The 288,358-nt window shown below is 43.4% G+C and overlaps 3 long non-coding RNA genes across 4 annotated transcripts; 1 reads left to right on the top strand and 2 right to left on the bottom strand.

Annotated features, from left to right (window-relative positions):
• The first annotated feature begins 39,391 nt into the window (after positions 1-39,391).
• LOC137538174 (uncharacterized) lies at positions 39,392-209,563 on the top strand. Its single transcript, XR_011024699.1, has 3 exons — positions 39,392-39,478; positions 114,230-114,293; positions 209,453-209,563. It is a non-coding gene; the product is annotated as an uncharacterized lncRNA (long non-coding RNA).
• LOC137538175 (uncharacterized) lies at positions 58,970-88,504 on the bottom strand. The gene is made up of 3 exons (XR_011024700.1): positions 88,449-88,504; positions 67,161-67,237; positions 58,970-59,169 (listed from the first exon to the last, which is right to left on the bottom strand). It is a non-coding gene; the product is annotated as an uncharacterized lncRNA (long non-coding RNA).
• Positions 194,814-237,624, bottom strand: LOC137538173 (uncharacterized). 2 transcript variants are annotated; one of them, XR_011024698.1, is made up of 5 exons: positions 237,470-237,624; positions 201,390-201,531; positions 200,549-200,688; positions 196,740-197,011; positions 194,814-194,915 (listed from the first exon to the last, which is right to left on the bottom strand). It is a non-coding gene; the product is annotated as an uncharacterized lncRNA (long non-coding RNA). The 2 variants fall into 2 exon arrangements; XR_011024697.1 differs by lacking the exon at positions 196,740-197,011 and having other exon boundaries at positions 237,470-237,612.
• Positions 237,625-288,358: the final 50,734 nt, after the last annotated feature.

Raw genomic sequence — 288,358 nt, forward strand, 5'->3', positions numbered from 1 at the left:
AATACAGGAAGTCTCCGGCCGGGGCTGCAGCAGACGCTAGAGGCAGCTGCTGCTTAGTTTCCGATATGTCTCCAAAGTTGGAGACCAAGCTGCAGCTGCCGCCCCGGCCGGAGACTTCTTGTATTTTCCGCTCTCCCGCCGCATGAGGGGGGGGGGGGCGAGGTGAGGGGGGGAGGACAGGAGTTGGGCCCCCCAGGTTAAAAAAAAAAATAAATAAAAATAAAAAAAAATAAAAAAAAAAACCTGCAATACTTAATGGGCCCCTGAAGCAGCAGAACTTCAGGGGCCCTCGTGCGGCGGCACGGCCTGCACGGCCGTATGTCCGCCACTGCCCCTGGCTACCTGTTCTGTGGACATCTCTACCCCTGGCTACCTGTTCTGGGGACATCTATACCGCTGGCCACCTATTCTGGGGACATCTATACCGCTGGCCACCTATTCTGGGGACACCTATACTGCTGGCCACCTATTCTGGGGACAACTATAGACCTGGGGCTACCTATTTTTGGGGAACCACGTCAGATTGAGTGTATTTTGGAGAACTGCTGCCAGGTGAGAGGTGTCTACCATATTAAGGGGGCATTCTACCTATTTATGTGAAATGCTGTCTATTTATGTGACTCATGACTGCTGAATTTGTCTTGTTGGGGGCCTCATGGTTACTGAATTTGTCTTGTTGGGGGCCTCATGATTTGTTGGGGGCCTCAAGATCGCTGAATTTGTCTTGTTGGGGGCCTCATGATTGCTGAATTTGTCTTGTTGGGGGCCTCATGATTGCTAAATTTGTCTTGTTGGGGGCCTCATGATTGCTGAGTTGGTTATGTTGGGGGTCTCATGATTGCTGAATTTGTCTTGATGGGGGGGGCTCATGATTGCTGAATTTGTCTTGGAACATGCTGGAAGGTACATACTGAGGGAGGGTGGGTGAGCGTGAGCCTGCTAACCTCCATATACATTTGGCTCCACCCATAACCACGCCCACATTTATTATGTGACCACGCCCCTTTTGGCGCGGCGCGCTATGCGCGCCGCAACCTTGTCTTTGGGGGGCGCATTAATAGTCTTTGTCCCCGGGCGCTGAAAACCCTAGCTACGCCTCTGGGCGAGAGTGCAGGTTTTGGTGGCTTTACAGCCCATATGGTCGCCTGGCTGATGTAGCTGAATGACAGAACAGTGACTGTCCAGCTGATCAAATTTGGTCTGACCACAATGAAGCAACGACCTTATTATCTTTTGTGTGCCCCCCGAGACACTCATCTAGGCGCCGGTCATTGCTTCATTGTGATACGCAAGCCCCTTCACCACGGCAAGGTAATGATCACGAAGGGGAATGGGCGCATGTACATGCCTTTTCTTTTGTTGTTGCAGCTGCCCGCAGTGCAGCCAGAAAAATTAGGCAGTCATGTACACGCACCAGAAAAATTATTACAGCGGCCGCTGCTAGCAGCGGCCTAAAAAATTCAGCAATCCGCCTGGAGTCCCGGACCCTGTTGGTGGTGGCGGAGAAGGTAGTCAAGCGGCCTGCAGGCAGACATGCTGTGTGGAGGGACTGGGAGCGACTTAGTCTTCTTGGGGCAGGCCAGGCAGCCAGTCACACGGCGTGCAGGCAGAGATGCTGTGTGTGCGGGGACTGACTTAGTCTTGGGGCGGGCAGCAGCCCTCCGGGATCCATGCCTCATTCATTTTGATAAAGGTGAGGTACTTAACACTTTTGTGACTTAGGCGACTTCTCTTCTCTGTGACAATGCCTCCAGCTGCGCTGAAGGTCCTTTCTGACAGGACGCTTGCGGCAGGGCAGGAGAGAAGTTGGATGGCAAATTGGGACAGCTCTGGCCACAGGTCAAGCCTGCGCACCCAGTAGTTCAAGGGTTCCTCATCGCTGTTCACAGCAGTGTCTACATCCACACTTAAGGCCAGGTAGTCGGCTACCTGCCGTTCCAGGCGTTGGTGGAGGGTGGATCCGGAAGGGCTACGGCGAGGCGTTGGACTAAAGAACGTCCGCATGTCCGACATCACCATGACATCGCTGGAGCGTCCTGTCTTTGACTGCGTGGACACGGGAGGAGGATTAGTGGCAGTGGTACCTTGCTGGCGTTGTGCTGTCACATCACCCTTAAAGGCATTGTAAAGCATAGTTGACAGCTGGTTCTGCATGTGCTGCATCCTTTCCACCTTCCGGTGAGTTGGTAACAGGTCCGCCACTTTGTGCCTGTACCGAGGGTCTAGTAGTGTGGCCACCCAGTACAGCTCATTCCCCTTGAGGTTTTTTATACGGGGGTCCCTCAACAGGCAGGACAGCATAAAAGACGACATCTGCACAAAGTCGGATCCAGTACCCTCCATCTCCTCTTGCTCTTCCTCAGTGACGTCAGGTAAGTCAACCTCCTCCCCCCAGCCGCGAACAATACCACGGGAAGGTTAAACAGCACAAGCCCCTTGCGACGCCTGCTGCGGTTGTTCTCCTGCCGCTGTCCCCTCCTCCTCCTCCTCCTCCCCCAAAGAAACACCTTGCTCATCATCCTCTGAGTCTGACTCGTCTTCTGCACACGACTTCTCTTCTTCCTCCTCCTCCCCCCTCTGTGCTGCCGCAGGTGTTGAGGAAACAGCTGGGTCTGATGAAAATTGGTCCCATGCCTGTTCCTGCTGTAACGGTTCCTGGTCACGCTCATTCACAGCTTCATCCGCCACTCTACGCACAGCACGCTAGAAGAAGTAAGCGTAGGGAATTAAGTCGCTGATGGTGCCCTCACTGCGGCTCACCAGGTTGGTCACCTCCTCAAACGGCCGCATGAGCCTGCATGCATTTTTCATCAGTGTCCAGTTGTCGGGCCAGAACATCCCCATCTTCCCAGACTGTTTCATTCTACTGTAGTTGTAGAGGTAGTGGGTCACGGCTTTCTTCTGTTCTAGCAGGCGGGAGAACATGAGCAGGGTCGAGTTCCAGCGAGTCGGGCTATCGCAAATGAGGCGTCTCACCGGCATGTTGTTTTTGCGCTGAATTTCCGCAAAGCGTGCCATGGCTGTGTAAGACCGCCTCAAATGCCCACAGAACTTCCTGGCCTGCTTCAGGACATTCGCTAAGCCAGGGTACTTTGCCACAAATCTTTGAACCACTAGATTCATGACATGTGCGATGCAGGGTATGTGTGTCAGCTTCCCCATATGCAAAGCGGCAAGCAGATTGCTGCCGTTGTCGCACACCACGTTGCCTATCTCCAGGTGCTGCGGGGTCAGCCACTCATCCACCTGTTTCTTAAGAGCAGCCAGGAGAGCTGCTCCAGTGTGACTCTCCGCTTTGAGACAAGACATGTCTAAGATGGCGTGACACCGTCTTACCTGGCATGCAGCATAGGCCCTGCGGAGCTGGGGCTGTGTAGCTGGAGAGGAGAACTGCCACTCAGCCAAGGAGGAGGAGGACAGCGAAGAGCATGTAGCAGGAGGAGAGGAGGTGGCAGGAGGCCTGCCTGCAAGCCGTGGAGGTGTCACAATTTGGTCCGCTGCGCCCTGCTTGCCATCGTTCACCACCAGGTTCACCCAATGGGCTGTGTACGTAATGTAGCGGCCCTGCCCGTGCTTGGCAGACCAGGCATCCGTGGTCAGGTGTACCCTTGACCCAACGCTCTTCGCAAGAGATGACACCACTTGCCTCTCAACTTCACGGTGCAGTTGGGGTATGGCCTTTCTCGAAAAATAAGTGCGGCCTGGCATCTTCCACTGCGGTGTTCCGATGGCCACAAATTTACGGAAGGCCTCAGAGTCCACCAGCCGGTATGGTAACAGCTGCCGAGCTAACAGTTCCGCCACGCCAGCTGTCAGACGCCGGGCAAGGGGGTGACTGGCCGAAATTGGCTTCTTCCGCTCAAACATTTCCTTCACGGACACCTGACTGCTGCTGTGGTCAGAGGAGCAGGAACCGCTCAAGGGCAGAGGCGGAGTGGAGGAGGGTGCCTGTGAAGGTGGAAGGGAGAAAGCGGCAGAAGCAGATAATGCACCTGATGGAGGAGGAAGAGGAGAAGGAGGGTGGCTTTGCTTTTGTGTGCTGCTGCTGCTTTTGCTCAGGTGGCCATCCCATTGCTGTTTGTGCCTTTTCTCCAGGTGCCTTCATAAGGCACTTGTCCCTACGTGAGTGTTGGCCTTTCCACGGCTCAATTTTTGTTGGCAGAGCGAACAGATGGCTTTGGTCCGATCTGAGGCACACACATTAAAAAATTTCCACACCGCTGAGCCACCCTGGGATGTGGGCACTATGGGGACCTCAGCAGCTGATGCTGAAGGGCAAGTTGGCTGGCTGTACATAGGTGGCGATACATGGTGCCGGACTCTGCCACCAGCTGTTTCTGACGAAGAGCTGCCCCAGCTTCTTTCAGCAACTTCTCTCCTCCTACTACTCTCTGACTCCCCCTCTGAACTGTCCCCCTCTTCATCTCCTCTATTGGGAACATACAGAGGATCCCTATCATCGTCATCATCGTAGTCATCCTGCCCAGCTTCGCTTGACTCAGAAAAATCCAAACATGCACCAACAGTAGGTCCTTCATCCTCCTTACACGTTACATCCATAGTGTTGCCGCGTAACGCAGACATATGAGCTGGTGAAAATTCATCTGGCTGTAACAACAATGGCTGTGCATCAGTGATTTCACCACTAAATAATAATTGCGAAGTGTCAAATGCAGCGGAAGTGGTGCTAGTAGTAGCGCTGGTGGCTGAGCAAGATGAGGTGTTCTGTGTCGCTAAATACTCAACCACGTCCTGACAATCTTGGGACGTGATGGGACGTGCCTTCTTCCGAGCACTGTACTGTGGGCCAGGTCCACACGAAATTACATTTACACGACCTCGCGCAGACCTGCCGGGTGGCCTTCCTCTGGCTCTGGCACTACCTCTTCCTCTACCTGTTTTGTCCATATCGGGTATGCACGGAGTGGTATATCACACTGCGTGCACTCACGTAGGTAGGTGGGTTCACTTAACTGCACAGGTATGCGCACTGATGCGGTGGGTTCACTGAACAGAACAGGTATACAGTGGCGGGTTCACTGAACACAACAGGTATGCAGTGGCGGGTTCACTGAACAGTACAGGTATACAGTGGCGGGTTCACAGAACAGGTATGCAGTAGCAGGTTCACTGAACACAACAGGTATGCAGTGGCGGGTTCACTAAACAGGTATACAGTGGCGGGTCCACTGAACACAACAGGTATGCAGTGGGCGGGTTCACTGAACACAACAGGTATGCAGTGGCGGGTTCACAGAACAGGTATGCAGTGGCAGGTTCACTGAACACAACAGGTATGCAGTGGCGGGTTCACTAAACAGTACAGGTATACAGTGGCGGGTTCACAGAACAGGTATGCAGTGGCAGGTTCACTGAACACAACAGGTATGCAGTGGCGGGGTCACTAAACAGGTATACAGTGGCGGGTCCACTGAACAGAACAGGTATGCAGTGGCGGGTTCACTGAACACAACAGGTATGCAGTGGCGGGTTAACAGAACAGGTATGCAGTGGTGGGTTCACAGAACAGGTATGCAGTGGTGGGTTCACAGCACAGGTATGCAGTGGTGGGTTCACAGCACAGGTATGCAGTGGTGGGTTCACTGAACAGGTATGCAGTGGTGGGTTCAAAGAACAGGTATGCAGTGGCAGGTTCACTGAACACAACAGGTATGCAGTGGCGGGTTCACTAAACAGTACAGGTATACAGTGGCGGGTTCACTGAACACAACAGGTATGCAGTGGCGGGTTCACTGAACAGGTATACAGTGACGGGTTCACTGAACACAACAGGTATGCAGTGGCGGGTTCACTAAACAGGTATGCAGTGGCGGGTTCACTGAACACAACAGGTATGCAGTGGCGGGTTCACAGAACAGGTATGCAGTGGCAGGTTCACTGAACACAACAGGTATGCAGTGGCGGGTTCACTAAACAGTACAGGTATACAGTGGCGGGTTCACTGAACACAACAGGTATGCAGTGGCGGGTTCACTAAACAGTACAGGTATACAGTGGCGGGTTCACTGAACACAACAGGTATGCAGTGGCGGGTTCACTGAACAGGTATACAGTGGCGGGTTCACTGAACAGAACAGGTATGCAGTGGCGGGTTCACTGAACACAACAGGTATGCAGTGGTGGGTTCACAGCACAGGTATGCAGTGGTGGGTTCACTGAACAGGTATACAGTGGCGGGTCCACTGAACAGAACAGGTATGCAGTGGCGGGTTCACTGAACAGAACAGGTATACAGTGGCGGGTTCACAGAACAGGTATGCAGTGGCAGGTTCACTGAACACAACAGGTATGCAGTGGCGGGGTCACTAAACAGGTATACAGTGGCGGGTCCACTGAACAGAACAGGTATGCAGTGGCGGGTTCACTGAACACAACAGGTATGCAGTGGCGGGTTCACAGAACAGGTATGCAGTGGTGGGTTCACAGAACAGGTATGCAGTGGTGGGTTCACAGCACAGGTATGCAGTGGTGGGTTCACAGCACAGGTATGCAGTGGTGGGTTCACAGCACAGGTATGCAGTGGTGGGTTCACAGCACAGGTATGCAGTGGTGGGTTCACAGAACAGGTATGCAGTGGCGGGTTCACTGAACAGGTATGCAGTGGCAGGTTCACTGAACAGGTATGCAGTGGCGGGTTCACTGAACAGGTATGCAGTGGCGGGTTCACTGAACAGGTATGCAGTGGCAGGTTCACTGAACAGGTATGCAGTGGTGGGTTCACAGCACAGGTATGCAGTGGTGGGTTCACTGAACAGGTATGCAGTGGTGGGTTCACTGAACAGGTATGCAGTGGTGGGTTCACAGCACAGGTATGCAGTGGTGGGTTCACAGAACAGGTATGCAGCCAGACAGGAACAAGTTAAGCCTAACTAATCTTTCCCTGAGAGACAGTCTGCAGCAGCTTGCCCTACTCTCACTAACGCAGGCAGCACACGAGTGACCGTAATGGCCGCCGCTGCCTGCCTTATATAAGGGGGGGTGGGGCTCCAGGGGCTAGTGTAGCCTAATTGGCTACACTGGGCCTGCTGACTGTGATGTAGAGGGTCAAAGTTGACCCTCCATGTGCATTATGGGGCGAACCGAACTTCCGCAAAGGTTCGCCTGCGGGACGCGAACGCGAACCACTGAAGTTCGCATGGAACCGTTCGCAGGCGAACCGTTCGGCCCAACTCTAGTCAGGAATGATCTGAACCACTGGAGGACTGATCCACTGATGCCACAGTACTCCTGCAGTCTGTTAAGCAGGATTTCATGGTCAACTGTATCAAAAGCCGCTGAGAGATCCAACAGGATTAGGATGGAGCATTTCCCTCTGTCCCTTGCCATGAGCAGATCGTTGCAGACTTGGATGAGGGCTGTTTCACAGCTGTGGTGTTTCTTAAAGCCAGATTGTAGAGGGTCCAGGATGTTGTTTACTGACAGCCTGGTTTCAAGATGCAGATAGACAGCCGTTTCCATAACTTTACCTAAGAAGGGGAGGTTAAAGACAGGTCTGTAGATGCTCATTGCATCTGGATCCATGGAAGGTTTTTTAAGAAGATTCCTTCTTTTAGAGAGGTAGGAAACCTCCCCGCTTGCAGAGAGCAATTGGTACTTATCCGTTAGCCGGGCGCATCCGTCAGGTGGCGCTAATTACTATTCCCCCTCCAGGCCGCCATGGATAGTAGGGAAAGATGCAACTCTGGTGGAGTTTTGTCGCCACCTAGAGGATAAGTACCGAGCAATTTACTATTTTGTGAAATGCTGGACCAAGCAGGTCAGGGCATTTCAGCATATGTTTAGTTGGTCCAGGGTCTAGGTCGCAGGTTGTCTGACAGAGGCGACGGAGGATGTCTGAGATCTCTTCCTCACTAATACTTTTAAAGTCAGTCCAGGGTGTTATATTGTTTTTGCAACAATTTCCAGGAGTTGAATAAGTCTTAGGTGCTGTGGACTGAATGAACGTAGAATGTATGTGTTAGAGTTTTTCTGTTTGATATGTGTTTTTTTACAAATTGTTTTTAATATTAGTGCAATAACATTTTATAAAGTCTGCACTTAAGTTGTCTCTTTTATTTATTTTAATGAAATATGGAATTTTTATAAAGAGAAGGGACTGAAGAAAACAGAAGATCATATTGGATTTATGTAATATTACTACAACCTTATGATCTGGAGTGTAGGCGTCTGGTAAGGCCTCTTTTACACTATACGCTGAAAAATTGATGTGTTTTAACTTTCCATAGCACTGCATTGTGAAAAAACTTTCAGTTACAATCAGGGGCGTAACTAGAAATCACTGGGCCCCCTGCAAAACTTTGGATGGGGCCCCATCCCACCACGGAGAATAGAAAGCTTTTTCTCTCTGTACCCAGATTCCTCAAGCATCACTACAGGACACAGCACTTGGGAAGGGGTAGAAAGGCTGGGGGTAGAGTAGCGCTGTACACAAAATCCTGCTGAACATTGAATAGAGACTGTCTACAAATCTTTGTCTGAAAAACGTTGTGTGATTCCTTATCAGTGGCTGAGCAGATGCAGTCATTAGAACAACTGTGCAGAAAGCAAAAAGTTTTCTCTCTCCTTGCCCTTAGTTGTCAATCTCTCAGGAAGCCCCCCCCCCCTCCCCCGTTGCAGGGTCTATTGTTATGCCCCTGGTTACAATGTATAGTGTGGACTGAGCTGTAAGAAAACATGGACATTACTTTGATAATCAGTAGGCCTTTCAGTTATAAGTGGAAGAAAACTCATAGTGTAAACGGACCCATAGCCCTTTTTTACACTTTACGCTGAATGATGCATTTTAACTTTCCACAGCATTGTTAAAAAATCTTTTAGTTAAAATGCATACCATGTAAACATAGGAAAACATGGACATTACTTTGAAAACCAGTTGTCCTTTCAGTTATAACTGAGAGCAACTGATATAGTGTAAAAAGACCCTGCTGGTTCACACTTCAAGAGCTTTTTAAAGGGAACCTAGACTGAGACGGATATGGATTTTTCCTTTTAAAATAATACCAGTTGCCTGACTCTCCTGCTGATCCTGTGTCTCTAATACTTTTAGCCACAGACCCTCAGCAAGCATGGAGATTAGGTGCTTTGATTAAAGTCAGACTGGATTAGCTGCATGCTTGTTTCAGGTGTGTGATTCAGTCACTACTGCAGACAAAGAGACCAGCAGGACTCGGCCCCAGGCAGCCCACGGGGGAAGGGGGGGGGGGCGGGGTGAGGCAGGTTCCTCAGGCGGCACTCGTGGGGGGGGGGGGGCGGCGCCTGCCTGGCCGTGAAGGAGGGGGGACTGCCAAGCTGGAGGGATTAGCAGCCAGGAAGGGGAGGGGGGTTGGACCTTCCCTCATTGCTCCCCCCCCCCATCTCCGCTGCCTGATCCTTTTACACAGAGCAAGCTGGAGGGATTAGCAGCCAGGAAGGGGAGGGGGGTTGGACCTTCCCTCATTGCTTCCCCCCCCCCCCATCTCCGCTGCCTGATCCTTTTACACAGAGCAAACAGGGGAACCCAGGTTAGGGAAGTGAGGTCCAACCTCCCTCCCCGCTGCTGTGCACCCTGCCCCCCTTCCTGGCTGCTACCCCCTCCAGGCTACCTATACTGGGGCAATTGTACTACCTGGGGAGGGGGGGGGGTTTGGCATCCTCACAAGTTTGCATCATGCGGCAAAAAGTCTAGAACAGGCCCTGGCAGGACTGCCAAGCAACCGGTATTGTTTAAAAGGAAACATCCATATCCCTCTCAGTTAAGGTTTCCTTTAAAGAGACACTGAAGCTGGAATAACTCTCGCTTCAGAGCTCATAGTTAGCAGGGTCATGTGTGTCCCTGCTAAAACACCGCTATCCCGCGGCTAAACGGGGGTCCCTTCACCCCCAAACCCCCCCCCCCCCCCGCAAATTGAACGACCAAATTGGTCGTAGATTTTGCTGCTCCTAGAGGCAGGGCTAACGGCTGCAGCCTTGCCTCCAGTCGCATCTATCAGTGGCGCATCGCCGCCTCTCCCCCGCCCCTCTCAGTGAAGGAAGACTGAGAGGGGTGGGGGAGAGGCGGAGATATGCGCTGACAGACGCGCGTGTGGCAGGGCTGCGGCGGTTAGCCCTGCCTCAATCAGGAAGAGATCCCCGGCTGCACGGAGGGGATTTTGGGGGGTAAGGGACCCCGTTTAGCCACAGGATAGCAGCGTTTTAGCAGGGGCACACATAAATAAATCTCGCTTCAGAGTATCTTTAAGCACTAGACGCTGCAATGCTATGGGTGAGTTTTATAAAATCACATCACTCAAGTGAGAACACACACAAAGCATTACATTAGCAAGAGCTGTTCAAAAAACGCTTGTTTAGAAAAAGCTCTTACTTATGAACCAGCCCTAAGGCTTTTTTTCTGACCGAGGTTTTGGTTTGTGCACATTTGTGTTATTATATCCCTATAGTATCATGCTGAAAGCTTTGCATTGACAAGGAAACGTTAAGATTTAAGAAGGGGGAGGTTAAAGTAAAGTAACAATAAGGAGGATAATTATACAGAGAGGCACTGAATCTACTGATTAAAATACAGGCCAACAGAACAGAGTAAAGTATCTGCATTTGACTTATATATGCTTCTCACGTATGCCAAATGTAACATCTGTCATATATAGGTACCAGGGGTTTACACATCAGCAGCTGGGATTATTGCTGCAATATATAATTCAATCTGCTTCCTAAAATACAAGTGGAAGTATTTTCAATGCGATGTGACTACTAGTATAAACGTGTGGAAATAGAAAAGCATAATTTTAACCCATTCAGGTTCCGTCGTTTTCACGTGAGAAATGTTTACCTCCCATTCAGTAGCCTATAACTTTATCACTACTTATCACAATGCACTGATCTATATCTTGTTTTTTCCGCCACCAATTAGGCTTTCTTTGGGGGGTACATTTTGCTAAGAGCCACTTTACTGTAAATGCATTTTAACAGGAAGAATAAGAAAAAAATGGAAAAATTCATTATTTCTCAGTTTTCAGCCATTATAGTTTTAAAATAATACATGCCTCCATAATTAAAACTCACGTATTGTATCTGCCCATATGTCCCGGTTATTACACCGTTTAAATTATGTCCCTATCACAATGTATGGCGACAATATTTTATTTGGAAATAAAGGTGCATTTTTTCCATTTTGCATCTATCACTATTTACAAGTTTAAAATAAAAAAAATATAGAAATATTTCATCTTTACATTGATATTTAAAAAGTTTAGACCCTTAGGTAAATATTTACATTTTTTTTTTTTTTATATTGTAATGTTTTTTTTTTTATACTAAACATTTTATTTGGGTACTTTTGGGAGGGTGGGAGGTAAACAATAGATTTATAATGTAAGTGTGTGTTAATTCTGTTTTTTTTTTTTTTTCAGGTGTAGTATTACTTTTTGGCCACAAGATGGCGGCCATGAGTTTGTTTACATGACGTCACTCTAAGCGTAGCACACGCTTAGAGTGACGCATCAGGAAGAAGACGGCCAGAAAAAGCTCAGCTTCCGAGAGAAGCTGTCGCTTTTTCAGCGGGGGAGAGGAATCAATGATCGGGCTCCGTAGCCCGATACATTGATTCCTTGGCTACCGAATCCGCGGCCGGGAGTGCGCGTGCACGCGCACGATCGGCCGCGGGGGCGCGCGGTAGCGCGCATGGTTTCTGGACGTAGAAACTACGTCCAGGAACCAAAATAGGTTAAGAAGTGAATCTCCTGGACACACATACATAAGCACCAGAGAGGGAGTTCACCATTATCAATTAATGTGTGTAAAATGAGTGGAGGGTGTAAATAGCATTATTATGGGCAGCTTGCTATGCAGGGAAGAAGAGCATACCTTCTCACTGGCTGCTTTCAAGTTCTTGCATTGTCCGGACCGACCTTCAGACCCCAGCGGCAAACTGAAACCAGAAGCCAGGTTTTTTCAGGTGGGCCCAGATGGTTGTTGCCACAGTTTTATACTGCAATCCAGTATGGGGAGGTGCTCTTTCTGTGTCATCCCCACTTCCTGCTGTATCTGCCAGCTGCACCTCCACTGACACACACAGGGCTGTGTCCTTGTGTAAAAGCAAACTGGAGTGCCTGAAGGTATGAGAAGAACATACAAACCCCATGCAGATAGTGTCTTGGTCCACATTTGAACCTAGCAGGGTAAAGCAAGAGTGCTATCCATCCAAGAGTGTTATTATTAGTGGCTGGAAAGTGTACTGGTTAAGGGCTCTGCCTTTGACATTGAAGACCACGGTTCAAATCCTGGCTAGAGTCAGTACTTATTCAGTAAGGAGTTCAAGGCACGACTTCCTAACACTGCAGGGTGGCCCCTTAGTGGCTGCAGCTCTTGAGTGCTTTGAGTCCAACAGGAGAAAAGCACTCACCATCGCACTATACAAATGTTAGGATTATTTACATCACCATTACATCATGCCCAATTACTTTGTCTCTGCAAGTGTTGCTGCTAACTATTCCTGGATCACCCACACTGTAAGGGAGAAAGTGCATACTAACAGGGGCGTAACTAGGTCCCACTACGCTCCCCTGCAGTAATACTGAGTGGGCCCCCCTCTCCCCTGGGGCCTGCTCGGGGCCGTTTTGGGGGGCTGGAGGGGTTGCAGCATGAGGGGAATGCCATGCTGAACTTCGGCGGGGAGGGGGGATGGTCCCCCCCTCCCTCACCTCGGGCTCTCCTCTCCAGCATCAATACGTTTGTGTGTACACTGTGCAGGCGGCGGGGCAGCGGCAGTTACATACCTTCTGTGCGCTCCAGCGTGGACTCTTCTCCCTCTACTGTCTGACGCGGCCTCCTGTTTAAACAGGAAGTCGCGTCAGCGTGGACGCTTCTCCCTCTAGTGTCTGACGCAACTTCCTGTTTAAACAGGAAGTCGCGTAAGAGGCTAGAGAGAGGAACGTCCACGCTGGAGCGCACGGAAAGTATGTATCTTCCGCTGCCCCGCCGCCTGCACAGTGTACACACAAACGTATTGATGCTGAAGGGGAGCACAGAGGGGAGAGCCTGAGGTGAGGGAGGAGGGGGACCATCCCCCCTCCCCGCAGAAGTGCAGAATGGCTTTCCCCTCATGCTGTGACCCCTCCAGCCCCCCAAAACGCCCCTGAGCAGGCCCCAGGGGGTGCCCAGCCCCCCCCCGTGGGGGCGGGGGCTGAAGGCCCTATTGTTATGCCAGTGCATACTAATCAGTCTGAAAGACTGCAACATTTATCACAGACAGTCAGTCATTCAGGAAGTAGGCAGTGTCTAGGCTACTTCCTAAGTGTTTTATACATTACCATATTATCCTCAACCTCGTGTACAGTGATGATCATAGTCAGCTAAATATGTTTATGCAAAAGTTTGCGTACATTTCCACAATTACGCCTAAACGTAATTACGATTTCTACATTCAATTTGATTTTGCATAGTCATTCGTAATTTTGCGTAATTTCATGCTGACTTTAGCAGTGAATAGCAAAGCCCCCATACATGCTATTGACACCAAAATCGCTACATAAGTTAAGGAGAATATTGGGTACAAGTAAGAAAAAATAAATTTCCAAAAGACATTGTAGTTTTTAAGAAAATCGATTTTAAGAATGCAAAGAAAACATGTTTTTTAAATTCTGAAAAATTACAGTTTAAAAACTATTTTCTTTGCTTTTTTGTAATCAACTTTCTCAAAAACTTCAAGGTCTTCTTGAAAAATTATTTTTTTTAACTTGTACCCACTATTCCCCTTAACATATGTAGCCATGGTGTCAATAGCATGTATGGGGGCTTTGCTATTCACTGCTAAATCGGCACAAAATTATGCAAAATGACGTGAAAATGACATGAAAAATTATGAAATATTACTATTCCATACGAAATGAATTATGCTTTTCTCTAAAATGTCACCTTACAATTATGATACGTAATTGCGAATTTCGAAGGACAAGGGGGGCCAACAGGGCACTCCAAGCACACTCACTGCTCAGAGACTCTGCAGCCGCCCCCCTGGGGGGGGGGGAGGTTAAGAAGTGCGGGGCGCCCCCCCCCCCCAAGCGCTGCCACCGCCAGGGAGGGCTGCCCGCACCCACCGCCTAAAGGATAGGACCTACCTTATTTCGTATTGCGTCCAAGTGCATCATTATGCAATACAAAATAAGGTAGGTCCTATGCTTTGGGAGGTGGGTGGGGGTGGCTTTCTCTGGTGGTGGAAGCACTTGGGGGGGCCGCCCGCACTTCTTAGCCTCCCCCCCCAGGGGGGCGGCTACAGGGTCTCTGAGCAGTGCTTGGAGTGCTCTGTTGGCCCCTTTTTCCTGGGATCCTGGGGGGGCCTCCATGTGGTGATCCTGGATAAGTGCTAAATGTTGCGCGAACTAATCCCCCACTGGGCAAACATTTTGCGGTGAGTTAGTTGTCAAAACCCTGCATATCCTGGCATGTGAAAGTGAATGCAGATTTGCTTGAGCAGTGTCTCATGAATAAGCTAATTAGGCCTTACCTGCAAAGCCAGGTATATAAAGCCCCGTCTACACAAAGCGATGTGACGTATCAATCGAGCCGCTAATGTGGCTCGATTGATAAGATCCGACAGGTTGGATCTCGCCACCGCTGATTCCCTGCTCGTTACCCACGAGGGGACAATGGCAGGGAATCAAGTGGAAGATAAGCGGCACCACGCGGGGACGAGGGGGGATCAAATACGATGCATGCGCGGGCGAGCGGGGACGTGGCAGAGGCGATCCGGTGGCTAATCGAGCCGCTGGATCACTTCGTGTAGACGGGGCTTAAGGGTTCACTTGGTGATTGATGCACACACCCTTTTTGCAAAATGTCATTTGTTTCTTTCTTCTGGAAGCAGGTGGTGGATGACCCTCTCTATATGGGCTGTCTGCAGCCTGTTTCCCCATTGGGGTGTGGAGCTGCAGAGTCACCCTTGAGTTTTACCAGGCTTGGGGTGACCTCTGTTCCACTCCCCTCCTTTCGTAGTGCTCCCAAGTCACACACATTTGGCATGGCATAATAATGCACTTGGATGCAATATGAAATAAGGTAGGTCCTACCCTTTGGGAGGTGGGTGTTGTGGCTCTCTCTGGCTGTGGCAGTGCTTTGGGGGGCCGAGCACACTTCTTAACCTCTCCCCGGGGGGGCGGCTGCAGGGTCTCTGAGCAGTGAGGGTGCTTGGAGTGCCCTGTTGGCCCCCCTTTTCCTGGGATCCTGGGGGGCCTCCATGTGGCGATCCTGGATAAGTGCTAAATGTTGCGCAAACTAATCCCCCGCAGGGCAAAAAATTTGTGGTGAGTTAGTTGGCAAAACCCTGCATATCCTGGCATGTGGAAGCGAATGCAGATTTGCTTGAGCAGTGTCTCATGAATAAGCTAATTAGGCCTCATCTGCTAAGCCAGGTATATAAGGGTTCACTTGGTGATTGATGCACACACCCTTTTTGCAAAATGCATATATGCAATACAACCTCAGCAGAGCGCACATTCCAATTCCACCACCAGGCACTGGGTTGTCATCTCCTCCTCACTGCGTCCGATTAAGTGTCCCTTGGTAGGCTCCCAATGCATGACTTGGCACATGGCCAACCTCCAGAGGGATGCTGATGCACACTAACTGACTGCAGGGAAGAGGAGCAGAGAGGACCCTGCATTTTGCATAGGAATAGGTACTGTATGTGTATTTTGCTAAACATGCTCGGTATTCATGCACATAGAGGAGAGAGAGGCACCCCCTGACACTCCATTCCCTGGTCACAAGTTAGAAATTTAGGTCTAATGCTGGGTACACACTATGAGATTTTCTGGTCGATTTACTGTTAGATCGATTATTTCCAGCATGTTCGATTTGCTTTTCGATCGTTTTCCGAGCATTTTCCGATCGATTTCCTATTGCAGTGCACGGAAATCGATCGGAAAACGATCGAAAAGCAAATCGAACATGTTGGAAATAATCGATCTGACAGTAAATCGACCAGAAAATCTCATAGTGTGTACCCAGCATAAGTCTTTAGGTCCAAGTCACGGACAAGTTGACCCCTATACTTTTCTTTTGTGAGTCAGACCTAAATGTAATGACTAGCCACAGGGGACTTATGGTGGCTAATTAAGGAGCACATAGACAAACAAAAACTGGTACTGCAGCCGAGGGCCTGCACAAGTCTATGAAAACAGGGGCGTAGGAATAGGCCCTGCAGCCCCTGCGCCCGCGGGGGGGCCCGGCCCCCCCCTGGGGCCCGCTTGGGGCCGTTTTGTGGGTGCTGGAGGGGTGGCAGCATGAGGGGAAAGCCTTGCCCACAGTCGGCGGGGAGAGGGGTAGTTCCCCCCTCTCCCTCATCTCGGGGCTCTCCCCTCTGTGCACCCCTCCAGCTCGTAAGTGTCTGTGGGGCTGTGGTGGGCAGCGAGCGGCGGGCAGATACATACCTGCTTCCGTGCGTTCCATCGGAGACTTCTCCCTCTAGCGGCTGATGTCACTTCCGGAAGTGACGTCAGCCGCTAGAGGGAGAAGTCTCCAATGGAACGCACGGAAGCAGGTATGTATCTGCCCGCCGCTCGCTGCCCAGTGCCCACCACAGCCCCACATTACTGCTGCCCTCATTACGATTTTCAGGTGTCTGCTGCCCTCATTACGATTTTCAGGTGTCTGCTGCCCACATTACGATTTTCAGGTGTCTGCTGCCCTCATTACGATTTTCAGGTGTCTGCTGCCCACATTACGATTTTCAGGTGTCTGCTGCCCACATTACGATTTTCTGGTGTCTGCTGCCCTCATTACGATTTTCTGGTGTCTGCTGCCCACATTACGATTTTCAGGTGTCTGCTGCCCACATTACGATTTTCAGGTGTCTGCTGCCCACATTACGATTTTCAGGTGTCTGCTGCCCTCATTACGATTTTCTGGTGTCTGCTGCCCACATTACGATTTTCTGGTGTCTGCTGCCCTCATTACGATTTTCTGGTGTCTGCTGCCCACATTACGATTTTCAGGTGTCTGCTGCCCACATTACGATTTTCAGGTGTCTGCTGCCCTCATTACGATTTTCAGGTGTCTGCTGCCCTCATTACGATTTTCAGGTGTCTGCTGCCCACATTACGATTTTCAGGTGTCTGCTGCCCACATTGTGATTTTCAGGTGTCTGCTGCCCACATTACGATTTTCTGGTGTCTGCTGCCCACATTACGATTTTCTGGTGTCTGCTGCCCTCATTACGATTTTCTGGTGTCTGCTGCCCACATTACGATTTTCAGGTGTCTGCTGCCCACATTACGATTTTCAGGTGTCTGCTGCCCTCATTACGATTTTCAGGTGTCTGCTGCCCTCATTACGATTTTCAGGTGTCTGCTGCCCACATTGTGATTTTCAGGTGTCTGCTGCCCACATTACGATTTTCTGGTGTCTGCTGCCCTCATTACGATTTTCTGGTGTCTGCTGCCCTCATTATGATTTTCTGGTGTCTGCTGCCCACATTACGATTTTCAGGTGTCTGCTGCCCACATTACGATTTTCAGGTGTCTGCTGCCCTCATTACGATTTTCAGGTGTCTGCTGCCCTCATTACGATTTTCAGGTGTCTGCTGCCCTCATTGCGATTTTCAGGTGTCTGCTGCCCACATTACGATTTTCAGGTGTCTGCTGCCCACATTGCAATTTTCAGGTGTCTGCTGCCCACATTGCGATTTTCTGGTGTCTGCTGCCCACATTAGGATTTTCTGGTGACTGCTGCCCACATTGCGATTTTCTGGTGACTGCTGCCCACATTGCGATTTTCTGGTGACTGCTGCCCACATTGCGATTTTCTGGTGACTGCTGCCCACATTAGGATTTTCTGGTGTCTGCTGCCCACATTACGACATTCTGGTGACTGACTGCTGCCCACATTAGGATTTTCTGGTGACTGCTGCCCACATTACGATATTCTGGTGACTGCTGCCCACATTAGGATTTTCTGGTGACTGATGCCCACATTGCAATTTTCTGGTGACTGCTGCCCAGATGGCGATTTTCTGGTGACTGCTGCCCACATTGCGATTTTCTGGCCCACATTACGATTTTCTGGTGAACACTGCCCACGTTACGATTGTCTGGTGAATGCTGTCCACGTTACGATTTTCTGGTGAACGCTGCCCACATTACGATTTTCTGGCCCACATTACGATTTTCTGGTGAACACTGCCCAAGTTACGATTGTCTGGTGAATGCTGTCCATGTTACAATTTTCTGGTGAACTCTGCCCACATTACGATTTTCTGTCCCACATTACGATATTCTGGTGAACGCTGCCCACATTACGATTGTCTGGTAAATGCTGCCCACGTTACAATTTTCTGGTGACTGCTGCTCACGTTACTATTTTCTGGTGACTGGTGCCCACATTACGATTTTCTGGTGAACTCTGCCCACATTATGATTTTCTAAAGGCCCACATTACGATTTTCTGGTGAACTCTGCCCACATTACGATTTTCTGGCCCACATTACGATTTTCTGGCCCACATTACGATTGTCTGGTAAAATGCTGCCCACTTTACAATTAATTTACAGTGAAACGCTGCCCCATTACGATTATTTGGCACCTATGGGGGGGGCCCCATCCAAATATTCGCAGGGGGGCCCAGTGATTTCTAGTTACGCCCCTGTATGAAAACCTTTCTGCTGTGGAACAATTTAATTCAGAACAGTAAGACTGCAAGATACTCCCCCTGCCCCCCCCCCCCCTATAATTTTTGTGATTTTATACCTTTTACTAAGGTCAGATCTGCTTTGAGAAAGATTTTGGTTACATTTACAGATTAAATTAAAATCCCTCTAAAACCTCATTTTTTTTTAACTTTCACTTTATATTTACTGGTCCTTGGAAAAATATGCCTTAATATGATACATTATTTTATTACTCTACCGTGGATCTCATTGTAAAAACATGGGCTATTCCTGGCAAGTCCTTGACAAATGTAATACAAGATTTAAAATGGTTGAAAACACTTGTTTGGGCCTAATGCAGGACAAGCTTCAAACAGGAGATCTCAGCTGTCACTGAAGTACAGAAGAACGTCTATTGTTCCAACTTTATTTTGGTGCATCAACATTCTTCTTTTGTATGATAATTGCGATTGCCTCATCCCTTTTTGCTTCTTTTATGCTCTGTAAATTAAACCTTTTTTTGTACATTTATTAAACGTTTCTAAATATTTAATAGTTCACAGTGGAGTCTTCAGCTGCATTTGATTTGGTTAAGTGCACCAAATGCCCCTTAGTGATTGCCGAGATCAATAAAATGAATCGTCAGACTTTTCCCCCAGCTTATGTTTCGCAAATAAAACATTGATGCTCCTTTTAAGCTCACCCATCACTCATGCTGCAGCGTTTTACAGACAATAACAGTTCATTTGAATTTTCGGGTGCAGAAGATATATGACGCTGTAAATATTTAAAATCAAATTTGAAAAGAGGACATAGATAAATGTGTGGCGTAGAACTTAATGCTGCGGGCTATTTTTCCTTAAAGTGATTACGCTGAGCGGCTATATCTTTATTCTCCTGAAAGCGGCACTGTTGATGAAAGAAAGAACTGCGTATAGCGTTTTTTGCTGAGCGAGACAAGACGATTGGGTTTTACAGAAGTGAAGGAGATGGTGTGTCTTGGAAATCTAACTGCAATTGTGCATGCTTGTGGGATATTCCACTGACTGATTCATAACAGCAAAACTGTGTAGATGATTTTATTAGAAAAGGCAACATAAATCTGTTATAGAATTTTGGTAAAGGGATGCTGCAGGAAGGATATCATAGTTCCGTCAAGCTTACATGAAGTCTGGTGATGCGTATTTAAAGCAGATCTGTAGCTACTTGTCCCAAAGAAGTCAAATAACTAAACAGTTACTATACATCCTGAATATACAAGTCACACTACTTTTCATAAGTAATAAATCCCTATTTTGGGATCGGAAGTTGCATGGATGTCACTATATTTTCTGCTGCAGCAGGGTAATGGGAAAAGTCAGCTCTAAAGAATGACAGTATAGCTTGCTGTAATGTGATTAAAGTGGACCTGAACTATTGCATAGGAAATTGCCTTCGGATAACAGAAGGAATTTGCGATAATTCAGGTTGGAGTCAGGATATGATTTATCCCACGCCGCATCACTGCTGAATATGCAAATCATCCTTTGTTGTCCCTGTAAGCTAAGGACCCCTCCAGAACTGCTGGAATGCAATGATGTGTCAGCTTGTAAATAGTACAGAGCCACAATAATCCAACATACATACAGACTGTTTCATATTGGTTGATTCTCATCAGTGCATGGCATGGATTAATGTCACTCTATGGGGTAGAACTTGAAACTTTCAGAGTTACAGACTACCCAGCAAGCTCATGGTGAACACCAGCAAGCACATTGGAGTGTGTAAGGGTGTCAGCTAGGCTGACTTCAGCCTGTAGTGTTGGTGGAATAGTGGTGAGCATAGCTGCCCTCCAAGCAGTTGACCTGGGTTTGATTCCTGGCCAATGTATGTCAGTTGGCTTTTGACATCCTACAAATCCCTAGGCAAGCTAATTTTTCTCTTGGATATATCACAATGGTACATGCTAGGCTGGCTTCAGCATGTAGCATTGTAGTGTGTTGTGTTGGTGGTATAATGGTTAGGATAGCAGCCTACCAAGTGGTAGGCCTGGGTTTGATTCCCGGCCAATGTATGTCAGTTGGCTTTTGACATCCTACAAATCCCTAAGCAAGCTCATTTTTCTCTTGGATATATCACAGTGGTACATGCTAGGCTGTCTTCAGCATGTAGCATTGTAGTGTGTTGTGTTGGTGGTATAATGGTTAGGATAGCAGCCTACCAAGTGTAGGCCTGGGTTCGATACCTGGCCAATGTATGTGAGTTGGCTTTTGACATCCTACAAATCCCTAAGCAAGCTCATTTTTCTCTTGGATATATCACAATGGTTCATGCTAGGCTGGCTTCAGCATGTAGTGTTGGTGGTGGTATAGCGGTGAGGAGAGCTGCCTACCAAGCACTAGACCTGGGTACGATTCCCGGCCAATGTATGTGAGCTGGCTTTTGAAATCCTACAATTCCCTGGAAGATAAGACCCTCCGGAGGAGGAGGAGGAGGAGGGGAGAAGGGAGGATTACACTTCCTAATGTTGTAAAGCAGTGTAGGCCTGCAATTCAATATTCAATGAGATTTCTGACCTTAAAACAGTGGTTTGTATCAATTCTAGTTTTTTTTATTGAGACGTTTGACGTGTATCCCACTCAACCATGTCTCTGGCCAGGTTTTAGACCGTTTGAAACATTTTTTCCATAATTTTTCTGCCCACCATAATTTTTTCTAAATTTTCAAGTTCGCCTCTCCATTGAAGTCTATTGCGGGTCGCAAAAGTTCACGCGAACCGAACTTTCGCGGTAGGTTCGCGAACCTAAAATTGGAGGTTCGGCCCATCTCTAGCTGTGAATTCACTGCCTTTAGCTGCCCACATGAAAGAGCCCAATTGATGCCAACTGTAGGTTTGTTAATCATAAATCCAAAAACACTTGTCTATAACCCACCACCAAATAGTCAACTGATTTTACAGAGTGGATTTAGGAAGAGAGTACCCTTTTAAAGGTAATATCCGAGCAGAAAAAAAATGGCAGCTACTTACCCTGGGCTTGTTACTGCCCCTAGCAGCTGCTATGTAGTAAAGTAGATTGAACTTCCGGAGGTTCCGGAGGAGCGATCAGAGTTGTGCTGTGTGTAATTGGTGCAGCTCTCAATTTCCGTGCAGGACGGCTAGGATATACAAAGACAAAGTGGGAGAAAGCGCACTCAGTGTGTGGATTATGAAAAGTGGCCAGCCGACCGTAGAATGATCTCACCTCAGTGTAGTGCTGGTTAGCCCATATGGGTGTCCCAGCTCGCAGGCTTTGTCCCTTTGAGCCAGGGACCAGGCTCCTGGCAACCGGGATTCCTTTGTTCCTCTCCTCTCGCAGCTGTGGATAGCACCACTCGCCTTGCAGTCACCAGCGTTCTGCACAATGCAGGTGCTCAGTGGCTATGGCGGGCGCCAATTGTATGAGTATATTCCCTTTTGTAGAGGGATCGGTGTGCAAGCTGTCTTCCACCTTCCAGCACAAGCGTTACCTGCACTCTGCGGGCGCTTGTTAGCTGGTAGTGTATAATGGAGTTGGCATGGGTGAGGTGCAAGTCTGTGCAAACAACGATACCGTGTAATGTAAAGATCTGTTTATTGTAACGCGTTTCGAAAGGGATAAAGCCGCCCCTTCTTCTTCAGACTTCTCCTCTGCTGCATGCATTAACACGGATTTGGCCGCACCACTGGATCTAACGGCCGGCTCCAGCAACAAGGCTACATCGTACAAATAGAGGCCTGGTTCCTCTGGTTCCAAAGATGCACGCATCATAGCCATCCTGGGGCCACGTGAGTTTTCTTTTGGGGCTTCAGCAAAAGCTCCATGCACATGAAGGAGTCGAGGTTAGACATTAGTTGATTGTGTCTGTAATGAGGGCGTATATGCTAACCACATAGAGGCGTGCTGCTCCAATGTCACAGCACACGGGTTGAGCATTAATAGAGGCTGGTGCAGAAGAATCTGCTTCGTTATTTACTTGCTTTTGGGATTTGCCTATCTACCTGGCCAGCTGCTTTTGGGGCCCGAAGAATATTTATTTGACATGTCAGTTTTGCTTTTTTGATAGGAGTGCACTCCTGGTGGAACTGCGGGTCACCTTACTAGATCCACGGCCAGGATCTGTTTTTAAAGGGGGAATGTGTGAATGAAGTTTGTTGTTTGCAGCTTTCTCTAATTTAACTAATACATTTTGTAATTTTGTAACTAGCCTTAGTGCTCCCTATATCAATCCTTTTTTCTGTATCCATATCCCTTATAGGTGAGACAGGCTATATAAAAAGGTTTGATATCCCGTACCTTTCCTTTTGCTCCTATCATGTAGCTAGCGCTAGGCTAGCTACATGATTTAAAAAAAATAAATTTAAAAAAAAGTGCTGCGCCGCCCCCCCTAGCGATTTTATTGTAACGCCAGGGGGGTTAATAATTTTACAGATCCATATAAGACAACTTACTGACTAGCAAGGCAGGAAATGATAAAGCTCTATAGGAGGACTTGCAAGGCAGAGGCGTTACAAATACTCAGTGATATGTCAGAACAAAAATGGGTTTTGTAGCAGAGAAAAAAATGGAATTCCCTTACAGAATAGTACAATTGTACTTCCTAAGACAAAAGATATTTGAAAGTATTCAGCTTTACATGAGCACGGAGTAAATTCCATAGCACATCATTTCAGATCAATCCGTGAATATTCAAAAAAATATGCAAAAAAATTCCTTGATATCCCTAAAAATCCATATATTGTATTTGCAGAGCCTTCAATTTACAGGACATTTACAACATTAATTTTACAGAACCAGAGCCGGGACAAGGTCTTCCAGACACCAAAGTGCCTTCCCATCCCTCCCACCCCAGCCATCACACACTGATTGCTATTAGAGTAAGAGGTTCCCCAGGGCCCCCAACACCTTAATCTCTAGTTATCTGGCTTGCAGTCACTGCCATGTATCTCTTTTCCTATTTCTCTCTGCTTCAAACACAATAGGGGAATGATAGCTGAGTGAGTTGTGCGCTCCCTCCTACACTGCGCCCTGAGGCTGGAGCCTCTCTTGCCTCTGCCTCAGCCCGGCCCCGTACAGAACTATTTTATCCAGCATTCTGATGGCTATTTGAAGGTATAGATTGATTGCTTTTTATTAGGACTTGTGAGGTAGAAGTGTCGCAGTGTCCTGGTGTGGTTTTTGTAAAGGGACAAAATGAATCAAAAAATTTCATCTACCCGAAAAGTTATGACAATTTTAGCTTCCTAAAACAAAAGGTATTCTGCTTCAAATGAACCAAAATATACTCTCTTAATGTATCACTTCATATCAGTGAGTGCAGATCGGTGGTTGCATGCATAAGTGGTAATTGGCCATCTTGGCAGATCCGGCCAAAGTGGAAGCTATCATGGCCCAAAATTGAAGTTACTGGTTTTATTTTGGGTATCTTTGCCCATTCAAAGTTTGCTATATAGCAATAGCAAAACAAACTTAAATTACACCTAAGCTGAGAGGGATATGGAGGTTGCCATATTTATTTTCTTTTAAACAATACCAGTTAGTTGACTGGCAGACCTGCTTCTCAGTTTGGCTTCAATAGTGTCTGAATCATACACCCAAAACATGCATGTGGCCAATCCAGTCAGACTTCCGTCAAAAATACCTTATCCACATGCTTGTTCAGGGATCATGGCTAAAAGTATTGGAATCAGAGGATCTGGAGGATAGCCGAGTCATTTGCATGATTTAAAAGACAACGATTGCAAAAAATTATAAAATCTAAAATACATACATAGAAAATGTAACTTTCTCCCAGAGTTGAATGCACTATAAATTACCCTTTTCCCATGTCGCTGTCCCTTACAATAAATAGTGTCAACTTGGCAGATCTAACAGGTTTCGGACTAATCCATCTCCTCATGGGGGGGGGGGGGGGGGTTCTATGGTAATATTTATTTACAAAAACACTTACTGAACAGTTGCTTAGTCTAACTGCTAAAATAGCATGCAAGTGAGTAGGGAGGCTGGTTGGCAAATTTGTACAGATCCTTTCAGGAGATTGCTTTTGTAAAGAATAAAGGTAATACTGAGAATGCCCAATGAGGAGATGGATTAGTCCAAAATCTGTCAGATCCGTCAGATTTGTACTGCCTACTGTAAATGACAGTGGCATAGGAGGAAAGTAATTTATTGTGCATTTTACTCAGGGAGAAATCTACATTGTATGTACATGTATTTTACCTTTAGCAATTATTCACAAAAGTTGTCCTATTGTAATTGTAATAACACAGGTACCCGCCTCCATTTCTTATGGGAATGGCCAATAATCACAATCTTTTGGTCATCAATCTCCTACCTAATAGGTAAGATACTGAAGCAACAGTTTGTGGTCACCCCCCAACTCACTCTACTTCACGTTGGGATCATGGATATCCCCCTAAACACTTGTCTTATTGTCTCACAAATCTTGTGTGGCAAGAAATCTTTTGCTGTCAAATTGGGGTACAATAGACTCTCCAAATATGTCCTACTTGAAGCACACAGTAGATTTTAATCTTCAAATTGAAAAGTCACTTAGGAGTCAAAGCAATCGCTCAACTAATCCTTATGATATGCAAATAGAATGGTCTTCTCTGCTCTGAATTGCAATACACCAACTCTGAACCCTCCACCTTACTCAATTTTTGTGAATCGAATACCTTCGTCCCTAATACATATAATCACTTATATAGTCCCAGAAACCTCTCTTCTATCTTCCACTTTGCATGTGTTCCATAATTTCACCCTCCAATTAATCGATATCCAAGTCCGATTTCTTGCTAAGAGCAATTCCTTTCCTCCCAAGCAACCGCCTAATTACTCTAATTTAACCGTTTTTTTTTCTCAATATAACATAGGAAATGTATTGACACACTGGAGTACCTTTGATAAGATAAACTATCCAGAGATATACTTCAATAATGTGCAGAACTTTTTACAGCAGTTTGTTACGCAAACAACATATCATACAGTGCTCTCCTCTGTTTTGTTTTTATGCTTGTCCTTTTTGTTGAATTGTTGTTATTGTTATCGTTCGTTACAAAACTTCAATAAAAAATGTTAAAGTTAAAAAAAGGAAATAAATATGTCAGCCTCCACATACCTCTCAGTCCGGTTGTGCCTTAACCACTTCCACACCATGTTATTTTATGCTGATCTGTGCAGCGTGGGCTCTCCAGCCCACAGCACAGATCAGCTAGCAGCCAGGGCGATCAGACTTCCCCCCTTTTTTCCCCACTAGGGGGATGTCCTGCTGGGGGGGTCTGATCGCCGCCGGCTGCTTGCGCTTGCGGGGGGGGGGCTCTTCAAAGCCCCCCTCCGCAGCGCTTCCTGGCCTCCTTCCCCTTCCCTCCCTCTCCCTCCCCCTGTGAGCGGCTCCTGCGCCTGATGGGATAGGCTTTAGCCTATCAGATGCCGGTGATCCCCGGCCAATCAGAGGCCGGGGATCGCCGATCTCCTCTACGGCGCTGCTGCGCAGCAGCGCCGTATACATGTAAACACCGGGGAAGATCTTCCCCGTGTGTTTACATTTACCCTGCGAGCCGCCGATCGGCTCGCAGGGTGTTCACGGAGACACCCTCCGGGAACTGACATGGAACGGCCGCTCGTACGAGCGGCCGTTTCCATGGTATACACTTCTGGATTCAGGGGCGTGTATATACGCTCCGAGAATCCGGAAGTGGTTAAAGGGACTCCGAGCAGTGCAGAAACTATGGAAAGATGCATACCATTTTGAAGCTCTCTTTCTCCTCTTTCCAATGACACATAAACGGCCGCCCTACGCCTTTTAGTTTTCGTTATTTTTGCAATCAAAATCACGTTTGCTGCGATTTCGATCGTGAAAACAGCGAAAACTTAAAGGCGTTGGGCGGCAGTTTATATATTGTTGGAAAGAGGAGAAAGAAAGCTTCAAAATGGTATGCATCTTTCCATAGTTTCTGCACTGCTCGGAGTTCCTTTAAGCAGGAATAATGATGTTGTGTATACTGTCTGTACAGTGTGCTTATAATTCATTACAGCTGCACTGTATAAACACCTCATACACATCATACCCTTGTTGCTTCCCACATAGATGTAATAATAATATGTTATACTTATTTCTTCATGGGAAAGTACCTGCTTTAATTTTTTTCAATCTTGTTCAAATTGGATCTTAAAGAGAGTTGAAGTGGGGAAAAAATAGATACTTACCTCAGTAGGAAGACTCTGGATCCTGAAGTCCACCTGTATATCGCTGGCCCTGCTGGGTACCTCTAAGGATATTTGGAAAGGACTTGCTGAATATGCTCTCTTGGCCTTGCACTCCTCCTAGTATAGGCTTGTCTGTACTGGGCATACATGACTACGGTTTGTGCAGTAGAAGAAAACCGCTCATACGTGACTTTTTACTCTGTGCATGAGTTACGTTTTACTGGGCATGTGTGGACTGTACTCACACATTTATATTCTGTATGGAAAAGCTTATACTTAGATAGTAGTGCAATCAAGAAGAGGGTCTTGGCAACAACAGTTGGATTGATAAGAATCAGGAACCCTCTGGTTCATCTTGAGGCTTTTCAAACTTAGGTAAATAAACTTCTTGCCCTTACAGGTTTGACTGTAATAGGAGTTTTTTTTTCATGGACGTAGCTCCTACATCCAAGATGCATAGGTGGACATTGGAGCTACGTCCAAATGGCTAAAGTAGTTAAAGAGAACCTAAACTGAGAAGAATATGGATTTTTCCTTTTAAAACTATACCAGTTGCCCAACTCTCCTGCTGATCCTGGGTCTCTAATACTTTTAGCCACAGCCCCTCAACAAGCATGCAGATCAGGTGCTCTGACTGAAGTCAGACTGGATTAGCTGCATGCTTGTTTCAAGTGTGTGATTTAGCCACTACTGCAGCCAAAGAGAAATGCAGGACTGCCAAGTCAAGCAACTGGTATTATTTAAAAGGAAACATTCATATCCCTCTCAGTTAAGGTTACCTTTAAGATCCAATTTCAGCATGATTGATGTTTCATTTTTTCAGTGTGATTTTCTGCCTCATATAACCTCACTTCCTCTGAAGCATACACCAATGTGCAAAGACCCAGTGGACCACCAAGTTCCCTCTAACTTCTGCACCACATGGTCTACAGCATCCTACGTGACCATATCTATGGCTCACAATGGGAGTCGGAGCTGGGAGGGGAGCAGTTCTGTACGTAGTTAGTACAGACCAGCAGTAGAGCATTATACATTCCCTGTTCCCAGCAGTGATACAGGTCCTCTTTACTTTGTCTTCTGTTTACAAGTGTTGTGTTGTGCAGCCACCCAATAATCATGCAGCTTCTGTCCCTGTCACATGATGCTAAAGCCGCATGGCTAGGAACAGTCTGCATGGCACATGCAAACTGAAGAGTAAGTAAAGAAGGACCTGTATCATCTCTGGGAGAAGATAATGCATAATGCTCTGCTCCACTCTGCATTATGTGCTGGACCAGGATCCCAAGCTCAGCCCCCCCCCTTTTCTCATGGTGGGGGGGGGGGGGCAGTCTGATTTAGTTATGTCACTGGCTAATGGTAAACTCTCAGCAGCAGGGGGAGGTGCTGAGCAATGATTATTTGGAGTATCCAATAAAATTGTTTTGACTGAAAATCCACAGTCGTGTGTTCTGCTTGGAGGGGGTGAGTCCACCACTGCCTCCTCTATTACCAAGATGGGTTTTTAAGTTCTTTTAGTGTTTTTTATCCTATTGGCACCTCTGTTATCCTATTATCTTCTTTTTAGCTGGGAAACACCCACTTCACACTGCTTCTAGTTCCCTGTCTGCAGGACAGACATCTGAATAATTTCACTGACTTCTCTTAAATGGCTTAAATATAAAAATGGTATGGCCATTCATTATTAAGTACATGCAAAAATATATTTAGGCAATATGTATGTAATCCTCTGGGTTGATTTTTAAAGGGTACCTAAACTGACATAAGATAAACAAAGGTGCAGACAGTAATAACCTTACTAAAAAAAATGTTTGAGGTCCCTTTTTTTCCTGTACAGCAATTTTTAAAAAAAAATTAATTCCGTTATCTATGTAAAAGAGGTAGTAAAACAGAAAGTCAAAATTAGCCCATGTTCTGAAAAGTAAATAGAAGGTATACACTCTTATCTGGTTGCGGAAACAATGCTGATAAAGTTTTAGTACTGAAAAGATCAAAGGGACATTACTGCCATGGCTATTGTTTAGGTTTCAGTTTTAAAAATTTAGACCTCAAGCTGAAAAAAAAAATGACATTCTGTTCCATAACACTGTTCTATGTATGTTAGTAAAACACATACAATTAATTATCTCATCCATTCATTTTCAGTTAAGGTTTGCTTTAAAATCCAAAGGAAAAGTATTACTCACCTACTAAAAATGCAATATTGCTTTAAAAATACATTTATAGACTTTGCAGCAGGCAGGAGCGGCTAGTTAAAAGAATGAAAGAACTGCTGCCAAATGAAGCCATTTTATCCAGGCTGTCAGGATTTCTGCTCCCATGCTTTAAATAGCATAACAATGTGCCAATCACATTTAATATAAAACCCAAGTGAGATCTAAAAAGACGAACCTGGATTCAGAAATACAAATATAACATTAAAGTGTTACCTTCTGATGAGTAAAATACCATCTGTACTCATGGTATTATATATAGTTTAGTATGTGAAACACTAGTCAATGTAATCTACCATGCTCTCTGTTACATAAAAGTACAACATTGAAAATGTAACCTGATTGGTGCCAATCTATATAAAGACATAGGAGTGTCAGCTAAAATGGAAAAGAATCATCTCCAGGATAGAAAGGATTGAGAATGCATAGTCGAGTAGTGAGAGCGGGTCCCACACGTATTATACAAATCACTTTAACAAGGAATATTGGTTAAAAACAAACCTGAATTGAACATTAACACTGAACATAAACCTATTGGATAATTATATGTATTGTAGCAATGTATATAGAGCCCCCTATAGTCTCATGTTCCTATTTTCATTTGCTGGAGCAGCACATGCAGCTAGTCTCTCCTAATGCTCCCACCTAGCACTAATATTTGACCTGGAAGCTACATTGCTTGTGGGATGCTAAAACGTAAAAAACAAAGGTGAGCAATACATGATGATATTTCGTTTTGGGCAAGTTAGGATAATATTAAGTCTGCTGTATAATTTCGGAAAACAGCCTTAAAAGTATTTCATAATAAATCCTTTAAACACTTCACCTCCAAGGGTTTTTCCCCTTAAAAAAAACAGAGCAATGTTCACCTGACAGAGCTCCTTCTATTCATTCGTCTATAACTTACTACTTATCACAACAAAACAATGTACATTTTGTTTTTTTCGCCACCATTTAGGCTTTCTTTGGGGGTGGGCGTACTTTTTGCTAAGAATTATTTTATTCTAAATGTGTTTTAACATGGAAAAAAAAGATTTTTTTTTTTTAAATCATTATTTCTCAGTTTTTGGCCATTATAGTTTTAAAAGAATACATGCTGCCGTAATTAAAACCCACACATTTTATTTGCCCATTTGGCCGGTTATTGCAACGTTCAAAATTTTTCCCTAGTACAAAATATGGCACCAAATTTTTATTTGGAAATAGGTGCATTTTTTCAGTTTTGCATCCATCCATAATTACAAGCCCATAATTTATAAGGTAACAGTAATATACCCTCTTGACATACATATTACAAAAGTTCAGTCCCTAAGGTAACTATTTATGTAATTTTTTAATGGTATAATTTTGGTAAACATTTTTGTTAACTATTGCGGAGTGTGTAATTTTACTACTTGGCCACAAGATGTCCTCGCGCATAACTTCCCTATGCGTAGTATTACTACGCAAAGAGGAAGTAATGTGTGGATGTTTAAGTATCTTTTTTGTGAATAGCAGTGCCATGTAATAGACGGTGGCAGTCATTCACACGGGGACTTAGATCAATGAAAGGGAACCGTGTTCCTATTCAATGATATCCCGGCTAAGTCGGTAATGATCGTGGAAACATGCAAGGGGTGAGCTGGAAAGGACATAGTAGCTATGTCCCTACAAGGAGATCTGGGATTTTTTTTTTCTTCAATAAAATTTTTATTGATAATACCAAACCGTGACAGATAACATACATAGGGCTTGATTCACAAAAGAGTGCTAACTGTTAGCGCGGCTGTTTTTTCGCGCGAATTTTCGCATTGCGCGCGATCGCGAATTTTCGCACTAAACGATAATGGTTTCGTGCGCAAACGTGGATTTTCGTGCTAAAACGATATCGATTTCGCACTAAAATTCGCGTTTGTGCGTGAAAACATTATCGCGCGAAAACGGCCGTGCTAACAGTTAGCACCCTTTTGTGAATCAAGCCCATAGTATTCTCATTAACTTGGTTTGCATTTTAAGGGCTGGTTTGGGGTATGAAGTTGGTGCAAGATGGGGTGTTAGTTGCTTGTTCTTAAGCATACCATAATGTATTTACTGCGTAAAAGCTTATTTTCTAATGGGGTAGGAGGGCAGGAGGGTGGTGACCTCCTGTGTTCTTGTAGTTATATGAGCCCTGAGGGGGGGGGGAGGGCTGTTGATATTGATCTGAGAGAAGGGGCAGAGGGGGGTAGAGGGTGTGGGGTAGTGAGTTATGCTTGATACTAATTTAATTTCAGGTTCGTATTATACTCTGTTCACTTTTCATGACCACTCTGGGTGGAACAGAGTATACTTTGTTAATTTATAGAGCTTATCTTTCTGGGAGGGGGGAGTGGGGGGGGGGGAGGTGGAGGAAATGATGGGGTTGCTTAGCTGATTACATGGGTATATTGCCATGGGTACTTGTTCAAGTATATTTTTGCGATTGCTGTTGATAGTTAAAGGTTGAGTTCTGGGGTCATCTCTGCACCAAATGGAGATCTGGGATTTTGCTGGGACGAAGTTACTCATCCTGGGGAAGGGCAAGTGGTGTTAAGCTATGTAAATGAAACACAAAATAAAAAAGGAATAGGGTACTGTATTTAAAGTAAACCTGAGATGGCAGTCAGGGGTGTACTTATACTTACCTGGGGCTTCCTCCAGCCCCATGGGGTTTGTGGGATCCCTCTCTGCCCTCTCTGGTCAAGCCATTATCTTCTAATCCTCTCTGATAATCTGGCCGGCCACACTCTTCCGCACATGCATGGCTCTACCACACTTGCACCCCCGTCATACCCCTGCAGCTAGAAGCAATCTGCGTCTGCAGGCGAGTGCACACGAGTGACCTGGCTGCGCATGTGCAGGAGTGCACAACTCGCCAGTTTACCAGAGAGGATTAGAAGATAATGGAGCGACCGGAGGGGGCGGCAAGGGAGCCCATGAGCCTCATGGGGATGGAGGAAGCCCCAGGTAAGTATAAATACACACCTGATGGCCATCTCAGGTACACTTTAAGAATTAGTTTCTAAAAAGAAGGGTCATTTTACTCAACGTTATGGCTAAAGTCATTCCACTATTCAAATGCAATATAAGAATCTCTTAGAACATTGTTGAGCGATTGATGACTTAAAATATCCTAATGTTAAATTTTGCATGCATATTTGTTCTTTCAAGTCCGATCAATAATCTACTCTGCATGCCCTGAGGAATGTATTACCAAGGTGCCCACACTGTTTAAGCTTGAACACTACTTTAAAAATTACCTACACAGATCCAAACCGCAACCGCAACTGTAGCACATGCACAGAGGCGGTCCGTCAGTGATTACCACAAACAACAACTGCAGCACATGCACAGCAGCAGTACATCAGAGATTACCACAAACAACAACTGCAGCACATGCACAGCGGCAGTCCATCAGTGATTACCACAAGCCACAACTGCAGCACATGCACAGTGGCAGTCCTTCAGTGATTACCACCAGCCACAACTGCAGCACATGCACAGCGTCAGTCCATCAGTGATTACCACAAGCCACAACTGCAGCACATGCACAGCGGCAACCCATCAGTGATTACCACAAGCCACACCTGCAGCACATGCACAGCTGCAGTCCATCAGTGATTACCACAAGCCACACCTGCAGCACATGCACAGCTGCAGTCCATCAGTGATTACCACAAGTTACACCTGCAGCACATGCAAAGCGTCAGTCCATCAGTGATTACCACAAGCCACAACTGCAGCCCATGCACAGTGGCAATCCATCAGTGATTACCACAAGCCACACCTGCAGCACATGCACAGCTGCAGTCCATCAGTGATTACCACAAGCCACAAATGTAGCACATGCACAGCGGCAGTCCATCAGAGATTACCACAAACCACAACTGCAGCCCGTGCACAGTGGCAATCCATTAGTGATTACCACAAGCCACAACTGCAGCACATGCACAGCAGCATCCATCAGTGATTAACACAACCACAAATGCAGCACATGTACAGCGGCAGTCCATCAGTGATTACCACAAGCCACAACTGCAGCACATGCACTGCGGCAGCCTATCAGGGATTACCACAAGCCACAACTGCAGAACATGCACTGCGGCAGTCCATCAGTGATTACCACAAGCCACAACTGCAGCTTATGCACAGCCGCAATCCATCAGTGATTACCACAAGCCACAACTGCAGCACATGCACAGCGGTAGTCTATCAGAGATCACCACATACTACGACTGCAGCCCATGCACAGCGGCAGTCCATCAGTGATTACCACAGCCACAAAGGCAGCACAAGCAGAGCCACAATCCATCAGTGATTAGCCTCCTTGGCGGTAACCCCGTGTGTGACACGGGTAAGCCGCCGGAGGAAAGGAAGACATTGCGAGGACCGAGGAAAACTGCATGAAAGGGCGATGCATTTGACCAAAAGTGCCCAGAGTGAGCATTGACCAACCTAGTGGTGGTCTCAACAGCCCAGCAAGTTCTCTCCCACATGGGTGCCTGGTGGAGGAGCATATATCACCCTACAAGTCATATAGACTAATGCTGAGTGCTTGATCCACACTTGAATACTTTCAGAAGGGGTGACTCCCAGGCTGGACAGAGGTGCTCACGGTTTTCAGCTTCTGACCCCAATTAAGGACGGGTAACAGAGAGAGAAGCCAACTTCTTTCCTTTCCTCGGGGGTGTTTTGAGAGCATCTCCCCTTTTCCAGTACTGTGTCTCTAGATTGTCTTCCACTGCATCCTCCCACTCTCTTCTTTCTGGTTTATCTGCATGTCATGTGATTACACGCAACAAGACAGGACTGAGACAAATGCCCCCCAGTTACTCACACCAAGCATTTCCCGGCACCCACCAGGTGCATTAGTGAATCTGACAGATGGTGGATTCAGTGCCTCCAGCCTCCCTTGTGAAAGAGGTTTCAAGCTACATACATATCTGAGCGGGAATGTTTGGGGCCATCTAAGATGGAAATCTCTTCACTACAGGTCAAAGCTAATTTAAAGGTCTCTGAAGTGTGCCGCGCCATGCAATGCAGCAAGGGGATCTGGGGACTCTGCTAGTGATGCCTCTTGTTAATCTTAAAATAAATAATGGAATCTGTCCACATAATAGGAGTATGCTACATCCCATCCCCCCATCCTTCCCACAGTGATAGTACCTACAAGATCTACAAGAGGGCAGAGTTTCATAATATAATTCAACACAATAGACCTCTTAGTTTTGTCATTACAGCTCAGCTGTTGACATTACAAAAGTCTCCCTCAAGCCATTGCTAGATATGCTAATTACATAGAGATTATACCTGTTCACAAATATTCCTAGTTTAACACTGCATAAATGCAGCATCTGAAATATAAGCAAACTAATCAGTTTTGAAAATGTGCAGTAATCTTATAACAGCCCTGAAGCCCAAAGCAGGTAATTTGGGCAATCATTCAGTAAAATTGGAGCCAGCCACATAAACCACAATGTTAATTCTGGCTATAGCGGCACCCAAGGGGTAACTTTGGCACTGCAAGCACTCAATAAATTGTGGTTATAGGCAGACCAGATATGCGGGAGTGTTTATTGGTGGAAGGTGGGGTAGGTTAGTGTTAGGAGTTGGTAGAGGGAGCGTGAGTATGAAAAGAGTATGAAAAGAGTGTGAAAAGAGGATTAAGTTAAGTGATAGTAAAATATTGGTAAACATTACAGATATTCTACTATTGCCTTGCCAGGTGCCCTAAGTTACCATGGTGCCTTTTTTTGCTCATGTGCCTTAAAACAGAAGCAGGAAAAAAAGGGCGCCGGTGGCTAGTGCACAATTTGGGCACGGTCATAGGCGCTAATACAAATATTGTTAATAAGGTGCCCAAAGCAGAAATTAGGGGGCCCGAGAAATATCATTTTTAACAAAACATTACCGTTTTTTAAAATATGTTATGGTTTTGAAACTTGCAACATTATAGTTTTAGTCATATTATTTTGTTTTTATGTACAAATTTTATGTTATAAATATGTTATCGCTTCTAAATTTGAAAGGTCTTCAGGAAAGGGTGTTTTAGGGTTAGTCAAAACCAGGGGGGGGTCTTAGGTTTAGGCACCACCAGCGATGTGTCTTAGGATTAGGCACCACCTAACCTGTGTGAGAGTAACGTTAGGTTAAACTGTATCATTGAATAATGAAACGGTGTTTAAAGAGACTCTGTAACAACATTTTCATCCTTCTTACTTCTATCCTATAAGTTCCTATGCCTGTTCTAATATGGTCTGGCTTACTGCAGCCTTTCTTACTTGCACAGTGGCTGTATTATCTCTGTTATATGATCTAATCTTATCTCCTCTGTCGGCTCTGTCGGGCTGAGGCACTCAGACTGGAATGTGCAGGGCTGCTTGTGATTGGCTAGAAGCTATACACACCCTCTCCATGCCCCCTGCAGGCTCTGTATGACTCACACACTCTGCTTATGTGAGCCTATCACAAGCTGGTTAGTTTGTTTGTAAACACTGCCTAAAACTGGCAATTACAAGCCAGGTTTACAGCAGATAGTGGCAGAAACAGCATATAGGGGCCCAGGAGAACATAATGAATAGAATGGTATGCTTTTTGTTTCTAGAGACATTGTTTGCAGCATAGTGGCCCCCTCCTGGCATGCGGGGATGCCCGCACTTTGCAAGTCCATGTGAAAAGGGGACGGTGTGGCCACTGTCACAATAATATAATACAATAATATACAATACAATAACATTTCTATAGAGCTTTTCTCCCATAGGACTCAAAGCGCTTAGGCTCTCTCAGATTCAGTAATTGGTAGTAGGATGAAGTATTCACACAACAAAAGTTATATTTCTGCAAATGCCAAACTAAACAGGTGGGTTTTCAGTCTGGATTTAAACACGTCCAGGGATGGAGCTGTCCTGATCTGTTGAGGTAAGGAGTTCCAAAACGTAGGAGTTCCACAAGCGACCACCCCAAGGCTTCTGGAGACTATGCGATTACCCCCCATGTGCACGTGGGTGAGGGTAGGAGTGGTGAGATCCTGGATTTTCTTTTAACAAGCACTATAATTATGGACATGTGAAGGCTTTTTTTGCTGGCCAGCAAAGATTGCATAGTTCTGCTTGTTATAGTCCTAATGAATATGGCTGGACTTTTCAGTTTAGCAGCAGTTAGCAAGGACTGTTATGCAGCACAGCAAGTCTAGAATAGGCTGGCAGCAATAGTAGGGCCTGTCCATTATATATGGGTGTGTGCAATATATGGGGTACGTTTATATGGCAGGTTATAGTATTGTTTTAATACACCAATACCTTTTGCAAGAAGATTGTCTCAATGTCTTTTATTGCACATTGTATTATACCTGGCAGTCAGTGCATACCTTTCACTTGAATGGATGGCAGACTTGCCCTCCATAACAGATTCTCATTAACCAGTTTGGCTTATCTGGACGAGCTTCCTCGTCCAGAATAGGCACTGCTGCTGCCGCCGGCTGGTGCGCGTGATCGGGCGCGCCCCCGTGCGCGCTCCCGCTGCCCGCCGCCCGCCGCTAGCCCCCCGATCAGTGAATGGGAATATAATTCCCATTCACCGATCTAACTTCCCCGCAGAAATACCAACACTTTCTCTCCAGAGAGCGTGGTATTTCTGCCCCCAGGAAACTTCTCCCCAGCATTTTAGTTCCTGGATGCGAGATCGTTCGCATCCAGGACTTTTTTCCCTGTGGCCATCTTGTGGCCAAATAGTAAACTGCACCCACATACATTTTAATTAAAAAATATATATTATTTTACATTTAAAATTAGCAGTTTCCCTCCCACACCAAAAATTACCCACATACACTTTTTTTTTTATTAAAAAATAAAATAAAAAATACAATAAAAAAAAAAAACAACATAAATAGTTACCCAAGGGTCTGAACTTTTTAAATATGCATGTCAAGAGAATATGTTATTATATTATTTAAAATTATAAGCTTATAAATAGTGATGGACGCAAATTGAAAAAATGCAGCTTTATTTCTAAATGAAATATCGGCACCATAAATTGTGATAGGGACATCGTTTAAATGGTGTAATAACCGGGAAAGATGGGCAAATAAAATACATGAGTTTTAATTACTGTAGCGTATATTAATTTCAAACTATAATGGCCAAAAACTGAGAAATAATGAATTTTTTTCATTTCTTTCTTAATCTTCCTGTTAAAATAGATTTAGAAAAAAATAATTCTAAGCAAAATGTACTACCCAAAGAAAGCCTAATTAGTGGCGGAAAAAACAAGATATAGATCAATTCATTGTGATAAGTAGCAATAAAGTTATAGGCGAATGAATGGGAGGTGAACGTTGCTCGGATGCATAAGATTTTCGGACTGCGGTGCTGAACCGGTTAAAGGATTTAAAGTTGATTCATCTCATATACAGCAGGGCCTTGAAAGTCCTCCTGTATTGTTATTTTTGGTCACTACCTCGGGACGTGCATGCAGGCCTGCCATTAGGGGGGGACAGCAAGCACTTCCGTGAGGGGCCCCGTGCTGCCAGAGGGCCCTCCCGCTTCCCAGTGATGCCAACTATCCATATCTGTGGATTCTGTTTATGACACAGAGCTGATTGCCGGGGACGGACGTGGTTGAGATTCAGTCCCGCCCCTCGGCTCACACTGCCTGCAGCTACAGCCACTAGTAGCCTCAGAATAGTCTTTGGGCATCCCACTCCCCTCCCTTTTTTATTTCTATTGGCTGCAAAATCAGCCCTCTTCGCATGGCTGGATTTGTGGGCAGGCCTCCAAGGCTAAGGCCTAGGGCGCCAGGAGCGCTGTAGCAGCTGGCAGATCAGCTGTTTGTATGACCGCTCGTTCCCACCCGCTCACCTGCCCGCCCGGCCGGCATGATGAAGACATGACCTCCTCTGCACTACAAAGTTTCCCTGGCTTGCTGCGCTGCCCGGGGCGCCTCTCTCTGATCACAGTGGTGCTGGCAAATAAGCTGTTTGTGTCCCTCCTTCCGCCCGCTCGTCTGCCGGCATGATGTATGACACGGAACATCTCTGTACTACAAAGTTCCCTTGGCTTTCTGCACTGCCCGGGGCCGTATGCCGAAATGCAGATCCTCAGTGGCGGCTCTCTCATCACAGCGATAAGTAACTGATGCCCAGCACATATACAGGAAGTGACATCGCCGCTGCTCGCTTCCTGTATTTTAAATATATGACGCCATCATTGGGTACTACTCTTTTACTGCTGTGATGAGAGAGCCGCCGCTGAGGATCTGCATTTCGGCATACGGCCCCGGGCAGTGCAGAAAGCCAAGGGAACTTTGTAGTACAGAGATGTTCCGTGTCATACATCATGCAAACGAGTGGGCGGAAGGAGGGACACAAACAGCTTATCTCTTCCAGCTTCAACTCCATGAATTGCTGAGCACGAATCTCGATGGCTGTCAGCTGTGGGGGCAGCGCAAGGACACTTCTAGGGATTCAAATTGCGGTAATCCTTCTCAACTATATGCCTGTTTTTAAACCTAGTGACTTTTACTTTATTCCAGTGTAAAAATATTGTGTTTAGCCTGCATATTACTCCCTAGACTGTACTTGGATGTTTATGTCAGTGTCAGACTGTCATACCTTTGATGCACATTATATACAGAAATCCTGATAGGTTTTCTGTGATTTGATATGTATGGTTTATTACTATGCACTTTTGTACATTGAGTGCACACACCTATATACAGTATATGTGTTTAGCAGCAGTCATTTTAACATGTCATATAGGTACTATTGCTTATTGTTTACAGAAACTGTAATTGTGAGTCAGAAAGCAAATTGCATTGCTGCACTTACTTTCACATCCATAGGGGAAAAAAGCTGATATCCTTTATCTTAAGGCACCTGATTACTTATTTTGTCTGGGGGCATGTGACTATTTCATTTTGATACTTATCACTATTTAATATTTTTATCTAAAGGCATGTGGCTACTTGATAAATCTATCCAGAGGCATGTGACTGCTAAATTATGTTCTCTATAGATGTGTGTGTACATAATTGTTTTATCTGGTGGTATGTGGACAAGTAATTTTTGAATCTTACGGCACATGGTTGCTTATTTCTTGTATTTAGGGAGGCCCTGGCTACTTAATTTTTGTATCTGGGGGGCATAGTGGCTATTCTAATCTAGGGAACTAATCTGCTTTTGCTGGCAAAAAGACATGTATACATTTTGTATGTGTATGTTGCTGTTGTCAGGGGGCGGCTGTTGATTGCTGGCCTAGGGCGGTAAACAGTACAAATCCGGCCCTGCCTCTTCCTGTCACACTTCAGGCAGGCAGCTCATGTGGTGCGCAGCTCCGAGTCTCGTATGACTCAGAGGGGTCCTCTAACAGTGCTGGCCAGAGGATGAGAGTTCAGGGAGGCAGCGCGCCCAGGAGGGGGAGAGATCAGCCACAGACCAGGTCAGATAACAATTTTACACAGGCTCAGTCTCGCTCCCTGCTGTGTGTGTAAACTGCTCCTGAGCCTGTGTATGGGATTTACTGTGCAGCAGGAGGAGTTACACTTTCCGATCTCCTGTCATTGCAGTTTGTCAGGAGTGGGGGACAATCAGTGGAGAGTGTAAGGGGGGAGGGCTGTCTGTCATGAACTGGACTTTTGAGTGTCTCTCTTCATACAGTTGTTTCCCTGCATTCACTGTCCAGTCTGTGAGACATGTCTGGTCTGCTGGGAGAAGCTACTAAACACAGGACAGGAGGGGGAAGGGAGCCTTCTTATTGCTACAGATACACTCTCTGACCAGCCATGATCTGGAGTCAGTTAGGCACCTCCCCTCCTGCCACTTGTCTTTCTCTCCTTCACTTCTATTAACCCTAGGAATGTACCCACTATGTTTTTCCAGCGACCAGGATTTTTTTATTTCTGGGCATCGAGTGAGCATTTCTGTCGAGGGTACATTTGTGTGATGAAACAAATGATGTTTTTGGGTGCAGGTCGATTATGACCATCACAGCGGACTGAATCTTTAAAGGAAACCAGAGCTGAACTACTATATAAAAATGGGGGTAGCAGGCATGTATTATGATGCCCTCCTCCTGTCCACCACCCCCACGCTTCTCCTCCATCCTCCTCCTATGTATGGTAAATCTGCCGCAGCTCAGCCCAGGTCACCAGAGTCAAGCGATAGTGCACAGGTATGCGGCCAGGAGCACCTGCGCAATACCACCCGACTCCGGCGGACTGAGCTGCAGCGGAGGATTTACAGTACGAAGTAGGGGGACATAGGAGAATAGGGGGAGTGGTGGGCATCAGAATGGCATCTAATATATCCCTGCTTCCCCCCCCCCCCTTTTTATATAATAGTTCAGCTCTTGCATACTTTAAGATATCTAACGACTCCTGCACAAGGGCCGCAATTGTTTGTTCTTTCATTCGGGGCCGTTGTGTGCCCTGGCTTTTTCCCTCGGTAAGAAGATGGATCAAGGAATACTCGTTCATCAGGTCTTGTCACTGTGGGTTCCCTGATCCATCTTCTGTAGAATAAATAGCTTTACGTTTCCATTAATTAGTGCCTGCTGAGATGACACCACACAAGCATATACACTTACCTGGGGCTTCCTCCAGCCCCCTGTAAGCCTCCCTCTGTGTTCTTCTGAGCCGCTCCGTTGTACCGCTGTCAGCTCCAGTAGTCTGGTACTACAGCACATGCGTGGCCCTGGCCATGCACCTGCTTGGTCACACTCCTGTGGCCAGCTGCGTAGTGCATCTGCAAAGTTAGTTAAAACTACAAAGATGCAAACCACCTTTTGGCCATGAGAGCACAACCAAGGAGGTGCATGGCCAGGGCTGCACATGTGCAATAGTTCCCGGCTGGCTCAGTTGGGAGCTTTACCAGAGCTGACTGCAGGATATTGGACCAAACCAGATGGACACCAAGGGAGTATACAGTTTACAGGGGTCAGGAAGAAGCCCCAGGTATGTAAAAATCCACTTTTTTGGGGCCAATTCAGTGGCACTTTAAGTACTACAGATTGTGTACAGAAACATAATCTGTATTAAACTACCAATGAATTGGCACCAAAAAAAGTGCATTTTTTACTTACCTGGGGCTCCTTCCAGCTCCCTGTTCTGTCAGGTCCCTCAATGTTCCCAGGCCACTTGCTTGTGTCATAGCCTCCTCTGACAGTGCTGCGACTAGAGCTCTAGTTGCAGCTACTGGACATGCCCAGACTTGGCTTCTGTGGGCCTTCGTGACTGTGCTCCCATCGCCAGGAACGCTCTAGCGTGTGCACATGGCACAATACAATTCTATTTTATCGAGTTTATTCGAGTTTTTCTTGGCATTATTTGTTTGTAGGAGAGGTGCCTACAGCCAACTCTGGGCAGACCCACCACTTCTAAGTTCATCTATATTTGGTTCGGCGCACACAGGCGGTTGGGGGGGGGCCCAGGCCTGATGATGTGTGAGGGGCCCCAAAATTTCTAATTGAGGCCCTGCGTGCATGCCATGCCTGCTGCCTTCCTTGGATGTGTGTGTTAGCCGTTCCTGCTCCTTTGCCCACAGCGTGTCTGCTGCCTCCCTTGGATGTGTGGTGGTGGTAGCCGTTTCTTAGGCTCCCACTCTGGACCGGAATCAAACCAGGATTCCCCGGCTATTTCCCGTGGTCACTCGCAATGGCAGACTTGCCCACCATAACAGATTCTCGTTACAGGCAGTGAACAGCCAGCAGAAAAAGTAATTTAAAAAAATAGATGTAAGCTTTAACTATGTTAGCAATCGTGGTTGGGGTGTCTTGGCACCCTATGGGAAAAAAAAAAAAAGATACAGGAGACAAAAAAGGGAGCCCGCTAGTGCAGTATGTCAATAGTAGGTGTGTGGAGAAATCAATTGATTGAAAGGGCTACTCGCAAAGGAGGGTTGCAAGGGGCAACCGACCACAGGAAGCAGGTGGAGACCATAAACCCGACTCCACTCGGGGTGGTCCTGGACGGACCTGGTTGCGGTCGCTCTCTTAGATGAAAAAGGATGCACAAAACATTAACCGTAGTAAAACAACGGGTGTTCTGTCACCACCCCTCGGACAAACATGTACGGGGGTATAACTATGCACAATAAGGGAAAGAGGCGCCCTGATTTGAATAAAAGCTTTTAAAACCAGTTTAAAAACGAAAAAGAAAAATGAGGTATCTTACCTCAATGACGAAATCTCTGTAAACTTACAAAAGATTTTTATTTGAGCACAGGCAACGCGTTTCGCGGGTCTGAGCCCGCTTCCTCAGGCCAATACAGTGCCAAATGACAGAAATCATGTAGCATAGGGAGCCTCTATTGGCCCCCTATGCTACATGATTTCTGTCATTTGGCACTGTATTGGCCTGAGGAAGCGGGCTCAGACCCGCGAAACGCGTTGCCTGTGCTCAAATAAAAATCTTTTGTAAGTTTACAGAGATTTCGTCATTGAGGTAAGATACCTCATTTTTCTTTTTCGTTTTTAAACTGGTTTTAAAAGCTTTTATTCAAATCAGGGTAGTGTTGGGCGAACAGTGTTCGCCACTGTTCGGGTTCTGCAGAACATCACCCTGTTCGGGTGATGTTCGAGTTCGGCCGAACACCTGACGGTGCTCGGCCAAACCGTTCGGCCATATGGCCGAACTAAGAGCGCATGGCCGAACGTTCCCCGAACGTTCGGCTAGCGCTGTGATTGGCCGAACGGGTCACGTGGTTCGGACCCGAACGCGCTCTGATTGGCCGAACTGTCACGTGGTTCGGGTAAATAAATACCCGAACCACGTCATATCTCCGCCATTTGTCTGTGGGTTTAGCTTTGGGTAGGCAGGCAGGGTAGTTCGCGCTCCAGCCACGCTAGCCAGGGTCCCCCCTGTCATTGTGTCACTGCTGGGAACAGTAGTACACCGCTTGCTCAGCCACACTATATAGCATTCTGTTTACTGCCACTCTGTGTACCTCGCTCAGCCACACTATATAGCATTCTGTTTACTGCCACTCTGTGTCTGCTGGGAATAGTAGTACACCGCTTGCTCAGCCACACTATATAGCATTCTGTTTACTGCCACTCTGTGTACCTCGCTCAGCCACACTATATAGCATTCTGTTTACTGCCACTCTGTGTCTGCTGGGAATAGTGGTACACCGCTCGCTCAGCCACACTATATAGCATTCTGTTCACTGTTCTGTGTCTGCTTGGAATAGTGGTACACCGCTCGCTCAGCCACACTATATAGCATTCTGTTTACTGTTCTGTGTCTGCTGGGAATAGTGGTACACCGCTCGCTCAGCCACACTATATAGCATTCTGTTTACTGTTCTGTGTCTGCTGGGAATAGTGGTACACCGCTCGCTCAGCCACACTATATAGCATTCTGTTCACTGTTCTGTGTCTGCTGGGAATAGTGGTACACCGCTCGCTCAGCCACACTATATAGCATTCTGTTCACTGTTCTGTGTCTGCTGGGAATAGTGGTACACCGCTCGCTCAGCCACACTATATAGCATTCTGTTTACTGTTCTGTGTCTGCTGGGAATAGTGGTACACCGCTCGCTCATCCACACTATATAGCATTCTGTTCACTGTTCTGTGTCTGCTGGGAATAGTGGTACACCGCTCGCTCAGCCACACTATATAGCATTCTGTTCACTGTTCTGTGTCTGCTGGGAATAGTGGTACACCGCTCGCTCAGCCACACTATATAGCATTCTGTTCACTGTTCTGTGTCTGCTGGGAATAGTGGTACACCGCTCGCTCAGCCACACTATATAGCATTCTGTTTACTGTTCTGTGTCTGCTGGGAATAGTGGTACACCGCTCGCTCAGCCACACTATATAGCATTCTGTTTACTGTTCTGTGTCTGCTGGGAATAGTGGTACACCGCTCGCTCAGCCACACTATATAGCATTCTGTTTACTGTTCTGTGTCTGCTGGGAACAGTAGTACACCGCTCGCTCAGCCAGAGTATATAGCATTGTGTTTACTGCCACTCTGTGTACACCGCTCAGCCAGACTATATACCATTGTTTACTGACACTCTGTGTACACCGCTCAGCCAGACTATATACCATTGTTTACTGACACTCTGTGTACACCGCTCAGCCAGACTATATACCATTGTTTACTGCCACTCTGATTCTGCTGGGAACAGTAGTACACCGCTCGCTCAGCCAGACTATATACCATTGTTTACTGACACTCTGTGTACACCGCTCAGCCAGACTATATACCATTGTTTACTGCCACTCTGATTCTGCTGGGAACAGTAGTACACCGCTCGCTCAGCCAGACTATATACCATTGTTTACTGACACTATATAGCAGACTATATAGCATTGTGTGTACACCGCTCAGCCAGACTATATACCATTGTTTACTGACACTCTGTGTACACCGCTCAGCCAGACTATATACCATTGTTTACTGCCACTCTGATTCTGCTGGGAACAGTAGTACACCGCTCGCTCAGCCAGACTATATACCATTGTTTACTGACACTCTGTGTACACCGCTCAGCCAGACTATATACCATTGTTTACTGCCACTCTGATTCTGCTGGGAACAGTAGTACACCGCTCGCTCAGCCAGACTATATACCATTGTTTACTGACACTATATAGCAGACTATATAGCATTGTGTGTACACCGCTCAGCCAGACTATATACCATTGTTTACTGACACTCTGTGTACACCGCTCAGCCAGACTATATACCATTGTTTACTGCCACTCTGATTCTGCTGGGAACAGTAGTACACCGCTCGCTCAGCCAGACTATATACCATTGTTTACTGACACTCTGTGTACACCGCTCAGCCAGACTATATACCATTGTTTACTGCCACTCTGATTCTGCTGGGAACAGTAGTACACCGCTCGCTCAGCCAGACTATATAGCATTGTGTTTACTGCCACTCTGTGTACACCGCTCAGCCACACTATATAGCATTGCGTACTCTGCCAGTCAGTGTGTATATTGCTGGGATCAGTAATACTCCACTCACCGTCAACCACTATATGAGCTCAACATGAGTTCCCCAGAGACCTCCGCTGTGAGCAGCACTCCCAACAACAGCAACAGCCAACGCCCCACGCAAGCTATAACATCCACCCCAGCAGCCAGTGGTCAGCAGCAGCCCTCCCCGGAGGAGAACGTTGTGTCCATCAGTCCGTCGCCAGAGCGATTAATGAGGGCTGCCATTGAGGAGATGATGGGGCCTGATGTGGAGGAGGAGGTCTGGCTCAGGCCAGCATCCCAAGTTAATGTTGAGGACGATGAGGGGTCTGTGTCTGGGGATGTTGGGGTGGCAGAGGTGGTGGGTGGGTCAGACTCAGGAGAAGAGTTGTATGATGAGGATGATGATCGGGACCATCTGTATGTGCCTCAGAGTCCGACCCCGGAAAACATGTTGTATCGTGTGTTTAGGTACTAAAATCTGCGTTCCCTCCCAGTAGTGTTGGGCGAACAGTGTTTGCCACTGTTCGGGTTCTGCAGAACATCACCCTGTTCGGGGTGACTATATAGCAGACTATATAGCATTGTGTTTAATGCCACTCTGTGTACACGGCTCAGCCACACTATATAGCATTGTGTTTACTTCCACTCTGTGTCTGCTGGGAACAGTAGTACACCGCTCACCCGCCACTGTATAGCATTGTGCTCTGTGTCACTGCTGACAATAGTGGTACACCGCTCACCCACCACTGTATAGCATTTCTGTACTGCCACTGTACTGCTGCCAGTCAGCGTGTACTTTAAGGATAAGTGAAATGAGGAAGAAATCCGGTGAAAGAGGGAGGGGCAAGGGAAGAGGTGTTTCCCCTGACGGTTCACGTACAGGCCACAGGGGAGCACCCAAGAAAACCCACTCAATACTGCCCATGTTGTCCAGGACAACAACCCTCACAGATCCAAAAGAACAGGACCAGATAATTACTTGGATGACCTCTCAAGCGTCCAGCAGTGGGTTAAGCAGCACCAGCACATCACGCACGAGGTCCGAGTCCTCAGCCAGTTAAAGTCTGGGCTTTCTTTGAAGACTGCACTGAGGATGTTACCATGGCGATTTGCAAGGTGTGCAAGACCCGCCTGAGCAGGGGGAAAAGTATTAACAACCTCTCCACCACCAGCATGAGCCGCCACATTCTATCCAAACATCCCACTCTGTGGGCAAACGCGGCAGGACAGGGTACCACCAGCAACACTGCCTCCCTTGGGTTCACCAGACTCACCACCAGACCCGCCTCAGCAGCAGCAGTAGCCCAGCCATTGCGTGGTTCACAACATTCACAAACATCAGACGATGCTGACACTGTCACTTTCCGGACTAGTGCTCTTGAGGTCTCCCAGTGTTCATCAAACACAACAACCAACAGCCCTTCGGTGTGCAGCGCTACGGTTGAGTTGTCTGTCTCTGAGATGTTTGAGCACAAGAGGAAATTGCCAGCAAATGACCCCCGGGCCGTGGCAGTAACAGCCAGCCAGCATAGCCAAGCTTCTGGCCTGCGAAATGCTGCCATATCGAGTGGTGGAGACAAACAGCTTCAAGGGCATGATGTCAGTGGCCATCCCACGTTACGTGGTTCCCAGCCGCTACCACTTTGCGCGCTCTGCAGTGCCTGAGTTGCATGAGCACGTGGTCAGCTAAATAACCCGAAGCTTGAAGAATGCCGTTGCCTGCAAGGTTCACCTCACCACTGACACCTGGACGAGTGCGTTCGGCCAGGGTCGATACATCTCCCTTACCGCGCACTGGGTGAACCTTGTGGAGCCTGGCAGCGATTCCTCACCTGCTACGGCGCGGGTGTTGCCCACGCCGCAAACAGCTGGATAACAACAGCAGCACCTACCTCTCTGACTCCTTCTCCTCCAACGCATCTCAAAGCTGTACCTCATCCGGAAATGCTAACCCAGCACCAGCAGCAGTAGGATCGTGGAAGCAGTGCAGCACAGCTGTTGGCATGCGTCAGCAAGCGTTGCTGAAGCTGATCTGCCTTGGGGATAAGCAGCACACAGGGGAGGAAATTTGGAGGGGAATAAAGGAACAGACGGATTTGTGGCTGGCACCGCTGGACCTGAAACCGGGCATGAAGCTAGACACCTGGCACGAACTGGCAATGTACGCAATAGAGGTGCTGGCTTGCCCGGCAGCCAGCGTTATGTCGGAACGCTGTTTCAGTGCTGCCGGAGGCATCATCACAGATCGGCGTATCCGCCTCTCCACAGAAAATGCAGACCGTCTGACTCAAATTAAAATGAATCAATCCTGGATTGGAAACGACTACGCAACACTCCTGGACCCCAACCAAGTAACATGACCGATGAACATCTGGGATGGTTTAGCGTTTCCGGTCCCTGTTTATTGAACCTCTCATCTGTATTACATTTATGACTGCATGGCGGCAAAAAGCATTGCTGCTATATCCGCACGCTTTTTGTCCTCATGCAAGGCCTGGGTTGTTGTGTCTCACAAAGCGTGGCCTTCTCCTCCTGCGCCTCCTCCTGTTCCATCACGTGTGCTGCTGCTGCTGCTGCTGCTGCTGGGTTACCGTTGCCGGTCCCTGTTTATGGAACCTCTTATCTTTATTACATTTATGACTACATGGCGGTACAAAGCATGCTATCCGCACGCTTTTTGTCCTCATGCAAGGCCTGGGTTGTTGTGTCTCACAAAGCGTGGCCTTCTCCTCCTGCGCCTCCTCCTGTTCCATCACGTGTGCTGCTGCTGCTGCTGCTGCTGCTGGGTTACCGTTGCCGGTCCCTGTTTATGGAACCTCTTATCTTTATTACATTTATGACTACATGGCGGTACAAAGCATGCTATCCGCACGCTTCTTGTCCTCATGCAAGGCCTGGGTTGTTGTGTCTCAAAGCGTGGCCTTCTCCTCCTGCGCCACCCTCCTCCTGTTCCATCACGTGTGCTGCTGCTGGGTTAGCATTACCGGTCCCTTTTCCTGGAACCTCTTATATGTATTACATTTATGACTGCATGCCGACAAAAAGCATGTTACCTGTGCAAAGAAAACAGACATTTCCCGCATTTAAAAGACAGTTTTCCCTTTGAAACTTTAAAATCGATTTTCTCAAAAACTATAAGCTCTTTTTGCTAAAAAATTTTTTCCTCTTGTACCCACTCCCAAGGTGCACATACCCTGTAAATTTGGGGTATGTAGCATGTAAGGAGGCTTTACAAACCACAAAAGTTCGGGTCCCCATTGACTTCCATTATGTTCGGAGTTCGGGTCGAACACCCGAACATCGCGGCCATGTTCGGCCTGTTCGGCCCGAACCCGAACATCTAGATGTTCGCCCAACACTAAATCAGGGCGCCTCTTTCCCTTATTGTGCATGTTAGAGAAAGAACCATTGAAAGTTGATAAGGCAATCAGACATAACCTGACATCACTGAGTAAGGAAGAGCAATCTGGCCATGGTGCGCACCAGTCCAGCACGGCCGTCACTGCGCAAACAGCTGTTTGCGGTGCTTTACACAGTGAGTTTGGTTTGTCAGTGTGAAGCAGTACTCTAATTACACTCCCTGATTGATGTATACACATGCATGATGTTTTAAAGCACTTTAGCCCTGCAATTTAGCATTCAATGTGATTTCTGCCCTTTAAACGCTGCTTTGCGTCCAATCCGGATTTTTCCTGGGGACTTTTGGCATCTATCCCACTCCGCCATGCCCCCTCCAGGTGTTAGACTCCTTGAAACATGTTTTCCATCACTTTTGTGGCCAGCATAAATGTTTCTAGTTTTCAAAGTTTGCCTTCCCATTGAAGTCTATTGCGGTTTGCGAAAGTTCGTGCGAACCGAACTTTCGCAGTAGGTTTGGGAACCCGGTTCGCGAACTGAAAATCGGAGGTTCGGGCCATCTCTACCTGTGGGAGGAAAGCAGACAGTGGATACTGGTTGGTAAACATAGAGCACCCTGGGTCTCAGGTACTTGTTAATCTTCGTCAGAGGCGTATCTAGAAGGCTGCAGGCATGGTTCGTACCATGGGCGCCATAGCCATGACTGCCCCTGTGCTGTGCCCCATGCCTGCCCCTGTGCTGCACCCCATGCCTGCCCCTGTGCTGTGCCACCATGCCTGCCCCCATGCCTCCTGTCACTCAGATCAGATTAATTCTGTTATCTGAGTAAAATGGCTACTTAATTTATGTATGTAGGGGGCACTTGGCTTAGTGTTAGAAAAGAGGACATAGAGGAAGTAACTTCAGCAATAGCCCGATTTAAAAAACACAGGGAACCATAACACACGTACATGAGAAAGGATGCTGCTTTTAGAGCGGACGGGGGCTCATACCAGGAGGGGGGTGGGGTGCAATTTCAGTGTTTGTCATAGGCACTATATTACCCAGATACACCCCTGATCTTGGTATCTTGGTTTTACCCATGTTAATATGTGAACAGGGTGCCAAAGCTTCATGGAATGCTTTTGCTTCATCCCCAGTGTCTCTGCTAAACTCTCACCAAAAATGGATTAAGATGAAATCGGGCCCTAGGGTAGCTAGCAGATTTTGCCTACTGCTGATGATCACCTGGCTTTTTAGTAAGATTTGATAGTGGTTAGCATCCACCTGGCCCCCAGTCTCTCTCCAGACTCTAGGCAACTGCCTAGATTTGCCTTGTGGATGATTCAGCTCTGATTCTTTCTCACTACCTCTTGACCTGTTGCAGAAGTAAAACCACAGCACTTTGTAATAAAACAATTGCAGTCTATATCACATGGGAAGCCAGCTTAAGCATAGATTATTTTTATATATAGCACTGGTTGCTTAATAGCTTGCAGTTATTTTTTACATCAGCAAAACAACTCTGTATCTATCTTCTAGCTCTTATTTTTATTAATTGTTGGTGTTTGAAAGAAAAAAAAAAAGACTACACAAGGTGGGCTGCAAACATATTTCACTTGTCATTCAATGTTTAATGCAGGCATGACAATTGACAGATGATCTAATCAGCAGATTCACTTCTGGTACTGGATCACTTACTGTCCATTCAGAAGAAATAAATAAGTAATAATTTTAACTTTTCGTATGCTTAGGCAAAAAGGATGTGGACCACAACTATATCTCTCCACAAAAGTAGTCAATGTCAACGCTATATAAATACATTGCACCAAAATTCTGATTTGGCCTGGGAAATTTTAGTTGACAGGCTTAGAAAATTAAACAATAAGTCAAGTGCCGATCTGTTTGATATCTCCTTACTGCTTAGAGATGATACATTGCTTTTTTAATGGAATATCATTTATCAACCGATAATAACAAATGTAGAATTTCTGAGCTTGTCATCTGTTCTCTAGTGACAAATCATCCAACTTGTAGCTGTGATAATGGGATTTTTCTAACGATCTATCCTAAATTGACTTATTTCGCAGTTACTATCCTTTAAAACTGGATTACATTTAGATTATTAAAGTCACCTTCATTTAACGGTTTATTGTTAAAGAGAGAAATGTTTATTATTATTATTATTATTATTATTATTATTATTATTATTATTATAAAATGAGTAGAATTCTACTTTAAAAATAAAGCAGAATAAGCTTTGTAAGTATCCTATCCATAGACCAGTGGTGTCCAAATTTTTTTTGGCCAAGGGCCATATCGCCATTCTTGAGAGCGGTAGGGGGCCGTACTACCAAAGTTGAACACAATTTCTGCGGATTGCTGTTAGGTACTCTATGCCTGTGACATTTTGCCAAATAAAACATTTCCACGGGAAATAACCCATATACTGTTAGCACAGTGGCAGCTGCTAATCAGTGGCTGCTACTGCTACAGTGGCGGCTGAAAACCTACAGGTGAGAATAGGGGGGAGGCAAAGCGGAAACATAAGGTGGCGCCTGCATGTGGTACTGCAGTTGTGGGCTGCATGGGATTAACAACTGTAAAGAGCTTTGGGGGCCAACAGAAAAGGCTTGGAGGGCTGCAATTGGCCCCTGGGGTGGAGTACATTTTGTTCTGGCACCACTCAGTTTGGCGCAGGGAGAGCCAAATGACGGCTCTCCCTGCTGCCGCTAAACTCCAAAGCGACGTTAAATACTATTCCCCCTGCAAAATGTAATTCGGAGTCTGAATTACCACAATGTGGGGCGCGTTTCAAAGCATTGCTGCTATGACGGCGCCCAGCTTTGGTGCACAGCACTCAGCGCATCGCCGAAATAACCTGCTTCAGCTGGGCTGGACTTTAGACATGCCTGTCATAGTCAAATGTTATGGCGATCCCTCTTCATTACAATATCAGCGTACGTTCCCAGCTCACCCTGGCCACAACCTTATGAAGACACATCAACACACTGTCACTACCGGGGAAACCGTGCTGCCCGAACCTGGCTTTTACCACTCGGAGTTTGTCACCACAAGGGCAGTTCAAAGATGCTTTGGTGTCCCTTCCTCCTGGTCCTGCTGCAGGTGTTTGTGCATTTGACTATTCACCATCCCTGCCAGATCAGTCTCTTTCCCAGCGTTACCTCTGGTCTGTCCTGCACTCTGTTTCCTCTACCAGAGTAAATGGAGTAAAGGACACTGGTGCGTCTTTGGACTGCCTGTCTGGTGAGACCACTTTCAAGTGGTAAGAGCCCAGTTTGGGCAGCATGGAGTTCCTGGTAGTAACAGTGTGTTGATTTGTCTTCAGAAGGTTTTGGCTAGGGTGAGCTGGGAACTTATGCTGATATTGGAGTCCAGGGAAGTGCCAGAACCAAAAAAAAACAAGGTGTAGATCATTTGAGTGTGATAAGTAGCGATAAAGTTGATTGCAAATGAATGGGAGGAGCGTGACATGTGAGAATAGCTTTGGTTTTAAAGGGAAAAAACCCTTAGTAGTGAACTGGTTAAAGTAAGAACCAAACAGAGCTATAATAGAACAGGGCTTATATGAATTTCCCATCACCACCGCTTGCATAATCTGCCTCACGCTGCAAAATACTTCTGTTGAATCCATCAATGTATTTGGGGCTAGAGGGACTATGTTTATTAACCCTTTAGCAGCCAATTTATTTGGAGGCTTGCAAGTGCCCCACTGCAATTTATTCTAGCACATTTTTTATTTCTTGTTACATTTTCCTGCTTCTAATTAGTACTGCTGTAATGTGTATTTATGACACTTGTCACTAGGGGGTAGTATGGGACAATAATAGAGGACGTCTGCTTTCAGTTTCTATATCCTCTGCAGAGAGGGATCAAAACATTCCAAATAATTTTCATCTCATCAAGTTCTGCCGACTGAAGTCAAAAGCAAAGCACTTATCTCAAACTAGATAACTCTATTGAAGTTGCTAATGGGTTAATGGGAATCCAAGATGAGAGACATATGGAGGCCGACATTTTTATTTTATTTTTACTTCAATTATTTTTATTTGCATACAATGATACATAAACATAGAGGTATTGTTGAGGTTGAAAACATGGGAGAGGTATACGGGTAATAACCAACAGAAGTTAACATAATTAAAAAACATAGTAACTGTCTCATTAACATAGATACTGGCAACCAATAAGTCTAGTAACATAGTACTCTAATTTTAGTACTGACCTAGTTGTAGAGACCAAGTTGTACTACCTTGTAGAAATAATTATTGAGAAGTTAGATGATTAGTTGATCTGAGAAAGCGGACTGCATATTTTTAGTGTTTGACCAATAAATGAACTTTTACCCCATAAAAGGCAATGTCCTTACTTGGAGGTAAGCTTTTCTTTTTACTATTAATTGATTAATACCGTACAATATTTTTGGGGTGCCTCCTCCACCCTACTTGACTTGTAAATAAACCTAGCTCCAGTTTATTCGGCAACATTTTTTTCTGAACATGATTATTGTATATGAAGATGGCACTTCTGGCTGTACAACCATGGCCATGTCTCCTTCAACAACCAGGTGAGCCATCAATGCACTTAATTCCGTTCCGCCGGAATTGCGGAATTCCGCCAGCGCTAAATTCCATTGCCATTACGTTTCCGCAGAATTCCGCATTCCGGCGGAAAAATTAAAGTCATCGCAAATGAAACCTCGTTTTTTGCTAAATGGTAGCCCATGGGACCTAGTGGCTGTTCCACCGGTCTTTTTTGATTTTTTTTTTTTGCAGCAGGAGGTGTCGCTTACGCCATGGGACCCTGCGGTGGTCCCATGGCAGTCGTTTTGGCACCGCAGGAGGTGTCGCTTAAGCCATGGTCCCATGGCAGTCATTTTGGCACCATAGGAGGTGTCGCTTAAGCCATGGGACCTAGCGGTGGTCCCATGGTGGTCGTTTTGGCACCGCAGGAGGTGTCGCTTAAGCCATGGGACCTTGCGGTGGTCACATGGCGGTCGTTTTGGCACCGCAGAAGGTGTCGCTTAAGCCATGGGACGTGGCGGTGGTTCCATGGCAGTGGTTTTGGCATCACAGGAGGTGTCGCGTAAGCTTTAGGACCTGGTGTTGGTCCCATGGCGGTGGTTTTGGCGCCCCAGGAGGTGTCACGTAAGCTTTGGGACCTGGCGGTGGTTCCATGGCGGTGGTTTTGGCGCCGCAGAAGGTGTCGCGTAAGCTTTACGACCTGGCGGTGGTCCCATGGTGGTGGTTTTGGCACTGCAGGAGGTGTTGCGTAGGCTATGGGACCTATACAAAATGGTTGGGATAGGTGAGATAGCTAGGGAGCTGGTTGCTAACATAGGATTGATTGTTTTTTGATAACACTGTAATTGGTGCTGAAATAATTCCGATTTTCATGCAGAAATCCATTTGGGTGGTTTTTGTAAGCCTCTGATTGGTGCAGAAATTCCTATTTTCATGAAGAAATCCTGTTGTTCTCACTTTAAGCTTCTTCTAGGGGCTTCCTTGTGATTGGCTTACAAAATTCCGCATTCCCCTGTTCCGCGGTATTTCTGCTATAGCGCTATAGCAATTTCACTCCGATGCGATGGAACGGAACCACCAAATTCCGGCCGGAATCGCGGAAAAATTAATTACACGGAGCGCGGTGAGCATCCCTAATGTTTAACAATTTTGTACAGCATTACATAAAAATGTCTTACTTGCTGCTAGAGAGCGAGCTTTGCTAATTGACTGCCTAGGAGCAGAAAGACAGCTTATATTCTACACTTTCACCCCCCCTAGCGGTATGGGCAAGCCTGGCTCGTCCAGCAAAAAGATGCTGAAAGTGGTATTGACGAGTCTGGCTCGTCAATGCTGCCAGAGAGATTTCTACCTTCTCTGCTCTACCGTCTCTGTTTTTTTTCACTTCTGTAGGCTTCCCTAGGATGGCTGGATGCATGTCTGCACACTGTGGGTAGTGGTGACATCATCAAGCCGCATCCTGGTACTGTACACAGACCGGAGCTGTATTCGGTGGAGGAGGGTGTGCAGCTGCCATTGGATATACAGATGGTGAGTAATCCACATTCCTGTAAGTGCCAGGGATGAGGAGGAGGAGAGGGGAGTCACAGGGAAGGGGGAAGTACCTTGTCCCCCTACATATGGTACCTAAACCTAGCTATACTACAGCACCCAAACCTAGCTATACTACAGCACCCAAACCTAGCTATACTACAGCACCTATACTATACTGTGGCACCTAAACCTAGCTATACCGCGGCACCTATACCTATCTAGCTATACTGCGGCACTTATACCTCTCTACCTATACTGCAGCAATTTAGCCTAGTAGAAACTAACGATTGGAAGCTGTGCTTCCAATGCACACCCTGCATCACGCTTTTACTCACCATTGGTGTGCTGGTCCCTCGGTGAGTGTACCTTTGATTGCTTCCCCAGTGTCTTATTCCATGTCCCTCGGCGGATTTGCTTCTCCCTCGGCAAAGACATGTTCCCCAGCGATCGGTGTTGATGACGCCAGGGTCACGCAGCGTCATCAACATATGGTGGCAAACTATTTTTTTTTGTATTGAATTCAATACAGTAACCTGTATTGAATTTAATATAAAAAAATGATTACAAAAAGAGGTTTAAAATTATTTAAAATTAATTGAACCACTTTTTGCACTGAAATCCTGGGAATTTTAACGTTAGGGAGGTTAAAGGTAGCAGATGAAAATTATGCTCTGTGTGATTCAGACATTACTGCAGCCAAAGAACTCAGCAGGACTACTCGACAACTGGTATTGTTTAAAAGGAAATTAATATGGCAGCCCCCATATGTCTCTTACCTCTGGTTCCTTTTAGAGCTGGAGCTCAGATAGATAGGTGCTACTGACAGCGTCTATTCAGATAAATCCCTTTCCCCATGTTCACAACCCTTCCCATGTCTCCCCTTGATGACCATCATTGCCTGGGGGGGGGCATCTTGCAAGGGCATTAAACAAGTGTGGCCGTCATGATCTTTTGTATAAATCCATACAAACTCTACCCTTGAGTAGGGTACATCTCCAAACTTTACTTTCTTTGAGTGTTGCAGTTATACAGCAATAGTTGCATAGTAAACCAGCACATTGTTTCATGCGGTGCACCCTTTGTCTAATTCCTGGGCTTCTGATATTACATACTGACATATAAAAAACAATACAGACACACCCATCCCAACAAATGGGAGGGTGGGCTCAATCGTGAACAATGTTTAACCCTTTCTAGGGTATGGAGTAGAGATGGCCCAAACAGTTCGCCGGTGGACAGTTCCCGGCGAATTTCTGCTGTTCGTGTTTTCGGCAAACTGCAAACATATGGCGTGTTCAACCCGCCTCCTATACATTATCATGGAGCCAAACTTTGACCCCTTACCTCATAGTCAGCAGACACATGGCAGCCAATCAGTTAGCACCCCCTCCTGCACCCCCCACCCCCCCTATTAAAAAGCAGTTGCGGTGGCCATAATGGATTCATTCTCTGCTGACTGTTAGTGAGAGCAGGGTCAGACTTGCTGCAGATAGATAGGGAAAGCATTAGCTAGGCCTGTGTTCTTGCTCCTTACTTGCTGTGAAAGCGTCCCAAACAGCCCTTTTGAAGGCTAGCACATCGTTCTCCTGTGTTCTTTTTTGTGTGTGACACTCCATAGCCCACTGACACCCAGCTGTGTGCACACTACTACTGTTGTTACATTAAGTTGCGCGCACAGTACCACTTCATTGCATTATTATTTCACTGTATTCTGATAGTACTATTTAATTTCTCTGTATGTGACACTCCACAGCCCATTGACACCCAGAGCTGTGTGCACACTACTGCTGTTGCTACATTAAAGAGACTCCGTAACAAAAATTGCATCCTGTTTTTTATCATCCTACAAGTTCCAAAAGCTATTCTAATGTGTTCTGGCTTACTGCAGCACTTTCTGCTATCACAGTCTCTGTAATAAATCAATGTATCTTTCACCTGTCAGACTTGTCAACCTGGGTCTGGAAGGCTGCCAAGTTCTTCAGTGTTGTGGTTCTGCTATGAACTCCCCCTTCCAGGCCCCTCTATGCACACTGCCTGTGTATTATTTAGATTAGGGCAGCTTCTCTCTTATCTTTTACAAGCTGGATAAATCGTCCTCTGAGCTGGCTGGGCTTTCACATACTGAGGAAATTCAGACAAGCGCAAAGCTGTTTGCAGGAAGAAAAGAGCAGCCTGAAACTTCAGTGCATGAGAGATGCAGGGGGAAAGAAACACACAAATGATCTCTTGAGATTCAAAAGGAAGGGTGTATACAGCCTGCTTGTGTATGGATGTATTTTCTATGTGTGGACATACTGTACATCAACCTACTTCCTGTTTTGGTGGCCATTTTGTTTGTTTGTAACTAATTTTTTAAAACTGTTTTTAACCACTTTTAATGCGGCGAGGAGCGGCGAAATTGTGTCAGAGGGTAATAGGAGATGTCCCCTAACGCACTGGTATGTTTACTTTTGTGCGATTTTAACAATACAGATTCTCTTTAAGTTGCACACAGAGTACCACTCCAGTGCATTATTTGTAGGAATGTAGTGTGATTTCTGCCCTTTAGGGATTAAAAAAAATCAACTTCGTCAACTCCATACATTTTTGGTTGGACTTTTGCCATGGATCCCCCTCTGGCATGCCACGCTCCAGGTGTTAGAACCCTTGAAATAACTGTTCTATCACTTTTGTGGCCAGTAACAGTCTTTGTAGGTTTTAAAATTTGCCTGCCCATTTAAGTCTATGGCGGTTCGCATGTTCGCGAACATTTGCAGAAGTTCACATTCGCTGTTTCTAATTCTATGTTTGTGATATCTCTAGTATGGAGCAGCATATCATGTTTAAAAACATACATATATCCAGGCACATCGCCTCTAGTTAGGACATTAAATAAATTATTAGGGAAAGGGAGGTGCTGAAGGGGGTGTGGCTAGAAAACAGCAAAAATCAATTAACCCTTCGCACACTCACATGCAAATGTTCAAACAAATGCATTCACAGATTCACTCATCCAGGCACAACTGTTATCCCTACAGCTAAATTAAAAGCCAGGGTTTTAGTTCACAGAAGAATGCATTCTTATGCTTAATCACCTATACTGCGCAGAAGTACCCAGGTAAACATAGGTGTCCTAACTCTGGCCCTGTAACATGCATAGTGCAGACATGCAAACACATTCATTGCATCAAACCTATCAATGGATTAGGAGCACACATCCTAACTTCCTCTCCTGGGAAAGACAGTGCATCTTACCAATCGCACAAGGGAGCTAATGTTATGTGTCCATGTGCACAATGCGCATACACCAGCATAAGCTGTCTGCATGCTGACAAACATACAGGGGAAGGGGGGAGTGCACCGAATTGGACCCTAGCCACAGGGGTCAATGATAAGAATAAACATACATATATCCAGGCACATCGCCTCTAGTTAGGACATTAAATAAATTATTAGGGAAAGGGAGGTGCTGAAGGGGGTGTGGCTAGAAAACAGCAAAAATCAATTAACCCTTCGCACACTCACATGCAAATGTTCAAACAAATGCATTCACAGATTCACTCATCCAGGCACAACTGTTATCCCTACAGCTAAATTAAAAGCCAGGGTTTTAGTTCACAGAAGAATGCATTCTTATGCTTAATCACCTATACTGCGCAGAAGTACCCAGGTAAACATAGGTGTCCTAACTCTGGCCCTGTAACATGCATAGTGCAGACATGCAAACACATTCATTGCATCAAACCTATCAATGGATTAGGAGCACACATCCTAACTTCCTCTCCTGGGAAAGACAGTGCATCTTACCAATCGCACAAGGGAGCTAATGTTATGTGTCCATGTGCACAATGCGCATACACCAGCATAAGCTGTCTGCATGCTGACAAACATACAGGGGAAGGGGGGAGTGCATTGATAGGTTTGATGCAATGAATGTGTTTGCATGTCTGCACTATGCATGTTACAGGGCCAGAGTTAGGACACCTATGTTTACCTGGGTACTTCTGCGCAGTATAGGTGATTAAGCATAAGAATGCATTCTTCTGTGAACTAAAACCCTGGCTTTTAATTTAGCTGTAGGGATAACAGTTGTGCCTGGATGAGTGAATCTGTGAATGCATTTGTTTGAACATTTGCATGTGAGTGTGCGAAATGTTTAAAAACAAACACACAAAAAACTTACAAAGGGTTAACTATTTTACACAGTGCACTGTTTTTAGTATCATTTAACTTCAGGATACGACTCCTCAAACTAGAAACGTGATGGTTTAATAAGCAACATTTCCTCCCCTTCAATTTATAAACTTACTCCATTATTTGTCATATACTTTGTCATGCCGTGTTGTTCATTTTAACAGTGTATTACAATTACTATATTATATATGCGAGTACGGTACAGGAGCTGAAAGTTGTGATTAAAATGCGTATCCTTAAAACGTGTTAAGATGCAAAATAGTGCGGCATTGATAAGCCACTAAATGATGATTTTATCTGTACATTTTTTTTATTTTTTTCTTTAGTTATTCTGTCATTTCACTTTAAGCAAGGCTGATAAATAGCTTATAAAATACATTAGAAAAACATTAATGAGTTGAAATTTGAATTTGAAGATGCCATATGGAGTTGGCGTTGGACGTCTGCGGAAAGCATATGTAAGTGAAGCCACTTACTGCTCATGTTCACAATGTCTGTTATCTTGATAAATAATGAGGACGCGTCGGCTGACAGTGAAATATTTTGAAAATGGATGTAATGTATTGCTGGCACAGATCCTTTTGGGCATTGATGAATTGCACCTAGCGAAATGATAGGAAACATATAAAATATTAATGCCCTGAATTAAACTGACAGAGAAATGGTGTCTGTAATTTTTACTATAAGTTGAACAGTTAGTAAAGAGCCAAGGGCTTCTCATGAGTGAACACCAAAGTACAACAAAGGAGTTTAGACTTTAAAGGTTTGTAGTGGAACTCCAGTTTTACGGAGGAAAAACGTCTTTTCCGAGTTAGCTAGTCTAGATTTTGCAATGGTTTTTATAAATTTATGACATTTTCTTCACAACTTCTGTTTATAAAAGAACAGGCTAAAGAAGACAGCTTCATAATAAGTTTGCCAGAGATGGATTAAGATGTATTGGGTCCTAGGCAAGATAGTAGATTTGTGGCCTCCTTTGTGGTCCTTTTGGTAAGCTGAAATGGAGAGAGGTCAAAGAAGGTCGCAGGTGGGACCCTTGACACCCACTAAGGCCCCAAGCACCTGCCTAGGTTGCCAGGTGGATAATCCTGCTCTAAAGTTAGCTAGTTTTATTTAATAAATGTAAACATGTGCCTACAGTATACAGCATGTTTCCAACTTATGGGTCAGAGTGTGAAATCCTCACTATAGTAGATCAATGGACAATACTTAAAATTCTAGAAAATTAACTTCGATGGAAAAAAACAACGGTGGGCTAGTTATACAAGCAGGTGGGTCAGAATTTTTTGAAGGCTTGTAGAGAAATACAAAAATTGGTTTTAGTCTGACATAGTTTAGTCTCTGGGAGAGATAGTGAGAGAGGTTAACACCTACTCCTTTGGAGATATGAATGCAGGCGAAAGATCTATGATATGATCTCATGAAGAAGGTAGAGACACAACCTTTTATTTATTTTATAACAGATAATAGCACAATTCCAGCTGCCCAGGTACATATAAAGGGGCTTAAAGAGAAGTGAGTCTACATTTACTTTTTTAACATGCAGCAGTGTAAAGAACTATAACCCCAGCTAAAACGCCGCTATCCCGTGGCAAAACGAGGGGTTAATACCCCCAAATCCCCTCCATGGTGCCCGGGGAGCGGTTCTTGAAGAGGCAGAGCTAAACCCTGTAGCTCTGCCTCTCAGTGCGTCAATCCCTGCTGATCGCCGCCTCTCCCCGCCCCTCTCAATCTTCCTTCACAGAGATGGGCGGGGAGAGGCGGAGATCCGTGCGGCGATTGACGCGCATGCAGGCAGAGCTGCAGCTCATAGCTCTGCCTCCAGGAAGAGCAAAATCAACGACCAAGAAAGTTGTGGATTTTGCAGGGGGGATTTGGGGGGTTAACCCCTCGTTTTGCCGCGGGATAGCAGCGTTTTAGCTGGGGTTATAGTTCTTTACATGGTTGCATGTTAAAATAGTGAATTTAGACTCGCTTCAGAGTCTCTTTAAACTGGTGGAGCAAATAGGACTCTGAGGAGACATTTCTCGAAGCCTGTTTGCTAGAAGGATAGTCCCATTAAAGACATGTAATACTTATTGATTGGAGATGGATGCCACCAGTAGTTTATGCCCAGACATGTTCTTATTAGGAAAGGGCCATTCAGAACCAAAGTCCAGGAAGGTTTGTGTCCAGAAACAGATGTTGCCACAGAAAGTCAGGACAAGGAAAGTGATTTTAGCATGTTGAGAAAATAAGGTGTGACAATGTATACAGATTCTTAGCACTTTCCTCAAAATAAAGTCATGATTGATCACCTGCTTATGCTTAAAATTTAGAAGTATGTAGCGAGTTGTGGATTGTAAGATTTCATTGATGGGACATTGAATTTATTGGGTCTCATATTTTGGCCCATATGCAATTAACTTTTTCTCTTGAGTTTTTGCCTAGGAGATAATTTTTCAACTTCTTTTTCAAATAGCTTTCTAGCAACTTGCAATTAAAAAAGTACCAAAAAGTAGGTGTAAGTACAAAAATTGTTTAGAATGCGTTATTACTTGCTATTGGTTTAAAAGGAATTTATTGACAAGGTCTCAAATTATGGAATACCCAGGAAAAAAGGTGTGAAAATGTCACCCAGGAGAAAACTCAGGAGAAAAAGTTAATTGCATATGGGTCTTTTTCTTCTGGAAACAGAGGCGGCCTTTGGGGGGGCAAGTGGGGCGATCGCCCCAGGCCCAGCACCTGAAGAAGGCCCCACATGTCATGCCCGCCATACCATGCTCATTTTGGTGGTGGTGAAGGAAAGGTCTACAGAAGTCTAGCTGTTTGTGTTCTGAGCAGTGTGTCATTTACAAATACTCAGATCTTCCTATTTTGTTTTATGCACCTTATATTTTGCACCAACCTCCCTTTTATTGCTTAGGTTTTTTCCTCAGCATACTTTACTGTACTATGCCGCTTTCATTTTTGTAATGAATTTCTGCACTGACATGAAGCTTGCCAAATGTCAAATTAAGGTAATGTGCAAGAGCCTCAGCCTGATGGCCCCAGGCGAGTATGGACTGGAGCCGGAGGGGGCTCAGGCTGGAGCCTCCAGACTGGCTGGGGATTGGTGCTAGGTTTGATGGGGAGCTTAGAGATAGGTAGAGGCTGGTTAGGGAGCTAGGGATAGGTACAGGCTGGCTGGGGAGCTTAGGGTGTGCGCCAGACTGGCTAAGGATGGGTGTTAGACTGGATGGGGAACTGTGGATGGGTGGTAGGCTGGCTGGGGAGCTGGAGGTGGGTGCTAGGCTGCCTTGGAGAGCTGGAGATTGTTGCTAGGATGGCTGGGAAGCAAGCGATGGGTTCTAAGCTGGCTGAAGAGCTGGAGATGTGTACTCCGCTGGCTGGGGAGATCAGGATAGGTACTAGGCTGTCTGGAGATCTGGGGATGGGTGCTAGGCTGGATGGGGAGCTGGAGATGGGTGGTAGGCTGGCTGAGGAGCTGGGGATGGCTGCTGGTCTGGCTGGTTAGCTGGTGATGGGTGCTAGTCTGGCAGGTTAGCTGGGGATGGGTGCTAGGCTGGCTGGGGAGCTGGGGATGGGTACTAGGCTGGCTGAGGAGCTGGGGATGGGTGCTAGGATGGCTGGGGAGCTGGGGATGGGTACTAGTCTGGCTGGTTAGCTGGGGATGGGTGCTAGTCTGGCTGGTTAGCTGGGAATGGGTGCTAGGCTGGCTGGGGAGCTGGGGATGGGTACTAGGCTGGCTGAGGAGCTGTGGATGGGTGCTAGTCTGGCTGGTTAGCTGGGGATGGGTGCTAGGCTGGCTGGGGAGCTGGAAATGGGTGCTAGGCTGGCTGGGGATGGGTGCTAGGCTGGCTGGGGAACTGGAAATGGGTGCTAGTCTGGCTGGAGAGCTGAAGATGGGTGCTAGGCTGGCTGGGGATGGGTACTAGGCTGGCTGAGGAAGTGGGGATGGGTGCTAGGCTGGGCTGGGGAGCTGGGGATGGGTGCTAGCCTGGCTGGGGAGCTGGGGATAGGTGCTAGGCTGGCTGGAGAACTGGGAATTGGTGCTAGGCTGGTTGGACAGCAAGGAATGGGTTCCAAGCTGGCTGAGGAGCTAGGGATGGGTGCTAGGCTGGCTGGGGAGCGTGTGTGGATAGAAATATAAAATTTGGACTCACCATTCAGCCTAGCACCCATCCCAGGCCAGCCTAGAACCCATCAGTTGGTTAAAGGCCACTAAATCAATATAACAATAATTACAATACGTAATGTAATCAAAAGGCAAATGGTAGTACCATTGGCCATTTGTGTACATTACATATTGTAATTGTTCCTATATTGGTTAGCTTCAGGGGTCGAGTGGTGCGTGGATGCGGGTGAACGGCATCCACTTACTATTTCCAGAGAGTGGACGCCGTCCACCCTGCCATGTTTGGAGGGGAGCAGCGCAGTGGAAGGAGAGCTGTGAGCAGCGGTGAAGAAGGGGGGCCATCTCCCCCCCTTCCCTCACCTTAGGGTGCTCTCCCTCCCTCGCTCTCCCCTCCAGAAGTAACGTGTGGGCAGTCGGCAGCGGGCGGGACTTACCTCTCCTCGTTCCGGCGCCGGATCTGCGTGCCGCTGCCCTGGTCTAGACCAGACCAGACTTGCGGCAGTGGAGTGCTCACGCCGGAACGAGGAGAGGTGAGTCCCGCCCGCTGCCGGCTGCCAGCACGTTACATATGGAGGGGAGAGCGAGGGATGGAGAGCACCCTAAGGTGAGGGAAGGGGGGGGGGGATGGCCCCCCTTCTCCACCACTGCTCACAGCTCTGCTTCCACTGCGCTGCTCCCCTCCTGCTGGGGGACACCTGACTACCTATTCTGGGGACATATACCCCCAGACTACATATACTGGGACATATACCCCTGGCTACATATACTGGGCACATATACCCCTGGCTACATATATACTGGGCACATACACCCCCTGACTACATATACTGGCACATATACAGCTGGCTACATATACTGGGCACATATACCCCTGACTACATATACTAGGCACATATACCCCTGACTACATATACTGGGCACATATACCCCTGGATACATATACTGGCACATATACCCCTGGCTACATATACTGGGCACATATACCCCTGGCTACATATACTGGGCACATATACCCCTGGCTACATATACTGGGCACATATACCCCTGGCTACATATACTGGGCACATATACCCCTGGCTACATATACTGGGCACGTATACCCCTGGCTACATATACTGGGCACGTATACCCCTGGCTACATATACTGGGCACGTATACCCCTGGCTACATATACTGGGGATATATACCCCTAGCTACATATACTAGGCACATATACCTCTGGCTACATATACTGGGGAATACTATACTCATGGCTACTTATACTGGGGACACCTATAGACCTGGCTACCTATGCTGGGGGTACCTATTTTGGGGGAACTGCTGTCAGATTATCTGCATTTTTGTGGAACCGCTGTTATGGATTTTGGGGAACAGCTGCCAGATTGTGTATGTTAGGGGAATGGCTGCTGCCAGATTACGCGTATTTTGGGGAACTGCTGCCAGATTGTGTATGTTTGGGGGACCACTGCTGCCAGATTATATGTATTTTGGGTGTTACGTGTATTTTGGGTGATCCGCTGCCAGGTTTCGCGTATTTTGGGGAACTGCTTCCAAATTATGTGTATTTTGGGGGAACTTCTGCTGCCACATTATCTATTTTGGGGGAACCACTGCCATATTATCTGTATTTTGGAGGAACTTCTACCAGATTATGTGTCTTTTTGGTGAAATGCTGTCAGATTACATCTATTTTGGGGATACACGGCAGAGCTCAAACTTCCCCTGCAGACCTTTTACATCACTGCTAAGGTCATGTATATTTGGCCCCACCCATGCCCACGCCCACATTATGCTTGACCACGCCCATTTTTTTGCGCGGCACAGGGGATTTCCAGGTGAGTCCACTCACCACTTTTCCCAGGACTAGACCCCTGGTTAGCTTAGTGGCCTTTAACAAGTTTTTAAACAATAATAAGGCATATTGCATTAGAGGTGGACAAGCCCGTGAGCATGATGGTATGGTATATGGCCTACACTTATGGCTCTAGGCCCCACATATGACACTCGCCTGAGGCCCTGCGTATTCTAAGGCCGCCTCTGCCTGGAAACATACACTAAACAATCTTCCAGAGCAGCTGGTAGACTGTAAGGTCTGGCCAGAAGAAGAGAGCCAGTGTTCCAATTAAATTCATTGGGCAGCATATGACACATAACTGCATACCTGTGCATTTAGAGTGATCCCTGATATAGGCAGGGAAATTTAGATGCAACAGCGGAGGCTAGCTCAGCTCACTAAACACTAAAATCTTTTTGAAAAGATTTTAAGAGAGGATAAAAGCCATTCAAAATTGGTCACATTTTTAAGAGATGTGCGGTCACTTTAAAGGGACTCCGAGCAGTGCAGAAACTATGGAAAGATGCACATCATTTTAAAGCTCTCTTTCTCCTCTTTCCAATGATATATAAACCGCCACCCTACGCCTTTTAGTTTTCGCTATTTTCGCGATTGAAATTGCCGCGGCTGCGATTTCGATCGCGAAAATAGAGAAAACTAAAAGGCGTAGGGCAACGATTTAGGTGTCGTCAGAAAGAGGAGAAAGAGAGCTTTAAAATGATATCCATCTTTCCATAGTTATATTGTATTACACAGGGCGACTTTTTGTCAAAGTCAGCAGCTGCATTCAGCAGAATGGAGCTGCTGACACTGGGGAAAGTGTCGTCCTGTGTAATACAATATAACTATGGCTTGATGGATATCATTTTAAAGCTCTCTTTCTCCTCTTTCTGACGACACCTAAATCGTTGCCCTACACCTTTTAATTTTCTCTATTTTCGCGATCGAAATCGCGGCCGCGGCAATTTCAATCGCGAAAATAGCGAAAACTAAATGATGTAGGGTGGTGGTTTATATATCATTGGAAAGAGGAGAAAGAGAGCTTTAAAATGATATGCATCTTTCCATAGTTTTTTCACTGCTCGGAGTCCCTTTAATGCTTCTCTTCAGTCTAGGGAAATAAAGAATGTGACTTTGGTGTGATCCATGGAAGGTTCCTGGGTTGTAACGAGATCTGACATTTCTTTATAAAAATCCTAACTGAGCTTGAGTCCACCAGACTAGTGAGGAGAAGATGAAATCTGAAGCATGGTGAGTAGTGGAGAACAGGAACAGGCAGAAAATGGAAGCATAAGTCACTCTTCAATTCACTTATCTCCTCTTTTAGTATTTTTGCAATTGAAAAAGTACCAAAAAGTAGATTAAATAGTACTGTCAAAATTATTTTGATTATGTTATTGCTTGCTGTTTGTTTAAAAGGCATTTTATTGACAAGGTTTGAGAATATCACCTTGGAGAAATTGTGGGAGAAAAAGTGAATTGTGAATGGGCCTTAGTGTGAGATAAATACACTGGAGTGATGGCAATGTGGATGGCAGTCTGGAGCTTACTAATATGATCCATACACATGAATATGAAGTCCATAGCTTGGTTATGACTAGATTCATGTTGATGTACCTACCATCAAGGACCATAGCTTCAGCAAATTGTCACAGCTGAGGCAAGAGAGGCGTGGCATCTGTACCACTTTCATAGTTGGTGTGAACTGCATGACAGCTAATGGCATCACGGCTAGATAGCTTTTCCAGAAACAGTATGTAGAAATGTTGTCATGTACAAGAAGTTTAGGTATTAGGTAAGGCAAAATAGTTAATCCATAAATTTTGTCTTCTTGATGGCATTGTTCTTGATGACCCTCTTAAAAGTTTAATTATGGAATGGATGAGCACTAGATAAATAATCCAATAATTTTATAAAGTCATCAATCTAGCCAAAAACTTCATAACAGGAGTATATGCCTGATTAATGACAAAATGTGCTAATGGGGGAAAAAAAACTATACCAAAAGCAAAAACCAAAGAGAAAAGTACTCAAAAACAGCACCAACCTGACTCAATAAAAGCTATGTCAATTACATATTTCATTGAGAATTCATAAATCGCAATTAAAAACATTTAAAAATCATCAAAAAATAAATAATAGCAGGGCCTCTAACTCAAATGCTACAAATCCTACCTAATAATCCTGAAGTGTCCCTGCGTCCTGTCTGTGTGTCAGTGCTTTTGTGCTACTGCGCATGTCAAGCACTGACAGCCGTTAGGACAGGACACGGCGGATGGGCGGCCAGGCGGGCGGGGGAGAGAGCAAGTGTGCGACCAGCGGGTGTGCACGCGTGCGAATGGCGGGTGCGCATGCAAGCGGCAATTACAGACCTTGAACCCATTTCAAACGGGCTTAGGTCCCTAGTGCTACAATAAATAATGTAACAATATGGTATGGACAAGGCTCATGGCTTGAATATGACCAATGATCCTGGTGCAATATATAAACAAATAAATATGCACAATAGCGGACCAAAAACACAGGTGATCCCTTATAAAATATTATGAGTGAAAGACAGGCAATTAGAAGAGCTAAAGGGCCTGACAAGGTGCAATAGTGCAAAGAATGGAAAGTGCCAAGCGAGGAAAGAAAGTGCTTACGTGCTGTGCCAGAGGAGAGGAGGTCCAAGGATCACCCAGCGTTGACTGCCTTAATGCATCTCGCAGGCACTCCGCTTCTGGAAGAGACTACGTTTTAAATAACGTACATACAGCGCTATAAGAACGATCTACGCTATTCAGCTCTAAAAGAGAAGCAACAGCATGATAACCTTTATAGAAAAACATTTCCTTGTTACAACTTATAGAGCTCCTTCGGAGATGCTGCAATGTAGTTACTTACTAGTTTGCTGGGAGCACAGAAAGGGGTAAACTCCTGTGTTTACATATATAGAAACAAAAAGGAAAACAATCGAGAGCCCCAGTAGTGTATTATTGATGATGACGCTGGAAGTTATCAAAGTGACAGTGTTGTGCTCTCAAGTGTAGGTTGCCAGGCCAGGCAATCACTAATGGCGTATGGGGGGGAAATAAACCTGTCCCCACTCAGGCTAAGAAGTCACTCTGTAGACAGGAAAAAAAGAGTGATCACACCCATCCACCAGGTGGATAATTAGATATTAGTGTAGGATACAGAGGCGCCAGTATTAGATCAATTAAAACAGAAGAAGACAGAGAAGACACAACAGTAGTTTATCATAAAAATAACATTTATTCTTACTCCAACAAGTTTGTCGGGTCCAATGTTTACAGATAGCCTGTCCGAAGGACATGCCCGCAGCACAAATCAGACAGAGATGACAGCTCAAATTACAGTCACTCATTACTTCCAGATAAGGGAGAGTTAGTCAGGCGGTTATCTTTAAATACACACATGGTGGGTTTCTCTGTGTGGGGTGATGCAATCTAAGCAGTATATATATATACTGTGTGTGTGTATATATATATATATATATATATATATATATATATATATATAATATGTGTGTGTGCGTATATATATGTATGTATGTATGTATGTATATATATATATATATATATATATATATATATATATTGTAATTCAAGACTGGATATTTAGCTTCAGGTGCCTATTTGAGTACCCAGACTACTAGGCTTTTAAATTATATTGTCAGGTCTGTGTCTGTGGGTGGGCTTAAAAGTACAAATTTAATCCATTCAGTAGTACCACAGCGTGCAAGTGTAAAAACAATGAACATAAGTTGTTTGTAGCAGCATATTACTGTATGGAGCACTTATACATGCTACTAAGCATTACTTCAAATAACGAAATGTAACAAATGCTGACGAGCCAAAGAAAGTAGACTATTACTGGACAAGATCTCATTAAAATTCAGAATCTGTCTAACTTGTGAAACATCTGTTTATTTCCTAATGACCTGAAATTCACCTTCAGTTGTGTGATATGTCATAGTCTGTAAGTCAATCCTCTGAAAACATCTGCTTGCAGTGACAAGATAAAAGGTGTCGATCTTCAATGTTATTATTTGAAACTTATGAAAGTAAACAGTTTTTTTTTTCACAGTCTAACAAGATTTATTTGGCTCCAGGAAACACAAAGCATACTGTATCTTCTAAAACTAAATCTAATTGTTAATGCAACAATATTAGCACATCAAATGATGCCTAGTTGAGTCTTGTTTAAAACAGACTTCTGCTTTGACTAAAAATTCTCTTCTAACTATCTTAAAACAAGTAATTGGAATAATTTTTAAAAAAAGTTGTAAATTTGCCTTAAGTCAAGCAGAAACGAGAAATAAATATATATATATATATATATATATATATATATATATATATATATATATATATATATATATATATATATATACCCCACATATATGTAAATATGAATCTCTAGTTTCGGGCAATTATTACCAGCTAGGATAGCTGTTATGCATTGCTGCTAATCCAACTGGGTGTAAGTCCCCCCTGACTGTAACGATCGGTGTAACACAGAGAGGATCTGATTACCGGTGATCTGCAGTATCACTGGGAATACAGATATATACCAGATTATTGATGATCTGCAGTATCACCGATAATCAGATATATAAGCTAACCTCTGGACACCTGAGTAGAGTAGGAGTGTTTGGTGCAACCGTAATACTTAGAGGACTAGGCCTCAGAGCAGTAAAGAGTACTGCACAAATTCCTTCCAAAGACCTGAACTCTCCCGGGGGGAGGAGTCAGGCTGAGAGTAGGAAGGACAAACCGAGAGTGACACTCAGGAGGGAGTGTCACTACCAGGACTGGGAACCGCCTCTAACAGTAAGGTCGGTTCTCGAGGTCGGACAAAACAGGTCGTAACCACACAGACAGATACAGTACAGATTCAGAAGGCAGATGCGGGGTCTAATAAGCAAGCAGGGTTTGGCAACAGGGTATCAGAAATATCGAGGTACAGAATCAGGAGGCAGATGCGGAGTCCTAGGGCGAGCCGGGGTTCGGCAACAGAGTATCAGAATGGCAAGGTACAGGATCAGAGTTCAGAAGAATAGTCAGGCAAGCAAAAGGTCATAACAGATAATCACAATCAAACTAGTACTTTAGACTATCAACAAAATCTAGCTAAATGTAGGATTACAGCTCCAGCTGGTCCCGGCACACTTTAGGATCTGACTCAGGTCTGAGTGCTACCACATAGTGATCGCAACGCCAGACAACCAGCAACTGAACAGCCAGCAGTATATATACTAAAACACTCTCCAGCCCCTTCCTAAGAGCTGGACCAATGAAACGAAGCAGGATTGTCAGCTGACCGACTTGGTCAGCTGACCCTTTTCTGACTGCCATATAAGTTCTGCCTCTCTGCGCGCACGCGCATCATTCTGAACCTTGGTAGACTATCAGTCCCAGCCACACCAGTACTGTCTTGCAATGTGCTCGCTGACCTGTGCGCGGGGTTGGTCGCACCGCCATCAGCACCGGCGACTGCCTCCCCGCGCTGGGTCAGACTGTTCGCAACAGGCCCATGCATGCTAACCGCCGCGTCAGACGCGGCGTTTTTTCCACGTTCCGCCATGCCATGCGTGGAAAGAGCCGCCTCCCGCTGCCTTATAGCGCTCTTCCACGTTTCTTCACACTGACCCATTGAGTCCATAATTGGATCAGAATCAGTCTACATGCATGTTAAGCCTCTACCCCATCCATAAATGAAGGGTCAGTGTTTCCTTTAAGACAAACTGGGCAATAGTCCAAGGATTATTACTCCATAAGGGGCTCATGAAGTTGGGAGTTTGGGAGGTCACTTACCACAACAACCAAGCTCCTGGTTAAAAGGAGGGCTTGGCATTGGGCCCTCATGCATCTTCACCTCAATGCTGGGATGGTCATGTCTAGGAGAATTCATGGAGAAGCATGTGGTCATCTCCCCTCCTCTGGAACACTCTCCCTCAACACATCCACCACTCACCCCAGCTTACTCTTTTAAGACGCAATCTGAAAACTCACCTCTTCAGGCAAGCATACTCTCCCACCTAGGACATTGCCCACTGATCACTATTTCCAGGGCTGGTTCAAGTAACAGTTGGGCCCTAGGGCAAAATTAGCCTGGGGACCACCCAACAGACACCCTCCGACTAAAAAGCGTCATTAGAGGCCCTTTGTTGCAGCCAAATTTTCCTCCTGGGGCCAAGAGCTGGCTGCTGACCCTCCCCCAATCACCTCCCAACTTAACAGACTCTGCAGAGTCCCTGGGGAGCAACAGTTAAGATGGGGAGGGACACCTTTGGGGCCCCTACAGGCTCTGGGGTCCTGGGGCAATTGCCCATTTTTTCCTATGGTAGCTCCGGCCCTGACTATTTCTACCATCCCATACACAATTTCCCTGGGCCTTTACCTACTGTCCTATACCGTCCTATACCTTAATCCTTTAGACTGTAAGGCCTTTTGGACAGGGATCTCTTCCCCTTTTGCCTCACAATGCTGTGTAATGGGTTTACATACCTCCCACCCCTGTGTAAAAATATGTAGTTAATTTGTTCACTGCATTAGCTGCACTCTTGTCTTGTATTAACTGTTGTATTGTTTATTTTGTATTGTTAAACCCTGTATGCTGTTGTACAGTGCCACAGAAGATGCTGGTGCCATATAAATAATAATAATAATAATAATAATAAATAATAATAATGTGATTTGTTTGAACAGCTGATAGATTTGCAAAGCTCTGATTTGCTGTGATCACATCCTGCTTTAGCACATGATCATGACTAGCAAATCAGAGCCTTACATATCTATCACCTGACAAAACAGATCAAATGCTTCTTCAATCTCCATGAGTTCTCCTAGATATAACCAACATTACTCTGACTACCTATATTGTGCTGGGGGTTGGGGAGTGGAGGATATCTGACTACCTATACTGGACTGGGAAAGAGGGGGGCATGGGGGAGAACATCAAACTACCTACACTGGGTGTGGGCTAATACATGAACCAAAAGAAACACAATGATCAGAGAATTATATATTTCGCTAGTCATTTTATTAAGTATGCCTGCAGGGGAATTTTGGGGGCGGGAGCATTTTGGGGACGGGGGCACACTTTATGTGCCACTTGGGGCCAAAACCACCTTAGCAGCACCCCTGACTGTTAATGACATAAACCGGAGCTTGGACTCAGATTACTTACAAACTACTTGAGTTACAAGATGTTATGCATAAAAACAAAGTTATCTTCATGTTCAAAATATACAGTACTGTTTATATTGTTACATATTCTAATTGTTACATGTTACAGTACTACAGACCTGGGTTCGAATCTTGGCTCTGCCTGTTCAGTAAGCCAGCACCTATTCAGTATGAGACCTTGGGCAAGACTCCCTAACACTGCTACTGCCTATAGAGCGCGTCCTAGTGGCTGCAGCTCTGGCGCTTTGAGTCCGCCAGGAGAAAAGCGCGATATAAATGTTCTGTGTTTGTCTGTGTTTGTACATTAAAAGCACATTGAAAACAACCAAAAAGCTTTGTTTATATTATTTGCACAGATTAGCATTCTGAATTAAAACTCGGTTCTGAATGATTTGGAACAGAACAAAAATTTCAAGCATGGCGCAACGTGGCAGTGGAGGTTAACGCAGCTTTTACATCACCTCCGTGCGCTGCCCTCCATGGTACGGTCAAGGTTTGTAGCTACTTCCTCCTTCCAGTTGTGTCTCGACTTGCGAGCAAATGCAATTTTTTGAAACCTATATGTAAACAGCGGACCACCTGTTCACTTCCAACAATAAAGCATGGTGGTGTAGTGGTTAGCGCTCTTGCCTTGCAGCGCTGGGTCCCTGGTTCGAATCCCAGCCAGGTCCAACATCTGCAAGGAGTTTGTATGTTCTCCCTGTGTCTGCATGGGTTTCCTTCTGGCACTCTGGTTTCCCCCCACATTCCAAAAAACATACAGATAAGTTAATTGGCTTCCCCCTATATTGGCCCTATACTATGATACATGCACTACACAATACATACATAGACATATGACTATGGTAGGGACTAGTTTGTGAACCCCTTTGAGGGACAGTTAGTGACAAGACTATATATACTCTGTATAGAGTAGTGTTGGGCGAACATCTGGATGTTCGGGTTCGGTGTGGTTCGGCCGAACATGCCCCTGATGTTCGGCATGTTCGAGCCGAACCCCGAACCCAACCCGAACATGTCCTTTTGGGGCCCCTATAGGGTCCCAGCATAAAAGGAGAGCATGCCCCGAGCGCGGGGGGGGGGGGGGGGGGGGGGTCAGAAATGCCCCCACCGCTCCCCGCTAAGCTCTCCCTTCTGCCGGTACCCTATAATTAAAATTTAAATGCCCAAAAGTACCTGAGGAGGAGGAGGGCAGGGAGAGGGAAGCCGGAGTTCTTGGGCACTAGTACCATCTGGTGCTTCCGCCCTCTCTTGACGCACTTCCTGTTTACATTTGAAGTCGCGTCAAGAGGGCGCAGAAGTACCGCGATGACGCGTACGAGGGTACGCGTCATCTACATGATGACATGTACCCTCGTACGCGTCATCGCGGTACTTCTGCGCACTCTTGATGCGACTTCAAATGTAAACAGGAAGTGCGTCAAGAGAGGGCGGAAGTACCAGATGGTACTTGCGCCCAAGAACTCTGGCTTCCCTCTTCCTGCCCTCCTCCTCCTCAGGTACTTTTGGGCACTTAAATTTAATTATAGGGTACCGGCAGAAGGGAGAGCTTAGCGGGGAGGGGGGGGGGGGCATTTCCGACCCCCCCCCCCCCGCGCTCGGGGCATGCTCTCCCTTTATGCTGGGACCCTATAGGGGGCTATGTTCGGCCGGACACGGCTGTGTTCGGCCGAACAAAGAAGGCCTGTTCGGGTTCGGGCAGCATGCCTGAGCACCCTCCCGAACACCATGAGGTGTTCGGGGGGTGCCGAACCGAACCCGAACAGGCCAAAATCCGCCCATCACTAGTATAGAGCTGCGTAATATGGTACCGCTATATAAATACTTAAAAAAATAAAGGTAGTAATCTATCAAAATTCCTACTACTATTAAAAACCATTGCCATGTGATTTACAGACTGCATTGTATAGGAAATTAGGATTCTAAATGGACATTATCTTTGCAAACTATGCTACACCTGCTACATACAGTTCTTAATGTCTAGAGTGATAAAAGCAACTGGAAATAATGCCTGGTACAAGAAGCTCAGCTCAGCTTCACAAGATGGGCATATCCAGCTTTAGAATACCCAATTGGGAAAAACTGTGAATATTACTATTCACAACAAACCAGGTATCTATCTGGTAGGTTTGATCAGACTTTACAGCTATCTCATCAGGCTGCCACAATGCTCTGTGGCTAGTGGCTGGATAGTGTACTGGTTAGGTGCTCTGACACAGGGGACCAGGAATCGGATCTTGGCTTTTCCTGTTCACCTGCACCTATTAAGTGAGGAGACATTGAGCAAGACTCCCTAACACTACTACTGCCTTTAGAGTGTGCCATAGTGGTTGCAGCTCTAGCGTTTTGAGTCAGCTGGGAGAACAGCACGATATAGTTTTTTTACCACAAAAATATTTGTGCTTTACCAATAAGGTCCATGCTTTACCTCAGAGCCCATCTCCTTCTCCTTCTGCTGCTGACGCCTTTTATTTTATTTCATAGGCGCAACTTGCATTATCCGCTTCTGGGTTTTGTTGGCATGGCAATGTACTACCCCCAGATCACGCTGCCAGCTATCAATATGGTCTCTCTGGTGATCACTGACCTGAGGTCACACATAGCAGGGTGAGCGAAATGACAGCTCACTCTGCTTGCCGTTGAAATTCCCAATGACGTTAAATACTATTCCCCCTCTAAGTTGTATGACCTCAGAGGGAGAAGTAATTCAGGGTCCGGCAATCGCTGGCACCCAATTACCCATTGCTTGGGCTGTGCACTATAGCACTGGTGTTATATTGGCGCTCAATGCTACGTGGCCACCGCCGTGCACCAAAACCACCTGCTTTGCATGATGCCAGCTAGCAAAGTGATCTGCTTTTTTGATGGCAAAGAATGCTGCTAGTGCGATAAGTTGACATGTAGTGCTACCGTTTCTCAATCACAGGTACTGCCTCCCTGGCATGATGTTTCCATTGCCTTCTGTATGTTGTCCATCGCACAAAATTTCTATTTGCTTGCTGTCACTTTATCTGCAATTTTCTGCAAAACCACAAGGGGGTTGTGTCTCTAAACAGAGGTAATATTACTGTGCTCACATGCTCACAGCCATATTACCCTATCTTCCACCTGTAAGTATGAGTTACATGATTAGCGTGACTGTTACTATGGTAGCACGTGTTACTAATGGTAATGTTCGTTAGTAATGTGTGTTACTGCAGCAACGATCACCCAGCTTGAGTGTGCAGTTCAAGCTAATTGCGTAACTCGTGGTACTTGCAGGTGTAAGTTAGGGTAATATTTTGGTGGTTCTGACAAGTGAGTTAAATGCAAAGCCAGTATATCGCTATAGATGTTCAGGTTCCTTTTTTTCACGTGGAAAGCATGCCCCACAAAACTCAACAAAGCAGTTACAGTGTGCAATAAATTTGACTTCCTTCCTTTAGCAGACTCATAAATCAATAGGGCATAGAGAGAGGGAGAATTTATGGTGTGCACACACCTAAAAATGTTGTTGTCCACCAAGATCTTGACTCGATTAGGGATAAGCAAGTGAGAAAACAAAGTTCGACTTTTTGGTGAATGGGCCTTTCTCACAGGCCTCACGCCTGCAAAGTAGAGCATTCCCTATCGGGCAGGGCTACTTCTGCTGGAGCCCTAGGGGAAAGTCGCTACTGTGTCTGTGTGCAGCAGCTACTGCTGGTGTTACTTTTTTCCCCAGGGGTCCCAATTGTGGAAGGGGTCTGTGAGGGATGATGGGGGATGCCTCTTTAGGATCCAGAGGCTTCCCCCTACCAAGGCGAGTACCCCCAGGGGAGGTTTTTATCCTTACAGATTTACTTTAACATTTTTGCATGAAGAGATTTGTAATGTGGTCATAATTTAAACGGATAATCTGAGAAAAGCGGGGGTGGTACTGGAGCCAAATTTCAGTAGGAAGCATGGAATGGGCATATGCTGGAATGTATCATTTGCTCCCATGATGCACAACAAGGCACAGCAGCTTAATAAACAATTGGGGGGGGGGGGGGGGCAGGCCTGGATTTACCACTCAGGAGCCTATAGGCACAGATCTCTCAGCATCTAAGACTATATAATGCTATTTATTAGACTATAAATGCTCTCCATAAACCTACAAATCCCCACCAAACTGCAAGGGTGCTGGCTGCCCCGGCTGTCACTTCTCTCTTACTTCCCTTGCCCATTATAGTTAGCTACAGGTGGCCCTTAGTATTAGGCAGCCAGAAGTATCCTTAATATTAAGTAGCTAGAGGTGCCCCCAAGTATGAAATAGCTAGAGGAACCTCAGTATTAGGTAGCTAGAGGTGCCGCCGACTGAAGGCAGAACTCGTTAGTGGAATGCCGAGAGAAGGATGAGTAACCTCTCATTTACACTCTCATCAGGACTGCTTTAGGAGGGAGACACTTGGGAAGGGGAGTTAGCTGCCTTTCCATTAGGCGCCTGTAGTAGTGAAATCTATCCTCTCCAGCAGACAGTTATCCACCATGCAGTGTGGGACCATAATCCTTGATAGAGCTGCAGCCATCAGGCTCAGCCTGTAGGCTTTGGGCTTGGTCCTTGCTTTGCTTGGAAAATTTTTATTCTAACTCTATGTCCACCTGGATAGTGGACATTGCACACCAGGACCCACGTCTGCTCGCTACGCTCACTGGGCTGCCGGCTGGAAACTGAAAAATACACAAGTTTCAATTTGCAAAAATGCGTAGCTTGTGAAAATCCATCATATTTTTGTGTAAACACATTATTATAATTATGAATTCCTTTTGCAATATTTTGAGGAATTTCAGGTTATGAATTTTAATTGTAATTGCGAATTTTGCTGAAAAATCACTGCTATGTTAAATTGTAGCTCATCAATAGAAACCTCATGTTTACTCAATGGAATAGTGTTACTCAGTAGTTTTGATTGCGCCTTTGTATCTGGCCAATCCTAATTAAACTTTTAACCTACAATTTAACACCTGCAAGTGCTCTAGGCCAATATTATTTAGTCATTTAGTTTTTTTGTATTGTGATAGTTCAATGCTACCAAGTAGCAGACTTTGGCAGGATGCAGCGCCATTTTTAGGGGCAGGTGGAGCCGAGAAAGGGGGTGGGGGGTGGCTAGGGAGTGCGGGCACAGAGCATTAACAATGTATCTACCGGGATGCACATGCAGGTTTCGTGATTTTTCCCTCTTATCATCCGTCACATTGGTAACTTTGCCCCTTGTGATGATGTAACCACTTGTCATCACAGGGGCACTGTTACCAATGTGACGGACACCTAGGAAGAAGAAAATAGAGCCTGTGTGAGGAGCCCATTGAATGAGTTATTACTGCTCTGTGTTCCCCCACCGCCGCTGCTCCCCTCCCACTGCTGCGCCCCCGCCGCTAACGGAAATACCTGGTTCCCTATGGGAGGGGGTACCCTGGCCACCTATATGGGAAGGGGGCACCCTAGCTACCTATATACTAGGGGAGGGAGCACTCTGCCTACCTGTATAATGTGGGAGGGGAGGGGGCATTCTGGCTACCTATATACTATGTGCTAGAGTGTGGAGGACGGGAGTGCAATTTTTACACCCTCACCCTAGGAGCTAAGTTGCTTAGAAACTTCCCTGGCAGGGCGCACACACACATCAAGTGCGTTTTGCCACACAGTGTGAACCCATGCACCACCACACATAATGAAAATCAACGTTTTGCTTTGTTTTTTTGTGTACATTCACATTTCAATGTTTTTTCGCTTTGTGCATGTTAAGTCAATGGAGTGTTTTTCCTGCACATTCACATTTTCATTTTATTTCTTTCACTTTCTGCATGTTAAAGAAAAAAAAATCAACCCCTCTACTTTTTGACTTATTATTTATTATTATTATTATTTATTATTAAGTATTTATATAGCACCGACATATTACGCAGCGCTGTACAGTGTGTATGTGTATATATATATATATATATATATATATATATATATATATATATATATATATATATATATATATATATAGTCTTGTCACTAACTGTCCCTCAAAGGAGCTCACAATCTAATCCCTACCATTGCCATATATCTATATTATGTAGTGTTAGTGCTGTAGTCTAGGGCCAATTTTTAATGGGAGCCAATTAACTTATCCGTATGTTTTTGGAATGTGGGAGGAAACCGGAGTGCCCGGAGGAAACCCACGCAGACACGGAGAGAACATACAAACTCTTTGCAGATAGTGCCCTGGCTGGGATTTGAACCAGGGACCCGGTGCTGCAAGGCGAGAGAGCTAACCACTACGCCACCGTGCTGCCCAAATCATATCATATCATATGCATATCAAGCATGTTGCTAATTCTATTGTGGTTTGTAGCAATAAAAAAAAAATATTGCACCTATAGTTGAGTGTGGAAAACCCAAATAAAAATGCATTCGCATTGCGCCGCAAAAGGAAAAATCGTCGGCAATTTCACATATGTGTAATATTAGCTCTAGCTGATAATAATAAAAGCTGTATATCAGAGTTGCCCATCAGGTAGATTGAAGGGCTTCGTGGTAGATCCCGACCGCACTCCATTTTCCATTCTGTTTATACAATTGTGCTCTTAAAATTGTAGATCACGTTGACTTGCTAATTTTTAAAGTAGCTCTTAAGCCCAAAAAGTGTTGGCACCTTTGCTGTACATAGTATAGGGAAGTATGAAGTAACATGTATATGTATTAACCACTAGATGGCAGTGTAGGAAGGTAGGAGAGATGGCAGAGGAGTTCTGCTAGCAATGTCTTTAGAAGTCCAAGCAAAGTGATTACTGATCACTTGACTTCCCAGCATATCAGTGTATTGCAGGTGCAATGTACAACAGAAAGAGTAAACCTGTTTCTGGCGCTAGAGAGGTGAGTTATCCTAAACAAGAAAGCTCAGGGATAACAAGGAATGAAAGTGTTAATAAGGATGGATGATGAATATTCAGAATTACTTTGATACTTGCTGTACGCAATGACATATCAATACAGACATCCCAAGTCTGTATACTAAATCACTGATGACAAAATGCAATTTTGCAGTGCTTATATACTTTGCATTGAGCAAAAATGCGCTCAAAATACTGCATGTCCTGCGATTGCGATGACCTTGCAATCTCACTAATGGGTTGATAAAGTGTTTTTGGGAATCGCCGGCGATTGTTGGAGAAGATTCCAAAACGCTGCCAAAAATGCCCTAGTGGGTTCCTACCCTACAGTGTGTCCCAGCTCTTAGATGGCATAATTGTGCAGCTTTTCTCTGAGTCACACGAGATCAAAGTGAGGGTTGCTGTAAGGCAGGGGACGCACTTGTCTTTCAGTTTTCTGCATGTATTTTTCTGCATGTGTTTTCTGCACACCATGTATGTTTGTATGCAAAAAAAGGCACTTTTTTCACAGTACCTAATGTAATTGGTAGAGCAAACTGACAAAATGTGCAGAATTATCCTGCAGGATGTCATTTTTTTTTTCCGCGTGCAAAAACACGCATTAAATGTGAACTAGCCTATTGATTAACATGAGTTCTTAGTTTAAATCAGTTTTTCTGTGCAGAAAACACGCACCAAAATAGATAACAGTTTCCCCTGCCTGAATTAAAATTTGTGTGATTGCAGTACCAAATGCCCACCCTGCAATGAAATCCCTTTGTAATAAATTCAGAATATTTGGATTGATTACAAAATGGTTGATGTATCCAGGATAGGATTTTGTTGCATCAAATGCACTGTGAACATTGCATAGACTTACAATTGCAGTGCGTTACTGCACATTAAATTGCCCCGTTACATCATACTGCAATGCCCCACCGTAAACATAGCCATAGACTCCCCAACATTGTCCACTGCTCTAAAACTTAAGTAAATTGAGTCTGTGTGGTGTATACAGTAAACTGCTTTAACCTCCTTAGCGGTAATCACGAGTTTAGTTCGGGGTAGAAAAAACATGCTAGGAGCGGTATCCCCGGACCCCGAGCTGAACTCGTGGTAGCCTGCCGGGAGGTCTGTGCAGAACAATGCGTGGAGCGGACGTTTTAACACACCTCCCTGGGGAATGGGATCCAGACGTCGGCCACCATTCTACTTCCTCTACTCCGAGGCTCTGCTTCCCCCTGGAGAGATCACCATCTGTCGACATGACAACAGCTGTCAATCTCACTAAAGGGTTACAGCGCCACCCGGAGAACGGAGGGAAAACTGCAGTGCTGGAGCCCAGGGAGGTGAGTGATTGCTGAGGCTGCTGCAGATCTCCTTAGCAGAATGATTTTTTTCCAGGTTTTAGGATCTAAAAGCTTGCAAAAAAATTGCACCACTTTTAGACTCTAAAATCCGGAAAAGAATCATAACGCCAAGGGGGTTAAACAGAATAATGTGCGTGTGTACAATTGATAAAGATGCCTGTTGAAAAGTACACAGGAGTACCCGATAGTAGAATATCTGTAAATATACTGATTTTCTACTACTTCATTCAAATAGTAAAATAACGATAATATTTACCGATATTTTACTACAACCTCCCCTGGTGGTGCCTAACCTTAACACCCCCAGAGGTCACATAACCTTAACCTCCTCCAGGTGGGTGACTAACTTTACCCTCCCCAGTGAGCAACTAACATTACTCCCTCCCCCCATATGCATCTAACCTTAAAGTAAACCTGACATTAACCAATAGAAAATAAATTATACATACCTGGGGCTTCCTCCAGCCCCTTCAGGCTAATTGGTCCCTCACCATCCTCTTCCGCCTCCTGGACACTCTGGTCAATGCCCCGTTATCCTCGGCAATGAACACGATGTGAGAGTGATGCGGAGGCTGCTACATTTGTTTTCTTTTAACAATACTGGTTGCCTGGCAGCACTGATGGTCTGTTTGTCTGAATCACACCAGAAAAAGGAAACAAGCATGTAGCTAATCTTGTCAGTTCTGACAATTATGTCAGAAACACCTGATCTGCTGCATGCTTGTTCAGGGTCTATGGTTGAAAGTATTAGAGGCAGAGGATCAGTAGGACAGCCAGACAACTGGCATTGCTTACAAGGAAATAATTTTGGCAGCCTCCATCTAACTCTCGCCTCGGGTTCACTTTAACCACTTCCCGACCGCCGTATGTACAATTGGCGGCCGGGAAGTGCACCCCGCAAGGACCGCCGTATTGACAATTGGCGGCGGTCCTTGTAGGGGCATGGGCGGAGCGATCGCGTCATCAGTGACGCGATCCTCCGCCTCCGCCTGGCGCCGCTCACCCGCCGCAACATCCCGCCGGCCATACGGAAGCGCCGGCGGGATGTTAACCCGACGATCGCCGCATACAAAGTGTATAATACACTTTGTAATGTTTACAAAGTGTATTATACAGGCTGCCTCCTGCCCTGGTGGTCCCAATGTCCGAGGGACCACCAGGGCAGGCTGCAGCCACCCTAGTCTGCACCAAGCACACTGATTTCCCCCCCCCCCCTGCCCCAGATCGCCCACAGCACCCATCAGACCCCCCCCCCTGCCCACCCCCCAGACCCCTGTTTGCACCCTATCACCCCCCTAATCACCCATCAATCACTCCCTGTCACTATCTGTCAACGCTATTTTTTTTTATCCCCCCCCCTGCCCCCCGCTCCCTCCTGATCACCCCCCCCACCCCTCAGATTCTCCCCAGACCCCCCCCCCAGACCCCCCCCCCCATGTACTGTATGCATCTATCCCCCTGATCACCTGTCAATCACCTGTCAATCACCCGTCAATCACCCCCTGTCACTGCCACCCATCAATCAGCCCCTAACCTGCCCCTTGCGGGCAATCTGATCACCCCCCCACACCAATAGATCGCCCGCAGATCCGACATCAGATCACCTCCAAAATCCATTGTTTACATCTATTCTCTCCTCTAAACACCCACTAATTACCCATCAATCACCCATCAATCACCCCCTATCACCACCTGTCACTTTTACCTATCAGATCAGACCCTAATCTGCCCCTTGCGGGCACCCAATCACCCGCCCACACGCTCAGATTGCCCTCTGACCCCCCCTTATCAATTCACCAGTGCATTAATTACATCTGTTCTTCCCTGTAATAACCCACTGATCACCTGTCAATCACCTGCCAATCACCTATCACCCATCAATCACCCCCTGTCACCCCCTGTCACTGCCACCCATCAATCAGCCCCTAACCTGCCCCTTGCGGGCAATCTGATCACCCACCCACACCATTAGATCGCCCGCAAACCCGCCGTCAGATTACCTCCCAAATGTATTGTTTACATCTGTTATCTTCTCTAAACACCCACTAATTACCCATCAATCACCCCCTATCACCAACCGTCACTGTTACCTATCAGATCAGACCCTAATCTGCCCCTTGCGGGCACCCAATCACCCGCCCACACGCTCAGATTGCCCTCAGACCCCCCCCCCCCCCTTATAAATTCGCCAGTGCATTAATTACATCTGGCCTTCCCTGTAATAACCCACTGATCACCTGTCAATCACCTGCCAATCACCTATCACCCATCATTCACCCCCTGTCACTGCCACCCAACAATCAGCCCCTAACCTGCCCCTTGCGGGCAAACTGATCACCCACCCACACCAATAGATCGCCCGCAGATCCGACATCAGATCACCACCCAAGCGCAGTGTTTCCATCTATTCTCCTCTAAACACCCACTAATTACCCATCAATCACCCATCAATCACCACCTGTCACTGTTACCCATCAGATCAGACCCTAATCTGCCCCTTGCGGGCACCCACTCGCCCGCCTACACGCTCAGATTGCCCTCAGACCCCCCCTTATCAATTCGCCAGTGCAATATTTACATCTGTTCTCCCCTGTAATAACCCACTGATTACCTGTCAATCACCTATCAATCACCCATCAATCACCCCCTGTCACTGCCACCCATCAATCACCCCCTGTCACTGCCGCCCATCAATCACCCGCTGTCACTGCCACCCATCAATAAGCCCCTAACCTGCCCCTTGCGGGCAATCTGATCACCCACCCACACCAATAGATCGCCCGCAGATCCGACGTCCGATCACCTCCCAAGTGCAGTGTTTACCTCTGTTCTCTACCCTAAACACCCACTAATTACCCATCAATCACCCCCTGTCACTGCTACCTATCAGATTAGACCCCTATCTGCCCCTAGGGCACTCAATCACCCGCCCACACCCTCAGAATGCCCTCAGACCCCAGCCCTGATCACCTCGCCAGTGCATTGCTTGCATCTATTCCCCCCTCTAATCACACCTTGAGACACCCATCAATCACCTCCTGTCACCCCCTAGCACACCTACCCATCAGATCAGGCCCCAATTTGCCCCCCGTGTGGGCTCCTGATCACTCGGCCAAACCCTCAGATCCCCCTCAGACCCCCTTCCGATCACCTCCCCAGTGCATTGATTGCATCTATTTTCCCCTCTAACCACCCCCTGAGACACCCATCAATCACCTCCTGTCACCCCCCTAGCACTCCTATCCATCAGATCAGGCCCAATACAACCTGTCATCTAAAAGGCCACCCTGCTTATGACCGGTTCCACAAAATTCGCCCCCTCATAGACCACCTGTCATCAAAATTTGCAGATGCTTATACCCCTGAACAGTCATTTTGAGACATTTGGTTTCCAGACTACTCACGGTTTTGGGCCTGTAAAATGCCAGGGCGGTATAGGAACCCCACAAGTGACCCCATTTTAGAAAAAAAGACACCCCAAGGTATTCTGTTAGGTGTATGACGAGTTCATAGAAGATTTTATTTTTTGTCAAAAGTTAGCGGAAATTGATTTTTATTGTTTTTTTTTTCACAAAGTGTCATTTTTCACTAACTTGTGACAAAAAATTAAATCTTCTATGAACTCGCCATACACCTAACGGAATACCTTGGGGTGTCTTCTTTCTAAAATGGGGTCACTTGTGGGGTTCCTATACTGCCCTTGCATTTTAGGGGCCCTAAACCGCGAGGAGTAGTCTAGAAAACAAATGCCTCAAAATGACCTGTGAATAGGACGTTGGGCCCCTTAGCGCACCTAGGCTGCAAAAAAGTGTCACACATGTGGTACCGCCGTACTCAGGAAAAGTAGTATAATGTGTTTTGGGGTGTATTTTTACACATACCCATGCTGGGTGGGAGAAATTTCTATGTAAATGGACAATTGTGTGTAAAAAAATCAAACAATTGTCATTTACAGAGATATTTCTCCCACTTAGCATGGGTATGTGTAAAAATACACCCCAAAACGCATTATACTACTTCTCCTGAGTACGGCGGTACCACATGTGTGGCACTTTTTTTTACACCCTAAGTACGCTAAGGGGCCCAAAGTCCAATGAGTACCTTTAGGATTTCGCAGGTCATTTTGCGACATTTGGTTTCAAGACTACTCCTCACGGTTTAGGGCCCCTAAAATGCCAGGGCAGTATAGGAACCCCACAAATGACCCCATTCTAGAAAGAAGACACCCAAAGGTATTCCGTACGGAGTATGGTGAGTTCATAGAAGATTTTATTTTTTGTCACAAGTTAGCGGAAAATGACACTTTGTGAAAAAAAACAATTAAAATCAATTTCCGCTAACTTGTGACAAAAAAATAAAATCTTCTATGAACTCACCATACTCCTAACGGAATACCTTGGGGTGTCTTCTTTCTAAAATGGGGTCATTTGTGGGGTTCCTATACTGCCCTGGCATTTTAGGGGCCCTAAACCGTGAGGAGTAGTCTTGAAACGAAATTTCTCAAAATGACCTGTGAAATCCTAAAGGTACTCATTGGACTTTGGGCCCTTTAGCGCAGTTAGGGTGCAAAAAAGTGCCACACATGTGGTATTGCCGTACTCAGGAGAAGTAGTATAATGTGTTTCGTGGTGTATTTTTACACATACCCATGCTGAGTGGGAGAAAGATCTCTGTAAGTGGACAATTGTGTGTAAAAAAAAATTAACAAATTGTCATTTACAGAGATATTTCTCCCACCCAGCATGGGTATGTGTAAAAATACACCCCAAAACACATTATACTACTTCTCCTGAGTACGGCAATACCACATGTGTGGCACTTTTTTGCAGCCTAACTGTGCTAAGGGGTCCAAAGTCCAATGAGCCCCTTTAGGCTTTACAGGGGTGCTTACAATTTAGCACCCCCCAAAATGTCAGGACAGTAAACACACCCCACAAATGACCCCATTTTGGAAAGTCGACCCTTCAAGGTATTCAGAGAGGGGCATGGTGAGTCCGTGGCAGATTTCATTTTTTTTTTTGTTGCAAGTTAGAAGAAATGGAAACTTTTTTTTTTTTTTTCTCACAAAGTGTCATTTTCCGCTTACTTGTGACAAAAAATAATATCTTCTATGAACTCACTATGCCTCTCAGTGAATACTTTGGGATGTCTTCTTTCCAAAATGGGGTAATTTGGGGGGTATTTATACTATCCTGGAATTCTAGCCCCTCATGAAACATGACAGGGGGTCAGAAAAGTCATAGATGCTTGAAAATGAGAAAATTCACTTTTTGCACCATAGTTTGTAAACGCTATAACTTTTACCCAAACCAATAAATATACACTGAATGGGTTTTTTTTAATCAAAAACATGTTTGTCCACATTTTTCGCGCTGCATGTATACAGAAATTTTACTTCATTTGAAAAATGTCAGCACAGAAAGTTAAAAAAATCATTTTTTTTGCCAAAATTCATGTCTTTTTTGATGAATATAATAAAAAGTAAAAATCGCAGGAGCAATCAAATAGCACCAAAAGAAAGCTTTATTAGTGACAAGAAAAGGAGCCAAAATTCATTTAGGTGGTAGGTTGTATGAGCGAGCAATAAACCGTGAAAGCTGCAGTGGTCTGAATGGAAAAAAAGTGGCCGGTCCTTAAGGGGTAGAAAGCCCTAGGTCCTCAAGTGGTTAAGTGACAAAATGGGGCTGGGTGCCAACTTGCTCTTATCACTTCATAAAAATCAATGAACCAGTGCAGCAAATGGTTTCCATTTTCATTTTGCAAAACCAAGCCTTTTATTTTCACAAATTTTTTTTGAGCATAATTAATTTAAATAATGTTCATAAAAAACGGTTTGTGGATTTAGGCTTTAAAAAGAACTCAAGGTCTGAGACTTATGGAAGCTGCCATATTTATTTCCTTTTAAACAATACAAGTTGCCTGGCAGTCCTGCTGATCTTTCTGGTCAGTAGTGTCTATATCACACTCCAGAAAAAAGCATGCAGCTAATCTTGTCAAATTTGTCTTAGAGCTGGTCCACACTAGGTCCGGAAACGTATCCGTGGCTGCGTTTTTCAAACCTGATGAAAAACGGAGTCCCGGATACTAATGTTTAAAATAGCAGCCAGCCTCACCCAAGTAAAAAACGGATCCGTCTGCGTTTGCGGGGATCCGTTTTCAAAACCTGAAAGGAAGGTCCGGACCTGCTGCATTTTCACGCAACGGATCAGGACCACAGATACACGCAGGGGTAGTGAAAGCAATGAGAAAACGCATCTCCAGCTTCACAGGCAAAAAACGGATGTGAAAACGGATAGCCTGAGCTTTATGATTGGCCCAAAAAATCCTCCCACTCCTTCCTAATGATAGATACGTTTTCTGACAGGGAAAAACCTGAACGGAAACTGATACAAAACTGATGCAAAACTGATGCACTTTCATCAGTTTGCAGTACGGTGGGTACTTCCCCTGATCCGGACTGCAGTGTCCGTCCTGCAACCGGGTCTAGTGTGGACCCAGCCAGTGTAGACATCTGATCTGCTCAGGGTCTATGGCTTAAAGAGAACCCGAGGTGGGTTTGAAGAATATTCTCTGCATACAGAGGCTGGATCTGCCTATACAGCCCAGCCTCTGTTGCTATCCCAAACCCCCCTGAGGTCCCCCTGCACTCTGCAATCCCTCATAAATCACAGCCACGCTGCTGACAAACAGCTTGTCAGAGCTGGCTGTGTTTATCTCTATAGTGTCAGTCTGTTGCTCTCCCCGCCTCCTGCAGAACTCCGGTCCCCGCCTGCATCCCTTCCCTCCCTGCTGATTGGAGGGAAGGGAGGGGGGCAGGGACTGGAGCTATGCAGGAGGCGGGGGAGCAGCTGAGACTGACACTACAGATGTAAACACAGCCTCACAGCATGGCTGTGATTTATGAGGGATTGCAGAGTGCAGGGGGACCTTAGTGGGGTTTGGGATAGCAACAGAGGCTGGGCTGTATAGGCAGATCCAGCCTCTGTATGCAGATAACATTCTTTAAACACACCTCGGGTTCTCTTTAACCACTTGACGCCCACAGCCCTAACCCCCCCCCCCCCCCTAAAGACCATGCGTTTTTATGCAGTGCTGGGCTGTGCAGGCTTTTCAGCCTCCTGCACAGCTCAGCTTAGGAGCCCAGCGATCGGACTCACCTACTTTTTTTCTCCCTAAGGGGACATGCCGCCGGAGGGGTCCGATCGCTGCTGCTCGTTGTTGTTTTTTTTTCTTTAGCCTCTACAGGCTCTCTCTCTTCCCTTCCTCCCTCCCTCGCCTTCCCTCCTCCCCTCCTCCCCTCCGGTGTACCAAATTGGAACAAGATGGCGATCCGTCCTGTTCTGGCTCTCATAGGCATCAGCCAATGAGAGGACGGCAATCCCCGGCCAATCAGAGGCCGGGGATCACCGATCTTGTACAGCGCTGCTGGAGACCGCAGCGCTGTACACTTGTAAACAAAGGGGATTTCTTTCCCCTTAGGTTTACAAGCAGCCTGCTAGCCGCGATCGGCGGCTAGCAGGCTAATCACGGAACTCCGTTCCGTGAAGTGGCAGGAAACGATTGCGTATGCACGCGGCCGTTCCCTGGGTAACTGCAGCCCCAGGACTGGACGCCAATTGCCATTAGACAGTCATGGAGCTGCCGCTGCGGTCACGCCCATTGGCGTGAGGTGGTCGTCAAGTAGTTAAAGTATTAGAGACAAGATCAGCAGGACAGCCAGGCAATATGCATTATTTAAAAGGAAGCAACGCACACTTGTGCAAGGCAAATATAAAAGGGACCTCAATGTTCACATAATCCAGAATGCAATCAAGAAAAATGGAAAATATGAGTGGTGAAACAAATCTGGCTGTAACCTATTGCATGCATTACCATGCATGATGGATCATTTCAGATCATAGGGCTGCAGAAAAGTCAACCCATTTGCTGTTATTCTCTCACTTCTACAGAGAAAATGTATTTTATTACAATACTGAAGTGTAATACCAGCCCCCCACCCTCAAAGACAAAATAGAGTTTAATGGTGTTCAATTGTGATTTTCCAAAAATGCTGTCGCCACGCAAGAATTTTATTTTAGTGGCATCACAGCATTTGCAATAGTTTTTTTTTTAAAAAAATTTACATAAATCAGCTTATTCATGACAAATTCTCAGTTCAACTTTTTTAAACGTATTTAAAAATTGCACACGCATACATTGTATGCTTTTTCTGCAAGATCAAGTGGTAACCCTCCCTTACCTCAGTAGTGAGAAGCCTCAGGTTGGTCCAGAGGCTCCCTGGATCCTCTTATAGGCCAACATTCCATGGCTGGGTCCCTCTATAAGTACTGTACATGCAGGGCCGGTTCTAGACTTTTTGCTGCCTGAGGAATGCGCCCCCACCCCGATTTGGAATGATCGCACAGCACCCGACAATTTACTCTGCTTCATTAAATGTTGTCACATGACATGCTGCAGCTCAACACAATAGCACACTGGCTGGCTGTGAGTCTGTGACAAACAAACTGCTTACCCTCAGCAAGTCGTCCGTCCTCCATTCCTCCTCAGTCAGGACAGCAGTGCCACCTCCTCCCTTCTGCTGTGCAAGTCAAATGAAACATTGTTGCTCTCCTCCCCCCCCCCCCCCTCCTCACACAGCACAACAAGCTGCTTTTTCCCAATGGGGACCTCTTCACCTCGCTCGCTCTCCTCTCGCTTCTTCTCCTACTCTGTCTACATGCTGTAAGTGTAAACACAGTGCAAATATGCTCCCCCTGTAATCCCTGCACCTGATGCAAATGTTTCATTTTGCTTCATGAGAGAACCAGCCCTGTGTACATGCATGTCCATTAAATGGAAGCCCATGCCTGTTTTTTTTTCCTCCGTGCATGAACGTTTTCCTCTACTGGGCTTGCTCAGTTCAGATGCACGTAAAGAGAAACTCTGACCAAGAATAGAACTTTATCCCATTCAGTAGCTGATACCCCCTTTTACATGAGAAATCTATTCCTATTCACAAACAGACCATCAGGGGCGCTGTATGGCTGATATTGTGGTGAAACCCCTCCCACAAAGAAATTCTGAGTATGTACTCTTGGCAGTTTACTGGCTGTGAACCTTGCTGCATTGTGGGAAATAGCTGTTTACAGCTGTTTCCAACTGCCAAAAAAAGCATGCAGCAGCTACATCACCTGCCAACAGTAAAAATGGCACCATGTAATAAATGTCAGAATGTAAATCAGGGATTTAAAAGATTTTACAATGGGCAAACACTGATTAAATCATTTATACATAATTATTGTAAAAATGAAGCACTTTCCTCTTTAAACTTTCCTCTTTAAACTTTCCTCTTTAAAGAGTTCCTCTTTAAACACAGCTGTGCTCCAAGCTAGAAGTAACCAGTTTTGAATAAGTACAGTATAGAGGGACCTAACGATTCTACGATTATATTTTTCCCACTTTGTTTCTTTAAATAAATCCCATATTTCTTATTTCTGTATTTCTAAGCCCTCACGGCAGGTGTATGAAGGTAACTGCAGACATACATATACTTACATATTAAACGTTCAACTTCCCATATTGCAAAAAAGGTTGTAAAATTGCACCTAGTAGCAAAGTAATAGCGATGACCTGCGTTTCGCATCAGCAGACAGTTCATGGTGAACATTCACATTTGCTTCAAACTTTATACAAAGTCTGTGTTTTTTGTATTTGCACATTTAAAAAAAGGTCTCTGCAAAAAATGTTTCTTTTTTGGGGGGGGGGGGGGGAATTTTGCCATTAACCTCCTTAGCGGTAACCCCGTGCTGGACACGGGGTAAGCCGCCGGAGGGTGCTGCTCAGGCCCTGCTGGGCTGATTTTCATAATTTTTTTTTTTTGCTGGACGCAGCTAGCACTTTGCTAGCTGCGCCAGCACTATGATCGCCGCCGGCCCCTGCCCGATCGCCGCTATCTGATGCGGCGCGCGGCCCCCCCCCCCAGACCCCGTGCGCTGCCTGGCCAATCAGTGCCAGGCAGCGCCGAGGGGTGGTTCGGGACTCCCAATGACGTCCCGACGTCGCTGACGTCATCCCGCCCCGTCGCCATGGCGACGGGGGAAGCCCTCCACGAAATCCCGTTCTTTGAACGGGATTTCCTGATCGAAGCGGGCGGGGGGATGCCGCTGAGCAGCGGCTATCATGTAGCGAGCCCTGGACTCGCTACATGATTTAAAAAAAATAAAAAATAAAAAAAACTGCTGCGCTGCCCCCTGGCGGAATTTTTCATACCGCCAGGGGGGTTAAACCAAATCTGCCATGCCACTTGCCTGGATTTTTGGACCAGTTTGGACACATTTTTAACCACTTGCCGCCCACAGTGCTACCCTCCCCCCTTCCCCCAAAGACCAGGCCATTATGTGAAGTACTGGGCTATGCAGGCTTTTCAGCCTTCTGCACAGCCCAGCTTGGGAGCCCAGTGATCAGACTCACCTCCTTTTTTTTGTCCCTAAGGGGACATGTCGCCGGAGGGGTCCGATCTCTGCAGCACTTTTTTCCCTCCTCCCCTCCGTGAACAGATTTGGAACAGGGCGGCGATCCGTCCTGTTCTGCCTCTCATAGGCATCAGCCTATAAGAGGACGGTGCTCCCCGGCCAATCAGAGGCCGGGGATCGCCGATCTCGTACAGCGATGCGGCCCCCGGTAGCGCTGTATGCTTGTAAACAAAGGGGATAACTTTCCGTTCCGTGAAGTGGCAGGGAACGATCGCGCATGCACGTGGCCATTCCCTGGGAAACTGCAGCCCCAGGACTTGATGGCAATTGGCGTTAGGCGGTCCTGGGGCTGCCGCCGCGTTCACGCCCATTGGCGTGAGTCAGTCTTTAAGTAATTAAAAGAAATTGTGGCTGCAAATATGCCCTGAAGGTTTTTGATGTTCACCTGCCCTTAGGGCCCTTTTCCACTAGCAGTCGCTAGCGTTCACGCTGAACGCTAGCGATTGCTGAATCGCAAAAGTCAGGAAACCTCCGGCGATTGCGTTCACGATTTTGCTATGCACTGTACTGCATAGCAAAATCGCGGCAAAAATCGCTCCGCGGCGCGATCGCGTTTGCCAAAAAAACGAATCGCGGTAGTGGAAATACCCTACCGCGATTCCTATGTTATTTAGCAAACACTAGTGATTGTAAAATTGCTAGCGGTTTGCGATTTTTCGATTCAGCTAGCGCAAACGCGCTAGTGGAAAAGAGCCCACGGTCTGCCACGAGCGTCTGATTCACGAACATTCACAGAAAAATTTACAAACAATCCAGACATTCATTCATGATGCTTGTCCATCACCACAAATCATGATTCCTGACAATGTCTGCAGGATTATTGATATTTTCCAAATAAGGAAACCCCTACTAAATTAGGTGACATTATCATTGTACACTACAGGTTCTTTTAAAATATGTTGGAACTCTGATGGTGAAATTGTATACATTTACCAAAAATAAATACCCCTTTACATTTATATTTAAATTCTTTAAAAACTATTAATCCCACAAAAATAATACAAAAAAGTACATAAGTAATGACTAAAAAAAAGACCAAATATTCTATAAAGCCACTAGGAGGCAGCAAAGCTATTACAAATGCTTCTGTTTTGAAATTCCAAGTGATGACATGTAACTTATCCACTGAATAATTTTTGATATTCTCCTGACACATAAACACCTTGAAACACATTCAGAAGTTATCTGGGACACTCAAAGAGGAATTAAGCAAATCAGTGTATATGCCAAAAGTAATTTTCCAAAAAAAGCCTGTGGCTTCTGTTGCATTTTCTGTGGCTTAGAGAAACACGGGGGTCGTCAATTGCGCTTTTCAGCAGCTAAGTATTTACTACAGTTGGCTTTTTTTTGGTATGGGAGGTGGTAGTGTGGTGTTGCCTGCAGCATGGGATAGTATCTTGCGAGTCATTGAAAACCTTTAAAGAGGAACTGTTGTGAAAATGACATCATTCATAAAATTGCTTTTTTTTTTTTTTACAATGTTAATTTATAGATTATTTAGTCAGTGTTTGCCCATTGTAAAATATTTCCTCTCCCTGGTTAACATTCTGAAATGTATCACAGGTGGCGACCTCTTTAGTTCTGCCAGGTGATCTGTGCGGAAAGTTTGTTTACTGAGAGCTCTATGCAGGGAGGGAGATATTGCTTGCTTGGCAGTTGGAAAAAGCCATTCTTTCCCACAATACAACGAGGTTCACAGATGGCAAACTGTCAGGACCATGGTCATGACATCACACTGTGGGAGGGGTTTCATCACAATATCATCCATACAGACCCACCTGATGATTTATTAGAGGAAAGGTAACGATTTCTCATGGGAAAAGGGGTATCTGCTACTGATTAGGATGAAGTACAATCTTTGGTTAAAGTTCCTCTTTAAAATAGAAAGTTTAGCATTTGATTGGTGATTGGTGATGAGCACTCAAGATTTATTAATCGTTTGTAACGTAGAAAATGTGATTTGAAAAATACAAAACAAAACACATTTTCTGTCTGATGAATATTTTCCTAGTTTGTGAAAGTTTTTACTTTTATTGACTGAATTCCTGTCTATTGGTATCATATTGTTCTATTACGTCTAGATAATAGCTACAGAATGGATATTTTAGAACAAGTCCAGAGTCAGATTAACTCCTTGAGGACAACAGGCAGGCGGTCGCAGAGAGGTTAAAGCACCTTTCATCTTCTAATAATGTGGTACATAGTATTTAGACTCCAGTCTTGTTTTTTTGTGAAATGTGGCTTCTGCAGCTAAAAATCATGCTTGGAAATTGCATTAGGGCCGGTTCACATTGGGCGATTGCCGCCACTTCCTGGCGTTCGGGTCTGCGATTTGGGGGCAAGATCTTGCCACTTCACCTTGATTTATGCTTGTGATTCTGTTAATAGAAGCCCCAAAGACACTGCTTGCAGCGCATTTGCGATTGATCGAAATCGCAAACGCCACCGTGTGAATGTATCCATAGGGATGCAGGGCTATGCTGATCACCGGCGATCAGCAAAGCGATGAAAAAGCGCAAAGTGTCAACCAGCCCTTATCCTTCTGTTCAGACTTCAAGGAGGAAGTCATGAACTCTCTCTGGGAAATTGCAACCTGTAGTACAGGCAGTATGTTCTTCAGGTTTGGGGCCAAAGACTGATCTCCTGCTTAGGTATTTTAACGATGGTTTATATAAAATCAGCTGATCAGTGTGGAGAGGGATGAGCCAGGCAAACAATGGACCAGAAAAACACAAAAGAGAAAAAACAGGAGCCAATAGTGCAATATGTAAAAACACCAGGAAATTAAGTAAAGTTTCTTTGTTACAGCTAGAAGGCACTATAATGTTATTACTGACCTGATGTGGGAAATGCTCGAGAAATGTGTTGTCTGACCCTATCCATATACAATCAACTCTTCAACTTTTCGATTATTATTTTGCTGCTTTATGCTCAATGGGACAGGTAAGCCAACTATAGGAATAGTTCGAGTTTATTGTACATGGATGCATAAATTTAAAAGCGGCGCATGTAAAAATGGGTGCAAGATTGTTGATAGAATACCGTTAATTTTACCTTTGCTGTATGGCAGCATAGCGTGCGCTGGAGAATATTACCACTCGCTGCTGTCATTAAAAGCTTTAGCCTGGGAGCTATCTGTGCTACCTTAGTGATCCCCTTTTTGGATCCATAGATCAACCGGCAAGTAATTTTTTTGACGGGAAATGACAATAGTGTCTAAAGATAAGACGAAGGGGAATTATTGTGGGAAAAATAAATTCTCAGCTTTTATTTACATTTGAGCAAAAAGTGTCCAGTCCAAAATGATTCATACCCTTCACAAATTGTCACAGTCTGTGGGAAAATCCTAAGTTCTATACTATTCCAAATAGTCCAAGCTGTTCTAAAGCATCCTGATTACCCTGATTAATTGGGAACAGCTCTTTTAATCAATTCAACAGGTGAAAAACAGCAGCTCTGTGCAGTTGGTTTGTGGACAGTCATGGCTAAGACAAAGGAGCTCAGTAAGAACCTGCGGCTGCACATTGTGACTGCTCACAAGTCAGGAAAGGGATATACGGCCATTTCTAAATGTTTTCCAGTTCCAGTGGCTACAGTGCAAAGTATTACTACAATATGTTGTTCTGCCTCCTATACATTGTCTTATTAGCTTTTGGGAGACACCTATGTCGTTTCCCGTCAAAAAATTACTTGCTGGTTGAATAAAAGTAACTTTAAGTCAAAATTTGCCATGGGTATGTATACACACACACACACACACACACACACACACACACACACACACACACACACACACACACACACACACACACACACACACAGTGGGATGCGAAAGTTTGGGTAACCTTGTTAATTGTCATGATTTTCCTGTATAAATTGTTAGTTGTTACGATAAAAATTTTTAGTTAAATATATCTTATAGGAGACACACACAGTGATATTTGAGAAGTGAAATGAAGTTTATTGGATTTAGAGAAAATGTGCAATAATTGTTTAAACAAAATTAGGAAGAAATTAAAACCTCTAAACACTTCCCGTAGGTCCCAATGAGAGCCTGAATTCTGATTGAAGGTATTTTGGACCATTCCTCTTTACAAAACATCTCTAGTTTATTCAGGTTTGGTGGCTTTTGAGCATGGACAGCTCTCTTTAACTCACACCACTATACTCAGATCTGGGGACCGAGATGGCCATTCCAGAACGTTGGACTTGTTCCTCTGCATAAATGCCTTAGTGGATTTTGAGTAGTGTTTAGGGTTGTTGTCATGTTGAAAGATCCAGCCCCGTAGCAGCTTCAGCTTTGTCACCGATTCCTGGACATTGGTCTCCAGAATCTGCTGATACTGAGTGGAATCCATGCGTCCCTGAACTTTGACAAGATTCCCAGTCCCTGCACTGGCCACACACAGCCCCACAGCATGATGGAACCACAACCATATTTTACTGTAGGTAGCAGGTGTTTTTCTTGGAATGCTGTGTTATTTTTACTCCATGCATAACGCCCCTTGTTATGCCCAAATTACTCAATTTTAGTTTCATCAGTCCACAGCACCTTATTCAAAATGAATCTGGCTTGTCCAAATGTGCTTTAGCATACCTCAAGCAGCTCGGTTTGTGCTGTGGGTGGAGACAAGGCTTTCTTTGCATCACTCTCGCATACAGCATCTCCTTCTGTAAAGTACGCCAAATGTTTGAACGATACACAGTGACTCCATCTGCAGCAAAATTATGTTGTAGGTCTTTGGTGCTGGTCTGTGGGTTGACTCTGACTGTTCTCACCATTCATTGCTTATGTCTACCTGAGACTTTTCTTGGTTTGCCACTTCGGGCCTTAACTTGACCCGAGCCTGTGGTCTTCCATTTAATCAATATGTTCCTAAATTAATTTGAGAGTTGTTTTGAGACCCCCATGTTGCTACTCTTCAGAGAAACTTAAAAGAGGGGGGAAACTTACAATTGACCCTCTTAAATACTGTTTCTCATAACTGGGATTCACCAGTGTATGTAGGTCAGGGATGACTGAGCTTACCAAGCCAATTTGAGTTCCAATAATTCGTTTTAAAATGACAACAGTGCCCAAATGTATGCACCTGCCTAATTTTATTTAAACAATTATTGCACACTTTCTGTAAATCCAATAAACTTCATTACACTTCTCAAATATCACTGTATGTGTCTCCTATATGGTATATTTAACCACTTCAGGATTCTGCGTACGCTTAAGTACGCCCCTGAATCCTGAAGTGGTTTCCATGGAAACAGACGCTCGTATGAGCGGCCGTTCCATGTCAGTTCACGGAGGGTGTCTCCGTGAACACCCTGCGAGCCTTCGATCGTGGCTTGCAGGGTAAATGTAAACACACGGGGAAGATCTTCCCCGGTGTTTACATATATACGGCGATGCTGCGCAGCAGCGCCGTAGAGGAGATCGGCGATCCCCGGCCTCTGATTGGCCGGGGATCGCCGGCATCTGATAGGCTAAAGCCTATCCCATCAGGCGCAGAACGGAAATCCATCCTGCGCCGCTCACAGGGGGAGGGAGAGGGAGGGAAGGGGAAGGAGGCCAGGAAGCGCTGTGGAGGGGGGCTTTGAAGAGCCCCCCCCCGCAAGCGCAAGCAGCCAGCGGCGATCAGACCCCCCCAGCAGGACATCACCCTAGTGGGGAAAAAAGGGGGGGGAAGTCTGATCGGCCTGGCTGCCAGCTGATCGGTGCTGCGGGCTGGAGAGCCCACGCAGCACCGATCAGCAAAACCACCCGGAACCCGGAAGTGGTTAACTGCCATTTTTTTTATCGTAACAACCGACGATTTATACAGGACAATCATGACAATTAAACAAGGTTGCCCAAATCTTCGCATCCCTCTGTGTGTGTGTGTATATATATATATATATATATATATATATATATATATATATATAATATATATATATATGTGTATATGTGTATGTGTGTATATATATATATATATATATATATATATATAATATATATATATATATATATATATATATATATATATATATATATATACACACAATGTCCTCAAAAAAATTAGCATATTGTGATAAAGTTCATTATTTTCTGTAATGTACTGATAAACATTAGACTTTCATATATTTTAGATTCATTACACACAACTTAAGTAGTGCATGCCTTTTATTGTTTTAATATTGATGATTTTGGCATACAGCTCATGAAAACCCAAATTTCCTATCTCAAAAAATTTGCATATTTCATCCGACCAATAAAAGATAAGTGTTTTTCAAACAAAAAAGTCTACCTTCAAATAATTATGTTCAGTTATGCACTCAATACTTGGTCGGGAATCCTTTTGTAGAAATGACTGCTTCAATGCGGTGTGGCATGGAGGCAATCAGCCTGTGGCACTGTCCAGGTGTTATGGAGGCCCAGGATGCTTCGATAGCGGCCTTAAGCTCATCCAGAGTGTTGGGTCTTGCGTCTCTCAACTTTCTCTTCACAATGCACAATAAGGGAAAGAGGCGCCCTGATTTGAATAAAAGCTTTTAAAACCAGTTTAAAAACGAAAAAGAAAAATGAGGTATCTTACCTCAATGACGAAATCTCTGTAAACTTACAAAAGATTTTTATTTGAGCACAGGCAACGCGTTTCGCGGGTCTGAGCCCGCTTCCTCAGGCCAATACAGTGCCTAGAACAGCAGAAAGAGTTCCTCAATGTACATACATATACATATTTCATAAAAAATTATAAAAATAATAACGGTCAGAGTACATATATAAATGAATAAATAGCATAACATGAATTTAATTTGGCAGATTTATCCATGCCCTAATAGTTGATTCCATGCTGTGCATATGCAAACGCATATTTATGCGCACGCACACATCAAAGAGAACACACTACTGTCTCATATCTAAGGGCAAACTTGATGGTTTAGTCTAAGCTCTATTTGCCGTAATGCACAATACCATTATTATTATGCACCTTCTAGATGAATGATAAATATATAATATATATAGATATATATATGGAAAAAATAAAATGATAAATATTCTCTTCACAGTACCCCACAGATTCTCTATGGGGTTCAGGATAGGAGAGTTGGCAGGCCAATTGAGCACAGTAATACCATGGTCAGTAAACCATTTACCAGTGGTTTTGGCATTGTGAGCAGGTGCCAGGTCGTGCTCGTGCTGAAAAATAAAATCTCCATAAAGCTTTTCAGCAGATGGAAGCATGAAGTGCTCCAAAATCTGATAGCTAGCTGCATTGACCCTGCCCTTCATAAAACACAGTGGACCAACACCAGCAGCTGACATGGCACCCCAGACCATCACTGACTGTGGGTACTTGACACTGGACTTCAGGCATTTTGGCATTTCCCTCTCCCCAGTCTTCCTCCAGACTTTGGCACCTTGATTTCCGAATGACATGCAAAAGTTGCTTTCATCCGAAAAAAGTACTTTGGACCACTGAGCAACAGTCCAGTGCTGCTTCTCTATAGCCCAGGTCAGGCTCTTCTGCCGCTGTTTCTGGTTCAAAAGTGGCTTGACCTGGGGAATGCGGCACCTGTAGCCCATTTCCTGCACATGCCTGTACATTGTGGCTCTGGATGTTTCTACTCCAGACTCAGTCCACTGCTTCCGCAGGTCCCCCAAAGTCTGGAATCTGTCCTTCTCCACAATCTTCCTCAGGGTCCGGTCACCTCTTCTCGTTGTGCAGCGTTTTCTGCCACACTTTTTCCTTCCCACATACTTTCCACTGAGGTGCCTTGATACAGCACTCTGGGAACAGCCTATTCGTTCAGAAATTTCTTTCTGTGTCTTACCCTCTTGCTTGAGGGTGTCAATGATGGCCTTCTGGACAGCAGTCAGGTCGGCAGTCTTACCCATGATTGCGGTTTTGAGTAATGAACCAGGCTGGGAGTTTCTAAAAGCCTCAGGAATCTTTTGCAGGTGTTTAGAGTTAATTATTTGATTCAGATGATTAGGTTAATAGCTCGTTTAGAGAACCTTTTCATGATATGCTAATTTTTTGAGATAGGACATTTGGGTTTTCATGAGCTGTATGCCAAAATCATCAATATTAAAACAATAAAAGGCTTGAACTACTTCAGTAGTGTGTAATGCATCTAAAATATATGAAAGTCTAATGCTTATCAGTACATAACAGAAAATAATGAACTTTATCACAATATGCAAATTTTTTGAGAAGGACGTGTGTGTGTGTGTGTGTGTATATATATATATATATATATATATATATATATATATATATATATATATATATATATATATATATATATATATATATATATATATATATACAGGATCTTCGCAAAAAATTAGCATATTGTGATAAACTTCATTATTTTCTGTAATGTACTAATAAACATTAGACTTTCATATATTTTAAATTCATTACACTACAACTGAAGTAGTTCAAGCCTTTTTTTGTTTTAATATTGATGATTTTGGCATACAGCTCATGAAAACCCCAAATGCCTATTTCAAAAAATTAGCATATTTCATCCGACCAATAGAAGAAAAGTGTTTTTAAAAACAAAAACAAGTCAACCTTCAAATAATTATGTTCAGTTATGCACTCAATACTTGGTCGGGAATCCTTTTGCAGAAATGACTGCTTCAATGCGGCGTGGCATGGAGGCAATCAGCCTGTGGCACTGCTCAGGTGTTATGGAGGCCCAGGATGATTCGATAGCGGCCTTAAGCTCATCCAGAGTGTTGGGTCTTGCGTCTCTCAACTTTCTTTTCACAATATCCCACAGATTCTCTATGGGGTTCAGGTCAGGAGAGTTGGCAGGCCAATTGAGCACAGTAATACCATGGTCAGTAAACTATTTACCAGTGGTTTTGGCACTGTGAGCAGGTGCCAGGTTGTGCTGAAAAATGAAAAAAAGTACAACACCAGCCTACACCCTCACATATCCCTGTTGATCCAGAGGAAGGTGAAATACCCTTACTAGGCATTACTAACAATTCCTTCCAGATGGCAATCAGATAAAATCCCTGGATCAACACCACCGGGCATTACCTAGTAATTATAGCCATGGATGTCTTTCAACGCAAGGAAAACCTCTAAGTCCCCTTTAACCACTTGCCGACCAGGGGAATTTTCACTGATCGGTGCTGCGTGGGCTCTACAGCCCGCAGCACCGATCAGCAGTGCAGCAGGGCGATCAGACTACCCCCCTTTTTTCCCCACTAGGGGGATGTCCTGCTGGGGGGGTCTGATCGCCGCCGGCCATTAGTGGGTAGCGGGGGGGGGGGGGGGAACGGGATTTCCTGCAGGGCTTCCCCGGTCGCCATGGCGACCGGGCGGGATGACGTCACCGACGTCATCGACGTCGTGACGTCACCGACGTCGTGACGTCAGAGGGAACTCCGATCCGCCCCTTAGCGCTGCCTGGCACTGATTGGCCAGGCTGCGCAGGGGTCTGGGGCGGGGGGGGGGCGGCGGGTAGCGGCGAATCGGCGGCGAGCGGCGGCGATCGCGACCTACACGCAGCTAGCAAAGTGCTAGCTGCGTGTAGGGAAAAAAAAATTATGCAAATCGGCCCAGCGGGGCCTGAGATATCCTCCTGCGCAGGTTACCCCGAGCTGAGCTCGGGATAACCGGCAAGGAGGTTAATAAACACATTCAATTACATTTAAAATTAACTGTTTACCTCCCACACTCCAAAAAATACTCAAATGTGTTTATAAAAATGTTTTACAATAAAAAACAAAACAAAACATAAATAGTTACCTAAGGGTTTGAACTTTTTTAATATGCATGTCAAAATTGTATATTTACTATTATTTTTTAAATTATAAGCTTGTAAATAGTGATGGACGCTAAACTGAAAAATGCACTTTATTTCCAAATAAAATATTGGCGCCATACATTGTGATAGGGACATAATTTAAATGGTGTATTCACTGGGACAAATGAGCAAATAAAATATGTGGGTTTTTATTATGGTAGCATGTATTTTAACCTCCTGGGCGATAATCCCGAGCTGAGTTCGGGGTATGTCGCACAGGAGGATTTCTCAGGCCCTGGTGGGCCGATTTGCATACTTTTTATGTTACACGCAGCTAGCACTTTGCTAGCTGCGTGTAACTTCCGATCGCCGCCGCTCGCCGCCGATCCACCTCTACCTGCCGTGCCGCACAGGATCCCCCCCACAGGCCCCTTGTGCAGCCTGGCCAATCAGTGCCAGGCAGCGCTGAGGGGTGGATCGGGACTCCCTCTGACGTCACGACGTCGGTGACGTCATCGCGAGCGTCGCCATGGAGACAGGGGAAGCCCAGCAGGAGATCCCGTTCTGAACGGAATCTCCTGTTTGCGCTGATCGCCGGAGGCGATCGGAGGGGGTGGGGGGATGCCGCTGCACAGTGGCTATCATGTAGCTAGCGCTAGGCTAGCTACATGATTTAAAAAAAAAAATTAAAAAAAAGTGCTGCGCCCCCTCCTGGGCGATGTAATTGTATCACCCAGAGGGTTAAAGCTTTATTGGCTGAAAACTGAGAAATAATGATTTTTTTTCCATTTTTTTCTTAATATTAAAATGCATTTAGAAAAGAGCAATTCTTAGCAAAATGTACAACCCAGAGAAAGCTTAATTGGTGGTGGAAAACACAAGATATAGATCAATTCATTGTGATATTAGTGATAAATTTATTGGCGAATGAATGGGAGGTGAAAATTGCTCGGATGCATAAGGTGAAAAAATGCTGAAGGCTGAAGTGGTTAAAGAACCTTTTTCTAAATAAATGGCTAAAACCTTTTTCCTCCATGCACAGATCATGTCCCCCAGTCCATTGTAAAAGCCTAGGGACAAAAAGCTGATCTGCCAAGCTTTTTATATTGCCCTCTGATGTATTTATACATGTTAATTAGATCTCCTCTAAGGCGTCTTTCCTCCAGACTAAATAAGCCCAGTTTATCTAACTTGTTTTGGTAAGTGAGACCTTTCATCCCTTGTATCAATTGTGTTGCTTGTCTCTGCACCTGCTTTAAAACTGCAATATCTTTCTTGTAATGCGGTGCCCAGAAATGAATTCCGTTGATGCTATTGGACTAAATTTAACTGCTACCTATTCCAATACTATCACTAATGCTTACAATCAAATTGCATAAATAAGTTCACTCACGCTCTATCATTAAAAGGCCTAACCAACTGCAGCTGTGATTATGAGTTTTATGGTCATTGTGGTGTGATATTAGGTGTATATGAGAGGTCGTTTAACCTACCTACTGCTCTATGTATTTACATTGTGTGTGTGTAAGAAGTCAGAAATTTGCTATTGGTTATGTAACACAAATTGTTGTTTTTTAAATAGTTTTGTACCTATTGTGGATCGCTCTTCCCTTTTCTTCTTAATTAACCAGCAATTCCTGCAACCACTGTATATCGCCAACGGGGAAATAACTGTCCCCACTTGGTATTCTAGGTCCTACTGGAACTGGGTGGTCACACTCCTGGTTGGGCCTTCTTTGTTTTGTACATAACTCCACTTCTGGAAGGTGAACATCTCCAATGGAGATGTAATGTATAGTACTGGGGTGGAGACACCCAAAAATAGGTAGTGTAATGAAACAAAAAATAATAAGGGAGAGGGAGGGGTGTCTTTAGCACTCCAGATGTAAGAACCCAAACCACAGGGTTAATGTAAACAGATAAAGTTCATTAAAAAAAATTTAATTGTGCTGAATAAATAGTTTAATCTTTTTACATTTACCCTGTTGTTTGAATTCTTACGTCTGAAGTAGTAAAGACACCTCCCTCCCCCTTATTTTTTTTTGGTTTCAATAATTACCCTTATTTGCAAAAATAACAGTAATATACCCTCATTACATAAATATTAAAAAAGCTGAGTCTCTAATGTAACTATGTATTTTTATAAAAGCTTTCACATTGTTTTCTTTAACAAGTGATTTATTTTAGTAACTAAAGGGGGGGGGGGGGGGGTAGAAGGGACTAATAACTAATGGGGGATTTATTTTTTAGTGTATGTTAGTATTTTTACATGTATCTTTACTTTTTGACCACTAGATGTCCCCACACTTAATCCTGTGTACTGAACATTTCAGAATCAGAATCAGAATCACTTTATTTCGCCAAGTACAGCAAAGCTGTAATCGGAATTAGTTGTGGTTCACATGGCATAGGCAGGAGTATAAGACAATTTACAATGCGTACAATTTAAAATGCAGAATCAGTTCATATCGTCCATTTCACTGCTGTGCAAAATACAGCCCAGTAAATAATAATAATAATGATATTAGTAATAATAATAATAGGGGGGCAGGTAGTGGCCCCGAGTCTATCTGGATAGGCCAGGCAGGCAACAGCGGGGACCGGTTTGATCGATCCAGCTAGAGCGCAATGGTATGCGAGCCCGTCAGGGGGAGGTTGGAGTTCAGTAACCGGACAGCTTGAGGGAAGAAGGTATTCTTCCGCCTAGTGGTTTTGGATGGTATGGTCCTGTGGCGACGGCCCAGCGGGAGGAGCTTGAAGTAGTGGCTGCCTGGGTGAGAGGGGTCACGGGAGATCATGGTGGCCCTCTTCCTCATCCTGGCGGAGTGGAGGAGATCGAGACATGGAAGAGGAGATCCGATGATCTTCTCCGCGTCCGTTATGACTCTCTGAAGTTTGTGTTTGTCGCTGGCCGTTGCGCCTGCGTACCAGACAATGACTGAGGAGCAGAGGATGGACTCAATGGTGGAAGTGTAGAAGCTGGTCAGCAGCTCCTTGGGCATGCCAAATCTCTTCAGTTGGCGCAGGAAGAACAGCCTCTGCTGAGATTTCTTCTGGATTTTGGTGGTGTTTAGCTCCCACTTCAGCTTGTTAGTAAGAGTTGTGCCGAGGAACCGAACAGATGTCACCTTAGAGACTTCTGTACCCCCAATGAGGACAGGTGGGAGGGGGGTAGGGTTTCGCCTGAAATCTACCACTAGTTCAACAGTCTTTGCTGCGTTGAGGACAAGGTTATTGTCTATGCACCAGTTGCATATTCTCTCGACTTCGCTGTGGTACTCCTGCTCCCCGTTTTTACCAATAAGGCCGATGATAGTGGTGTCGTCTGCAAATTTGATGAATTTCACAGAGTCAGCGGATGAGATGCAGTTATTGGTATAGAGGGAGAACAGTAGAGGTGACAGAACGCAGCCTTGTGGAGCCCCCGTGTTGGTGGTTCGAACCCTGGAGAGGTGGTTGCCAAGCTTCACCTGTTGTGTTCTGTTAGTCAATGATGGCAATGATCATTTGTTACTTCGGAAAGTAGCTTTGAAAACACATGTTCCCATTCACCAATCCCAGACTGGCAGGGCTGCAACGGGACAATGGAAAGTTCATATATACAGTGGCTTGCAAAAGTATTCGGCCCCCTTGAAGTTTTCCACATTTTGTCACATTACTGCCACAAACCTGAATCAAATTTATTGGAATTCCACATGAAAGACCAATACAAAGTGGTGTACACGTGAGAAGTGGAACGAAAATCATACATCATTCCAAACATTTTTTACAAATCAATAACTGCAAAGTGGGGTGTGCATAATTATTCAGCCCCCTTTGGTGTGAGGTGCAGTCAGTTGCCCATAGTCATTGCCTGATGAGTGCTAATGACTAAATAGAGTGCACCTGTGTGTAATCTAAAGTCAGTACAAATACAGCTGCTCTGTGACGACCTCAGAGGTTGTCTAAAAGAATATTGGGAGCAACAACACCATGTAGTCCAAAGAACACACCAGACAGGTCAGGGATAAAGTTATTGAGAAATTTAAAGCAGGCTTAGGCTACAAAAAGATTTCCAAAGCCTTAAACATCCCACGGAGCACTGTTCAAGCGATCATTCAGAAATGGAAGGAGTATGGCACAACTGTAAACCTACCAAGACAAGGCCGTCCACCTAAACTCACAGGCCGAACAAGGAGAGCGCTGATCAGAAATGCAGTCAAGAGGTCCATGGTGACTCTGGATGAACTGCAGAGATCTGTAGCTCAGTTGGGGGAATCTGTCCATAGGACAACTATTAGTCGTGCACTGCACAAAATTGGCCTTTATAGAAGAGTGGCAAGAAGAAAGCCATTGTTAACAGAAAAGCATAAGAAGTCCCATTTGCAGTTTGCCACAAGCTATGCGGGGACACAGCAAACATGTGGAAGAAGGTGCTCTGGTCAGATGAGACCAAAATGGAACTTTTTGGCCAAAATGCAAAACGCTATGTGTGGTGGAAAACTAACACTGCACATCACTCTGAACACACCATCCCCACTGTAAAATATGGTGGTGGCAGCATCATGCTCAGGGGGTTCTTCTCTTCAGCAGGGACAGGGAAGCTAGTCAGAGTTGATGGGAAGATGGATGGAGCCAAATACAGGGCAATCTTGGAAGAAAACCTCTTGGAGTCTGCAAAAGACTTGAGACTGGGGCGAAGGTTAACCTTCCAGCAGGACAATGACCCTAAACATAAAGCCAGGGCAACAATGGAATGGTTTAAAACAAAACATATCCATATGTTAGAATGGCTCAGTCAAAGTCCAGATCTAAATCTAATCGAAAATCTGTGGCATATATATATATATATATATATGTATGTGTGTGTGTGTGTGTGTGTGTGTGTGTGTGTGTGTGTGTGTGTACCAGGGGTCCAGAACTGGTTATTAAACCTTGTGTTGTTCTTTACCCTCCTTGGCGGTACCCCCGAGCTACGGTCGAGGCAGAAAACTGCAGCTTAAAGCGGTAACTCCGACCTACAGCCGGGGTAACCGCTGGAGGCTATATGCAGAGCAATGCTTGCACCGGGCTTTTCAACTCGCCTCCCGGGGGATCCCAACGTCGGTCACCATTCTTCTTCTGCTCCTCCAAGGCTCGGCTTCCCCCTAGTGAGATTACGGTCCCCCTAGTGAGATTACGGTTTTAGACCCTAAAATCTAAAGGAATCATACCACCAGGGAGGTTAAATGTGTTCAGAGACATTGCATATAAAGGACAGGCAGTGAAACTACTGAAATCTTTGTGTGTGGCTTATGATTATGAACAGCAACAAGGTTTAAAATATGAACAGATTTTAAACAGTGTGAAGAGTGAAGTCATTAATACTCATAATATCATATTTTGGTAAAAATCAGTAAATCACATCAATTACAAATTAATCCACTGTAACTTTCGTTGTTGTTATTTAATATAATACGATTAAACAGAGAACATAAACACTAGCAAAAATGTATCATAGTAATTGAAGCTTGAAATCTAATAAGCTCTAAAATCTATAAATTACAATAACTAAATGGAGTAGCCCACGGGCCAAACAAATGATCTATTTATTGAAAGACGTCAATTAGAAACATGAGTAATAAGTATTTCCTTGTTGGTTAGTGTATTTTTTTTTTTATTTTTATTTTTTTTTTTTTTACATCAGATGTCTTCTTCATATTTTGTATTGCTTATGCATTTTTATTTTTCTGGAATCCTAACTATTCTTAAAGATTAGTTTATTTATTATAGGTCCTCAAACTTAAAATATATATATATATATATATATATATATATATATATATATATATATATATATATATATATATATATGTGTATATATATATATATATATATATATATATATATATATATATATATAATAGCATTTTATTTTCACAACTTTGGAAGGAAACTAATTTGTACTATCACAGGTTCAAATAAGTCATATTTACGCAGCTTCTCTAGCAAACCGACGTTTTAATTGAATTATACATTTTGCTAATAGTCTTTATTTTTCAGTGTCTATGTGTAAATGCCGTAGGTTTCATTATATTTTCATCTTGGTGACAAATAGTGGTGCAAATTTATAAACTGACAAAATTCAGTGTAAGAAATCTGGGAGGTGAAATTGGTATTTTGCAAAGAAATCCTGACTTACTGATTAAGTATCTCCACACATCAGGAATGTGCCTCTTGCATATGTTAAATATCATGAATTGCTAATTAGGAATACAATGAGATATAGCAAGTAAGAGATTAATGAAAGATGTACCACAACATAGAATCTGTTTAAAACAATTATATTAACTCCTTCATAACCAAAAGAGAGAATCTGATAAAATCATATTTCGTGATTCGCAATAGTAATATTAAAAGCAATGCAAGTGTGTGATCTTTAAAGCAATACTTGTCCAAATGACCATCTCAACAGCACAGCCTAATAAAAACAATATGTTGCCCACCCTCAAAACAATGCAAATAATTACTAATACAATAAAACAGTGCTGTTAAATTGAGGTTACTATAAGCTTAAAGAAAACCTGTACTGAAAATTAAAAGTCAAAATAACCATACACAAGTCATACTTACCTCCTGTGTAGTCTACTCCTCAATCTCTTTCTCCTCTCCTGTGTCCTGTTTGTCCACTGTGATCAATGGAATTCTCCGTCCTCCATTTTGAATATGGCCATTACTCCATAACAGCCTTCTGGTCAGCACACAGTTAAACTGTAATATCGCCCACTTGAGCCATAGGGAAACATGGACACATCAGTTCTCCTCTCAGCTGTAACTGACAGCAACCGATATATAACTGACAGCAACTGAAATATTTCAGTTCTGACAAAATGTTGTCAGAACTGGAAGGGATTATTGTCAGAAGAAAATGGTGAGCTTCTGAGAGGAACTGATGGCAAGGTAACTATGTAATGTTCATTTGAAGTTACCTCATGTGTTTATTTTAAATAATTTTACTCAGTACAGGTTCTCTTTAAAGATCAACTATTGCAATTATGAGTACACAGCACTTTTTAATCTCAAGAACAAAAAGCTGTTGTTGAATAATGCAACTTGTGTTCAAATATTTGGGGATCGTTAGCAAAGTACATTCCACTTTATTCAAGTTTATAGTGGCTTTGAGCAGGTTTTCCAAACTAGCATGCATCAATAATATAAATGTGGAAGCCTATATTACATTGATAGCTGTTTTATTGATACATTGTCTTTGTATGTGACCTCATGCGCTGATCTAATATTATTATTTAGTATTTATATAGCACCGCCATCTTCTGTAGCGCTTTACAGATTATGTACCTATCTATCTATCTATCTATCTATCTATCTATCTATCTATCTATCTATCTATCTATTATATAGTCACATCTCTAACTGTCCCTCAGAGGAGCTCACAATCTAATCTCTACCATAGGCAAGCATCCATATAATAGGGACAATCCCATTCATCTATAGGAAAGTTGATGATAATTAAAAGATTTCTTGACTTTTGTAAAAAAAAAAATCTGTTGAAATCCTCAGCAACTGAACACAGACCTGAACTCAGTACATTGGTACGGGAATTGGGGATACCCTGTTTTTCTGTGCACTCTATCACTCCCACTTATCACTAGGGATGGTCGGAAATGCCTATTTCCTATTCCGGCTGAAATTCCTATTTACGCAAATGCAGGTTACCGATTCTGCAGATTTACTATTTTCTAAGTTCCGATTTCCGATGAGTCTTTGTATTGTCATTAGAGATGGCCCGAACGGTTCACCGGCGGACAGTTCCCGGTGAATTTTGGCTGTTCCCGTTCTCCGCGAACTGCGAACATTTGACGTGTTCGACCCGCCCCCCTATACATCATGATAGAGCCAAACTTTGACCCCTTACCTCACAGTCAGCAGACACATGGAAGCCTATCAGCTAGCACCCCCTCCTGGACCCCCACCCCACTATCAAAAAGCAGTTGTGGTGGCCGTATTGGATTCATTCTCTGCTGGCTGCTGACTGTTAGTGAGAGCATGGTCAGACGTTCTGCAGATTGGTAGGGAAAGCATTAGCTAGGCCTGTGTTCTTGCTTCTCACTTGCTATAAAAGCACCCCAAACAGCTAGCACATCATTCTCCTGTGGTTTTTTTGTGTGTGACACTCCACGGCCCACTGGCACCCAGAGCTGTGTGCACACTACTGCTGTGTGTACATTAACTTGCAGATACAGTATCACTCCTGTGCATTATTATTTTATTGTATTCTGATAGTACTATTGCATTTCTCTGTGTGTGACACTCCACAGCCCACTGACACCCAGAGCTGTGCATAATGTGATTTCTGCCCTTTAGGGATTAAAACCTGACTTTGCATCAACTCTGTCATTTTTGTTGAAACATTTGGCATGGATCCCCCTCTGGCATGCCCCTGTCCAGGTGTAAGACCCCTTGAAACAACTTTTCTCTCACTTTTGTGGCCAGAAACAGTTTTTGTAGGTTTTGAAATTCGCCTGCTGATTGAAGTCTATGGCGGATCGCATATTTGCGAACATTTGTCATTTTTTAAATTTTCTGATTGGCCGAATACTTCTTAGTTGACTCGGAAGTATTGGACTAATCACAGGCTGCAGAATTTTACCGTGGTAATCAGAATACCATTTCGATTTTATGCCGATCACAAGACTCCGTAACACTCGGTAGTATCCAAGTCTTGTGATTGGTCTAAAATTACTGCAGCAATCAAACCATATTTGCTTGTGCACAAGTACAATTTATAAGTTCCCAAAGCACAGTTTATCTAATCTGAAAGTTGCCATTGCATAGCTGCTTAGCTGCTGTATTTATATGTTATAATGTATCTAGTGATCTCTTCTCAGCATTCTGCTTCTACAGCACAGAAAGCTCCTTTTCACACAGCTAGGAATGTATACTAATTATAGGAGTCAAAGGAATGTAAACAACAGATAATGTTATCACCTCATCCGATGCAGCAGCAAGATTTCAACTGAAGAAGAAAGAGCTGTGTTTAACTGTTTGAATGCTGTTCACTTTTTTGTTGTAGTAGATTTTATGCTGTAAATAATCTTTTAGATCAAAGAAGAAATGCTGAGTTTTATACCCCTTTAATTTACATTCAATTACTGTATTTTAATATGTAATATAGAGTTGATGGTATGTATATAGAGTGGGTTATATAACTGTATTAGCTAGGCCTTTTTTTTAACATCGAGTCTCAGGCAACCAGAAAGCACACTTATCTGGCATATACACCTATTTAACCAGAATGGCAACTCGGTTATCAAGCTATAGGGAAAACAAAGTCAGAACACCAGAAGAAAATAATTACAAAAAATAAGCACACAGTACAATAGCAGAAGAAAAATTAAGAAAATGACAGGAAAAAAGATGAAAATGCCAGGACAAAGAAAACATATACAGAAGAAAATAAAAAAGTTTCCTTACTATTTAAGGGAGCTTCAAAATTCCACTACAATTTCCCTGCAGGAGCTACTGCCACATGCAGGCAGGGACGGTTCTAGCCACAATGGTAGCCACAATGGGGCCCTAGGGCCCCCTCCCCCAGCATAATCACCCTGACAGCTGTCGTGCCCACCAGATCCTCCCTTCACTGTGTCCCCACAGGGCCCCTACACCGTTTTTGTCAGAATAGCAACTCACCTATCCCGCTGTTCCATGCTGTTCCATCAGTGCTCCCTGTCTTTATCCCTGCTGGCTGCCTCTTCTGTGCCACTCTGCTACTGTAATGACCGTTCATGGAGAAAGACAGCCAGTGGGGCTGAAGATAGGGAGCACGAGTGGAGCAGCGTGCCGGGATAGGTTAATTGCTATTCTGACAAACCGGTACAGGGGCCCAGTGGCGTAGCTAAGGAGCTATGGGCCCCGGTGTGAGTTTCACATTGGGCTCCCCAAGCAAGTCTATACATAACAAATGATATGGTGCATCAAAACTTGCCAAGGACAGCCACAGTGTCAGAGGTGCAAGAAGGGGATGGGGAACAGTTTAATGATTACTACAATTCAAAGCATCTATACAAGTGATTATTACAAGCACAAGACCAATGAGGAGCTAAAACCGTGGTTGAGGGAGGGCCCTATGGTTCCCCTCTAGCCCAAGGGCCCTGATGTGGTCGCAACCTCTGCAACCCATATTGCTATGCCATTGCTGGGGCCTCAATGTTCACAATTCAAGGGAGACCTGGGGACTGCAGTACTTAGGGGCACTGGGGTGATTGCCCCCTTTGCCTCGATGGTAGTGCTGGCTTTGCATGCAGCGGTTAGTTACCCCCACCTCAGATATGAAGGTAGAGATGAGTCTCTTGTCCTTTCCAGTCATGGGCTTTGCAGGAGAAGCAAATTATTTTTGCGTCTCTCCTGTAGAGACCTCATCGTGTCATGGACCACGTGAAGGGGTATGGTTTAGGATGGCAAAGCCCCAGCCATTCTGGCAATACCAGTCAACACAAGGAAGAGTTACAATGGCTTAGTGGTGTGGGCTACATCCTTTAATTTTTCTAATTTTATTTAATCACTTTATGAAGGTAACAAATGTGCACTTGTGTGCGTATATACCGTATTTTGTGGCATATTAGATGCACTTTTTCTTCCCCAAAACAGAGGGGGGTGGTGGGAAGTCTTATATGCTAAAGATACCGAAAAATGGGTGCAGAGTGCGCAGGGAAGCTCTTACCTGTCCTGCCGCCACGCTCCTTTCCCCCTCGTTCCAGCTGCAATCCTCTTCTCCCTCTGCAGGTGACATTCAGTGATGCTGTCGCCACCGCTGGGTCCTCGGTTCCTTCTTTCAATAAAAATAAAGATATGTTAGTGGCATGTTACTGTAACTGGAGCCGCGGTCCCCTTGTCACTCACGGAAACCCGCCACCTCTGCTGCTACACGCTGGGTCCTTCCCGTTTGCCTCCTTCTTCCGCTTCACTGCATGTGCGCCGGTCATGTGTCATTTTTCTATTCTTCCAGAAAAGAATGCTAGTAATAAAATCAACAGTATGGTAAGTGTGTATGTGTGAATACCAACACTAATCTTATTTTAGTATGTACTTTAACCTCTTGATCTTCTGTTGACAGTAAGTTCCTTCTAAAAGTTCACTTATGCACACATAGAAACAAAGTTGAAGCAAACAAGTATACATATACAGCACACAAAAGGTAAATCACAGTTTATGATGCAATGCAGACTACCACAACTCAAAACAAATATTTAAATACATTTTTAGAAGTTACAAAAATAGGAACATGTATAGGAAAATGTATTTTAAATATATTATAAACTAGCACTGATTCATCACCTGACATTAGTAGATGTTTTCATACCTTTTAAATTAGCTTGCTGGCCAGTACCAAGCAAAAAAAAGCATTTAAAATAAATCGTCCCAACTATATTGAAGTTTGATGTTGCTTTTCGTAGACTCTTTTTGGTATGTTTTCACTTTTTAAGAGTTGACAAAGTGTTTTGTTTATAGGATAAGAATAGATCTCCTGTACGGAAACTCAGGAGAAAATTATTTGAATCCAGGCCAATAAATATTTGTTATAAAACGGTTGCTTCTCTTGAATGGTACTAAAAATATGATGCAGCTCATAAGTATACTGCACAAATATGAAAATGTATAATTATTTTAGATCCTTAACATATAGATTAAATTATATGTAATTATGAGACCTGTGGAAAATATTGATGATTGAGCAAACAAAATTTCTATAGCTCTCAAATTTCTATTAGCTAATCTCCGTAAGCTGTGCTAATTGTTAAATGATTTGCAAGCCCCAATTTCACCTTTGAAGATGAAAATAATTTCAATTTTAGATTTTTTTTTTTATAATAACCAGTCATCCCTGGAAGGCAGAATCTATATATACCTTCCTGCACATATGTGGCCAGCATTATGCATTACTAATGAGTCTGATGCTCCCTTTAAGTGAAACATCATAAACTTTTTCAAGCAGCTGACAGGTGCTTATAAAGTGACCCAGACCTGAAAATTGTCATGAAGTGTTCCTGTTTCCAGATCTCATTAATGACCCTCTTGAAAAAAAGAATCAACAATTTTTTTTGTAAAGATTGAGGAATATGATGTAATTAACCAGGGATGCTAAATTCCAAGAACTTGAATTTAAAGTTATTAGTTGGTAACATAAAAATCCAATTTTCATGAATAAAAATAATCCAAGATTTAATACAGAAATGTATGGACCACACTGGCAGCTATATTAAATTGTGATGATATTGCCTATGATCTATATGCTTTGGAACAAGACTCATTTTTTATTGATATAATTTTTAACACTAGTATTAAGCTCTCACCTGAAACAATATTTCTACATTTTAAAGGTCTATACTTAGAAGAAACTCATGATTGACTTCATACATTTTTTGCCATAAAATTAATTATTCACAGGCATTGGAATGATTCTTCTTTTCCTATTTGTAAAAAAAAATTATATATATATATATATATATATATATATATATATATATATATATATATATATATATATATACCGTATATATATATATATATATATATATATATATATATATATATATATATAATTAACAACACTTCACAGTCAGAAAAAAAGTGAATATTACAAAGTAAACATAGTAATACTTATTATTCATAGATCTAATTATATGACACAAACATATAAACATGTCAGTAGAGTTAAGCTATCAGTTTCTCAGTGTAAATCTATAAAACATGGAGAAAAAGCATTATATCTACCTGCTTTATATTTTTATAAGTTTGCACTTACTTTAAGCTTAGCGTTAAGGTGAGAAACAAAACCGTAAATATTTTATATTTCTGAATTACAATTTTTACAGTTGAATTCCATACGGCCCAACCATTAAACTGATCATACCTCCTCTACAATTCCATTGTGATCTTTATGACAAAAAAAAAGTTTTTTTGCTTTTTTTAAATAGCGGAAATAATGTTTGTTTGATCTTCATGCTTTGCTCTCTGCCAGGCAAAGGACTCTTGCTTATTCCGAAGTAATATAGGAAACTGGGTAATCATTTCTAAACACAGCATTTTTCCTTCAGTGCTGAAAACAAATCAAAAGGGCACAGGATTTGTGATTATTATTTCAGCTGTCGTAAAAAGATATTTCTGCTCTGCTGGCTAAAATTAAGTTAGCTGTAGAGTGAGTGTTTGAAATATCGAAGTTAAAGTATGCTTTTCAGTGTGCTGTTTTTAGGTGCAAAAATACCATTTCTACTTACTCTCTACTAGGAGGGGTAGGGATAGGGTGGCATTAAAGGACAAGTGTCATCCCCCCTGGAAAAAGTTAGATACTTACCTAAGTGGAGGGAAGGCTCTCTCTGGATCCCCTAGAGCCTTTCTGCTCCACTCTGGGTCCTTGTGTTCAACCGCCGGGCCCCAATTGAAATTTCCCACTGGCTCCGTCTTCAGGTGTCCTTGGAGGTACTTGAGTCTCCAAGTATTTCTGAAGTTCGTGCTTCCCGAGTGAGCAGTACAGAGCCACTTGTCTTCAGAAGTACTTGGAGACCCAAGTACTTGGATAGCCTTCCAAGGAGATCCAAAGACTTCTTCGACAATAAATTAGGATACAATGGGGTGCTCGGTGGTGACATGTAGGGACACAGAGAGGACTAGGAAGGCACAGGTGTCGAACTCCAGGCCTGGAGGGACAGATCCATGCCAGTGCTTAGGATGGACTAAGAAACGGAGAAATGTGTTCTACCTTATGGACCACACCTTTCCTGATTCAGATCCATCAATAAATTTGAGCTGTGTCAAAAATATGAGGACCCCAGCCCTCGAAGGACCAGTTTGACCTACCTGCTCTAAGAGATCCAGAGCCTTACATCTTCTTAGGTGAGTAACGTACTTTTTTTCTGGGGGTAGTTAAAGGTATCCTTTAAGGGTAGAGAGATAGTTAAAAATCATAATTATTAGTGTTATTATTTTATCTCTTTGTTCCCATGAAATTCAAAGAGTATTATACTAAATTATGCTATTCTTTTTCTTTTATCAGATTTTGAAGATGTCCAGGGATGAAGCCTCTTGAACTGACTGTAGAAGTGAAATCCATAGAGTTCATGCTATATGTGAGTAGACCTCTGCATCATATATTTCTAAGTAGATCCTGGGAAGTTAGATTTGTTTGTTGAGTGGAGACCACATGTAGAGGTGTACGGTTACAGTAGTTTCTCCAGATATCTGACACCCAGGTTCGTCAGAAAGGATAAGAAAGTCCAGGGTAAAGATAAAGTTTAAGAGTAGGCCAGAGGTAAAAGCTTGGTGCAGTGCCAAAAAGGTGCTATACAGAAACAACTGTGGAAATAAAATACAGTGTGCTGGTGCTTAGTTTATTACCTGGAATCCAGCTCATAGTGGACTATTATGCATTACTATTGTTTTCACACAAGTTGGCTCTGTAAATGCTAGTTCATCTGTTTCCTTTTGAGTTCGCTACACTTGTTTCATTTTCTTTATTTGAAAATCTTTTTAGTAATGATGTTCAATAAAAATGTCTTTAAGATTCTAGAGTTCCAGTGACTATGAAATGGTAATCTAGCCTTGACCTGATACTTGATGCTTGACCTACGCTGCTTTTTTTTTTCTTGTAACTAAAGGTAGTTAGATATTCAGCATGGACAAAATGAACATAGCTACATAGTGTGCATGCCAATTCAATATTCCATGTTCATTTCTCTGCATATTGATATTGGCAGTGGCTCTTCCGAAATAAATATGCAGACGGCGAGGTTCACATTGACTGTTTTTGTTACCGCCACAAGGCTGCTATCTCTAGGACTAGCCATTTTGAGAAATCACTTCATTGTGCAGTTTAAAAGGCCAGGGGCATAAATCTCCAAACATTTGACTTTCTGTCAGCACAATGCTTTATTCATTATGTCCACATAGTGGCTTAAACATTGAAATCTCTTTATTTTGGTTATGCTTAAAAAGTATTAGATAGTCACTTATTTTCAAGGTCCGTTGAGCCAGCTAGCTGTGTAATCAGCTGGCATATGTATCAATAGTGTGATTCATATGTATTACACTGTACACTTATTATGGATATATAAACTTAAGCTTTCCGCAAACAAACAAATAGTCCTCAATTTTTTCCAGACCGAAGAATCAAGTAATTCTTTGTAAACATGTATTCGTTGAAACTTAATGTCATGTTAATAGAAGATTTTTCATTTCCAGCTCCGTGTTATTTCAAGGTTATTTTTCTAGGAAAGTATGATAGATGGTGATTTATTAAGCCAAATAAATCATTTTTTGACAGTCGGCTCTCTACCATATCCAAGAGGTGATACCATTCATAGAGTAACATGAAGGCTCTTTGTAGTTGACAAGGTTTGAAATCTATTTCCTAAGGGGATTAGATACAAGTTGTTCTTTTTTTTTTTTCCCCCTTTTACCTTGCTAATATTGCACGTGAATAATTTTATTGAGCCAACATGAAGATTTATTGGCTGTTGTGATAACTTTTTTGGCTGAATTTCCTCTGATCATAGACGTCTATGTCTGCCCAGTTCTATTATATGCTAGATTTTTTTTCTGTGACTGGTGGCATGTAAACACTACTATTGCTTTTATACTTTCAATCATGTTATCACCCTCCACAGTGAATTGGTGTTCATTCTGTGTATGTTGCCAACTCATCCCTTTAATTACTGACACATATGAGTTAGACAGGTCCTGGGGATAGTTAGATGCAGTTTATGTACTGATTATGTGTAAATAGCATAACTTAGATATGTTAGCATTTGAAGGGATTATTTGGCAACCCTGGTGCATGTGCTACTTCCTAAGAATGTTACAAACTGGATAGGATGACCCACTATTTTTTCATAACTAAGAAATCTGATTTATGTCAAATAAATGTGGGCTTTGATCTGCACGCTAATTTTAAAGAAAGGATGCTTTTAGACAATTTTGAAGGAGGTTTCTAAATATTTGCTGATCAATAACAAGTAAAGTTGAAGTCGTTGGTACTATTTGTGACATAAGCCTTTTCTCCTGTAGGAAACCATATACCCACCCATCATCATAATTAAATTTTTCCAACTTGAAGTATAATTTAGAGGCAACACCTCTCCTCATTGCTTCATCCTCATATGGCTGTAGTATCGGATTTTTGGGAGCTGTATATTTTGGTTGCTGGATATGGGCTGGAGAAAGATCTTCTAGTGTGGTCTTGCCCAACTGCATTACGCTCTTCCTAACCCAGCAACATAGTCAGACCATTACCTTTATTTCCTGATCTTTACTCGCTGCAGCCACTTGTCCAGAACTTACAGCCATATTCAGGATTTTTTTTTTTAATCTTAATTTTTAATAGTTTAATAGTTTGAAAAGTTAGAAACGTTATGGTTTATTATTGTTGTGTCCCTATTTGCAGAAATGCTACCTTACTTCTTCTTCTTGGGATCTTAGTATAATATGAAATCCAATGAGGACAGGAAATGAAGAAATGCAATAAATATTTGTCTGGAATTCTAACTTTTTTACCTCTAATAATGTCTGATGAAAACGGATGGAAATTGTGTCTGATGGGGATACAGTACTATCTATAATACAACCTGAAATTGAAAAAAAAATAAAAATAAACTTGGCTTTAATCCATAATTTAAACCATTATATTACTACTAAATATTCAAGTCTTGCACCGAGTAATACATGTTAATAACTAATTGGGAAGAGAGAGATCTCAAAAGCTGTCATAAATCATGTGTTAATTCTGAATAAGTTAATGTGTGCAAAAAATGAACACAATTTTTTTCTTATTGATGATCATTGTTCAGTAAAGATAATTCATGAGTTAACATGAATCTACGGTATGTCAATGAACATTACTCCATTAAAAAGTGAAGGGTTTGGTTTTTGATGGGTAGTTATACTTTAATTAGGTGAAAGCGAATGAGAGAGATCTTTTTTTCATACAGTGCCAAAAATATATTTGGCAGTGTATAGAAAATATTGGGAGTGCTTCACTGAAACCCACTAAGTTGTTATAAACATCTTGACTACTGTAACACCCTACTCTGTGGCCTACCAAAAAAACAGACGGCACCACTCCAGTTACAACTGAACTCTGCTACCCATCTCATCCACCTCTCCTCCCGCTCCTCTGATGCTGTCCTTCTCTGCCAATCCCTCCACTGGCTGCCAATTACCCAAAGTATCTAGTAAAACTTCTAATCCTATCATACAAACCTTACCAAAAAATGCCACCTCCACAAACTTCTTAATTCATTTACAGAGACAATCCCCCTAGAAACTATGTTCCTCCCACAAGATCCTCTTGTCATCCAGCCTGGTCACCTCCTCTCACTCTTGCATCCAGAACTTTTTACAAGTGTCACTCCTCCTTTGGAACTCTCTTCCATAGACTGTCAATGGCCTCGATTTATAAAGGGCTGTGCAATAAAAAAAAATATATATAAATCAGGTCGGTAGAATACTGCATTCGGTATTTTAGACTCTTCTTTGCTAATTCATAAAGATTTTCACAAGTGCGGTAGAAGTTAGGTAATTTACCGAAAAATGGACTTCAATTCACAAAAACCTATTCGGTAACAGCAGAGGAGTGTGGAGTTGTCACTGTTTTGTTACATGTGTTTCCATGCAGTGATGGCATTACAATAGTAACAGGCATCTCCGACATCCATATAGAATGTACATGTTTGTTATACTGCTTCTGCTCCCTCTAAATCTGTCCATTAGTCTTTCTTAACCTTCTTGCCGGTTATCCCGAGCTCAGCTCGAGGTAACCTGCGCAAAAGGATTTCTCCGATTTTCAATTTTTTTTTTTACTGCACGCAGCTAGTACTTTGCTAGCTGCGTGCATATCCCGCTCGCCGCCGATTCCCCGCCACCCGCCACGCCGCCCCTCCCCCCTCCAGACCCCTTGCGCAGCCTGGCCAATCAGTGCCAGGCAGCGCTGAGGGGTGGATCGGGATTCCCTCTGACGTCCCGACGTCCATGATGTCGGTGACGTCATCCCGCCCGGTCGCCATGGAACGGCATGAGGGGTTAACATTTTATTTGATTGCCACAGTTTAGACTAAAATAAACTAGACTTTACTTCCAGAAACATTAAACACAGCATACTTAGGTGATTTTCCCACTTGCTTCCCCATCTTTAAACAGGAAACTAAAGGGTTAAACATCTGAAGGGCTGCAGGGGAAACCTCTTTTGTTCCTGCTCTCCTACACTTCCTGGGGGGTAGAAAAGCTTGACCCTCCTGAGAAGGTGTTGCAGCCTATCAGCGGGACTTGCAGGAGACAGGGGCTGTTTTTATTCGCTCTCTGCTCCTGTCAGTCATAGGTTATCCATCTCTGCTGTGAGTCATGAGCTCCTGCACGGTTTCCGACACATCAGAGCTGCTGGTAATCAACACGCATGTTTCTGGGCTTTACCGCATGTTCTAATCTTCATGAATTGACATTTGCTGACATTTATTGAGGTATTTACCATGCAAACTGATAATTTACCTCACTGCTCAGTAATTTCAGCTTGCCATGCGGTAACAGCCTTTATGAATTGACATTTCCCTAAGAGCTTGGTAAAGTCAGCTGTTTTCTGCTTTACCACTTTTGGTAATGCTTCATGAATCAAGGCCAATTAAGCTTCAAGCCTAGAAAACATCAAAAGTACCTTTAAAACACACCCTTTCAGGCAAGCGTATAATTTGTTATAGCTAGAATTGTAGACCCACTGCTTTCTCCACTAACCCTTTTGTCTTATCTTCAGTGTCTCCAATCCATGATCCTCTAGATTGTGCGCTCCCAAGGACAGGGACCACCCCATAGTGTTTTTCATTTTTGTTGTACAAATGAACCTGTACCAGTATTGATGATGTATCAAAACTCACATCAACTGTATATACAGTATCTGTTTACTTGGTTTGCTGGATGTCTAGATTGTACAGTGTGGTGAAGTACTCATGTATCTATGATTCCTACTGTTGCCTGTACTAAGTACATCGCTTTATAACACGTTGTTGCTAAATAAATTAATAAAACCAACCCTACTGAGCATGGCCAGGAATTAAATTCTATTTTCTTAGTTTTAATCACTTGGGAATGGCGTAGGAAAATGTTGATACATGCTCTAAAGCTTATGTCAGAGACAATTCTCTGATCATCCACAGGATCACAAGATTTTTTCTACTTACTGCAAGTGACATCAACACAGGAAAAAAGTAATTTATAGTGCATCTTACCCATAGCCGGGACAAGGTCCTCCAGCACCCAAGGCTGAGACACCAAAGTGCACCTCTCCATCCCACCCTCCCCAACCATCACACACTGATCACTGTTACACTAAAGCTAAATACACACGAGCTACATTTGTAGCTGTCGCTAGCACACGGGAGCGTGTGCATGACAGCTCGGCGACAGCTCGGCGCCAATTACCTCTGCATCCACACGGCAGCAGAGGGATTAGCGATGTGGCGGAAGCTGTCGCCGAGGTTCCTCCCCCCGCCGGAAGCTCTGTGTGCTGTATGTGGGTTGCTGTCGCTAGCCCGCATACACATGCGGGACTAGCGACAGTTCCGGCGAAGTTGCGGCGACAGCTGTAGCCGGCGATTGAACATGTCAATCCCCTGGCGACAGCTCCGAAGGGCGACGGTTCGGGGCGCGCGCGTCATACACACGGGCGACCTGTCGCCGCAACACCTGCATGCCACGTGGTTGCGGCGACGGCCATACCCCGTGTGTATGAGGCTTAAGAGGCGTCCCAGGGCTCCCAACCACCCCAGTACCTTAATCTCTAGTTATCTGGCTTGCAGTCACTGCCATGTATCCCCCTTTGTTATTTATCTCTGCTTCAAACACAATAGGGGAATTATAGCTGAGTGAGTTGTGTACCTCCTCCTACACTGCGCCCCTGAGGCTGGAGCCTCTCTTGCCTCTGCCTCGTCCCGGCCCTGATCTTACCCTGGGACAATAATAACTTTTATTTGTATGCATACATACAGATGTACTGTATGTTAAATGTTATAATGTTTTTTTATAGTGGTCCTTTAAGCGGCACTATTTAAATATAGAGATGGCTCCAACCTCCGGTTTTCGGTTTGCGAACCTCGAACACGATATTCCACAAAAGTTCAGTTCGCGCGAACTTTCGCGAACTGCAAAAGACTTCAATGGGGAGGCGAACTTTGAAAACTAGAAACATTTATCCTGGCCACAAAAGTGATGGAAAAAATGTTTCAAGGGGTCTAACACCTGGAGGGGGGCATGGCCGATTGAGATACACGCCAAAAGTCCCTGGGAAAAAAAATCAGGATTTGACGCACAGCAACGTTTTAAGGGCAGAAATCACATTGCATGCTAAATTGGAGGCCTAAAGTGCTTTAAAACATCTTGCATGTGTATACATCAATCAGGGAGTGTAATTAGTGTACTGCTTCACACTGACAGACCAAACTCGCTGTGTAACGCACCGCAAACAACTGTTTGTGTAGTGACAGCCGTGCTGGACTGGTGCGCACCATGGCCAGAGTGCAGGCGATAGCGGTTTTCAAGCCCATATGGTCGCCGGGCTGAGGTAGCTCAATGACAGAACAGTGACTGTCCAGCTGATCGAATGTGGTCTGTCCACAATGAAGCAACGACTTTATTATCTTTGGTGTGCCCCCCCCCCCGAGACACTCATATAGCCGGCGGTCATTGCTTCATTGTGATACGCAAGCCCCTTTTCTCCGCGGCAAGGAAACGATCATGAAGAGGAATTGACAGATGTAAATGCCTTTTGTTTTGTTGTTGCAACTGCAGTGCAGCCGGAAAAATTAGGCAGGCATGTACATGCCCCATAAAAATCATTATAGCGGCCACTGCTAGCAGCGGCCTTAAAAATTCAGGAATCCGCCTGGAGTCCTTGACCCTGTTGGTGGTGGCGGAGAAGGCAGTCAAGTGGCCTGCAGGCAGAGATGCTGTGTGGGAAGCGATTTAGTCTTGGGGCAGGCAGTCACACAGAGTGCAGGCAGACATGCTGTGTGTGGGGACTGACTTTCAGGCAGGCCTGACCGTGCTTTGCAGACCACATTTTCAGATGGACCCTTGACCCAACGCTGTGTGCCAGAGATGACACCACTTGCCTTTTAACATCACGGTACAGTTTGGGTATCACCTTTTTTGAGAAATAATTGCGGCCTGGTATCTTCCACTGCGGTGTGTGGCTTTGCTTTTGTGTGCTGCTTTTCCTCAGGTGGTCATCCCATTGCAGTTTGTGCTTTGTCATCATGTGCCTTTGTAAGGAAATTGTCCCTACACGGGTCTTGGTCTTTCCACGGCTCAATGTTTGGTGGCAGAGTACAGATGGCATTGCTCTCATCTGAGGCAGACACACACAAAAACTTCCACACCGCTGAGCCCTGGGGTGATGGCACTTTGGTGGTGGCAGCTGACTGAGTGTTAAGTGGGGTGCCAGAATCAGAGCAGGAGGAGGAAGATATGTCACGCTTCCGTGCGGAAGCTGAGGAAGATGAGGCATTCTGTGTTAAATAGTCAACTATGTCCTGACAATCTGACAACTTCTGAACACTGTACTTTGGCCCAGGGCCGCAAAAAATCACGACAGCACGACCTCGTACAGACCTGCCGGTTGGCTTGCCTCTGCCTGTTTTGCCCATATTGGGGGGGATAAAGTGAAAGGTATGCACTTACTTGACTAATACAGTGTGCAGTCACACAAGTGCAGTGAACAGGTATGCAGTGACTGGTATCAATACAATGTCCAGCTGTCATACACACCGGTACCGTGAACAGGTGCAATGACTGGTATATAATATAACACTGCGTGCGGTCACGTAGGTAGGTGCACTGAACAGGTATGCAGTGATTGGTATTACAAATGTGAAGCTGTCACACACACCGGTATAGGTATTCACTGAATGTGCTCGGCCTGGCAGTAGCACAGTAGGAATTACCAAGGGGCCAAGGGCCAGCTGCAACTGACTGACAGGGCTGTATATGCAACAAGTGTCTGTGACACACACACACAAACAAAAAATAGTTCACAAGAACAACATTAGCTCTAAAAAGAGCTGTTGAGGGATGCTTTTTAGCAATAAGTATCAGCAAGGAGCCTAACAAGAGTCGTACTAAGCTTTCCCTAATGTATCTGCAGAAAGCTCTCCCTTCTGTAATTACTGCAGTCACACGAGTAAGTGAAATGGCCGACACTGCCTGCCTTTTATAAGGGGGCGGGCTCCAGGTCGGGGGGGCTGTAGCCTGATTGGTTACCATGTGTCTGCTTACTGTGATGTAGAGGGTCAAAGTTGAGCCTAATGATGTAGTATAGGGGGCGGGTTGAACTCACATATAGTTCGCGGTTCACAGCTCAGACGAACCACCGAAGTTCACGCGAATCGGTTTGCATGCGAACCGTTCGGGCCATCACTGTTTAAATATATGGCAGCGGTGCAGTACCTAGAGAGATATCAGTGTAGCAGTGGCAGACAGGTGTATGTACAGCTCCTTAGGTTCATATTTAGTTGTGCTGCTATTTCAGAATCACATAAAGGGCTTTGGTGAGGGATGCAAATGCATAACTCAAGAAGGCCCTATTTAAGTGGTTTTGGCCAAAGTTCTTTAAATATATTCCAGGTACAGTGTTGCTTATATTTTATTTTCCTCTGTAATTTTCCTGTCTAACCTTGTGCACATTTCGTTTCCTCTGCCCTTTCTTATAGACATATTTTAGAGTCCGTTATATACAATATATATATACAGTAAATGTATAGTTTAGACTTAATCCCCATCATGTTTACTTTATATTTTATTATGTTTTTGCTAGTTACATATTTCCGTTATGTATTCTTGGTGGTCTAGAAGGTCAGCTTTAGTTCATAAACCATGTGTCATAGAGTCAATATCATAATCTTGGTATAGCAGCAGAATTACAGCATTGAGTTGACTTCATAATACTGTTTCAGGATGCGGAAGAAGCTAAAGTAGAACACCTCTGTAGTTTTTAAATAATTGAAAAGGCCAGAAGAGTATTTCCCTGACATTGAAACGGCAGCAATCTGAGAGCTTTTCCTAACTTCTTGCTGTCTTCTCAATAGTGACAGGAAGAGAAACATTGCTGCAATAACCCCCTCCGCCCTTTTTTAAGTGGGAAAGTTTAAATTACGGCTACGCTATTATTTGACTTTGAGTGAACCACCTGATGAGCAGGTGATCCTAGGCAGTATGGGCAAAACTGCTCTTAGAGAGTACAGAAACCTTCCAGCAGCCTGAGACTCTCCAAGGGGAGGAGTCAGGCTGAAAGTAGGAAGGACCAGAGAGTGAGTGACACATGAAGGTGGATGTCACTGACTGATCTGGAGACTATCTCTTAAAGGAGAGAGATAGCTCTTGAGGTCGGGCAAGCCAGGTCGGCAACACACGGACAGACAAAGTACAAAGACAGAAAGCTGATTCGGTATCCAAAGCAGGCGGGGTTTGGCAACGGAATATCAGATATGCGTGGTACCGAATCAGAAAGCAGAGGGATAGTCAAGAAAGCAATAGGTCATAACAGATATCAAACAATGCCTAGTCTTGGGTGTGAGGTCCGTGGTCTCTACACCCTGGAACTAGTCTGAAGTATAACAGAATGATAACACAAGTTCCCTAGTCTTGGGTGTGAGGTCCGTGGTCTCTACACCCTGAAACTAGTCTGAAGTATAACAGAAAGATAATACAAGTAATCTGGCTCAGTGTGAATTCCCAGGTCCTCCTGGTTCAAACACACTGTAGGATCTGACTAAGGTCTGAGTGCTTCCACGTAGTGTTCGCAACGGCAGACAACTTGTGAGTGGCCAGCAGTAACTATATATAGAGCAGCGCTCTCTGGTGCCACCCCTAAGTGATAAACCAATGGTTACCAGCTCTGAGGTCAGCTGACCAACCTGGTCAGCTGATCCCCCTTGGCCATCAAAAAAGTTCTGCCTCTCAGCGCGCGCGTATTCCTGAACCTGTTTGAACTAACAGACTCAGCCACACCAGATGCACGCTGGACGCAGAATCAGCCGCCTTGCTGTCAGTACCTGCGGCGGCTTTTCCGCTTTCCTTCAGATTACCACACGCACGCTTCCGCGTGCAAACCGCCGCGCTGGACACGGAATCAGCCGCCTTGCTGTCAGCACACGCGGCGCCTTTTCCGCGTTCTCTCACATCTATACTGTCTGATTATGTTAGTATTTTTAAATTTAAAACAGTAAGCAATTTACTATTTTTAGCAGCAAGAATCATAAAATACTGCCACAAAAGACACAATCCGACTGCCAGGGAGACAGATTCACTGTATATTTAATATCGAAGTTGGTGAGTGAGATGCAATTCATTCAAAGTTGGTGCAGGATGATACATTTCTTTGTATGCAACTTGGAAATGGACCAATCAAAATCCACCTAAATACAAAATTTGCGTAATCCTGCATCAACTTATTCTTTGCATCTCACTGACCACCTTTATCATAGTTTTTTTTTTCGAGTCCCTTCAAATAGTCAATCCTCCTTGGCGGTTATCCCGAGCTAGGGTCGGGGAGGAAAACCGCAGCTAAGAGCGGTAATCCTGACCTCTGCTCGGGGTAGCCGCCGGAGGCTGTATGCAGAGCAATGTGCACAGCGGGAGCGTTTCTACATACCTCCCAGGGATCCCGACATCGGCTGACATTCTTCTTCCTCTTTTTTTTTTAACATAATCAAATTTTATTGAAGATGTAGAAAAGTTGCACATACAGGGTATAAGGTGCATTTGGGTTTTCGTCCTTACATATGCATGGCTTATAACAAGATTGGCATATACACATGGCATGTTAGTTCACTTAACCTTTTCTCAGTTTCTAATATATATATATAACTGGGATCTACAGTCTTCTGTAAGATTACGGTTCAGCTTAGTAATGTTGTGGTCATAACTTTTTTTTCTTTTGAGTCTAATGATCCCTAGAACTATTTTGGTTTCCTCATAGGTTGTGGGCGAACCTGTGGCTCTGATAAAGTGTAATGAACAACTGATAAGTATTAGTTCTTCAATAAAATAAGTCAAACAACTATATTAACATAACTACTCTAACTATAACTATGTCGAAGTCATTTGTTATTTAAACCTGCTCCATCAATTGAGCTTACATGGGGAGAAGAGATTGTGTCCTATCAGAGGTGATATCTCTATATTCTTGTGACTCTTTGAAGTCAAGCCAAAGGGCCCATGTTGTATAATGTTTGTCATATTGGCCTTTGCTTGTCATTACCGTGTCTTCTATTTCTTGGGTCTCATTTACCTCTCTAACCCAATCTCTAATCGAAGGGCTTTTATCTGACTTCCACTTTCGTGGGATGAGAGATTTGGCTGCGTTAAGTAAGCGAGGTAATATTGTTCTTTTATAACCACTTTTTGAGTTCAGGTGTAGTAATGTGTACCAAGGATTCTCTTCTATTTTTTGCATTGTAACCCGCCTACATATATTTAGAACTCTGTTCCAAAAGTTTTTTATTTTTGGGCATGTCCAAAATATATGTAGTAGTGTTCCTCTTTCTCCACATCCTCTCCAACATTTATCATCAGTGGATTTGTAAATCTGTGCTAATCTGTCTGGCGTTTTATACCACCTGGTTAGAATTTTAAAATTACATTCCTGTATTCTGGTGCTAATTGAGGATGCGTGTGTGTTATTAATAATAGTGGCTTTCTGTGAGTCTTCTAATAACTCTCCTATTTCCCTCTCCCATGCCCTTAGGTATAGTAGAGGGGAGGTGTCTTCCTGGTTTCTTAAAAACTTGTATAGGGCAGAGACTGCATGTTCTATTTTTGATTTTTTAATGAAGAGTGCCACCCAGGGCTCTGCCTGTAGATTGTCATTACAATTGAGTTTGAGTGATTGGCACCATGTTTTAATTTGTCTCAACCTCCAAAAATCCATGGGGAAACTGCCATGGATTCCTCGGAGTTCTTGAATTGTTAGAAGCTTATTACCTTGCCATAATTGGCCTAAAGCTGTTAGGCCTTCCCCTTTCCAAGTTCCAAAGAAGCCTCTTTCTAAACCTGGTAGAAATAAAGGGTATCCTTCTAGCTGCGACATGAGGGAGATAGGTGAGTACCAGTTGGCTTTCTTATTGGCTGCGTCTATCGTTTTAAGAGAATGTGTGACCCATGTAGGGCATAGGTCAGAGAGCCCCCTCTTAATACTTGGTACCCATTGGGCTTTAGCTAAGTCTCTACCAGCCAATGTTTTCTCTAGGAGTACCCAGCCTTTTGTTTTAAGTTCATATGTCCAGTCTAGTAATCTATTAAGGGCGATCGCTTTGTAGTAGGTCTTCGGGTCTGGGAGGCCTAAACCTCCTGTTTGTTTACTTCTTATTAGTACTGAGTAGGCTAATCTAGGTGGGCGTTTCCTCCACACGAATTGGATGAATAAGGTCTTTAATTTATTGAAAAATTGTTTTGGAAGTGGGATAGGGATAGTATTTAGCAGGAAGAGAATCCTTGGCATCACATTCATTTTTAAAATATTTATGCGGCCGAACCACGTGAATTGGTCCCTGTCCCATCTTTGTAGGTCTTTGCCTAATGTTTCCAGCATGGGTTGGAAGTTAAGGCCATACAAATCTTTTAATTCTTTAGGTAGCATGATGCCTAAGTATTTTAGTGCTTTCTCTCTGTATGGGAAAGGGAAGTTTTGTTGAATTTGTAAGATTTTGTCCTGTGGGAGATTGATTGTGGTAAACTCTGATTTAGCTAGGTTGATTTTGAAGTTTGATAGCAGGCTATATGACTGGAATTCTTGAATCAAATTTGGCAGAGAGATATGTGGTTCCGAAATATAAAAGAGAACATCATCTGCGAAAGCTGACAGTTTGTATTCCCTTTCTCCAACCCATGCACCTTTTATATCTTGGTTGCTCCTAATGCTACGTAGCAGTGGTTCCAGTGACAGGATGAATAAGAGAGGCGATAAAGGGCAACCCTGCCTGGTGCCATTGCCTATTGTGAATGGGTTAGACAAAATGCCATTGACCCTTACATTGGCACTGGGGGAGGAGTAGAGAGACAAGATCCACTTTACCATGTTATTTTTCAGACCAATGTGCTGGATGATCCCTCTGAGTAATGACCAGCTCACCCTATCAAATGCTTTCTCAGCGTCTGTGGATAATAGCATCAAGGGTGAGCTGGTCTTGTGGGCCCAATGTATAAGGTTGAGAGCCTTACTCGTGTTGTCCCTTGCCTCTCTACCCCTCACAAAGCCAGTCTGATCCACGTTAATTAAATTTGAGGAAGGGGGTGACCCCGAAACATGTTGTGTTTGCAACTTTTCCAATAAACGCAAGTTTATTATCGCCAGTGGAGTGCCGACCTCGATTCTTTGTTACTGTGAACATACGGGTGGAGTGGTGAACCATTGAGTGTCTGAGCACCGGCGGACCAGGTGTGTGAAGCCTGGGAGGTTGAGGACCCCGGCGATCTGATTTTTTGTAATGACCAGCTCACCCTATCAAATGCTTTCTCAGCGTCTGTGGATAATAGCATCAAGGGTGAGCTGGTCTTGTGGGCCCAATGTATAAGGTTGAGAGCCTTACTCGTGTTGTCCCTTGCCTCTCTACCCCTCACAAAGCCAGTCTGATCCACGTTAATTAAATTTGGGATATGATCTCTCAATCTGTTCGCGATAGCTTTGGAAAATAGTTTGACGTCTAAATTTATGAGAGAGATTGGGCGATAGCTTTGGCACCAGGCAGGATCTTTGCCTTCCTTTGGAAGGACCGTAATATGGGCCTCTAGACTTTGGGTAGGGAAGGCGTCTCCTGTCGCTAGGTTATTTAAGAACCTTGTAAGGGGGCCAAGTAAGAGATATGAGAATGTTTTATAATATTTTTTCGTTAGCCCATCCGGGCCAGGGCTTTTGCCATTCTGAGTAGAATTTAGAACTTCTCTGATTTCTTCTATTGAAATTGGTTGGTCTAACATAGAGCATGTTTCCTCAGACAGGCACGGCATATGTACCTTTTGCGTATATTGTTTTATTTTACGTTGGAGAGAATCTGAGTCTGACTGAGAGGATTGCTCTTTGATATTGTATAATTTAGAGTAATAGGTTCTAAAAATTTCTGCTATCTTTTGTGAGTGCATTTCCAGTTGTCTTTTCCCATCTCTTACTTGGTGTACAAAAGTTCACTCTCTTTTTTTTGCTATTGCCCTTGCTAGCTGTTTCCCACTTTTGTTCCCATATTCAAATGCCCTAGCGATCCAGAGCCGTTGTTGTCTTTTAATCTTATCCTCCATTGCTTTTAGAAGTTTGGTTTTAGCTTCTGCTACAAGTTTGGCTCTGTCTCCTGAGCTCTGCTTTTTGTGTTCTAATTCTAGTGTTTCTAGGTTATCTAGTAGGTGTTTTATCCAAGCTATTTCTTCCTTCTTTTTCCGGGCCCCTATTGCTATCAATTCTCCTCTAATCACTGCCTTATGGCTCTCCCATACAATCCCATCTTGCATTCCCTCTGTATAGTTCTCCTTAAAAAAATGTTTTAGTGTGTTAGCTATTTTTTTGGGATACTTCCATATCTTCTAATAAATATTCATTCAGTCGCCAATGTCTCTGGGAACCTGGGATGTTTCCCGGATCTATTGATATCCAAACAGCAGAATGGTCTGAAATAGTTAAGGGTTCAATTTTTGCTGATTTGAGGGCGCCTAGGTAATATTGGTCAATGTAGATTCTATCGATCCTGGTATATAGTTTGTGTACCTGAGAATAATAAGAATAAGTTTTGTCTAGGGGGAATAGGTATCGCCAGCCATCTATGAGATGGGAAGAGCGTAATAATTGTGAGTATCTTTGAATTAAAGACCCCTGCGTCGTTGTTTTCCCAGTGGAGGAGTCCATGGCTGGGTTAGTAACCAGGTTGTGATCCGCCCATAACCAAGCAACCTTCCTTAAAAGTGGATAGCTTGTTAAGCACCTTAGAAAGGAAGCCTGCTTGCTTAATATTTGGGGAGTAGATATTGACAAAGGTGTATTTTTCCCCTCGTGTTCCCCTTTTAACATTACGTATCTTCCCATATCATCAATAAGGGTATCTGTAATTTTGATTGGGCAATCTTTACTAAGTGCGATGGCCACACCCCTGGCTCTTCGGATCGGAGAGGAGCCCAGAAACCATCTATCGTATTGGTTCAGGGGGAGGCGTGGTGGATAGTCTTTTTTGAAATATGTTTCCTGCAACATAACCACATGGGGGCGTATTTGTTTCAATTCCAGCCATAATTTGCTCCTCTTTGTTGGGGACCCTAGGCCTCTGACATTATAGGACAATATCTTCAGTTTACCTCCTGACATCTGGAGCATGTGAAGGTCTATCACTTACATGACTTCGATTTACAAACAAACATTTTATAACAGTATAATGAATAACAAACCTATGAATACCAGTGAACTCATAGCTCAACATTTCCTGTATGTCTACGGGAACCCCATGGGGGTATATGGGCTGCATGGTAGTTAGCCGGCACTCAAGAGCATGTTGACACACTGGGTTAAATTTCACAAGGGAAGGCTAAGAGTTCCCAAGTAAGGGTAGTTGAAGGATCAAAGTTCGTTTCTTTGGGAGAAGAGCGTCTCTGACTCTTTTTTGTGTAGCGAGGAGGGACTACCTGATGCTCGCAGAGAGTGCCTGGTGTCATATGTAACAGGTCACTACTCCACCAGCGAAATCAGGAATTGTGGGGCCTTCTGATATGCTTCAACGTGGGGTTTGTGCCGGGGTGCCCTTTCTCTTCTGAGCGGAAGGTGTGCGTCATTTCTCTCTTTGGGGAAGGGGAGGTAGTTTTGAGATTTCGCGCCAGTCCTCAAAGTCTGTGTCTGATAAATCCAACTTTTTAATAAACTCGTCTAAATCATCTTTTGTGCGCAGTGTAGCTGATCTCCCTTCCACGTGTGCGATTAATGCAAAGGGGTGACCCCACTTGTATGAGCCTCCGGCCTTTTTAATCTCTTCCAATAGGGGTTTAACGGCCTTTCTTTGTAGAAGCGTGCGTTTTGATAGATCAGGAAATAAGGTAATCTTAGCTCCGTCGAAGTCCAGCTCATCTCTATCTCTCATCTTCTTGAATATATTTTCTACGTCTGTGAAGCGCAGAAGTTTGCATATGATGTCTCTTGGTTTTTGAGGGTCCGAGTTCTTAGGAAGGAGTGCTCTGTGTACCCTCTCTATGTCGATAGGGCTTTGTGCAGGTTTCTCTAAGATTACATTGAAAATGTCTGTGACCGTTGGGCGTAGTTCTTCTTGTCCTGTGGCTTCGGGGAGGCCCCTGATTCTTATATTATTCCTCCTTGCTCTGTTCTCGTAATCGTCTAGTTGCGTCTTCAGTGTTTCTAGGTCTAAGTCTTGGGCCTTAGTGCAATTGCGTATTGCCGCCATTGCTGTCAGGGAGGTTTCTTCTCTATCCTCCAAGGAGGCTACTCTCTGGCCCATGCTGACCATGTCCTTGTGCAAGTCGTCAAACTCACGGCGAAATGACTTCTCTAGCCGTGAGGCAAAAGAATCTAGGTCTTTTAGAGTAGGTAGGCCAAATATGTAGTCCCTTAGCTCGGCGTCCATGTAGGGGCCTTTGGAGTGGTGCGGGGAAGCTGACTGGCGTGCTGCTAGTTTGCGTGTACAGTCACCCACCTCTGATCGTAGATCGGATCCCTCATCTTCGGAGTCTGTGTGGTACAGCTGTTTTCTGCTGTTCTGTCCTCTTGTTCACACTTGAGAGAGCCGGGGAGCTTCTATCTCCGGGGATTCTTCCTCCCGCCCCGAGCGCTGTGTGTCTCTGTCCTGCGCCATCTTGGACAGCATGGCGCGGTCCGGCCTCCCGTCTTGGAAATACCGGCGTATTTGGTGAGTGTCTGACGCCGTTTTATCTCCTCTTTTGCCTCTTCTTCTTCCTCTTTTCCACGGCTCTGCTTCCTGCTGGTGGGATCGCTGTCATGACGACAGCCAGCAATTTCTCTTTAGAGTTGCAGCGCCAACTGGAGGATGGAGGCTTAACTGTGGCGCTGGAGCCAGGGAGGTGAGTGATTGCTGGGCTGCTGCAGATCTCCCTGGCAGCATGATTTTTTCTAGGTTTTAGGGCCTGAAAGGGTGCAAAAAATTGCACCGCTTTTAGACCCTAAATTCCGGAAAGAATCAGAACGCCAAGGGGGGGTTAATGATTCTTGGTCACCATGAGCTATCTGGGTTCTCTCTTTTGTTTTGAAACAAGCCAATGAGCCTGATCCAAATCACTTGTTCTCCTAATTTTCTCCCAGGATATATTTTTCATCTTCTGTTTAAACTAACTTTTTTCAAATAACCCTCCAGGACAGGTGCTACATATGAGATTTAGGCCCGCCCCCAACAGGAAACACAAAGATCTAGCTCTCTATAAGTTCCACCTCTAATCTCTACCTGCCAGTTCTTTGTGTTTCCTGTTCCGGGGAACACCTAGCTCTCTAGCTAGGGAAGGTGGTCAGCAGCCAGGCAGTGCTGAGGCCATCTAAGAACTAGTATGTGGGGTAGCCCTATCCTGGTTTGGTCGGAGGTTACCTGTATCCACGGTTGTGGAAGCCTTTGGTGGAGTCGGCAGGTGCACGGCAGCCAGGGGAGCGACTTTGGAGACAGCTAAGGCGGAGGCCATACGCCCGACGGAAGAGGCTAACACCAAGCGGAGGCGGAATGGTGGCCTCGGGAAGGAGCGGTGAGCATTGCAGCGTGTCCAGGCGGAGGCGAGGGCATTAGCGCTGTGGATGTGGAACTTCCGCCCTCACGGTGATGTCACGTCCGGTGACGTCACTTCCGGATCCGGGTCGGGCGCCTGTTTAGAGGTCGCGGCGTCCATCTCCACATGCGGTGGCGTTCTTGGAGGAGATGGACGCGAAACAGAAGACGGCAGATCAGGTAAGTGGGGCAGAGTCGGAGGACAAGCGCCCGTCTGATCTGCGAGGTCTGATGTTGCTGGCTGGATCATGGAGGTCTGACATGCGGATGATGGCTGATATTATTTGCCGCTGTCTGATCTGGTGGTCTGAGCAGGGAAGCAAGTATATGTGCATACCTGATAAACGGCAGTTTTTGATTCATTGCTGCATACCCTGTTATTGGGGGTTATTATTATGCTATTTAAACACATGTTTTCGGGTAAGATAATAGCATGTTACCTTAGAGCTAGACAGACTTAATCATTTGTTCACTTATTGGCCACAATGTATTAAGGGTTATTATGCAGTAATCCAGACTTAGATATGTTTTGACCATGATGGTCTTATTCATCTCTGTGACTTAGTAAAATAGTGGCTGATTCAGCTGGATATTTATCAATATAATATTCTCATGTATGGAACATTGAGTAGAATCCGGTATTGATTGCATTATTTGTATGTTTTCCAGGATGCTATGGAGTCTGATAGCTCTGATAGGCCCAGGAGTTGCATTTTATGTAATAAACCTCTACAACTACACTGGCCGAAAGCATCATGCCAAAAATGTATATCAAGTATTATTAATGAAGATAACACTGCTTCCTGTAAAGACTTTATGTTTACAATGCGCCAAGAGATGGTGGAAACTTTTAAGGCCTTTAGGGAAAGTTCCTTTTTCTGGGGATTTACTGTTTGGGCCACAACTGCAGGAGGTGTTAGAGCGTACAGCCAGTAAAAAGACAACTTTTCCCAAGAAACGGAAATTTGAGCCTAAAAAGAAACCTTTTTTTCGGAGAAGACAAACACAAGGCAGAGAACAGCAGAGACGTAAGCCTTGGGCAAACAATAGGGGGTTCCCCAAGAAAAATCCGTTGTTTAGAACAACGGAAAGTAAGGATAAACCATGACGCCAGCAAGGTGGGAGGAAGATTAAAGACATTTCTATTGGGTTGGAAGGAAATGACAAAGAACAAGTTCATTCTAGACCTAATAGAAAACGGGTACAAGATCCAATTTTCAAGATCTCCTCCCAAACGATTTTTAATGACTCAGTCCCCCAGAGTGCCAGAGGAAAAAAAACGCTATGTTACAAATAGTACAGGATATGCTGGCAAGAGAAGTAGTATGCAAGGTCCCAGTAGATCAGGAGAAACAAGGGTTCTATTCAAGAATTTTTTTGGTAAAAAAGCCCACGGGGAAGTATCGGCTGATACTAAACCTAAAACCTCTGAACCCTTATATAAGGTACGAGAGATTCCGAATGGAGACAGTCTTTACGATGCGAAACCTTCTATCTCCAGGCTGTTTTATGATCAATATCGATCTAACAGATGCCTATTGGCATATCCCAATAAGAAAAGAATCTCAAGCTTTCCTTCGGTTTTCTGTAAAGACAAGTTCAGGTCTAGAACATTTTCAATTTTGCTGTCTCCCATTCGGTATCTCTTCAGCACCCAGAATATTTACAAAAGTAATGGCGGAGATAGTGGGGGCTTTACATCTGAAGGGCATCCTGATAATACCCTATCTGGACGATTTGCTGGTAGTGGCCGACAGTATACACAAACTGGAGGACCACAAGAGTTCAGTAATGGAGCTCTTAGAACAGACGGGGTGGCTAGTGAATCGACAAAAATCAAATCTGATTCCAACGCAAGAAATCCAATTTTTAGGATTCAGAGTAGATTCACTGTCTCAGAGATTATATCTGCCACAGGACAAGGTAATAAAGCTCCAGACTTTGATACATCAGTGTCAGGGAGAAAAAAGTACAACTATAAGACTTGTGATGAGGCTGATTGGCTTTTTAACCTCCACAGCTCCAGCAGTATATTGGGCACTGATGCATATAAGACCACTACAGCAGTGGTTGCTGCAGAATTGGAAGGGAGTCCAGTCAGATCTGGATCGGACTCTTTCGATGCCAACAGTTGTCAAGCAGTCCCTAAATTGGTGGCTACAGGAGGACAATTTAACAAGTGGTCGTCTATGGAGGTGTCCAGTAACAAAAGTACTAACGACAGATGCCAGCCTCACAGGTTGGGGGGCCCACATAGAAGGCATATGTTTACAGGGCATCTGGTCAAGGGAAGTGATGACGCAATCATCCAACTTTCGAGAATTACGGGCAGTAAAGGAGGCACTGACTCAAACAGTAGACAGAATAAGAGGTCACCATCTCCAAATCCGGTCAGACAACATTACAGTAGTAATGTATTTAAACAAACAGGGGGGCACGAAATCGGAACCACTCCTAACACTAGTACTGGAGATATTGAACTGGGCAGAACAAAATCTACAGTCAATCTCAGCGGTACATCTCAAGGGTTCGCTAAATACTATGGCAGATCTCCTGAGCAGAAAGAAACTGTCAAATTCAGAACTAAGTCTAAGTCCAAAAATATTCAAAGAGCTGACACAGAGATGGGGCCATCCACAAATAGATTTGTTTGCCAACTGGGAGAATACTCACTGCAATCAGTTTTTCTCGCTAGACCCAAGAGGTGCTTTAGGGGTAGATGCGTTGGCCCAGAGATGGGACTTTCACATGGCATATGCTTTCCCCCCAATACCTCTATTACCAATACTGTTACAGAAGCTAAAATCAACAGCAATGTATCTGATATTGATTGCTCCAAACTGGCCAAAACGTATCTGGTTCCCGATGATAAAATCGATGTTGGTGGACAAACCAGTACAGTTGAAAAACAGACTCAACATCCTCAGAAAAGAAGGAGAGCGGACTCAGATTCCCAATCTTCAGCTGACAGCGTGGTTTCTGAGGGGCAAATCTTGAAAAGAAGAGGTCTATCTGACAGGGTCACAGAGACTATACTTAACAGTAGAAAGAATGTGACGAGGGCAATCTACTCAAAATATTGGAAAACTTTTTGTAGTTGGAAGAAGGATAAAGGTCTAAGATCCAATAGACTGGCCACAGTTCTGGAATTCTTGCAAGATGGAATAGAAAAAAAAAAAAAAAAGCTGGCGCTAAGTACCTTGAAAGTGCAGGTTGCAGCCCTTTCGGTTTTTCTTAATAGGCGGTTAGCCTTAGAACCTTTAGTTGTAAGATTTTTCAAATCAGTAGAACGTTCCAGGCCGGTATGGAAACGTTCGTATCCCAGATGGGACTTAACTTTAGTTTTGAATATGTTAATGAGTGATGTGTTTGAACCATTAAGGGATATTTCGTTAAGATTATTAACAATGAAGACAATTTTTTTGATAGCAATTACCTCAGCGAGGAGGATAAGTGAGCTGGAAGCTCTAAGTTCGGTAGAACCATTTTGTTTAGTTCTCCAGGACAGGGTAGTTTTGAAAACAACAAGTGAATTTTTACTAAAAGTAGCTACCCTATCCAATAGGATGCAGGAAATCATATTGCCATCCTTTTGCAAAAATGCCACGGATCCTAGGGAAGTTAGGTGGCATAAGTTAGATGTTAGGAGATGTTTACTTTTTTACCTAGATAGAGTAAAAGACTTTAGGAAATCTACAGCACTATTTGTTAACTTTATGGGAGCAACGAAGGGTGAAGGCATGTCCAAGGCATCTATAGCAAGATGGATTAAAGCCTGTATTAATGAAGCTTATAAACTTAAAGGAGTTCCATGTCCAAAAGAGATAACAGCACACTCAGCTAGGTCAGTTGCAACCTCCTGGGCCTACAAAGCTGGAGCAACGGCAACCGATATCTGCAAGGCAGCGACATGGAAGACAGTGAACATCTTCATCAGACACTACAGACTGGATCTACTAGCAGCGGAAGAACAGACTTTTGGAAGAAAAGTTCTTCAGGCTGTGATCCCTCCCTAAGGTTAGTGTTATTTATTGCATATCATCTCATATGTAGCACCTGTCCTGGAGGGTTATTTGAAAAAACCAAAATTAGCTTACCTGGTAATGCTGTTTTTAATAACCCTCCAGGACAGGTGACCCACCCTAAATTTATGAAGGTATAACTATCTATATGTTGTAAACATGACCAATAAGGAGTAAATGGTTAGAGTGTTATTAATATGTGGAGTTTAAAGTATTCTATCGGAACAGTTAATTGGAACAGACTGGCAGGTAGAGATTAGAGGTGGAACTTATAGAGAGCTAGATCTTTGTGTTTCCTGTTGGGGGCGGGCCTAAATCTCATATGTAGCACCTGTCCTGGAGGGTTATTAAAAACAGCATTACCAGGTAAGCTAATTTTGGTTTTCAGCATTCTGCAGCTGAAAAAGTACCAAAAGTAGGTGAAAAAGTAATATCAAAATTATTTAGAGTATTTTCTTGATGGCTGGTGGCTTAAACGACATGTTATTGATAAGGGATTCGATTCACAAAAGTGTGATAACTGCTATCACGCGAGCTGCCGCGCATTGCGTTTTGCGCGCACAAAGCATTACTCCACGTGATAAACGAATGTTTGTGCATGTGAAGCACGCATGTGATCGAAAAGAGCACAGATAACTGCTGTGATAGCAGTTATTACGCTTTTGTGAATCAACTCCAAGGTGTGAAAATATCGCCTAGGAGAAAAAGGATGGATCGGGCCCAATGACTCTTAGGCAATTCACTTTTTCTCCTAGGTGACATTTTCACACCTTATAAATTAAATGACTTTTAAACCACCAGAAAGCAAGAAAATACAGTATTTTCCACAGTATAAGATGTACCTTTTCTCCTCAAAAGATGGGGAGAAAAAGTCCCTTCATCTTATACAGCAAAGGCAGGGAATCCCAGAATTATGATCGCCCACGGATACAACCCGCTGCCACGTCGGGGATTCCCTGCCTGAGTGTCTGCTCCCCCCACGTGCCTCTGCTCCCTCCCCCTTGTTTCTCCTGGCCCCCCATGTGTGTAGCGGTAGCTGGTTTACATGGCGCCCATGGAGATTGCAGACATCAGTTTCCTCCGTGCAGCTTGCTCTAGTGATGGGCTTGTACTGATGACGCGATCAATACAAGCCTGTCACTAGAGCAAGCCACACAGAGGAGATGGATGTCTGCAATCCCTTCTGGTGCCATGGATTAGGTAAGCCAGCTACCACTACACACAGGGGTGTCAGGAGACATGGGGAGGGAGTGGAGGCACACAGGGAGAGCCGGGCACACACTGGGACATAAGGGGACACATGGAGGAGATATTGGGACACAGGAGGACACATGGGGGATACAGGAGGACACACGGGAATACAGGAGGACACATGGGGAGAAATGGGGGACACAGGAGGACACATGGTAGACACATATGGAGGACACAGGGGGAGACATGGGGGACATGAGGAGGAGAACATGTACAAGACGCTCCTGGAACATGGACACACCAAGTTTAGTATATATATTGTTTCCCTGGTCTTTGCCCTCTAAACCTAGGTGCGTCTTATATTCCAGAGCGTCTTAGACGGCGGCAAATATGCATACTCAGAATCATTTTGATATTACTTTTTTACCCATGTTTTGGTACTTTTTCAATTGCAAAGTGCTTAAAAGTTATTTTAAACAGAAGATGAAAATGGTCTCCTAAGAAAAAAGTGAATAAGGGCCAATATGTTATAAAATATGACTTATAATACACTAGCGCACAACACTATGCTTGTAACCATCTTGCACAAATAAACTGTTTCTTGGTGAAGCAAAATTTATTTTGGTAGCGGCAATATGCTGTATACATTTTCTTTTGTTAGGTCATATCGCTAGAGGGTTGGAGAGAAATATTTTTTGGGTTCGAGATGCCTATGCACAACCCTTATTCAATTAAGATATGGACAATCAGATTAGTCCCAGCATTCAATGTCAGCAGCTCAAGCCACAATACCGTTCCTCCACATAGACAAGATTGACCACATGACATTCAATAGAGCTTGCTGTAGATGTTATCTCACCACCTGTTGGACAAAAAATCTGCTGGCAGACTGACAATTTCCTTGCACTCTGCCCATTGCGCTCTGCGCTTGTGTGATACTTGAAAGAAAGAACCCCATATGCACAGAATGCTCCCAATGAAGGGAGCACAATCAAGCACAATCAAGAGGGGTGCGTGGACTGGACCATGCATGCGCAGTTGCCATGATCTGCGTTCAGGTGGTAAATGTCACAGAGTTGCCAATGGGAGAACAGAGGGGACCCAGGGGACGCCAAGTAACCTAATGGACTGCGGAAGACTGGAGGAAGCCCTAGGTAAGTAAAACACCTCAGATTTATGCTGATCCAGGTTCCCCTTAAAGCAGGTATTTTTACTGCATCTTACATGGCAATGAGATAACAGCGTGCCATAATATTTACATAACTGTTGTTAACAATTATAATTACTTCATTGCACTTGCCACTCCGACATTAACTCATGCAGTCATTACACGCTCAGACAATCATTACATGTGGCACACATTTGTATGTACACATATTTACTTACTAATTATGCACAATTGCATGTCCTTGTAAACATAAGTAATCTCTTACTTCTCTTTAGATGTTACATAATACCTTGAAAGGTAATGGTGAGTCAAAGCCACTCAAATATACTAAAGGACATATATTAAAGGACCAAAAGGAACCAAACATCCCCCTTAGTAAAACCAATGTTAAATGTATTTTCTTTTTAAGAAGGTATTTGCAATTCTTTAGCTTAATGTGAACAAGAAAGAGATACCATGAAGCATCACTAGTGAATATGCAAATCATTCCTTTATGTCCCCGAAAGCTAGATTTATCCATAACTTCTGGTGTGCAGTGCCTATTGATTTTACAGAGCAATACTAATCCTGTACTGCTGGGGGGGGGGGGGGGGGGGGGTGTCATACTTTCTGACCACCCAGCACAACAAGGCTAAGGCCCCGTTCACACTTGCGTACGGTTCCGATCCGGATCCGGTCCGTTTGCATCAGGACTGTATCAGGCTGCCATCCGGACTCCTGTCTGCCAGGCAAACTGTTTGTGCTATCTGCTGTAATCTTTTTACACTGGAGCAGGTAAAATATAGGAGGATATTTTGTTATCATGGATTTACATAGCAATGGCGATGGCAAAGAGACCAGTCGCTACAATGAAAATCTATGTCATGTCAGCAACTAACATCCACAAACATGACGTAGATTTCCAATAGCACGACCCTGAAATTAATGAAAATTAAATTCATAGCTAAACCAGTTTTGGCTTTAGTCTTTCAAAATCTAACAACTGAAATTTGGGATGTTTGTTTAAAGTGAACCTCCAGACTAAAAATCTACTCAGCAGCACTGAAAAGGCTTGGCATTTCTTTAACAGTTTCACAACATCAGAACTTTATTTTTCTTACCCAAACCTCATTTTTAGCTGCACAGAAGAAAACTGCCCGGGCATTTTTCCCCTGATGCCATGCAAAGCATGATAGGATTTCTGATGATGTTGTTTTCCTGCTGCTATTTTGGCGCAAATTTTTTTTATTTTGAATTTGAGATTTGAAGCCTAGCGCGCAGCTGGAAGGGGGTGATCAGGACACAGGACAGTTGGAACTGTGTCTCATGCTCCCTGTCACCTTCTTTCAACCAAAAAGATGGCTGCTCCCATGAAATCACAAACATTTGCCTGTTCTTTTAAAACAGGTTGGGTAAGAGATTATACTACCTATCTATTTTAATTAATATAACTAATGTATTGTAACTTAAAGGGACTCCGAGCTGTGCCTGTGGGTATGCCTTTAAGCATACCCACAACTAATTAATTATATCCTCACACCTACCGGCATGATGTTTGTAAGTATATCGCCCTGGGTTCCTTGTATTTCATTGCATTGCACTGAATGGAGCTGCCGACACTGGGGAAAGTGTCGTCCTGCATAATACAATGCTGAATAAGGAATCCAAGAAGGCAGCCGCAATTTTGATCACAAAAAAAACGAAAACTAAAAGGCGTAGGGTGGCTGTTTATATATCAATGGAAAGAGGAGAAAGAGAGCTTCAAAATAGTATGCATCTTTCCATAGTTACTGCACTGCTCGGAGTCCCTTTAATGACAGTATGTTTGTTTAGGCTGAAGTTCCCCTTTAACACTAATTACATACCTAAGACCAGTAGTTACAAAAGCATGACACACAAGGAGATGTGTTCTGCTTGAAAAATGTATCTAGGAGCATATCAATGTGCCTCCATGCCAAAAAAGTGCAATGTGGCCAAATCGAGCAGGATCCAATTGCAATAAGATGATTTCTACAGAATTACTAATCAGTTCACCTACATTTAACACTGAGTTATATATTAAATATTAGACAAAGAACAGTTATGTCTTTTTTGGCAGTGGGGTCCTACAATAAGTACAGCCTAAATCTTGCAAAATAACACTTTATTCTGCGCTAAGTAAGTTAAACAACCTATCCTGATAGTGGACCTGCATAACTTTGTAATAAAAACATCAGCATTTCTACAAAGAATTCTTTCATAAAGAGATCTTATAACAAAGATGGAGCTGTGAGACATTATTAGACATCAACTGTAATCAGATATAAATATAATATTATTTCAGAAAAAAAACTTGTATGATTAGGTCTACTGCTGAGAAATGGTCTGCTAGAAAGAAACAAACATTTTATTGGATATTAACCACTTCAGTCCTGTACTGCTACTGCTATGTCAAAAATATCAAAGTGCAATACTGAAGTAGTGCTCAAGCTTTAGCACCCTAGGTGGTGTGTCTAGCTATCTATCAGTCTAGCTATTTGTAACGATTGGTGTCAGCAAAACAGATTTTCTAAATATTGGTGATCTGCAGTATCATCAATAATACAGATGCTATACCTGATTATGTGGTGTAGCAGAATCACCAATAATGCTAGTATAGCCAGACACAGGACAACCAATGTGATATAGTGTTTGGTGCAACAGTAATGAGTAAGAGGAGATCTCCCGAGGAGCGGGTGACTCAGACAGTACTGCAGCCAACGATCGCCTGAGGAGCAGGTGATACAGACTGTAATGCAGCCAATGATCACCTGAGGAGCAGGTGATACAGACTGTACTGCAGCCAGTGGACACCTGAGAAGCAAGGACCACTGACTGTGCTGCAAGGATGATCACCTGAGGAGCAGGCGATTAAGACTATACTGCAGCCAGTGGACACCTGAGGAGCAGGAACCACTGACTGTGCTGCAAGGATGATTACCTGAGAAGCAGGCGATTAAGACTATACTGCAACTAGCGGACACCTGAGGAGCAGGTGTTACAGACAGTGCTGCTAAGGCTGATCACCTGAGGAGCAGGCGATTAAGACTACACTGCAGCCAAGGGACACCTGAGGAGCAGGTGTTACAGACAGTGCTGCAGTTGGGCTTCACCTGAGGAGCAGGTGAAATGCCACAGATCCCTCGCAACGTGGCTAGGCCCACTGGTGAGGTAAGAAAGGTCAGACAAGCAGAGTAGGCAACGTACGGACAGATAAGGTACGAAGACAGAAGACTTATTCAGTGTCAGGTTCAGGCAGGGTCGGCAACATGAATCAGGTGAGCAGAGGTACAGAGTCAGTAAGCAGGAGAATAGTCAATGGAAGCAGAAGGTCATAACAGATAATACAATGAATTAGTACTTTAAGTTATCAACAGAATCTCCCAGCTCCGGCTGGTTCTAGCACACTTTGGGATCTGACTAGGTCTGAGCGCTCACACGTTAGCATTTGCAACAGCAGACAACGAGCAACTGACAGACTACCACTATATATACATAGCAGCTCCGCAGCGCCGCCCCAGTCACTCAGCCAATCCAAGATAGCTTTTGGAGTCAGCTGACCTGACAGATCAGCTGTCTTCCCTTCTATTCGCATAAAGGTCCCGGTGCGCGTGCGCGTAGCCCTCAATCTATGTGTAATAGAAGGACCAGGCAGAGCACCAACATGTAACTGCGCGGCCGATGCCGCCGGCTGATACGCGGAGATGGCCGCCATGCCGCCCGTCTCCGCGGCGGCATCTCCGCTATCCATTACACTATTCCAATTCCAAGGAAAACTGTATTCAAAATAAAAACATTAAAGTAGAACTACAGTAAACCCCCTCCCCCCTTTAGATATTAACCACTTCAGGATCACAGATTTTTTTTCCCTTAGGGCTCTTTCACAGTGGGACGTTGCGTTTGATGCGACGTTAAGGTCGAACAACGTGCCCCTAACGCAACGCATGTTAGTTTTGAAGTTGGACGTTATATTGAACTGCGTTATGCGTCTCTTGATGCACCGTTTTCGGCGCATATTGATAGAACGAAAACGGTGCATGCGTCACATTTAAAAAAAAAATCAAAAACATTACTGAGCATGTGCAAAAAGTCCAACGTAGCTAATAATGCATATGACGCACAGCATGCAGCACTTTCTAAATGTTGCTACACGTAACACACAACGCAACATGAGCACTGTGAATGTGGCACATACTTTGTATTGCTGTGCGTTAGTCTGCGTTATTCCTTTTTATAACGTGCGACTTTAACGTCGCACTGTGAAAGCAGCCTTGAACACCAAAACAACTTTCACATTTCAGTGCTCCTCCCATTCATTCAGCAATAACTTTATTGTTACTTATCACACTGAAATGATCTATATATTGTTTTTTTCACCACAAATTAGGCTTTCTTTGGGTGGTAGTTTTTGCTATGAATGATTTTATTTTATATGCATTGTAAATTGAACAATAAGGAAAAAAAGAAAAGAAATGATTATTTCTCAGTTTTCAGCCATTATAGTTTTAAAATAAAATGTACTTTGATACATAAAACCCACATGTTTTATTTGCCCATTTGTCCCGGTTATTACAACGTTTAAATTGTATCCCTAGTACAACGTATATTGATATTTAATCTGGAAATAAAGGAGCATTTTTCCATTCAGGAATTTTTAATACGATTTCACTTTTTACAAGACTTTTTTTTGCAAAATTAACAGTGATATACTCTCATGACACCCATATTAGAAAAGTCCATAAGGTAACCATTTATGTATAAAAAAATGTTTAATGAAGTAACTTTTTTCATTTTCTTTTTAACAAGTGTTTTATCTCTGTAACTGTGGGGCAGGGTTGGAAGGGGTTAAAAGTAATAAAATAAAAAAATAATAATAATACATTTTCTATGTAAAACTGGTATAATTAGGTGTATCTTACTTTTTGACCACAAAATGGTGCTACTGAGACCGTGTTTGTATTAATAGAACACAGAAGAACGTGGAAGTGTCGGGTCTGAGAGCTTGCGTGACGTTTTCAAGCTCTCTGGAGACACGGGAACGGTGATCAGGATTGAGAATAAAAAGATTCTCACAACCTGATTACAGATGGAGGGGGCTGCGACAGTGGATCGACGGAAAACAGCTCTGGGATTGTGAACGCAACGGTAACATAGCAGTACGCATATCTACCCCCCTGATCTGCAGGTGAAGTTTAAGGGGGCGTAGATATCCGTACCAGAGATCCTAAAGTGGTTAAGTTACACTATTCTAAGTATTGAGCACAAACTATTGTGTTTTCAATGTATTTGAGAGGTTAATAGTTTTAGTTTAATTTTCTAATGCAGCCTTATCAGTCATTAACTCCTTCCTGACTGCCTAACGCCAATAGGTGTCGGGAAGGTGACAGCCCCAGGACCGCCTAACAGCGAAAGGCGTCTAGAGCGGTGGGCTGAGATTTGCAAGAAATGCGCGCACTTGCATGATCGTGCCCTGCCGTGACACGGAGCGGAGCTCCGTGTTCAGCTGATTGACAGGCTGTGTAACGACTGAAATCAGCCGTTATTTTCTCATGCAGCACTGCAATCTCCTGCAACATTGTATAGGTTGTAGGGGTCATCGAGGCTGGGTGCTGGACGGGAGGTATATTTCTCCGTTATTTGGACAGTGGTCCCTTTAAAAACAAGATGTGTACCTGGAAGGGAGTCCGGGAATTGTTTGGCAGCAAGCCAGTTGCTGCCTTTATTGTTTTTTTTTCCCAGGGCCGGACTCCTGGAATGCGAGGGAAGGAAGCGCGGGCCTTCCCATTCCACCCTGGTGCACACCTGGTTTTCTGTAGAGCTGAAGGGAAGCTCTACCACATTTGCATATCAGGAAGCAGCTCACATACAGTCAGTGTGGAGTGGATGTGGAGGAGCATGTGTGCTGCTGAGCTCCAGACAAGTCTGTGTGGAAACATTGCTGAAATCCAAACCATACTTTGGACTGCTGTTTGTATGGCTTTGGCTTAAGAAAACTACCGTATTTTCCGCCGTATAAGACGCACTTTTTCTCCCCCAAAAATGGGGAGAAAAAGTCCCTGCGTCTTATACGGCAAAGGCAGGGAATCCCCGACTTCCGACCGTCCGCCGATACAAACCGCCGACCAGCCGCCATTGGGGATTCCCTGCCTGTGTGCATCTGTGGCTGTCTCCCCCTTCTTGCCTCTCCCCCCTCCATTGTCTGTCTCTGGGTCCCCCGCCTGTGTGAACAGCGGTAGCGGCAACAGCTTACCTCCTCCATCTTGCCCGCAGCAATTGAAGACATTTGGCTTCGCTGTGTGGCTACCTCTAGTGCAAGATGAAGGAGGTAACCTGTTGCCGCTACCGCTGTTCACACGGGCGGGGGACCCAGAGACAGAAAGAGGAGGGGGAGAGGCAAGAGGGGAGAGATTGCCACCAATGCACTCATGAAGGAGACTGGAGGCACTGGGGGAGACATGACACATGGGGTGACATGAGGACACATGGTGGGGTGACATGAGGACACATGGTGGGGTGACAGGAGGACACATGATGCGGTGACAGGAGGACACATAGAGGTGACAGGATGACACATGGTGGGTTAACAGGAGGACACATAGGGGAGACAGGAGGACACTTGGGGGTGACAGGAGTACCCTTGGGGGAGACAGGAGGACACATGGGGGTGACAGGAGGACCCTTAGAGGAGACATGGGGGTGACAGGAGGACACACGGGGAGACATGGGGATACAGGAGGAGACATGGGGACATAGGAGGACACATGAGGAACACAGGAGGACAACATTTGGGGGAGGTCATGTACAAGACGCTTCTGAAATATGGATGCACCAGGTTTAGTTTATATATTTTTTGCCTCTAAATCTAGGTGCGTCTTATATTCCGGAGCGTCTTAAACGGCGAAAAATACGGGTAACTATATTTTAATAAGCTGGACTGTTACTAATGCTATGGACTACAAAGCTGAAGTAAGCTTGCCATTTACTTTCCACTTTATGCTGGACTGAGGCTCCCTGCACACTGCATGCGATTCCGATTTTTAATCGTTTTTTACATCCTATTCCAATTTTTAATTGTTACTGCATGCTGCGTTTTTTCCTCCATTTTTCTGTTGACTGCATTCAGGGAAAATCAGAATTGCAAATTGGAATCGGAAACCGAATCGGAATCGCAAAACGGATTTGCATTGTGCAGGGAGCCTTTAGCGGTTTATGTAACTGCTGCAAATAAACTGACTTTTGTTTTATACAACTGTGTACTGCGTGCTGGCTGCAACCCTCTAAACTTCAAAGGGGACAGCTCTGTCACTGAGCTGTCCTCTCGAGAGGCTCTGAATGTGATAGCCTCTCATAGGCTGATGCCTATGAGAGCCGATCACGTTGATTGGCTCTCCAGGGGGAGGGAGGGAGGGGCAGTTGTAAAATATAAAGAAAAATTGCCTCTTGTATAAAAAAATGACAATAAAAAAAATAAAGTAGCAGCAGAAATAAGATGCCACCAACAGAAAGCTCTGTTGGTGGCAAGATGAGGGAGCAAAAATGTATTTGTGTGGTAGGTAGTATGGCTCTGCAGCGAGCTTTTAAAGGTGGCTCACTCCCTTCCCCAAGCTCCTCCCTCCTGCCTTTCCTATGCAGAGTCCCGAGTAAATAAGAGGTTACTCATCTAGGTCTTGGCATTTCATTGACCAGACCTCCCTTTTATCGGGGGCACCTCTAGCTATTTAATACTGAGAATAGCTATCTAATACTGAGGGACACCTGTAGCCACCTATGATGGACAACGGAACTAAGTAAGAATTGACAGCTGGGGCAGCCAGCACACTTGCGGTCCGGTTCTGCGGGTGTTTGTAGGTTCATGGTGGGTTGAAGTCTAGGGTGCCAGGACATCTGTGCCTATAAGCGCCTGTGATGTAAATCCAGACCTGCGTGACCCCATTCTATGGCTTCCATGCTGGTAACTCCAGCAACATCTATCACCATCAGTTCCATTACCACTTCCATTGCCACTAGTGCAGAGGCTTACCAGTGATCATGTGGGTAAGGAAGCAAGTTTAAAAATGTTACCCAGTCATTCTTTTTATATGAAAGAAGGGAGTAAAGAAGCGCCCAGTGGGGTATAGAAAAGTTAATAACACTAAAAACTAAAAGGTTGAGGTGGCTTACCTCATAGATGACAACTCACTTTGAGCAGAAATGTTTATTAATAAGCACAGGCAACGCGTTTCGTGGGATCTAGCTCACTTCCTCATGCCAAACAAAGTGCCACTGCAGTCTGATAGCCACATTCGAGGGGGCTGAAGGAGACTAGCCAGGAGGACGCCACGGGACCTCACTGCCTACGGTGAGCTGGAAGAAGCACCAGGTAAGTGTATTCTTTTAAATTCTGGCACTCCTCGGAGTCCCTTTAAACAATATCGGTTGCCTGGCAGTCCTGCTGATCTATTTGGCTGCAGTGGTATCTGGAAGAAACACATGAGCATGCGACAAGTCCAGTCAGACTTCATTCAGAAACATCTGATCTGCATGTTTGTTCAGGGTCTACAACTAAAGCCTTGTACGCACATCCAATTTTAATTGGCCAATTATTGGGCAATGTTATCACTTGTATGTAGTAACCAGAGCAGTTTTAGGTGTCCCCAGTTTAGATAGCCAGGGATAAGTATTCCCTGTATAGATAGTCAGGCATGGGTGTCCCCTGTATAGCTAAGTGTCCCCAGTGCAGGCAGCCTCCATTACTCACCTCCCTGGGTCCTGCGATGAGCAGCTCTCCCCACCTCTTCTCTCCCCGATATGCAGCCTTGCACGGACGCTAATTTCCAGGTCCTGGCTTAATGAAGTCATCAAGCCAGGACCCGGAACTTAGCGACAGAGTGAGGACGGATGCCAGGCACAGTGGTGGGGGAGCGACGCTTGCCGGAGAAACGTCAGGAAGGGAAGAGGATCCTCTTCTTCCTTTTCAGCCGCTGCTGCTTCAGTGATCACTACGATCGGCGGCGATCGTAGTGATCACTTGATCAGGAGCCAATTGCCATGGCTGTCCTGATCAGTGAGGGGAGATGTCAGCTTAATCTCTCCTCTTCATTGCGTTCGGTTGCATCGGGAGCGGCGGGACTTCAAGGACGTTAGCGTTACGTTCTATCATCAGCAAGCAGCCACACAGAGTAGACGTAACTCTACCGTCCTTGGTCCCTAAAGGGTTAAAAGCATAATGTTAATAACGTGGTCCTTTTATCAGTCACTTTACATAAAGTCTCTCCTATAGTGGTTTTAACATTTGTATATTTGCATTGACTTTAACCCTGTAACTTTAGCCTTCCCTAGCTAATTGTATACATCAAACTAACGAGCCACACAAGACAGAACAGAGACCACTCAAAATCCTATAAAGCACAAGATATTAAATTATTGCTGTTGACAATAATCAGATAATTTAATGCTGCAGTCCCCCTGCTAAGTGCAGATCCATAAATTATTGGGAAACGTCGCCTTCCTTTTTACAAATTTTAAGAAGCAGATTTAAAAGCATATTGGTGTTTGTGCTCAGCAAGAAATAATGATCCATTATCATGAAGGCAAAGGAGTTAGAAGCAACACATAAATAAAGAGGAACTGGGCCATCTGCTCTGCTATAGTCAACAAGCTAAGAGGATGCGAGGAGAGTCTTACACTTCTGGCCATCTGCCCCGGCGTTATCAATTACAGTTAAATTATGCCGCATGTTATGTGCCTGGCAGATATGGATTGTAGATTATCGCACCAGAAAAATATCAAAAGAAAATACATATGTCAGGAAACAGCTGTTTATTTACGCATCTGCTGACATTTTTCCTCACTTGCCTTTTTTTGAAGCTTCCCTGAGATTTCAATTTGGTGTGAACTTGAGGAAAATTAGGTGCAACAGCCTAGCGCTGCATGTTTAATGGCCCGTACCTTCTTTTTCAGAAACTGCATTGCAGAGAACCAGGAACACGCTGAACCGAACAGATTTTAAATTATTAAAAAGTTGTGAACACATCTGGGGCCTGCCGTTCCAGTATGCGTTGTTTATACAACATGTGTGAACAGTAGGGTGAGGATCGCTGTATAACTTTTTTTCTTCAGCTGCATTATGAATAGATATTCAGCCTGTACTCCGATGATTGGAAGTGTTTATGAAATTTTGGGGGGGTGAAAAGGACTGGGGGGTGTTAGGGTTACAGAGACACTGCCCTAATAGAGATCGCTCAGGTTCCTTACCACATCCCATAGGAATGTCGCTCAGTGGCAACAAGGGACTCATTTTATTGTTTTCATTTTCCAACCTGTTTGATGGACGAATGCCAGCTGTGCCTAGCGGAATTCAGCTTTTGGCTAATAGTATTTGGTTATCAGGAGAGAAATGAACACTTTGAAATGTTTTTTTTTTTTTTTTTTTTTTTGCAGTATTCTACAAAAATGAAACGATCCCTAAACAAGCAGAAATGGTCTATATATTTTCTACATTTGAACACACCTGAGATGAGAAAGTAAGGGCAGCTTATGCCACAAAAAATATTTAGACAGAGTTTAAAGGACAACTGAAGTGATAGTTATACGAAGGCTGCCATATTTTTTTTAAAACCATGCCAGTTGCTTGGCAGCCCAGCTGATCTATTTGGCTGCAGTAGTGTCTGAATAACACCAGAAACAAACATGCAGCTAATCTTGTCAGACCTGACAATAATGTAGAAACACGTGATCTGCTGCATGCTTTTTCAGGGTCTATGGCTACAAGTATTAGTGGCAGAGGATCAGCAGGAGAGCTAAGCATCAGGTATGGCTTAAAAGAAACTAAATATGGCAGCCACCATATCCCACTCCCTTCAGTCATCTTTTAAACACTCCACTGTCCTTCAATTTATACAAACCAAAATAAATGAAAATGGACAAAACTTCCCTAAAATTTTTTTTCAACTTTCTTTTTATTACACATTTCAAAAAGTAACATAAAAAAATATTTCCTGGATTTTTAGATGCATGATGTAGTGACTAGCAGGTAAACAAATATTTGTAAATAAGCTGTGTAATCATTTTAGGACTAAGGCAAGGTATCACAAAACCCAAGGTTAAAGAGACTCCGTACCAAAAATTTCATCTGGTTTTCTTCCATCCTACAAGTTCCAAAATCTATTCTAATGTGCTCTGGCTTACTGCAGCACGTTCTACTATCACCATCTCTGTAATAAATCAACTTATCTCTCTCTTGTCAGACTTGTCAGCCTGTGTCTGGAAGGCTGCCAAGTTCTTCAGTGTTGTGGTTCTGTGATGCATCTCCCCCCTCCAGGCCCCTCTCTGCACACTGCCTGCGTGTTATTTAGATTAGTGCAGCTTCTCTCTGCTCTATTATCTTTTACAAGCTGGATAAATCCTCCTCTGAGCTGGCTGGGCTTTCACATACTGAAGAATTACATACAGGCAGAGCTGTCTGCACTCTGCAGGAAGAAACAGCCTGACACTTCAGTGGAAGATAGCTGCAGGGGGAAAGAAACACACAAATGATCCCTTGAGATTAAAAAGGAAGGCTGTATACAGCCTGCTTGTGTATGGATGTATTTTCTATGTGTACATCAACCTACTTTCTGTTTTGGTGGCCATTTTGTTTGTTTACAAACAAACTTTTTAAAACTGTTTTTAACCACTTTTAATGCGGCGGGGAGCTGCGAAATTGTGACAGAGGGTAATAGGAGATGTCCCCTAACGCACTGGTATGTTAACTTTTGTGCGATTTTAACAATACAGATTCTCTTTAAGACACTAAAGTTTGTAGTGCCCATCTGCAAGCAGGGAGGGGCAGGTTCTAGGCAGCGATGGCCCCAAGTCACTACGATTATCTTCTGTCTTTAACTACGTTTTTGAGCTGTTTTTACTGTTATCGCCATGGTGATAAAACATGTAGAATTCACTAAACCATTTACTTCAGGCAAACCTAAAGTTAAGAACTCTGTCTTTAAGTTAAGGAGAGATTTCTATTTCTAAAGATAAGGTTTCAATCCTTAAAATAACAACAGAATTCTTAAGTTAAAGACAGGCTGTTAATTCACAGAGAGGAATGCAAGTAATAACAACACTAAGGTGTGTGAGGCGATATCACCCGGCCTGAGCTGTTGTGAAGTGGAGTTTTAATGTAGACTCAATGTAAAGTGAAACATTCTGATCTGTCTGCTTTGTTTACAGAAGGGAACATACACAGAAGGCACACGGAGAGGTGTGTGTGTGTGTGTGGGGGGGGGGGCAGGGGGGTGAAGGGGGGGGCAGGGGGGTGCCTAGTACGGTTTTTCCAGAGTAAAATGAGACATAAATCACTTTTCTCCTATGTTGCTGTCACTTACAGTAGGTAGTAGAAACCTGATAGAAGTGACAGGCTTTGAACTAGTCCAACTCTTCATAGGGGATTCTCAGCAAGGCTTTTATTCTTTATAAACATATTCCCTAAAAAGTATTTAAACAATGATGCTGGCCAGCTTCCCTGCTCGCTACACTTTTTTTGGCAGTTGGACAGAGCAACTGCCATTCACTAAATGCTTTTGAAAATAAATAAATCCCTGAGAATCCCCTATAAAGAGATGGACTAGTCCAAAACCTGTCGCTTCTGTAAGATTTCTATTACCTACTGTATGTGACAGCAACATAGGAGAAAAGTAATTTATGGCTCATTTTACTCTGGAAAAAATGTACTTCTTATTTGTATATGTTTGCACATATTTAAAATTGTACAATTTTTCGCCATAGTGCCCCTTTAACGGTTTTACAAACCACTTATTTTCAAAACGGAAAATATCCCACTATTTAATAGGCACCCGAATCATCCAGTTTGGCGCCCAATAGTTGATATTTAACATTGGAATGAATGGCAGTGCTCAATTTGTCCTTTTCTCATATGCACCCAATTTTCCTGCTCCCATTTTTGTGTGGAACCTATGCAACTCCTGCTAGATTTAGTACTACAGACACTGGTGTATACTATTACACTTGATCGGCTGACGGGCTGTCTGTGGCCCAATATAAAATGGCAGATTGCAGGCTAGGAGTGAGCATTTGCTTCTCTTGTGTTTTGCATTCAACATTTAGAGGCAGTGTGGTAGTGGTGGGGGTACCGGGGCTCACCTGCCTTCCACCTCTTGGTATTGCATGTGGGTTTGGGTCCTGGGCGGTGGCAGAGCCCGTGGCCCCCTTCTGTCATGTGCACCAGTGTTCGGGCACAGTGATTGGTGGGGGGTCAGTACCCCAGCCTGGCCCAGTGTAGCACCATCACTGAATGGCAGTGAGGCATACTTTAATTGTATTGTATGTCTCACTGTATGGACACACTTTGGTGTCTTTTCAGCTCTGTTGTGATCTTATCAAAACACTGCATGTACATTTTGCATTTTCAGGAAAACCAGTGCTTTAATAAATATTTAGCAAGAAGTAAAATATTTATCAAATAAGAGGCCATGATAAACTTCCTGATATTAAAACATGCATTTCAGCTCCCGGCTCATTTTCAGCCTCATAAAAGGCTTAGTAGTGTATTTTCAAACACGTGACCTTTTACTGGTCACTGCCAATGTAAATAAAGACTTGCATTGGCTGTTACTGTTATTATTGTTAACCTTTTTGGGAACTGGCAGCCTGGCCAGCATCCCTGCTCGTGCTGACTCTAAGTTCCAGGTCGCAGCTTGATGACGTCATCAAGCCGGGACCCGACAGAGTCAGAGCGAGCAGGGATGCTGGGCAGAGTGGAGGGTAGTGACAATCGTCGGGGGAACGTTTGGAAGAGAAATGGATCCTCTTCTTCCCCTCCCACCACCGCTGCTGTAATAGTGATCACTACGATCCGCCACCAATCATAGTGATCACGTGATCAGGAGCCGATCGCGATGGCTCCTGATCACTGAGGGAAGGTGTCAGCTGTCATATGACAGCTTAATCTCCCCTCTCAGGTGTGCACGATCGCGGCGGGACGCTTCATTCACGAGCAGCAGCACCACCTGCTATATGTAGATTTGTACTGCGTCGGTCTGCATGTGGTTAATGTTCAACCCCAACTTCCTCTTCCTTTTGTATGAGGTAGTGTCTGTAGGCTGAGAATGCTAGAATTTTCTCACTATAGCTATCAGGTAGAAAGAGCCCTAATATGGCCGATAATTAAGTAGCCTACATGCTACTATTTCTGCTATTCATTTTCTTTGCTTTAATTGCAATTAAATACAGGAGCTGTTAAACCTTGTCATATAAAATATATAACATGTATATTGGACATTTAAACTAAGATACAGCTTGATAATAAAAATACACTAAAACTAATATATTCCTAGATTTCTGTTTTAAAGAGTTTCTGAGGATCCTCAACAAACATTTCTATTTTGTGTTTGATTTGCATGGAAAATTCCCCCAGCCCCCATCCACTTCCCTGCGATCTAATTAACATGGAGACAGCCTTGTTTGATGAGTTTATAAATGGATCATAGACAGTCGGGATACAGCAACTTTGCAAGACACTGTTTAAAGATCTTTGACATCTGAGAGAGCCATAGAATCCAATAATCCCACTTTAAAAACTGCGGGATGTCCTCTGAGATCAATCTAATATCGAAACATCACATAAAGAGAGTGCAGTGCCTAGACTTTGTTCTATTGAATAAACAGCACTAGGCATACAAGCTAAATAATCTTTGCCAGTGGGAAAGAAAAATCAAAAATGTCTGCCACTGATTAAAGCGATGTTCTTGAATCTGTTACATTATAAATGAAACAGAAATACATCAGTTCACAACGGCAATTTAAAATAAAAATGTTAAGAAATTAAATTTAATAGCTTTGGAGTTCTATGTATGACCAGTCTGGAAAATGCTTGTAAATGCACATCAAACATATTGTTTTTCCCCAGTGATTTGGCTAGATTAAAGAGAAATACTAGTACCAATATTTTCAAAGCTAAAATGAAGTAACGTGGAAAAAAAAGAAAAGAAAAAGAAATTATTCTTGCCCAGACCATTGGGGGAACATTTGCAAAGACTTCCTTAACCACTTGGATCAAGCTAGAATGGAACACTGTCCCAGCGATTGAATAAAATTAAGCTACGTATGCATTAAAGCAGGCTTGATAGACTAGCAATTCTGTGCAAAGTAGGCTTCCTTTCCATTTACAGTTTATGCATAATAACATCATCCATCATTTTGTTGATACAGCTGACATTATAGTTTGTTAGACTTTTTATACGTCTAATGCCATTTGCCCATGGATGGGCAATGTCATGCTTTATATGTTGTAACACGTTATGAAAGGCATTATGGTCATGATGTAATTATGCAATAAGCCATTAATTGTTATTGCTGTTGTTTGAAAATTTGCATGCAAGCCAAATACTTAAACAGGTAATAATACATACATGGTTTGACAATATATAAAGATGGTTTGACTCGTTCTCAACATCTGTATATGCATCCAGCTATTCAATATACACTGTATACTGTACTGTATTATTACTTAGTTTTCATATAGCGTCAACATCTTCTGTACAGAGTATATTGACTTGTCACTTAACTGTCCCTCAGAGGAGCTCACAATCTAATCCCTACCATAGTCCTATGTCTATGTATGTATCGTGTAGTGTATGTATCGTAGTCAAGGCCCAACAATTAATCTGTATATTTTTTGGAATGTGGCAGGAAACTAGAGTGCCCACTGGCCAGAGGAGACACGCGCAGACATGGAGAGAACATACAAACACTGTGCAAATAGTGCCCTGGCGGGGATTCAAACCAATGCTGCAATCAGGCCTGGATTAACCTCACAGGAGCCTATAGGCTTCAGATGTCCTGGCACCTTAGACTTTGCCCTCCATGAACCTACAACCCCCACCAAACCACACTGCAACTGTGTTGGCTGCCCCAGCTGTCACTTCTCTCCTACTTCCCTTACCCGTTATTGGTAGTTACAGGTGCCTCTTAGTATCAGGTAACCAGAGGTACCCTCAGTATTAAGTAGTGAGAGGTGTCCCCAAATATTAGGCAGCTAGAGGATTCTAAGTATTAAGTAGCTAGAGATGCCCCCGACTGACATCTCTTCAGTGGAATGCTGAGAGCAGGGTGCGTAATCTCTCATTTACACTCTTATCAGGACTCTGCATAGGGAAGAAGGGAGAGAAGCACTCAGGGAGGGGAGTGAGCCACCTTTCCATCATCAGGCGCCTGTAGGCACGTGCCTACAGTGCTTTATGGTAAATCCGACCCTGACTGCAAGGCAACAGCACTTACCACTATGCCACTGTGCTGCCCATATGGTTTTATATACTCATCGCCTTTAATCAATTATGCCAAGGGACCCATTTATAACAGAGCAAATGTTGAGAACTTTACACTTTACATCCAGGTGTGTAAAAATATTTCCAGGAACCCCCTCGCAGGGGGCCCGGGGGCTAAGGGGTCCAGGTTTTGTGAGATACTGAGCATGGCAGCAGAAGCAACATGCATTGTTGTCAGCTGAGCTAGCTAAAATCCTCTTCAGACCTCTCTTCAGCTGCACTATACAGTGTAACACCCTGTGGCCCCCATTTCTGCATGTCATGTGACATGCATCAGGGATCCGCAAGGAGTTGAGCTACATACTCGCCTCACAATGCAGGAAGATGGATCCAGTGACGTCTCCCTGATTACGAGCGCTCTCCAATCCATCTTCCAGGGTATGTATGACGGCACACAACGGGCACGAACTAGACTTCAAGCGATCGCGGTACTTTGTGCAGGAGTTGACGAGGATCTTAAAGATTGGATCCGCCGTGGTCATTGTCGCCACACAACACTAAGCAACATTTGCGCTATTTGCCGATTCTAAGTAATGTTGCGAGATCACGGAAACAATCGATCATGTCATTGCTCAAAAAATCGCCGCTCGTCAGGAAAATCATTGGAAAAATTGCGAAGTGGATACGGGCATTTATACTGTACGGTGCAGCTGAAGAGAGGAGTAAGGGTAGGACACTAGGCAGAATTGCATATGCGTTTTCCATAGCACATAGTGGAAAACACATATGCGATTCTGCCTAGTGTGTTCCTACCCTGAAGAGGATGTGTAGTTAGCTCCGCTGACAGCAGGTAATGTATGCTGCTGCCAGGCTTTGCTCGCTCGGGGATGGGGAGGAGGGCATCATAAACTAGAAAATGGGGGGCTAAGCCAACCTTTTTATTCTGGGGGTAGACTTAAGGGGTTGTGCAGGGGGCCTGGCTGGCTCAGTGTTGAGTTGTACTCAGGGGGCCTGCTGGTTTCTAGGTTTGTCCCTGTGCACATCCCTCTATATTTTCATAGATCTTCATTGCAATGATGTTTTGTTATGTGCTGTATATTTTTTAATAATTCAAACTTATTTTAAACAGTGTTTTTAGAGAAAAAAATACATTCTTAAAAGCTTCAAATTGTTTGCTTGAGTATTTCATCACCAACACAGACTATCTTTTATCAGTTATTTTATAACCTGGCTTAATAGTGGTTGTCAACAAACAACCACCAATCCATTGCTGCTACTCAGATCCTAATCCTATATAAAAATTAAGAACAGCAGTGGCCAATCTGATACATGGTTTTGCTGCCACTGAACCAACATGGTACACCTCCATAGATAAAGATACCTTTGTTAAGCCTTTGACAAATGCCTGTGAACTGTTCAAGAATCTGTCAGTTGCTTTACACAACCATATGCAAAACTGTATGATTTGGGACAGCTTTTTTGAGGTGGTTGAGAAACAATAACTGAGAGGCGCCTTAATCTTGGCTTAAAGCACAACTCCGACACTTTAATTGGCCCGAGGAAGTGGACACAGTTACACAAATCTAGTTGTCAGTGCATAGTGAAATTCATTTGTTATATGAACTTTGTCTTCATTGAGGTAAGCCACCTCCCTTTTTTTCATTTTGGTGGTTTTAACCTACTTTTATTATACCCTTGGGCGCCTTTCCTCCTTCCCTTTGTATTTGTTTCACCCTCTCTTTTGAGGGGTGCACCCTTGCCCTGTTAACATATACGCTATAGCAGCATAGAGGGTGATATAGCGGCTGGGAACGCGGAAAATCACTCACGTTCCCAGCCTGTTGCCGAACCCGGAAGTAGCCGCCGGCGGGGACAGGAAGATAGGAGGGACACGGCGAGGGCACCATACAGCTTCAGGGGGCTGAGGGGTGCCCCAGGTGAGTAAAAATCATTATTTTTATTTTGACTTAAGTATTCCTTTAAAAGCCCTTAAGGCAAACTGCCTGAAGTGAGTAAAAAAAATTGTTGGATACTCAACTTTAGAGAAAAAGCTCTGGATTGCATAGAGCCTTCCCGGTCTTTGCCATGTCCCCTCATTCCCCCACTTCCCCCCATTTAAATTTTGCACCTTCAGGATGCCTCTGAAGTTAATGGAATGCGTGTCCCCTAGTTCTTCCAAAGGCAGGGCACATTCATGCTGCGCATGCACGTGCCTGGACTCGTGTTGTGTGCGTACACAGTTAGGATCTTCGCATCTTCCACCTGCAGTTTAAATAACTTCAACGGAGGTTACAGTGGTAGAATGAAGGCACTATTGGATCCAGAGCCTTCCCTCTTCATAGGTGAGTATCTATTTTCTTTCTCACTTCAGGGTCACTTTAGGATCACTGAGTAATATCTGCCCATATGATTCATAACCCTGAGAGCTAATTCACAGTGCTCAGTTGCATTGCAGAATAATTCTGCAAGTCAACTCACTGCCCATACAACTTGATAGGCCTGTTCACAGTACTGCATTGTAATGGATGACATTATTCTAAATTGCTGCATGCAGCCCCTCTCATCATGCTCTGTTGAAGGACAGCCAGTCCTGATAGTGAGCAGAACTGAGTGTTGTGTGCAGTGGAGGTTGTCAACTTTCAGTTTTGGTTTATGCCACTGTTACACTGTGGCAAGGCATTGATGGTTGGTGTCACTGGCTGACATTAGTGTTGGGCGAACAGTGTTCGCCACTGTTCGGGTTCTGCAGAACATCACCCTGTTCGGGTGATGCTCGAGTTCGGCCGAACACCTGATGGTGTTCTGCCTTTTTAGTTCGGGTTCGCCCGAACTACTCAATGCCCGCCGAACAGGGCCCCTGTTCGGCCGAACAGGGCCCTGTTCGCCCGAATATGGCCCCCCTATGGGGTCGCAGGCATAAGGGGGGAGCATGCCCCGATCGCGGGGGGGGGGGGGTCGGAAATTCCCCCCACCCCCTGTGCTAGCGCTCCCCCCTCTGCCCGCTTCCCCATAAAAAAAGTTTTCTGAAAGTTAATAGTACCGGTGGCTGGCTGCAGTGGCTGGCTGGCAGTGGTGTGAGTGAGGATGAGGAGTCCGACTAGGACGCGTTGAGGCCGGGCAGCGGGCGGTTCAGCGGTAGTACCCTTGTGGTACTTCCGCCCTTTCTCTGACCTCACGTCCTCTACATGATGACGCATACGAGGGTAGCGGAGGGGGTGGGGGGAATTTCCGCCCCCCCCCCCCCGCGCGATCGGGGCATGCTCCCCCCTTATGCCTGCGACCCCATAGGGGGGCCGTATTGCGGCATGTTCGGGGGTCCCATTGACTTCCATTGAGTTCGGGGTTCGGACCGAACATGCCGAACATCTGGCCCATGTTCGGCCTGTTCGTCCCGAACCTGAACATTCAGGTGTTCGCCCAACACTAGCTGACATGACCCCTTTTGGTGTACATATGAGCACTGCACTGAATTACAGTTACAAAATCACACTATATAGATTATAATTTATTCTGAGAATACTTGGAGGATTACTGGAGAAGTCTGTGAGATAGAAATAAAAGTAGGACATCACTGGAGAGGAACACTATTCGAGAACTATGAATTATTTGGCAGGGCTATGACCCGATGGAGTGTGTAAGACCCACGTACAGTAGAGACTGCCACCATGAAGTGCTGTGTGGCCTAACCCACATCAATTGTTGTGCACTACCTGGAACGTGTGTGATGTTAATTGTGTACCAGAAATTAACATAGAGAAGCACAGAGACTCTGAAGCCTACAAAATTACCTCTTTTTTTTAGGCAATCCTCTTCAGCATTAATGGCATAGCTGAAACGCTGCTATCCTATGGCAAAACGAGGCCTTAATCACCCACAAATACCAGGGCAAAAATCTGTGACTTTTCGTAGATTTTGCTGCCCGGAGAGGAAGAGCTTAGCACTATAGCTCTGCCTCCATTTGCGTCAATCTCCGTGGATCTCCACCTCTCCCACACCCCTCTCAGTGAAAGAAGACTGAAAGGGGCAGGGGAGAGACGGCAATCAGTGGGGATTGATGCGAGGAGAGGCAGAGCTACTGCTCACAGCTCTGCTTCTAACAGGAAGGAGCCCTGCAATTTGCCCTGTGGATTTCAGGGTGATTAAGGCCTCGATTTGCCATGGGATAGCGGTGTTTCAGCTATGCCATTAATGCTGAAGCGGAATGCCTAAAAAAAACCAGAGGTAATTTTGTAGGCTTCAGACTCTCTTCAATTCATACAGCTTAAAAATACTGAGAAGTATTCTTATTTTCTTATTTCTTATTTTCTTTATTAGTTTTACTTCTGCTGGGAGGTTTGTATGTTTAATCTTGACATAACATATGTTTTTGGAGTGCTACTATCCAACTACCAAAACATGCAAAGGCCACGTGAGGACAGCAATTTCTCACAGGTACAGCTGGTGGCTGCTCTTGTGGCAACCCTGATTTGTGAGTATAAATTCACATTGATTTTCCATATCAATGTCATTATTATTATTATTTATTGTATTTATAAAGCGCCAACATATTACGCAGAGCTGGACATTAATTTAGGTTACAGACCATAGTTAGGGGTGACATACAGCAATATGACAATACAGGAATACAAGAAAACCAGATCACACAGCACAGTATGAGTACAAGGTAATGCTTAGTCAGTCACTGGATGGAGCATGGAGATTAGGCAAGTTAGGTTCAATCAAATGCATAGCATGGGTTTACAGTAATGGAGGTGCATGATCAGGTAGGACACAATAGGAGGAGGACCCTGCCCAAAGGCTTACAATCTAGAGGGAGAGGTAGGGACACGAAAGGTAGGGGACCGGAGTTCAGCTGTGGGTTTAGAGCAATTGTAAGGGGTGGTAGGCCAGAGTGAAAAGGTGAGTTATGAGGGCCTTCTTGAAGGTGTTGGAGGGGGTTACCCTAATGGGTGGAGGTAGGGAGTTCCATAGTGTTGGAGCGGCTCTTGAGAAGTCCTGGAGGCGTGCATGGGACTGGGTGATGCGGGGGATGGTCAGGCAAAGTTCATTGGAAGAGCGGAGTGAGCGGTTAGGTGTGTATCTCTGAATAAGATCAGAAATGTAGGTTGGACAGGTTTTGTGGACAGATTTGTAGGTCAAACACAATATCTTGAATCTGATTATGGACTGGATAGGAAGCCAGTGGAGGGATTCACGGAGGGGAGCCGCCCTGGTGGAGCGATGGGGAGGAGTGGATAATTCTGGCTGTCGCATTCATAATGGACTGCAGTGGGGCTATTCGGTTCATAGGTAGACCAGACAGAAGGGCATTGCAGTAGTCCAGGCGGGAAATTATAAGGGCATGGATGATGAGTTTGGTGGTGGCAGAGGTCAGGAAAGGGCGAATCTTACAGATGTTACGAAGGTGGAAGTTGCAGGACTTTGTGAGGTTTTGGATGTGGGGAGTGAAGGAGAGTGCGGAGTCCAGGGTGATAACCCAGACAGCGGGCTTGAGAGGTAGGGCGAATGGTAGTGTGGTTAACAGTGACATTCACATCTGGGAGGTTCAGGGATGACCGAGATGGGAAGATCATAAATTCCGTTTTGTCTAGATTTAGTTTCAGGAACCTAGCGGACATCCAGGAGGAGATGGCTGATAGGCAGGAGGAGACCTTGTCCATGATAGTGGTGGATATGTCGGCGGTGTGGAGGTAGATTTGGCTGTCATCTGCATACAGATGACAGTTAAAACCCATGGAGGAGATAACCTTGCCAATGGAGGATGTGTATAGGGAGAACAGTAGGGGGCCAAGGACTGAGCCTTGGGGGACTCCCACTGAGAGGTGGTTGGGGGTGGACGAGGACTCATTGAAGGAGGTCGAGAAGGAGCGGTTGGAGAGGTAGGATGAAAGCCAGGTCTGGGTGAGATCGTGAATGCCCATGGACTGGAGGGACTGGAGGAGTAGGGGATGATCTAGTGTGTCAAAAGCTGCTGAAAGGTAAAGGAGGAGGAGAATGGAGTATTTGCCTTCAGCATTAGCTAAGGTAAGGTCCTTGATCACTTTGGTGAGAGCCGTTTCGGTTGAGTGGGCAGGCCGAAATCCAGATTGCAGTGGGTCTTGAGGTACTGGGTCAGGCGTTTGTGAACCAGACACTCAAGAAGTAGGGATGCTCATTCGGATTCCACGGAAATGCAATTTCCGAAATTCCGATCGGAAATTGCATTTCCACATCGGAATGCGGAAATCGGTAATGCAAGTGCTGTAGGCGGATTTCCGCCGGAAATCACGGAAATTTCCGCCGGAAATCGCGGAAATTCCACCCGACTTTAACATCGATTTTCTCAAAAACTATAAGGTCTTTTTGAAAACTTTTTTTTGCATCTTGTTCACAAGATTCGGTTTTATAAACCCTGAAAATTTGGTGTTTCTAGGACTTAAGGGGGCTTTGCTATTAACTGTAATGTAAAATGCAGTAAACCTGCATCTGGCTATTTTCTGCATTTTACATTACAGTAAAAATCCGCCGACTTTAGCAGTTAATAGAAAATCCCCAGTAAGTCCTAGAAACACCAAATTTGCAGGGTTTATTAAACAGAATCTCCTGAACAAGATGCAAAAAAAAGTTTTCAAAAAGACCTTATAGTTTTTGAGAAAATCGATGTTAAAATCGGGCGGAATTTCCGCGATTTCCGGCGGAAATTCCGCCTTGTAATGCGGAAATTGGTAGCGGAATGCGGAATCGGTACATGACGGAATGCGGATTTACCGCGGAATCGGAAATTGGCATTCCGACCATCCCTATCAAGAAGTTTTGAGGCAAAGGGAAGATAGGGCGGTAGTTGGAAGGTAGCGAGGGGTCGAGGGAGGGTTTCTTGGGCAGGTGCAGTCATCCTAAATATTACACTGTATTGGGCTCCTGGTCTCTCTGTGTTTTTTTAGTAATCTCCCGTTTTTTTCTCTCTCATTATGGTTATTGATCAGCAGGATCTATGAAGATGCATTTGCCAGGGTTCTAGTGTTCAGCGTTAAAAGGGTAAGCAGTGGAGCGCAGCAGCAGTGGTCCTGGCAGGTCAGCACAAAGTGATAGAAAGCGATGGGGAGCAACGGTGCCAGGAGAGCCTGGCATGTTGCGGTGTGGACACAGGTAAATGCCTTGGAGTTTTGTGGCTTTGGCTGCTGGTGGCGGGTGACTGAAGAAGGGAAACTCTCGGGAAAGTGAGGTAGTGTCTTGGTACTGAAAGCACAAAGCCTTGCTCCCTATAACCTGGCACATGGGAGCAACTCTCAGGCGAATAGTTACTATTTGCTCTTTTAGCACTGCTCTTTTTGCTCAGTCATGTCACAGGTAAAGCCAGCAATTGGATTTGTAATCGTCATGCAATGGCTAGATCATAAGTAGCTCACATGCTGCAAGCTGCTTATCATTAAAATAGGATATGGCCCATTGTATTATATGTGGCCACTGGAGATAAGCCAAAATTTTGCATTTTAGTAATTACGACACAAAATTGTAATTCTTAATTGTCAGAAAATTCATAAATGTGTTGTGGAATTTCACTATAAATCGTAATTTCATTTCAAATTTCTTGCTGCTTGTAATTTCTGGCAAAACAGGAAAATTACAGAAAATTATGGGTAACACTGAATTGTAATTTTGTGTTCTACGTGAAAATTTGTTCCAAAAAATACTTTTAATTCTGAAAATGTCATCGTGAAAATGACTGTACTGTAATTACAAAAAATATTTGTGATTATGAAAAAATTGTGTATGATCGTAATTATGCAAAACTAGGCATAACTTTTCATAATTACAATTTTCCACAAGGATTGTAATCGTACTTACAAAAATGATGTGAATTTTTGTGAAATTGTAATTAGCACATTATGAACATCACTAGTGGCCACCCCTACGGTACCCACACAAGGTACAATAAAAACGTTCCACTTTCCCATTTATTCGACCAAAACAATCGAATCAAATGAAAGTAGAAAATAATCTTTTATTTTAGATCAAGAAAAATCCAATTGGACATGTTGGAATAATTTATATTCAATCTAACAAAATAATAGAATGAAATTATCTAAAAAAAAATGAGAAAATTGTACCATGTATGGGCACCTTTGATCCATCACTTACCAGAATTCACACACTCTAAGCGAGCATATTATGGTAAGGAGTACCTCATTCTGACTGGACAATAAAAAGCAGAAAAAAGCATTAGCATGGTCTCTCCCTCTGTAACCAATATCACAATGCTGTAGTTGTACTTAAAAATGCATTTATTCAAAATAATGCATAGATGAAATAAATAGTGCCTGTTATAATTGCTTTCAGTTGAGTTTTAATACTTCAGATTTGTTTTTTCTCAGATTGATGAAGCCTTCTTTCTCTAATTTTTCTGCAACTTTGTCTACGTATTTTAGTCAAAAGGATTTTTGTCAAAGAGGACAGCTAGCTTCTTTTGAGCCAGAGCAGGATCACGCACAAGACCAGGGACGTAACTAGAAATCACTGGGCCCCCCTGCGAAAATTTGGATGGGCCCCCCCCCCCCCCATAGGTACCAAATAACTGTAATGGGGCAGCGTTTCACCATAAAATAATCGTAATGCACCAGAAATGAATCCTAAGGTGGGCAGCATTTCACCAGACATTAATCGTAAAGTGGGCAGCATTTCACCGTAAAATAATCGTAAAGTGGGCAGCATTTCACCGTAAAATAATCGTAAATTGGGCAGCATTTCACCATAAAATAATCGTAAAGTGGGCAGCATTTCACCATAAAATAATCGCAAAGTGGGCAGCATTGCACCAGAAATTAATCGTAAAGTGAGCAGGATTTCATCGTTAAGTGGATAAAGTGGGCAGCATTTCGCCATAAAATAATCGTAAAGTGGGCAGCATTTCACCATAAAATAATCGTAAAGTGGGCAGCATGTCACCATAAAATAATCGTAAAGTGGGCAGCATTTAACCATAAAATAATCGTAACGTGGGCAGCATTTTACCATAAAATAATCGTAAAGTGGGCAGCATTTCACCATAAAATAATCGTAAAGTGGGCAGCGTTCACCAGAAAATTGTACAGTGGGCAGCAGTCATCAGAAAATCGCAATGTGGGCAGCATTCACTAGAAAATCGTACAGTGGGCAGCAGTCACCAGAAAATTGCAATGAGGGCTGTGTTCACCAGAAAATCGTACAGTGGGCAGCAGACACCAGAAAATCGTAATGTGGTCAGCAGTCACCAGAAAATCGTACAGTGGGCAGCAGTCACCAGAAAATCGTACAGTGGGCAGCAGTCACCAGAAAAATCGCAATGTGGGCAGCAGTCACCAGAAAAATCGCAATGTGGGCAGCAGTCACCAGAAAAATCGCAATGTGGGCAGCAGTCACCAGAAAATCGTAATGTGGGCTGCAGTCACCAGAAAATCGTACAGTGGGCAGCAGTCACCAGAAAAATCGCAATGTGGGCAGCAGTCACCAGAAAAATCGCAATGTGGGCAGCAGTCACCAGAAAATCGTAATGTGGGAGGCAGTCACCAGAAAATCGTAATGTGGGCAGCAGGCAACAGAAAATCGCAATGTGGGCAGCAGGCAACAGAAAATAGTGCAGTGGGCAGCAGGCAACAGAAAAATCGCAATGTGCGCAGCAGACACCAGAAATTTGCAATGTGGGCAGCAGACACCAGAAAATCGTAATGTGGGCAGCCGACACCAGAAAAATCGCAATGTCAGCAGCAGTCACCAGAAAATCATAATGTGGGCAGCAGTCACCAGAAAAATCGCTATGTGGGCAGCAGTCACCAGAAAAATCGCTATGTGGGCAGCAGTAACCAGAAAATCGTAATGTGGGCAGCAGTCACCAGAAAATCGTAATGTGGGCAGCAGTCATCAGAAAATCGCAATGTGGGCAGCAGGCAACAGAAAATAGTGCAGTGGGCAGCAGGCACCAGAAAAATCGCAATGTGGGCAGCAGTCACCAGAAAATCGTACAGAGGGCAGCAGTCACCAGAAAATCGTACAGTGGGCAGCAGTCACCAGAAAAATCGCAATGTGCGCAGCAGACACCAGAAATTCGCAATGTGGGCAGCAGGCACCAGAAAATCGTAATGTGGGCAGCAGACACCAGAAAAATCGCAATGTCAGCAGCAGTCACCAGAAAATTGTAATGTGGGCAGCAGTCACCAGAAAAATCGCAATGTGGGCAGCAGTCACCAGAAAATCGTAATGTGGGCAGCAGTCACCAGAAAAATTGCTATGTGGGCAGCAGTCACCAGAAAAATCGCTATGTGGGCAGCAGTCACCAGAAAAATCGCTATGTGGGCAGCAGTCACCAGAAAAATCGCTATGTGGGCAGCAGTCACCAGAAAATCGTAATGTGGGAGGCAGTCATCAGAAAATCGCAATGTGGGCAGCAGGCAACAGAAAATAGTGCAGTGGGCAGCACCTGGCCACCTGTAAAAACAAACAAAAAAAAATTCATTTACCTGCCTGGCAGAAGTCTCCTCTCCTGGCCTCAGATCCCCCGATGATCGTCCGGCAGTCTCCCGCGCTGACAGGCAGAGTGCAGGGCTACGGCAAGATGGCTCCCGAAGCCCTGTACTGGAGACACAAATAGTCTCCAGAGCAGGGCTTCGGCAGCCATCTTGCCGTAGCCCTGCTCTGCCTCCCGGGAGACAGACTGCTGTTGCGGGGAATGAACTGGTCCGGCGTCTGTTAGACGCTACGGCCAGTTCCACACCTGGGTGGGGGGGTCCTTGAATCGGGCGGGCAGCAGCGCTCCCCCCCGCACGTCTGGCGGGCCCTGGAGCGGCCCCGGGCCCCCCTGCGGCTGAGGGGGTCGCATCCCCGGTGGTCACGCCGGTGCACAAGACAAGCAAGGCAAGGGTGTCAAGGGTCTTACCTGTGATCTTCGCTGACCCTTCTGCAACTCAGCTTACCAACAGGATGATGAGGGGGTCGCCAAAGCTATTGCTTGACCTAGCACCCCACTTCATCTTACTCCATCTCTGCTTTCAGCCGGCGCCTCTGTTTTATGCAGTAATGTCACATGCAGAGTCTGTCAAGCTCTGCAGTAGAACTTGACTTTACATATAACAAGGTAAATATGTGATCTATAAAAGAAGTATTTAATTTCTGTTACCTCATCAACTGGCACATGTATACTGGTGACTGGAATGTCATCACTTAGGTGAGATTTGGTTCATCTGTAATGCCATGTGACAGTTATATGACATGGGTTGATGTGTCCTAAAAAGCCCAAGCTTCATTTTATTACTCTGAATTACTGTGATTTCCAGATTTTCTCTGAAAAATATAGGAACAGCTCGATTTTCCTTTTAACTCTGTTCTGAGGTGAACCATTTCCTACCTTGGATACAAATGCTAGTTATATTTATATGTACTTTGCACCACAATCTTATTCCACCACTGGAAAAAAAATCATAGATTTATGAATCAATAAGATGCCACAGTCACAACTTCCAAAAAAGACTCTACTTTCACCATCTTTTCTTGTTAAATGGACAGAATGTTTAGACTCCTCCTCGCAGTGATAGAGGTAGAAGTAACAGTGTCAGAGCTGAAAATGGATATTAAACATTTCTTTATGTGATATGTGCTTTACTCTTGACCAGGGCCGGACTTACCATAAGGCACTGTAGGCACGTGCCTACAGGCACCTGATGCTAGAAAGGCGTCTCACTCCCCTTTCTGAACGTCTCCCTCCCATCTTCCCTATGCAGAGTCCTGTTGAGAGTGTAAATGAGTGTTTACTCGCTCTGCTCTCGGCATGTCACTGACAAGATCTCCCTTCAGTCAGGGCCACCTCTAGCTAATTAATATTGAGGGTACCTCTGGCTACCTAATACTAAGGGGCACCTGTAGCGAACTATGACAGGCAAGGGAAGTAAGGGAGAAGTGGCAGCTGGGCCAGCCAGCATGCTTGTGGTGCAGTGTGGTGGGGGTTTGTAGGTCCATGGAGGGTGAAGTCTAGGGTGCCAGGACATCATTGCTTATAGGCTCCTGTGAGGTAAATCCGGGCCTGCTCTTGATGCAACCTAAGACAGCCCTGAGTGATGTCCCATGTTATAAAATGAGGGTGGTTTACTGCCATAAGCTTCATCTTGGGCCCACAAAGGTTAGTTTGACCCAAACCCTCTAGGAAATGTATAATGTACTATAGTTGTTTAGTCTATATTGACATTAGGTCATTCAGTGAAGGCCAATAGATAAACTCACATGCATATATAGTAGCCACCATACCAGATGACAGTTGCTTGACAGATATACCAGATACCTGACACTGCCAGCTTGGCAGCTGAGAAATGAACCCACCATGTCACCACAGGGACTACGCAGGTGTAGAGATGAGCAGAAACTACGCCAGTGCGAATTTACGCATTGTAGTTCGCATCCATGCATCGTAGTTCGTAGTGAATTTTCAAAACTACGCTTAAGAATTTACACGTAGTGAAGTACCGCTATGCATAGCTTACGCCCACTATGCGTAGCTAACATGTGTATTGCGTAGTAAACTACGAATGCGCTACTTGCATATAATTTTCCGCGTGCGATTGTATGCTTACAAATTTACGCATTGGAAAGGGGAATGTACGTATAGAAGAGTTCCCAGAATAAGCATGTTAAGAGTAATTAATTTGTAAATGTTTCTGTATACGGGCATAAGCATCCGCATACACTACGCTTTGCACTGTGCGTAAGGCCAGAAACCCACTAGGAGCAATTTCTAATTGCTAGCGATTTGAAAAAGTTCTTGCTAATGCAATGCTATGCTATAGCATTACATTAGCAAGAGTTTTCAAATTGCAAAGCACTCAGAAAATCACTCCTAGTGGGTTTCTGGCCTAACTTCGTATTTTAATGCGTAGTCTACGAAATGCATACGAAGCGAATATTTGATTTCGATTCCGTAGTTCGGCGAAGCGTAATTGCGTAAAACTACGCATAGTTCCAGCGTAGCGAAGTTGGCTGACTACGACCATCCCTGCACAGGTGTAAAATAGCTAGACTTAAATAGCCCCAACACAAGCAAAACATTGATAGCAGGACACAGATCAGGGGCAGGGCTAGTGGAGGACTGGATCGAGGAACAACAAAAACTAGCAATAAAACCTAAATAATAGCAAAATAAAAAAGTCTAGAAATATTGTGTCTGATGCTCAAAAATGCACAACTTAGGTAAAAAAACTGCACCAGCCGGAGTGGAGGTTTTATTGACTAGGGAAATTGCTACAAATCATGAAACGCCTCCAATAAAACCTTGAGGCCTTGTTAACATTGCGTTCCATTCACGTGTCCGTCTGCATTGGGCTGTTTTTGAGGTGTCTCTTTTTCCGATTCCTGGCGCTTGAGTGGATGATTCGTTTTCGTGCTTAGCAGTTTTCTAAGCGGTTTTGTAATTCACTCCCTGACGCAAGTCAGGAAGTGAACTCTGACCTGGAAAAGAATAAATACAAAGTATTTATTCTTAAAAATGTAAACGCAATCGCTACTCAAAGCGATTTTGTGAACGTTTTGCATTTCCCCTATACTTTCCATTGAGGCGGAATCGCCTCAAAAATGGTCCATGCACCGCTGTAGTGAATGGACAGCGCATGACTCACGCTGATGTGCCCCTTCTCATAGACATTCATTGCTTTTGGTGAGCAAATTAAAAAATCGCCCACATGTAAAAAAAACCCTGAAAACACCTACAGTGTGAACGAGCCCTGAAGGATCAACCCTAAATAGTGTTGATCAATCTGCACAAGCATTTGATGGGGCAACGTCATCCCTTTTGGTCATTCCAAGCCCGGTAAAAAAATCAGCGCTGGACATTACGGGTCAAAAGTTTGCAGCCGGAAAGCTTATGTAAAAGTTTGGGATTGTGTACAGTTGTAAAAAGTTCAAATTCGATTGTCAAAGTAAGTGTGTGAAGACTTTCATGGAGGAAAATCCCTCTCTAACCCTATGAACCCTCCCAAGTCAACCTGATAAACTGAGAGACTATCAGGCAGGGATTATTCAACAACCAGTACAGTTTCCATAACCCTTTCAATACCATAACAAATATGGGCAACACGAGACCACCATAAAAGACCCTTTCTCCCTTCCCAATGCAGATTAGAACAATAGTGTTCGATTAATAATACAATGGGATGCGAAAGTTTGGGCAACCTTGTTAATCTTCATGATTTTCCTGTATAAATTGTTGTTTATTACCATAAATAATATCAAATTTATGCACCTGCCTAATTTTATTTAAACAATTATTGCACACTTTGTGTAAATCCAATAACCTTAATTTCACTTCTAAAATATCACTGTGTGTGTCTCCTATATGATATATTTAAGTGGCATTTTTTTATTGTAACAACCAACGATTTATACAGGAAAATCATGACGATTAACAAGGTTGCCCAAACTTTTGCATCCCACTGTATATTAACTATGTCAGAATTGGGTTTTCTTCTTTGGTGCAGCTGTGCAATGTCACTCCCCTCCAGTCCTGCTCCTGAGTATTCTGATATGTCATGTACACATTTAACCACTTCCCGACCGCCCCCAGCCGATGGGCGGCGGCAAAGTCCGGGCCCAAACGACCACAATACGCCCATCGGCGGGGGCGGCTGCGGGAGTGGCTATGCGGCGATCGCGTCATTCGTGACGTGATCAGCCGCCGGGGACTGGCTCCGCCCACCGTTCGCTGTAACCCGCCGGCCGTTCGGAAGCGCCGGCGGGTTACTAGCACCCGGATCGCCGCTGAAACAATGTATAATAGGCTTTGTAATGTATACAAAGCCTATTATACTGGCTGCCTCCTGCCCTGGTGGTCCCAGTGTCCGAGGGACCACCAGGGCAGGCTGCAGCCACCCTAGTCTGCACCCAAGCACACTGATTCCCCCCCCTGCCCCCTGATTGCCCACAGCACCCCTCAGACCCCCCCTGCCCACCCTCCAGACCACTGTTTGCACCCAGTCACCCCCCTAATCACCCATCAATCACTCCCTGTCACTATCTGGCAACGCTATTTTTTTTTTAGTCCCTAATCTGCCCCCTACTCCCTCCTGATCACCCCCCCCCCACCCCTCAGATTGTCCCCAGACCCCCCCCCCCCCTGTGTACTGTATGCATCTATCCCCCCTGATCACCTGTCAATCACCTGTCAATCACCCATCAATCACCCGTCAATCACCCCCTGTCACTGCCACCCATCAATCACCCCCTGTCACTGCCACCCATCAATCAGCCCCTAACCTGCCCCTTGCGGGCAATCTGATCACCCACCCACACCAATAGATCGCCCGCAGGTCCGACATCAGATCACCTCCCAAGTGCAGTGTTTACATCTCTTCTCTCCTCTAAACACCCACTAATTACCCATCAATCACCCATCAATCACCCCTATCACCACCTGTCACTGTTACCCATCAGATTAGACCCTAATCTGCCCCTTGCGGGCACCCAATCACCCGCCCACACGCTCAGATTGCCCTCAGACCCCCCCTTATCAATTCGCCAGTGCAATATTTACATCTGTTATTCCCTGTAATAACCCACTGATCACCTGTCAATCACCCATCAATCACCCCCTGTCACTGCCACCCATCAATCACCCCCTGTCACTGCCACCCATCAATCAGCCCCTAACCTGCCCCTTGCGGGCAATCTGATCACCCACCCACACCAATAGATCGCCCGCAGGTCCGACATCAGATCACCTCCCAAGTGCAGTGTTTACATCTCTTCTCTCCTCTAAACACCCACTAATTACCCATCAATCACCCATCAATCACCCCCTATCACCACCTGTCACTGTTACCCATCAGATTAGACCCCAATCTGCCCCTCGCGGGCACCCAATCACCCGCCCACACGCTCAGATTGCCCTCAGACCCCCCCTTATCAATTCGCCAGTGCAATATTTACATCTGTTATTCCCTGTAATAACCTACTGATCACCTGACAATCACCCATCAATCACCCCCTGTCACTGCCACCCATCAATCACCCCCTGTCACTGCCACCCATCAATCAGCCCCTAACCTGCCCCTTGCGGGCAATCTGATCACCCACCCACACCAATAGATCGCCCGCAGGTCCGACATCAGATCACCTCCCAAGTGCAGTGTTTACATCTCTTCTCTCCTCTAAACACCCACTAATTACCCATCAATCACCCCCTATCACCACCTGTCACTGTTACCCATCAGATTAGACCCTAATCTGCCCCTAGGGCACCCAATCACCCGCCCACACCTCAGAACGCCCTCAGACCCCAGCCCTGATCACCTCGCCAGTGCATTGCTTGCATCTATTTCCCCCCTCTAATCACACCTTGAGACACCCATCAATCACCTCCTGTCACCCCCTAGCACACCTACCCATCAGATCAGGCCCTAATTTGCCCCATGTGGGCTCCTGATCACTCGGCCAAACCCTCAGATCTCCCTCAGACCCCCTTCCGATCACCTCCCCAGTGCATTGATTGCATCTATTTTCCCCTCTAACCCCCCCCCCCCCCCTGAGACACCCATCAATCACCTCCTGTCACCCCCCTAGCACTCCTATCCATCAGATCAGGCCCAATACATCCTGTCATCTAAGAGGCCACCCTGCTTATGACCGGTTCCACAAAATTTGCCCCCTCATAGACCACCTGTCATCAAAATTTGCAGATGCTTATACCCCTGAAAAGTCATTTTGAGAAATTTGGTTTCCAGACTACTCACAGTTTTGGGCCCGTAAAATGCCAGGGCAGTATAGGAACCCCACAAGTGACCCCATTTTAGAAAGAAGACACCCCAAGGTATTCTGTTAGGTGTATGATGAGTTCATAGAAGATTTTATTTTTTGTCAAAAGTTAGCGGAAATTGGATTTTTATTGTTTTTTTCACAAAGTGTCATTTTTCGTTAACCTGTGACAAAAAATAAAATCTTCTATGAACTCACCATACCCCTAACGGAATACCTTGGGGTGTCTTCTTTCTAAAATGGGGTCACTTGTGGGGTTCCTATACTGCCCTGGCATTTTAGGGGCCCTAAACCGTGAGGAGTAGTCTAGAAAACAAATGCCTCAAAATGACCTGTGAATAGGACGTTGGGCCCCTTAGCGCACCTAGGCTGCAAAAAAGTGTCACACATGTGGTATCGCCATACTCAGGAGAAGTAGTATAATGTGTTTTGTGGTGTATTTTTACACATACCCATGCTGGGTGGGAGAAATCTCTCTGTAAATGGACAATTGTGTGCAAAAAAAATCAAAAGATTGTCATTTACAGAGATATTTCTCCCACCCAGCATGGTTATATGTAAAAATACACCACAAAACACATTATACTACTTCTTCTGAGTACGGCGATACCACATGTGTGACACTTTTTTGCAGCCTAACTGTGCTAAGGGGCCCAAAGTCCAATGAGTACCTTTAGGATTTCACAGGTCATTTTGAGACATTTGGGTTCAAGACTACTCCTCACGGTTTAGGGCCCCTAAAATGCCAGGGCAGTATAGGAACCCCACAAGTGACCCCATTTTAGAAAGAAGACACCCCAAGGTATTCTGTTAGGTGTATGATGAGTTCATAGAAGATTTTATTTTTTGTCACAAGTTAGCGGAAATTGATATGTATTGTTTTTTTTTTCACAAAGTGTCATTTTCCGCCAACTTGTGACAAAAAAAAAAAATCTTCTATGAACTCACCATACTCCTAACAGAATACCTTGGGGTGTCTTCTTTCTAAAATGGGGTCACTTGTGGGGTTCCTATACTGCCCTGGCATTTTAGGGGCCCTAAACCGTGAGGAGTAGTCTAGAAAACAAATGCCTCAAAAGGACCTGTGAATAGGACGTTGGGCCTCTTAGCGCACCTAGGCTACAAAAAAGTGTCACACATGTGGTATCGCCGTACTCAGAAGAAGTAGTATAATGTGTTTTGGGGTGTATTTTTATACATACCCATGCTGGGTGGGAGAAATCTCTCTGTAAATGGACAATTGTGTGTAAAAAAAAATCAAGTAATTGTCATTTACAGAGATATTTCTCCCACCCAGCATCTGTATGTGTAAAAATACACCCCAAAACACATTATACTACTTCTTCTGAGTACGGCGATACCACATGTGTGGCACTTTTTTGCACCCTAACTGCGCTAAGGGGCCCAAAGTCCAATGAGTACCTTTAGGATTTCACAGGTCATTTTGCGACATTTGGTTTCAAGACTACTCCTCACGGTTTAGGGCCCCTAAAATGCCAGGGCAGTATAGGAACCCCACAAATGACCCCATTTTAGAAAGAAGACACCCCAAGGTATTCCGTTAGGAGTACGGTGAGTTCATAGAACATTTTATTTTTTGTCACAAGTTAGCGGAAAATGACACTTTGTGAAAAAAAAACAATTAAAATCAATTTCCGCTAACTTGTGACAAAAAAAAAATCTTCTATGAACTCACCATACTCCTAACGGAATACCTTGGGGTGTCTTCTTTCTAAAATGGGGTAATTTGTGGGGTTCCTATACTGTCCTGGCATTTTAGGGGCCCTAAACCGTGAGGAGTAGTCTTGAAACCAAATTTCTCAAAATGACCTGTGAAATCCTAAAGGTACTCATTGGACTTTGGGCCCCTTAGCGCAGTTAGGGTGCAAAAAAGTGCCACACATGTGGTATCGCCGTACTCAGGAGAAGTAGTATAATGTGTTTTGGGGTGTATTTTATCACATTCCCATGCTGAGTGGGAGAAATATCTCTATAAATAGACAATTGTGTGTAAAAAAAATTAAAAAATTGTCATTTACGGAGATATTTCTCCCACCCAGCATGGGTATGTGTAAAAATACACCCCAAAACACATTATACTACTTCTCCTGAGTACGGCAATACCACATGTGTGGCACTTTTTTGCAGCCTAACTGCGCTAAGGGGCCCAAAGTCCAATGAGCATCTTTAGGCTTTACAGGGGTGCTTACAATTAGGCACCCCCCAAAATGCCAGGACAGTGAACACACCCCACAAATTACCCCATTTTGGAAAGTAGACACTTCAAGATATTCAGAGAGGAGCATAGTAAGTCCGTGGCAGATTTCATTTTTTTTTTGTCGCAAGTTAGAAGAAATGGAAACTTTTTTTTTTTTTTGTCACAAAGTGTCATTTTCCGCTAACTTGTGGCAAAAAATGAAATCTTCTATGAACTCACCATGCCTCTCACTGAATACTTTGGGATGTCTTCTTTCAAAAATGGGGTCATTTGGGGGGTATTTGTACTATCCTGGAATTTTAGCCCCTCATGAAACCTGACAGGTGCGCAGAAAAGTCAGAGATGCTTGAAAATGGGAAAATTCACTTTTGGCACCATAGTTTGTAAACGCTATAACTTTTACCAAATCCAATAAATATACACTGAATGTTTTTTTTTATCAAAGACATGTAGCAGAATAACTTTCGCGCTCAAATGTATAGGAAATTTTACTTTATTTGAAAAATGTCAGCACAGAAAGTTAAAAAAGTCATTTTTTTGACAAAATTCATGTCTTTTTTGATGAATATAATAAAAAGTAAAACTCGCAGCAGCAATCAAATAGCACCAAAAGAAAGCTGTATTAGTGACAAGAAAAGGAGGTAAAATTCATTTAGGTGGTAGGTTGTATGAGCGAGCAATAAACCGTGAAAGCTGCAGTGGTCTGAATGGAGAAAAAGGCTCTGGTCCTTAAGGGGCGAAAAGACTGTGGTCCTCAAGTGGTTAAGATGACACAGGACTAGAACAGAAGTGAATGAAAGAGTCAACACTGGAGAAAGTAATATCATTTTAATCTAAAAATTGCACCCTAAAGCCCCATGCCTCCTACAGCAATTGGCTGCTTCCTCAGTGGTTGTATTGGCATATATAAGTATCATGAAAGAATAAGCAGGAACAACTCACAATCTTGGGCTAAACTGTGACATCATCTTGTTTTATTGTAGTACACCTTACTTTATTGCAAGACATCTGTGGCTGGAGGGAAAGTAAGTAAATATTATAAAACAGTTGACCAGTTCATAAACAGACTTGTGACTCAAGGATTTGCATGAAACCTTGGTTTGTTGTGGATCAACCTTATGCAGTTTAAAAGGAATGGTCAGAAATGCCAATTTCTGATTCCTCAAAAATTCAAAATTTCTGCCAACTTCCGCGTGTCTTTTTTGTTATTTTTTGTATTCTCTGATTTGCTAAATATTTCCGAGTTGACTTGGAGGTATTGGACCAATCAGAAAAAGCAGAATTTTACTGCGGTAATTGGAATACCACAAACATTTTAGTCCAATCACAAGATTTATAGTATTCCTTTAAGAACACCCAGTGCTGAAAACAAGTAACAGAATGTGAATGTCAGTTTCAGAAAAAAATTGCAGTTAAAGCTCAAGTCAAAGGGGTGTATCCACTATACTGCAATGAGCACAATAACATGCTTAAAGTGTTACGCGCGATGAGTAGAGCATAAAGCATTGCATGCACTGTATTGCATTCTTCTCTACTCGTGGTAAGACTGTAAGCACATTATTCTGCTCATCAAAGCTTAGTGAATACAACTCAACAATGTGTTTGCATTGAAATGACATTACCAACACTCTCTACATGCACTTTGACAACTACCGTATTTTGCAACCAGCCTTTCATGGATCCGAGATACTTGTACAATCATGAACTAATAAATTGGTGTTGCTTTTATACATCATTAACCATGCTGCTAACAAACCTGCTGAATTATACATTATATATTAGCTACACAGTGACCCTACAATTATGTCTTTTCACCTAACAAATGCCTCACCATTTCGGATAATTTTATGGGCATGTTAATGGTAATGGCAAGCTTGATTAATTTCCTGGCTCTTTCTTTATAACTTAATGCAGGTGCTAAATTAATTGAGCTGTTGATTTTATTACATAACTAGAAAAATACAAAGCCCCAGGGCTATTATAAAGGATAAATCAATAAATGTATTTAGTAGACTGCAACTCAACAATTTACTCTTTAAATAGGTCTCCATCAAGTCGTCTGCAATTTATGTTGTATGAGTTTTGATAGCTTAGGCTACATACACACTTGAGATAAAAGTCTTTGGAAAAGGCAAGATCACAGACCAATTTTACCCCCTTCCATGTAGTATGAGAGCCATACTCTACACAGTCTATTCTATGGAGCTGAACTCCCCATCAGATAAAAATCTTTGCGAGATGCTGTACACAAAGATGCTGTACACATTAAAAAGATCAGTATCTGCAAAAGATCTGTTCCTGCAAAATGCATTCATAGTCTATGATATCTGCAGATCCTCATACACACCTTGTTTAACCTCCTTAGCGGTATGGACCATTACCGCCAGAGGGCGCCGCTCAGGCCCCGATTTTCATAATTTTCTTTTTAATACACGCAGCTAGCACTTTGCTAGCTGCGTGTCTACCTTGATCACCGCCGCCCCCCCCCCCCCGCCGATGCACCACTACCCGCCGCGTTAGAGGGCCCCCCCCCCCCAGACCCCGTGCGCAGCCTGGCCAATCAGTGCCAGGCAGCGCTAAGGGGTGGATCAGGACTCCCGATGACGTCACGACGTCAATGATGTCATCACGATCGTCGCCATACCGACGGGGGAAGCCCTAAAGGAAATCCCGTTCAGAACTGGATTTCCTTATGGGAAGACGGCGCGGCGATGATCGGAGGGGCTGGACGGACGCCGCAGGGAGGGCGAATTATGTAGCTAGCGCTAGGCTAGCTACATGATAGAAAAAAAAAAATAGTGCTGCGCATCTACCCTGGCGCATTTAATAGAACGCCAGGGTGGTTAACAGACATTCATCTGTAGATCAGATCCACCAGGATGGATCTTCAGATATGCAGATGAATGTGTGTTAAACAAGGTGTGTATGAGAATCTGCAGATATCATAGACTATGAATGCGTTTTGCAGGAACGGATCTTTTTCAGGAACAGATCTTTTGCAGATACTGATCTGTTGAATGTGAATAGCATCTTTGTGTCCAGCATCTTGCAAAGATTTTTATCTGAAGAGGAGTCCAGCTCAATAGAATAGACTGTGTAGAGTATGGCTCTCATACTACATGGAAGGGGGTAAAATTGGTCTGTGATCTTGCCTTTTCCAAAGACTTTTATCTCAAGTGTGTATGTAGCCTTAGTATTCTGAAGCTGTGAAATAATTTTCTGCATGTGTTTAATATCCCTAAGTTTGACACTTGAAGGAAAAAAAATTAGGCTGATATGTCTGCATGCAAGTTAAGTCTCATATATTGTGATGGAAGATGATGGATCATGTAAGGCCACCTTTAGTTTCAGCAGTAAATATTTAGCATATTTCCCAATAATCCTGCTGTTATGCTCCCGTAAGAGGTGGAGCTTCCCCAAAATGACTATGGTCAGTATATACTGTTTTAAATGAGGACTGCTACTGAATATAACACAATAACTACAGCACAGTGGTGTATTGGTTAACACTCTCCCCTTGCAGCGCTGGGACCCTGGTTCGAATCCCAGCTAGGGCACTGTCTGGAAGGAGTTTGTATGTTCTCCACGTATCTGTATGGGTTTCCTCGGAGTACTTCCATTTCTTCCCACATCCTAAATAAATACAGATAAATTAACCATTTGCGACTGCTCAACGACAACTGGCGTGAAGTCCTGGGGGCATTTTTCAGGAGATCCCATGCGCCGATGCACGCGCATCTCTGCTTGAAGACTGCTAGACAGCGATAGACACCATCTATTTACATTGTACAGCGCTGCGATCTATGGCAGCGCTGTACTGGGGTTGGGACAGCCTTGTCATTCGGCTGTCCCCTCTGGAGGCTCAGGAGCGATGCCTATGACAGCCAATCGTAGTAATTAGCTGGAAGGAGGATGGAGGGAGTAAAAAAATTTTTTTTATAAAAGGACAAATTTAATATAAAATAACAAATGAAAAAAAAACAAACAAACATGCCAGCAGGGATCAGAGCCCACCAACAGACAGAAATCTCTGTTGGTGGGCAGAAAAGGGGGGGATTACTGTGCTGAGTTGTACGGCCCTGCAGCAACCCCTTTAAGCTGCAGTGGCCTGAATTGTAAAAATAGCCTGGTCACTAGAGTGGTATAAGCCTACGGTTCTGAAGTGGTAAATTGGCTTCCACCTCAATTGGCCTTAGGCTACAATACATACACTTCACTACACATAAATTGGCCTTGCTTAGACTATGATGAACATATGACTATGGTAGGGATTAGATTGTGAGGGACAGTTAAATGACAAGACAATATATTCTGTACAGAGCTGTGGAAGATGTTGGCACTATATAAATACTAAATAATAATAATAATAATAATGAATACAATTGCTTATTTTTGACGGCATTACTTTATAAATGATTTAGTCAGTATCAGGACGACATCTCTACTGCTGACAGGTGCACTATCACAGAATTCTTGTTTACTGTTTTGTTCCAAAGCCAGCAGGAATAACACCTGGTCTCCCAACTTAAACTGGGAGAAGAATTCTGCATAATAAACAGCCTAGATAAAGTTTAATTTGGAGTGCAAGGTTATGCATACCAATATACAGCAATATATAGATATAATGTTTCTGATGCTGAAACCAGGATAAACAAAGTCAGGATCCTGAATAATTTACTACATCAAACAACTTGTCTCTGGAGTTTCCTCTTTTTAAAATGTTATTAAATATTATATTACAAGTATTTTTAGCCTGTTAGATAATGGAAGTGGCAGTAGCGCACTTGCACTCTCAGGCACATGCTCCCACACACACAGATGCTCCTGCAAACTTGCGCAAAAACGCAACTCAAATTCCGCACGCACAACCGTCAGCTACCTGCACCCGACCCCCTCCACACACAGACACAGAAACCTGAGACTTTATCAAGCAGGATATTATATTATGTCATAGCTGTCCATGGTACCTGGCATAAATGGCCCACCACATATGGTCATGGTGGATTGGCTTCATTTGTACAGCACAACAATTGTTCGTTGTTTTGCTACAGGTTATTCATTTGTGCAATTAAAATCATAGTTTGAAAATAAGGATTAAACATTAAAACAAACAAACAAAAAAAAACTCTTTTAACTGTATGTTGTTTTTTTTTGTGGACTGAATTGTTCTGTTCTTGTCTTTGGTACACATGTCAAAATGACTTGTGTATGTTATTGTCCTGTCAAAAGTTGCTTGGTTGGACTGAACATCAGTCTGCATCTTGTCCAAACTCCTTTCTTGTTCTCTTATCCAATCATTACCATTATTAGGAAGTCAGGGAGGAGCTGGGGGGCAGCAGCCAATCTTGTTCTGTCAGCCCAAAACTGACACCAGGTCCTTTTACACCTGACGCGTTTCTAATCATGTATTGATGGCTGTGCTGTGCTGGGTTCTGGGCTCGCTGCATGATTGGCTGAATGTTTTATGCTGCGCTCTGTGCTCAGTGCTGTGCTGGCTGTGTGCTTCGTTGGGTGCTGGCTGTGTGCTTAGCTCTGGGCTGGCTGTGTGCTGGCTGTGCTGGGCTCTTTGTGGGGTACTGGCTGTGTGCTTTTCTGGGTACTGTGCTGGGTGCTGACTGTGTGCTTTGCTGGGTGCTGGCTGTCCTGGGCTCTGGGCTGTGCAGGCTAGTGGGCTGAATGCTGTGCTTGGATGTTGGTTGTGCTGGGCTCTGGGCTGGATGCTGAGCTGGCGTTGTGCTGGGCTGGGTTCTGGGCTGGTTTCTGTGCTGGGCTTGGCTCTGGACTGGGTGCCAACTTTGTGCTTGGCTGGATGCTGTGCTGGCTCTGGGCTAGGTGCTGATAGTGCTGGGCTTTGAACTGTGCTGGCTAGTGGGCTGGATGCTGTGCTTGGGTGTTGGTTGTGCTGGGTTTCGGGCTGGGTGCTGTTCTGGCTGTGTGCTTGGCTGTGTACTGGGTTGGGTGCTGGGTTCTGGGCTGGTTTCTGTGCTGTGTGCTGGGCTGGTTTCTGTGCTGTGTGCTGAGCTTAACTCTGAACTGGGTGCTGGCTGTTTGCTTGGCTGGGTGCTGACAGTGCTGGGCTCTGGGCTGGGTTCTGTGCTGGCTGTGTGCTTTGCTGGGCTGGGTGCTTTGTGCTGGGCTTGTTGCTGGGCTGCCTGGAAGGGCTGGTTGCTCACAGACCTCAGATCCGCAGTGACCGAAGAGAGACATAGAGCGGACACTTCCTGTCTGGTTTGGTTCACATGCAGGAAGTTATTAATAATGGCAATTCCGCATGAGTTTAGATGGCAAGTGTGCACTCTCGGTCACTCACTGGTCACCGCTGAACTCATGACTTACAGGCAGCGGGGCCGGGGGACTGGGAGGGCACTGGTTGCGCGGGGTGGGGGACGGGCAGGCATCGAGCTCCTGGTACGAGCCATGTCTGCAACCCTCTAGTTACCACCTCTTCCAAGCCTGGGGCATCCTGGGAATCTGCAAAGCATTAGTGATGGCAATGGGCTACAGGGTGTATGCCCACAGAGGCGGCTCTAATTATGATTACATGAAATTTTACGTTAATTTTCTCAATTACAGCTATACAAAATTGATTTGTTAATCAGGTTTACCGAGGTAGACGGATATAGTAATGCCTCTGATCAGAGCCCTAAGGGGTTAACAAGACTTTGGACTGTGTGATGTCAGTGATCAGCTGACTTGTCAGCTGGCAAGATGGAGGTGGTCCAGTTTAGGGTGTGGTGGTTAGAAGTATGTATTTATTCACTGTGTGCCATTCAATGTATGTACACCTGATGAAAGGGATATGCCCCAAAACATGTCGTGTATTACTGGGATTTGATAAAACGCAAGTTTAAAGCCAATTGAGTGCCTCCTTCGTATTTACTACATTGAACCGTGTAGAGTGGTGACCCACAGAGGGATTGTGCACTGGCAACATAGACCTGACTAGGCCTATTCCACAGGGACTCGCTGCAGTTTGCTTGTTGTGATTACTATACAAAATTAAGATTTGGACATTCAACTGATTTTGTTTAATCCATTCGCAATTTTCATGTAATTTTTGCTTAATTTGCTGCCTTAGCAATTAATAGCAAAGCCCCCATACTATTGTCCCCAAAATTGATGCGTATGTTAAGGAAATTAGTGGGAATAATAGTAAGGATAATAGTGGGAAGGAGTTAAAAAAATAATTTTCAAATAGACTTTGTAGTTTTCCCACAAAATGGATTTTAAAAATGTAAAGGAAAAATGGCTCGCTAAAACCGCCGCTCCTCATTGTTTCCTGGGTCCCACGCATGATCAGAGCTGGCCGGCGTGACCCAGGCTTCTCTCCCCAGCCACCGGTATCCCCTTCACCTCCTCGCTCTTCTTTCGGGATCCCGGTGGCCAATCAGCAGCGAAGCGTCAAATGCGTACGTCATGACCTCATTGGGGGCGGGGGCAGCACAAAAATTTTAAATGGACCTGGACTTTTGCACAGGGTAGAAGGAAAACATAGAGAAATGTGCCCTGTGTGTATAGCCTGTCTGATCCCCCCATCTGGACCCCGATCTGCTGCACAGGACAGAAGAAAACATAGAGATGAACCCGGAATTTATATAGAGAGTTTAGCCTGTCTGATCCCCCCATCTGGACCTCAATCGGCTGTACAGGACAAAAGTTATCAGAGAGAAATGCTACCTGCATGTATATATAGAGCTTAGCCTGTCTAATTCCTCCTCATTTGTCTCTAATCACAAGTTGTAATTTGATCTCTCCCCTATGTCACCTGACTGCCATTTTTGTCATGGAAGTCAGGTAACATAGGGGAGAGATCAAATTACAACTTGTGATTAAAGACAAATGTACCAAATTGTTAGCAATATAGCCATTTAGTTCATAACTGCTTCTGAGCTAAGTGCTTCTGCCTTACTGTTTGTTACCGATTTTTGCCTGGATTTTGACTACTCTCTGCCTGCAACCTGCACCGCCCTCTGCCTGGATTTTGACTATTCTTTGCCGGCTGCCTGCACCGACTTCTGCCTGGATTTTGACCACTCTCTGCCTGTCGCCTGTACTGACCTCTGCCTGGAATTTGACTATTCTCTGCCTGCCGCCTGTACTGACCTCTGCCTGGATTTTGACAATTCTCTGCCTGCCGTCTGTACTGACCTCTGCCGGGATTTCGACTACTCTGTGCCTGCCGCCTAAGACTGATAGCAAAGGAAATAAAGTCCGAAAGGAATCACGCTTCTACAGCCCCGATTGTGATGTCGCTCTTGTGTCATTCCCTGTTAGAGATGGCCCGAACGGTTCATCGGTGAACTTGTTCGCGCGAATCTCAGTGGTTCACAAAATTGCTGCGAAACACGATCTTTTTTCAAAAAAGTTTGTGTTCGCATTTTTCCCATAGACTTTAATGGTGCCGACTTTAACGGTTAATAGCTAATCCCCATTACATACTATAAACACTGAATTTGCAGGGTATGTAAACAGGGACAGTGGGTATAAGAGGAAAACATTTTTTCAAAAAGACCTTATAGTTTTTGAGAAAATGGATTTTAAAATTCTCCTTCTGACTGTGGGAAAATTAAACGCCCGCCGACTTTAGCGGTTAATAGCAAAGTCCGCTTACATAGTAGAAACACCAAATATGCAGGGTATGTAGAGGGGGACAGTGACTACAAGAGGAAAATAAAGACCTTATACTTTTTGAGAAAATCGATTTTAAAATGTCAAAGAAAAATAGTATACATTTAAATTAAAAGCCAGTTCTTAGGGAAACAATTCCCGTCGACTTTAGCAGTTAATAGCAAAGGCCCCTTACAGCCTAGCAACACCAAATTTGCAGATTATTTTAAAAAGATAGTGGGAAACAATATTTTACAAAAATGTTTTTGTTTTTTATTAATTTTTTTGTTCTGTTCAGAGTGTGGGAAATTTTCCCCAAAAAATGATGTGGGGTCTCCCCTACCAAGCTATCTGTTGCCCCTTGTCCCCCATGCAGGCTTGGATAGCTAGAATGTGAAGCCATGGACACATGGGGCTTTGCACCCTGACCTATACCAGCCTGCATGGTCCATGGCATGGGGGGGTCCGGGGGATAGGGACAAAACAAAGTTAATAAAAAAAATAAATAAAATGTTTTGTTTTTTTTAAATATTGTTTCCCACTATCTTTTTAACATATCCTGCAAATTTGGTGTTGCTAGGATGTAAGGGGCCTTTGCTATTAACTGCTAAAGTCGTCGGGAATTGTTTACCTAAGAACTGTTATTTAATTTAAATGTATACTATTTTTCTTTGACATTTTAAAATTGATTTTCTCAAAAAGTATAAGGTCTTTTTGAAAAATAAAATTCCTCTTGTAGTCACTGTCTCCCTCTACATACCCTGCAAATTTGGTGTTTCTACTATGTAAGGGGACTTTGCTATTAACCGCTTAAGTCAGAAGGAGAATTTTAAAATCGATTTTCTCAAAAACTATAAGGTCTTTTTGAAAAAAACAAGTTTCCTCTTGTACTCACTGACCCCCTCCAGGTGTTAGACCCCTTGAAACATCTTTTCCATCACTTTTGTGGCCAGAAACAGTGTTTGTATTTTTCAAAGTTCCCATTGAAGTCTTTTGCGGTTCGCATGGTTCGTGCGAACACGAACTTTTGCGGAGGTTCGCATTCGAGGTTCACGAACCCAAAATCAGAGGTTCGAGCCATCTCTATTCCCTGTTTCAAAATATACCAGGAGGTGTTAGGTATATATGTACATACTGTATAGTCTAGTGCTTTATTTGTACAGTTTCACTATTTTTTACGCTTATTCATAAATGTAATTATTTCAACAACTTTATGTTCCAGTCTATTATTTGTATTCAGGATGTCTACCAGGCCTTTATTCTGATATATTTTGGTAAGTTAAGACTTAAAGGGAACCTAAACTGAGAGGGATATGGATGTTTCCTTTTAAACAATACCTGTTGCTTGGCAGTTCTGCTGTTCTCTGTAGCTGCAGTAGTGGCAGAATCACACACCTGAAACAAGCATGCAGCTAATCCAGTCTGACTTCAGTCAGAGCACCTGATCTGCATGCTTGTTCAGGGGCTGTGGCTGAAAGTATTAATGACACAGGATCAGCAGGAGAGTAAGGCTACTGGTATTATTTTAACCACTTTAGGATCCTTGGTACGCATATCTTCGCCCCTTTAAACTTCACGTGCGGATCAGGGGCGTAGATATGCGTACTGCTGCCTTACCGTCGCGTTCACGATCCCCGCGCTGTTTTCCGCCGATCCACCGTCGCAGCCCCCTCCATCTGTGATCAGGATGTGAGAATCTTTTGATTCTCAATCCCAATCACCGGTTCCGTGTCTTCGGAGAGCTTAAAAACGTCCCATAAGCTCTCAGACCCGACACTTCCGTTTTCGGCTGTGTTCTATTATTAGAAACACGGTCTCAATAGCACCATCTTGTGGCCAAAAAGTAAAATACACCTATTTATGCCACTATACTATTTTCCATAGAAAGTTTATTATTATTTTTGTTTTTATTATTACTTTTAACCCCTTCCATCCCTGCCCCACAGTTACAGAAATAAAACACTTGTTAAAAAAAAATTAAAAAAATTACAGTTAATTTTTTTACATAAATAGTTACCTTAGGGACTTTTGTAATACGGATGTCATGAGAGTATATTTTTTCAAAAAAAGTTCTTGTAATAAGTGAAAAAGTATTAAAAATCCCTAAATGGAAAAATGCTCCTTCATTTCCAGTTAAAATATTATCACCATACATTGTACTAGGGACACAATTTAAACGTTGTAATAAACCGGACAAATGGGCAAATAAGATGTGTGGGTTTTATGTACCAAAGCACATTTTATTTTAAAACTATAATGGCTGAAAACTGAGAAATAATCATTTTTTTCTTTTTTTCCTTATTATTCCCTTTACAATGCATATAAAATAAAATAATTCAGAGCAAAAACTACCACCCAAAGAAAGCATAATTTGTGGCGAAAAAAACAATATATAGATCATTTCAGTGTGATAAGTAACAATAAAGTTATCGCTGAATGAATGGGAGGAGCGCTGAAATGTGAAAGTTGTTTTGGTTTTTAATGGGAAAAACCTGTGATCCTGAAGTGGTTAAAAGGAAAAATCCATATCCTTCTCAGTTTAGGTTCCCTTCAAGAATTGGATGCCTAAATTCTTGAAAAAAATGTACCGCTTTTAGACCCACATATCAAGGCAGAAATGCACCGCCAGGGAGATAAAACTGTAATTTTTCTGGGTTAAAAAAACATTTTTTTCTTTGCATTTTTAAAATTGATTTGACGTGTTCCCACTATTCTCCTTAACATACGTAGCAATTTTGGTGACAAGGGCATGTATTAGGGCTTTGCTATTGACTGCTAAAATCGGCACAAAATTACAAGAAAATTACAGGAAATTGCAAAATTACAGTTCCTGATTACAAACAAAATTCTGATTTTTCCTGAAATTTTGGATTGCGATTTCACATCGTAATTGTGAATGCAAAGTTTGTGCTCATCCCTAGACGGCTCTGCATGCCAACTCAGGGACACCACTGCTAATCTAGGGCTGTATTGTGTCATACTCCGCATTTCCCCATTATATTAATCCCCATTCAATTGCTGGGGCTTTCTAGTTATATATTTTTACACCAGTCCTTAGCCCATCCACTGTGTTATTTGGTTCCTTGTTAATGACCAGTTAATCAACGGTATACACCATTTGTCACTTGTCAGGGTTACATAACAATGGTTTGATATGCAAAAGTGTGAAGCTACACATAAAGGCATCTTAGATGACATCATCATCTGTTCTCTAATTACAGCCTGTTTGTTCTTTTATAGTAATTATTCAGGGCTGTGGGTGACTGCTTTGAGCTGTGTACTCCTACTCTTAGCAACTTGTTGCCTCTTTGGTAGGAAATCACTTCCATTTTCAATTTCAGTTATCCTCTGAACATCTTAAAAAATTGCAATCTGAACTGTCAGAACTGAAACAAGACTATACAGTGGTTTGCAAAAGTACAGCTGCTCTGTGACGGCCTCAGAGGTTGTCTAAGAGAATATTGAGAGCAACAGCACCATGAAGTTCAAAGAACACACTAGACAGGTCAGGGATGAAGTTATCGAGAAATTTAAAGCAGGCTTAGGCTACAAAAAAATTTCTAAAGCCTTGAACATCCCACGGAGCACTGTTCAAGCGATCATTCAGAAATGGATGGAGTATGGCACAACTGTAAGCCTACCAAGACAAGGCCGTCCACCTAAACTCACAGGCCGAACAAGGAGAGCGCTGATCAGAAATGCAGTCAAGAGGCCCATGGTGACTCTGGACGAGTTGCAGAGATCTAAGGCTCAGGTGGGGGATTCTGTCCATAGGACAGCTATTAGTCATGCACTGCACAAAGTTGGCCTTTATGGAAGAATGGCAAAAAGAAAGCCATTGTTAACAGAAAAGCATAAGAAGTCCTGTTTTCAGTTTGCCACAAGCCATGTGGGGGACACAGCAAACATGTGGAAGAAGGGGCTCTGGTCAGATGAGGCCAAAATGGAACTTTTTGGCCAAAATGCAAAACGCTATATGTGGCGGAAAACTAACACTGCACATCACTCTGAACACACAGTCCCCACTGTCAAATATGGTGGTGGAGGCATCATGCTCTGGGGGTGATTCTCTTCAGCAGGGACAAGGAAGCTGGTCAGAGTTGATGGGAAGATGGATGGAGCCAAATACAGGGCGATCTCGGAAGAAACCCTCTTGGAGTCTGCAAAAGTCTTGAGACTGGGGCTGAGATTCACCTTCCAGCAGGACAATGACCCTAAACATAAAGCCAGGGCAACAATGAAATGGTTTAAACCAAAACATATCCATGTGTTAGAATGGCCCAGTCAAAGTCCAGATCTAAATTCAATCGAGAATCTGTGGCAAGATCTGAAAACTGCTGTTCACAAACGTTGTCCATCTAATCTGACCGAGCTGGAGCTGTTTTGCAAAGAAGAATGGACAAGGATTTCAGTCTTTAGATGTGCAAAGCTGGTAGGGACATACCCTAAAAGACTGGCAGCTGTAATTGCAGCAAAAGGTGGTTCTACAAAGTATTGACTCAGGGGGCTGAATAATTACACACACCCCACTTTGCAGTTGTTGTTTTGTTTTTGTTTTTTTGGAATCCTGTATAATTTTCGTTCCACTTCTCTTGTATACACCACTTTGTATTGGTCTTTCCAATTCCAATAAAATTGATTCATGTTTGTGGCAGTAATATGACAAGATGTGGAAAACTTCAAGGGGGCCGAATACCTTTGCAAACCACTGTATATAGCTTATAGGTGGGCAACATGGTGGTGTAGTGGTTAGCTCTCTCACCTTACAGCGCTGGGTCCCTAATTTGAATCCCAGCCAGAGCACTGTGCACAGAGTTTGGTTTGTATGTTCTCCCCGTGTCTGCGTGGGTTTCCTCTGGGCACTCTGGTTTCCTCCCACATCCCAAAAACATACAGATAAGTTAATTGGCTTCCCTCTAAATTGGTTCTAGGCTATGATACATACACTACACGATACATACATACACAATATAATCCCTATCAAAGTGACAAGAAAGTATACTCTGTACAGCGCTGCGGAAGATGTTGGAGCTATATAAATACTAAATAACAATAGGTGCAATAGGTGCATGTGTGTGTTATAAAAGTACAAGGTACCTTTTTTGGGTTGGTCTTAAAATGGACCTGAACTCTTGCACAGGACAGAAGGAAAACATAGAGAAATGCATCCTGTATGTATTTAGAGAGTTTAGTCTGTCTAATTAACCCTCATCTGTGTCTAATCACAAGTTGTGATGTGATCTCTCCCCTGTGCCACCTGACTGCCACAGCAGATAAGCTAATTTGAAAGCACAGGATGTTAACAAAATGTCTTCTTCCATGAAAGCAGAAAGTAGAAACAGTGCAGAATTATACTAGGCTTTGTATCAGCTGTAACAAAGAAACATTTTTCTGTAAAGGTTATTATGTTGCTGCTTATATTTTAGAGCAGAGAGGAAGTTCTGAGTTCAGGTCTGCTTTATTAAATGGACCATGAGTTTTGGCCCTTTTTCTTGTCAGTGCGTAACCCACATGGCTAGACAATGGGCTGCTTTTGTTGACGTCTCTGGGGTGGAGAAAAAGGAGCTATACATATATATATTTTTTTAATTTTAAATAAAAAATACCTCATAACATTTCTTAATAAAATACATAGTTATAAAGCAGTATCTTCTGCTGTTTGCTGATGATGATTGCATCTTTTCCAGTGCAGAGTAAGCAAATAGCCAAATAAGTCCATGATAGGACATCACAGATCTACATGAAATCTCCAGTGTACACTTCTCTTGTGAATAATATAATTGTGATATACTAACATCGTTAGTACCAGTGGCGTAGCTAAGGAGCTGTGGGCTTCAGTGCAAGTTTTACATGGGGCCCCCCAAGCACTCTATACATAACAATTGATACGGTGCACCAAAACCTGCCAATGACAACTACAGTGTCCGAAGTGCAAGAAGGGGATGGGGAACAGCTTGTTAATGACAACCACTATTCAAAGTATCTATAGAAGTGATTATTATGAGCACAGGACCAATAGATCACTAATACTGCAGTTGAGTGAGGGCCCCTCGGGGCCCCTCTGGCCCAAGGGCCCGATGCGGCTGCAACCTCTGCACCCCCTATTGCTACGCCCCTAGTTAGTACAGTATATCAGACTTAGTGCCTCATACTTGTCTTTAATTTCAGCTGCAGAGGAAAAAAATGCAAAGGGTTTACTTTCCCCACTTCAAGAGTAGACACATCTAATGGCAGCTTGAAGAAGGTTCCTTATCTATGACCATCAGATCTGTTGCAGAGAAGTAACATCCATACATTTGTTACTGGGGCTACAAGTGCCACTGAGGGAGCGATCTGTGTATGTAGCTTCAGAAAAGAGCGTGGTGAACACCTGTGTTTTGCTCCTTAGAAAAGTGGAAGCCAGATGCTGTACAGCTCATCTGCAGGGGAAATGTCACAGTCTGCACTATGCTGACAGAACAGCTTTCTTCATGGTAGGTCTCCTGCTTTCTCCATCTCCCTTTGCCGTTTTGCCTCTCATATTTTCTTTTATTTTTTTAATCTGTTTCTGGCTTTTTATTTATCCTCCCTGGCAGTTTTATTCCTTCTGATTTTAGGATCTATAAGCGGTACAATTGTTTCATGTGCGTTTATACCCTAAAATCGTGAAAAAAAATTATGCCAGCAGAGAGTCTGCAGCAGCCTCAGCACTTAATCACCTCCCTGGGCTCCAGCATTGCAGTTTTCCCTCCGTCCTCCGGGTGGCACTGCAACCCTAAATTGAGCTTTCCAGCTGTAGTCATGATGACAGACTGCAATCTCACCAGGGGAAGCAGAGCCTCGGAGGAGTGGAAGTAGAATGGCGGGCGACGTCGGGATCCCCCGGAAGGTGAGTTGAAACGCCCGCTGCGCACATTGGGTTAAAAATTTGGGGAAGCACCCAACTGAACTGTGATAGTGGGAGCTATAGTTACTATACAAAAACATAAAAAGAGATGCCTTACCTCCAAATGAAGACTCACTCAGATGGAAATAAGGAGTCTTTATTATAAAACGGATATACTGTAGACAACGCGTTTCACGGGTCTCAGCCAGCTTCCTCAGGTCAATACAAACAAATAACTGCTTAGGCACAGCGCTGCTCCTGCTGCAAGGACTGCTCAGCTCGCTTCAGCTACTGCTGGCGAGCCACAAAACTGCACTTTGGCTGTGGCTCGGCATCTCCGAATGAAGACTCACTCCATCTGAGTGAGTCTTCATTTGGAGGTAAGACACCTCTTTTTTTTATTAATGTATAGTAACTATAGCACCCACCATTACAGTTCAATTGGGCGCCTCCCCAAACTGTCAACCCAGTTGTAATCTTACACCTCCAACAGAGGTGTTAGCCCCCCTACTTGTGCATGGAGTTCACAAGTAGAAAGGTCCACAGGAGGAGAGCAACCACCCAGTTCCAGAAGGATTCCGGGATACCGAGCGGGAACGGTTATTTTCCGCATGTCTATATGATGGTTGCAGGACTGCAATCCATGCTTGTGAGTACATACTACCCACAATCCCCTACTGATTTGTTCATTTAACGATACTGCACTATTGGGCTCTCGGTCCCTCCCTCTCTACAGGCCAAAGGATCTCCACTCCCCTTGTGAAGGGATTTCCAGAGACATGGACCAAAACTATGCTGCGCACATTGCTCTGCATAGAGCCTTCGCGGCTACCCTGAGTGCAGGTCGGGGTTACCGCCAAGGAGGTTAAAGAGTATCCAAGGTGGGACAAACATATAATCTGCAGCAGCTTTCCACTCTAAGTAAAATGATCAGTTTGTCACCATCCTTTGGTGCTCCCGTTGTCATACTGGTCTCGAAGATACCAGTTTTTTAATCGAAAATGGCCACAGCTCCAAAAGTACATCTGGGTCATGGCATGTCTAGCTCCTCCAGTGCATCTCAACTCTCTGCTTATGAGCCTTGAAAGCAAGCACAGAGAGGTTGGGAAAAGGGCACTCCAGATGCAGGAGTGGGCATAATGCAGGAGTGCCCTTCCTGCAAAGAACGCCCCTTCCTGTTCCAAGCTACTGACAACCTGCTTGTTGGCAATTTCAGGGGGTATGCATGGGACCAGAGGGGATGGAGAGTGGCACAGAGAGGACATAGAGGTATGTCATTGGGAAGGGAACATTCCTATGTGTCTATTTACAGTATTAGGTAATATTTGCCTCGGGTACACTTTTAAGCATATATGGCAAGAAGACGTACTGACTGAGCAACACTTATCTGCTTTCAAGTATTTTCCACTGCCTCATCACATTGACTGGGATTACCTTCTCAGCTTGAAATATTACCAATCGGGTCATGACATACTGGCAGTTCAAACTGCCTAAATGTAGCATCTCGTTTACTGATTACTAGGAATTGGAGAAATATGTTACTCTGTCGTTGGTGAAGATGAGTAAAAGTAAAAAAATGGGAGCGTCTAGTAATGCAATATCCTTAATGGTGTTCCACCATACCCTCCATAATCTTCTTCCAACCAACGAGTATGTATTTCACAGTAGCAGTCAAGAAACCAAATCGAACAAATCAGATCCAATCTCTTTATTCATGCAAAACATTTTCAAAACTTTTTGCATAAATAAAGAGGTTGGATCTGATTTTTCTGAATTGGTTTCTTGACTGCCTCTGTGAAATACATACCCTTTGATAGCAAAGAAGATTAGTGAATATGAGTCGGCTATAATCCAGCTAAATGAATTAATTACCTGGGACAGGTAAAGATTAGGTGTTAGGACAGAGTTAACGTTTGGGAGACACTGAGATTAAAGGGAACCTTAAAGTGAACCCTAAGCCAGAAAAAAAATGAGTTTTACTCACCTGGGGCTTCTACCAGCCCCCTGCAGCAATCCTGTGCCCTCGCAGCCACTCCCTAATCCTCTGGTCCCCCACTGCCAGCTAGTTTCGTGTTTGCTGACAGGCCCGTCAGGACTGGCCACGCGTATCTTTTTCTGCATTCCCGACTGTAATTAGTGCTATTAAGGACCGTAAGGCGTACAAAAATATGCGTTGCCGCATATCCACGCGTAGGTAATGCGGCAACGCGTATTTTTGTTTGCGTTGCGGTCCTTAATAGTGCTAATTACAGTCGGGAATGCGAAAAAATATATGCATGGCCAGTCCTGACGGGCCTGTCGGCAAAAACGAAACTAGCTGGCAGCGGGGGACCAGAGGATTAGTGAGTGGCTGCGAGGGCACAGGATTGCTGCAGGGGGCTGGTAGAAGCCCTAGGTGAGTAAAACTCATATTTTTTTTCTGGCTTAAGGTTCACTTTAAATGAGAGGGATATTGATGTTTCCTTTTAAACAATACCAGTTGCCTGGCAGCCAGGCTCATCTCTGGCTGCAGTAGTGGCTGAATCACACAAATGAAACAATCATGCAGCTAATCCAGTCTGACTTGTCAGAGCACCTGATCTCCATGCTTGTTGAGGGGATGTGGCTAAAAGTATTACAAGCACAGGATCAGCAGGAGAGTCAGATAACTGGTATTATTTTAAAAGGAAAAATACATATTCTTCTCAGTTTATGTTCCCTTTAACCACAGCAAACTTCATCCCCATTAACCAGCCAACTTCAGGATATAAATCATATTGTACATTATAAAGTTTGTGGCTGTCAAACCCATGCCAAGGCAAATTTAACCACTTCAGCCTACAGTGTCAAAAATCGTATGCGTCCGAGCAACGTTCACCTCCCATTCATTCGCCAATAACTTTATCGCTACTTATCACAATTAATTGATCTATATCTTGTTTTTTCCACCACTAATTAGGCTTTCTTTAGGTAGTACATTTTGCTAAGAATTATTTTTTTTCTAAATCCATTTTTACAGGAAGATTAAGAAAGAAATGGAAAAAATCATTATTTCTCAGATTTTGGCCATTATAGTTTAAAATGAATACACGCTACCATAATTAAAACTCATGTATTTTATTTGCCCATTTGTCCCGTTATTACACCGTTTAAATTATGTCCCTATCACAATTTAATATATTTTATTTAGAAATAAAGGTGCATTTTTTCAATTTGCGTCCATCACTATTTACAAGCTTATAATTTTAAAAAATATAAAAAGATACTCTCTTGACATGTATATTTAAAAAGTGTAGACGCTTAGGTAACTATTTATGTTGGGTTTTTTTTAATTGTCATTTTATTTATTTATTTATTTTTAAAAAATGTATTTGGGTAATTTTTGGTGTGGGAGGGAAATAGTTTTAAATGTAAAATAATGTAATGTAATGTAAAAAATGTATGTGGGTGGAGTTTACTATTTGGCCACAAGATGGCCACAGTCAAAAAAGTCCTGCAGTGTACGATCACGCTACCAGGAACTACAAGGAGGCTGTGAAACTTTTTTTTTTGCAGAAATACCACGGTCTCTGTTTAGAGAGCGTCGGTTTTTCTGCTGGGGACTTAGATCTGTGAATGGGAATTATATTCCCATTCACTGATCGGGGGTAACGGCAGGCAGTGGGAGCGCGCGCGCCTCAGGCAGCGGCAGCTGCACAGTCTATCTGGACTGATATATCCGTCCAGCAGAGCCGGATTAAGGCTAAATGGGGCCCTAAGCAAAGTAACTGATTTGGGCCCCCCATCATGTCGGAATCGAATCAGAAGATGCAGCTGCACAGCAACATGCCGCACACATCGGGGCAGCCGAGCTACTGGTTGCTATGGGCAACAGCCCGCTTTCCTCTGTGGGTGCACAATGCAGGGAATAGCAGCGGCAAAATGCAGAGTGAGAGATGAATGGCTGGGACATTTGCACTCAGGGGCTGGGGCACCCCTGTGAAGAGGGCGCCAGATATCACAGCAGCAGCACTTTCCCCCTGCATCTCCAGCCTGGCAATAGCAGAAAGCTCTGTACACCACCAAACCGGAAGCCGTTCCCCAGACAGGATTAAATAACCACCCCCACCACCGAACAACCGATTTCCTCCCAAACTAGACAGCCACCATGCAGCCTCCATCCCAGTGAATACGATAGTCCAGCAGAGAAGGCAGCCACAGCGGGGGAGAATGACAGCACCAGATGACTCACATTCACCTATTGCGATCCAAGCAATAGAGGTCCTGTCATCCGGAGCCCATCTGTCTCCTCTAGAGTGCTGCCACTCTGTTACTACTACTATTACTACTTCCTACTTCCTGTCTGATCTGAGAATTAGGAAGTTCAGAGCGAGCGGCTGCACTGTAGAAGAGACAGATGGGTTTCAGATGACAGGATCTCTATCGCTTGGATCATGGATAGGTGAGTGAGCGTTTGCCATCTGCTGCTATCATTCTTGCTGCAGCTGTGGTTCTCTGTGGGAACGGAGGGAGGAGTGGGCAGTGGCAGAGCGCAGAGTAGCAGGAGGGGGACCTAGGAGGAGAGCCTGGCTCTGAAGACAATCAGCAGCGCACGGCATCATTTGACAAGACAAGACAAATAACATTTATATTGCGCTTTTCTCCTGGCGGACTCAAAGCGCCAGAGCTGCAGCCACTAGGACGCACCCTATAGGCAGTAGCAGTGTTAGAGAGACTTGCCTAAGGTCTCCTACTGAATAGGTGCTGGCTTACTGAACAGGCAGAGCCGAGATTCAAACCCTGGTCTCCTGTGTCAGAGGCAGAGCCCTTAAAGGGACTCCGAGCAGGGCCTGTGGGTATGCCTTTATGCATACCCACAACTAATGAATTACATCCTCACACCTACCAGCATGATGTTTGTAATTATATCCCCCTGGGTTCCTTATATTTCATTGCATTGTGCTGAATCGAGCTGCTGACTTGGAGAAAAGTCGTCCTGTGGCCGCGATTTCGATCGCGAAAATAGCGAAAACTAAAAGCATTAGGGTGGCCGTTTCGATATCATTGGAAAGAGGAGAAAGAGAGCTTTAAAATGATATGCATCTTTCCATAGTTACTACGCTGCTCAGAGTCCCTTTAACCATTATACCATCCAGCCACCGCTGACAGGATGGGGAGGGCTGGTTTATGTGCTGATGGGGCCCCTTTGACTCTGAATGGGGGCCCCAAGCAACTGCTTTTGTTGCCTGGTCAGTAATCCGGCCCTGCCGTCCAGATAGACTTAAGTGGTTAATCCCTCCTCTTGACAGCAATATAGTAATTAAAAGTTTCATAGGTCATTATTTCTCTGTGTGGGAACTGAATGAACACCAGTAATAAAAGTGTTTTGTTAATTATAGTTTCAACTTCATATGTATATTTACACCCCTTAAAACCAAAATAAAAATATGGAACTCTAGGGCTATTAAGGACTAGATCTATGGATAGAATTACTTATCAGCATGGTGGCGTAGTGGTTGACACTCTCCCTTGCAGTGCAAGATCCCTGGTATGAATCCCAGCCAGGGTACTATCTGCACAGAGTTTGTATGTTCTCCCCATGTTTGTTTGGGTTTCCTCCGGGCACTCCAGTTTCCACACACATCCCAAAAACATACAGATAAGTTAATTGGCTTCCCCTAAATTGACCCTAGACTACGATACGTAAACTATGTGATACATACATAGACATATGACTATGGTAGGTATTAGATTGTGAACCCCTCTAAGGGACAGCTAAGTGAAAAGGCAATATATACTCTGTACAGTGCAGCAGAAGATATTGGTTCTATATAAAATACTAAATAAAAACAATTATCTTATTATATGAGTTTAATTTCCACTTCAGGTTTGCTTTTAACACCATCACTCCTTCTTCTTTCCTATATGCTGGGCTGCCTTTTTCACTTGATTTTTGTTCTGTTCTAAACCATCTGGAAAAGAAATGGAGAAACATTATAGGCGTACTTTACTTTTTCTTAGTTTTTTTCTAGGTTTTGCATTTTTTACTATTTTTTTTTTTATTTTATTTTCCTTTTGAAATCATAAGAGTTTAATTAAATACTGTAATATTCCTCTAAATAATGTGCAGACATTGCATTATTGGGATGTTTGTAGTGAAACGACTGTTCAAAAAAAACCCCAACCTCTCCTGTCTCCCCTGTCCTATTTACATTGGAACCTTTTTACAAGCCGTAGCGTGCACATTGCTAAGGAGGTGGATAGTCTACTAACTCTGCAGGTGTAAACATTGATGCTTTACAGATATCTGCCTCATGTTACATCACAGCTTGTAACTCCAAGCTCCAATTTAACTTAGCAATTTTACATCCTCCCTGAAGAAAAAAAGCACCAACCTTTTACCCCCATAAAATTATTTTGCAACATAAAATTAGAAACACCTCTTCTTTTTTTAGGCTGGTCTCACACTACACCCATAGCTGAGTCTGCATAGACTCACAAAACGTATTGTTACGTTATCTGCAAATGCCTAAAACACTAAAATTAAAACAAAAAGAAAAAAGAAAAAAGTTTTCTTGCTCTGAACCTATTGTGATCTTCAGTAAGCTGTGCATGTCCTATTTTTCTTGCAAGCATTGAATATTGTACCCAAAAAAGACATGCAAATTCTTTTAGCTGAATATAACAGGATATGACACATTAAATGTGGTCTCATTAGCCTGAAAGTGTCAGAATACATAAATTACTACTCGGTTTATATAAAGCTGTTTTTATAGCTCGCTCAGGTTTAAAGATGCTATCAGGTCTGAAAATGTTGAAAGGAGCACTGCATATTTAAGCCCAACTCTAACCACTGAATTTTATTTTTACTCTTGAATAGAAGAGGGAAGCATGTCTGCAGTTTGCTACTGGTGTCTTTATCACATTTGTAGAAAAGTATCTGTACTTCCTGTCTCTGTGACACCAAGGACTCCAATTTGAGCTTATGGTGTCAAAAAGCAAGAAAGTGAGGGATGTCCTTAAAAAGCAGTGTTTCCTTCCTGTTTCCTATGAAGCAAGACATTTTTTTTTCTCATCGCTGTTGTTTCTGATGAAATTTAAAGCAGTGATGAGCTAAATTGTTAATATTCTTAGTTAATTTTCTAAAAAAAAAAAAAAAAAAACCACAATTAAAATTTGCCTTTTGAGTAAAAATGCGATCAAAAATCATTTTGTAATAAGTTTGTGATTTTTTTTTTGCATTTTTCACAGATCTTTGCGCTTTTCGCAAAATAATGATAAAAATTATTTTTTTTTTGTTTGTTTTTTTTTTGTGCAAATTTTGAGAACAGGCTTCTCCGGAGCCCTCCATGTACTAATTTAAATTGTATTTATCTCTGATTCAGGAGTGCTTTAAAGTGGAACTAAACTCAGATCCCCCTCTCTGTTCTAAAAAATTGTTCACAGCATGTGAACCTTTGTAGGAAAAAAAAACGCTTCATTACAATTCAATGGAAATCCACCTCCCCAACCCCTGACATTTAACTTGTATTCACTTTCCAGGGAGCACCCAAAGGGTGATGAGCAGAGAGCTATGGCATAGGGCCTGGCAGAGCTCCTGCGGTCTATTCACAGCTACTGATAATACAGTTATATCAGGCTAAACAAACAGTTTACAGTGCAGTGAATTTCTTAAGGAACGATATGTGGAATTAAGACTGTTCAATGTGTGCTGTGGAAGAGTTTGGGTCCACTTTAAATATGTCCTGTCTGGGCTACAGAAAGAAATAACAACAACTCAAATATACAGGGCCTACCCTTTTCCCCTTCTCCAAAATTAAATAAGGCACAATATTTGAATTTTCTTATTTCACAATTTTTCACTACACGACAGTGGCCAGAGAGTCCCTATCCACACCATGCATCCACTTCAACCGAATTGTGAAAGCCGATCCCTCTGGTTTGATTATTTATCTGAGATAGGGCCATGTGACTGGTCTTGATGCTGTCTTCACCTTTACTGGTGATTTAGTGGGATTGTCGGTGGTGATTATATATAGTAGACGAATAATGGCAGTTTAAGAAAAATCTGTGGGAGTGAGAGAAAAAAACAGTAACACGCAGTGTCAGAAAAGAGCGGTTGTAATGTGAAAAAACTTCTTTGAATTATTATTATTATTATTTTTATATTTTATTTAAATAGCGCCAACATCTTCCTTAGCACTGTACATAGTACAACACAAATAGTGGGAAGCGTAGATACATGAGACATTCTAAACACAATACAATAATGACATACAGCAAAACAAATACATACTGTTTATATTTGATTTATGGTTTGAGACATCACCAATACTTGTGCATGTTCATATGAAAAATTATGGCACACTAAAAACACTAGGAGGAGGTCCCTGCCCTTGCAAGCTTTCAATAGGAGGTAGTGGGTTGGAGACATTAGGGAAGGAAAAACAGGAGATAGTGGATGAGGCGGTGAAACCCCAATGCTACCTGTAGCAAATTATGCTTGAAATTCTGTCCAGTTTGCTATTAAATCAGGGCAGAGTGTAAGAGAAGGCACTTGTTTTCTTTGTCTCAGTTGCACAATTCTATTCCACACATTAGGCTTGATTCACAAAGACAAATAGCAAGCCTTATCAGAGTTAACATGCCTTATCAGCGATAACACACCTTATCAGAATTAACACACCCTATCAACATTAACACACCTTATCAGAGTAGCATAGCGAGTGCTACAAACCGGCAGGGGCTCAGGGTAGGATGAGTGGAGCTCTGGTCATTGTCAATTAGCAAGCATACGTTTGAAGCGCTCGCTATGCTACTCTGATAAGGTGTGTTAACTTGGATAAGGCATGTTATCTCTGATAAGGCATGTTAACTCGGATAAGGAGTGTTAACGCAGATAAGGCATGCTATTTGTTTTAGTGAATCAAACCCATTCTGTGCTATTATATTGATACTAATGCTTATTTATAAAGCTCTTTGTAATGCCTGGCAGATCTCCTGCTTTCTTTCAGCTGCTATGCCCCAATTTATCACCACCTTCTTCACCCTACGAGGCCTAGAAAGCCAGAGTACCTCTAGAACAAACAAGACTATGCAGCTGGGTGATATTAGATAGTGGAAGAGGTTACACAGATCACCCCAGGAGTTATGGACAAGGAAGCATGATTGCTCAGAGCAACCGCAGCTCTGAGCTTCCGATAACCACCACACATAAACAAGACACAATGGTTGCTCAGGGTGACCGCAGCTCCTGAACTTCTGATGCTCAGCACAATGACTAACAAGACAGACAACAGACAGACAAACAGAATGCTACCAGCAAACAAGACACACTGGCTGCTCAGGGTGACCGCAGCCCTGAGCCTCTGACTGAGTAACAAGACAGACAATAGACAGACAGACTGAAAGCTTGCCAATCTAATCGCTCCCCCAGCAACAGCAGCTGAATGGTAATCATGCAAACTTGTGCTACACTGATTGAAAGCTGCAAGCTGCCTGTGAATGGAAAGGATTCTCATTACAAATGCATGCCAGATTATACAACCACATGCATGTAAGAAATCTACTGCTGTCTGGCTGCAGTTCAACTGCAGCAAGCCATAGGCGCATTCATGACAACATCCTGAGCTACTCTGAACTGCAACCAAATGCAGGTAGAGAAATCAAAACTGCTCGGTTGCAGCCCCGCTGCAACTGACAGGAGGAATCCTTACACTCTTACACATTTTCTGCAGAGCTTTACAAAGAACATTACACCAGTTACATCACTTAATATCATTCAGTAGGGTTTGCAAATCTCTTAAACCTAAATGTTTTATCTAACCTCCCACTACATTATCCCCTAACACTAGCCTTCTTTACATAATACACAAGTCAAACTCATAACTCTGATAGTGGCTTTCCGTCATTTTCCTTTTCCAGTTTTGGCATTGGCAATAAGCTATTTTATAGCTGTACCATAGCTATTGGCTTTAGTGATTGAATGGACCACCTATGTTTGGCTATAGTAGAATAATAGTAATAAAGTAGCAATAATAGGAGTAGAAGTAATAATAATAGTAGTAAGCCCTGCACTTACCATAGTTGAGTACTTGATCTAGGAGTTAATGAACATAATGTGGAGGGTAAGAGTCATGTGCAGACAGACAGCCAAGATCTAGAGGTCATTCAATAAAGGTAAACATTTATGTTGTGTTGTTAACAGTGTTGCTCTCCATGGCCTTGTGATCACTAGCTGATTTTCCTGATCACAAGGTCAGATTCAGAATTCGTGATTGCCTCTTGATCACGGATTCAGTTCTGAATGCACTCGTGATCGTGGCCCAAATCTGGCTCGTGATCACAGATTTAGCCATGATTATAACCTGAAAACCCGCCTACTTTAGCGGTTAATAGCAAAGCCCCCTTACATGATATAAACACCAACTTTGCAGGATATGTTAAGTAGAACGGTGGGAACAAGGGAATTTTTTTTTTTTTTTTCAATAAGACCTTATAGTTTTTGAGAAAATCGATTTTAAAGTTTCAAATGAAAATAGTATACATTTAAATGCGGTAAATAATGGTTAATGTATTTACTGCATTTACATGTATACTTATTTCCCTTGAAACTTCCTTTGAAACTTTAAAATCGATTTTCTCAAAAACTAAAAGGTCTTTTTGAATTTTTTTTAAAGTTGTAGCCACTGATCCCCTTTATAATCCATGGAATTATGGTGATTGTCGCATGCATGGGGGGGCTTTGCTATTAACGTTAAAGCGGAATATAACCCAGCATTTCTTCTTTGCTCTAAAAAATTATTTACAGTATATTATATGCAACCAGCTTTTTTTTTTTTTTTTACTAGACCAGCATTCAAAGGGCTACACACAGAGCTTGAAAGTTCATTGCATTGAAATCTGGATGTATCCGAAGTTGTAGATAATGTTATCTTGTGTTTACTTAAATCTATCAATTAAGGAATGTGACACATTCTCTGACTGTGCAGAAGCAGCTGGAGACAGACCGACACTGAAAGCATGTCTGCCTTCAATACATAATGAATAAAACCAGTTATTAATAAAATGCAAAGTCAGCTCACAAAGCAAAAAACTGTACTTTTGGGAACCTATTTCTAAATGAATATTAATACTTTTGCACAAATGCAAATATGATAACCGTATGACATATAAAAAAGTAAGAAAACATGTTTTTATTGAATATTATGTCAGGATTTTAAACCGCCTTAAAGTCAAATCTGTGACCACGGCCTACATGTAATCACAGCTAAAATCCGAGTCGCATTTAGAGCTCCCATTCAAATCCGGATCACGATCACGGCGTATGCGGATTTTGATTCTGCCATGGCCGGATTTACTTGAATTTGTAATTGGGGGTATCCGAGCATCACTGATTAATTAAGAATAGTAATTTACAAGTGGTTTCAAAACCGTTTTATTTCTTACTTTAAATTTTTGGTGGTAATAGGTAATAAACCCATTTTTTTCTGGGCTGAGGGTTGAGAAGATGGACATCTGTGAGCCCCCTTGATGTTGTAGGGGGCTCTCAAATTCCACCATAAGTTACCCCAGGGCCTTCTTCCACATGCTTGGTGGTACTTACCCCATCTCCTCCTGGGTACTGGAGGTGGTAATGAGCCTCTTTTCAATAACCTTTGACAATGGTGCTGTGTAGTGCAGAGGACGTTTCATAGCCTTTCCCCAACCTTATGAACACTGTGGGCCAGTATCACTTATGGACGCCTAGTAAGAGATGAAAACACAAAGCCCATTTTACTTAAAGAGAATCTGTGCTCTAAAATTCTTACAATAAAAAAGCATACCATTCTATTCATTATGTTCTCCTTGGCCCCTCTGTGCTGTTTCTGCCACTCCCTGCTGCAATCCTGGCTTGTAATTGCCAGTTTTAGGCAGTGTTTACAAACAAGACATGGCTGCTAACCAGCTTGTGATAGGTTCAGAGAAGCTCAGTCTGTGACTCATACAGATCCTGCAGGGGGTGTGAAGAGGGTGTGTATAGCTTCTACCTATCACAAACAGAGCAGCACATTCCTGCCTGAGCCGACAAAGCTGACAAAGGAAAGAAGATTAGATTATATAACAGAGATAATACCGCCACTGTGCAACTAGGAAAGGCTAGGAAATAAGTCTGAAAATTTTGTTACAGAGTCTCTTTAACGCTGGACAAGGAAAAACTAAAGAGGAAAAAAGGGAGAGAGGCAGGAAGAGGGAAATTGCCCAAAAATGTTATGGATCAGGTGGACTGGTATTGCTGGTCTACACCAGCCTGCATAGAGTTGTTAATTGGGTTTGGGAGAGAGTGGGATTATACTTTCAATGTTCTTATGTAAAATACATTTCTTAATGTAAAATAAATAAATAAATGCACATGCTTAGTTAAAGCAACTCTGTGATTTAAAAAAAGAAAAAAGTTTGATGCTTACCTCAGTAGAGGCTTCTCCAATCCTTCTTGAGCCCACAGCTGGTGGCTGGGACACTCTTCTTTTTTGCTGCCATGCTTCCCTCCATGAATGAGCTTGACCGTCCTGCGCAGGTGCACTGACGGCTGCAACTGTGCAGTAGTACCTATGAAAAAGCAGGGCAGGAGTGGTTAAATACAACTGTGCAGGTATGGGCCATCTTGAGCCTGCGCTAGGCCACACTTGTTCATAGGATGGTGAATAGTTTCAGAGGGTCCCAGTGCATGAATGGTGAGCTCAAGTAGGATGGGGGAAGCCCCTGGATTATCCTCTACAGTGTAACAAAAAGAGGTGAGCAATACAGGTAGGGACCTTAGCAGGGGTGCTCGGATACCCCTTTTCAAAATCCGGATCCGATTCGGATCCGGATACCCACATATCCGATCCGGGTCGGATATCCGATTTAAACATTTTCCAATCCGAATCGGATATCTGACTCTAGTACCCGTGATATCTGGGCAAATTCGGATATCTGGATAGAAAAAATGGAAGTGGCCTTTACATTGCTTTAAAAACGTTTTTTTATGGTATATGAGGCATGTAGCATCATTATTTTGTAAAGGGGTACACTAATTGATGATGTGGGGACTTAAAATCCCCCCCCCCAAAAAAATGGCCGTCAATTAACATTAGGCCTAGGTTCCAGACAGCAATCGTGCAGCCCACAATGTGTCCAAAGTCCAACCGCACAATTGGGACATGACAGTTTTCAGCCAAGGCACCTCCAAAAAATTATGCAGCAATTGTGTTTTGGGTTAAATATAGGTGGTATCATTGGCCTGTGGCACCCTGGCCTGGCGGTGGGAGCTGCAGAGGCAGCAGGAGCAGGGCAATGCAGCAGCAGCAGGTGTAATGTGTGCCAGGAGCATGCCGGACATGGCAATTGGCACTTAGCACGTGGCACTTGGCACGTGTCATGTGGCACTTGCCACGTGTCACGTGCTGTGCTGTGAGCAGTGCCAGTGTGACAGTTAGTGTGCACTAGTGTCTTCTCCTCTGCTGTCTGACTGTCACTCGGCACTTGGCACATGTCACGTGGCACTTGCCAAGTGTCAAGTGTCACGTGGCACTTGCCACGTGACATGTGGCAAGTGCCACTTGGCAAGTGGCAAGAGCCACATGACACGTGGCAAGTGCCACTTGGCAAGTGGCAAGAGCCACGTGACACGTGGCAAGTGATACACGCCAAGTGCCGAGTGACAGTCAGACAGCAGAGGAGAAGACACTAGTGCACACTAACTTTCACACTGGCACTGCTCACAGCACAGCAGTTCTGTAGAAAGCTAAAACAGTAGTACTACTACTCTAACAACTACTAGCACTGACTGCAGTACTACAGTACTAACTACACAATAACACATTAATCTTATCCCCTAATCCCTAACCTATACCTAAGGCTAATAGCTGGCCAGCAGGCAGCAGCTGGCCTGGTCTGTGCACAGCACTCTGACTGTCACACAAATGACATCAAGCTAATTAATGATTTAACAATAGTGTAGTGATAGTGAAGGGGTTAATCCCTGAACAGCTTTCGGTTTATCACTGTGTACAGCCCCTGTTAGGCCAGCAGCACTGGAGCACAAACTCTGACTGACATACAATGACATCAAGCAAGCGAATTAATGATTTAACAATAGTGTAGTGATAGTAGTGAAGGGGTTAATCATTGAACAGCTTATCACTGTGTACAGCCCTTGCTAGGCCCAGCAGCACTGGAGCACACACTCTGACTGTCACACTATGACATCAATCAAGCTAATTAACGATTTAACAATAGTGTAGTGATAGTAGTGAAGGGGTTAATCACTGAACAGCTTTAGGTGTATAACTGTGTACAGCCCTTGGTAGGCCACCAGCATGTCGCTCAGTGAGCATTCAGCAAGCTAAGACGATATGTCTCATCATGGCAGCCCTTTTTATTATACAGGGGGGCTGGCCAGTGTTCCTTTCTGTGATTTAGTGCCAGGGTTTAGGCTGGGAGCCCTCTGATTGGCTCAAAGAGGTCAGGTGGGGCTGGCCAGGGTTCCCCTCTGTGATTGGTTGCTAGGGCTTCTGCTGGGAGCCCTCTGATTGGCTCCAGGACGTCATCTCCTTAGTTACAGTATTTCGGATCTGGATATCCGCGGATATCCGCGTTATGTGCCCAAATATCCACAGATGGCTATCCGGATTTTAAAAAAAATCCGGAATCCGAATCAGATAGCGGAAAAAAGTTCGGATATCCGGGTTACACGGATATCTGGAATCCGGATGAGCACCACTGGTCCTTAGCACTGCCACCGCCTAGTGTCAGCACTCGAGACTCAGCCTGTATTTCTCACCTATGTTTGAAGCATATAGTGGTAATGTAGTTCACAGGTCACATATTAGTGGTAGATGGGGCCTGGAGACTGGCTGTCCATGCCGCCCCTACTACCACAGTTCTATGTGAAACTGAAAGTCTCCTTGATAAGAGATGGTGTAATTGGTTCAGCCCATGCTAGATTTGGTACTGCAGGTCTGGGCACATTGACTTTGCTTTTAAAGTTTCTGACTGGCTTTATGCTGCAGACCAGTAATCATTGCCTTTCCTTGTGTTTGCATTCCCTCTACTGAGCATCTAATTTTCTCTCCTAAATTGCCTTCAGGTACCCTTTACCAGCATGTTTATGTCCTCCAGCTGTTAGTGTACAGATTGTTTCAATTGCAAGGGATCTATCTTTTTAATGATTCAAAGTGGGTTTGCCAGCCGTAAAATCAAATTCCATTTGCCAGTGTTGGTTGCAAATTTTCGCCAAAGTCATTTTAGCATTGAAAATGCTATTTTTGTTTTTGAGAAATTTTCTGAAAAAATTGGAATGTATTTTCACGTTTTTCACAGAAAATCTATATTTTTATGGCGAAAAATTGTGAAAAGCCCGTTAATGCCGAAAACTCAATTTTTACCTCAAAAAAAGTGAAAAATAAAACAAATTTTGATGGAATTTTGGCTTGAAAGTCAAATTTAACATTATGTTTGTGAAAATGATTGTGAAAAGAGCATTTTTGCTTATCACGGCTATTTACCCACTGCTCTGTGTTTTATTATGTATGCTGTCTGCATTGCAAGCATTCCAATATAATCATAAATGTGTCTGCTGTAATGAATCTTATCTCAGTCAGCCTGGCTCCATTCTGGTACATTGCTGGGGAGAAGAAAGCTTGTTATCTCCCCTACCACATTACTGCTCCTCATTGGCTGAGGGCAGTTCAGTGTGATAGGAGGCCGAGAAGGGAAATACACCTCACCCCTCTGCAGAAGCTGCTGAGGTACAATCTATGCTGTGTTCACATGTGTTTACAAAGCAAGCTATATATGACAATGCAGATTTAGTACAGAGCTTAGTGGATTCATTTTGACTTTTTTTTTTTTTGCCTGGGTAATGCAAAAGATAATAAACAATACAAAGTCAAAATGCCTGAAGAACGACTAAAGAAAGAAAAATACTATCACTGTTTTAGAAAACATTATTTTCTTAAAGCAAAAATATTATGCTTATGCCTAATAAATTACAAGTGCAAATAAAGGGAAGGGTTAATTTTTTTTTTAACTCAATTACCAAATACACACTATCATCGTAACACCACTAATGTATACTATGAACTCTCATGGCATTTAGTGAGCCTTTTCCTTCACTGGAAAGAAAGTTAAGGAAAATCAAAGTTGCAGATGTCAACAGAACTAAGATTGACTGTGGATGACCAGATGCTGTAGACTTATAAATTATAAGGGATTTTAGAAATATCCAGATGTATCATAAAAACTGAAAGATTTTTATTTCATGCTGTGGAATCTATCATATGGTTTAACATATGGTCTGTCTGTCTCATACTATCCATGCTTCCGTGTAATTAATGGCATTACATTGTTTTCCGATTTTTCTTTTTCCTGTTTTTATCCCAGTCGTGTGGCTGTAATAGAAGTTTCAGTTCTGGTATTGCATCTGACACCACACCCAGTAAGTAAACTTCTCAACTACTAAGAACTATAAGCAGAAGGACAAATCTAACTTTTGCAATGCAAATGGAACTATGTTGGATAAGATTTGCATCCATTTACCCCCTGTATTTTAAATAAAGCATAATCATCATCTACCTTAAAGGAATACTAAAGTAAAAAAAAAAATGATTTTTACTCACCTAGGGCATCCCTCAGCCCCCTGAAGCTGTATGGTGCCCACGCAGACTGGCTCCGATCCTTCTGTCCCCGCCAGCGGCTACTTCCGGGTTCGGCGACAGCCACCGACAGGCTGGGTGATTCTCCGCATTCCCAGCCGCTATATCACCCTCTATGCTGCTATAGGATATATGTTATACGCTATAGCAGCATATACAGGAGGATCGGAGCCAGGCTGCGAGGGCACCATACAGCTTCAGGGGGCTGAGGGATGCCCCAGGTGAGTAAAAATCATTTTTTTATTTTGACTTAAAGGAGTATTATCGATTGAAACAACTTTTTTTTTAATACTCTATATTAGTGTACACATTACCACTAGTGCTTAAAAATTCATTTCTCACACAGCTCATGGTAGTTTGGGTCACCCTGAGCTGCTTGGTTACTCTGTCACACAGCTCACAAATATATGTCACTGTGTCACTCACTGCATGCAGCAGACATGAGGAGAAATAGGCTGATCTGAGGTGGTAACAGGTAACTAAATGAGCTGGAATATTGCTGGAATATAACTAGCTATACCAGGAGTCTGTGTTTACACTCAGACTGGCTGCCTGCTTGAGGCATTCACTCCAGGCTGCATCCACTTTACAAGCTGCTGAGAGGGGCAGACCACTGTCTACAATTAGCATTGTTAGCTATGCCGCAGGAAGTGACGTCAGTGGAGCGCACACTGGCCTGGAACGAGGAAGAGGTGAGTAATCCCCGCCCGTTGCCTCTTACGAATAGCTGCAGCCACAGCACGGACCTTTTTAAAGCTGGAGGGGAGCGGAGGGGGGGGACCCAGGCGAGGGAGGGGGGGGTCCGACCCCCCTCCCCGCCGCTAGGCCCAATACCCCCTTCCTGCCCGCTATCCCCTCCAGCTCGAGCGGCCCCCCACAACAACGGCTTGGGGGAAAGGGGGGGGGGCGGCGGCGGCGGCGACGATTTCTTTAAAAATTGCCTCAGGCGGCAAAAAGTCTAGGGCCGGGCCTGCCAAGATGATGTGGGTTTTAAGATCTTGTATGGGATTTTAAGATGTTTTGATATTTCAGACTTACTAAAGAACAGCAATTAAGTTATATTATTTTTTTTAATGTGTTTATACTCTCAATGTCCTGAAAACTCCAAGGCTTTGCTGTCTTTTTAGATGTCTGCTATTCTGAGTAAAGCAATGCCCATGGCCTGTGCTTGGCTGAGACAGTATGCCAGGCTGATCAGTCGGTGATGCATTGAGGGAAACTGATGGCTGCTGTACACCCACTGAGACCTATCTAGTGTGTGTACAAGGCTTTAGGTGGTAGGCTGGTAAGGATCTACGGACACTCTGCTATGTGCAGCCTAGCCCGCAACTATCTGTTGGAGCAGTACAATGCTTTTCAAAGCAAGGCACTAATTAATGCTTATTGTGCAAATTTTATATTTTTAATTCTCAAGATGTATACTTAAAATGTCTTGGTAAGGATGACAAAATGATTAAAGTAGGACCACATGGACATCTTTTTTTTCTATTCCGAAATTTGTAACAAAAAGTTTTAACACGGTAGAACAGATAACAAATGTTCTGGTCCAATTTTATACATTGATATCAGTTGTCAGTGAGCATCATATTATTTAAACATGTTGGCGGTGGTTTAACACAATCACATTAATGCAATAAGATATTTTGTCAATTTTCTACCATTTGTATTATTCTTTATTTGCCGAACTCGGAAAGTGGTAGTGTTCTGAGGATGAGGTCTTCCCAACCCAACTTGCAAGGAGTGGATGGGAAGAAGAGAAAGAGAGAAAAAAACCCCCACAGAAATGGTCTATGAGAGGTTAGAGCTTAGATTGGGGTTGACTGATTCAGTTTGAGATCAGCACTATAGTTAAAGTACACCTGCACTGAAAGACATGTAAGCTGACATATTTATTTCCTTTTAATGCATTCATGCATCAGTGGTGTCTGAATCGCATACCTGAAACATGCATGCTGCTAACCTAGTCAAACTTCAGTCAGAAACATTTGATCTGCATGCTTGTTAAGTGTCTATGTCTAAATGTATTAGGTGCAGAGGATCAGCAGGACTGCCTGGTAATTTGCATTGTTTAAAAGAAAATAAAGATGTCAGCTTCCATATCCATCTCACCCCAGGCCCCTGGTTATGGCTGATATTTTGTTTTCATGGATCTCTCTTTAAAATACTTGAATACTATTCTTAATGTCTAACCCAGCCATGGGCAAACTCGGCCCTCCAGCTGTTACGGAACTACAAGTCCCACAATGCATTTGCCTTTATGAGTCATGACTGTGGATGTCAGACTCCTACAATGCATTGTAGGACTTGTGACAAACTATGACATTTGCTTTTGTGTCCTGTAAAAATAATAATCTTTTAAAACTAATAGAAAAACACTAAAATTCCTACCAATTGTAATGCATAACTTGAAAACTTAAAACTAATAGTTATACAAAGATATGTTAGGCTAATATTATGGCAAGTAACACAAACTGATTATAAAAATTCACTCCACTAACCCTTTGTTAGCCTGAACTTCAGAGAAACAGTCTTTTCTCCTACAGTGGTTTTCGCTATTGGTATATAGGAAAAATAGTTGATAACATTTAGCTTAGCATATGCAATACACATGTCCAAGCCTTAGAGGATTGGAATGGAATTTAATAGATATAATTAATCAGAGAAACTCTCTATAAATATCTTACTGGGTTTCATCTCTTGAGGTCACAATGCTGCATCTATTTGTTTTGCCATATTCAAATCTGACAGCTGATTATTAAGGACACAAGTTGCTAGGGGCAGTTCAGTACGATTCGAGGATTGTGTGCATGTCAGCTTTTAGCATTCACTTTTTCCATATGTCATATTTCACCCACACCTAATTGTAGAGTCTTGCTGAGATCTTCTGTCTCCCTTAAGAGTATTATGTACCTTTCTCCCACCAGTACAAATTAGGGGGTTGTCCCTCACTCTAATGACCCATTAGGGTCTGTATATATGATTTCTTTTTAAACATGACTCAGCCACAGTTATGGCACTTCCTGAATGGTTTCATTTTGTCATATGGACAGTTTGTTCAAGCCACTGGCCATTATAACAAGATTAATTCATTGTACATACACAACGTTTAAACACTGTTATAGGCCTCATTTTTAGTTGTAGGCAAGATGAATTCTTTATGCTGAATTTCTGAAAGAGGGGATCCATGTTTTTGCTATGGCCAGATCTTCTTTTTAATCATCTAAATTTAGACTTAAAGGGCCACTATGGTAAAAAAAATTGTTAATACAAATATGATACACATTTCTCCTAGAGTAAAATTCACTATAAATTATTTTTTTCCTATGCTAAAGAAACACTGGTGGAAGCGTCCTTGTTGATATGATTTTCAGGCACTCGCATTAGTGTTCAAAAGTTCTACAGGCACTTGTATTGACATGAGTAAGTGGGCCCAGACCCATGCATGATTAAACATTATTGTTCCATTAAATAATGGTTTGTCCATCTGAGAAGGTAAGAAATTACGATTCTCAAATATACAACATCTAGTAGTATCATATCATCAAGGGCACCTCCACCAGTGTTTTTTTTTTTAGCATAGTCCATACCCCATAGGGGTTTTTTAGTCACGAGAACCTTTAGTCCTCGCAACTAATCCAGGATATTGACTGACCAGCATCTGTGCCAACAGACTTGGAACACTGAGCGGGGAACGTTTTTTTTTCCCGCTGGCTCAGATAGTGGTTGCAAGTTTTGCCAGTCACCCTTGTGAGTATAATACTAATACACATGTGCTTACATCACTTTGTCTAGCGATACTGCACCATTGGGCTCCTGGTCTTTCTCATTCACAGAGACTTGCTATCCAGCCTCTTGCCACCCTGTCTGAAGCCATACCAGCCTGTTGCCATTTTGTCTGAAGTCATTCAGCCTGCTGTCCTGTCCAAAGCTAATCTGCCTGCTGCACTGCCTGAAGTTTTCCAGTCTGCTGCCCAGCCGTCACAGACTTCTGCTGCTGCCCAGCCGTCACAGACTTCTGCTGCTGCCCAGCCGTCACAGACTTCTGCTGCTGCCCAGCCGTCACAGACTTCTGCTGCTGCCCAGCCGTCACAGACTTCTGCTGCTGCCCAGCCGTCACAGACTTCTGCTGCTGCCCAGCCGTCACAGACTTCTGCTGCTGCCCAGCCGTCACAGACTTCTGCTGCTGCCCAGCCGTCAGAGACTTCTGCTGCTGCCCAGCCGTCAGACTTCTGCTGCTGTCCAGATGTCACAGACTTTAGCTGCTATCCAGTTGCCTCAATATGCTGCAATGCTCCTGATGGTGCCAGCCTCCTGTCCAGCCTAATGGTATCCAGCCTCCTGTCCAGCCTAATGGTATCCAGCCTCCTGTCCAGCCTAATTGTATCCAGCCTCCTGTCCAGCCTGATGGTATCCAGCCTCCTGTCCAGCCTGATGGTGCCCAGCCTCCTGTCCAGCCTAATGGTATCCAGTCTCCTGTCCAGCCTGATAGTATCCAGCCTCCTGTCCTGCCTGATGGTATCCAGCCTCCTTTCTAGCCTGATGGTATCCAGCCTCCTGTCCAGCCTGATGGTATCCAGCCTCCTGTACAGCCTGATGCCTGCCAGTCTCCTGTTGGTGAGCGAGATGCCGCCCAGAAATACAGATGCACAAACTTCCCAGGGCCCTAGGAATGCCACTACGATATGCCTCTTTGTTTGTGGGAGCTTGTAAGTTTTTAATTGGCTGGAGAAGCGTAGATGAGGAGCTGTAATTTTAAATATGTTACGGATTGAAGCTTTTTATATGTTTTAGAAGTTTTACTGAAGAGTAAATAGAATTTGATACATGACCCTGGTATTGTTCACTGAAGTGGTCGTAGTGAAGCATACAGATTGAGCGCGAGATCCACCTGAAAAACGAGGTGGCTACAATTCGGTGAGCCTCCCTGATTGTGGGGTGGAGGGATCATGTGTGTTGGCACTTGATTCACACTGCATGGAGTTGGATGTATGATTTAGCTAAAACAGTATTACGCTATGTATAGTATTTTCCCTTTATAGAAGCATATTGTTTTTATTGGAGAATGCAGTGGACTTGAATTACATTGAACTGCAGGTTCATACTTGCGTTGAAGTGGCAAACTGGTCCATAAAAACGGATCTGATCACTGGTCAATCGGATCCATTTTCACTCCGTTTCTGTTCCACTGCCTCCATTTCATTTCCCCACATCCCCCCCCCCCCCCCCAGGACCCCACTATTTACAACTGTCCGCACTAGTGAAGAAACATTGCGTTTTCTCATTGCCTTTAATGCAGCACTTAAGCTTTCATTTCCATTCCGGAAAAATTGGTGGTGCAGGAAACTTGCGGTCCGTTCAGAGGATCGTGCTGAATGGATTCCTTTAAATGGACGGATGTGAACGGTTCCATAGGTTAACATCCGTTTTTTTAACTCTGTGAACCAGGCCTAAGGGGTTTTGTGGAGTGACACACCTTACCAAGGATTCTTTGGGTGCATAACCTGGATGTGAAGCAACATCCAAATGTAATATGCAGAAAGTCCAGAAGTTGGTTAGCACACACATTTGGTGTTTGACACATACACTGAAGAATAAATAACTAGAAGTTGCATACGATGTGCTAACAAACTTCTGGTCTTTCCACTTTAAGAAATAAACTCACTGCCATAAATTAGTATGGATATACACATATGAGATAGCCAAAGAGAGGATAATATCTCTGGTCTGCATGCAAATTAAATGGAAATTGTATGCATCTTGGAATTGGGGGAGTTAAATGTGCTTCCTGACAATCTGGATCAGGCCAATCTTAAACTAAATACAATTTGTTCTAAATTTTCATGTAGGCTCGAATTATTAGCATATTACTTATCTTCTGTTAGAGTGAGTTTGATTCCCATTTTCATTGATGAGCAAACCTTCTGGATTGTAAATAATTTTTGATTCCTTTATGCAAATGTCTTGCTAATGATATGCAGATTGGAAGTGGGACAATGACATTCATCTCCTGCTTATTTGAATCCCATTGACCATTTCTCCAGTTGAATTCAACTTGGCTCCACTCTGCCTTCCTTAGGCTAGCAGGAAGTACAGAGGCATAGTCATGTGACATTTCTACCTCTGTGCTTCCTGCTTAACCTTTCAGTCATTGGACTATTTATTTTTATAAAAGATTATACAGTACTCAATCATCTAGCTGGTCCACCATTCAGTGTTTAAAGAGCAATAGTGGATGGAGTCTGCCCAGTGACAATTTCATGTACGTCAATCTTCCAAGAAGTTTCTTCTTTATTGCATATGAAATATTAATCTCCTCCTGTGCTGCTAGTAGGTGAAATTCTCCCTTAAAGAGAACCAGAGGCAGGTTTTTTAAATCTTAAGAGGAAGTACTCCTGGGCCGCAGCTTGGCTTCTGATTGGAGTAAGCTAGCAAGGCGGAGAGCAGTAGGGGGAACTACGCTATGGAGGAGGCGATGTTGTAAAAAAAATATTGCCAGGCTGCCAGGTAAACATCAGGCTAGCAACAAGCAGATTGCCGCTAGCCTGTCGATATTTTTAGGGGAACACAGCAGACCCCTGGGGTGGGGGGACTAGCGGGGGCAATAGAGACACACAGAGGCATGTGATTGTGCACAGAACATGCCTCTGTGTCCTCTTAAAGGACATTCGAGATGAAAATAAATTGATGAGAATAACAATTGTATCTATCCTCCTTCACCTAAAATGACTTTTTTTTTTATATCCCACAGTTTTATTTTATATTTAAATCTAATTTTTACGTTTTTACTGTTTCATTGTCTCTGCTCAATGAAGCCTTCATTGAAGTTTGTCAGAGCTCAGATCTATGAATGATTGACCCTTTTTATATTTTTGTCCTGCTCTCAGAAGCCATTTACTGGCAGGGAAGTGTTTTATGGCTATAATTACTTATCAGTCAGGGTGATGCTATATAGTCTGACCCAGTACGACCTGCACAGAAACTGTCACTTGCAAACCTCTGGCAGAGAAAGAAAAAAGGAACACAGCCTAGTTATTTGGGTGCTTGGCACTGAACATACTCATGTCTATCTCATCATGTCACGTCACCTTGGTTGTCCTTTAAGATTTAAAAAACCTGCCTCGGGTTGTCTTTAATGTAAACCTAAAGGTAGAAAAGCGTTCTGTTTATATGTAAAGTGCAAGTAAAAGCATAATATGCTATTGCATTTCTTGTTTGTTTTATGGTGCTAATAAAAAAACATTTCATTTGCTCATATTAGCCATAACAACCAGCAAACGTAACAGAATAAGCAGCACAATCCTCTATCCGAGGCAATGGTTTCACAGAGGCAACCAACCAGGCAGCCCATGCCATTATATGTGGAGGGAATCAGATTTAGATTATAGGTCCATTTTACCATTTTATCTTGAGAACACAAAAAACCTTTAAATATTCTAGGTACTAATTCCTAAACTTGAAAAGCTGAAATATGACATCATAAATGAAAAAGTTAAATCAATTATAAGCCTGTTTGAGAATAATTACATAGTTATTTGGGTTGAAAAAAGACATACGTCCATCGATTCCAAATAGAAAATAAAGTACAAAACCAGCCTGCTCCCTCACATATCCCTGTTGACCCAGAGGAAGGTGAAAAAAACCCTTACACGGCATGGTCCAATTAGCCCCAAAAGGGAAAAAAATTCCTTCCCGACTCCAGATGGCAATCAGATAAAATCCCTGGATCAACACCACTGGGCAAGGGCGTAGGGCCCGTGGTCGCAGCGGTCGCCTTGGCGACCGGGCCCGGCTCCTGAGGAGGCGGGGGAGGGGCCCGGGGGGCCCATCTCCGTTTGGAGGGCCATGCGCCCGTTCGCGCTGGTAGGAGGGAGCCGCAGCCGCGGGGAGGGCAGCCCGACCTCTTCCTCCCTTCCTCTCCCCGGGGCCCCCCCTCAGATGCAGAGTAAGCGGCTAACGGAAGCGCTATAGGCAGAACTCACCTCCCTGCGTTCCACTCGCCGCTGATCTCCTCTCTGGCTGGCTCTGCATAGATGTTGTTACACACGCAGCTTCCGGCTAAACAGGAAGCTGCGTGTGTAAGCATCTATGCAGAGCCAGCCAGAGAGGAGATCAGCGGCGATTGGAACCAGGGACGGAGGTGAGTTCTGCCTACAGCGCTTCCGTGAGCCGCTCACTCTGCATCTGAGGGGGGGCCCTGGGGAGAGGAAGGGAGGGAGAGGTCGGGCTGCCCTCCCCGCGGCTGCGGCCCCCCCCCTCCATTATGGGGACGGGCAGCTACCTAATCTATCCTGGGGGGCAGCTACCTAATCTATCCTGGGGGGCACCTACCTAATCTAACCTATACTGGGGGGCAGCTACCTAATCTATCCTGGGGGCAGCTACCTAATCTATCCTGGGGGGCACCTACCTAATCTAACCTAATCCTGGGGGGCAGCTACCTAATCTAACCTATACTGGGGGGCACCTACCTAATCTATCCTGGGGGCACCTACCTAATCTATCCTGGGGGCAGCTACCTAATCTATCCTGGGGGGCACCTACCTAATCTAACCTAATCCTGGGGGGCAGCTACCTAATCTAACCTATACTGGGGGGCACCTACCTAATCTATCCTGGGGGGCAGCTACCTAATCTATTCTGGGGGGCAGCTACCTAATCTAACCTATACTGGGAGGCACCTACCTAATCTATCCTGGGGGCAGCTACCTAATCTATCCTGGGGGGCAGCTACCTAATCTAACCTAATCCTGGGGGGCAGCTACCTAATCTAACCTATACTGGGGGGCACCTACCTAATCTATCCTGGGGGCAGCTACCTAATCTATCCTGGGGGGCACCTACCTAATCTAACCTAATCCTGGGGGGCAGCTACCTAATCTAACCTATACTGGGGGGCACCTACCTAATCTATCCTGGGGGCAGCTACCTAATCTATCCTGGGGGGCACCTACCTAATCTAACCTAATCCTGGGGGCAGCTACCTAATCTAACCTATACTGGGGGGCACCTACCTAATCTATCCTGGGGGGCAGCTACCTAATCTATTCTGGGGGGCAGCTACCTAATCTAACCTATACTGGGAGGCACCTACCTAATCTATCCTGGGGGCAGCTACCTAATCTATCCTGGGGGGCAGCTACCTAATCTAACCTAATCCTGGGGGGCAGCTACCTAATCTAACCTATACTGGGGGGCACCTACCTAATCTATCCTGGGGGGCAGCTACCTAATCTATTCTGGGGGGCAGCTACCTAATCTAACCTATACTGGGAGGCACCTACCTAATCTATCCTGGGGGCAGCTACCTAATCTATCCTGGGGGGCAGCTACCTAATCTAACCTAATCCTGGGGGGCAGCTACCTAATCTATCCTGGGGGCAGCTACCTAATCTAACCTAATCCTGGGGGGCAGCTACCTAATCTATCCTGGGGGGCACCTACCTATTCTAACCTAATCCTGGGGGGCAGCTATCTAATCTATCCTGGGGGGCAGCTACCTAATCTATCCTGGGGGGCAGCTACCTAATCTAACCTAATCCTGGGGGGCAGCTACCTAATCTATCCTGGGGGGCACCTACCTATTCTAACCTAATCCTGGGGGGCAGCTATCTAATCTATCCTGGGGGGCAGCTACCTAATCTATCCTGGGGGGAAGCTACCTAATCTATCCTGGGGGGCAGCTACCTCATCTAACCTATACTGGGGGGCACCTACCTAATCTATCCTGGGGGCAGCTACCTAATCTATCCTGGGGGGCAGCTACCTAATCTAACCTATACTGGGGGGCAGCTACCTAATCTAACCTATACTAGGGGGCACCGACCTAATCTAATTTATACTGAGGGCACCTACCTATCTAACCTATACTGGGGGCACTTACTTATCTAACCTGTATTGGGGGCACCTAGCTAGCCTATACAGGTGGCAACTAAACTGGCTACCTATATTGGAGGCACCTACCTAACTAACCTATACTGGGGGCACCTACCTATCTAACCTACGCTGGGGGCAACTATTCTGGCTACCTATATTAGAGGCACCCACCTAGCTAACCTGTACTGGGGGCACCTATCTATCTAACTTATACCGGCGGCGCCTGCCTATCTCACCTATACCGGGGGCAACTATACTGGCTTACCTATGCCTGACTACCTATACTGGGGGTACCTATAGCTGGCTATAGGGATTTTGATATGTGTGTGCATCCGTCGGGTGTTGTCGGGGGAGGGGGGGCTGTTGTTGCCGGGGGGGGGGGGGGCACATCCAGATTCCGCATCGGGGCCCAGAGGTTTGTAGCTACACCACTGCCACTGGGCATTACCTAGTAATCATAGCCATGGATGTCTTTCAATGCAAGGAAAGCATCTAAGCCCCCTTTAAATGCAGATATAGAATTTGTGATAACTACTTCCTGTGGCAATGCATTCCACATCTTAATCACTCTTACTGCAAAAAACCCTTTCCTAAATAAATGGCTAAAACATTTTTCCTCCTTGCGCAGATCATGTCCTCTAATCCTTTAAGAAGGCCTAAGGAGGAAAAGCTTATCCACCAAGCATTTATATTGCCCTCTGATGTATTTATACATGTTAATTAGATCCCCTCTAAGGCGTCTTTTCTCTAGACTGAATAAACCCAGTTTATCTAACCTTTCTTGGTAAGTGAGACCTTTCATCCCACATATCAATTGTGTTGCTCGTCTCTGCACCTGCTCTAAGACTGAAATATCTTTTCTGTAATGTGGTGCCCAGAACTGAATTCCATATTCCAGATGTGGCCTTACTAGAGAGTTAAACAGGGGCAATATTATGCTAGCATCTCGAGTTTTTATTTCCCTTTTATGACATCCCAAATATGTATTAGCTTTAGCTGCAGCAGCTTGGCATTGAATATGATTATTTAACTTGTTGTAGATAAGTACTCCTAAGTCTTGTATGGTGCTAGACCATTGGTACAACCAAAATGCATGACTTTACATTTTTCAACATTGAATTTCATCTGCTATTTATGTACCCATATAGCCATCCTATTCAGATCCTGTTGCAATATGTCACTATCTTCCTGAGAGTTGATGATTCTTCACAATTTTGTATCATCTGCAAAAATAGCAACATGGCTTTCTACTGCATCTACTAGGTCATTAATAAATAAATTGAAGAGCACTGAACCCAGTGTTCTTAATTCTGATCTGACACTGCAGCTTAACTGTTGTGGTGTTGGCTAATGTGATGTCTCAAGCTGCACAACACCATCATTTATCATTGTTGTCACATTGAAAATAGCACAGTTCATTATTTTCTGTGGAGGCAGTTTAGACTGAGTAGGCAATGTTCACTAGGGGGTGATCACAATGGTGCAAGTATTTAGACCCTCTTCTCACCACCAATTGTAGTTGAAACAGATGTGGCAGTGACTGAAAACTAGAACGTTTTTTTTATGATGATAAACTTCACTAACCTTTAATTGGGATTTTTTTTACATTCATCTCAACTGATTCTCTCAAACTATGTCATGTTTAAAGGATACTGTTAATTTAAGATACTCTAGTCGGTTAACTTGAAGTTTGGGTTCTGGTTGGCCACTCAAGGACCTCACAGCATCTACAGTATATGACACTCCTGGGTTGTCTTTGCTTTGTGTTTAGGGTAACTGTCATTTTGGCATGTGCTTATTTGGTTCAGTTTTAGGCCTTGTTTCCATCTGTGCGCTTCTGTCCGTTTCTGTCTGCTTTTTATCAGCACAGCAGTATTAGAGATTGATACATGTTACTGAAAAGCAGACAGATGGAAACAAGGCCTAAGGGCTCAAACCCACTTGCAGTGTTTTTTGCCAGCATTTTGCCAGCGTTTTGAAAACACTCACCCATTCACTTGAATGAGAATTGCGGTGAAATCATGGAAAAAAATTGACTATATGATTTTGCAGCAGTTCTAACATGATTCTCATTCTGATTTTTATCTTTAAAGAGGCTTACTTTGGACTTCTCACCAAAAAGCTCAGACTGGTTGTGAGACACATCTTCGGAAGAAGCGACACATGGTGTGAAATGTTCGTCAGGCTTTTTGTGCCCTCACCCATTGGCAGAGACTTATCTCCAGAACCCCCGGGATGTTACTCGTTTACATCCATTTCAATACATGCACCATACAGATGTAATTTGACCACTTCTCACGCAACCAATAAAATCTAGTAGCAGCAGTGCCAGTTGCTCTTTTTCTTCTATTGAAGTTTACTGGACCCGTTTACATAACCACATTAAGAGCACGCTGCTGCTTTCTTACTGGGGAAAAAGTCTTGAGCAGCAGTTTGTATTCGCATTGCAGTGCCGACTTGAGAACTCTACCTTTAAATATAGTTTTTACAGTGTTGAAGTCAACATTCATTCAAGTACCAGCCAATCAGTAGGGGATCATGGGCAATCTTAACTTAACCATTGTCCCTGTATAAACACATACACACAAAATTTTAACTTAACCATTGTCCCTGTATAAACACACACACACAACGCACATATATCTCCCAGCACTTAGTAATTAAAATGTATTTAAGAAGAAATCAATTGGGAGGCGATGGTCAGGAGAAAGAGGGCTCATGGGCTTTCAGACTTAAGGCTCATACACACCTACCAACAATCTGTCCAACTATCTTCCATACTTGTCCGTTGGAAGATAAATTGAAGGTGTTTACAGCTGGCAAACAACCGGATGACCAACTGATAACAGGTTGTTTCTCAGATCCAACCGGAGGATCAATCTGACCAACTATCATGATAACTGGAATTTGTATACAAGTCTTTTGAACAACTTTGTTGTTTTTGAATGCAGACATGTTGTGCAGTTTCTTCTTTAGCTTGTGCGCATAGTATTTAAGTGAGTTGGTTGTTTAGTTGGTTGGCGTGTGTGTACGTACTTGTCATGTAAACAACTTGATGTGTGGTTGGTCATGTGTGGTTGATTGTGCATTAAGTTGGACGTGTGTATGAGCCTTTATTCAGAAAAGGATTATGTAATCACACTCAGATAAGATCTAAGACAAATCTAGAGGGCATTTGCATAACCCTGCTCCATTCAGTAGCAGTTTCTTGACACAAATTGAAGGATCTAATGAAAGATGTTCATAAAAAAATAGAGATGGTCGGAATTGCCGATTTCCGATTCCGTGGAAATTTTGATTTCCGTCAATGCCGACTACCAATTCTGGGGATTTCCGTATTCCGATTTCTGAGGACTCTCTTCTTTAGTCGTTTTTTTGCATCCTCTGATTGGTCAAATACTTCTGAGTTGACTCTACATTCTCTGATTGGTCCAATGCTTCCAAGTTCTGTGATTGCGCTAAAATTACCGAGCTGTGGTAATGCCGTATTTCTTCAGAAATCCAATTTCCGGAAATGATAATTTTTTTTACTTTAGGCTGGGTGCACACTTGGCAGTGCGTGAAAGGATGTGTTTTTCTGTATTGTGCGCCTTTATTTCGTTTTCTGTGCATTTGCATTTTGCGTTTTTTTTCCCCGCACATGTGATTTTTGTGCGTTTTGTATGTGTTTTTCATGCGTGTTTTTTTATGTGTTTTATGCAAATCACCAGGAAGTCAACAGGAAGCGGAAATACATCAGAAAAAAAAGTTTTTTTTAAATAAAAATGCATGCACAACGCATACAAAACTCAATACATTGCGTCACCATTGACTTTCATTATGTGCATTTATTATGCGTTTTTGAAAATATGCAACAAAACCAGCGTTTTAAAACACATACGTATTTTTATGCGTCCCATTGACTTACCATTATACATGTGCACGCTGCGTTTTACGCAATGCTAGCGTTTCTGCTTAGTGTGTTCCCTGCCAAAATTCAATCACATTAAATGAGGTATTTACTGAGTGTGATTGAAATTGCATTTGCAAAGGAAATGAAAATGGCAGCTTCCGTTTTTGTCTCACTTTAGGCTCCCTTCTAAATATCTAACTGCCTGATGGGATGATTTAAGCTTTCTGTATATGGTCACAGGAAAATAACATACTTACCTTCTCAAACAGACTTCCTATACTTTACACTTAGCTACCGCAAGAAAAGATTAATGTTTGTGTTTTCCTTTAGCTGCCATTACAAGATCAATAACTGTTTATGGTCGTCAACTAAAATTTGAAAACACAGGTTGTCGTGAATATGCCAAACATGTCAATTTGCGTTTTATTTAATAACCTTATCCTCTGAACTGAAATTGTCCATCACCGTAGCCCAGAAAAGTAATTGTTCATATAATCTGCTATAACCTCTTAACGCTATCATAAAATTAAATTCTCTGATGAATGGCATTAATCCTTTTATGCATGCATAATTCATATTAATCGATAGGCTTGTCTCGAACGGATACCTTTCAGAAGAAAAATGAACCTATTAGTGTAAGTTTTAGCCAAATCAAGGCTGACAAAGCATGGTCCATTGTAAGCTTATCACAAGCGTCGTTAATTGTCATAAGCATTCTAAATTGATTATTCTTGCATTAGCACGAGACAATTCATTTATCAACGCATTGCTGTAGAGGAAATTTGTCTAATGTGGTCTGTATATGCATTAAATACTTGTTGATGGTTCATTTTTTTCATAGTGGCTAGAGGGTGCAGTATTAACTGAGTGAATAACAAGAGAAAGAATAGGATATGTAAATTCATTATACAATAAGGCTGCATGTGAAATGATATGCATTTATCACAGCCAAGTCTACTGTATACAGAAATATCTGTATGGAATTGTGTAGGTATTAATACATTAAGCATAACAATTCACGTGCTAACAAAAATGTGCATGTTCTAATGACAAACAAGAAAAATAATCAATGTTACTTAAATGGCAACTTAGCACAAATGAAAGGATTTTGGGCCAAATAAAAATGGGTGGATTTTTTTTGTACTGATGGGGACATAATGCTTTCTATACACATTGTTTGTCAGTGGTATTGTGAGTATTAATATCCCCCCTTACATGCATGGTCAGTTTCTCAGATGTTGAGGCTCATTTTTTTACATTCTCTGATTGGCTAAATACTTCCGAGTTAATTTTGCATTCTCTGATTGACCCAGTCCTTCTGAGTACTGTGATTGGGTTAACATTACCAAGTTGTGGTAATGCAGTGTTTCTGCAGAAATCAGTTTTCCATTTTCTGAGGAGTGTTTATTGGTAATTATTTGCATTCTCTGATGCGTCCCTGTGATTTTGCCACCGGGAGACTTGGGTGCAGGACACAGCCGGTATGGCTTATCCTGCTGCTGCACAAGTTCCCGGCGGTGTTAAATACTACTCCCCCTCCAGGTCCACATGGATGGTGGGGAATGATGTAATTCGGGCTCCAGCTATTGCTGGCAGCTGAATTACAGTGTTTTAAAAGTAACTTCAGCTCCATCTTCTGATGGCGCCAAAGTTGATCACTGTGCGCCACTATAGCCATAATTCCTATTACGGTCTATGGTGGCGCCCGCTGCGCCCAAATCTCCAGTGCTTCCGAGTTCTGTGATTGAGCTAAAATTACCGTGTTGCAGTAATATCCACAGAAATCCGATTTCCATTTTCTAATTTCCGAGTTCTGATCAAAAATGCCAATTTCCGATCGGAAATATACAAATTGAATTTCCACTGAATCGGAACAAGCATCCATAATAGTGCTGCTAATCAATTTGGTGTAGAAGTAAACACCTCCAGTGACACTATTATAAACCACAAATGCAATGTCTCCTCAGTGCCACCAATATGTCTCCCATTACTACCAATGCCATCTAGTTCCACCAAATAATTGAATCATTTAAACTGAACATGCATGGCAAGGTAATCTGGTTTCCCACCTTGAACAGCAGGTATACCGGGTTCATACAGCTGAGCTCCAGGTATCAATGCCAGGGTTCAGTTAATATACAGCCCAACTCTAGATATTGCCACTGTATGTTGTGAGGGTACTGGGCGGAATTGTATAATAGCCAAGCTCCAGATATCACGCTGCATGCTGCTCTACATCTTCGTAACACTTCTGCCAAGGAATTTACTAGGGAGGTTCCTGTTGGTAAGCACATTGGCCAGTGTAATGACCAGATTACACTCAAAAGCATCAGGATGGTTAACACATGAATATGAGGTGGTAGGGAATACTTCTTGTCCATGATATGGACATGTGCTCTGAGAGAGAAGGGTTAGGCTTTGTTACCGCTCTTTGGCAGAACTCCAATGTCGTGGACCATATGGCTCAGGGAACTATGCCTCACACAGTCTGGGCTCCATATTCTGGTTATACCTGCCTGCATGGGCGACAAGGGCTCAAAATGTACCTAAAGCTTGAGCATGCGTGACCCCTGGCGCATGTGCGCGGCTAGTTTACAGGGGCAGCGTATATGGAGGGAGCGGTATGGAGGACCCAGCTGTTCTGATCAGTGGTAGGTGACTGGTGTCCCTGCCTACACTGAAGAGTAGCGCACTGCCAGGAGAAGAAGATGGAGAAAGCATGTTGGAGAGGATGGCAGAAGATGCAAAACCAGTGGGAGAGGATCGCGGAGGCAGGAGCAGGTAAAGTATGGTGTAAGCTCCCTGCACACTCTGCATTAATTTTTGCATATGTTTGGAATATGACGCACCCACTTTTCTCCCCAAATTTTAGGGGAGAAAAGGTGCATCTTATCTTCCCAAAAAATATGGTAAGTACTTAAAGGGATACTTAAGTCTGACCAAAAAAATGAGTTTAACTCACCTGGGGCTTCCCTCAGCCCCCTGCAGCTGATCGGTGCCCTCGCAGCTCCGCTCCGATGCTCCTGGACCCGCCGGCGATGACTTCCGGTTTCGCTGTCACCGGCCGACAGGCATGGGAATGCGAGTAATTGTACGTGTTCCCATCCACAATAGCACCCCCTAGGCTACTATTGCGGCAAAAATCAGTGCTGGTCGTAATGGAAAAATCTACGCTTACGGATCATTACGCGTAATTTTACGCTATTACGGTTACGGCGTAGGACATTATCTACGGTTCATCACTGTAATTACGCGTTAATTTATGCAGTAAATGTACCGTAATGTAGGCGCTTACGCTACGATTACGCGTAGTGCCGTAATACCCATTAATGCGTACTTTTTGACGCATACGGACGATGTGTACGCAATAGCCATCAATGTGACAGCTATTGCGTACACATCATTCGTATGCGTCAAAACGTACGCTTATATACTGAAGGGCGGGAGAAGATACTATTGGTTGCTTAGGATGTTGACTGATTGGCTACTCTTAGAAAAGGGGAGTTTTTACGTTAGTAATTACACGTAAAATTACGCGTAAGTCTTCGTAAAATTATGCATACCTAGCAATTACGGTAGACAGCGTAATTACGATACCACTTAACTGCTTACGCGTAAATAATTACGTGTAAGACCGTAAGTTACGCGTAGCGCTTACGCGTAAATTTGCATTGAATTACGATGCGTAATTACGCTCATGCGTATTTTCGGCCTAGCACTGACTTAAATGCACAGTACAATCATAGCATTTAGAAACACAAGCAGTGTTCTCCCCAGAATTTCTTTTCCAGCCGGGTGGCATGAAAAAGTAGCCGGGTGGGGCAAGATGATAGAATGCAGGGCTGGTGCTTCTCTGCACAACTCTGCTTACAGTATAGCAGGAGGTGAGCCAATGACAGCCGGGTGGTCACCATAACTAGCCGGGTGGAGCACCCGCCTAAAAGAGCCTGGGGAGAACACTGACAAGTACAGTATACTTGTACATATGTAGTGGATTTGTAGTTTACAACATCATCAGTACTGGTGTATATTCATGTGATAGACAAAGTACAGCAGAAACTAGACACATGAGGGGGAAGACCTTCCCTTGCAAGTTTACAATCTAGAGAGTAGTGAGGTGTAGAAATCAAGTATAGAGATGAAGAGGGAGAGTTAGTGAACCTCAATGTTTGAACCAAATGTTTTGGGTAATTGGCATCCAGTGGAGGAATTGATAGACAGGAACAGTATCCAGTGAATTAGAAGAGGTGGATGCGATGGGCAGTAAGGTTCTGTGTGGAATGGAGAGCTACCCATGGATTGGAAAAATGGCAGTCTGTTTTTTAGTAAGCAGTGCTGCTCGGATACCCCTTTTCAAAATCCGGATCCGATTCGGATCCGGATACCCCGATTTCCGATCCGGGTCGGATATCCGAGTTCAACATTTTCCAATCCGAATCGGTTATCTGACCTCAATATCCGGCAGATTTGGATATCAGGATAGAAAACCGGAAGTGGCTTTTAAATTGCTTTAAAAATGTTTTTTAGGGTATATGAGGCATGTAACATCATTATTTTGTAAAGGGGAACACTAATTGATGATGTGGGGACTTAAAATCCCCCCCCACCAAAAAAAAAAAAATTGGCTGTCAATTAACATCAGGACTAGGTTCCAGGAAGTGGTCGTACTGCCGCAGTTGGGGCCTCCCCACAACTTGGACAGCACAGACACCTCCCAAAAAATTATGTATGTATGCAGTGTCACCCACAAAGACAGCTATGCTTTAGTAAGTTAAATCACAAATGCAGTGAACAGATATGCAATGGTATGGGAATAAAACAGTGTGCTGCCAGTGTGGGACTACAAATCCCAGCTAGCCTGGCTGGCAACTGTCTGTGGGCTCCATCTATGCAGTGTCACCCACAAAGACATTTATGCTTTAGTAAGTTAAATCACAAATGCAGTGAAAAGATATTTAATGGTAATACAGAGTGTGCTGGCCTGGCTGGCACAGTACAGTCAGCAACTAGGTCCAGCTGACACACACACACACACACACACACACACACACACACACACACACACACACACACACACACACACACACACACACACCTCTCAAAAGAGCTTTTTGTTTCAGCAACAAAATTGTGCGAGGAGCAAGCTAACAGCAGCCTAATTAACACTTTCCCTAGCTCTCCAGCATGCTCTCCCTGCTCTCACTATAGCAAGATCGGCAGAATGAGAACATGTCCGACGCTGCAGCGTTTTTATAGGTGGGGCGGGGATCCGTGGGTGAGTGCAGCATGATTGGCTGCCCTGTGTCTGCTGACTGTGATGTAGAGGTTCAAAGTTTAGCCAAATGGCGAGGTGTAGAAGGCGGGTCAAACGCGCTACGTGTCCGCTACCTGCCACAGGCGCGTGTAGCTCTTATCGGTGCGGAATATCCACCAGGCAAACCATTCGCGCCATCTCTGGTAATATGTGCGCTGGTGGCTGGCTGGTGAAATGGGCACTGCATAGACTACAATGTTAATCACTGCTACAGTGAAGCTCAGTGTATAATTTAATTGTAATGGCCATGATCCTCTGCCTTTAATACTTGTAGCCATAGACCCTGAACAAGCATGCAGATCAGGTGTTTCTGATAAAAAATCGGACAAGATTATCTGAATGCTTGTTTCAGGTGTGTGATTCAGACACTACTGAAGTCAGCAAAATCAACAGGATGCCTAGCAACTGGTATTAAAAAAAAGGAAATAAATATGGCAGCCTCCATATCCTTCTCACTCAAGATTGTTTTTAAATAGGAGCTGTTAGGTATAGGGTCTGATAGAAAAAAACCACATATATCAGTAGCTAAATATTGGCTGTACTTACATTACATATGCATTTCACTGTCCACGTTTGGATTTCACAGAATTTTTATATAGTATTTGCAGAGAATGATGCTCCTGACAGCTCATGGCAGGTTCCATGTTTGTCTGTCTTGTATGAAGTCAATTGTGATGTCATATCCTCCCTTTCCTTGCTTCCTGATGATTGAACTCACAAAAAAGATCAGGATCAAAGATCCTAATGGTTCATGATCCAGACAACACTACTGTGCAGTGAGTATTAATTAGCCAGGTGGCTAGGAACAATAGCGACTCACGCAGTATACTCTAACCAAACATGTGCCCTGTGAACAGCCCATTGATTTTTCAGTGCTGTGAGTTTAGGCTGCTGTTACAAGCTGCTGTAACATGAGCCTGTAACTTCCCACTGTGAAAGCAGCCTTAGGGCGGCATAGGGAAATTAAGGGGAGGACCAAGGGAGTGCACTGGGGAGAAGAAGCAGCCCCAGAATGCTTTGCAGTATCTGTTATGCATCCTGCCGGCCTCCTTAGGAGCTTGGGAATACAGAGCCTTGCTTTTCAGCAAACCTCAAAGTAAGAGAGATTTTTAACTTCAGGATTGCCTTTTTAGTTTCCTTCTAAACTGTTTAAAACAGGAGAATAGAGGTTTAAATTAGCTTTTGCAGCCTGACAGTTACTCTTTAAGGAATATAATAAAATAATATAAGAAATAACTAGCACAGAACAACAAAAAACAGATACTGTTAAACCATTTTTCCAGTTTTTAATAATAGCTCACAGCAAAAGGCTGTAATTCTAGGCTGTTTGGATGTAGCTATAGCATTTCACAAACTTGAATAGGAGAATAAGGAATCACACTTAAATGTACACATGCACAAAACACCAAAAGCCACCAAGATCGTATGAGACCCCTTCCACCCAGGCAACCGGCTCTTTAAATTCCTCCTATCAGGTCGCCGCTATAGGACCATTCCCTCTAAAACTGCCAGGCGCAGGGACACCTTCTTTCCCCAGGTCGTCCTCCGGCTGAACTCCAGCCCCTCCCTGTCATGCCTGTCGCCAGCAGAATATCCATTAACTGCACATTAAAGTCTCTCCTGCGCTCACCATGACCCTCCAAGAACCACACGAGCGCAGCACCCTCCTAACTACTCCTATGTTAATTTATGTTTGTCCAAACACAGTCCTCCAATGCTGTTAAGGAATGTCTGCATGCATTTTTTTCGCTTAAATCTATTGCTATTGTGTCTTTGTAGTGCTAATTGTCTTGATTGTTCTGTTTGCCAATGCCACGTGTACCGCAATTAATTCCGGGTATGACAACCACTGTACTCAGAGAATAAAGGTTTTCTGATTTCTGGTTCTGACACTACACACGCACAGACGCACACGCACACACACACACACTGTACATTCACATACATAATGTACATGTCCTCTGACACGGCATAAATAGCAGCCACCAGAGTGGCAGAATGGCACATGAAGAGGAGGCAGGGATAGCAGAGTGCAGTGAATAAAGATGTTGCGTTGTTTTTTCTTTGTTCGCGAACCGTGAATGCGAACTTGCGAAAGTCCGCGAACCGGCAAATCAACGCAAACCGCAATAGACTTCAATGGGCAGGCAAACATTTAAAACTACTAACATTAATTCTGGCCACAAAAGTGATGAAAAAGATGTTTCAAGGGGTCTAACACCTTTAGGGGGCATACACGCCTAAAGTCCCCGGGAAAAACACGGATTTGACGCACAGCAGGGTTATAATCCCTAAAGGGCAGAAATCACATTGCATTCCTAAATTGGAGGCCTAAAGTGCTTTAAAACATCTTGTGTGTGTACTATACATGGATCAGGTAGTGTAATTAGTGTACTGCTTCACACTGAAAGACTAAACTCACTGTGTAACGCACCGCAAACAGCTGTTTGTGTAGTGAGGGCTGTGCTGGACTGGTGCGCACCATGGTGAGAGTGCAGCCGATGGCGGGTTTCAAGCCCATATGGTCGGGCTGAGGTAGCTCAATGACAGAACAACAGTGACTGAGTGTCCAGCTGATTGAATTTGGTCTGTCCACAATGAAGCAACGACCTTATTATCTTTTTGGGTCAGGTGTGCCCCCAACACACTCATATAGCCGGTCATTGCTTCATTGTGATACGCAAGCCCCTTCGCCTTTTGTTTTGTTGTTGCAGCCGCAGTGCAGCCACAAAAATTAAGCAGCCATGTACATACACCAGAAAAATTATTATAGCGGCCGCTGCTGGCAGCGGCCTTAAAAATTCAGGAATCCACCTGGAGTAACTGGTATATAAAACTGCATGCTGTCATACACAGGCGCAGTGAAAGGTATACAGTGACTTCTATTACAATACAATGTGCAGCTGTCACACACACAGGTGCAGTGAAAGGTATGCATGGACTGGTATCTAAAACAGTGTGCAGCAGTCCCACTAGGCACTGAATATGCTGGGCCTGGCACAGTATAGCAATTAGCAAGGGCCAGCTGCGACAGACAGGGCTGTATATGCAGTGTCAGTGGGCCACACAAAAAAAAATTAGCTCTCAAAAGAGCTGTTTTGGTGGTGCTTTTCCAGCAACAAATATTAGCAAGGAGCAAGCTAACAGACCCCCTAACTATCGCTTTCCCTACCTATCCAATGTCTCTCCCTTTTCTCACTAATACTGCAACAACACATAGTGAGAACATGGCCGGCGCTGCTGCCTTATATGGGGGGGGGGGGAATTGGGGCTCCAGGAGGGAGTGCAGCCTGATTGGCTGCCATGTGTCTGCTGACTGTGATGTAGAGGGTCAAAGTTTAGCCCAATTATGTAGTATAGGGGGTGGGTCAAACCGGCATAAAGTTCGCGATCCGATGCAAACTCGAACCCGTATTGTTTGCGCCAATAAGTTTGCATGCCAACCGTTCGGGACATCTCTAGCAGTGAATATTAATTAAGAGGCTGGGACAACATATGGACTCACAGCAGGCAAGCTCAGCGCATTGTAAGACAGGCAAAAGTAGCAGAGTGAGATACTGACAAAGTGTAGAGCTGATGCCGCCCCTACAGTCTGCCATCCTGAGTCCCATGATTCCGTCGGCTTCATGGTAAGGTCGACCCTGCATGCCAATATCATTAAACTAAACTAAAATGATAAACATAAGCATACAGTATTACTTATCAGAAGAACCTAATTTTAAAACATTTGAATGGTACCTAATACTAGAGTTCCAGATTCAATTCCAACTCAGGAAAATATCTTCAAAAAGTTTACATTCCCTCCTATTTGTGTGTTACCTGGGCTACCCACAGTTCCACGCTACAGGCAATTTAATTGGCCATATTGCCCTTAAAGAGGAACTTTAGACTAAACAAACACAGTCATTAAGTTACATTAGTTATCTTAATTAAAATAGATAATTAATATAATCTCTTACCCACCCTGTTTTACAGCATCAGAATCAGAATGTTTTTCTTATTCAAACCTCATTTTTGGCTGAGGTTTGAATAAGAAAAACATTCTGATTCTGATGCTGTAAAACTGTTAAAGAAACACTAAGCCGTTTCAGTGTTTCTGAGTCGATTTTTAGTCTGGAGGTTCACTTTAACGTCTGCACACACTTCAGATGAAAATTCATTTAAAAATGTTGTGCCACCATCTATGGTAGGGATATCAGGTTATGATTATGTTGCATGTTTGTTTAGATGTTGGGTGTTAGATTCTGAGCATCTCTAAGAGACAGCTAAAGGACCACCATCCTGAAAAATATTTGGGTACAAAAATGCTCGGGTACAAAATCAGATACTTACCTAAAGAGTGGGAAGCCTCAGGATCCTATTGAGGCTTACCTCTGTATTCTAATGTTCCCCATCGCTGAGCGCAGCCCCCAGAAGATTAGCAACAAAGCATTGTTGCTAATCAGATCTGGACCATGCAGCTCCTCTTCCTTATTTACGGCCACACAATAGCTGACTGAACCCGCCTGCGCATGCACAGTGAGCCGGAGCCGCAAGCTCCATGCTACTGCACTAGAGGGGGCGGGCTTACGTGAGTACAGCGCAGCCATGAATAAGGAAGTGGAGGGGACTGCGTTCTTCAACGTGAAGGCTTTAGACAAGCGAGGGAAGCTTCAACAGGATCCCGAGGCTTCCCTCTCTTCACTGTAAGATTTTATTTTGAACCCAAGCTTCGGCTCGGGCTTACTTTAAAGGGAACCTAGACTGAGAGGGATATGGATGTTTCCTTTTAAACAATACCAGTTTCCTGGCAGTCTTGCTGATCTCTTTGGCTGAATCACAGACCTGAAAGAAGCATGCAGCTAATCCAGTCTGACTTCAGTCAGAGCACCCGATCTGCATGCTTGTTGAGGGGCTGTGGCTACAAGTATTAGAGACACAGGATCAGCAGGAGAGTCAGGCAACTGGTATTATTTTAAAAAGAAAAATCCATACCCTTCTCAGTTTAGGTTTAAAGAAGGTAAGAAAACAAGTAGGTAATCCCGCCTGCATATTTGTACAGATTGCAAGAAGTTTATTTGTAGAGAATAAACAAAATGCTGAGAATACCCCATGTGGAGATGGGTTAGTCAAAAACCTGTCAGATCTGTTACATTTTTACTGCCTACTGAAAGTGACCGCAACATAGGAGAAAAGTAATTTCTAGCACATTTAAACATGTATTTTACATGTTACAGTTTCTCACGATAGTGGTCCATTATTGACATTATCTAGTGTACCCCATAATGTGCTGCCAAAATACAATCACTCAATAATGGGGATGCTCAATTCTGCTCAATTTAAATTTCCTCATTACCAATCGGAAATCCGCATTTCTTAAAAAAAAAATGGTAATGGGAGAATGGGATTCCACGGAAAACGGAAATCTTGGTGATTTTTAGCTCAGTCACAAAACTCTGAAGCATTGGACCAATCAGAGAATACAGAATTTTTATGTAACATTTTCATTTCAGACCAATCATAAGACTGATTTCCATTTTTCTGATTTCCGTTTTTCCCAGTTTTTTTTTTGTTTAATTAGTTGATGCAAAAAATTACTAATAAAAATCGGAAAATGGAAAAATCAGAAATCTGAATTCCCGCGGAATCAGAAAAGGGCATTTCCAACCATCCCTACTAAATAAATGCATTATGTAAATGCAAATAAGTGTAACAAATGTACAGTCTTATAAATCATTTGAAGGTTGTATGGGCTGCTGGAGACTAAAATAAAAATATTATAATAAAAAAAAATAAAAACTCAGATGTTCAATGAACAACATTTGCTATTGCACTAAACATATTATGATTGATATATTTTTTTAAGTGTGGCTATAGCCAGCCAGTGGCAGATATTAATTTAGCACTGTACATATTCCAGAATTGAAATGTTATTTTTAAAGCATCTGCTAGCCTTGATCTAAAATGCTGAAGTAAACAAAGATTTTTTTTTTTTTTTTTGCTGCAGATAAATATTGAGTTTGCTTCTTTTTTTCTGAAAGACTAATTGATCAGTTACTGAATCCTGCCCTGAATGTGCTCTCATTTATCATGGATCAGATTGCTTTACAATCAATATCTGGATTGCACTTCTGGCATGCTCGTTTCAGAACTGGCTGCTTTTTCAATAATGCTGCTAATTTTTGTAGACAGAATTGTTTGAACAGTTTAATTGCACTTTTGCAGGAAAACAATGCTGTCATAACAAGACGTTCTATTCTGGAGAACTGCCATTTTTTCATAAGCAAAAGAGCAGTACTGATGATTAATTAAAATATCACTATGCAGCCTCTCAGGTTGAAATGCTTTTTGTGGTATTGCTTATAAACTTATACAGACCTCAGATAATGTATGCCCAATATGTAATCATTTTTGGTGACAGTTTGCCCACGACCCATATATAGATGACTCTGTTGAGCAGCCAATTTTGTCTTATGTAAAGGGAAGGGTGAAGGACAACTGTGGAGAGTTCTGATCATTCATGATCATTTTGGGTGACAAAGACCTATCATGTTTATATTGCTTTAACGTTAAAGGATACCCGAAGTGACATGTGACATGATGAGATAGACATGGGTATGTACAGTGCCTAGCACACAAATAACTATGCGGCGCTCCTTTTTTTCTTACTCTGTCTGAAATAGTTAAATATCAGGTATGTAAGTGGCTGATTCAGCCCTGACAGGAAGTGACTGCAGTGTGACTCTCACCGATAAGAAATTCCAACTATAAAACACTTTCCTAGCAGAAAATGGCTTCTGAGAGCAAGAAAGAGATAAAAAGGGGAATTTCTTATCAATGTGGGTCACACTGTAGTCACTTCCTGTCTCAGTCAGGACTGAATCAGCCACTTACTTACCTGATATTTAACTCTTTCAGGCAGAGAAAGAAAAAAAGGAGAAAGGCATAGTTATTTGTGTGCTATGCACTGTACATACACATGTCTATCTCATCATGTCACATGTCACTTCAGGTATCCTTTAAGTGTGTGAAACATTTTTCAGAGGTTTTCCACTTCTAATTCCCTTCCCATTACAAAACTTAAAGAAAACCTGTACTGAAAATAAAAGTCAAAATAGGCATACACAAGTCATACTTACCTTCCATGTAGTCTATTCCTCAGTGTCTTTCTCCTGTCCTGCGTCCTATTTGTTCACTATGATCAAGGGAATTTTCCGTCCTCCATTTTGAAAATAGCCATTACCCATAACAGCTTTCTGGTCAGCACACAGTTAAACTGTAACATCGCCCACTTGAGCCATAGGGAAACATGGACATTACCTGGTACATCCGTTTTCCTCTCAGCTATAACTGACAGCAACTGATATTTTACTGACAGCAACTGATATATTTCAGATCTGACAAAATATTGTCAGAACTGGATGGGATTATTGTCAGAAGAAAATGGTGAGCTTCTGAGAGGAACTGATGGCAAGGTAACTCTGTAATTTTCATTTGAAGTTACCTCATGTGTTTATTTGAAATATTTTTACTCAGTACAGGTTCTCTTTAAGTAGTGCAAGTCTGAGTGGTAAATTAAATGCCACACAGTATACCAGTTCAGTATACACTTCTGATCAATGACCGATGTAGTCAAATTGATCAGATTTGTAATCAGAAGTTATTTTTTTCTGCTGGCTGATATACAGTCATTAAAGGATACCTTAGTGCTAAAAATAGGCCAAATATAACACCTATTGTTTGTGTAGGAAGTAGTACAGAGGCTTACCGCACCTCCCTTTTCCCAGCGCCAGCCTTCTTTTTCTTGCAAAGCAGCCCATTCCGAAGTCCTGGTTGGTGCCCTCAGAGCTAGACATATTATGCTGCGCTTGAGCAGTATGTCTGTTTGGGCGCCTTGTGAACGAGCTTCCCGCTGACCTCCAGTCCAGTGCGTGCACATCAGGCATGGCTTCCCCCAGGAGTGCGCCGTACACCAAGCGGGCATAGTGCACATGCACCAACCAGGACTTCGGAACAGGATGCTTTTCAGGAAATCCGAGGCTGACGCTGGGGCAAAAGAGGTGCGGTAGGCCTCTGCACTACTCCCCACACACACAATAGGTGTCGTTTTTGGCATATTGTTAGCACTAAGTTATACTTTAAGCAAATGAACATGATAAATATCAATCACTGTTGTACATTTCATGTCATGTGTTTATGCAAACAACTGATTGATATACTGTAATATCAGAGAAGCAGGAAACCTGCTGAAACTTCCAAGGAATAAAGGAGTGGACAGGAAGTCTAATACCAAAATCATATAGCGGGAGTCTTAAAACAAAAATCTTTGTGAAATTCATAATTGAAAAAGTCTCGCAATTGAAATTCATAATATGAAAATCACATAGTGGAAACCTCTGGGTGCCCAAATTTCGTCATGATGCTACTAATCGCGGCTTTGTGTGTGTGTTGGGGGTTGAAGGTTAGGCACCATGGGAGTGGGTTAAGGCCCCGTTCACATTATCAAACGCGGATGGCTGTGCGATCAGAACGCAATGCGTACGAACGCACGCCATCTGAATTTGTATGCGTTGCATGGCTGATCCCATTCACTGAAAGTTTTGTTAAAAAATGCGTGCAGCATGCGCGCGGACCGCACTGGTCTGCAACGCATGCAGGGTGAACATCAGTGTAGTCTAAGCACTTTCTGATGTTGTGTGTGTCTGTCTGCCTCCTGCGCTGCCAAAATCCAGATGGCAACGCATGCAGTTTAAAGAGGGCCTGAAGGTTAGGCACCACCAGGGTAGGGTTAAGGGTTAGGCATTGGTAAAGGGACGGTTAAGGTTTAGGCATCAATAGAGGGATGGTTCTGTGTGAGAGTAGGTTTAGGTGATCGTAAATTATCAGTAATCTTTACAGATATTTTACTATCAGAATTAAATAGTAGAATATCAGTAATTTTACCAATATTCTAATAGCGGCAATATCCAGCACCCTTTTTTAGCAGACTTTATTACATGTAGGCGATCCCAGTGCTGTCAGAGTGAAACAACCAAGGAAACAGTGAGGACATAGATTTAAGACATATAGAGAGATCTACCCAATGTTCCAAAATGATAGATTCCTTTCTGAAAAGAATCCATTTAGGAGGAATTGATTCCTACAATACACTGCACATCAATTTCCAATATGAAAATCGATTGAACTGCAGTGTTCAATGCAATGCAACTATATGGGCCACCAATGCTCTCGCCCTGCCCCCAATCAACCTAAATTTTCCATCCTGTCCAATCAATACTATCAATTGATTTTCTGTTGAAGTCAAAATTTGTTCAATCTGAGATTTTGAGGAATTGATTCCCAGCAGCTGAATCTATTCTGCAGGGAAAATCAATGCGTGTATGGGCACCTTTATTGTGCAGGACCTACCAGTTAATCTATTATTACTAATAGGGATGCTCATTCCATTACCGCGGAATGGAAATTTCCGCATTTCCGATCATTTTTGCATCGGAATGCGGCACGCGTAAATTTGTGTGCGGAATTTGGAATTCGTCAAAAATCGAGGAAATTTCCACTATACTGATGATCTGTAATTTTAAGCTGAGGATTTGTAATGCGGTAAGTGTTACCGGAAATTTCTGCGGAAATCCATTGAACCAATAGTTTTAAGCCAATCAGAAGACTCCGGATGAATCAGGCAATCAGAGTTTGAGGATTTATATTGCGATAAGCGGTAGCGGAAATTTCCGCGGAATTCCACCATACTAGTCGGTCATTTTAAGCCAATCAGAAGACTCGGAATGAATAAGCCAATCAGAGAATGAGGATTTGTAGTGCAGTAAGCGGTAGGCAGAATTTTCCATGGAAAACGGAAATCCGTGGAAATCGGAACACCGTCGGAATACAGCGGTAGCGGAAATCTGCATCAGAATCAGAATCAGAATCATTTATTTCGCCAAGTACAACGGGGGTTGTACCCGGAATTATTTTTGGCACATACATTGCGCATTGGCGGAATGTGGAATTTCTGCGGAATTGGAAATCAGCAATTCCGACCATCTCTGATTGCTAAATTCGCAAAGCAGTTACTGTAAACAGGATATTTTATTTTGTGCACTTTCTCTTACGAAAAAGGGGATTTAATGTTGAAAAAGTAAGAAGGAAACCCATAGAATAGATTGATGATGAATCCTAGTCTGTGTTTCTTTTTATTGTTTAAAATATATTTGTGTATTAATAATAATAGTAATGTGTGTGCTTGAGCGCGTTCATCTTTGTGTGTGTACATGTTTGTTTGCACATGCGTGTGTGTCTGCTTTCTTAGTTCCATTTATGTAATTTTAATAGAGTTGCATGTAATAAATATGAATGTGTCATTATTACAACTAAAAGCAATCTAATCCAAAAAAAACCCCAAAAAATAGAAAAACAAGAGAAACCTACTAGACATAAATAAAATACTTTGAATTCTACTCATACGGTCTATTATTTTACTACATATATTTTTCTCGTCTTTCTATTTGGGATGGAAAATGATAATAATTTGCACATTGAGACAGATAAATGATTCAATTCTTAGTTACAAGAAGCTGTTGACAATGATTACTAATGCTCATTTCTTTTATGCACATTACGTGGGGCAGGAAATTCCTGCTCTAGCAGCCCTTCATGTTTATTTTAAAGTAAATCAGTCACTTGCATGATAATTATTGTGTCGGAAGGCCAGTTTAATGTGTCTGAAAGCCATTTTTCCCCCTAATATAGGACAGATTAAGAACAGATGAAATACATTACAAATCAAATTATTCCTGGTTATATTTGAACAAACACTGAAGTTAATTCATAAGATTTTTGAAGGAAGTTTGCTTCATTTATTAGAATCTCTTTTAAGTCTTTAATCTGCCAAGTAAACTAAATTTAAACTAAAGGGGATCAGCGCACTACATATTTAGATAAGCCTTGTTTTTTTCCTGCGGTTTTCCCTCTGATTTGCAAATGCTTTTGTTAGGATTGAATTAAATGATGTAGTAATTTTCTGTTTAACTTGTAAGAGCTGTTCAATCTGCTGTAAGATTCGTCACCATGACGATGTTCACTCTTTTAAAATAGCCATTTAACGCCAATGATAGACCAGTAATTGAGACTCTGTGTGGGTGGAATGTTTAGATCAACACAAGGCAAATCCTACCACTAGTCCGCGGGGCAGCTACTTTCATGACAACATGGGTGGCTGATTACTTTTTAAAGTTATTGTTTATTATTAATTTCAATTGCATCATCATCTTCCGTGTTACTGTACAAGTAAATAATACACTGTACATATACAAACCGTATCGGGGCAAATCGGGCACATCCACAGATTTTTTATTGAAAATATCGGCAAGCTGGCGACAAAAGGAAAACTCAGGTGCCAGACGGCGCCTGATAATTATACTTTTTTATTTATTTTTTCATTTTTTGTGTGTAGGGGACGGTTAGTTTCGGCATTGGTAAGGGTTTTTGTGGCCGGAGGGGGGGGGGGAGGATTGGGTTAGGTGCCTGTAAGGGAGGTTTTGCAGGGGGGAAGGGGAGGATAGGCTTCAAGAAGAGAGTTTGAGCAGGGGGGAACACTTAGGTTTAGGCATCAGGTTTGTGTAGGGGGAACGGTTAGGGTTAGGCATCGGGGGAGGGTTCTGTGTGAGAGTGGGAATAGATTTCACTATAGTAAGATATCAGTAATAATTACTGATATTTTATGAGAGAGAATATCTATAAATATACTGATATTCTACTATCAGCAGTTTTCATGCACCTGTTTTTCCCAGCCGTACACCATGTGAACACTTAATGCGGACAAATATACAGATAGTATTATGACATGTGACACACTTTGTACGTAAGACAATGCAGTATATACAGCAGGGGTAGGGAACCTATGGCTCGGGAGCCAGATGTGGCTCTTTTGATGGCTACATCTGGCTCACAGACAAATCAGTAGGGGTTGATTCACTAAGCTACACTGCTCAAGCAGCGCAGCTTAGTGTGGCAGCGCAAGTAAAATTTTCAAAGTAGTGCACACTACTGCTGTAGCATGCACTACTAACTTACTTGCGCTACCCCAAAACGAACCGCTGCTCCAATTGTCCCACTGTGGACCCTGTCAGGTCCAGTGACTTTGTAGAACAAGATCCTCGCACTTTAATTGTCCCAATAGGCTGCCTGTCACTTGACAGGAGGCCTATTGGCCCAAAGTGCGAGGATCTCGTCCTAAAAAGTGAATCAACCCCCAAGTAAGCTAGCTAATTGTACAGGCTGTTAGACTATATTTCTACTGTCTGGTTCTCGAGGGAAATTGCTGATGTTGCTGAAACCCAAGAGAAGCTGAAGAAGCTGACATGTCTGACACTTCCGCTGCCTGTCAGATCAACTGTATTCACATCACCATGGCAACAGGGACGTGAGCCCTACTGTCCCAGTTTGAAACATATTGTATGGCACTCATGGAATTACATTTTAAAATATGTGGTGTTCATGGCTCTCTCAGCCAAAAAGGTTCCTGACTCCTGACATTCAGGAACACAGAAGTATATTACACACTTGTCGTCTTAAAGGACCTCTTTCGCGAATGAGGAACAAAATAAAAAGTGATTTATGCATAAACTATTAAACATCCTTCTAAAATAGTGTAAAGCGTTTTTTTTAAAAAAATGAATGGTTTCATCAATACACCATGTAATGTAAACAGTGACGGATGACGGACTGTGAGGCTTATCCATTTGTTAGGGGTGTTTTTTTTTTTACTTTCATTTCACAAATATAACTGCTGCCTACCTAGTTTTCATTGGTGTAATCCATTGCTGGCAGGAATCGCCGTTACAGCTGTTATAATAATGGCTCCATAGGTGTTTACATTGTTGCCTGGCAACCAGACTTCTGGTCTGTGCAGAGAGTCATCTGTTATCAGCTGCTGGAAGAATCAGCCAGAATCAGCCCCATCTACACCATACGATTCTTTGTCCAATTCAATTTGATTCGATTAATTGACTCGATTTAATCTGACCTGTCCAATTCATGATTCAATTCAATTTGATTCATATTGAATCGAATCATGAATCGGATCGGACAAAGCATTGGATGGTGTAGATGGGTGTGTGTGTGTGTGGGGGAGGGCAGGTGTAGAGCAGCAAGCAAGCAAACACTTCTTGCTCTTGAAATTAAAAATCAAGCTGAGTCTCAACTGGCATAGAGGCAAGTATGCTATCAGGAGAGATAAAACCTGTCAGTATTGAAACACAAAGTACAGCTTCCAGGCCTAGGAAAAGGCTGTGATTTTCTAACACTTATTTTTAGAAACTGATAATCCAACTTACTGGCCCTGACCCACAAAACGTGTTGCCTGTGAAAATAAAAATATTCTTGTTATGAAACCCTTTAGTGTCATTGGCGAGGTAAGCCACCTCCTATTTTCTTATTTTATTGTGCTTTTAGCAAAGTTTTATTCATCCTGGGCGCCTCCTAACCCTTGCTATATTTCGTAAGAATGGAATATAACATTGAAAATGTAACTTTTGGCAAAAATATTAACCTCCTTGGCGGTTTTCCCGACCTGAGCTCAGGGTAGAAAAAAGAAGCTGCTAGTGGTGATCCCGAGCTCAGGTCGGGGTAGGGAGTGCAGCGCTGTACCTTTAGTTGTGGAGTCCCGCGCGCGATCGCGCTGTGCAGCGGGACTCCAGCCTCTCTCACCGGCAGTGTGGGGTGTTTCCCTGGCTGCCGGGATCCCCATGTCCCCGTTATTCTTCCGGGGACCCGACGGCCAATCGGAGCGGTGCTGGTGGCGTGACGTCATCGGGGCGGGGCTAATTTTTTAAACGAACTTCTCTATTTTAGAGAAAAATAGAGTTCGTTTATATGTATATTAGCACCATCTAGTGGACAAATTGAAAATTGCAGCGCCGGAGCCCAGGAAGGTAAATTTTTTTATTCTGCTGCAGATCTCCCTGCCAGAATGATTTTTTTTTCAGGTTTTAGGGTCTGAAAGAGTGGAAAAAAATTGCACCTCTTTTAAGACCCTACAATCTGGAAAGAATCAGAACGGCAAGGGGGTTAATATCTCTTTAAGGCCCCTATTTTTTACTTCTTTTTTCCAGTAACCTGCATATTTTCTTAGTTGAGGCTGGGGGAGCACTGTACATAATCCTCAGAGCTGCATGTGAGGGGATTGTGTACTTTATCAGGTGTATAGATCATCACATGAGTTTACATGAATGAACCTCAGCACTGCATTGTTAATTGAAGTACATCTACTCCAGTCAATCAAAGATCTAGCTGCTCTGCCCTGATGCTCTGCCCTTTCTGTGGCAGACTCCAGCACTGCCTCTATTGAAGAGGACATACATCTATCAGCCTTCATCTATTTCCTCATGCACTGACATCTGTAAGCTCAGCTTTATCATCTGGGCGTTATAGGGAAACTACTGCAAAGTGTGGTCACAATTTCAAAGGAGAATTCCCTATAGTGTCATTGGATTTTGTGCTTAAATGAACAATATCTGTAATTTATATTATTTCATTTTTTTTCCTTTACAAGTTATTATCTGCATATGTTTCAAACCTTCTCTCTAGGCAGCTGGCTGGCTCACTTATTTGAATGAGCCTGGAGAGATAACCAGATACAGATTATTTGCATTACAGCTGCTAAAACATTTTAGTTATCTTTAAAAAACCATAGAAGCTGCCCTCTGCCTATTTAAACATTTTTTTAACAAAACAGTGGATAAAAATAAACCGCAGTTTGAAAGGGCATTGAAACTCACTCTGTGGTACGTGGTATTTCCAATCGCCAAAATGCTGTTTTCAGCAATTTTGTATTTCAAGGGAAAAAATGGTGTTCAACGGTTAACCTCCCTAGCGTTCTGGATGAGCTAGGCTCATCCAGAGACGCCGGAGGCCACCGCTCAGGCCCTGCTGGGCCGATTTGAATAATCTTTTTTTTTAAAACACGCAGCAAGCACTTTGCTTGCTGCGTGCCTTACCCGATCGCCGCTGCCAATCCGCCGCTACCCGCCGCGATGCAGGGCCCCCCCAGACGAGACCCCGTGCGCTGCCTGGCCAATCAGTGCCAGGCAGCGTTGAGGGGTGGATCGGGTCTCCCTGTGATGTCGCCGACGTCGATGACGTCACGACGTGGGTCGCCATGGCGACGGGGGAAGCCCTCCAGGAAATCCCGTTCAGAACTAGGCGCTAGGCTAGCTACATGAAAAAGAAAAAAAAATATATGCAAAAAACGTTCCCGCGGCCGCGGGAATCAGAACGCCAGGTAGGTTAAGTGCAAAAACTTCTATTTCTGGTGGATGTTTTTATATAGCATATGTTCAAGTTCTCCTTTAAAGGGATACTGTAGGGGGGTCGGGGGAAAATGAGTTGAAGTTACCCGGGGCTTCTAATGGTCCCCCGCAGGCATCCTGTATCCGTGCAGCCACTCACCGATGCTCTGGCCCCGCTTCTGGTTCACTTCTGGAATTTCAGACTTTAAAGTCTGAAAACCACTGCGCCTGCGTTGCCGTGTCCTTGCTTCCCCTGATGTCACCAGGAACGCACGGTGCAGGCACAGACCATACTGGGCTTGTGCTATAAACTCCTGGTGACATCAGCGGGAGCGAGGACACGGCAATGCAGGCGCAGTGGTTTTCAGACTTTAAAGTCTGAAATTCCAGAAGTGAACCAGAGGCTGGGCCAGAGCATTGGTGAGTGGCTGCGCAGGCACAGGATGTCTGTGGGGGACCATTAGAAGCCCCAGGGAACTTCAACTCATTTTCCCCCGACCCCCCTACAGTATCCCTTTAAGGCCAATTCATCTACAAGCTGAGCATTTGTTTTTACAGCAATAATGAAAAAACAAAAAGTGAAAAAAACATAATTATGTAATAATTAAAACTTATAAAATATTTTACATTATTGCCTGACTGTTCTAAAGACAGCAATTCATTTGTATGTATTTTTTTTTAAATGACTTTTACAACTTTACCCCCACCCGTACGCATTTCTCCGTCCCTTTTTCCATCCTTTTACCACCAGGGACGGAGAAATCCGTACTTCCCGCGCTCCCGCCGCTGCCCGCGCTCCAGCACGCTTATGTGCGCACTCTCGCTCGCATGCACGCTGCCGCCCGCTCGCCCGGAGATCAATGAACGGGAAAATCCATTCCCGTTCCTTGATCTAAGCCCCCGCAATGATCCGCTGCTTCTACGAGAAGCAGCGATCATTGTGAAGGAAAAAAAAAGTTCCCAGCCTCTTTGTACTTCCTGCAAGCGTCCTTCCGGACGCTTGCAGGTCACATAAATAAAATGTTACTGTGGCCATCTTGTGGCCAAATAGTAAAATTACACCCTAAAGCATTTTCCACATACAAATACACTACTTTTACACAAAAAAATAACTCATTACCTCCCACACTCCTCAATTTTTATTTTTTTTTGGAATAAAAAAAAAAATAAAAAAATTTACAATAAAAAAAAATACATAAATAGTTACCTTAGGGACTGAACTTTTTAAATATTTATGTCAGGAGGGTACAACACTGTTACTTTATAAACTATGGGCTTGTAATTAGGGATGGACGCAAAACTGAAAAAAATGCACCTTTATTTCCAAATAAAATATTGGCGCCAAACATTGTGATATGGACATAATTTAAGTTGTTTTATAACCGGGACAAATGGGCAAATACATTTCATGGGTTTTAATTACAGTAGCATGCATTATTTAAAAACTATAATGGCCGAAAACTGAAAAATAATGAATTTTTTCCCACATTTTTCCTATTTTCCCATTAAAACATATTTAGAATAAAATAATTCTTGGCATAATGTCCCACCTAAAGAAAGCCTAATTGGTGGCGGAAAAAACAAGATATAGTTCATTTCATTGTGATAAGTAATGATAAAGTTATAGACGAATGAATGGAAGGAATGCTGAAAGGTGAAAATTACTCTGGTGCTCAAGGGGTAAAACCCCTAAGTGGTGAAGTGGTTAAAGTGACACTGAAGCAAACTTATAATAGTAGCACATAATTTATTCTAATATTGTTTCCAGTAGAGGAAGTGTTAAGAAACGTCAGTTGTTATCTATGCAAAAGAGCTCCTCTGAGTTCTCCGACTCAACTTGGGTCGCTGTTTTCTAGAGCACTTATAACTCAAAGAAACAGTCAGAGACAGATTTTGAGATCAGTTTTACTGCGGATGAGCTTTTTGTCCCTTTGCCTTCACAAAGGACTAGAGAACATGATCTGCACATGGAGGAAAAATGTTTTCGCCATTTATTTAGGTAAGGATTCTTTACAGTAAGAGTGATTAAGATGTGGAATGCATTGCTACAGGAAGTAGTTATGGCAAATATATATCTTCATTTAAAGGGGGCTTAGATTCTTTCCTGGCATTGAAAGACATCCATGGCTATATTACTAGGTAATGCCTGGTGGTGTTGATCCAGGGATTTTATCTGATTGCCATCTGGAGTTTTTCCCTTTTGGGGCTAATTGGACCATGCCTTGTAAGGGTTTTTCGCCTTCCTCTGGATCAACAGGGATATGTGAGGGAGCAGTTCTGGTTGAACTTGATGAACGTACGTTTTTTTCAACCCAAATAACTATGTAATTATGAGTCTTTAGTTATGCTCTGATTTACAGTTTAGAATACAGAGTGTGGCTTGCAATTGCAAATATGACAGAATTATGCAATGTTTTAAAATAAAAAGCTAAATATCTGAAAATTAAAATATGAGACTATTTTCTTTGCTAATAATGTTCTATTTATTATCAGTATTACACATACAATTCATTATATCATAAGTTTTTTTTTCTTGCTTCAGTCTCCCTTTAATTGTGCTAAGAAGAGTCTATTTCTTATAAGGTATTCTATATTTTAAACATTAAAATAGAGTTCTTAATGCAGAGTATGAACATTTCTAATGTTAGTACGGCATGTTTAAGTATTTAATAAAGATAAAATACACACAAAAAAATTATTTCTGAAGCATATTAACATATTATGACGCAGACACCATAACACTGAAAAAATAACATGCAATTACGTCTAGACGCTCAAAGCATAACTGGTGTACTTTAAGATTAGCCGTAGAGGTAGAATCTTACACTCATAAAATAAATCCCGGAACTATTGTGTTCCATCATAAATGTAAACTGCTCAGTAAAGTGATCTGTGTGCATCTTACCAAAGCAAATATGTGGCCTTCAGCAATTTATTACTTAAAAAATATTTCTAGCCTCTTGTTGATTTGGTCATATTCAGTGACATGTCTTTGTTTATTCAAGAGAAATGACTCATTTCCAGTTAAATCATTGCCAAACTATATTTGACCTCCTAACCCAAATGCCCCAGGATTACAAGTTAATTATAAAGAGAAAAAATGTATTGTATAACTAAGGATTAAAAATACAAACTGAGAGGGAGATTTGCAGACAGTATATCAGATTTTGGTTTACTGTTGAAAACTAGCTGCATTAACTTGTTTGGTATAGCTTGGTGGTATTGTAGTTCTCCAAATAAATGCATTTCCTTATTTCTGACAAATGTAATTTAACAGATGGTGAAAGATAACTTATAATGCAAGGTTAGGTTGCTCTAAAGTACAGGTGTCAAACACAAGGCCTGTGGGCCGAAGGTGGTCCTCCTTGCCATTTTGTGTGGCCCTCCACAGCTCCAAATTTGCATTATTGTAAGCATTAAAAGAACAGCAGCACACTACCTTCCCGTGCAGAGGAGCATATCTTTTACAGTGTTTCTGGTTGAAATGTTGTCAATTTGAGGTGGCATGCAGCAACAACCTATGGGAGGGACCCCTCAGCAAAATTACCATGGGACTCCCTCTTGGAGGGAAAACAAACTCTTGTGTGGCTAGTAAACCCCACCACCACTTCACTTTACCAAAAGGACTATGGGGAAGGGAAGGCTAGCATCTTGCCTTGAGCTACATTTCATCTTGATCCTTTTCTGCCAAAGCAGCAGTGGTGAAGGTAAATATTCAACTGCTCCACTGTGCTACTCTGCAGAAGAGGGGAGGAGCTAACCCTCCCCCACTTGTTTGCAATAGGTACGCAACTAAGTTTCAGACTGTTCAATAAATGTTATATCTTAATAAACAATTTGGCCCTCAACTTGTTTTAGACTGTGTTTTAGATGTTGGCCCCTTACATGGTTGAGTTTGACTCCCCTGCTCTAAAGCCAAGCCTTTTTGAGCGATTTTCTGATCGATTTCCATTCATTTCTATGGAAATCGATCAAAAAATCGATCGATCCTCAGATCGGACATGCTGGAAATAATCAATCTGGAAGGTAAATCTGCTAAAAAAAATTGTATGGTGTGGATCCAGCATTAGGTGAGGGTTGTAGACTACTCGCCACCAGTTAGCAGACAATTTTTAAGGAGTATAAAGCCGGTTTTCTAGTGACACCTCCTCTTTTTCCAGCACAAAAAAACTTTAGTAAATCTCTAACAGCGTTTCTACATACTCACACTGTAACCTTTTATTTTCTTGCACAGAAAACTCACCACCTACTCCCAGCATTTGTTTGGTCTTTAGCTGATACTCAGAATTTAGAGTGCAGCCATATTGTCTGTTGTTATAAATAGTTGTTAGCTAAGAAATAAGATATTGATTAACATTTCAAACAACTGCAATACCAAGAAGGTTAATTAATACCTTTTCCTGTTCCTTAATTTGTGATTCACTGTAAAATACCTGAGTAAACACAATCATGGAGGCACACTGGTCTTTACCTGATGTGGCAGTCAAATCAGCTTAGCTACTAAGGTGCTGAAGTTTTGATGACCCTGTCAGCTTATGTTTGTCACAGACCTTTCGTTAATTTAAGGCCCTGTTCACAGTGATCATCAGTTGCATTGCAGAAAAATTCTGCATGTAAACTCACTGCCCATACAATTCTATGGCCCTGTTCACAGTACTGTGTTGTAATGGATCACGTTATTTTAACTTGTTGCATGCAGGCTTGGTATTAAAGTCTTTGGCTTGGTTCACATTGCCTTTTTAAGCCAAACTGATTCGGTACAACGGATCTGGTCTCTGGTTCACCAGATCCAGATGGCTTAGTGCACACTGGCAAACGGATCTGTAAAACGGATCTGATTATTGATCGATCGGATTCGTTTTTACTCTGTTTGCCAGGTGAGGGAGGGTGCAGCAGCCGGGTGGGTGAGGGAGAATGCAGCAGCAGGGCAGGTGGGTGAGTGAGGGTTAAAACATACTGATTCCTGAAGTTGGCAGTAGAGAGGGTTTCAGGCTTTCATCTTCTTCCGTGTCATGTGACTACACGACCACTCCTGACTAGTCACATGACGAGTCGTGTAATCCCATGACGTGGGAGGAAATGGAAGCCTTAATCCCTCTCTACCGCCGGCTTCAGGAATCTGTATGTTTTAACCCTCGTTCACCCACCCGCCCGGCTGCTGCACCCTCCCTCACCCACCCGAAGGCCCGGTTCACGTGTGTCTCCACTGGATCATCCACTATACTGCATGACCTTCATCTTTAGGGGTCCATATTCTCTTTTCACAAAGCTGAGGCTCAATGCTAATCGACATCTGATACTTCACTGCATTTGAAAGACAAGCGGAACAAAGAACGCTTCTTGGTGTATTACCCTTTATTTGCAAAATGATGTGCTTTAAGAATTGCATGTACAAGATATAAAACTTATTTAGGCTTATCCTTATCTGCCTGGACCTTAGTCTACACATTTCAATGCACAGCGTCTTCCTCAGGTCAGGTGAGTCACAGAGCAAGTGGTGCTTAAAGAAAAACCGTGACTAAGGATTGAACTTCATCCCAATCAGTAGCTGATACCTCCTTTCCCATGAAAAATATTTTCCTTTCCTCAAACGGATCATCACAGGGGGCTCTGTATAGCTGATATTGTGTTGAAACCGCTCCCACAGTGTGATGACCATGGTGCTGACATCACACTGTGGGAGCCTTGTTGCACTGTGGGAAATAACTGTTTCCAACTGCCAAAAAAACAAGCAGCAGCTACTTCCACTGACATCACCTGCCAGCAGTAAAAATGTCACCATATAATACATGTCAGAATGTAAATCAGGGAGAGGAAAGATTATACAATGGGCAAACACTGACTAAATCATATATACATAATTATTGCAAAAATTAAGCAAAAAAAATGTGTTCATTACGTTATTTTCACTGGAGTTCCTCTTTAAAGGGCAACTGAAGCAAGAGATGTATGGAGGCTGCCATATTTATTTCTTTTAAGCAATACCAGTTGCCTGGCTATCCTGCTGATCCTCTGCCTCTAATACTTTTAGCCATAGACCTGGAACAAGCATGCAGCAGATCAGGTGTGTCTGACATTATTGTCAGATCTGAAAGCTTAGCTTCATGCTTGTTTCTGCCATTATTCAGACACTACTGCATCCTAATAGACCAGCAGGACTGGTATTGTATAAAAGGAAATAAATATGGCAGCCTCCATATATTTTTCACTTCAGTTGTCCTTTAAGTAACAGAGCCAGCTACTGTATATCAGCTGTTGCTTAACTGCCGCTTGAGAGACTTCAATTCACTCCAGGTCGGTGATATGATCACACTATCCTGTTGGCCTTGGTTGATTGCGGAGGCGTTAGCAATTCCCTCAACTGAGCAGATAAGCCTACATAAGTTTTATATCGTACCTGCAATTTTGAAAGGACAACTGAAGTGAGAAGAATATGGAGGGTGCCATATTTATTTCCTTTTAAACAATACCAGTTCCATGGCAGCCCTGCTGATCTATTTGGCTGCAGTATTGTCTGAATAACACCAGAAACAAGATTGTAGCTAATCTAGTCAGAACTGCCAGTAATGTCAGAAACTCCTGATCTGCAGTACAGTACAGTATCTGACTACAGTACTTACACTACATAATATAGACATATGGCAGTGGTAGGGATTAGATTGTGAGCTCCTTTGAGGGACAGTTAGTGACAAGATATATATATATATATATACACTGTACAGCGCTGCGTAATATGTCGGCGCTATATAAATACTAAATAATAATAATAAAAAATAATAATCTGCATGTGCTTGTTCAGGGTCTATGGCTAAAGGTGTTATAGGCAGAGAATCAGCAGGATAGCCAGGTAATTTGTATTGCTTAAAGGAGTTAATATGGCAGCCTCCATATCCCTCTCACTTCAGTTGTCCTTTGAAGTGCATCATTTAGTGAATAAAGGGTAATACACCAAGGAGCGCTCTCTGTTCCATTTGTCTTTCAGTATGTGTACAACCTATCTCGTGTTTGAAGAGAGCAGCACCAGTGAGTTCCAAAGTCCTTTCACATTCTAGTGCACATATCTACTCCTCTATTGCTTCAATTTATGCATGACCACTGGAAGTATAAATGGTAGGAAAAGACAATTTCCAGTTCCGTGGTAGTTCTGATTTCCGCCAATGATGATAACCGATTCCGCTGATTTCCGAGAAGTCTTTCTTTGGGGGGGGGGGGGGGGGGGGGGTGGTAATTCTTTTGCATTCTCTGTTTACTTACATTTTCTGATTGGTCCAATGCTTCCAAATTCTGTAATTGGGCTAAAATTACTGAGTTGTGGTAATGCGGTATTTCTTCTGCTGAAATCCAATTTTCAAGTGCAGAAATTCTATTTCTGTGGAAGCGGATTATGCATCCTTAACTGAAAGTTGCATTATAATGCTCCTCATTATAGCACTACCCTGTAGTTGTTCCTTCTATTTTACTGGTCTTGTACCCCTTTAACTATTTGCCGACCACGTCACGCCGATGGGTGTGGCTGCGGCGACAGCCCCAGGACCGCCTAACGCCGGTCGGTGTAAGGTCCTGTGGGCCTGTTTGCAGGAGACCGTGTACGCTGATGCACGCGCATCTTCGCTTGTTAGGCGGAGCTCCACCCCGCCTTCAGTCTCCCAGCGGCTATCGTCACTAGGAGACTGTTAGACAGCAAAACAGCTGTATTTTCATTCCTTACATCGCTGCAATCTAAGGCAACGCTGTACTGGGGACAGCTGTGTGACACGGTTGTCCCCTCCAGAGGCTCAGGGGTGATCGGCTGTCATAGGTTGAAGCTTATGACAGCCAGTCACAGTTCACAGTAATTGGCTGGCGAAAGGAAGGGAGGGCGGGAACACAGTAAAATAAATAAAAAAATAGTTATTTTTATTACAACATAAATAAGATAAATATTTATTTGTAAAAAAAACCCGAAAATATACACTGGGGTAGCAATCAGACCCCACCAACAGAAAGCTCTGTTGCTGGGGAGAAAAGTGTGTGTGTGTGTGGGGGGGGGGGGGGGGATCACTTGTGTGCTGAGTTAAATAACTGCAGTGGCCTATTTAATGAAAAATGGCCTGGTCTTAAGGGGGGTTTAACACTGCGGTCCTCAAGTAGATAATATTGCTTACATTATTACAGTGCTCGGGATGCATTTAACCACTTGAGGACCACAGGCTTACACCCTCCAGTGACCACGCAATTTTTTTTTTCAATTCTGCAATCTGCAGCTTTAACAGTTTATTGCTCGGCTGTACAAATTACCACCCAAATGAATCTTGCCTCCTTTTCTGCCCACCAACAGAGCTTTCTGTTGGTGGGATCTGATTGCTTCTGCAATTTTTATTTATTTTTTAAAATTAATTTTATTGTTTTTTTTTTTTTATTAAAAATGCTATATTTGTTTGCCTCTTATGCTTTATTTATTCCTTCCATCTTCCCTCCCTCCCCCCGAGATCCAATAACTGTGATCACTTCTCGTAGGCATCAGCCTATGAGAGGGATCACTTTGTGAGCCACTCCAGGGGACAGCCAAGTGACAGGACTGTCCCCAATACAGCGCTGCACTAGATCGCAGTGCTGTACAAGCTAAAATTACAGTTTTTGTTTCCTAACAGTGTGTCAGCTCTGATTGCGACTGGCAGGCTGTGTACATCTCCACCCACCACTCCTGACACCAATCAGCGTTAGGCAGCCCTGTGTTAGGTGGTCGCAGAGCAATTAAAGTAGGCCAGGGAGCAGGAATGATCTTCGACGTTAATCATAAATAATTCAAATGAGGATTAATTACTGCAGCTGAGCGCAGGGATTGTAAGGGTTATTTACCCATAAATCCACATTCCTCCCTGCGCTCCATATAGGTTTATGCGTCCCAATAGCAGCGTTCCAAGCCTCGCTGCCGTTATTTTCTCCTTCCGGCTTGGAGGTGGATTTATGGGTAAATAACCCTTCCAATCCCTGCACTAAGATGCTGTAATTAATCCTCATTTGAATAACAAGTAAACACTCATGATTAAAGATTTATGCACTGATAGGTTGAAGACGTGGGCCATGCAAGGTAAGGGAGTGTAGCCACCTTGCGAAATCGCGGCCTCCATGTCGGCACCATTATCAGACACTACTACACCTGTCTCCAGTTTTCAGGGGAAAAGCCACTGCCGAATCTGATCCTGTAAGGCTGCAAGGATTACAGATCCGGTTTACCTGTTCTCATCCATGGATTAGTGTTCAAACACCCAGATATTCGGGCTCGGGTCGGCTCGGCCGAACATGGTCCAGATGTTTGGGATATTCGGCCGAACACCGAGCCTAATTGAAGTCAAGGGGGACCCGAGCCTGAAAAAACTTGCAAAATGAGGCAAACTTCTGCAAAATGGGTTGGAAATAGTGTGTGTGTGTGTGTGTGTGTTTACCCATAGATCTTAGGCTCAGAATAAAAGCAGGAACTCATGTTTGCAGAGCAGTGCAGGCACTGAACGTACTGTTTTTTTTTCCCCCAACAATAAGCAACAGTAAATTTAATAAACTGTGTTTTTTTATGGGCACAACTGTTCCCAGCTGGCACTGAAACTGGGACCAAATATGATGGGCACGGTGGCTGCTGACAGTGGTGAGGCAGGTGCACTGTGGCTGGCAACAAAATGATGGGCACGGTGGCTGCTGGCAGTGGTGAGGCAGGTGCACTGTGGCTGGCCTGGCAACAAAAACAATGGGCGCAGTGACTGCTGGCAGTTCCTGATGGCAGTGGGCTGGCAGTAGCTGCTGGCAGTGGTAAGGCTGGGGCACTGTGGCTGCTGCCAATGCCTGGCGGTGGTGAGGCTGGGGCACTGTGGCTGCTGCTGGCAGTGGTGGTGAGGCTGGGCACTGTGCCTGGCCTGGCTGGCAGTGCTGGCACCTAACCGCTAGCTCTGTCTCCTACCTACCCCAAGCTAAACCCCCATGCAAATGGCGGAGCCAGCACGCGTTTGTGTATTTACAAACCCAAACCACGTGACCCGCTCGGCCAATCACTGCTATTGTCACAGCCAGCTAGGCTGTGTGACCATAGCTGTGGAAAAAGCATCGTCGCTGCCTGCAAAGGCGCCAATAAGCGAGGGGAGGAGACCGAACAGCGCGGCCGAGCTCGACACGAACACGCTAATGTTCAGGGAATAACGAACAGTGCCGAGCACTGTTCGATCAACACTACCATGGATTCCAGTTTCAGCACTGCTTGGCATCAATGGTGCTGCAGTCCAGTGTAGGAGTGGGAGCACTTGCTGGGAGGCTCAGTAACGACGGACTGGCCTTGGACAGAACAGGTAGCAGAGGGAAGTAAAACATGCCTTCCCTTCAACCCACGTGGCAGCACCACCAGCTGAGATGTCCCAGGTCTTGCATCCTCCTCAGCAGTACCATGGAGGGTGACCCAATGGACGGTAAACGTGAGATACTTTCCCTGCCCATGCCTGCTGCTTCAGCTATCCATAGTGAAGTGCACCTTGCCACCGACAGCGTGATCCATAGACCGACCGACACACTCCACAATGTGCTGGCTTATCAGCCCTGAAGTGCCGAACCCGATGCCCTATTTGCCTCTGCTCACCGATTTACGGCACACAGAACAGACTGCCCTGGATTCATCCTCTTCCAGAACAGTAAAATAATTCCATGATGGGGACGTGTGTGCATGTGGAGCTGTGGTGCGAGTGGTGCGACCTGTTCTAGCACGTCCATGCTCAGCATTGGACTGGTGGGTACTGACAGACGGGAAAGCACTTGCAGGCTGCTGGCCAACCGTCTCCTCTGTTTCTCCATGCTGCTCACGCCTGCTAGTGCCTAACCCACAAGATGGCGACCACGTTGGATCAGCCGCCTCATCATCCAAAATATCATCCAGTTCAACCAAGGCACTGGAACCCATAAGTGACTCTTCTGGACCCGTCACCTGGCCACCAAACACCTCTGTAGTTGACTGGTGGTGATGTTGACTGGCGACACTAGATGAAGAAACCACAGGGGCCATTTCTGTCACCACAGAACCCACTACTTCTTGGGAGCTTGGTCCCATGGTCTCCTCCAATGCCTCCTTCCAATCCTTCTGCACATCTCTCTCATCGACGTAGGTGTACTTTACTTCTGGAGGAGAGTACTGGGAGGAAGAAACCTCGTCAAGAGAAGCAGCTGCGGTTGGGTTCTGGTCATGAGGAACCTGGCGGCCACTACTGGTGCTGCTGCAACTAGCTTCAAGTTCCTCAGACTGGGTAGAGGGTTCCTGATCTAAATAATCGACAACTCTCTTCGCCTGCTGCTCTGTCAACATTTTCAGGAAACACATCTCTGACCAGGGGGAAGAGCTTCCTGCTGCTGCTGCTGCCACCCTTAACCTGATCACTTCATGTGATCCACCACCACCATCACTCCATTTTCTTTTAGGAGTGGCAGGAAATTGCTGCTGCTCTTGCTCCATTGTTTTGGGGCCACAGATGTTATTGAGGAAGGGGTATGAACGACAGAACAGATAACAAAGTAAGGGGGTGAAATAAATTAAATAAATTAAAAAAAAAACTAAGTAAAGAAAACAAAAAAACAAAAATGAACTTAGAAAACAAAACAAAAAAAACGTGCACTACACTCAACTAAGCAATCACCTAACTCACTCTCACTCTGTCAAACACTAAGCCTGTGGCCTGGCTGGCTCTGTCTAACCCTCTCTCCACACAGCAACTACTAACACACTACACTACAATCTATCACTCAAATTAACAATCTGTCTGTCACTCTCTCACAAATACACCTAGCTAGCTAGCTACTACTACTAATATAGCTCACACCAATCTAACTCTCTCACAGTCTTTAAAAAGACTTTTGGTTTATATACAGTCTTTAAAAAGACTATTGTTTTATGTTGAAACAACGAACATGGGTCTGTCTCTCCTCTCCAACACCAGACTGAAACCCACAAGCTTTGTGACTGCACACCTCACTTATATACAAAATGGGTGGGATAGCTGATGATAGGTAGCTAGGGAGCTGATTGCTAACATAGGATTGGTTGGTTTTTGTTAAGACTCTAATTGGTGCAGAAATTCCGATTTTTATGCAGAAATCCTATTGGTTTCACTTTTAAGCTTCTGTCTAGGGTCTCCCTTCTGATTGGCTGAAAAAATCTGCATTCCGACGGAATTCCGAATAGCAATTCCGGAATTACCGTTTAGCACTATAGCAATTCCATTCCGATGCGACGGAACGGAATTGCCAATTTCCGATCGGAATTGCAGAAATCTGAATTCCACGGAATTCAGTGAGCATCTCTACCATGGACTCATTGATCTGGACCAATGCAAATCATTCCTGATGAGGATTTCTCACTCAATGGACTAGAAGGAAACACCTGCTGAAAATTCAAAGAGCTGGGCTTCCTTTTTGCTGCATTACTTAATTGACAGGGATCCCTGGTAAAAATCATTAATTAAATTAATTTTAGTTACATATTTAACCATCGACCAAGCAGCCTCTTGAAGAGCAGCTAATTCATCAGAAATCAGCTACTCCATTCAGTCTTCTATCTGCAGCGGCAGCACTGGATGAATTTCAAAAAGACACTGAAACAAGGTATTAAACAGCATTCCAATTCAGCATCAATTCACCCAACTGTATCTAAATCCATTAATCATTCAAATAAATTTTCCCCGTATTTATCAGACTTCACAGAGCTAGGAGCAGCAGGGAGCTGGACCTCTGCTGGAATCTAGGGTTACAAGTACTACCATTCTGAGTACCTTTTCACAGGCAGTGGAGACATAAAGTAGCAGAAATAGGGTGTCCAAGACTCTGCCCACACTCAAGCCCTTATCCTGGGCAAAGCTGGTGAGAAGGACTCCGGACTGCTCCTGGTGGAGAAGTGCAGCTGGATAGTGTTCTGCATGTTTTTTCTGCAGCAGCCTCTGAAAGGGGTTTCTGGGCTCCAGAATACAGAGGCACTCTCCACATCTATACTGGTAAAGCTACCGCCCTCCAACTCTGGTTTTAGCTGAGGTCCAGCTCCCTGCCGCTCCTGGCTCATTGCTGATGCCACCAGATGGTATGTTACATGGCACCACTCCTGCCATCGGGCAGCTGAATGATAAGTGTGTGTGTGTGTGGGGGGGGGGGGGGGGGAGGGGATATTTGAATGAATAATGAATATAGTGGGATTAACTAATGCTAATTTGGCCCTCTATTGAGGCCCCAGTTTCAGTGCCTTTGAAAATTTGCCACCACGGTATTTTGTAGTTATATAGCACCAATTTCTTACGCAACATTGTACAGAGTATATATTGTCTTGTCACTGTGCCTCAGAGAGGCTCACAATCTAATCCCTACCATAGTCTTATGTCTGTGTATGTATCGTGCAGTGTATGTATTGTAGTCTAGGACCAATATAGGGGGAAGCCAATTATCTTATCTGTATATTTTTGGGATGTGGGAGGAAACTGGAGTATCTGGTGGAAACCCACGCAGCGACGGGGAGAACATACAAACTCCTTGCAGATGTTAGCCTTTTCGAACCGGGGACCCAGTGTTGCAAGGTGAAAGCGCTAACCACTACGCCACTGTGCTGCTCATGCTGCTTGATCAATTTGTTCAGGCAATATCAGCTTGCATAAGGGTCATGGCATGCAATATTAGCTTGCATAAGGGTTATGGCCTGGGGAATGACCCTTAATCTTTCTTTACATAAAATACAATGATAGATAGATAGATAGATAGATAGATAGATAGATAGATATTCTCTTTGTAGACTAAATTCTTTGAGCATGGCTGCAAAAAAATAAAATAAATATTTTTAGCAGATATATAGCGCAGTGGACTGTTTGCAGACAGGAACGGAAAGGTAATTTTAACAACAATAAATCACAATACAGCTTGAATAGTAATTATGTGCACCAATATTTGACTTAACTAGAATGTTTCCTTTAAGGCAGGTTAAGCTATTTCTGTTAGAAACTTCACATAACATTTTTCCTGCAGGTGGTTGTTGAAATCTGGTGTAGGAGGGACCGTGGATTATAATTGTTTCCATAATCAGAAAATTACAGGCCAAGGCTCATTAACTTTTTAATAAATTATTGTTTTGCATTTCTCACTGTGACATGATGCTATTAAAATGTTTGCTTAAGAAAAGCATTTTTCTTAATACTTTTGTTTACTACACATGTCAAAATATCACATAAACAACTTCTTTATACCACCTGTAGCCTGAATCTTTGTGAACACAGAGGGACTCACAGAAAAAGGATGTTATTACAATGGGTTTAGTTTGGAAAGATTGAATTTTTTAACCTTTGGATTAAAATTAATATTTAGATTTTCCATCTCTAATAATGATGTTAAACTTATGGGATGTTTAGATATTTTAGCCATGAGAATGTTCCTATTTAGACTGTAGTGGGCCACACACATTTAATCACAATAAATAGCATTTAATATGTTTACAGTAATGGAAAAATGAGTTAAACTTTGTTTTTAAGTTATGAACTCAGCTGTTCTCGGGGTTAGGTTGTTTACAATCAAGTCCATTTTCTTTTGTTTTAGATTCAAATTGAGAAAAGGGCTTTTCTGTACTGTTACCACGAAACAAAAAAAATATTTAATTTAACAATTAACTTGAGACAGTTGTCTCTGTTTGCTAAGGAAAAGGAAAATCTCAGGTCAGTGCTGACTTCAATATTTTCTCTCTTAACTCAAATAAGGTATACGGTGGAACATTTCCAAAACTGTTTAATAAACTTATGACGCATTTTAGTAACATTGAGTAATTAACCAGAAAATGTATTTTCCTTTCGGAGTTCTTAGATTTATTATTAGTTGATTTGTATATTTGGTAGAAAAACAAACCACATATATAATGTTAAAACTATTCTATATCCAAGGAAATATCTTAGAGATGTGACATGCCTTTGGGTATAATAATAATGGGTGGCCCAAGAGAAGGGAATTTCTAGTGGCAAGCTACGAAAACATGGCTGCAATCCACTAGATTTTCCATAAAGATCCATCAAGCCTTTTATAACAAAAATGAATTAGGCTCCCTTTCATTATTTATAAAACTTTGTAATGAATCAGCATGAAAAGCCTGAAAAGCTTTTTGTTGTCTGGATGGGACTGATGAAGCTTTCTGATTTTGCTGTTTAGAAATGTATGTTTGTAGCCAAGTGTGTTTTTCTATGTAAGTGTGTTTTTATTTATTTTTTTAGATAGAGCCAATCATTTACGCCCTGAAACACCAAAAGGCATTTTGGCTACCCTGCCATTTGCCAGTAGGACTGGTTAGTCCAAGCATAACTGTGCAGTCACCAGCAGCACAGAACTTTTGACAATCAATAGTTATTTTAGAAGCAGCAGAGTGTTGTACCGCGTTAGCCATCAGTAAACGCAAGAAGTTTTAAATCAGGATGATACCATTTATTGGCTAACTTAGAGGTAAATAAAAAGTAAGTTTTCAGCTAATAAGCCTTCTTCAGACTTAGTTCCTTTATATTAACAAGATGTTAAAACACACAGAGTTACAGATTACCCAGCAAGCTAATGGTGAACCAGAACTCCTAGGTTTGTAAGAGGCTACAAAGGACCAGTAATCCCTCTTACTAAAATACAATGTGAAACAAAAGTTTGCCTTCTTAAAACAGAAGGTATTTGCGATTATTCAGGTTGGAGTGAGCCTATGATGAATCCCCCAATGCATCACTGCTAAATATGCAAATCATCCTTTGTTGTCTCTGTAAGCTAACCACACCACCCGACCCGCTTGTATAGAGCCAAAATAATCCAACATGCATACAGACTGTTTAAGATTGGTTGATCCTCATCAGTGTATGGCATGGATTAATGTGGTTCTATGGGATAGGATTTAAAGCGCTCAGAGTTACAGATTACCCAGCAAGCTCATAAAACACACAGCTTATATACACTGTACATTCGGAGGAGAAACATTCTTTTGACTTTTCCACCAACAGGATACCAATACCAGGTACACAACAGGAATACAAAGTACAAAGCACCTTTTCCTGTGATTCATCTAATCTGGTAGACCCTTTACACTGAAATCATGTCCTGCAGGATAGCCAATCAGACATTATTACCACCCGGGCCACTCCACCCCCCCCCCCCTTCCTTCCTGATAAAAGCGATTTGAGTTCTATGGGAGAAAAGCGCTATAGAAATGTTATTGTATTGTATTGTATAAAAGGCACAATTCTGGCGCCCATTTTCACAGGTAACCCGTGATCACGAGCTGTTTTTCCTGATCACGAGGTCGGATTCCAAATTGATGATCGCCTTTCGATCACGGATTCAGTTCTGAAAGCACTTGTGATCGTGGTCTTAATCCGGCTCGTGATCACGGTCGTGATTATAACCTGAAATCCTCATCAGTGTATGGCATGGATTAATGTGGTTCTATGGGATAGGATTTAAAGCACTCAGAGTTACAGATTACCCAGCAAGCTCATAAAACACACAGCTTATATACACTGTACATTCGGAGGAGAAACATTCTTTTGACTTTTCCACCAACAGGATACCAATACCAGGTACACAACAGGAATACAAAGTACAAAGCACCTTTTCCTGTGATTCATCTAATCTGGTATACCTGATCATGTGTGCAAAGTGCCCCTAAGAAGCCGTCGTTTTTTTTATATATAAACAAATAGGTAAAAAGCGCTGCATACAAAAGTCCATAAAGTTCTGTTATTCAGTGCACGAATCAGCCGATGATATAGCCACACATAATGTTCATCTAGAATTGTAACTGCTTGAGTTCACTCCCCCCTTCAGGTCCCCACTCACCAGATACAGCGGCCTATACGGGCCCGTCACAGCATCTGAGGTATTGGCCACCTCACAGCCTCTCGATCCGATGTAGATCTCTCGTGTGTGGACAAGATGTCAGCAGCTTCAGTACAACCCGGTACCAATGTTGGCACCAAAAAAATGTCGTTTTTTTTTGCCAGGGACTTATATTGATGAATGGGAACTATATTCACATTCATTGATCTCAGTGCTAATGGGGGGCGGCACGGGAGTGTGCGGGCACACGAAGCAGCGCGCAGCAGCCGCCTGGACGTGAGAATCACCATTGTATCGCCATTGTAAAAGCCTCTATCAGATTTCTATAAAAATTGTTTAAAATCCTTTGACGTTTCTACATCTAATTAACTAGCACGGAATATAATGTCAGAAGTAAAGTTGTCTGCAATTTTAAACAAAGCCAGAGATATTTCTGTACTTGTTGTCACTGCATTTAACATAGCCAGAGGTTATGTGTGATCTGTTTTGTTAGGATTATGAAAAAGAAGAAGACAATTTACTTGTAAAACATTTAATTTTTTTCTTCCAGTTAAACACATTCCAATTTCAATAGCTTGTCAGAGTTACTGGTTCTCCTTTATGAGGCGTGTCACTAATCTCATTAGAAACCGTTATGAATATCATCTTTAACACGCAGTACAGTTCAACGGAGAGATGACAAAATATAATGAATTGCAGAATTAAGCTCAGATCATCACTACATTAATTTCACATTGCCCCCATTGTCTTTCATTTACTTTAACAGTGGCATGATCTTGGGGAACTGACAGCTGTTTCTTGTACAGGTGCCTCTTTGAAACTCGGTGACAAACAAGATAACAGGTTTAAGTATGTGTTAACACTCTGATCACATGTATAATTGCAATATGGCAATGTGTAATGAAGATTAAATTAGTCCCTAGCATATGCAAGTACATAATTAGGTAGCAGACAATAACTGAATATGAATTCTGGGGAGAAGCGCTTACAGGGTTATATAGCAGAACTTACATTCATTTTAAAGGCATTGAGGTTTTTATTAAACAAATTATTTTATTTTCGTTTTTTTGGCATAGTAAATCTGCAATACCATTTTTTTCTAGGTATTACTTTACACTGAGATATGACAGCTCCTCTTTATGATAATTTACAGTTGTTCACATCATAAAAAAACAATGTAACATTTTATATATATTAAAAGCATATGCGTCTAAACAGTACAGTAACTTCTTTGAAGCAAAAAAATGCAAAATCTTACATGTTAGCTATTAAAGGAGAGCTCTGGGTGAAATTTACCTAAAAGGACAACTATTGTGAAAAATTATACAATTTTAAATACATACACATAAATGTGCATTTCTCCTAGATTAAGTGCAATATAAATTACATTTTTTCCTATGTTAATATCGCTTACAGTAGGTAGTGAACATTTGACAGATCTGTCAGGTTTTGGATTAGTCCGTTTTCTCATGAGGGATTCTTAGTAATAAAAAAAGTTGGGAGGATGGCTGGCAACTTCATATAGATCCTTTTCAGGGAGAGCATTGGTAAATAAAAAGGTAATAAAAAGGTAATGCTGAAAAAAAACTCGTTCAAAGTCAGCTCTATCAGCATTTACCTACCAAGAGTAAGTGACAACAAAATAGAAAAACAATTATAATGCATTTTCCTCTGGGAAAAAAAACAAACTATGTATGTATTTTTTTTAAAAAATTACAATAGTGTCCCTTTAAACAGAGAAAAATATCACCACTATCATGGTAACGCCAGAGAAGGATTAGCATGAAATTGGGCCCTAGGCAGGATAGCAGATTTGGCACCCCCTGCTGGCTGCTTTGATAAGATAGAATAGGGAATGGTGGTCAAAAAATGTGTCAGCCTGGCTCCTGGACACTTATGAGGTCCTAGGCACCTGCCTAAGTTGCCTTGGGGTGATCCGACTCTGGGTAGAGCTATTTCTGATGATGACCCTGTTGACTTGATTGTCCTGGAAGCCTAGTCTAGCTACATTAGTCATGTAAAAGGGATCACAAGACTACCAGGCCACACAGTTCTGAGGACTGTCAATGAGCATCTCTGGTGGTATAATACCAGTTATAAATACAAGTGGCAGGCCACTCAGAGACTGACCTTGAATAGAGTTGGGCCATGCTTATGTGGAGCAGGGCTCTGCCTAATTTTATGGCTATTCTATACATAGGTATGGAGTTTATCATACTCATGTTTCTATGCTACTTAAAGGTAGATAGAGATGGCAAACGGTTCCAGGCAAGCATATGCTACTTATGTGCTTGCGAGTAGCACAAATGATGTTGGCCATTCAGACTTTCCCTATAATGTCCCATAGTGACAATTTAGACCCTTTACACTGAAATCATGTCCTGCAGGATAGCCAATCAGACATTATTACCACCCGGGCCACTCCCCCCCCCCTTCCTTCCTGATAAAAGCGATTTGAGTTCTATGGGAGAAAAGCGCTATAGAAATGTTATGGTATTGTATTGTATAAAAGGCACAATTCTGGCCCATTTTCACAGGTAACCCGTGATCACGAGCTGTTTTTCCTGATCACGAGGTCGGATTCCAAATTGATGATCGCCTCTAGATCTCAGATTCAGTTCTGAATGCACTTGTGATCGTGGTCCAAATCCGGCTCATGATCACGGATTTAGCTGTGATCACGGTCATGATTATAACCTGAAAACCTGCCGACTTTAACGGTTAATAGCAAAGCCCCCTTACATGATATAAACACCAAATTTGCAGAATATGTTAAGTAGATCATGTTGTAGCCAATGATCACCTTTATAATCCATGCAATTTTGGTGATTGTAGCATGTATGGGGACTTTGCTATTAATGTTAAAGTCAAATCCGTAATCACAGCTAAAATCTTAGTCAAATTCGGAGCTTCGATTCAAATCCGGATCATGATCACGGCTCATCCCGATTTTGAATCTGCCGTGGCCAGATTTACTCAAATCTGTAATTGGGGGTATCCGAGCATCATTGTCCCTGTGCAGTTTCTGTAGTGATTATGGTTTAAAAAGAGTAAGTACAGTTGTTTGACAATAAATGGCATCAGCCAACCACTAACCATGAGTGAAAGAAAAGTTGTGTTATCATCAATCATATATGAAAAACGCTTGGAAAAAAAGTTCTGTCAGGGTATGTAAACTTATGAGCACAATGCATGTAGTCTCCCAAATGTTTTTACCCCTGGTCTGCTACCCATTTCATAAGCTGACTAGTGTATATCTAGGGAAAAAACACAATCCAAATAGTTTCAATAGCTCACAATTGCAATTACAGGACTTCAACAGCGCTCAGCAAAGCTTCTCTTTGGGGAATTTCCCTCAGCCCTCTGCATTGCACCAGAATCCCCTTTACCCTTCCTAGAGATGGGTTGAAATTAAATAGGGCCCCAGGCAAGGTAGTAGCATTGGTGCTCCCTTATTGTCTTATCAGTGAGGCATAGAGGGATCAGAGAAGGTAGTAGGTGGACTCCTTGACAGACACTAGGTCCCAAGAACCTGCCTAGGTTGCCTTATGGATCATCCTGTTCTGAGCCTTCCCCATTCCCTCACCAAAGATTCTGTATTGAATTAAGGTCTGGACTTCAATTATGCCATTTCAACACCTTCACATTTTCCCATTAAACCACTTAAGTGTTGCTTTAGCAATATGCATTGGCTCATTGACCTGCTGGAAGGTGAACCTCTGTCCCAGTCGTAAACCACTGGCTGACTGAAACAAGTTTTGCTCAACACTATCCCTGTATTTAGGAACACCCATCTTTCCCTTAACTCAGACCAATTTCCCAGTTTCTGCTGCTGAAAAACATCCCCATAGCAAGATGCTGCCACTGCCATGTTTTACTGTAGCAATGGTGTTCTTGGGGATGTGCTGGGTTTGCACCAGACATAGCATTTTCCTTGGTGACCGGAAAGTCCAATTTTAGTCTCATCTGTCCAGAGCATCATCCTTCATACATTAGGGGCAGTTGCCCACATGTCTTTTGGCAAATTCAAAATGGGCCTTCTTATTTTTAACACTAATCAATTGCTTTTTTTTCTGGGTGATTAATTATAAAGCCTAGCTCTATGGAGTGTACAGCTTATTCTGGTCCTATGGACAGGTACTTCAGTCTCTGGTGTGGAACTCTGCAACCCCTGCTGGGTTACTTTGGGTCTCTATGCCGCTCTGATTAATGCCCTCCTTGCCTGGTCGGTGAGTTTTAGTGGGCAACTCTTTCTTGGTAGGTTTGCTGTTATACCATGTTCTTTATGCATTTGAAGATGATGGATTTTATAGTGTTTCAGTGATATTCAAAGCTTTGGATATTTTTGTTATAACCCAACGCTGACTTGTACTTCTCAGCAACATTTTCCTTGACTTGTTTGGAGAGCTCCTTGGTCTTCATGGTGTGATGCCTCTTGCTTAGTGGTGTTGCAGCCTCTGGGGCATTTCTGAAAAAGGTGGCTTTATATTAACAGATCATGATGTGACACTTAAGGTGGGCACTAATGATGCAATCTTTTTCATCCAATTTTACCAAATATATGCAGTACAAGGGTAAACTGAGTGATATATTGAAAGGATAATTTAGGCAGTTACCTTATATTACATAGAAATGGTAAGATTGGATGAAAAAGATTGTATCGTTAGTGGCCAGCTTTAGATTCCACATTGGTGGACATTATTTCATGAACTATATGACTTTTGAAGGTAATTGGTTGTACCAGGACTTTTAGGGGCTTCATGGCAAAAGGGGTGAATATAGTACACATGCCAATTTGACAAAATTATTATTTTTGAAAAAATCATTTTTATATATATTTTTCTCATTTTAATTCACCAACTTAGACTATTTTGTATAGATCCATCACATAAAAAATAGGATTAGTAAGCATTAAAATGACAAGTTGGAATGTAACACAGTAGGTGCAAAGCCAAGAGGGGTGAATACTTTTGCAAGCAGGGTCCGATAAACCATAAGGCACTGTAGGCACATCCCTACAGGTGCCTGATGATGGATAGGCGGCTCACTCAACCCTCCCACTGCTAGGGATGGTCGGAAATTGCAATTTCCGATTCCGCGGTAAATCCGCATTCCGCCATTGCCAATTACCGATTCCGCTTTCCGCTACCAATTTCCGCATTCCAATGCGGAATTTCCGCCGGAAATCGCGGAAATTCCGCCCGACTTTAACATCGAGTTTCTCAAAAACTATAAGATCTTTTTGAAAACTTTGTTTTGCATCTTGTTCAGAAGATTCTGTTTAATAAACCCTGAAAATTTGGTGTTTCTAGGACTTACAGGGTTTTGCTATTAACCGCTAAAGTCGGCGGATCTTTACTGTAATGTAAAATGCAGAAAATAGGCAGATGCAGATTTTCTGCGTTTTACATCACAGTAAAAATCCGCCGACTTTAGCGGTTAATAGCAAAGCCCCCGTAAGTCCTAGAAACACCACATTTTCAGGGTTTATTAAACCAAATCTTCTGAACAAGTTGCAAAAAAAGTTTTCAAAAAGACCTTATAGTCTTTGAGAAAATCGATGTTAAAGTTGGGCGGAATTTCCGCGATTTTATTTCCGGAGGAAATCCGCCTACCGCACTTGCATTACCGATTTCCGCATTCTGATGCGGAAATGCAATTTTCGATCGGAATTTCGGAAATTGCATTTCCGCGGAATCCGAATGAGCATCCCTCCCACTGCCTCCCTCCTTTCTTACCTATGCATAGTCCTGAGCAGACTGTAAGTGAAGGGTTACTCACCAGGCTGTCTGCGTTCCATTGACCAGATCTCCCTTAATTTGAGGGCACCTCTAGCTACCTAACACTTGGGGCACCTCTTGCTCTTTAATGCTGAGGTTAGCTCTGGCTATGGCTAATACTAAAGAGCACCTATAACTACCTATGACAAGATAAGAAATGACAGCTGGGCCAGCCAGCACACTTGTGGTGTGGTTTTTAGGTTCATGGAGGGTGAAGTCTAGGGGGCCAGGACATCTGTGCCTTTAGGCTCTTATGAGGTAAATCCAGGCCTCCATTATAAACACCCGCCCTCCATTTTAAAAATGTGCCTCTGCACTCCTCTGAAGTCTCCCACTCTATGGCCAGCCTCTAGCTCTGTGGCCACTGCCTAATTTTGCAAGATTCCTCCCTGAAAAGAGGGGTAATCTGATGTGATTAGACACCAACAACAGAGCTGGAGACCTGACACAAAGCAGGGGGCTGGGCTGGGACAGAGCCGTCACAGCCTTCAGAAAAGTCACAAGGCTCTTTTTTCCAATGGGGATGCAGGGATTTTACAAACATATAAGACTTTTTAGCAATTGGATGAGTTATGTCATTTTCTTGTTTGTGGTTATGGCTAGTAGCTAAAGATAGAGCTGAAGTCGTTGTCTTGGAGCATGTGTGTAGCATTGTTGGGGGATTTTGCCTTTGTTTTTTCTTCCCTTTGCAATTTAACATTTTTGTGTGTCTTGAATTTTTTTCAGATTGCAATTTTTCTGTTCACCCCAATGAATGAGAATGTATCTATTTTCAAAATCGGATGCAAATTTCACATAACAAATGTGATTTTTCTGCTTTTGCATTGATTCATATTATGTTCAAATCACACACAGAAAACGCATCACTGTTGTAAATTTAAAAATGCAGAAAAATCATAAAATGCAAAATGCACAAAAAATTAGAAAAACATAATTTGAATGCAGTGCCTTTGAAATACATTAGATGTGCAATGAATGCGAAATGCACAATTTTTTTCCACCTGTTTTGCTATGTCAAGAATGAACATATTTACAGTCTATTTTATTTAGTCAGCCTGTTGCCTGACTAAAGCAAGATATCCCCAAAGAACTGTTTCACAATTTATTCTCTTCACTCCGTAAATGCATATCAGTTATTAAGCCTATTATGCACTCAGCAGAGGTGTATACTTTCATGTGTTGATTTAAAAAGCCCTTCCAGAAAATATTTTGAAGACAATTTCCGACCTCCTAGTCACTTGAGCTCATAAGCAGGTGTTTTTGTTTATCACTTAAAGGAAATGACTTTTTTTACACCTAATTTAATCCGAAAAACTATTCACAGTTTCAACATTCAGTCCCTCTGACCCACGCGTGCAGGTGGTCTCACCGTGCAAAGTAGCGGTTAATCTCCCTCCTCCTTGCTGGAGAAAGAGATTAAACGTGCAGTTTACAGAAATAACAGCCACTACAAATTGAAGGTGATTTAAAAAGTCATTAGAAGGTGCACAATTAAAGAATGATACACTTTACCGACTATAAGGGTACAACAGGTAACGCTGCAATATGGGAGGCCGAATATTAGTATTTATAGCCAATTAAAAGCTCAGAGTAAAAGTTTTCAAGGTAACAGAATTAAGTAGTAGGGATTTAGTTTGCTTAGAAGGTTTGGGCATTTTTTCAGCAATTACTAATGCCATGAATGTTTTTACTGCCTAGCCACAGGCGTTGACTGTCTTTAATAACTTATGAACACAAGAAGGCTAATTTTATTTGAGAATATTTCTTACCAATTAATTAAAATTGCACTTTTTTAGATGCTCTGCATGGCTTGTATATCCGTCCCTTGTTACAGGTCTAAAGGAGTTAGGAGGGTAATATTATTTCACGGAATTAGACTTAATGGTTAGTCTGGTTACTAGACAGAGGAGGGGCTTGCATGATCACACGCAGAGCAAAGAGGAATGTGTTGCTGCAATTTTAACTCTTTGCGTCTGTAAAAGTAGATCATTTTCCATGGGTCAGACTATGGGAATATATAGTGTATTAGAGGTAGAAGATTTGTTGGCAGATATGAACCATGTGGCCCACCCAGTCAGATTTCCTCCTACCTGCTGTAAAATCTCAGACTCTGTTTGATCTTTGACCCGTTTCCACATTTATTGTTGTATCATTACACTATATGTGTTGTTCTATCTGTTATTAAGGAATTTGTCAGGGGAAAAAAATGGAACGCTGGACAGTCCAGAAGAATTGATGTGTACTTTATTTTTAGCCAGAAAATATATGTCCTAAACCTATTTAGAATGTAAACAATTATTTTTTATCCTATAAATATTAAACATAGCCCCCTGCTTATTGATTTCAGGATTTTTTTAATAAATACAATTGATAAAATTAGAGTAATAGTTATCGTTCCTGAGACATAGAAGATATTTACTTCATTTGAAAGGTGCACATAGATTTATCGATCTTCTTGTTTGATTCCTTGCAGATTTGATTGATCTGCAGGGAATTGATTCCTCCAATATGTCCAATCGATTTACTTCAATGCCTGGTGCACACGATGCAATTTCCCATCAGATATGCGGGTCGAATAAATATTATCAGAAATCATATCGGACCTGTCAGAAATGATCCGTTTAACCCATTTATCTGATGGGAAATTGCATGTGTGTACCAGGCATTAGTTGATTCCGACCAAAAGTATAGACGGAAGATGATAGACCTAGGTTGCAGGGAAGGGCTCACGAGTAATCACGAGTCCGTAAGGACTTGAATTCGTCATTAAAATGAGCCTTAATTGCTGCGGCTGGATGATAAGGGGTTATTTACCCATGATTGGACACATTGCAAGCCTCACTACACGCACTTCCTCCTTCAAGCCGTAGTGAGGCTTGCATCGCGTCCAATAGGACGTGTGCAAGCTGTTTGGAGCGCAGGCGCAGCTGCGACAATTAAGGCTCATTTTAATTGCGAATTTGAGTCCTTACGGACTCGTGATTACTCGTAACCCTATCCCTGCTAGGTTGATTGGGGGCGGGGAAGGAGTGATGGTAGATAGACAACCCATAACGTTGCAATGCATCAAACAAAGCAACTCTGCAATTTAATCTTAAATAGATTCCTAGGTGAAAGCTATTGAAAATCGATATACAGTGAATTGATTCCTTTTATAGAGGAATTGATTGTTTTGCCACATCGAATGGCAATCTATACATGTATGGCCAGCTTTATTCTTCCTCCTGCTACCAACAACTTATCTTAGAGGAATAATAATATAATTTCTCACTGCTGCTTTCACTGACACCATTTTTTTTTTAATGATGTGATAGACAGCCTATTTAGGTATTCTACAGAACATTACATTTCTTTAATTGAACGCATCAATTTTTTATTTTATTATCTGTTTAAGAGCTGCAATTAGTGGTTAATTTTTATATATTTAAATCAGAAAAATATAAATCTTTAGTAGTGATGACCAAAAAAAAGTCCTTTTTGAAAGCGGGTATTACCTAGGTAATTTGACGGGTGTTGGGCTCCAGTCCCTAATCGCCAGTACACACCCACTTGAAGGGCGATGTTACACTGTAAAATGATAGTAGAAATGCTTTTCTTTTGTAAGGTTAGAGTAATCGCCAACAAAGCATGTGACAGTAGTCCCAGGGAGTTTACTTGCTGTGGAATCTAAAGCCTTCTTTAATAGTTAGGGTAACTCCAGAGATGTCCTACTCCTTTATCCCCCAGGTGGGATCTAAATACAGAAGTGGTAAATTAGTACCCCTTTACCCATTCTCATGAATAATTAAAGAGGCATTGCAGTGAAAATAACATAAAGAATAATATTGCTTATTTTTTGCAATATTAATTTAAAGATTATTTACTTAGTGTTTGCCCATTGTAAAATCTTTCCTCTACCTGATTTATATTCTGAAATGTATCACTTTAGTTCTGCCAGGTGAACTGTACGGAATGTTTATTGCTGAGAGTGCTATGCATAGATGGAGATACTGCTTGCTTGACAGTTGGAAAAAGCTGTTATTTCCCATACTGCAATGCAATGAGGTTCACAGACAACAATATCAGCCATACTGATGATCTAATGGAGAAAAGGAAAAGATTTCTTGTGGGAAAGAGGGTATCAGCTACTGATACCAAATACATACAGATGGAACTCTGAGATCTTTTTGGACGGTCACCTGACCAATGTGCTGCATATTTAAAGGGGAACTGAAGTAAGAGGTATACGGAGGCTGCCATATGTATTTCCTTTTAATCAATACCAGTTGCCTGGCAGCCCTGTTGGTCTATTTCTCTGCAGTAATATCTGAATAACACCAGAAACAAGCATGCAGCTAGTCTTGTCAGATCTGACTTTAAAGTCTGAAACACCTGATCTGCTGCATGCTTGTTCAGGGGCTATGGCTAATAGTATTAGAGGCAGAGGATCAGCAGGGCTGCCAGGCAATTGCTTAAAAGGAATTAAGCATGGCAGCCTCCATATACCTCTCTCATCAGTTCCCCTTTAAGACTGTATCTCCTAGCAGCATATTGCTAGATCATTTTGTCTGTTTTATCAGCACTGTGACTCTGGCCATTGGTCGTGTGTTCCTTGCTCCTTGTTCATGTACTCTGAACCCTGTTCCTGTTACTCTGACTTCCCAGTATTGATCCTTGCTAGTCTGACTATTCTTTGCCTATTTATATTATCTGATTTCCTGGTTTGATTCTCTCTTGTCTGACTTTTCTCTTGTATGCTGATTAGGTTTATTCATCCCTGTATATGTTCTGTGATCCTGTGTGTTGGTAATATATTGTTCATATATTGTGTGACAGACGTTCCTTTATATTTTGTTATTGTAAATATCTGTATAGTTAGTTCATCTTGTGACACTGATTGTATGATTGCATATGTATGGGTTTTGTATTTGTATTTGTATTGCTGCACCTTTGTAAATACGGTCATTTATTCCTCTTCTCCGTTGTGCAGACATCACTATTTCATTTGTGACCTTCTGGTACAATTTAAACTGCAAAACCTATTGACATCAGGGGAGGACTGGGACCTTTCAGCCTGGGGGGAAAACACAAACTAGAGGCCCGTGTTCATGGCAGACTCAGCCCAAATGGCGTCACACACATGCCTCATGTGCTATATGCTGGCAGTCATTTGGGCCCATGCGGAAATACAGCAAGGACACTTGCAGGACAGCGTGACAGGTGAGGTATAAATGCACAGGCATCGGGGGTCGCATAATACATTTGTAGGAACAACAGCCAGAGGTTTCTGTTGTGTCCGTCGTTCGTGATTATTGCATGCCGTGATTTCCCAGCATCTCCCAAATCGTCGATCAAGCATGCTTGTGGCGGCACCAATTTTCATCCAATACAATAGCATCTATCGAAAGAATTGGTTGATCGCCGAGTCGACAGATGTATTTCATAGTTACATAGTTATTTTGGTTGAAAAAAGACATACGTCCATCGAGTTCAACCAGTATAAAGTACAACACCAGCCTGCTCCCTCACATATCCCTGTTGATCCAGAGGAAGGCGAAAAAACCCTTACAAGGCATGGTCCAATTAGCCCCTAAAGGGAAAAATTCCTTCCCGACTCCAGATGGCAATCAGATAAAATCCCTGGATCAACATCATTAGGCATTACCTAGTAATTGTAGCCATGGATGTCTTTCAACGCAAGGAAAGCATCTAAGCCCCCTTTAAATGCAGGTATAGAGTTTGCCATAACGACTTCCTGTGGCAATGCATTCCACATCTTAATCACTCTTACTGTAAAGAACCCTTTCCTAAATAAATGGTTAAAACGTTTTTCCTCCATGCGCAGATCATGTCCTCTAGTCCTTTGAGAAGGCCTAGGGACAAAATGCTCATCCGCCAAGGTATTATATTGCCCTCTGATGTATTTATACATGTTAATTAGATCCCCTCTAAGGCGTCTTTTCTCTAGACTAAATAAACCCAGTTTATCTAACCTTTCTCGATAAGTGAGACCTTCCATCCCACGCATCAATTTTGTTGCTCGTCTCTGCACCTGCTCTAAAACTGCAATATCTTTTTTGTAATGTGGTGCCCAGAACTGAATTCCATATTCCAGATGTGGCCTTACTAGAGAGTTAAACAGGGGCAATATTATGCTAGCATCTCGAGTTTTTATTTCCCTTTTAATGCATCCCAAAATTTTGTTAGCTTTAGCTGCAGCTGCTTGGCATTGAGTACGATTATTTAACTTGTTGTCAATGAGTACTCCTAAGTCCTTCTCCAAGTTTGATGTCCCCAACTGTATCCCATTTATTTTGTATGGTGCTAGACCATTAGTACGTCCAAAATGCATGACCTTACATTTGTCAACATTGAATTTCATCTGCCATGTATGTGCCCATATAGCCATCCTATCCAGATCCTGTTGCAATATGACACTATCTTCCTGAGAGTTGATGATTCTGCACAATTTTGTATCATCTGCAAAAATAGCAACATTGCTCACTACTGCATCTACTAGGTCATTAATAAATAAATTGAAGAGCACTGGACCCAGAACAGACCCCTGTGGGACCCCACTGCTAACAGTCTCCCATTTTGAGTACGATCCATTGACCACAACTCTTTGTTTTCTGTCCGTTAGCCAGTTCCCTATCCATGAACACAGACTCTTCCCCAGTCCTTGCATCCTCAACTTTTGCACCAGACTTTTGTGGGGAACAGTGTCGAAGACCTTTGCAAAGTCCAAGTATATCACATCTACAGCATTCCCAATATCCATATTAGCATTCACTACCTCATAAAAGCTGAGCATGTTAGTCAAACAGGACCTGTCTTTAGTAAACCCATGTTGATGCTGAGAAATAAGATTATTTTCTACTATAAAGTCATGTATAGTATCTATTAGTAACCCCTCAAATAGTTTGCATACAACTGATGTTAAACTTACAGGGCTATAATTTCCTGGATCAGATTTTTTGCCCTTCTTAAAGGGATACTGTAGGGGGGTCGGGGGAAAATGAGCTGAACTTACCCGGGGCTTCTAATGGCCCCCCGCAGACATCCTGTGCCCGCGCAGCCACTCACCGATGCTCTGGCCCCGCCTCCGGTTCACTTCTGGAATTTCTGACTTTAAAGTCTGAAAACCTCTGCGCCTGCGTTGCCGTGTCCTCGATCCCGCTAATGTCATCAAGAGCGCACAGCGCAGGCCCAGTATGGTCTGTGTCTGCGCAGTACACTCCTGGTGACATCAGCGGGAGCAAGGACACGGCAACGCAGGCGCAGTGGTTTTCTGACTTTAAAGTCAGAAATTCCAGAAGTGAACCGGAGGCGGGGCCGGAGCATCGGTGAGCGGCTGCGCGGGCACAGGATGTCTGCGGAGGACCATTAGAAGCCCCGGGTAAGTTCAGCTAATTTTCCCCCGACCGCCCTACAGTATCCCTTTAAATAATGGGAAAACGTGGGCTGTACGCCAATCCACTGGGACTCTGCCAGTTGCAAGAGAGTCACAAAAGATAAGATAAAGGGGTTTATCTATAACTGAACTTAATTCCCTTAGGACCCGAGGATGCATGCCATCTGAGCCAGGTGCCTTGTCTATTTTTAATTTATTTAGTCTTGCCTTCACTTCTTCCACCTTAATTTCCCAAGGCCCCCCCTCCCCCACGCACACACACACATATTTATGTCCAAAGAGGGACTGTCCCTTCAAAAAAGTGACAGTTGGGGGCTATGATGGTGAGAGAGCAGACAGATTTTTTTTTTCTACGGACCCTTCAGGCAAGCCTCTGCTCTGCATCTTGCTGTGTACATTTACCAGCTTACCCACCCTCTAATTGCTCTGTATTGCACCTTTATTACCCTCAGCCAGCCTAGCGTTTCACATTGCCTTACAAAAAAACCTGACTGCAGCAGGCCCTACACCAGCCCTAAATCATTAAAATAGAGGCAGCCTGGGGGGAAATCTCCCCCCCCCCTGGCCAGTCCTCCCCTGATTGACATGCACAGATTGTGGATCTGCTAGTCTGGTTCTAGTCACGACTAGGGATGGCAATGCTTAGGAGAACTCATGGAGAAGCATGTGATCACTTTGATCAGCTGATTGATTTTTATGGTTCTGATTATCTGTGATGATTTCCTGGTTTAACTCATGATCATGACCAGCCAATCAGAGCCTTACACATCTATCAGCTGATCCAACTGATCACATGCTTCCCCATGAGTTCTCCTAGGCAGGGCCATCCCTAGTCACGACCACAATCTGCACGACCAATCATTACATAATGATGTAGCCTATGAGACAGGACTAATGGTAGCCCTCACCTTTTCTTCTCCAGACAATTATTTTGTCAGATGTCCAAACATGTGAAAAGAGGCTTCATCAGAGAAAATTATTTTACCCCCATTCCTCAGCATTCCGTGTACCTTTTTGCACAATATCAACCTGTCCCTAATGTTTTCCTTGGAGAGAAGTGGCTTCATTGCTGCCCTTCTTGACACAAGACCATCCTCCAAAGTCTTCTCCTCACTATTGGTACATATGCACTCACTCCTGCCAGCTTGTTATTCCTGAACAAGCACTGCACTGGTGGCACCCTGAACCCGCAGCTCACTCATCTTTAGGGGATGGTCCTGGCACTTGCTGGACTTTCTTGGGTGCCTTGAAACTGCCTTCACAACAATTGAACCTCTCTCCTTGAAGTTCTTGATGATGTCATAAATGGATGATTTAGCAAAACACTGCACGTTTCATTGCAGGTAACAATTGCAGGTAACAACAGAGATAGAACAATTATTTCAAGCATCACCCTCCTTTTAAGTCTTCTATTCTAACTCATTCAGCGTGACAGAATGATCTACAGCATTAAGCTGGTCAACACTCTCACCTGTGTTGTAAATTAGAAGATTACTGAAATGATCACAGCAGCAGCGAGGTCATCTCAGTGCCCGCTTGGCATCTTGCACCACCTGATTTGGGTGCCACCTATGCAATATCTATGCATAGGCCACTTGTGGTTAGAACATTCCACGTACCTTTTAATTGTGGAGATGCCATTGCTTTGATACCATGCAGAAGCTTAGCAGAATGGAGGGGGAAGCAGTCCCCAAAGTCTACTCCCTCATTAAATATACATATACATCACTACTGCAGGTGCAGCTGGGCAGAGACGGAAACTCAAAAAATACACATTCTTAGTCTCCAAGCTGGACAGACCCACAACTGCTTTGAGCATGGAGAGGAAGATGTAGACAGTGGACAGATAATATCCTGGGCTGGCAGTGGTAAATAAGGTGGAGCCAGGTGTTTGTGCTGGTGCTGTGTGAGTTTTTAGATTACAGTCTAAATTGATGTGCTTATTGCCATGCCCTCCTTTACACATAGTGAAAAGGAGGACAAAATAAGGTTTAGAAAAACCTAGAGTCATACCTAGAGGCATAGATAAAAAAAATAATGTAAACATTTCTCTTTTACCTGTATATTTTATACATATATCTATCTTTAAAAAACAAACTTTTTTCTACAACCTTTTGAACTTATAGCGGGATTGTCATCATAAAAATCAAATCAACTGGTCTGAGTGTATTAAGTGATAAAGATGCTAATCCTGCATTCAAAACTTTCAAAACTTTTTCTGCTTTTATGGTTTGGAGTTATCAAATACCTTAGAAACACTGGCCCTTTAAAGGATACATCCAGGCTAAATCAAAATCCACTTCCCTGGGGCTTCCTCCAGCCCCTGGCAGCCATCCAGGCCCTCCCCGCAGCTCTGGTGGCTCCCGGTGTCCTCAGCTGCAGAAGCCGACCTCGCCAGGTCGGCTTCCGGGTCAGCTTCTTATGCGATCCACCGTGCGGGTCATGTGGTCTAGCCAACGTCATCAGGCCTGTAACCTGCAAAAAAAAAACAAAAAAAAAAACATGTCTTTGTTATTGCTTACAGAGCTTCTTAGAGATACTGCAGTGCAGTTACGTCCTGGTTTCGTGGAAGCACATACAGGATTAACCTCCTGTGTTTGCATATAGCCTCTCTGAAAGGCACGCTGGCATGGATCAGACAGAGCTTACAGATTAAATTACAGTGGTTTATTACTAGAATACAAGGGAGAATTAGACAGGTTGTTACTTCTGAATACAAATGGTGGGTTTCTCTCTGTTTTCCTTCTCTACTGTGGAAGAGTTTAGGTCCTCTTTAATTGCAATGGTGCAAAAGAAGCTGTAAGTAGAGGCAACCACCTGCTGCCACTATGTTTTTTTATTTTAGGCAGGACAGGAACTTCATTAATTTTGTAAGAACCCATTGTGCCCCGTGGGTCAAAAAGTTTTCCCACCCTTTGACTAGCTAGACTAAACTTACACTGCTGTCCCCTGAGGTTACTTAAAGATCAGTCATGCATTGTTCCCCTTATTACACTACCTGTTCCATCATGCATGGCACAGTCATCCTTCATCCATAGACAATGATGCACCACTTGTCTGTAGCCAAGGGACGTATCGGTAGGAAGCTTATATACTGCAGTGACTTGGTTGACACTGGTTGGGGTTCAGGTTAGATACTTATCCTCTAGATTCCATAGAGCCTCGCTGTTCATCAGTCCATCCCATCATTCCACCACTGTCCACCATTGACCTGCTAGGTCAAATACCTCTTTGGTAATCCTCGAGTACATCTGTACTGCGCACGCATGGGTTTGGGCTCGTGTATGCACTGTACGGATTGACCCGTCTTCAGAAACATATGTAATCCTCATTATAGTCTATATATTTAATGTGTGGATTCTGGAAAGCACTGGAGAAGATGTCAGTCTTATATGAGTGCATAATCATAATAAAATGCAATTCAAGTGGATCCGAGGTGAACTTTTACTCATTGCATAATTGTGTTTCCTATTGTTTATAGGGCATTCCTCAAGCCAAATACTTTTTTTTGTTTTTGTTTTAATACTCTAATTCCCTATAAACTAAATAAACCATGCCCACAGGTTTTTCAGAGAGCATTGGCAGTAGCAAGGGCTCATGGGAGCTCAGTCTTGGCAGGAGGAGGAGGAGGTGTTACTAGCCATTGATTTCAGAGGCAGAGGGGAGGAGGGAGGAGGGGGGATTAGGTTTTTTTCACAGGCTGAGTGCTCAAGATACAGATAAGCCTGCCTCTGTATCATGTTTACAAACAACATGGCTGCTGTTACTGTATCACAAGAAGAAATAATAATTTTCTATTAAAGCTGTTTGCAGCTAGATTTGCTGTGTAAACTATTTAAACTTTAGATAAGATATATAGACAAGTTACTTGTTATAGTTAGTTTTTCATCTAGGATCCACCTTAAGGTATACATAAAAATGGCCTTGTCAGAACACACAAAACAGGAAACTGCCGAGGTCAGAGTATGTACAATATACATTAGGAAAAAGCAATTAAAAAACAACGTTTTTATGCTTGAGCAAGAATGTTGGCAATGGTTAAATAAAATATTATGGAGATTGTCAGAGACAAATAAATAGGTAAAAATAATAATCTGAAAAACCTAGCAAATTATAGTAATGGATATATTTTACTCTACTCTGTAACCAATCTATTAATAAACACCCACTACTCATATATCCTTATACTTGTACTCAATACCTTATAAATTACAGTGGCAATTTGATTAAAAAGAGCCATGGCACTTTTACCCTATTTCATAGTTTGTCTTAAACCCATAGCAATTAATCATCTGACATTATTAACATTGCAACATTTAATTGGAGCTTTACATCTGTAATTGTTAGCTGTGGGCAGCCGATGTGTGACATAGAAACAAGATTCTGCAGTTCCAACACAGCTGCAAATGCAAATAAACCAGGATCACAATATTTCTTCCTGCAAACATTCTGTCAAATTGCTATAGTGTCATTGCAAGAGTCTGCACCTTACATTTTGCTGAAATAAAAAAAAAAAAGGTTTTGCCTACAGAGCACTGTAGTATTCAACAATGCAGACAGAATCTCAACACTATGCACCCAGTGAATAATTTCAAGACTCTTGTCATCTGAAGTGACAATATATTTTGATATTTTGTGAGGTGTGGAGGAAAGCAAAAAACATATATTTACAATTAAGAAGTACAGGCAAATTCAAAAATGTCCCATTTCTTTCCCATTTTCAAGGTAAGTAGTTTACATCTAAAATTTGAATTCAAGAAGTTTTGGCTAATTTAACCATTTACCGCCATCCAACCGAATGGTCCTCTACCCAATCGCAGTGCCTGGAGTGAATGAACGTGACCGCGAACAGCGGCTACGTCCATTCACATAAACAGATAATGTAACAATTAAATAAAGTATGTAAAAAAAAAAGTGAACACTTCCTATAACGAGTGTTCACTAGCGCCATCTTGTGGCCAAAAAGTATATTACATCTACAAAATACATACATTTTCAAGTACATATTAATAAAATTACACTTCCAACCCTCTCCCCCCCCCCCCCCCAAAAAAAAAAAAACACTTGTAAAAAAAAAAAATCAGCTTAAAAAAAAAAAAATAGTTACCTTAGGGACTCAGCTTTTTTAATCTATATTTTACAGGGGAAAATTAATTTAAATGTATTACATAGGGGCTTGTAAATTGTAATTATGGCCAGAACAAAAAAACAGAACAGAAAAATAACACTTATATTTCAAAATAATATACTGTCGCCATACATTGTGATAGGGACATAATTTAAACAGTTTAATAATCGGGAAAACTGGGCAAATAAAACGTGTTTGTTTTATCCATAGGAGAATGTTTAATTTTAAAACTATAATGCCTTAAAACTGAGAAATAATGATTTTTTTTCTTTTTTTTTCTGTTTTTCTCATTAAAACTCATTTAGAATAAAAAAATTCTTAGCAAAATGTACTTTACACAGAAAGCCTAATTGGTGGCGAAAAAAACGAGGTATAGATCATTTTCTTGTGATAAGTAGTAATAAAGTTATTAGGGAATACAAGGGAGGAGCGCTGACAACTGAAAATTGCTATGGTCCGTTAGGATAAAAACCCTTGGGGGTGAACTGGTTAAAAAGAATAAGAGTAAGCTTTTGGCTGTGCAGCCTTCCTCAGACTTCAATCCTGTTTAAGTTAGCCAATAAATGGTATCATCCAGATTCAAAACTTCTTGTTTTTACTGATAGCTAACACGGTACATTACTCTTCTGCTACAATCTAAATACAACACACATTGAGGTCACCACACTTTTTTTTCCAAAAACATCCTGAACTGTCTCCAGAGCACCGTTTTCGGTGTAGTAGCACACAGTAAACAGGAAGTAGCATGAGGCTCTTAGAGACCTCCGCATGAAGGTATGTGTTGCTGCCCACTGTCCGCCACTGCTCGCAATGTAATTGATGCTGGAGGGGAATGCGCTGAGAGAAGAGCCGGAGGTGAGGGGGGGGGGGGGACCCTCCTCCCCGCCGATGTCCAATGCTCTCCCTTCATGCTGCAACCCCATGGGCCCCGGGGGGGGGGGGGGGGGCTCGCACAGTCTTTTTTTTTTTTGCAGGGGGGCCCGGGGATTTCTAGTTACTCCCTTGTTACGCCATTCTCTTCTCCAGCTCTCTACTGCATTCTCCTATTTGCTACAACAATGAACTCACCCAGTGACTGTGTCAGTTCATATGCAGTATGTGGGTGCGTCTGTGAGTAGACAAGACAAGACAAATAACATTTATATTGCGCTTTTCTCCTTGCGGACTCAAAGCGCCAGAGCAGAGCAGCAGCCACTAGGGCGCGCTCTATTGGCAGTAGCAGTGTAAGGGAGACTTGCCAAAGGTCTACTACTGAATTAGTGCTGGCTTACTGAACAGGCAGAGCCGAGATTCGAACCCTGGTCTCCTGTGTCAGAGGCAGAGCCCTTAACCATTACACCATCAGCCAACTGCTACTTATTGGGTGAGTTAAAAGTAAAACCAGGGATGAGCAAAAAATGCTAATATGCTTTTCACTCACATTTTCACAAAAATAATGAAAATCTGATTTTTGACAAAAATTCTAAACCTTTTGAAGGTGTTGAGAAAAAATATGTTACAAGATTTTTGTGGAAGCAGCACAATTATAACAATACGTTTGCAGACAGCCACACAGAGAAAGTTTTTATACTCCGGAGTTTGTCTGCTGTCTCACTGGTTGATTTGTCTCACTGGTTGATGGTGATGAGATTTCTGGGTCAATATTATTGCACTGTATCATGGGAGTCCTAATATGGAGTGAAAAAGAAATAGTTACTGTTTATTTTCACATTCGCAAGCACATTTCAGATATGGCCCTTATGTCTGAAAATTAATTTCTTATATTCATTTTCAGTGACCATATCATAAAAAAGCAATGCATTTTAACTAATATTTTTTCAAAATCAAGAATAGTATTTTTGATGCAACAATTACATGTATTCAAGCTCAACATGAATTAAAACTACATACACACGCTAGATGGAACTTAGCCGATCGGGTTCCTTCAGAATCTTGCATGCATACAGGTGTCCAAGGTTATTTAAAGAGACACTGAAGCGAAAAAAAAATGATGATGATATGATTTGTATGTGTAGTACAGCTAAGAAAAAAAACATTAAGATCAGATACCTCAGTCTAATTGTTTCCAGTACAGGAAGAGTTGAGAAACTCCAGTTGTTATCTCTATGCAAAAAAGCTATTAAGCTCTCCGACTAACTTAGTCGTGGAGAGGGCTGTTATCTGACTTTTATTATCTCAACTGTAATTGAACTGTTTACTTTTCCTCTGCTGGAGGAGAGTTCATTACTTCACAGACTGCTCTGAAAGACTCATTTTGAATGCTGAGTGTTGTGTAATCTGCACATATTATAGAGTGATGCAATGTTAGAAAAAACACTATATACCTGAAAATAAAAATATGAGAATATTTTCTTTGCTGCTAATCTTCTAGTAATTATTCATAGTACACAACCAATTCATTATATCATATATTTTTTTCGCTTCAGTGTCTCTTTAAGAGGAGCTATAAGCCATACTATGTCAGAAAAAAATCCCACATATATAAGTAGATACATACTTGCTCTACTTACATATGTTTTACACTTTCCACGTTTTGATTTTACTGATTTTAATATAGTAAAAAATCCTCCTTGGTGGTTTCCATCTTAACTGTGTCTTGAAGCCAATCCTGACGTTATTTCTTCCCTTACTGTTTTTTTCCTCTGCCTGATTGTGTATGCATTGTCCGCTCTCCTCCCAGTCTCTTACCAGACATTCCCACCCAGACCTGTAGTAGGAAGTGCATTGTCACAAATCATTATTGTATGACTCTAAAGAGCTGGTTTATTTGTAAAGATCAGATTTCAGAAGCTGCTGCAGGTGGTGAGTCATTTTCTCAGCTTCTCAGCTTCCTGACACATCCATTAAAGTTATCCTCTCTGCATGTACATTTTTGCAGCAGTGCCATAGCCAAAAGACTGCACTTCTTTTGATTCTCCTCTTCATTACACTGGCAGTTAAAAATGTCAGTGTCCCTCTGAAGTGGCATTAGAAATGTTAACTAATCAGAGAGGAACAGAGGTGTAGGAGGGGAAATCGGGAAGGAAAGAAACTTTAGCCAATCAGGTTGCATTAGTTATATCTGAGGGGAATAACTACTAGAAGGGGAGTAGCAATAAAACCGTGTTAGCCATTAGTAAAAAGCAAAAGCAAAAAAGGCCGAAAGCTTACTCTTATATATATTTTGAAGTTAGCCAATAAGTGGTATCATCCTGATGCAAAACCACTTGCTGTTAAAAGGGGAAGAAAGTAAAGAAGAAAAAAAAATCACACCATGCCCTGCAACTTTCTTTGTCTGGCAATGTACCAAACGAGAGCCAGGGGACCTAGGAAATGATATTCTATGGAAAAGAAAAGGTGAGAGGTGCTGAGCTTTGCACCAGATCTGTATGAGTGTATGCTCCTTTTTTTATTGCCTGATGAAGCAGGAGATGCCTGCAAAACGCGTTGCACTTGCACTTTTTGGAATATACAATTAAATCCGTGTCGTTTAAAATATAAACAATAGTCTCTTTGTGTGTCTGCTTGAAGGAGGTAAGTCCACCTCTACCTCCTCTCATTTAAAAAATGTTTAGTACATTTTATTCTTTTGGCACCTTTGTCTGCATATACATTTGATTTTTGCGTTGTTCTTCAGGTGAAAATAGGATGATTTCACCACAGCAGAGGTGTGAGTTCTTAAATATAAATCCCCATCAATTAGAACTCCTAGGCTACATACATTCATAGCTGTGTAGATCTGTGCCTCCTATTCCTAGTGGTGAAGACTGCAAGTGAAGTTGTTTTGTCATTTGCTGCCCTCTGATCAGAAGGCCTTCAGTTTTATCTGCATTTAGTCTCAGCCATTTGTCACTAATCCATTGCTGTAGTTCGGCTAAGCAGGTGTTTGTTGTTGGCGTTGGGTATGTCACACCAGGCTTGAAGGAAAGATATAGTTGGGTGTCGTCAGCTTAGCAGTGGTATGTCAGGCCGTGTTTTTAGATGAGTTTTCGAAGCGGTAACCTGTACATTGGGAAAAGCAGGGGAGAAAGGATTGAGCCCTGGGGCACCCCATACTTTAGTACAGAGGTGGACAGGAAGGGCCCCATAGACACTTTTTGGGTTCTGACACTCAAGAAGGATACGAACCACTGGAAAACTATGCAATCAATGCCGCAGTATTCCTGTAGCCTGCTCATCAAGAGGTTATGGCCAACAGTATCAAACGCTGCAGAAAGGTCTAGCAGTATCAGGATGGGGCATTCTCCTCTGTCTCTTTCCATGAGCAGGTAGTTGCAGATTTGCATTAGGCAGTTTCAGTGTTGTGATGTATCCTGAAGCCAGACTGGAATGGGACAAACATTTTGTTTTGTAAAATGTTGTCTTCTAGCTAGAGAAATATAGCTTTTTTAATTAACTTCCCCAGAAAGGGAAAGTTAGAGACAGGTCTGTAGCTGGTCATTGCATCTGGGTCCAGGGAATGTTTTTTGAGGAGAGGCCTGATGATTGCTTCCTTCAGTAAAGCAGGAAATATCCCTGATTGTAAGGAACAGTTTACAATTTTGAGTAAAGCGGAATAAACAGGTCGGGGCAGTTCAACATGAACTGTGTTGGGCCAGGATCCATTGGATATGAATAACTACTGTAGATGTTAGAATAGGTGGGTTTAGACATTCATCTTTAAAGCAAACCTGCTGAGATAAAAAAAATAAAGCTATTCACCTATGTAGAGGGAAAGCTCTGAATCTCATAGAGCCTTCCAGGTCCTCTCTACTACCCCTCTTTCAACCACTGTCCTCTGTTAAAATTCAATGACTTTGGGATGTCTCAGAAGGCTTTGGAAGCACTGCCAATTTAGACAGGCACATCCGTATTATGCATGCACTAGGGCACATATTCTCATCTTCAGAAGTACTTGGGTGGGGACATGAATATATGCAAAGCCTTCCTCCAGGAGCCAAGGAGCTCTGAAGGCATATTCCAACATACTAGTTGGATTGCTTCATCTTCGGGGGGGGGGTCAGTGCCTCTCCCCTTCTAAGGTAAGTATCTAGCCTTTTTTTTTTTTTTAAATACCGGTTTAGGTTTCCGTCAAAAACAAAACAAAAAAAATAGAATGTCATCATACTGAAGGCAAATAAGGATGCTTGCCACCAAAATAATATGTTTACAGGAATTGTTCTTTAATACTTTTTAAAATAAACTGTTTTAATTAGGTATGCATGTGAAAGAAAAGAAATAAACGATTTCAAATGGAAACAATCTTTCCAATACCTAGGCATAACTTTAAGTGATAAGACTAACTACCTTTATGATCTAAACTTTAAAAGCATGATTCGGGAAAGTAAAAATAAACTGAAAGGGTGGGACCATCCTTTTATAAGTCCTCTAGGAAGAGTCTCTGTACTTTAAATGTTTATTTTACCCAGGATTCTATTTATAATGCAATGCTTACTTATTTTCTTCCCCAGATCCTGGTTCAAGGACTGGCATAAACTTTTTCAGGACTTTATTGAGGCTACAAGTGAATGGAGATTGGAGAATTAGTTATAAAACAATCTCGAGAGACAAGAGGAGAGCGGGCATATCTGCTCCTGACATACTCACTTACTATCAAAGTATACACTTGGTAAGAGTTATCGAATGGATAATTAATTCCCTTCCAGGAATCAACACTAAAATATGGCCCTAATTTAGTAGTAGTAGTAGTAGTAGTAATAAATGTTGATGACATCTTCACATAGCGTGCCAAAATAATAAAAAAGGGTATTTCCAATACCTCCCCTTGTCTTATAAAGCCTACTGTAGTGATTTCATATTATCTAATTATAATGTGGCACAACAAGACTGGACTCTCCCCCATGACGACTTTAAGGAAAATTCCGGACTTCCCTCCTGCCTTTACCCTATCTAGGTTCTTGACAGCCAGTATGGATCATTACGTACATATTACAAACTTTGTCGGCAATAAAGAATTGGGTATTGCTAATATTCTAGATGACTCCAGTAGCATAAAAGTTTGGTGGAAGTTCCAGGTTCAACAGTTACCTTAAAAAAAATAGTCCGACTAGGATAGAACCAAATAAAATTGAAAAAATTATACTCTCTAACATAAGACCTCTACATACAGTTTCAGCCATGTATGGCTTCCTGACAGCCTCATACCAAAATAACCTCCCATCTTACTGTAAAAAAAATAGAGCCAACTAATGCACACCACTATGGCAGATATGTGGCCACAGATCTGGGAAAACATATGGAAAGCCCGACTGTAACCTTCAATTATTACAATACAAAGTAATATCAAGATGGTACCTCACTCCGGCGCGTAATTGTACATTTTCACCATCAGCAAGTAACATATGTTGGAAATGTGGAGGGATGTCAACTAACAAATTCCATATGTAGTGGGGTTGTTCATGGGTGCAAAAAATGTGGGAGGATTATGGTAAATTCTGTCGATTGAGGACCAACAGCAATTTTAAGATCTCTCTAATTACAGCTATTTTTGGCATCACTACAGGGGAACGAAATCCCCTGACATGATGTTCTTAAAAGAAACAGGCAAGACTGTAAGCGCCTTAGGGCACTTATGGTGGCGGAACACTGAGACCCATGCCTAGGCACAAGCCTCTGGGTCTCGGTGGGCCGCTGATGTCACTGGAGTGCATGGCGTTCAGCTCCCATTGGATAAGCGGTGGACGCGTTCTCAGTATGCGCTCCGCCGCTGTAAATAGTAGCCACGTGGGTACATTGATCTGCTGACACGCTGCTATGTTATTGGTTAATTTGGATTCCTTAACTTTTTGATTGGTTAGTCCTTGTATATAGCTAAGGTGAGCACCCTCAGACATCGCCCGTGATAGCATTAGCTGTGACTTGTTGCTGGGTATGCGCTCACACTCTGATTGGATTATCTGTTGCCAACTTTGCATTGTATCTTGACCGAGCTTTACTCTAGAGTGATTCCCGTTGTGATAATCTCCAGAGTCTAAGTGCCCTGTCTAATTTCTTTAAGGCACATTATACGACCGGAGGAAGCGGCTTACGCCGTGAAACGCGTTGTCTTTTTTAAGTGCTCAATAAATGTCCTATATTTTACCAAGGCCTACTGAATTAAGGAAGGACCAGTTTTTTTTTTATATTTTTGTTTTTATTTTACCTTTTATATATACTAATAAGGATATACTCTAAGAGTAATACTACCACCTTTATAACATACCTGATCTGCCCGGGCGCCTCCTACTACTCTGTTATCTACCTTTCTACCCTGTGCTAGGGGATCCAACCTCCTGTGGGTGGTTTATTTTTAAGGAGCTGCGACCTTCACCCAACGTTTACAAGACTGAGTGGAGACGTTACTTCTCCACATGCTGACATAGAGTGGTTGCCTCTTGTTTGCAACCTTGCTTTGTGAGTATATTTCCTACTACATACAGACTTCACTCATAATAATAATGGTAATACACCAGAGTGGGCTCCCGGTCTTCTCTTGTTTTTTGTTTTTTCTACAAGCCCGGACAGACACCATAAGGTCACTAGCCTGTGTGTGATAAGAATCTAGTCTGGGGTTGTTGACCTTTCCCCTGATTTTTTGATTGATTTAATATAGCTATTTAGCTGGTAGATATGCTGTTTGTGTTTTTTGAGTGAAAAATATGTTTAATTTGAGGCTGTCTTTTGTCTCTTTTCAGAGCAGCATACTTCTTTTATCAATTATGACCTACAGCTTTATTGATGCTTTTGAGCAAAATTGGAGTGAAAAACTAAACGAAGTGTTCCAAAGTGAACACCTGATAATAGCTAACTCCTTATCCGAAGATTTTAGGACTTTATGTTCATCAATTAAAGACACACATATACACTACGTTAAAGTGTGGTGGAACATTAAGAGTTTAAGACATTATGACAAAGAAGGTGTCTATCCTAGAGGATTAAGAGTCCAGATATTTCCGTCTTGGTGTAACGATTGGGGAATTATTTCCGTGGTCAGCGCACAAGATGCGCACTGACACTGCGGAAATCCACCACAAGCGTGTAATTTGATAGAACCCAGCTTGGGTGCAATGCACCTGTAGAGGGCAATTCCCACCGGCAGATGGAGCTGTGGAGTGCAGACGAGGACAGCCTCTGCACGGCCACAGATGCCAGATGGGAATTGTACGAATTGAAGCAATGCAGGGCAAGATAGCCCTTAAAGAGAGAGAGCACAGAGACAGAATGAATGTGCGTCCACCAATCTAGTCACCACCCAGCGATGGTGAACACACATCAGCAGAAACAAAGTATGAATGCAATCGCAAGACTGGCGATTGCCAACAGACACGAGACCGAGCAGGACAGAGCACGAGAGTAGCAAAAGGCACAGCAAGCAACAACAATCAGAACATCAAGGAAAATAACAAACGCTAGCTAAACACAGCACTCATTTGCAACAGCGAACGCGTTTAAGACACGATCACCGCACGTTAGGTGCCCAGTGATAAGCGTGCCACCCTAACTAACCAATGTAACACAAACATGAAATAGAGAACGCGTACGCTTGCTAAATGGTTACCTCACCGAGCCTACAGCAAGCGTTCGAACCAGACAAGACAGAGAGAAGGAGTAGCCAGCAGCAACCGCAGCTCTGGCCTACACTCCCAAACAGAGCACAGAAGGAACCACCGCTGCTACCGCTAGAGCGGATGCAATCCAGACAGACAGACAGACAGATGGGGCTACCAGTAGCAACCGCTGCTCTGGCTAGCACCCCTAAGGCAGAATACAGAAGGAAGCACTGCCACTACCACTAGGGCGAATGCGATCCAGACAGAAGGACAGATGGGGCTACCAGTAGCAACCGCTGCTCTGGCTAGCACCCCTAAGGCAGAATACAGAAGGAAGCACTGCCACTACCACTAGGGCGAATGCGATCCAGACAGAAGGACAGATGGGGCTACCAGTAGCAACCGCTGCTCTGGCTAGCACCCCTAAGGCAGAATACAGAAGGAGGCACTGCCACTACCACTAGGGCTAATGCGATCCAGACAGATGGAGTAGGCAGTAGCAACCGCAGCTCTGGCCTACACTCCCAGACAGACAGAACAATTTCCTGTCGACCGCCGCTGGCGACAAGACAATTGCAACAGAGAGACAGTACAGGGCAAAACAGATAATACAACCTGTCTGCACTAGAAGGGATGCCTAGTGCAGTCCCTAGGAATTACTCTAAGATAATCTTAGCAAAGAATAGCAAGGCTGACACTCCAGGAGAGTTAGCAGGAACAAACCTTCATGACCAGCAAGGCATTCTGGGAGCAAAAGGTATTTATACTGCAAGCCATCAAAGGAAGCAGCTAAGCAATGTGCATGACAAGTGTATGCAAATTCCTCACCAGCAGAGCAACTCTGAAACTTGCAAAGCGAAGACAGGTCTCTTTTCCAGAGACCTGCAGCCCTCAGACCTAAAGAATCGACAAACAGCTGTTTGCCCGTGCAGACAGCTGAGCAGATCATTACACTTGGCAGTTGGAAGATAAAAACAAAAAAATCTGGGAAGGTGGTCTAAATAAATGTGCGAGCATAATCATCAAAATGTTAATCAACTTGGATAAGGAATTACTTGTCAAACTGAGGAATCTATATAAGGAGAAACAGGACAAAAACTGCGCACAAGAATGAACCATCACCGCTTTAAAATCAATGAAGGTAAAATGAACACACCAGTGGGCCAACACTTCTGTGAACCACGACACAGCATGCAAGATCTCAAAGTACTTGTTCTTAAGGGTAACTTCAAGAATGATCAATCAAGAAAAATGTCCAAATTTATGAAAATGTTCAAGACATTAACAGAAGGTTTCAATTGTGGAACAGGATTCATGACACCTTATGTAACATGATTGATTTGGCTTCATGATCTTCAGAAACCTGCCGGATTTCATGTATGGTTGCACTAACTCACTGGCTCCAGCCTGCTGATCACCTGACACCTAATGAATAAACAGTAACCAGCACAACTGTCATCTTCGTGTTTACCATTTATCTGCATCAGTGTTTTACTTCAGCTAACATCGAGAAAAATGCCTGAAGAAGGGGACTAGATCCCAGAAAGCTTGCATCATTTAACTCTATTAGTTAGCCATTAAAAGGTATTATTTTTTACAAAACGTTGTTTTTTTCTACCTATATAACTTGTCAAACTGAAAAATAAAAATACACATCTTTTGAAACAATTGACCAAATATGACCAGAAGACTTTAGTTGAGCCTTTTATGGATCAACTCAAGAAAGATATTAAGAAATTGGAAGTTGATGTAATTGAAAATAAAAAGAAGAAACTTTTAAGGGATAGACAGGACTACTCTAGTTCTAAGGCTTATTTATGGAAACATAAAAACAATATGTGAGGTAAACACTTTCCCGGAAGACCGGGAAAACCGGGAACCAATACGCCCAATTCCTGCTCCAGTGATGCCCCGGGGAGGACGTGGAGACCCTCTCCCTGGGGACTACATCTCAGATTCTAGTGAGCCTAGTGAATCTGATATTGAGGGTAGTGCTCTGAATCATCTGGGAAGGCTTGAAGATATTTGTCTTAATCCACGACAAGTGGGAAAGAAACATAAAGCAAGTGGTGAGACAAGTGATTTGAGGACAGAAGCTGAGGTACTTAATATTATTAATTTATCTGATATACCATTGACAACTGTAGAACAGAACCTCCTAAAAAGAGGCCTGAGTTTTTCTCCTGTGAATAGATATGATCCTTTTATATGTTAAAAGATATATATTTTTTCTGCAGGAAACAAGTACTTAAAAAGCTGTATCATAATCAAGATTCACAAACATCTGTAATGGATGAGTTGGGCTTTGATGAACAAGATAAAACCATTTTTTTTAGACTTGATGTCCTTGTTGGTAGAACAAACAGACAAAGTTGGGGTAAGTAAAAGTGCCCCCTTTAGACCAGCTTCCAAATTTCTACCTGCATTTAATTCATGCCCTCAAGTACAGGTCTTTTTTGATGTGGTCTCAAAAGAATTACAGCAGATTTCTAGTAAGAAAAATCAACTTATAAAGGATAACCTGACAAAGGAAGAAAGAAAAGCTCTACTTGAACTTAGCAATAGACCTGACATCATTGTGAAAGAAGCCGATAAGGGGGGAAACATAGTGATCTGGCAGAGAGATCTTTATGAAAAGGAGGCATATAGACAACTTAATGACATAAGGTTTTATAAAAAAATTAACTGGTAATCCAATGGTAGGCTACCAACGGGAACTTAAAGAAAACCTGTACTGAAAATAAAAGTCAAAATAGGCATACACAAGTCATACTTACCTTCCATGTAGTCTACTCCTCAGTGTCTTTCTCCTGTCCTGCGTCCTATTTGTTCACTGTGATCAAGGGAATTTTCCGTCCTCCATTTTGAAAATAGCCATTACCCATAACAGCTTTCTGGTCAGCACACAGTTAAACTGTAACATGGCCCACTTGAGCCATAGGGAAACATGGACTATCCCTGGTACATCAGTTTTCCTCTCAGCTGTAACTGACAGCAACTGATATTTTACTGACAGCAACTGATATATTTCAGATCTGACAAAATATTGTCAGAACTGGATGGGATTATTGTCAGAAGAAAATGGAGCGCTTCTGAGAGGAACTGATGGCAAGGTAACTATGCAATGTTCATTTGAAGTTACCTCATGTGTTTATTTTAAATATTTTTACTCAGTACAGGTTCTCTTTAAAGAGACTCTCTAACAAAATTTTCAGCCTTAGTTCCTCTATCCTATACGTTCCTTTGCCTGTTCTAATGTGCTCTGGCTTCCTGCAGCCTTTCCTAATTGCACAGTAGCTGTGTTACCCCAACGTTTACAAGACCGAGTGGAGACAGTACTTCTCCACATGCTGACGTAGAGTGGTTGCCTCTTGTTTGCAACCTTGCTTTGTGAGTATATTTCCTACCACAGACTTCACTCATAATAATAATGATAATACACCAGAGTGGGCTCACGGTCTTCTCTTGTTTTTAGTTTTTTCTACAAGCCCGGACAGACACCATAAGGTCACTAGCCTGTGTGTGATAAGAATCTAGAAATCTCTTCTGTGGTATTGCTGATGAATAAGGGGCAGTCTACAACTTTCAACCTGTGACTCATTTGTTTGTAACATTGTACATGAAGTCATCAGAACTGTGCTGCAGTGTGAGACAGATGCTTTTTACGGAACCTAGGGAGCAGCGACAGTGTACAAAATCCAAAGTGTGTATGATTCCTTTGATACAAGAGCAGAATACATTTTCTCTCCATGCCCTTAGTTGTCAGTCTCTCAAACTTTTCCTCCCGTGGGGCCCCCTGTGGCTTCTTGGCCCCCCTGCGGAGTCATCCCTTGCAGGGTCTATTGTTATGCCCCTGGGAGGGAGCTGAAGGTTTGAGAAGCCAAACATCAGCCTTGAAACCATACTGACTTGGAGAGGATCTGCAAAGAGGACTGGGCCAGAATCCCTCCTGAGACGTATGCAAACCTGGTGGTAAACCTCAAGAAGCATCTGACATCTGTGATTGCCAATAAATGTTTTTCCACCAAGTAAAAAGTGTTTTTTCATAGAGGATCAAATACTTATTTCAGTCATAATGCACATCAAGCTCTGACTTTGGGGCGTTGGGTTTTTGAGGCTTATTTTGTTGGTATTTTGTCTCTCACATCTTTAATAAGCCTACCATTGAAATTATAGACTGGCCAATTTGTGGGGAGTCTGAGGGAAAATAAAAATAAGGCAACCAAGATAGATTGCATAGTTTTACCATACTATATACAAGAGGTAAGGATGCACAAAGTTAGTACACAATTCATTACAAGGTGTATGGCCACTGGCCAGTATAATAAGTCCTTGCATGACAGACAGGCAGTCTAACTAATGGGCTCTGTCCAGGTTTTCTCAGAGACAAGGAACAGAAGGAGTGTTTATAGAGCACTGGAAAGAATTTATATTCTCCTGCACGAGACATCTATGCTTGTGATAAAGTAGGATTGAGTTGTAGGTACAGAGGAAACCGGATCAAACTAGTTCAATGGCCCACAACACCTGAGGCAAATAAAATATAATTTTAACTATATTTAAAGTGTTTTTCTAGTTACATATGGGATTGCTTGCTAAACTTGTCTCATCAATTATCTAACCTTTCATATTTGTTCATGAATTTTCTATCCTTATCAGTCTTAAAGTTAACTCACGGTGAGTGGTATGGAGGCTGCCATATTTATTTCCTTTAAATCAATACCAGTTGCCTGGCAGCACTGCTGATCTATTTGGCTGCAGAAGT

The sequence above is a fragment of the Hyperolius riggenbachi genome, chromosome 11, assembly GCF_040937935.1.
Source record: "Hyperolius riggenbachi isolate aHypRig1 chromosome 11, aHypRig1.pri, whole genome shotgun sequence".
NCBI classification, from domain to species: Eukaryota; Metazoa; Chordata; class Amphibia; order Anura; family Hyperoliidae; genus Hyperolius; species Hyperolius riggenbachi.